This window comes from Cetorhinus maximus, chromosome 8, assembly GCF_964194155.1.
Source record: "Cetorhinus maximus chromosome 8, sCetMax3.hap1.1, whole genome shotgun sequence".
Lineage (NCBI taxonomy): Eukaryota > Metazoa > Chordata > Chondrichthyes > Lamniformes > Cetorhinidae > Cetorhinus > Cetorhinus maximus.
The window spans coordinates 36,078,830-36,367,187 of NC_135886.1; the positions used below are offsets into that span (position 1 = coordinate 36,078,830).

At 45.3% G+C, this 288,358-nt stretch overlaps 1 protein-coding gene, 1 long non-coding RNA gene and 1 pseudogene across 2 annotated transcripts; 2 read left to right on the forward strand and 1 right to left on the reverse strand.

The window, feature by feature from the left end:
• Positions 1-4,981: 4,981 nt before the first annotated feature.
• On the reverse strand, positions 4,982-46,824 carry LOC144683559 (troponin I, slow skeletal muscle-like). The gene is made up of 8 exons (XM_078546694.1): positions 46,687-46,824; positions 29,553-29,586; positions 27,436-27,477; positions 25,882-26,013; positions 19,246-19,335; positions 10,189-10,365; positions 9,115-9,218; positions 4,982-5,216 (listed from the first exon to the last, which is right to left on the reverse strand). Exons 1-8 carry the CDS (start codon positions 46,701-46,703, stop codon positions 5,213-5,215), a joined length of 600 nt encoding a protein of 199 aa, XP_078402820.1. The 5' UTR covers positions 46,704-46,824; the 3' UTR covers positions 4,982-5,212.
• A 24,038-nt stretch (positions 46,825-70,862) lies between these two features.
• Positions 70,863-161,688, forward strand: LOC144683266 (uncharacterized). The gene is made up of 3 exons (XR_013577214.1): positions 70,863-70,882; positions 71,002-71,051; positions 161,658-161,688. It is a non-coding gene; the product is annotated as an uncharacterized LOC144683266 (long non-coding RNA).
• Positions 161,689-182,767: 21,079 nt separating this feature from the next.
• LOC144684036 (TRAF3-interacting protein 1 pseudogene) lies at positions 182,768-192,181 on the forward strand (annotated as a pseudogene).
• The last annotated feature ends 96,177 nt before the right edge of the window (positions 192,182-288,358 follow it).

Below are 288,358 nucleotides of genomic sequence, written 5' to 3' on the forward strand. Positions count from 1 at the left end.
AGGGCTGGGATCTGAATATCCAATTGTATTTGATATTTAGAAAGGACTGGCAAAAAGGGAAAGGAGGTGGCATGGTGTTGTTCGTTAAGGATGAAATCAGTGCATTAGTGAGAGGATATTGGCTCAGAAAATCTAGATGTAGAATCAGTCTGGGTGGAGCTAAGAAGCAAAAAGGGGCAGAAAACATTAGTGGAAGTTGTATATAGGCCTCCAAACAGTAGTGCTAAGATAAGGGACAGTATTAAACAGGAAATTAGAGATGCATGTAACAAGGGTGCTACAATAATCATGGGTGACTTTAACTTAATTATAGACTGGGAAAACCAAATTAGCAATAATACTGTGGTGGATGCATTCCTGGAGAGTGTATGAGATTTATTTTAGACCAGTACATTGAGGAACCAACTAGGGAACAAGCTATCCTAGATTTGGTTTTGTGCAATGAGAAGGGGTTAATTAATAATCTTGTTGTGTGGGGTCATTTAGGGAACAGTGATCATAACATGTTATACTTCTTACTTAGGCTGGAAAGTGAAGTAGTCCAATCTGAAACTAGGGTCCTGAATCTAAACAAAGGAAAGTACAAAGGTATGATGAGTGAATTGGCTAAGACAGATTGGGGAACTTCATTAAAAGGCATGGCAATAGGCAATGGCTAATATTTAAGGAAATAATATATCAATTGCAACAGTTATATATTCCTTTCTGGCACAAAAACACAACAGGAAAAGTGGCCCAACCATGGCCAACAAAAAAAATTAAAGATAAAATTAAACCCAAAGAGAAGTCATATAAAGTTGCTAGAAAAAGTAGTAAGACTGAGAATTGAGAGCAGTTTGGAATTCAGCAAATGAGGACCAAGAGATTGATTAAGAGGGGGAAAATAGAATATGAGTAAACTTGCAAGGAATATAAAAGAGGACTGTAAAAGCTTCTACAAGTATATAAGATAAAGATTAGTGAACGCAAATGTAGGTCCCTTACAGTCCGAAACAGGAGAATTTATAATAGAGAACAAGGAAATGGCAGAGCAATTAAACAGCTACATTAGCTCTGCCTTCACAGAGGAAGACACAAATAACTTCCCCGAAATACTGGGGAACCAAAGGTCCAGTGAGAAGGAGGAATTGAAGGAAATTAGTATTACTGAAAAAAAAACAGTGCTAGAGAAATTAATGGGACAGAAAGCCAATAAACCCCCAGAGTATGATAATCTACATGCAAGGGTACTAAAGGTGGCCATAGAAATAATGGATGCATTGGTTGTCATCTTCCAAAATTCTGTAGATTCTGGAACAGTCCGAGCAGATTGGAGGGTGGCAAATGTAACCCCACTATTTTAAAAAGGAGGAAGGTAGAAAACAGGGTATTACAGACCGGTTAGCCTAGCATCAGATGTAGGGAAAAATGCTAGAGTCACCATAAATGATGTGATAACAGGACACTTGGAAAATATCAATGGGATTAGAAAAAGTCAACATGGATTTGTGAAAGGGAAATCATGCTAGACAAACCTACTGGAGTTTTTTAAGGATGCAATTAGCAGAATAGATAAAGGAGAACTAGTGGATGTGGTGCATTTGGATTTTCAGAAAGCTTTTGATAAAGTCCCACATAAGAGGTTAGTGTGCAAAATTAAAGCACAAGGGATTGGGGTAATATATTGGCATAAATTGAGAATTGGTCAGCAGACAGGAACCAGAGAGTAAGAGTAAATTAGTCTTTTTCGGAATGGCAGGAGGCGACTAGGGGGGCAGGACCGCAGGGATCAGTGCTTGGGCCCCAGCTATTCACCAATATATATCAATGATTTGGATGAGGAAACCAAATGTAATATTTCCAAATTTGCTGACGACACAAAACTTGGTGGCAATGTGAGTGGTGAGGAGGATGTTAAGAGGCTTCAAGGTGATTTTGACAAGTTGAGTGAGTGGGAAAATACATGGCAGATGAGTATAACGTGGATAAATGTGAAGTTATCCACTTTGATAAGAAAAACAGAATGGCTGAGTATTACTTAAATGGAGATAGATTGGGAAATGCTGATGTACAAAGGGACTAGGGTGTCCTTGCACAGCAATAACTAAAAGAAAGCATGCAGGTGCAGCAAGCAGTTAAGAAGGCAAATGGTATGTTGGCCTTCATTGCAAGAGGGCTTGAGGACAGGAGCAAGGATGTCTTACTGCAACTGTACAGGGCCTTGGTGAGACCACACCTGGAGTATTGTGTGCAGTTTTGATCTCCTTACCTAAGAAAGGATATAGTTGCCATAGAGCGAGTGCAATGAAGGTTCACCAGACTGATTCCTGGGATGGCAGGATTGTTGTATGAGTACAGATTGGGCCGACTAGGCCTATATTTACTGGAGTTTAGATGAGAAGGGATCTTATTGAAACGTATAAAATTCTGAAAGGGCTGGACAGACTGGATGCAGGGGTGATGTTTCTTCTGGCTGGGGGTTTTAGAACAGGGGGTCACAATCTCAGAACACTGGATAGGCCATTTAGGAATGAGATGAGGCTTCACTCAGAGGCTGGTGAACCTGTGGCCAAGTCACTGAATATATTTAAGAAGGAACTGGATAGATTTCTAGACTCTAAAGGCATCAAGGGGTGTGGGGAGACAGCAGGAGTATGGCTTGAGATAGGAAATCAGCCATGATCATATTGAATGACAGAGCAGGCGCGAAGGGCTGACTGATCTACTCCTGCCTCTATTTTTCTATGTTTCTATGGAAGCTAAAGCTAGTCTCAGTAATGATGACCTTGAAATTATCATCAATTGTTGTAAAAACCCACCTGGTTCACTAATTAGGGAATAAAACCTGCCTTACCCGGTCTGTCCTGTATGTGACTCCAGATCCACAGCAATGTGGTTGACTCTTAACTGACCTCTGAAATGGCCTAACAAGCCGCTCAGTTCAAGGGCAATTAGGGACGGGCAACGAATGCTGGCTTTGCCAGCAATGCCCATATCCTATAAAAGAATAAAGGAAAATTTGGCAAAGCTTTTGAAAATGTCCAAATGACAAACTGGTCAGAAAATTAAAAACTCTTGGGATCCAAGGGAAAGTGGCAAGTTGGATCCATAATTGGCTCAGTGGCAAAAAGCAAAGGGTCAGTGGATATTTTGTGAATTAAAGGTTCTTTCCAGTGAGGTTCCACAGGGCTCACTATTGGACACCTCGCTGCTCATTCTATATTTCAATAATTTAGACTACACATATTGCATAGGATACAATCATTGTTCATGTTGTTGGTAGTGAGGAAGAAAGCTATAGACCACAAGAAAATTTCAATAGGCTGGTCAGCTGGTCAGGAAAGTGGAAAATGGAATTCAATCCGGAGAAATGTGAGTCAATGCTTTTGGGGAAGCCAAGAAAATCAAGGGAGTATACAATAAGTGGTAGGATACTGGGAAGGGTAGAGGAAGAAAGGGAACTTGGAGTACATGTCCTCTGATCTCTGAAATAGCAGGATAGGCAGAAAAGGTAGTCAAGAAGGCATATTGGAATAGGAGGTTATGCTAGAATTGTATAAGATGCTAGCTAGACCACAGCTCAATTACTACGTATGGTTCTGGACACTGCACTACAGGAAGGATGTGTTCACACTAGAGCGGGTAAAGAGATTATTTTTTATTCATTCATGGAATGTGGGGATCGCTGGCAAGGCCAACGTTTATTGCCCATCCCTAATTGCACTTGAGGAGGTGGTAGTGAGCTGCCTTCTTGAACCACGGCAGTTCATGTAGTGTAGGTACACTCACAGTGCTGTTAGGGAGAGAGTTCCAGGATTTCAGCCCAGCCATAGTATAGGAATGGTGATATATTTCCAAGTCAGGATGGTAAGTGGCTTGGAGGGGAACTTCCTAGCGGTGGTGTTCTCATGTATCAGCTGCCCTTGTCCTAGATGGTAGTGGTTGTGGGTTTGGAAGGTGCTGTGTAAGGAGCCTTGGTGAATTCCTGCAGTGCATCTTTTAGATGGTACATACTGTAGCCACTGTGCGTCAGTGGTGGAGGGAGTGAATGTTTATGAGTGGGGTGCCAATCAAGCGGGCTGCTTTGTCCTGGATGGTGTCAAGCACCTTGAGTGTTGTTGGAGCTGCACTTATCCAGGCAAGTGGAGAGTATTTATGAAGACATTGCCAGGAATGGAGAATTTTAGTTCTGAGGAAAGATTGGGTAGGCTGGGGTTCTTTTCTTTGGAACAGAGGAGGTTGAAGGAAGATTCATAAAATTGAGGACCTACATTGGCTGAATAGGAAGGACCATTTCCATCAGCAGAGTGTCAATAACCAGGTGGCATATATTTAAAGTAATTGGTAGAAGGATGAGACGGCAGTGGAGGAATAATTTTTTAAACACAAGAGGGTGGTGAGGGTAGGGTGGTGAGGGTCTGGAACACGCTACCTGACAGGGTGATAGGAACAGAACCATCAACACATTTAGAGAACATGTGCACTTAAGATGCCACAACTTACAGAACATGGATTAGGCTGAATAGCTCTTTTTTTTTTGGCTGGCATACAGACAATGGGCCAAATAGCCACCTTCTGTGCCATAAAGCTTTTTGTGTTTCTATGGAAGACATCGGTGAGAATGATCCCAGCCAAAACAGTACAGGATCATTACTTTTGCTCTTCGAAACAACAAACATCCATTGCTATATGTTTCCTTGTAGCTGTTACTAAACAGTTTGCTGTAATAATGTCTGCTCATATTAATATTTCAAGCTTCTTCATCGTCGTGCATGAATGCTTCCTTGGGTATTTTGCAGGACACGAGCATCCTTGGTTTTGAAGGCAGCTAGGGCTGATGAAATAACAGCAGAGATCCTCTTACTTCAAGCCTTTTACTGCTTTGCATAAAATGTTGCAACAAAAATACTACTAAATATTTTCAAATTTATTACTCTTCCACTAATCATGAGCAGACTATACAAAACAATGGATTTAAAATAAGAGTCTGGTATTTACATCATCCAGGGGCTGTGAATTTAGTTTTATTTTATCTGAATTTACACCAAATGCAGAAAACCAGAACAGTTGATTTGTTAGCTCATTTTCTCATTTTGTCTGTCTTAAAATAATCTTCCTCATTATCTTCTCTCCTGTGCAGATCATGTTTTTTTCAAGCAATTCCAGACATCTTCAAATGCAGTGAAATACAAGCAAATAAAGCTGGAGAAGGTAGGAACTTCTTGAAGCAAAATCATCTGGAAGTTACATATAATTAAGATGTGTGAGAGGAAAAAAAGCTTACTGTGTAATTTTTAATGATCATTATTGTCAAAACATTAAATATAATGGAATGGATTTTAGTGTGGGCCCATTTTTGGTTTCAGAGTTGTTGATGTAGAGGCAATGCATATCCTAACCTAGAGGCTTGAAAATCACGAGACATTGATCTTTAGAGTTCTACAGCCAGCTCGCCCCACTAAAAAATACATTGTGTGCTGCCTCCTTCATATGCTGGAGCTACAGTAGGCAGCAGTGTGGGGTGTAATTAGGAGGGCTATGGGGAGTGGGGAGAACACTTCTAGCTCTCCCTCTCTCGATTGAAATGATTTTTTAAAAATTGCAAGATGCTTATCTGTAGCATGGGCCTCCTGAAGAACCCTGAATAGGGCAGATCTAACAGTTGCCCAGCTCGTTGGTAATTAAATTTGCATAGGGCACCTTCAACTGCCATCAGGCCCAATGCCTATAAATTGGATCTGATAAATATGACAGCGGGACCAACATGGTTACAGGATAACACATTGCTAAATTGATATAGTTTGCACATGTTTTACACCCTGAATGGATATCAATTTCTATTAAGATGGAAATGTTGCTATACTTTAGGTCATAGTAACTTAGTGTGGCTTCTAGTGATAACATATATTCTTAACATCAAGCTGCATTTCTTCAAAGGCAAATAATTCCCATTTTGATGGTCAATAACATAGCATTTCAATAAGTTTTGCAGTTTTACCAACATTTAGTTTTGAAGAGAAAGTAATAAAGAGAAAAAAAAAATATAACAAAAATTCTTGCAATTTTAACTGAAGTGGTACACTTCTCTCTCTCAGTCTATTCCAGTAAAAAAACAATCACTATCTGTATACTTTTTTGCATGGTTACAAACTCCCATTCATACAGTGGGCTGCACAATAAACTGGGGTATTATTGTACTGCTGCAACATTTTGATGGGAATTTCTTTAATTCTTAAATATTGGAAAAAGCATCTTGAAGAATTAGCTTTTTTTATTCATTCATGAGATGTGGTCTTCGCTGGCTGGGCCAGTATTTAATGCCCATCCCTAGTTGCCCTTGAGAAGATGGTGGTGAGCTGCCTTCTTGAACTACTGTAGTCCATGTGGTGTGAGTACACCCACAGTGCTGTTAGGAAGGGAGTTCCAAGATTTTGACCCAGCGACAGTGAAGGAACTGCAATATGTCAGGATGGTGGGTGACTTAGAGTGGAACTCCTAGGCGGTGGTGTTCCCATCTATCTGCTGCTCTTGTCTTTCTGGATGATAGTGGTCATGGGTTTGGAAGCTGCTGTTGAAGGAGCCTTGGTGAATTCCTGAAGTGCATCTTGTAAATGGTACATACTGCCGCTACTGTGCATCAGTGGTGGAGAGAGTGAATGTTTGTGGATGTGGTGCTAATCAAGCGGGCTGCTTTGTCCTGGATGATGTCAAGCTTCTTGAGTGTTGTGGGAGCTGCATTGTGCAATCTTCAGCGAACATCTCCACTTCTGACCTTATGATGGAAGGAAGGTCATTGATGAAGCAGCTGAAAATGGTTGGGCAGAGGACACGACCCTGAGGAACTCCTGTAGTGATGTCCTGGAGCTGAGATGACTGATCTCCAACAACCACAATCATCTTCCTTTGTGTTGGTATGATTCCAACCAGCAGAGAGTTTTCCCCCTGATTCCCATTGACTCCAATTTGGCTAGGGCTACTTGATGATACACTCTGTCAAATGTTGCCTTGATTTCTAGAGCTGTCACTCTCTCCTCACCTCAGGAGTTGAGCTCTTTTGTCAATGTTTGAACCAAGGCTGTAATGAGGTCAGGAGCTGACTGACCCTGGCAGAACCCAAACTGGACGTCAGTGAACAGGTTATTGCTAAGCAAGTGCTGCTTGATAGCACTGTTGATGACCCCTTCCATTACTTTACTGATGATCGAGAGTAGACTGATGGAACGGTAATTGGCTAGGTTGGATTTGTCCTGCTTTTTGTGTACAGGACGTATCTGGGCAATTTTCCACATAGCCGGGTAGACGCCAGTGTTGTAGCTATACTGGAACAGCTTGGCTAGGGGTGCAGCAAATTATGGAGTACAAGTCTTCAGTACTATTGCTGGAATATTGTCAGGGACCAAAGCCTTCAGCCGTTTCTTGATATCATATGGAATGAATCAAATTGGATGAAGACTGGTATCTGTGATGCTGGGGACCTCCGGAGGAGGCTGAGATGGATCATCCACTCGGCACTTCTGGCTGAAGATTGTAGTAAATGCTTCAGCCTTATCATTTGCACTGATCTGCTGGGCTCCTCCATCATTGAGTATGGGGATATTTGCGAGTTGTTTCAGTTTCCATCACCATTCACGACTGGATGTGACAGGACTGCAGAGCTTAGATCTGATCCGTTGGTTGTGGGATCGCTTAGCTCTGTTTATCACTTGCTGCTTATGCTGTTTGGCACACAAGTAGTCTTGTGTTATAGCTTCACCAGGTTGACACCTCATTTTTAGGTATGCCAAGTTCTGCAACTGGCATGCCCTCTTGCACTCTTCACTGAACCAGGGTTGATTCCCTGGCTTGATGGTAATGGTAGAGTTGGGGATATGCCGGGCCATGAGGTTACAGATTGTGTTCGAGTACAATTCTGCTGCATGGAGGCCCAGTCTTGATTTGCTAGATCTGTTTGAAATCTATCTCCATTTAGCACAGTGGTAGTGCCACACAACATGATGGAGGGATCCTCAATGTGAGGCCAGGACTTTGGCTCCACCACGACTGTGCGGTGGTCACTCCTACCGATACTGTCATGGGCAGATGCATCTGCGGCAGGCAGGTTGGTGAGGATGAGGTCAAGTATGTTTTTCCCTCACCACCTGCCATAGACACAGTTTAGCAGCTATGTCCTTTAGGACTCGGCCAGCTCAGTCAGTAATGGTGATGCTGAGCCACTCTTGGTGGTGGACATTGAAGTTCCCCCACCCAGAGTACATTCTGCACCCCTTTCCACCTTCAGTGCTTCCTCCAAGTGGTGTTCAACATGGAGGAGCATTGATTCATCAGCTGATGGAGGGTGGTTGGTGGTAATCAGCAGATTTCCTTGCCCATGTTTGTCCTGATGCCATGAGACTTTATGCGGTCTGGAGTCGATTTTGAGGACTCCCACAGCAACTCCCTCCCGACCGTATACCATTGTGCCCCCACCTCTGCTCAGCCTGTCCTGCCAGTGGGACAGGACATGTCCAAGGATAGTGATGGCGGTGTCTGGGACATTACCTGTAAGGTATGATTTGTGAGTATGACTATGTCAGGCTGCTGTTTGACCAGTCTGTGAGACAACTCTCCCAATTTTGGCACTGGCCCCCAGATGTTACTAAGGAGGACTTTGCATGGTTGATCATGCTGAGATTGCTGTTGTCTCAGGTGCCGAGGTTGATGCCGGGTGGTCTATCCGGTTTTGTTCCTTTTTTTGTGACATTGTAGCAGTTTGTTACAACTGAGTGGCTTACTAAGCCAATTAAGAGTCAACCACATTGCTGTGGGTCTGGAGTCACGTGTAGGCTAGACCAAGTAAGGACAACAGATTTCCTTCCCTAAAGGGCATTTTACAACAATTGACAATGGTTTCATGGTCATCATTAGGCTTAATTCCAGATTTCTATTGAATTCAAATTCCACTATCTGCCATGGCAGGATTTGAACCCGGGTCTCCAGGGAATTACCCTGGGTCTCTGGATCAATAGTCCAGCGATAATGCCACTAAGACATCACCTCCCCCCAGCTTATTGAAAATGTTTGTTTCTGATACCCAGGGTACTGGCTAAGAATGTTATGTATTGTAGAAGAATAATGTGGGGTTCTTCCCATACTTACTGGCCAGCACCAGTTTTAGCAGCATCAAACATTTTCTTTCTGCCTTCCATCCCAGACATCGCCTCCACATTTTTACGCCAATCACTAACTCCAACAGGACGTTCCTAAGGGTTGGAGACAACAGATGTCAGCAGCAGTCATTTATCTACCTGTGTATTCTGAAGATTCATCACTTATAAAGTAAACCTGCAAAATAATTTACTTTATTCTTAACATTCCCATTTTATCTAACCAATCTCAAGTGAGGTACTTCTGTGCTGCTTTTATGCAACATCAGCTTTAAAGTGTGGTGAAATCTATGGCTATAAAAGAGAAAGACTTACATTTACATAGCACCTTCTACAACCTCTGGTTGTCCCAAAGTGCTTTTTAGCCAATTAAGTACCTTTGAAGTGCACTCACTGTTGTAATGTAGGAAAAGGGGCAGCCAATGTGCACACAGCAAACTCCCACAAACAGCAATGTGATCATGACCAGACATCTGTGTTTTTTACTGATATCGATTAGGGAATAAATATTGACCAGGAGACTGAAGATTCTGAATGTTCCTTTACGGCCGACTTTGAGTTGTGTGTTTGGATTTCATAAGCCGAGCCATATGATGTCCATCAATTCACAAAAAGAAGACAACTAAATGATTCAGACATGAAACATAAGCAACCTGAAATGATAATGTGCTAAATTATCACAAATAACGCTCAGGACCTTTTTCACTAAACATCTCTTGTATAATCATTTCTTTTTCAAAATCTATCATTTATGGTTGTCGATGTGCTAAAAGTCACTTCTCTCCAGCATTAAATCTATGGAATCAGAGGGCTTCAAAATTAAATTCTAGTATCGACAGTTCACACTTTAAGCTTCCCCTTGTGGATGGCTTTGCCAATTTGGACCAGAGCATCTAGGCTACAGAAGAAGAAAATTGGTAATTAAAGTGTTCCATTCACAACATTCAAGCACGGGTAATGATGAAAGGGCAAAAATATTGATGTATATTATACACTGAGCTGTTTTTTGAAGCTGGAATCTAAGGTGCTTGGCTAGCAGACAGATAGGGTTTTCTCGCTCTCATACCTTTTCTGAATCTTCCTTTTTGACCGACTTCAGGTTAGCTCGGAGATCCATGGATACTTTGTGTTTGGATCCCAGCAAGGCCCGCAGCATAGCGTCAGCAGAGACACGGACCCGGCGGAGAGTCGGACGCTTGAACTTCCCTCTGAGATCAAAAACTTTCAGATTCAAGTCTTGAATCTTAAAAGGTCAGAGATAGAAACAATAAAAGTAAAAGCTGCCTAAAACACAAGCCACAAAATTAATGCACTAGACAGTCATACAATAATTGCCTTGTTTTTGTGACAGGCATTACTCTCAGCCTTGTTAACCAACATGGCTTAACTTTGATAGTAGCTGAATTGATGGGCTCAATTTAATGGAAAGGCAGATTCTGAGCAGGGGAGAAGGGGCAATAGCGTACGTGAAACTCGGAAGATATTTGGGTGCATGGGAATGTCCAATTTCAATATGGACATCTCATTATCAGTTTACATGGATTTTCTGTGTCCAATGCACACAAGTGGATGTGATATGAACTTGCATGGTGCAATCTCAACTCAGCTATGTAAAGGGCCAATTCAAGGGTGGAACTTGGAGCATTGAGAGAGTTTTGAAAGAGCTGTAAATGCTAGAACATGGAGTCAGGATTTTCAAAAGCAGCACCCCATTTTAACAATGCCTCACTTAATGCGCTGCTGGGTACAGTAAGGAGCAGGGAGGAGATAATGTTCCCCAGAAGTGGGTAGAAGAAACCTGCTGCTACTGTCATAACTCACTGGGGATAGTGCGCTGTAACATCAAGTCCCGTTGTTCCCTGAGCCATGCCAAATGTGAAAAGTTTGATCAAACCGCCAGATTGCCCCAATTCTACCTAACTGTTTAATTTAGGTTAACAGAATATGGGCACCAGGTTTGTAACCTTAATAAGTAAATAACTGTTTATTGAACAAATTGTCTTTAACCAATGGCAAAAGAAAGAAATATGAACTCCTAATTTTTAACTCTATATCTTAAACCCCTATACACACACATACAATACACATAAGACACACAAAAACATGGATTTTAAGGGTGGGATAAAACAGTTCAATAGCATCAGTTCTGGAGTACAGGATTCGATGGGTTGATTTTGATCAATGTCTTTCAAATTCCTTTCAGTTCTTGTTGAAAGCACTTTCAGCATTTAGTTCACTGGTTGAGCACTTGCCTTTCAATGTCCCTAACAGTGATTTTTCCCTTTGCCTCTTGACAGGGGTTTTCAGAAAGCAGGTTATAGGGATATGAGAAGAAAAAGCCAGCTAGCTGCTATTGTGGAATTACTGGAATCTTCCACACACAGGAGCAAGAGATTTTGGGTCATTTTCCTTTCAGGCTAGGAGCTATTCTGCTACACTGCCCTCACATAAAACCTGGTCACCTGGTCATAAGCCAATTAAAACATTGTCAGGCAGCTCCCTTGGTCCAGGACTCGTTTCCAGTACCATCCTGTCTTTCATGGCACATTGTGTTCCAGGACTGCAATATTGTATAAATCTCTCAATCCTGTTCCAGTGGACATGTCTCTCAAACTACAGCCACTGTAATCCTAATCCACAGTCCAACATAGAATAAAAAGATATGTTCTTTACAACAGTCCAACAGAAATAAAAAGATACGATCCTTAAGGCCTCCAGCCTTAAAAGAGATGAAACGCCACTTCAAAATGCGTTTCGTCACAAGAGTATGTGACACATGGACACGAGACTTACTTTCATTCATCCTTTCTCCCCCTCATAAAATCTGATACAATCTTCAGCATTTCTTACCCCTTTAACTTATTTTAGTATTTTACACCTGGGACAATGCATCTGCGATCATGTTATCTTTACCAGCAATGTGAACAATCTTTACATTGGTTGAAACAATAGACTCCATCTAAAGAGTCTCACATTTCGAGTTTTAAACATTTCAATGTATGCCAGCGGATTATGGTCAATGTAGATTAGTGTTTCTTTGTTATCGTATCAGACATAAACTTCTAAGTGTTGAAGAGACAACAACAATGCTAGAGTTTCTTTTTCTACTGTAGAGTACTTCCTCTGATACTGATTTAGTTTTTTGGAAAAGTACCCCGCCAGCTTCTCTATCCCTAATTTATCTTCTTGTAATCGGACAGCACCTACCCCCAAGTCACCAGTATCATTACCATTTTAAAAGGTTTGGTAAAGTCAGGGGCAGCCAACACTGGTTCATTTATTAAGATTGCCTTCAGCTTTTCAAAGGCTGCTTGGCATTCTGCTGACCATGCCACTTTTGCCTGTTTTCTTAACAAATTGGTGAGAGGCACAGCTATGGTGCTGAAGTTAGGCACAAACTTCCTATAAAACCCACATATATTCTCAAAAATCTCATGATTTTGCATTTGGTTTTAGGAATGGGAAATCCTATTAGAGTATTCACTTTTGCTGTTCTTGGCAACACTTGCCCTTGTCCTACAATTTGACCTAGGTAAGTTACCCTTGCTTTTGCAAATTCGCTTTCGGCCAGATTTATGACCAAGCCAGCCAACTGCAATTGCTTAACCAGGTCCTCTAATTGCTTTGTATGTTCTTCCCATGTGTCACTATATATTATGACATCGTCTAAATAAACCACACAGTTAGGTACTTCAGCTACGACTTGATTCATAAGTCTCTGAAATGTAGCTGGGGCGTTTTTAAACCCAAACGGCATGAGTAGACATTGATACAACCTACTTGGTGTAACAAAGGTGGATATTTCTTTAGCCCTTGATGTTATTGTCACTTGCCAGTACCCCTTCAAGAGATAAATTTTAGAAAGAAACGAGGCACTGCCAACCCTATCAATGCAACCTTCTAACCGAGGAACTGTCCTCGTTACTACATTCGCTTTCCTGTAGTCTATACAAAATCTAATGGATCCATCTGGCTTAGGAGCCAATACTACCGGTGAACTCTAGCCACTTTGCCCAGGCCAAATCAATTGATTATCCAGCAGATATTGGATCCCTGTTTCTAACTGAGCTTGTTTTTTCCGGGCTCAACCAATAATGATGTTGTTTTATCGGCACTGAGTCTCTCCTTTGTCCATGTCATGTTTAGCTAATGTAGTACAAATTCCCTTATACTTCCTAAGTAACCGTATTAGATCTTTCCTTGGTCCTTCCTCTAAATATGAGAACACAGTGCCTAACTGCCCCAGTATTGTCATATTGGCTAGTCGAATTGTAGGAGGCTCGCTTTGGGCGCTGTCTACTCCTCCTTCTACCTTGCCTGTCTTTGTCATCCTCCACTACTCCTACCACCAGGCACACTTGCTCTGTCTTAACATCTTCTCTGCGATGATTTTGCTTCAATATGTTTGTGACACAACTGTTCCTTCTTCTTATGCTCAGGAGTATCTATCAGATCAGTATCTACCTGACTGAATGGTTCTTCAAAAACTGGTATGGGTGTTAAAGGTATTAAATGTTTGATTACATGTTGAGGTTTACGTACTACCCGACATGTATGACACATTTTACAAAATTGTACCAAGTCCTTATGAAGCCTCGACCAAGTAAAATGTCTGTTTATTGATGCTTGGTTTTTCCATATTCCTACATGTCCTTCCATAGGGATTTCATGTGCTACTCACAATATGTCCTTACGATATTTGGGTGGTACCACTATCTGATGAACAACCATCCATTCCTCATCCACAGGTCTGTGAGAGTGTCTCCACTTCCTCATCAGAACTCCGTTTTTTTTAACGTAACAGCACTCCGGAACTCCTTCCACCTCAGCTTCAGTGTGAGCTGACTGTGCTAACTTGTTTAATTCTGGATCTGCTTTCTGAGCCTCAATTAATGAAGACCTGCCAAACACTTTCTTTGAATTCTCCTCATCCTTAAAGAAAGTTTCGGCTACTCTAACATCTGCTCGTGGTATTCCTTTGACCTCTGGTGATGGACTTTGTTCAGCCATTGCTCTGGTCATCACACACGATGGAAAAATACCAGGAACTTGTTCTTGTAACTGTTCCGTCTCTTTAGCCTCTTTCGGCTTTCCATAATTATGGGTGGAGCTTTAGCCTTCACTCCGACCAAATCATTCCCCAAGAGTAAATCAACTCCATGCTCGGGTAATTTCTTAACCACTTCTACAACCACCGATCCAGTCAACAAATCACACTCCAATTGCACTTTGTACAATGGAACCGGGATATACTCTCCACTTATCCCGTTTACCAATACTTTAGCTTTCATTGAACTCTTTGGAGGGAAAACTAGGCCCCTCTCCAGCAAAATAGTTTGACTATCTCCTGTGTCCCTTAATATAGTTATGGGTTTAGCTGCATCATTTGATGAAAAAGGGGTTATCTTTCCTTTAGACAAAAACCCTTTATATCTCTCATCTACCTTATTCACTTCACCTGCATTCACAGCAGTGGTTACCTCCAGTCCCTTATTTGTAGTTAAAGCTACAATTTGGTCTGTGACATTTTCTTTTTGAGTTCCCTTTTCAGACTCATTCTTATGAACTCCAATAAGTTCCATGGGCTTCCCTCATCTTCCAGCATTCTGAACGAATGTGTTCCACTTTATCACAATGGAAACACTTAGGCCTTCGAGTTTCACCTCCACCCTCCGTACCTTCCTTCCTGATCTGGGGAGGAGATCTCAAGGTATTCCCAGCTATCCATTCCTTACCCTGGCTACTTGCCTTCCTTTCACTCTCCCACTTTCTATCCTTTTCAAATTTATTGGGGTGATGGAAAAAAGGTTTAGTTTTATGGATCAGCTCATAATCGTCAGTTATTACTGCTGCCTGTCTAGCAGCGGCAACCCTTTGGCCTTCAACATGGATTCTTATTACGGAAGGTAGGGAGTTTTTAAATTCTTCAAAGAGAATGGTCTCTCTGAGAACGTCATAGGTAGTTTCAACTCCTAATGCTCTTTTCCACCTGTCAAAACCACTTTGCTTAATCCTTTCAAATACAATGTAAGTTTGCTCAGGCCATTCCCATAAATTTCAAAACGTTTGTCTGTATGTTTCAGGGACCAACTCATATGCACTCCAAATGGCCTTTTTCACCACATCATAATACCTAGAGACCCCCTCTGACAATGAAGCATACATTTCCTGTGCTTTACCTGTCAATTTGCTTTGCATGGGCAATGCCCAGTTTTCCTTTGGCCAGTTCAACTGTCTAGCTATCTTCTCAAATGAAATAAAGAATGCTTCAACATCCCTTACCTAAATTTTGGAAGAGGCTGTGCAAATTTAAACATCTTCCCACTGGGTTCTGATCTGGAAATAAGTCCTGCCTCACCCATTGGTGTTTCTTTTTAACTGTCAGCATTTTAAGCTGGAATCCTCTCTCTTTTTCTCCTTCCTCCTTTTCTAACTTTGCCATTTCTAACTCCCTTTGAAATGTCCATTCTCTTTCCTTTTCTGCCTGTTCGCTTTGGAATGCTCTCTCTCTCTTTCCTTTTCTTTTTCTTTCTCTGCCCTTTTTCTGCTGCCTCCAATTCTATTTTCTTTCATTTGCAACTGGATTTGAGCCCATTCCAATGAACCAACCCCTGGAGAACTTGGTCTCTCGGATATTCCTTCCAATTTCAAGTGCTGTGCCATCTCTTCGATTATCTCTGCCTTCCTAGCTTTGGCAGGCAATACCACTCCTATTTTACTTGCCAATTCAATTAACTTGACTTTTGGGATCCCTTGTAAAATCGTCAGGGACACCTCTTCCACTTGCAGGAAAGCTTTAGCAGATTCCAGCGCCATCTTATTTTTGACAATACAAACGTGGTGTTTCCTTTTACCTTTTGGTACTTACAAAATCTACACCCAAATTGTCATTGTCTTTTGTTCCAAAATATCCCAGATGAGCCTCCAAACTTTGTCATGACTCACTGGGGATAGTGCGCTGTAATATCAAGCCCCGCTGTTCCCCGAGCCACGGCAATTGTGAAAAGGTTGACCAAACCGCCAGATTGCCCCAATTCTATTTAACTGTTTAATTTAGGTTAACAAAATACGAGCACCAGGTTTGTAAACTTAAGTAAATATCTGTTTATTGAACAAACTGTCATTAACCAGTGGCAAAAGAAAAAAAAATATGAACTGCTAATTTCTGTTTCCTAACTTTATCCTTCATAAATCCCTATACACACAAAGACATAGGGCAGGTTTCTCCGGTCGGCGAGTGGGGGTGGGGCCTGCTCACTGATGTGTAAAGTGACACGGGGATACGTTGGGCATGCGTCCTGACGCCACCCCATGTCATTTAGATTTTCAGTTTGGCCTATTAAGGCCATTAAAAAAAACTAATTAACATGATTGATGGACCTGTCTGTCCAAACTTAAGGTTGGCGGGCAAGCCGGGAGCCCCGGTGGGCTTCGGAAAAAACATGAAACCTTATCCACGGGTGGGATGAGGTTTTATGAGGGTATTTTCATTTTTATTAAATGTTTAAGTAAAAGTTATGGACATATCCCAACTCATGTGACAATGTCACATGAGGGGACATGGCAGGGAAATTTTTTAATCACCTTTGCTGAAAATTTTAAATTGGAGCCGATCTCTCTGAGGCAGCACTTTGCCTCAAGGAAGTCTGTGCACTCTTTTTTGTGGATGTGTGAAAGAGCACACTCCCGGCTGAGGGAATCCCCCCCCCCCCCCCCCCACCACCCAACCGCCCGGCCCGCACAGCTTCCTGATGGATGTCATGCTGGGTTGGCCTTAATTGGCCTGCCCAAGTAAAATGGCGGCATGCCCCCAGTTGGGGGCACCAACCGGAAGCCTGCCCATGCCAGCTCCCGCACTTCTCCCCCGACAGGGGGAAAACGTTGCCCATAGATTTTAAGGATGTGATAAAACAATTCAATAGCACCAATTCCGGAGTACAGGGTTCATTGGGTTGATTTTGATCGATGTCTTCCAAATTCTTTTCAGTTCTTGTTGATGATATGAGGTGGTCTTCCAGCACTTTCAGTATTTAGTTCACTGGTACAGCACTTGCATTTCAAGGTCTCCAACAGTGATTTTTCCCTTTGCCTCTTGACAGGGGTTTTCAGAGAGAAAGTAGGTTATAGAGGTATGAGGAGGAAAAAACCAGCTAGCTATTATTGTGGAATTACTGGAATCTTCCACACACAGGAGCAAGAGGGTTTAGGTCTTTTCCCTTTCAGGCTAGGAGCTATTCTGCTGCACTGCCCTCACACAAAACCTGGTCACCTGGTCAGGAGCCAATTAAAATGTTGTCAGGCAGCTCCCTTGGTGCAGGACTCCCTTCCAGCACCATCCTGTCTTTCATGGCACATTCCATTCCAGGACTACAACATTGTATATATCTTTCATCCTGTTCCAGTGGACATGTCTTTCAAACTGCAGCCACTATAATCCTAATCCACAGTCCAACATAAAATAAAAAGATGTGTTCTTTACAACAGTCCAACAGAAATAAAAAGATATGTCCCTTATACTATCACTAAGAAGGTCTGGTTAGAGATGGTTGAAGAGTTCATTGACAGGGAGTATGGTGCCCCACAGATCCAGTGTAGGAAGTGATTCAATAATCCAACCAGGTCCGGAAAGGTAAGTACAGTTTTAAATTTGCCTACATCCTGTAATGTACCCTCTCCCCTCTGCCTTGTCAGGCATGCACCATCACATCACTCCTCACAGTGACTTAAGTTTCAAAACAAACTATAATTTATAGTCAATGCGCTTCCTCCTGTCCTCATTTACCTATTTACCACTGTCACTCACCCCAATCCTTATCTGATGTGATGCCATCTCAGTAAGATCATCTGATTGTAAACACATGTGAATTGTATGCTGATGGCAGTCATGATGCATCTGCCTGATAGTCACTCTCACTAAATGTATTGTATCCATTGAGTCAACAAAAAGCCTACAGACACTCATAAATCTGATATTCTCCCTTACAGGAGAAGCAAGCACAAAATACAAGAGAGAGAGAGACAACTAGAAGTGGCCGGCCACAGATCGTGCAGCTATGTCTGCAGAGGAAGAGATGGCAGATATCAGTGGAATGTATCTGTGTTGTGTCCCTGACCACCAATGAATAAGAGATTGGGACTCCGCACTGTACATGGTGCAGATAGTGCACTCCACACATAATGACAACATCAAATACCTCCAGCCCACATCTTATACAAGGTTCAGTCATGTTGACCAGACTTTAGCACTAAGTTAAGTACAGTTATCTTAATTATATTAAGTAGCACCATTTTTACATTGCCAATACTAACTCACTTCTGTGCCTTCTCTCCTCTGGGGTCATCACATGAAGAACAATATGTCTATAGAGAAGCTGATTTGTTTTGAGGATGCATCATTAGAGAGCACATGCTTACTAGGTATCAGCACAGATACGAGCACTTTGGTGGGTCTAAGTCTTAATTGGATTTTCATCTGGTGAGTCACATAAAACAAATGAGCATTAGCAGAGATTAGTGACAGGGACAACTGTGGAGTGTTTGTGTTGGAGAGTGCAATCCTCTCCAAATGCTGCTCAGCTAGACCATGATGCTGAATCCCAGGGGCCACTGTTGAAAATGATAATCAGAGAGGGACAGCAGTAAATTTGTGAGGTATTGGCAATTGTGCTATGTAAACAGCCCACAATAGCGGATAGAATGGAAGAGTTCAGCTCAAGTATTTATGGCTTGATGTCATAGGCTATTGCCTTCCATGGATAGAGAAGTCTTTTCCCTGAGCTTCAATCATAACAATTCAATCAGTCCATGCAGACCCTATGTCCATGAACATAATGGATGCCAGTATGTCTGCCAGCTTAGACAGGATAACAGATATCTTAGCCACAGAGTGGTAGCAGTGATGTGCTCAGTGGCCCATGTGAGGGATAATGAAAAAAGGGGATGTGGAAAGGGGAACTCCATTCAAAAGTGCTCCCACAATTCACCCGCTGTACCCTCCCCCAGCATGGTTATCCTGGAGGAATAAGTCTCATGAGCTCTCAGCCATCTCTAGACAGGAAGCTTAGCTGCAGTAGTGCTCTTCATTTGATGGAAGGAGGAGCTAAGACACCTTCTGATTACATACCTCTCTCGTATTGTGTATCACTTTGGCTTCAATGTCATATCGCTCCTCATCCACTACGTTCACCTTCTCATGGAGTTCCTGGCAGAGTTCCTTAAGTTTTGAAGACGATAAATTTGTTTTTGTTACAAAATGTAATAGATAAATGTATTAAAAGTCATTAACTGTCTAACAAATCCCGTTTTCCATTTAATTCCGTTTTTAATTAAATGTTTTCACTGATAACAAAAAAATCCCAATTTATGTGTGGAAACTGCTCACTGGATGAGTAAAGCATGTGATGACCTTGGTGATGTAAACAATCTGTGGCATGTCCTGTGTATTGTCAAAATGGTGATCCCTGTTCTTAAACACTACTTTCAAAGGAATATTGAAAATACAAAACAATATGAATAAGAATGCTGCTAATCATTTGTGTCTTTGATTCTTTTCTATGATGTATGTCTGATCAAAGATATCTCCTCAAACATCAATGAAACAAATAACTCCTGACTCCCCAAAGCCTGACCACCATTCAAGGACATAAGTGTGATGGAAAAGCTTCCATTTGTCTGGATGAGTGCAGCTCCAACAACATGCAAGAAGCTTGACACCACCAAAGGCAAAGCAACCTGCTTGATTGGCACCCTGTCCGCCACCTTAAGCATTTACTGGCATATGGTGGTAGCAGTGTGTACCATATACAGGATGCACTGCAGCAACTCACTAAGTCTCAATTGACACCACCTTCCAACCTGTGACATCTACCACCTAGAAAGACAAGGACAGCAGACACGTAGGAACACCTCCACCCTCAGGTTACTCTCCATGTGACTCAATGATTGCATCACTGAAAGCTATTAATAAGCCATTGTTTCAAATTTGCTGCATCTGAATAATTTACTAATAAATACAGTGATTTGTGAAAGTAATCTATATTTCTTCAGGTTCACTATTCGTACCAGCATGGATGTTGTTGGCAACTAACTTTTACAAACCTTAACGAGCGGACTCTGTGAATGAATAGCTTCCCTTTACATCCAGAAAAATATATACTTCACGTTAATAGCCACACTACCAGATAAGCAGGGGAACAAACATTACTTTAAGTTAGTCTAGATACTGTAGCACCAGTTAAATTGTTATCAATTACAACAGGCGTGATGTGAAATGACCCAGTTACATAATAAATCTCAGCTGTATATCTATCACTCCCTTTTAGATGCCAACACCAATAGTCTGTCATTTTTAGTATCACACAAATGGCAAATAGAGAATAATGGACCATTCCCAATTGGGAAATTTAATTTGATTTATGTTCGAGAAGTACTTGTGTATTCATCCTGACATTCAAGCAGGTTCAGATTATTTCAACCATGACCTGCACGGAGGTATACAGTAAAGGAGGCTTATGCATATTAATGAACTAAAGTCCCATCACATTCATTTGTTTGATTTTTTTAAATACTCCATTCAATAAAATAGATCAGTGAATAATATTCCTCATGATCATTATTAATTCGTATAAAGTACACCACTACTTTCATAATGAAGAACAAACCACTATCTCGCTGTAACAAAAAACTAAATTTACCTCACTGTAAGTCAAAATCAGTAAGTACAATCATTGTGACTGCAACATGGAGTTTATGTAAATGCTGTTAAGACATCCAAAAGCAATTATATTTTGATGGCACTAACTGATCAAGTATACTCACAAACATCCTCATGTCATGCAATAAATGCTTTTTAACATTTGTTGCAGAAACTGCTCTGTAATTTTAGGTGAACTCAAGAAGAAAAAGGCCTGGAGACCGCATGATGTTACAGTCTCTGGTACTGAAGGCATAGGTGTTGCTGCACTTTCTGCTGCTGCTGTTGTGTGCAGCACTTAATGATTAAATAGGGAGACCAACATGGCTGCCTTACCATGTGGCTTCTCATTGAAGATCGGAATGATGTGCGGTGACGCCAGGACACACACCTGATATCACAGTGCATCATTTTATGCGTTGGCGAGGGGGGACCGCCCTGTACATGCCGACAGATGATTCAAGCCATTAATTCTATTTCTCTCTCCACAAATGCTGCCAGACCTGCAAACTTTGGATGGTTCTGACTGGGTTACACCTATAGTTGCCCAGTAAAAGTTAGAAGAATTAAAACCTCTGCTAACTTCTGCATATCTATTGCACAGACCAATACCGAACACCCACAGGATTCCCCCCACTCCCACAAACCCCAAAAGGACTCCCCCCAGCTCTCCCAATGGGACTCCTCCACCCCACAATACCTCAGGAGTGCCTCTCCACACCCGACACCAACCCCACGGGACCCTCCCACCCCCATAAGGACTCCTCCCCTCCCACAAGCACCAGGCCCAACTCTCATTCCCTCCCAATCCCCCTGGCCTGACATGCTCCCGAGACCCAACACCACCTTCCCATGCCTGATCTGACACCTCCTCTGAGGCCCGATCCCCCACCGTCAGCCCACCACCGCACCCTCCCCCCCCACCCCACCAACCAAGGCCTGATCTGACTGCCCCCTGACCTGAGGCTTAACACCCCTTCAAAATACTGACCAGACTGGACCACCAGAGGCTCTACAGCCCCCCTGAGGCCCAATATCTCTGTCTCTGAGGCCTAACTCCCCACCCCCAAGGCCCGACACCCACCTGAGGCCTGACCCCCTAGCCCCACCGAGGCCCGACCCCCTAGCCCCACCAAGGCCCGACCCCCTAGTCCCGCCAAGGCCCAGTCTCCCATTCACTGTGGCCCGACCACCCCCCACCTCGCACTCCAGATTCCTGACGCCAACCCCCAAGGGCCAACCCCTCCCACCCCCGACACCCCCAACCCCCAAATCCTATTCAATTACCTGATACACTTTCCTTCTCCCTGGCCTGTCAAGGACCTTTAAATTTCACTGGATCATTAAACTTACCTGCTTTACGGCAGTTGGTGCCGTAAAGAGGGCGGCATGGCTTCCTTCCTTTCAACAGAGCTGCTCTTTAATGCTAGACCTCAGGAGTGCTGCTGTACTACTCTGACCTCACCCGGCCTGAGTCGGAAGGTCGGGCGAGACAGGATTTCAAGTAAGAAACTGGGACTGGAGTGGCAATCTGACACTGATTGCCATTCCGAGGAAGTTCAGGCCCATTAACTCTGTTTCTATCTCCAGATGCTGCCAGGCCCACTGAGTATTTCTATTCTATTATTAAAGCAACATCGAAATATTTTACCACGCCAATTACACAGCTCAGCGACTAACCTGTCAGAGTCTGGCAGGGGCGTAGGAATCAATCTCTGCATCCGAATGGATTGGCATAAAATGCAGCCGAAATTGTGCATCAACACTCAGATCAGGCCCCAGGCAGCTCATTGGTGAAAAATGATTGTGGGCCATTAGAAGTTTAAATTGGAAGGGTGGGGGTGGCAGGTTGAGGTTGGGGATGGCGACAGCGATCAGGAAGGATAGGTGATCAAGGGAGAGAGCAACGATGATTGGGAGGGAAGGTAGTGATCTATGACATCAGGGTCATGGGGGTTAGAGGCCAGGATCGGGGGTGCAGGGATTGTGGGGTGGAGTGGGGAATGGTTGGGCGGTGGGTGGGGGGGGAATGAGGAATGGTGGAAGGATGACTGGTAATGACCTGTGCGCTTTGAATGTGAAGTTGTGAGGAGCACTCCTGCTCCTCCTAGCTCCACACACAGTTAATTATATTTTAAAACCTTCCCTTTTTATTTGCAGCCCAATATCCGGTCCCCTTAAGGTATCACTACTGGCTATCCCAGTGCAAACCAACCTTATAGTGGGAGGTGGGGTCTCAAGCAGCGATTTCAGGCATGGACTCTGGATAGCAATTCTTTCTTTTTTGTCTTAACCAATATGGCAGGTGGCACATTTCCAGCTCAGAATGAACATGTGCTTTCTGCCTGCCATAATGGAGCCTTCAGGTAGCCTGTAAGCCTCTCAAAGATGGAAGCTACAGGGTCAAAATTCAAACCGAAGTGTCAAATCATGGAATGTAGTCAAAATAATACTCCACTTCCTTCTGTGGGCAAGTACTGGAGGAATACACATTTGTCTTGTGAGAATAGGAAGTTTTGATGACTGTAAATTTATAGGATTCTATATATAGGATAGCAACAAAAAAATTCATCTGTAGTAGTAGGAGTGACATCTTTCTCTGGATTCAGTTTCAGATTGGGCTAATGACCAGTGAATGAGCTTCTCTAGTTACAATTGTAAGACGACCAGGACATATTCTTGCAATGTGCAGCGAGGGAATTAGGCCTATCCTCACCTTTATATTTTCTGGAACTAAATATGGCCTAGATTTGGCAGTTGTCGTGACAGCGAAATTGTCAGAATTCGCTGTCCCTACTTGTGAGGCTGACAGCAACTTCTGTCATCTGTACATTGTAATTAAACTCAGAAATCCAGAGATTCCCCATTCCTCTACTGGGTGCTGTGTTAACACCCAGACAGATGGAAATCAATTAGAAATCACTGAATTGAAGTGACTTTTTACTTCTTAAACTATCTTCTTGTTGTAAACACCCTCAAAAAAAATTAAGCATTGTTGAGTGAAATATAATTGTGTTTTTAATGACATACAAAATCATAATTAATGTTGAACAGCTTCTCTGGCCCTGCAAAACTAGTTTTATCTTTGTGAAATGGCAAATTTCTCCATTCAATGATAAAAATTCCACAGATCGTTAAAGTAATAAAAGCTATTTTTTAAAGTTCATGATACTTCTAACTCAATATTGTGTAAATGGCCTGATCGTTATTTCACTCTTTATAAAATTATAAAAACCGAATGTTAAAACCTTTTGGTTTGCTGCCTGTGAGATTTCTTCAATGTATTTGGCAGCTTAGCCTATTTGATAACATAACTGTTGCTGGACACCAGAGATCCCTTGTACATGGTGCCTGAATAAAACTAGTATTGAGAAAGGTAAAATCCATGTCACAGAGTTCATTGGATCTTTGTGGGCAGCTTTCTTCAAGGTGAGTGGTGAGCACTGTCATTTCAACACTGACTGCAAAATCAAGACGTGTTCCACCCACCCCACCCCAATAGATTAATCAGCCTGCCAAGGAAGTAAATTATGTTATTTGCCAATCAACCTGAAGTATTCCTGATTTAGGACAATCCTAGTCTATTCCCATTGTTCATTTTCTGGTAATTAATATAAATAATAAAGGGTGGAACAGCCACGAGGCTTAAATTCCTCCTACAATGTTAACACAAACATTTCTTCAAACAAGTCACTGGCAACATTAAATAACACAGGAGGAACATAAAGCCCATATGTCATTTTTGTCATAACTAGTAGCAGGATTAATGATGCCATAGTAATTTCTATAGGAGTTAATAGACCATTAAGACATAATTACAGGTTAGTGTTATTTGTAAAGTATCTCAAAAGTGTTTTAAAAAGGATTTTGTTTTTGATTTCTTAACTCAACAACTTGCGTTTATACGACACCTTAAATCTGGTGGAAGATGCCAGGCTTTTTATAAGAGCCACAACAGGAAAAAAAGTGCCATTGAGCTAAATGAAAATGAGACATTAGGGCAAGAATTTCTCTGCCAGCTGCTGAACCATTGTCAGGTTCAAATGGGAGTCAGAAGCCTGCACCATTTGGGAAACAGTCACTCACTGTGATTTTCCCCAGGTCAACCAATTAATGGCCAGAGGATGGGATTGAAGTCCAATTAATAATGGTGGGTGAGCTCTCAAAGCTGGAGGACTAATGAGAGGCCCTCCAGTTTGAAAGAAGCAGCAGGATCTAATGGAATGTAAATGAGAGAGAGAGAGATAGAGATAGAGCGCTTCAAAATGGAGGCACTCTCTCTTCAACTCTTTTACAGTTTAAGTAAAAAGTGGCCTTTGCTGCCAACTCCTCAACAGGGCAGCCTGTGCTGCACCCAGGCAGGCGGGGAGGATGTCTAAGTCTCCCTGGAGTGCTGGGCCCCTGGTCTGCTGCTGGGAGGTCACCTCTAGGCAACTAAACTGGTCCCTGCCACCTGCGAGAACCTGGAGGCCGACCGTAAAATGCCACTTGGCATCCTTTAATTGGCCTTAAGTAGCCCCTAATGAGCCAGACCTGCTGCCAGCGGCAGATGGGCAAGGTAGCTCTGTGGTGCCCCATCCTGCCTCCACAAAAATGGAGCCATGTAAATGGCACATAATTTTTAGCGCTTGCCCGTCTCCGCTCCCAACCTTGGTGGGGTGTAAAAGTCATTCCCTAGGACAAGCGATGAATGCTTCATCAAAGTGTATGTTTCAAGGCGCACCTTAAAGGGGAAGAAGAAGCTGGAGAGGTTTAAAAAGGGAATTCCTGAGCTTAGGGCCTAAACAGCAGAAGGCGTAGATGCTAGTGCTGAGATGGAGGAATTTGGAGATGTGGAAGAGGCGAGAATAGGGGTAACAAAGTTTTCAAAGACCTTCGTCCAAACTGTTGACAAGTCAGCAGCTCCTTCACGCTACCAGAATGTGAACCCATATCCCTGTTTCTGCATTGGGGACAAGGTCCTGGCATTTTCAGCTTTGTGGATTTAAACAAAAAGTCATGATGAGGTAAAAATCATGTTTTATAATAAAAGAATGAAGTGAATGTTTTCCATTGGTAAATATTTACCTGCAGCTGAGTAAAGGACAGGCCAGCTATTCTTATATATGGGACTCGTTCGCCAAGAAATCTTCCTTTTTCTTCATTTTTCTCTGTTGTTTCTTGGATTAATTCTTCTGTTGCTTTAGCCAGCAACAAACTCTAGAGGCCAAATTGTAGATTTGTTGAAGCCTTGCCATGCCTTAAACGTTAAATCCTTATTTTAATAACTACATATATTAAGGTAACATTACACAGAGAATGCCCAGTGACAGGACAGTTACTGTTTTATCTGGGAATAAGTGCACCAATTGGTGCAAAAGCAGTGTAATTCCATTGTAACAGACTGGAATTTGGGTGTAAGTCAGATACACCAATATTACTCTTATTTTAAACTACATTCTAAATTCCAATGGATTGGTTGCTGGCAGAATATGCGTCCTGAGTGGGGCATTTATGCAATTGTCAAGGGCAATGAGAGTCAAAGGTCGTGTCACAGAGATTCCACCATTTGCAGCTGGCTTAAGATAAGCCTATAAAAAGGAGTGATAACGTGAGATCTAAGAAACGAGGACTGGCTTCTGGAAGGGTCACTGATAAATTCAACTTTCCCCTCTGATTCCATCAGTACATTGGTGCAGTCATTAGATGCCAGCCTGCATGGTAAAGGGGTGTTAGGTTTCAAGGAAGTGACACTCACTGCCACCGATACCTCTTTGCACAAAGCGAAAGCCACGTTCTTGGCAGGTGTTCAACTCCTAATCCCAAAAAGCCCATCCCGCCTGATCCATATCTTCATTATGAGGACATGTAGATCCTGATGTTTGCTACTTGCTTCTTTAACACAACTGCCATCCTGGTCAACCAAGTAGTCTGTTTCCTTTAGTACTGCCACTGTCACTTTAAGCAGTAACAGGTTTTATGTCCTGTTGGGTCTCTGACTCTCCTCCAGACGTTTTCTGACTCCGACAATGCTACTCCCCACCATCACCCCAAACCCTGACAATCCGATCATCTCTGCTCCCCCATTCACCCCCTCCCTTCATGGGCCATTTGCAGCCTCACTACCAATGCACGATTTTGTGCTCTATTTATTCGAGGTTTTTTAGTCTCTTTTTGAATCAGCTGACCCTACATTTTACCATGGGATCACCGCCACTACCTTAAGACAAGCAGAAGTCCTATTCTACTTTAGTCCCGATGGCCTAATGGCACCGCCAGATTTTTAGGCTGAAGTCCCAGAGCTCCCTGAGACTGAAATCTTTTTTCATGCTGATTGCCTTCATTAGTTCTCAAGATGGTCACTAGATGGCGCATTTGAGATAATAAAGCATTTCCCAGAGAACGAATGGGAGAATTTCAATGCGAGACCCCCAACGGTGCTCAATCTCATTCCACTGTGTTCACATCACCTTTTGGCCCATCAGAGTGTGGAAAAAGATGTCACTGTGGAGAATCTCATTTTCTGGACTTTGGCAATAACTTCGCTGATGGAACTTAATCAAAGGCAAGCAGCCATTGAAAATTGCTGAAGTACAGTTAAAGGTGAATAAAATAAATAGATTATAAATTCCAAAAGTTTACCTTAAGCAGAAGCTTGCGGGATGCTGTGATCTTTGACTTTCTCTTCAAAAACATTTAAAAATAGGTTAATCTTTTGCTCAGCTTAATGTTCACCACTGCTCCCACATTCTTATCAGACTTCCTAAAACTCTCATTTTGTTCCTTTGTAATTTTCATGTGTCAAAATATATCTGCAATGTTTGCTTCTGACTCTACATTCTTCTTTACATCCTTTTTGTAAATCTTTTATCATTTAGTTTTCCAGGTTGCTTCTTTTATTGCACACTTATTTTCTTATCTTTAATTATTTCCTCTTTTCTTTGGTTTCTTTCTTTCATTCTTGTTTGATGAATACTTGGTGACAACAAGACTCACCTTTCTAGTTGGTGAAGAGACTGATTGGATGTTTTCAGCACGGCAAATTGCTGGAGTAATATTGTAGCGAAACCTTAATTGACAAATTGCAATGAACACAAAGCTGGTACTCAGTACTGTTCTGCACCTCTAGATGGCACTGCTTTTGAGGATTGAAGCTGCTTTTATTCTGGTGCTGTTTTTGTTCAGTTCCTGGGAGACTGACAGCAGTAAATAAGCTCCCAGTGTTTACAGCACTAAATTAATCTCCCTTATTCCAGGGAAATCACGTCTCATGGGTCTGCTTCTGGGATAACAATTGGATTAAGTGGTGTAACTGGGTCAGAGTCCCCTGGAATCTGAACTAAAACAGAACAATATAAAACCATCTTCAGTTTACCAGGATACACGATTGCATTCACCTCCCTAATACTGAAGTAAGCCTCAAATTCTGGACTGAAAAAATCCTACCTGTAGCCCTACAAATGTGGCACCTTATCATACCCACATGTAGCCCTTAAACGACAAAATATGTCAGATGAGAACTGCAGGCCTGCATGATCTGACAGGATACACAATTTCTGGAAATTTTTTTTGTGATTGTCATTGTTTATTTTTACTAGCTCTTGATTCTCAAGTTTTCATGCATAAAAAGATAAATAAATTGTTTAAATAACAAATGTAATTTAGTATTTAAGAAATTGGATCTTAAACTTGTTTTATTCTTTGTATCAAATCATAGCTCTCTGCCAGCAGGGAAATTCAAATTATTTCTGTCAGCGTAGTTTATTGGAATTGTAATTGGAATACTTGTTTTCATTAGTTCTGATGCAAATAGCATGTGTTAGGCTTCATTTCAGGCTGCGCCAGAATGTACCTGAGATATCACTGATTTTGACGGAAGCACTAGGAATTGTGAATTATATTTACAAACAAGTCATAGGTCAGAGGAATACAAGTAGATGCCACAACTGAAAACAATGATGGCTTTATAATTACTTTTTAAAAAGTTATTTAAAACAAGAGGTCTATCCTTTAGGAGGCTATTATGCATTCAATCTCGGCATAATAAAAAGCTGTGTGTTAGTCAAGAGGGACTTGCCTCATGAGTTACTAATACAGATGTCAGAGCAATAACTACTGACCATTGCATTAGAAATGCATGCCACTTCAATAAATCTCATTACTAACAACTGTGGTACAAATAATTCCTGACATGAACACAATCTTTGTCACAACAGAAGTTGCAGCAGCTGAAAACTGACTAATTGTTACTGTCTCTATTAAAAAATAAAAATCAATTTTTCAGATTAGTATTTGACAATTATACTAGAGGCTGACTTTACAAAGTGTGCATTCCACCAATATATAAAGTGTCAGTCATTTCTCTTTAACATTATTATCGTTTTTTTCTCGATTCAACTAACAGAAATTACACACCATTAGTTCTGGAAATCATGACTGGTGCAGAAAAGGAAGCAACAGCTTCATGTTATTATTCTTTTCATTAATGTTGATTAGACATGCATCATTATTTTCTTGAAGTCATGATAATTTTTTGCACGGTGCGCAGCAGATTAGTAGTAAATTGGGCTAACAGCAAATTGGGGGAAAGGATTAAATGAATGCAAACATTTCAAAAGAAGTAAGTTTTCCTTACCTCTCTGCTGCAGGAATAATAATGCATAAAACAACGCATGAATTTTACTATACTAAAGGTAAAAAAGATTAGAATTTTTCTTAAGGTTATTATTGTGCTTTGTTGCAAAATTCATCATACTTACGCAGGTTCTGGCATTTTGATGGTAGAGTTTTAAGCTGGAAGAAAGAAAGAAATATTTTAAAACCTAGCTAGCTTACTGCTTCACTGGTAATTGTATGATGATGTCTTAAAATAGACCACTGATAAAGGGTTGAAACCTGAGACTACTTTATATGGTTTCGAACATTCCATTTCAGATAAGGACTAAATGTCACTGGTATGTTTGCAGCACCAAAACAGAAAACAGAATTGAGATGTGTAAGACTTCTATTAACTGCCTAAGGCTTTTTATAAAACCGGGGTCCAAAACTCATTATCACTTTTACCAATGGATAGTAAGCTGAAAATTTGAATTCTGCTAAATCAAAATGAGATGGGCCTTACCAATGAGAATCCAAGGTCTCACCTGGAATACAATTAAATCCTTTTGACTGGAATATTTGAAATTCAATAGATAACAAAATCCACTGAGAAGTCTCCAGTCAACTTTCTTTTTGCTACTCAGCCTGCTGCACTAGCTTAGCTCTATTTCATGTCCCTGAATTCAGTCCAGGAAGTGTTTTTAATGACCTAACCAGGCTAGGAAAGGGGAATACTGCTGGCGTTTACCTACATTCTGTTTTATGCATCACCCCCTCCCCCCATCCCAACCTTGCAAAGCCTCTTCCATCATACTATCCCTCACACCCAACTAGCCTGCAAATACACTCACCGTTGTCTTTCTATGCACACATTCTCATTCCCATTTTTCTGTATATCATTGTCACTCATCCTGCTCCTTATGCAATTTAATGTCTCTCCCTGTAGTTACCATCATCAAATGCACTGCTTCCATCCACAAAGTCACTAAAAGTCTGCTCTTCTACCCATTGTGTGAGCAGAGCACACAAAGACTAGGGAGAAAGATCAGAGGTGATCCTCCACAGATCTCATAGCTGACAACTGCGAGGAGGAAGGACGTACTAGAGATCTGTAGCATCTTGGCATCTCTGGCCAAGAGATCGAGGGATTGAGATCCCTAAGCTGCTTAGTGATAGAATTAAATATCAGCGACCCACATGTGATAGAATATTTAGTCATGTTGACTTGATTTCAGTAGCAAATGATATATAATCATCATCTTCATAATCCTTAAGTGGCAACATTCTTTTCTTGCCAGAACTAATTCTAATCTTTTCTCTTCACCAGAGCCTTCACACGTACAGCAGTGGTTTGTCCAGTTTCAGGGCAATGAATCCCCAAAGTGGCTGATTCCTTCAAAGGGTGCACCATACTCCAGTGCAGATACTCGCACTTAAGTGGGTCCAATTACACCCAAACCTGGGTTTTAACCTGGTGAATCACATTTCACAAGTGAGAAAGAGCAGGCAATGGTGGCAGAGACAATTTGAAGAGTCCACATTGGAGAGAACACAGTCCTGTGCTATATCCTGGGCGTCATCGATTAAAAGATAATCGTTGAAAGGAAGCGGACAATCTGCAATGTTCTAGCAGGCCTCCCAAGCGCACATCTCCATGATTCCAGAGAGAATGGAGGAATCAAGCATGAGCAGGTTGATGTCGCCGGACATTGTGATGTTTTCCTCTTCCATTGATAGAATGGCCAAGTGTGTGCAACATCAATCCTGAGAATCAATTGAATCCATGTGGACCTTGACATGCCTGTGCAAACTTTGGATGCCAGAATGCCTGGTGCCTTAAATAAGATGATGAACACCTTAACCGGTACCTTAAAACATATCACTGATCTGCCCTCCGGCAGATTGATATGTGAAAAGTCTATGAGACGCCTGATGGTAAAAAGGAACATGGAAGTAGGAACTCGATTCAAAACGCTACCACTTCTCCCCAGTTCTCTGCATCACCCAATACCCCGCATGATGCCTCCATCCTGCTGGCCAAATCTGCCTGTGCACAGTTACAAGTGGCCTTTGGTGTGGCCCTCAAAACCAGGAGGTCATTGTCCAAGAGCATTTCAGTAGTCAGAGCAGGAACTGAACAGTCAGACTCTACCTCTGGTGAGGTCACAGGTGTTGGACCACTTAGAACTGGCTGGTGCTGTCGTGGGGCCTCTCAAGTCTGCCCCACCATTCAATAAGATCATGGCTGATCTGCCCCAGGCCTCAACTCCTCTTCCGTGCCAGCTCCTCATAGCCCACAACTCCCCGATATTTCAAAAATCTACCTATCTCCTCTTTAAATACTTTCAGCGATCTAGCCTCCACAACTCTCTGGGGTAGAGAATTCCAAACATTCACTACCCTCTGAGAGAAGAAATTCCTTCTGTTCTAAATGAGTGTCCCCTTATTCTGTAGCTATGTCCCCTAGCTCGAAATTCCTTCACTAGTGGAAACATCTTCTCAACATCTACCCTGTCAAGCCCTCTCAGGATTTTGTATGTTTCAATGAGGTCACCCCTCATTCTTCTAAACTCTAAAGAATAAAGGCCTAATCTGTTTAGCGGTTCTTGATAAATCAACCCCTTCATCCCAGGAATCAGCCTCATGAATCTCTTTTGAACAGCCTCCAATGCCAGTATATCCTTTCTTAAATACAGGGACCAAAACTGTACGCAGTACTCCACGTGCAGCCTCACCAATACCATGTGCAGTTGTAACAAGACTGCCCTATTTTTAAACTCCAACCCCCTAGCAATACAGGCATAAATTCCATTTGCCTTTTTAATTGCGTGCTGCATTGCATGCTAACCTTTTGTGTTTCACGCACAAGAACACCCATTTTCCTCTGTGCTGCCCTGTTTTGGAGTTTCTCTCCATTTAAATAATAGTCTGCCTTTTGATTCTTCCTACCAAAGTGCATGACCTCACACTTTCCTACATTAAATTCCATCGGCCAAGTTTTTGCCCACTCACTCAACCTATCTATATCCCCTTGCAGATTCCTTATGTCCTCATCACAACATGCCCTCCCACCTATTTTTGTATTGTCAGCAAATTTGGATACATTACACTCTGCCCCCTCCTCCAAGTCATCAATATAGCTAGTAAATAGTTGACTGATCCTTGTGGCACTCCAATAGTTATGTCTTTCCAACCTGAAAAAAGACCCATTAATCCCAACTCTCAGACCCACAGCAATGTAGTTGACTCTTAACTTCCCTCTGAAATTGCCTTATAAGCCACTCGGTTCAAGGGCACTTAGGGATGGGCAGCAAATACTGGCCTTGTCAGTGATACCCACATCCCATGAAAGAATAAATAAAAAAATAATAATTGGCAGCTCTAGCAAACAGCCCATTAACCAGTAGACATTTGTGGATATATTGGAAGGACAGCAACACAGAATCACCAGAATGTTGCCAGGACTCCAAGGATGAGATTTTTAGTTGAGATTACATAAATTAGGCCTGCATTTCCAGGAATATAGAAAGATAAGGGGCGATTTGATTGAGGCTTTTAGGGTTTGAAAGAATTCAATAGGGTAGATAGAGAAAAACGTTTTCCATTGGTGGGGGACATATGACAAGGGGCACACTCTTATAACCAATGCCAGGCTGTTCAGGAGAGAGATTAGGAGGCACTTCTGCACATAGAGGATTGTTGGAAATCTCTCCCAAAAATCTCTCTCACAGTAGATGCTAGCTCAATTAAAAATGTTAAATCTGAGTTTGATAGATTTTTGCTAGACAAGGTTATAATAGAATATGAAGCCAAGGCAGAGTTGGAGTTAAGATATAGATATAGATCAGCCATGACCTAATTTAGTGGTGGAACTGGCTTGAGGGGCTGAATGGCCTGCTCCTGTTCTTAAGGGGAGAAAGAGTAAGAAAAAGCATTGAGACAAAGATACAAAGACAACAACAAGAAAAAATGTATGGTGCAGAGTGGGGCAAGAGGATGAGAAATAAATGTAGGGAAGAATTTTCTGGTTGGCGAGCAGGGCAGGGCATGTAAAGTGACGCACGGTGACGTTGGAAGGGCGTCCTGACGTCATTGCGCGTCATTTGGATTTTCAGTTCGGCTGCACGCCCGCCGAACTGTCAAAGGCCTATTAAGGCCTGTTAAAAACTAATTAAAACAGTTAAATGAGTTGCCTGTCCAACCTTAAGGTTGGCGGGCGGGTGAATAGGCCAGGCGGCCTTCGCATTTTTCATGAAACCTCATCCACGGGCAGGATGAGTTTTCGTGAAGCGTTTTAAATTTCAATAAAAATTATTTTAAAAATTCATTGACATGTCCCAGCTCATGTGACACTGTCACATGAGGGAACACGTTTTAAAAGTTTTTTTTTCCTTTATTTAAATTTTAAAACCTTAAACTGCGGCGCCTCAGGGAGATTTCTGCGCTCTTTGACATGCATGCGAACGCAGGCCCTGACTCATGGAATCCCACCCCCCACCGCCCGCACAGGGAGCGCTCAGCACTTCCAGGCAAGCGTCATGCTGGACGGGCCTTAATTGGTCCGCCCACGTAAAATGGCGGCACGGACCCAATCGGGGGCGCCGATCTGATTCGCGCTCGTTCCCACCTACCCCCGCACAAACCCCTCCACATGGGGAAAATTCAGCCGTAATGACAGAGGAGGAAACAAAAAAAGTCAGAAGTAATAAACAAGCAAAGAGTTACAGAAAAGTTTATGAGTGACACCAAAGAAAATCCACTCATTTATAATGACTTGTTAGTTCAAATTTAACAAGTTTCTAAAAACAGCTATGAATGCCAAATAAGGGTTTTGGGGAGGTAGTAGTGCAGTGATATATATGAATTGCTAAAGCTACTTTTTAAAATTGCCTCCAAATAAGTAAATCATTGATGCCTCAACCTGAAATTGTAAGTATTGTATGCATGCAGAATGGAGCTATGTAAGCAGAATGAGAGTAACAAAAATACCACAGCTTAACATCAAAATGTAACTTAATACAGAGCTCAAGCTGGCTTAGATCAATTCATAACACAACTCTAGGAAATGTTGCTGGTGACTTTCCACAGAGGATGAGTGGAATTATATTTCTATTTTGAAGGTGTGAATATTCAGATCAGTTTGGTTCTCAAATTCGAATACATGGCACTGTCATAGTGCAAGTGCTGGCAAGGTTACAGTGATGTTCTACTTCCAGCTGTATCGCTCCTTGGCCAGTTAAAGAGGGAGTAGGCCTCACTGATGGCCAAATGCTAGTTTTTTATTATATAAAGTGGCAAAGGATGATCAGTTTATTTTCTAACACCAAAATTTGCAAATGTAGTTTAAACATTTTCCGGTTATCTAATGGGCAATTGAATATTGAATGTTTGGGGAAATCAGAGGAAGGGTGATTATCAGGCCATAATCACAAGACACTCAGAAAAAAGCATAGTGCTGAGAAATTTCAGTTTGTAAAGCAAAGAACAACTTCAGGAACTCAGCAAGACTTCACAATACCTCCCAAACCAGTGACCTCTACCACCTAGAAAGACAAGGGCGGCAGCTGCATGGGAACACCATCATTTCCAGGTTTCCCTTCAAGTCAGACTCCATTCTAACTTGGAGATCCTTCCTTCCTCAATTGTCCTTCCTTCATCAATACAGGGTCAAAATCCTTGAACTACCATCCAAACAGAACTATTGGAATATCTTCACCACATGGACCATAAGCAGCTCAAGAAGGTGGCTTTCCTCCAAGCCACTCACCATCCTGACTTGGAAATATATCGCCGTTCCTTCACTGCCTCTGGGTCAAAATCCTGGCACTCACTCCTTAACAGCACTGTAGGTGTACCTACGCCACATGGACTGCAGTGGTTCAAGAAGGCAGCTCACCACCACCTTCTCAAGGGCAATTAGGGATGGGAAATAAATGCTGCCCTAGCCAGCAATGCCCACATCCTGTGAATGAATTAAAGAAGGTTAAATGATGCAACTTGCAAAGGCTTGTCCGTACTGAGTGGAGAGCAATAGGTTCTATCATTCTGAATACACATTGTCATGTTTGTTAAACGGGCAGTCATATCTGAACTGGACTCAAATTCCAGTTGTTCGGGATGAATTAAAATTGGTCAAATTGAGACAACTTTGGATTTCAGTTTGCAGCTCAACTCAACTTTTAGTACAGTGCTCGGATTTTTCAGGCTTACCCCATCCCTCACAAACTCCACACAACAAAGTCAGTCACTGTGTCAGGCTGTAAGGCACCCAAAGCAGCTTAGCGTTAGGCTTCGTGTCACTCCACAAGTAGTAACAGTATATGATGCCCATGCAGGTCCTCAAACTTCCAAAACCTCGCGACACCCTTATGCAATATTGATATCTGTGTTTGACAAGAAGTATTACCTTTATATTTGAAGGGGAATAACATCAATACAGTATATCAGCAGGGAGTTATTTCTTTTAGGAGCTTGGAGATTCAATGTGATGCATAATTGTCCAGTTGCTTATGTTACTAATCCTCCAGAACCAGGTGCAATTATATTTAAACTTCAAACATAATAGCAGATAAAGGCAGAAATATTCCTGAGTATATAGAGGTAATGTACATACAGGCCTGAATTTTTAGGTCGGCGGGTGGGCGCGATTGGCAGGTCTAGGAGCGCCTGTGAAATGGACCGTCAACTGTGATTGGCCCCTGACTGCGATTTCATGCTGGCTGGTCAATTAACAGCCAGCCAGCGTGAAACGCGCGCTGAGAAGTTCAGCGCTGCCGGGGTGAGGGCAGGAAGAGGGTGGACGCTGACAGAAAGCTCCCTGAAGGCAGATACCTGCCTTAGGGAGCTGAAGACTTGAATTGCATTAAATAAAGTTTTTAAAATCAGGAAAAATATGTGCAAGCATCACAATCAGTCACCTGAACATATACATTATAAAAATGCTGTCCATAGATTTTTATTTTTATTTCATTTCATAATGAAAACCTCATCCCGCCCGTACTGTAAGGTTGGCCGGGTAACATAAAATTTAAGACAATTGCAACTTTAGTTACCTTAATTGGCCTCTTAATTGTCGGTCAGCGCACTTCCGACATTTGCGTGTGTGCGCGCCGACCGAAATATCGCACGAGCGCAAGATGATGTTGGGACGCTCACCCAAAGTCATCTCGCCCGATTTCGTGTCCAGTCGGGTCTGGCGCATGCCTGCCCACTGTTCTTTTCTGAGTTTCCCTTTTTCCTTTTAACATATCTTTTAATTTTAACTTGTGAAATATACAAAGTAAACTGATTTTCACTACTGACTTTATAAGCATAGCATAGGTTATACAAATCGGGCGGAATTATCTGTGCCCACTGGTGTCAGGCGTGTTCATTGGCGTGAGTGGACAATATGGCGAGATGGCTAAAAATCAGTTTCACAATGTTGTAAAACCAGTCTTCAATTGTCCGCTCTACCTGTCAATGGCAGGCCGTGTTTCCCACCGTCGGACGTCAGGAACCTCATTGTACTACATCTGCATATCATTATAAACCCAGCTCGCTGGAATCATCCCCCCATTCTGGATCATCCGAGAGCGTTGGCGTGGTTGCACACCGACATGTTTCACAACTGAACATAACAACATGCACCTTGCTTGGGACTTCAAGGTTTGTTTTCCTATATTGCTTCAGCTAGCGCTCCCGGTCATCAATGCCAGGCTTCGCAGGCAGCACCACATCAACTTTAGAGGGGCTCAAGGTCTGGTTTCTACCTACCAGACTAGCCATAAGGCTGGGTGGCTTCTCAATGGCTGCAGGGCTAGGGCTTGCTTGTAGAAGGGGGACAAGTGGCCTCAGGCAAGGGAAGATGCTGCAGAGTGAGTGCTGTACTGCAGAAGAGGGTATCCCAGGGTGTGTGTGGGGACACAAGTTGATCTGTGCAAGTGGCCACATGATGGTGAGGGCTGAGGAGGCAGTAAGAGAGAGTGAGTGGTGATATCCCTTGAGCTGGCAGTGAATGAGATGCCAGTGAATTTGTGATGGGCTTGAGTGTATGAGTTTAGAGTGATAAGATGGTTGCCTTACCCTGGTGGCACGGATGAGGTCATTCATCCTCTATCTGCATCGGATGGCCAACCTCTTCTGTGAAGCATTGTCACTGATCACCACCGCCACAACCTACCAAGCCGGAGTGGTAATGTTGCTGCCTCTTCTGCGGACAAAGCTGGGGTAGAGCACATCATGGCGGGCCTCCACTGCATCCAAAAGGTGCTCAAGGGATGCATCACTATAGAAGGGCTTCAGTCTTCTTGCCTTTTGGGGCCATGACTTCTGTGTAGCAGTCCTGGGCTGGAAGCACTGAGAGGTGTGCGCCTGGCTGCAGTTTAAACTTGGTGCCCAGCATGATGAAGCAGTGAGGTGACAGCGTGGCAGGCGAGTCGGAGCCAGCGTATTTCCCTGGAATGCATGACTAATGAGGTGAAATTGGGATGATACGGCGTGAAAAACCGCCATTGCAGCCGGCAGGTAAAGGTCCTTTTTCTCACCCGCTTCTGCACAGTGCAAATCTGGATGATTTTGCCCATAGAATATGATACACAAAACCATGTGAAAGCATTCTTATTAGATGTATATGAGTGACATTAAACAACCCATTTTGAATGTATTATTTATAAGTTATGAAAGCACCTCAGTTTCTAGAACTTTTTCATCGCGGTAAACTTTATAAGCCTGATTACTATTGTGCATAAAGAAAGTAGCTACACTCTCAGCTTACCAAGGTTGGCTGTTGTTTTCTATTTTTGTATCTATTGCAGAATATTGAGCTCGGTGAGCAGGCAGGCGTGCGCCCAACCCAGCCAAGTGTAAAATGGCGCGTGATGACGCATCGGGCAAGCGTCCCAACGTCATCCACAATCGTTACGGGCAGAAAACGCCAAGCAGCCTTTGCGCTTTTTAGGAAACCTCACCAACGGGCAGGATGAGGTTTCCTAAAGCAAATAAAATATAAAATAAAAATTTTACATTTGAATTAAAAACATGTCCCTGCTCATATGACAGTGTCACATGAGGGGACATATTTTATGACATTTTTATTTTCTTCATGAGTTTTCTAAACAGCACTTCATCTCCCTGAGGCAGCTCTGTGCCTTAAGGAGATCGAAGCGCTCTTTCGTGTGCATACGCGAAGTTTGCGCTAGGCCCGCTTGCCCTCCTTCCCTCACCCGCACAGGCAGCATTGAGCACTGCCACTCGCGTTCCATGCTGGGCGGGCCTTAATTGGCCCACCCGCGTAAGATCACGTTGCGGTGCCGATCGCGGGCGGTGGTCGGCTTCCCAACCACCCCTGCTGAGCATCCCCACCAAGGGCAAAATTCTGCCCATGGTTTCTGTTACTAGTAAAAGAATATAAAAGATCTTTGAAGGACTTTAGTCTAGCAGGGTGTATGGAAATGAGTTACATTCATCATTACATTCATTATTATTTCACTATTGGTATTTCACAAAATCGCGAATCGAATGTGATTCTTCAAGAACTAGAGAGTATAATGGATTAATGAAATGCTTATAATCAGAGAACCATAAAAGGTAATAAGTATTTTGACTGCGATTTGAAGATATGAGACAAATGCACTTCCAGTTGTCATCGTATGGTTCCCTGATACAGAAAGCAAGATAACAGGACACAGCAGGTCACTTTCTGAAGGAATGTGTTTCACCAACAAATGGGACTGGATTTTCAATCTGGAGTCAGGAACTCAATGCATAGATTATTTCTGGATCCAACCCTGAATGCATTAATGACACTATTTTGATATACAAAAGCTCTAATTGGGCTGGAGGTAAGTTCAGCGCTCAATTAGTGGTGCTTGGCGCCAGCATCTAGAGGCGAGATCTGGTTCTGGAGGGTGATTTTCAAAGGCAAAGGGCAGCCATGACTGGGCTTCCCATTGCATTGCGGAATGGATCAGGCAGGAGAGCAAGGGCCAACGGGTCATAGTGCATACAAGTGACAAAACAGTCGCTCATCAGATAATTAACCTGTTCCGCTCAAGCGACGGCCACTTTGCCTCACTGCATGAGCACCTCAGTTTGACTTTGCCTTTTGTTTCAAGACTTTACATCAGCAGCAACAAGAAATAATGTCTGCTCGCTGTGGTCCCAACAGATAGGGCCTAACATTCCCCAGACTGCTCACCCTTCCCATTCTCAACTTTGAAAATTTCATTCTGCCCCTCTCCAGCCAGTTAATTGGAAGAGTGTGTGGGTTGCCTGCTCTCCACCCACCTGCCCTTCCTTTGAAAATTACAGCCTATCACTGAGGCATCAATAGACTGATACGCCATCCGAGAGCATTATTTTCACAGCACACACACACATGACCTCACCTGCTCATGGGCGATTGAAAGTCCCAGCTGTGATAGCAGTTGCTGAATGATGCTGACAAAACATAACATGGCAGCTTGTAATACATTGAAAAATTTACATTCATTAGGCGAAATAATTATATCTGGCAGCAGTCTTCTCTTATTGGAGTATGAATTTTGCAAGTTCCCACCTCGCACCTAACACCGTTATCCTTTTTATCACTTCGCCAACATGTTGACCCTCGCTTTATCCCACTTTAGGACATTTAGTTTTTTCCTCCTACATTTTATATTTAATGAAGCTAAACTTGGAGTATGGATAAATGTCACTTAGTAACTAAGAGAATGTTGCCTACACTGGATGAGATGCACCCTAGGTTGCTGAGAAAAATGAAGGTAGAAATTGTGGAGGTGCCGATGGCCACATTATTCTAATCCCCCTTAGTTACAGAGGTGGTGCCAAAGGACACGAGGATCACAAATGTTACACTCTAGTTCAAAAATGGGAGAAGGATAAATCTGACAACTATAGGCCAATCAGTTTAATGCTGGTGGTGGGGAAGGCTTTTAGAAACAATGATCTTTGAGAAAATTAACAGCCACTTGTACAAGCACAGATTAATAAAGGAGAGTGAGCATAGATTTGTTAAGGGCAAATTTTATTTGACCAACTTAATTGAGTTTCTTGATGAGGTAACAGAGAAGGTGGATGAGGGCAGTGCAGTTGATCTTGTGTACGTGCACTTCCAAAAGCTATTTAATAAAGAACCATGAATTGGTTAGCAATATCAAAGTCCATGGGGTAAAGTGGGCAGCAGCAGCATGGATATCAAATTGGCTAATGGATAGAATTCAGGGATATGAGGTGAATGTTCATTTTTCAGAAAGGAAAGAGGTGTACAATGGTGCTCCAAGGGTTCAGTATGAGGACAATTGCCATTTTTGGCACATTATATATAATATAATATTATAGGCCAATCAGTTTAATGTTGGATGTGGGGAAGGCTTTTAGAAACAATGATCCTTGAGAAAATTGTATACAAAAATAACTGATGTACTGAAATTTAACTGGACTAGCCACATAAATATTGGCCACAGGAGCAAGCAGAGGACTGATTATTGTACAGCAAGTAACCCACCTCCTGACTTCCCAAAGCCTGCCCATCATGTATAAAGCACATATCAGGAATGTGATGGAACACTCTCCACTTACCTGGTTAAGTACAGCTCCAACAATACTCAAGATGCTTGGCACCATCCAGGACAAAATAACTGAATGGCGCCCCATTGATAACTTTAAATATTCACTTCCCTCATCACTGACGCACAGTGGCAGCAGTATTTACCATCTACAAAATGCACTGCAGTAACTCATCAAGGTTCAACAACACTTTCCAACCCATGACCGCTACCACCTGGAAAAACAAGGACAGCAGGCACATGGGAGAACCACCTGCAAATTCCCTCCAAGTGGCCCACCATCCTGACTTTGAGACATATCACCATTCCTTCAATGGTGCTGAGTCAAAATCCTGGAACTCCTTACTAACAGTACTGTGGATATACCTATATCAAACAGCCTGCAGAAGTCCCAGAAGACAGCTCATCATCACCTTCTCAAGGGCAAATGGGTTGGGCTTTACCAAGTGATACCCATATCCCACGAACAAACAATAAAAAATATTAATGACTTGAGGTACAGAGCACAATTTTGAAAGTTTGCAGATGGCACAAATCTTGGAAGAGCAGTAAGCAATGTGAAAGATAGGGGTACAGAGACAGTTTGATACTGGATGGACACATGACAGATGAAATTGAACACAGAAAAGTGTGAGGTGATAAATTTTGATAAGAAAAATGGGGCGAAATCATACCAGATAAATTATACATTTTTTAAATGGGTGCAATAAGAGAGGGACAATTCTTGAAGTCGGAAGGGGAGGTAAAGAAAGCAGCTAATAAAATATATGGGGCTGAATTTTACAGGGGTAGAGGGTATTATTGCTCGCCCCTCCTGCTACTAAAGTCAGTTCCAAGCCGATGGATGTAAAAAATGGCCGCCCCACAATGATAATACACTGATGGTGACTGAGGTCACTGTGGGACTTCCACTCATCAACTTGATTGGCCAACTGCTCTAGCAGTGGCAGAACTCAGTAGTAGGTGCTCTGGGACTGCATGCAGTCCCCAGGAAGAAGAGCAATGGATTCCAGGCTGAGATAACTCACAGGATTTTAGGGCAGGAAGTGATCAGAGAGCCTTAAGAGGTGAAGGCTGCCGGTTTTTGAGGGGAGGAAGGGAGGCACAAAGTGGGGAATATCATCTTGGGGATGCCTCTGATGCGCACTGGGCACCCAGCCTGAATAATGTGCCTCCCCTTCCTTCCCACCTTTTCAACAAAGTTATTTAAAAAATGGCCTTCTGGTTCTTGCCTGCCTGCCTACGCCAACTGTATTATGGCGTGGGCAGTGTAATATTCAAGTCAACTGGCTTGTTAATGTTCAATTACCCATTAATGATTTTATTGATTTTATTAAAAATGATGAACAGCTGTCGAATTCAGTGCCTGCCCGCCTACCTTATTATGGAGACCAGGTCCAGGGGTGGGTGGGAAGTCAGTGGGCTAGGCCACTACACCCTCAGTTGAAAACATGCCTCACAGGAGAGTGTAAAATCCAGCCCATGGAAATGTGAATACATAGGGCGGAATCATCCCAGATTTACTGTGGTAGCGGGGAGGTGGAAAATGATGTTTTACCCACCGGCCGCAATGGCAGCTTCTCGAGCCATATCATCCCAAACCCACCGCATTAATTATGTATTCCCAGGAAACACGCCATTTCGATGGCGAACAGGCTCTCATTCGCCTACCAGGCCATCACCAAACCACTTTGTCACACCGGGCACCATATTTAAAGCCCAGCCACGTGCACACCTCTCAGTGCTTCCAGCCCACAACTGCTGCAAAGAAGACATGGCCCTAAAAGGCAAAAGGACTGCAACCCCCAGGTTCAATGGCAAGTTCCTCAAGCACCTTTTGGACACAGTGGAGGCTCGCTGTGATGTCCTCTACCACTGCTCAGGCCGCAAGAGAGGCAGCAACAACACTAATCCAGCTTGGAAGGTGGTGATAGCGGTGGTCAGTGCCAATGCCCTGCAAAAGAGGACAGTCACCCAGTGCTGCAAGAGGATGAATGATCTCTTCTGTTCCACCAGGATAAGTCACTCTTCTTATCACTCTTAACTCTCACACTCACAAACCCATCCCACATCCACAGGGATCTCACACCTCAAGGGACAACACCACTAACTCTCATACACACTCTCACATCTTCCTCAGGCTCATATCCTCTGGAACTCACATCCTCATCCCGTCCAGGTCTCCGCTCACCACACAAACATTCTGCTTAGTGCCATGTGGCCTGCTCACCCTTTCTCCATCTGTTATCATGCAGGAGAAGCCTGCTCACATCAGCAGGAAGAGGTCCCAGATTGGGGTGGAGTGGCCCACATTAGGCCCCGCACTCACTTTGGGGAGCGTGCCATCGCACTGACTGGTGAGGATGTGGCCCCTGCCTGCGGTGATGGTGAAGTCGGTGGTGAACACCCTTGCAAGGGCCCTGCACCACATCGTCCCTCTCTCAACCGAAATGTGAGTGCTCTCTCTTCTGCTTTTGACTTTGTTGCCATGCACTAATTGTCTCTACGTTGGTTCACAGGGAGCTCTGCCAAGTGAATGACACCTTCAGTCAGCCAATCCCTCAGCTCCATCCACTTGCCCACCTCCAGCCAAGATGACTCCTCCTCCATTGAAGAGTTGGAAATAAGCAACCTGGAAGACCTTCCCTCCACCGGCATCATGTTCCCTTCCTTCCCGAAAATTCCACCCCATGCACATTAACCTCCCCGACCTCCTCCTTCCCACCCCCAGGGTCCGTGTCTGCCTCTGAAACCCACCAGCTACCCTCACCGTCCCTTCTACCGATACCATTCCACCGTTGCCCTCCCGCCCTACCACCTCACTCTGCCTCTGTCGTTGTCACCATTACCTCATATCACACCTACCCTCAGTTCACTTCCCGGGAGGCAGACATGGACTCATCAGAGCCCTCCCTTGCACATGCAGCTGTACATCCCCCCTTTCAGATTCCTTACCCCCTTGGAATCCCTTCCACCTTAGGATCCATTCCTCTCCAGAACTCCTTCCCCCCCAGAACTCCTACCTCCCTTGGAACTTTTTCCCCCCTTGGAACTCCTTCCACCTGGAAATCCTTCCCCCCTTTCTGGAACTCCACTCCCCTTAGTCCTTCCCCCACCACCCGGACCCCCCCTCCCCACCGACTTAGTCCTTCCTCCTTCCTGGCTCTTTCAGACACCCTTACTTCTTCCGCCACTCTTAGTCTTCCCCCATTCCCAACTTTCTTCAGCCTTACTTCTTCCTCCAGCCTTATCCCTTCCCCCTTCCTGACTCCTTCAGGCACCCTTACTTCTTCTTCCACCTTAACTTCTTCGTCCACCCTTAGTGCCTCCCTTCCTCCGCTCGCCTGGACTCCCTCCTCTCTCCGCACTCCTTCCCCCCCAAACTCCATCCCTTATACTTTCCACCCCCCTAACACCTAACTTTCCAGTTTCCGTCTTCTCCCCCATTACCCCCTCCTCCCCCTGTAGTCCCTTTCCCCTTCCCAACCTCCCCTCCCCAACACCTTAATTTACCCTCTCCCAACCTCACCCCGCCCCCCGCAACACCTTTGTTCTCCCCACCCCCCATCACCTCTTCCTCCCCCAGTCAATCCTAGACCTTCCTCTCCCACCCCCCAGTATATCTTCCTCTCTCAAACACAGCCAGACCTTGCTCTCCATCCCCTCGATGATCATCCATTTGAGCAAACCCTTAACGGTGACTTTCTAACTTCCATGAGCTGCTTCGCGGCAGAGCCATGTCCATGAGAATCACCCAGCATGCCAGTTATGTTCCTGCAAGGTCCCATTGCTGTCGTGTTCCTGCATCTTCTGCTCCTCGGATGTCCACAATGTAGAAGGACCTGATGGTAAGTCCCGACTTCTGCACGTCACAGTTGTCAAGACGTGTTCTGCACTGGCATGTTTTCCTGCCAAAGTGGGCGTACAATTCCAGAGGGCTGACCTTATAATGATGTGCAGATATATTACAACGAGGTTCCCGACGTCCGATGGCAGGAATCGCAGCCTTCCATCGTTGGGCTGACTGGATGATTGCAAACTGAATTCACAACGCCATGAAACTGATTTTTGGCCTTCTCAACATATTGTCTGCTCACCCCGTCAAACATGCCCGATGCCAGCGGGCACGAAACTCACCCCATCCCCCTGCCCCCATAGAGTACAAATGCCAGGGAATTTTGCTACATTTAGGTAAAAATTAACTCAGTACCAGCTGGGCACCAAACTTTAGGAAGGACATGAAAGTTCTGGAGAGGCTGCAGAAGAAATTCACACGAATGGTTCCAGGGATGAGGGATTAAATTTATGTGGCTAGACAGGATAAGCTGCAGTTGTTCTCCTTAGAGAATAGAAGGCTATGAGGAGACTCAATAGGGGTTTTTTAAATCATGAAGTATCTAGATAGAGTAAATAAAGATAAATTCTTTCCAATGGTCGCAGGTTTGACAATAAGGGGGCACAAATAAATACTTGAAGGAGTAAAATTGCAGGGACTAATGGGATTGCCCTTCAAAAGAGCCAGTATGAATGCAATGGGTGGAATGGTCTCCTTCTGCATCATACTTTTCTCTGATTCTGTTTAATTTCAGGCTGTACAACTAATGTAACTATCTATAAATCTGAAATTCAAAAGCAAGTGCGGCTTAGAGAAGTTGCTTTTTTTATGGATCATACAGCATTAAATCCTTTTTATACACTTCATGAAAGTATTTCCTGAACTTGTTTAAGATAAATGTTAAAAAGAAGTTATCTTTGGGTGTTCTAGATTATAATCCATTATATTCATTAGACATTCTTCTGCCCTTTTGAGGAAATTATTTAATTTATGCTGCAGAAAATGGCAAACCCTGCTATGATTAAAACCCTTCAAGTAGTTTTTATACAGTCTTCCTAGCAACACAATGTATGTAAAATTAGAGAACAACTGCCGATTCTTTTCCATGTATTCTGCACAGTATTATTCGGATTGCTATCACTCAGTCTTTGTTTTAGATCACTCTAGATCTATTGCAGTTGTGGAAAGTTGATTATCTGAATCATTTCATCAAGATAAAGAAGTTTCTAAGTATATTTTGAAATGGTTTCTGATTTTGATAGCTATTATATAAAACCCCTTCTTTATTACATTCCAATTTCTAAGCATGCAGTAAGTAATGATATATCAGTTTGAGAATGTACATCTGTTCCTCTAATGCTAATAAGTATCATGTTAATGTTGTGATGAGGTCAGTTCCAGTCTGAAAAGGTCGACCAGTCTGCAAAATGGAGTTTGTAAGCTAGAAATCAGTTGCTGAACATGAAGTTTGTTAAATTCACAATATCTTTGTTGTTATTCCTTTGTCATTGCATGTAAAATGTTTATATTTATTGTAAAAACAATAAGAACAATGCACATGTGCAGAGGTACTGCTAGAGCTCAACCTGAACAGCTATAGTGCTGAAATTGAGAAAAAATGGAAAAAGTCAATTGTTAATGGAGCCACGGCATTTAAATAACAGACAGTATCCACCACCACAACTTTTATTACTACATGTTACTTACACAAAGTCTGATTCTGAATTGAAAAATGTTCAACTCAGTAGGTGCTGTACTGGCAAAATTGAATGGTGTACACTCATGGAAGGTATAATTTTCTGCCTATGAAATAATTAAGGCTATAATTCAACTGAGTAAATGAAATTATAAGAACTTGGATATGTGCGTCAACAGATTGCTGATTTACAGATTTAACATCTAATAGTCACTTACTGTTGAGTATAATTCATCTAGTTTCCATGACATTTTCCACAATATGTTAGGGTATGGTTTCTCTTTCCCTCTTGCATATCCAGTTGTCTTCACATTCACTTTCTTTTTTGTCTCTCTTGTTGCAGGGATCTTGCTGCAAGCTCAGCCTACATAGCTAATTAGCCTCGTTCTAGTCAAATAAGGGCAATGGTTGGATGTCCTGCCCTGACCTTTCTCTGGCAGGACAAGAGGAAACCATGCCCAAGAGTTTTAAAAGAGGAATTGCACAGAGTCACGGGACAAATATAAGAGACAAGACGTGATCAAGAGCTAAGTGAAAATCCTATGACAGAGGCCCCTTCAGCTATCACAGGCTATCAAGCGTGATGGGGTGTGGTCACATTTAAGATTGAAAAGTGTATAGAAAGTGTTTACAATGGCAAGACTGTATTTTTATTCACATCTTCTTCTACCTGAGTTCCCTACTTGAATGCAGGTCCATGGCAATTATTCGCCTAACCACGACAATGTACCATGACATTTTACTATGGGTAAGTGAGGATGCAGGGCCCGAGTCTACCTCTGTCAGAACAGGGATCAAATCCCACACTGTTACTGTTAATCCGATCCACACACTGGCCATCGAGCCAACTGAGCTAACTGGCTCCATTTATTAATACACTGAGTCTAAATTATTATAATTGGTGTACAATTAATTTGTTTCTACTGTTATCTAAATATAACAGGTGATTGCTTTAAATAACTGAGAAAAATCAGGCAAAATACTTCTCCATTCATGATACTTTTAAAGTGAAAGCCATGCTATCTTTCTCTTCCTGCATAATAAAAGATTGAACCTTGGGGTTGTCCTTTTCAAAAGTTTTGCATTTTGTATCGTTCCAATTTAGGGCACTTTAGTAGAAAAGCTTTCATCCAACATTACTGCTTTGCTGCTTTGTTGAATAGAAAAGGAAGGGATGCCGAGTTATAAATAATCATAGTGCTTGAAATCGCTATTTCAAACTTAGCCAACAGTGCAATATTACTCTGGATGTTTCAGCATTTGTAGATGCATATACTCGTATGGTTGAGCGTAGACATCTTTTTTAAAAGGTAACTTACGCCTTCCCATTTCTTGAGCTTCCCTGATGTTTTTTTTTATCCGTTCATAGAATCTGAGCATTGCTGGCAAGGCAGGTTGTTGCCGATCCCTAATTGCCCTAGAGAAGATGCTGCTCTGAACCTAACAATAGTACAGGGTGGCATGCTTACAAATGTTACCCCCGCCCCCCCGCCCCCCCCCGCCTCCCTTTCTGGAGGATCTCCCATTCATTTAGTGCCTCTTGAAAGCTGCAACACTGATGTCAATGTATGCTTGACAAAAGAAGACTTTTTAAGCTGACAATTCATTTCTTAGAAGAAATACACACATTTGTCCATGTTTTACACAGAGAATTAACATTTTGAGGTCAACGTCCACCTGTCTGAATGCACATGAAAATTGGACCACTCTCTGGCTCTGTTTCTCCTCTGGCTCAATCCCTGGTTGTCAGTTCTGGCTCCTAACTGATGGTGCTGCAGGAGTTTTCTCTATAAAATTAGAAATTTCTACCCATTGCAGAATTCTCCTGACTAAGACAGCATCAATGTCCGACAGGAACTGTATGCTGTATTTCAAGTTAGGCGGGTAATTTGCCAAATGGGAAGGAGAGTTTCAGCATGACACAAAGGACGTGGTAGGCAGGAGGAGGTGAGTGTGAACCAGGAGGAATGGAGGACAGCGTATATGAACCTATAGAAAGGCAGAAGAGTAAAATACAACAAACCCCTCAGTGTCATCCTATTCAGCATACAGGTGCAGAGTGCTAGCTTAGATTGGAAAAGGAGAGGGAAAAGAGCAACAACATGAAGTAGTGGGTCGAGGAAAGGAACACCATTCTAAACTGAGGAGGAACAAGAGGATCAGCATGAATTGGGAGGGGAAACTGAAGAAAGACCCTAGAATTTGAAATTTTACATTTTTTTGGACCTTCAATGTTTATCTTGGTGGAAAGTGAATTCCCCTGGCTGCTTTCTCCTAACATTAATAATTAGCTGTCTGGGGAGTGTACTCAAGCACAGAATTCCTTTATGCTTTGAAAGGTGCAATCAGAAGTTTGCAGTTAAACCATAATCCCTGTGTGCTGGTCTTATATCATACTTGACACATACTAATTTTCATAGCTGCAACATTACTCAATTTTAATACATTGTTAACATTTTTTGAAATACAACTCAGGTTAGGTTAGGTTAGTATATATATATATATATATATAGGCAATTAGCACCCAGCTCATTAAACAAATATCTTTTATCTCAGTTAAAAGCTTAATATTCTCTACCTTTGTCATTTCTAAGTAGTTTCTTACCTTCTTACAGACTGTAAATGAAATTCACTGCTGGTGGCAAAGGAAGAATCAAAGAAGAATAGGAGGGAAGAAGGGTACTTAATCCTTTGCAGATTTCAGATCTGCATCCGACTGGTCAATAAAAATAGCACCTCCACATTTTCACTTAGCTTATCTGCCAACCTATATGAAAAATGCAAAATTTTCTATTTATTTGACCGGTCAAGCATGCCTGTCAAGAAACATCAATCATGTTATTTTGGAGGCAGATCTGACAAACATTTGCTGTCTGGGGTTTGTGTTGTCAAGCTTACATAGAAATCGGATCACTGGTGACACCATTCTTTATATTTAAATGAACATTGAAGCTATGTTTCAGCATAACAAAGAGGTACCTCACCACACCAAACAAGTCAAGCAGCCAAAGAGCTGACTTTTCTGCTTATATCCAGTTACAGGCAATTCTAATAATTTATCTGCCAAACAAAGCCTTCATAACTTTGTAATAACTTGCACTCAGCTTGGGGTCATATTGACACTTGCACTGCATTTGTCAGTTTGAGACCCTACTGCAAGGACAGCATGAGACAGTTCCACGTATGTACTGTTTGCATCAGTCTAAGACCATACTGCAGTATCAATGTGAGGCAATATTTCATATATGCTGTCTGTAGCAGTCTGAGAGCAGTAATACTGCAGATATCAGCCGGAGACTGTTGCATTATATTGTGAGTAGTAGTGTGACAGGGTGTATGCATTCTCATGTTCAAGAGCTCTGTAAAAGGAAGAACTTGAAACTATGTAACATTTTCACATTTTCAGGATGCCCTAAAGTGCTTTTCATCCAATGAATTATCTTTTGAAGAAGTCACGATTGTTAAATGTGACAGCTCATTTCCACACAAAGTCCCATAAACACCAATTTAAATAAATGGCCAGTTAATCTGCTTTGGTGCTTTTGAGTAAGAGGTGAATATTGATCAGAACAGCAAGAGAACTAACTGTTCTTCTTGATGACCATGGATTTTTCCACATTTATCTGACAAAGAGATGGGGCCTCAATTTAACATTTCCTCTGAAAAATGCAGGTATGCATAGTTCTACATATTGATTCTTGGTGGTTATCAATTGGTTGAAATTACAATCTGACAGCATCCACAGTCTCTAAGCATGTAGTTTCAATTCATGTAGGTTATAAAAGTATCTAGGAGATCCAAAGAAATCTTCTGTGTATTTTGTAACTTCTTTAAAACTTGGTTTGATGCCACACTGACAAGTGACTCGAGTAATACTCCAGGGTTGTCAAGCCCAACCAGTGTGAGACAATGGTCCGTAACTTCCGAGCTCCCTAGCGCTGGATTTGGGGAATACCCCAAAGATGTGCTGGGGAATCCCTCAGGGAAGTTCCCAGGTAAGGGTTTGCACACTTTCTCTAGACAATTGTGCTGCGTTGGGAACCATCTGGAAATGTGGCTTAAATCACAAACTTTGGATGGTTTTACCGGGGTTATACCAATAGTTACTCAGAAAAAGTTAGAAAAATTAAAACCTCTTCTTACTTCTGAGTAACTATTGTAAAGACCCAGACCGGCCCCATGGTACTCCTCCACACCCCCGACTGCCCCACCACCTGGAATTCCCCAAACGCTCTGACCTCGGACACCCTGCATACCTGACCTCCGACACCTCCTCACCCCCAACCTCTGACCCTCATCCCCAGACCTTCGACCGACACCCCACCCCCCCTCCCCTGCCCCAAGACTGCCCTCGGACACCTCCACCCCACAAATCCCATCCACTTACCTTGGACACTTACCTTCTCCTGGCCTGTCAATTTCCCTGGCAGTTTAAACTTATCTGCTTTACAGCAGCAAGTGCCGTAAAAAAGAGGGTGTGACCTCCTTGAATACTCTGGAGCTAGAGTTTGCTGGGTCCTGTGAGGAGTCTTTCGATGCAGGCCCCAAGCGCTCCAGCAAATGAGAGTGGCAACGTAAGTTTTAAGACCAGCTAAGTAGCTTTTTATTTCTTCCAATTCCTGCAGGCCAGCACTTTCCGATTCTAGTCGGAGGTTACGGCTCAATATACTGCAGACCCTCACATCACTGCTCTCCATAGGACCTAGATCTTGAGCAGTGCAAGTTCACAATCTGGTGGTCACTGCACTGACATGTGTCTGCAGCAGGAGGAGGCAGGTTCAGCCGAGCACCCCCCAGCTCTCGGAGTTCTGCTGGGGAAGAGGTGTCTGTGAGGTCCAAGTCAGATGACGAGCCTCTGGATTTGGCCTTCCAACTCATTGTGGAGAGTCAGCAGGAGTCGGGGTAACATCACACAGAGTTGTTTGAAGCCCTCAACAGAGAGGCAGGCGAGACAGAGTGTCTGCCTGCCTGCTCTCTGATGAAGTGGTGCCCACATATGCACATATAGAGATCTCCATGGGAAGGATAGTGGACACCATGGACACCCTGGTCCAGCAGAATGTGGAGATGCGCGCAGACCTGCACTCCATCACGGTAGCCATGGGTAAGTTCCTGCAGCAGCAATGCGAGAGGGAAGCAGGCCCATCGACATCCCTACAGGTGCTCCTTCCCCTCCAGGAGTCAGGCCGGAGCCCTTGGGCACCTGAAGGGAGGAGGAGCAGCAGCTGGACACTCCGGGGTCATCCGCTCAGGAATCTCAGAGGCAACAGGGCCAACCATTGCTGTCTCCACCCGCCCCTGCAGATGTTAGGGAGCACTTAGGAGAAGTGGTAGGTGTAGAAAAACTAAGAAATCCTGATAACAGGTGGGTGCACGGGTGAACATATTTCGTCACTTTATAATCTGAAATTATATTCCGTTCACTGAATAATGTGCAATGCTGTCTTTCAGCTTCAATTGACAGGCTGTGCAAGTCTGCCCACTGCATTCCGCATCCCACCTCCCCCCACCCCACCCCCGCCGCCCTCCCGCCCCACCCCCCCCACCAACCCCCACTCTCCCTACCCAACTAGCAGCTCAGCTGCACCCAGTCAGGCTGTGAGTGATTCTCGAGCGGGAAATGTGTGTGTGGCAGGGCCTTTCGGAACCTCATGCAAGCACTCTCCCACGCACGCAGATCCTCCCTCTGTCACACTCATCTCACTGTCCTTAACATTTTCAATGCTGCCTGCTGGGGTTCTCTTTCAGTTTTCCATCTGAGCTGAGCTGCATCTCCGTCCACCCACTGATCACACTCCCATGCAGCACTTGTGCCCGTCCAACACGAGGCTCCGCTCACTTTCAGCTTCGACACCGATGGTCATAGTCAGATTTATGCTCAACTCCCCTGTTCTTTCCCATCCCCCAGTCACCTATGTACTTTCCCCCATCACTGTCAACCTCCCAGCATCGCCTGCTACCTCCTCACCATCACCTACCAACCTGAATCCTTGTCTTTCCAGGATGTCCAGGTGAACATGTATGTTACCTATCTTCCTGAGAATCCCACCACCATCCAAATTGACCTCGCCAACCTCGTCCCTCCCACCCCCAGGGTCCATGACTGCCTCTGAGTCCCCATCAACCACCCTTGCCGTCCTTTCTACCATTACCGACACACTCTCACCCTCCCACCCTTATAGCTCCCTCTGCCCCCTCTCATACTCACCATTCCTTCCTACCACATCCACACTCAGTTCGCTCCCCAGGAGGCAATCATTGACTCCACAGACCCCTCCCTTGTATGTTCACCTGGACATCCTCTACCGCTTAACTCCGTCCTCCACCCTTAATCCCTCTTCCGCTCAGACATCTTCCTCACACTGAATTTCCGCCCCCCCCCCCGAACTCCTTCCTCCCTCTGAACAGCCACCTCCCTCCGGACACCTTCCTTCCTCTGGACATCTTCCTCCCCCTGGATTCCTTCCCTGCTCCGAATTCCTACCCCACTCCAAAATCCCTCCTCCTCCTGGACACCTTCCTTCCCCCAGACTCCTTCCCCCACTCCAAGCTCCTTCCTCCCACAGAATCCTCCCCCCCTCCAAACTTCTTCCTCCCTCGAAACTCCTTCCCATTCACCTTCCTCCTCCTTTACACCTACCCACCTACCTCCCCGCTTGCCACATTCTCCCCTGTTACACCCTCGTCCACCCTCACTCCCTCCTCCCCCCTCCCAACTTAGCCCCCCGGCACCTTTGTCCCCCCCTTCCAAATTCACCCCCTCAACACCTTTGCCTCTCCACCCCCATCCCCACCCTTCACCCACCCCCCACCCCGCCCCCGGTATACCTTCCTCTCATATTCACAGCTGGGCCTTCTTCTTCCCCGCCCCCGGCCGCTCATCCGTAGCAACTTACGGCCAAAGTCATGATGTTCTGAAGCAGACCCAAGACATCAGCAGAGACCTCCCACCTTTTGTGAGCTGCTTCGTGGCAGAGCCATGGCCATGAGTATCCACCCCAGCATGCGATGCACATGTTCCTCCAGAGTCCGCTAGCTAGCGGGCTCCAGCATCTTCTTCTCCTCAGATGTCCACGATCTGAACAAGATCCTAACGGTAATTCCCGACTTCTGCACTTCACGTTTACCAAGAAGTGTTCTGGGCCGGGGTGTTTTCCCACCAGCATAATTGCAAATCTGGTGTGAGGGGACGATTCCAGTCGGGCCTTACTTTGCATCCAATTAGTGGGATGCAAAGCAGGTTCACACCAAACCTCAAGGGGATTGGCTTTCTGAAATGGTGGACACCATCTGATGATCCCGCTGTGCTTTCACGGTGGCATGAAACCAATTTTTGGCCTTCTTGCCATATTGCTCCCCCACCCCCCCTGCACCACCCACCTTGACGCCCAATGCCAACGGGGCTGTAAAATTCCAGCCATAGTCTTAAATGAAACTACCCATTCAACTCAATGCCAGCAATAAACTTTAACCCTCCATTTCAATTTAAAGTAATCCACTAGGTATCTGTAGAAAATAACAAGGTTATTATCTATATGATAGCATTGCGCTATCATAGCCCTAAAATGAGGTTACAGATTTCAGTCTTTAACTGTAAGTCTAGTTCTGGAGGTTTTTGAGTGAGCACGCATGCCCTATGTCTCGATAAACCATCACTGTTTATTCTTACATCAGTTTCTCCCAATTATTGATTGCAAGCAGCAATTGATGTGAGCATAGGAAGGCATGCAGTTAGAGCTTGGTTGGCCAATGAACTTATTTACCCAAGACATAAAAGTGACAACGAGGATAAAGAACAAAAGAAAATAAATTTCAAGACAGGCTACCACGATGGAGACTCCTGTTAGAAATTCCAATGTTATAAAAGATGCCATCCATCTGGTCAAGCGGGACAATCCGGCAATAAAAGGCACGAAAAATTCGGAGTCCACGGAAAGGCGGAAAACACTCTCTAGCTCCAGACCATTGAAAAACAACGGTGCTGCAGTGAAAACCCACAAAATGAATGAAAGAAATACATCCAGGCCTCCAGTGAGTGAATGACAACTCAAACAAGTTGAGTGCTTTTTCTGCCACTGCTATGGCCACACAAGGCAGCACAGCAGAGAAAGGCTAAAACAACACTATAAAGGCAGAAGGAAAAATCGTGCAATATGCCTCATGGAAGAGCCAGAATCAGACATCCATTCATTATATGACCTCACCTCAAAGTGGGTAGAACTGAGCCAATCCAAGTAGTCATTACAGTTAATAGACAACCCATTAAGATGGAAGTTGATACGTGAGCATCAATGTCCGTCATTGGAGAGCATACATTTAGATATCTGAGAAAGGAACCCATCCTTTGAAGTTAGAAGTTTCAGAATCAAAGCTGAGGACATACATGGGCAAAGAAATAAATGTGAAAGGGATATGTCAAGTTAAGGTGCAGTATGAGGAACAGTCAGCAAAATTACCCCTATTAGTCATGTCAGGCAGGGGGCCGAGTCTCCTCGGAAGGAACTGACTGGGAGAGATAAATCTTGAGGGCCCGCTAAGTTCCCAATTCGAAACTAGAAGTGTTGCTGCAAGAAAAGATGAGTACGCAAAGACCCAACGGGAGAAGCCCATAGAACTGTTACACCGGGACAGAGTTCAAGCTGAAGTCAGCATCCTTCGAAAGGAAATGGAAAATTTATTAAAGGACTTTCGTGTGCTACAAAATTCAATCAGCTCCCAATTTGTGCCACTAAAAAGATATAAAGAGGAAAAGGAAGAGTTAAGCCTGTCTCTGGCTGTGTTAAGGAATGAATTAGCTGAGAAGGGTCAGCAATATGTGATTCTCCAGGACACTATTAATGAGAATAGGAAAGAATTGGCAGAGCTGAAGCAGCAACTGCGTAAAAGCCCTGAAGTCTTAAAGCTAAAAGGCTCTGAATTCTCAGAAGAGCTGTTGGAAAATCCAACTGCTGAGCTCAACCACGTTCAGCTCACGCCTGAATCTAGTCCAGCCAACAGCAAAATTAAAGAGAAGACAGAGATATGGGTCAGTGCTCCCAAGAAAAGTACACGCAGAAAGAAAAAGAGAAATTATTGACAGTCCCCAGAAAGAAAAACAAAACATTTTTTTTCCCTTTTCCTCTTTTTCCTCGCACATCATGCAGCTGTATTGCTTTGAGCTTGTTGCCCTTTATCTGTTTCAGCTTGGAGGGGTCAGCAGGAGTGAACATGACTGCACCCAGAAAATGGTGAAATCATCCACTGAGCGACATAGATGAACTGCCCATGAAAAGGATGCCTCGGAAACACCAGATGAGCCTGTTGGGCTACGACACTCAACTCATCAAAGTAGGCCTCCTGAGAGACGTGACCTGTAAATAGTTATGTGTAAATGGTTAATGTGCTTTAAGCTTGTTAGCTGTAATTTTAAATAAATGGGTAGGGATGTGGTAAAGTGAGATACCCTGTCCCTTTAAGAGAATGCAAGTGCACTGACAAATCACTACAGCGTGAGCAACTGGGAACTGTAAGTCTAGTTCTGGAAGTTTTTGTGTGAGCACATATGATCTGGTGCTCTGCCCTATGACTCAATAAACCATCATTGTTTATTCTTACATCAGTCTCTCCCAGTTATTGACTGCAAGCAATAATTGATGAGAACATAGGATGGTGTGCAGTTAGAGTTCAGTTGGCCAACAAACTCATTCGTCCAAGACATAAAAATATATTATTGTTCCCAGAGTTCTTGGATTCTTTTTTCTAAAGGCCAAGATTAGTTTTCAAAGAGGGACCTTTCCCTTAAGATTGACTGCAACTTTCTGAATGTAAAATTATTTTGATTAGTGAATATAATCACAACCCAGAAGGTGACTGAGCCTTGCTTACCAGGACTAAACCTTGTGCTGATTTAAATGATCTCAATAAGGCTTATGGTAGGGGCAGTACTAATTTGGGTCTAGAAGGATGGAAATCAACCAAGATTCCTCCCTTGTTCTAAATCCAATGCTAAGGATATATTGCTATTGCATCAACCTCTTTTAGAAGAGCTATTTTATGAAACCGCTTCACTGCTTGAAGTAGTCTCTTTCTTAAGTGGAATGAACATTATCAGAGTATAGAAAGATACTAAGTAAAATGAAATGTGTTTACACACTGATGCCATTCCTAAACATCAAAATTGTTGGAAATGCATATTCACTGTATTTAGGGAACACCAATAAAAGACACCAGGCACAAAATTGGACCTCTTTGGGGGCTATGGGTGCTGACTGGGGACCAAAATGGCATCTCACGAGCACATTTCTGTGGCAGTTTGCATTGGATGCCATATTGATGAGGCCATTAATGCACATGCCTAACATCAGCTGAAACTCATGCAGCTGAATATATGTTAAGCTGCAGGAAGAAACACCTCCAGCCTCCACCAGTGTTATTAACAGCTTAGTTGCTAATTGATTTTGTCTGTTTTTTTTTACTGCAATTCTAGAAGTGTTAGGTGCTTTCCAAAGTTCTTTCAAGTTGCAAAGTTTTACAGCGATGTAAATTGCAGGTGCATAAAAATTCATGGCCATGGTCACCCTCACAATGTGGTCCTGTGCCCTGCTCGCAGGTTGTGGCTGCGACAGGTGGCAGGTTTCAGTGAAGATGTCCTTATCAAAGTGCAGGTACTGAAGAACATTTTCCTGTCCTCAAGATTTCTGCACAAACCAGCCACTCCCAGATGTGGCCCCTTGGAATGCAACATGACTTAGGGAATGGACAGAGGCCACACAGAGCAGGACAAATTGCTGGAAGAAAGAAGAAGAGGAGGAGGGGAAGATCAAGAGCTTTCATCAGTAGGCCACATCAGCCCAGGGTGTTCAGGAAGTAATTCTCCTACCTGAAGCTCAATGAGAAACAATTTGTGAGACTTCTACACTTCAATAAAGACATTGTCACTAAAATCTGCCACATGTCACAGGCACAACTACAACCTCATTGTCAGTGGCTATGAGGATGACTATGGCCATGAACTTTTAAGCACAGCTCCTTCCAGGCTGGAGCTGGTAATAATTGCAACATCTTGCAATCTGCCTTCCACTTCTGCATAGGGAAGGTCAGAGACCCTCTATTCAAAGAAATCTAACTACATTTCATTCTCTTTTGCCAAATATCAGCAGGCAGGGTGAGCGTTCAACATCGCTGGGAATCCAGGCTTCCCTAGGGTGAGGGTGCCACACAAAGCTTTGCGAGCTCTGCACGTCAACTCTGCCATGCAACAGAATTAAAGGGCATTCTGCTGCCTCAGCATCCAGATGGCGTATGACCTTAGGCAGCTGCTCAGTGCTTGGCAGGAGTCATGATGTCTTCACTCTGTGGCACTCTCTCGTGTCAGCTGTATTGGAGCTACTACGGGAAATCAGAGGAGGGCTAATGGCTGACAAGGGCTACCTGCTGACCACATGATTTATGGTTTGGGTACGCATCACACGGCAGCAAGCTGAACTTGTGTGGTAGCCTCTGAGCTGAGCTTCTTGAACCTGAGCTTCCACTGCAGCTTTCAGACGTAGGTTGGCTGCTGCTTGTGCTGCCATGGGAGATCTGTCATCAGCCACTAGATACTGCACCATGGTCGAGTCCACAAGTGTACAAGGAGGGTTGGCCTCATTTCCATGCTGGAAAGGATAGGCTCCAAGCTCTGCACAAAGCCCTGTCCGTGTTGGGCTCCTCCATGCCCTGTGACATTGAGCATTTTGTAGGTATCCCAATGTGTCCAGCATTTCGCTGTACATAATTATTGTGCTCTTCTGGGCGGCTGCCCCATCAGAGTGCTTGTCCGAGTGCAATGGAGCAGAACCCATGTGTGATCTCACTCTCTGGTGAACTGAAACCTGTGCTATCCTTGACCCCTGCCCGAGCTGCAGCCCATGCATACCTGGTGTAAACATCAGGGGCAGAATTTTATGGCTGACGTGCGGGTGGCGTTGCCAGCACATCAGCACTTAAAATGTCGCGCACTGACGTCGGGCGAGTGTCCCAACGTCAGTGCACGGCGTCACAATATTTAGCTGGGCAGGTGCTATGAAGCGCGACGCGCGCCCACCATTAATTAAAGGCCTTTTTAAGGCCCTGAACTCGGCAATCGACGCCGATTTTGAGGAGACCGTGCGATCTTCGCCTCGGCGCACGGGCCCAACGGGCAGGCGGGTAACTGATTTTTTAACAAACCTCATCCACAGGCAGGATATGTGGGCTCAGAGGGGTTGTTAATGTTTTATCTGAAGTATTTATTGCAGAAAGTGTTTTAAACTTGCCTGTGTGATTGTTAGCAGTTCAGATCGATTTCCAATAGCTTTCCCTGTACTTTGAAGCTTCAGCTCAGCAGTCTGCAGACAGTAATCTTTATCGGGCCTGCAGCTTTCTGGAGGCCTCCATTTAGCTTGGGTATGGGTTCTGACATCTCCAATGGAGGCAGCTCCTCTGAGGAGGAAGGGAGGGCGAGAATAAGGAGGAGGCCAGGAGTGGACAATCAGTCTCCAGGGGAGCCACCTTTGGGAGGCCAGGCGCAGGCACAAGGGGCGCAGGGCCAAGAGGTTGTCCAAGGTGGAAGGGGCCGCAGAAGATGCCACTATCCTGCTGCCAGGGTATACAGGTGGCGAAGCAGCTACCTCAATATGACTGAGGTGCAGTGCCGAAGGAGATTCCGACTTTCAAGGCGGACAGTGAAGTATATCTGTTAGATGATTGGCCCTGAGATCTCCCCTAACTGTGTGGGTGGACACCCCATGCCAGCAGCTCTGAAGGTCACAGCTGCCCTCCACTTCTATGCATCTGGCTCCTCCCAGGGCTCGGTGGGTGAACTTTGCGGTGTCTCCCAATCAGCTGTCCACACTTGTGTCAAGCAGGTTACAGACGCTCTGTTCAGATGGGTATTGACCTTCATCCACTTCCACTGCGACCAGGCAAGTCAGACACAGCGAGCCAGAGGCTTCGCAGCCATTGCTGGCTTCCCCCGCATCCAGGGTGCAATAGACTGCACACATGTGGCCATCAAGGCGCCAGCAGGTGAGCCCGGTGCCTTTGTCAACAGGAAGGGCTTCCACTCCATGAACGTACAGATAGTGTGTGATCACAGGATGCAGATTCTGCAAGTTTGTGCAAGGTACCCAGGCAGCTCCCACAACGCCTACATCCTCAGACACTCCCAGGTGCCGGGGCTCTTCAGTGCTCTGGCTCGGCTGGATGGTTGGCTGCTGGGTGACAAGGGCTATCCCCTCAGAAGGTGGGTCGTGAAGCCTCTCTGCCATCCAAGAACAGAAGCTGAGGAGCAGTACAATAGGAGCCACGGCACCACAAGGGCGGTGGTGGAGAGAGCCATCGGTCTTCTCAAGATGCACTTCCATTGCCTAGACCGCTCAGGGGGCACACTCCAGTACCCCCCAGATCGCGTCTCTCTGATAGTGGTAGCATGCTGCACTCTGCACAATCTTGCGCTGGAAAGGGGGGATACAGTTGACGATGAAGACCTTGACGCAGTGGATGAGGCTGCACATGATGAATCCAGCTGTGGCTCAGAGAATGAGGAAGCACAGGGCGATCATGAGGTTCAGCACGCCAACCTGCTACTACACCAAGGAGGCAGGGACCTCCGGGACACTTTAATCCAACGAACCTTCAGCTAGCTCCACACACATCGATCAGCAGGACCAGCATTGCCTGGCACTTCCACACGTGGCACTTAGGTGATACATCTTCCACCTCATCAGCTGCAACTAAGGGCTTAGTACAGAAACATCAATGTCCACTCAAACACTCATGATATGTCTGTGAAACATACAAATGCAGCACAAAGGAAACACCCTCAGCCATGGTCAGAAAATTGGACTTTATTGCCACCAAAATAAAGAACAAATGTCACTCTGATGCACATAATGAAACATTCCCTAATCTAGGGCCAACACAAAATCACCAGTGACAAACTCCTGGAGTGCCTAACGTGCCTTATGCTTAAGTTTGCAGGTGCTACGTCTAGGTGCCGCCCCATCGCTTGGAGTGGCTTGTGAGACAGCCTGCTGACTCTGCTGTACTGTTGGCCTCGATGACCTTGGAGGCCGTCCTCTGGCCCGTGGAGCCTGTGCTGGCCCCGCCTGGGAGGGAGTGGCCAGTTCCAGAACTGGCACCTCCCCAGTTGTCGCAGGCTCAACGGGTGCAACGGTCTCTGGCAGAGGGGCAGAGGAGCTGCTGCCCTCATCCGGAGTGCCCTGAGAGGAGCTCGCAGCGATGACAGGCAGCTGCTACGCCGACGTGACGTCACATTGGACCTCCCTGCTCACCACAGATGCATGGGCACCGAGCGGCGACACTTGGTGCCCAGAACATCTCCAACATTGGGAATGACCACCTGTGGCCATTAGCGCTGTGAGGGCTTGCAGGTTAGAGCGTAACCCAATCAGAAGATTCTCAATCCGCTGGAAGCCCCTCTCCATGAGAGTCGCCAATCTCTCCATGGAGGAAGCCTGAAGCTCTGTCCTGAGGTTCATGCCTTCACTGACACTCGGCCTGAACTCCTCCACCACAGAGACCAAGTGAAGCACACCCTCATGCAACTCTGCCAGATGCTCTCACGCACCCTGCCGCTTGTCCTGCAGCTGCTGCATGGCTGACATCTCCAGAGGCACATCATCACTGCTGGACTCAGCATGTGCCTGGTTCCCTGCAGTCCTCCGGCTGCTGGCACCATCCGCACTCTCTGTCCATGCCATCTCCTCCAGCGATTGTGAAATGCCCTCTCCACTGTGCCCCGGGACACTAGCCGGTGTCAAAATCCCCACCGAAGTGTTTGTCGCTGCGCTGGTGCCTGGCTCGCTGAAATGATGTGACGCAAGTTGCAAGTGTTGGCCCTCAGGTGTGGAGGGGGGACTCTGGACTTGTTGCTGGTGGCCATGTGGTGGTGATGCTGAAATTAACAACAAGGACAGTGCATCAGTTAGCATTCCGTCAGTAACACCTTTCATCCCTTTCCCCCCAGCCTCATAATGCGCTCAACCTTCAAGAACCTAAGGAGACAGACATTGGTGGAGTGGTAAATAGTCAAGAGGAGGCCCAAACATTACACGCGCATACAGACAGGCTGGTCAGATGGCCCAAGGCATGTCACATGGAATGTTATGTGGATAAGTGTTCGGTTAAGCACTTGGGCAAGACAAACAAGGCATGGGAATACAGGAGAAATTGTAGGACCGTGGGAAGTCACAACGATTACAGGGACCTTGCTGGGCAGACCCGATAAGGTAGCAGAACAGGAACATAAGGTGTTTAACAAGGTAAAAGCCAAACTTGCCTTTATTAGCCGAGGAATAGAATGTAGAAAAAGGGAGGTCATGTTGCAAGTGCGGAAAACGCTGTCAAGGCCACATCTACACTTCTGCGTTCACTTGTGACCTGTGCTCCATAGGAGGGATGGCACTGGAGTGGGGAGAGTGCAGAGGTTCCTGACCTGGATGCATGCTGGCCTGGAGAGTTGGAGTGATGAGGAAACATTGCAAGCACTTGTGACATTTGCTGTGGAGCACAGGAGATTGACAGGTCACATTATTGACCTTCATACCGTTATGAGGGGCATAGAGCGGGTGGACAGAAGGCAACATTTCCCTTTGACGCAGGGATGACTAACGTGGTGGCATTTATTTAAGTTGGGTGCCATGAGGTTGACAGGTGAGGTGCTGAGGACCTTTTGGACAGAGTAATGTGGGACGCACTGGCTGAAAGGGTGGTGGAGGTACAAAACCCCCTAAGATGCAATAAGTCTTTGGATGTGCAGCAGTGATGCCATGGCATGTTAGGCCATGGGGATAGTGGTCACAAATGGGATAAGGAGACTTTGGAAGGTGCTAGAGACGCGCATCCTCAAGGGGCCGAGGGATCTTTGTGTATGACCCACACGTGTGACTGTATCAGTCTGTGAATGAGCAGTGTTGCTGCATTAACGATTGCAGAAATAATCAGTGCTTTGGATGGTGGGGAGACAGAGTGGATGGGACTGTGGACCTCAAATACCTGGCCACTGGACCCCAGCCTCACCGACACCTGCCGCCCTGGCCGCCTGCCTCCTCCCCACCTCCGTGGCCTGCTCCTCATAAGTGGTGAGGTGCTGCAGCACAGCGTGCCCACCACCAGACTGCTGCTGCTCCCATATATTGCTCTCAGATTTTACCTGCAGAACAGAGAAGAGGATTTATTGGGGCTGATCGTTCATGTACACTGCACACGCACGCTGCACCCCAACCACAGTGGCCCGTCTGAGGCCTCCAGTGGCTCCTGTCCACACTGCTGTTGATCAGTCACAAGATAGTATGGCTGCTCCCAACCCCCTCCCCCAACGGCCACCTTGGACACATTCGGCATCCATCACTTTGAATAACACACGGGTCTTAGCGCCTATGGCAAGGAGGCGCAACTAGGTGCGGCGCCGAGGCCAGCAGATGGCTCTTGGCCACAACACCTTGAGGCTCCCCTTCCACCATCTCATCGCCATCAATAAGACATGTTGAAGTTCTGAGTATGTGTCTAGCTGCCTTCCCTGCAGGTTGTCCCCACACTACTCAAATGCGACAAACACCAACATATGCTGCCGTCTTCTCCTCAGCCACTAAGGCTGATGTAGGCGTGGTCACTCTGTTTGCCCACCCAGCGTGCGCCAAATGCCCAATGCAGTAACGATGCTAAGACGTGGTGGGGGGGGCTCAAAGGCTAAGTCTACCCGCTGGGTAAAATGGCCAAGGCTGACATGGTACTCACCCTTCCAGAGCGCAACAAATCATTGAAGCGTTTGCCGCACTGTGTTCCTGTGCGCCGCACAGCATCTTGAGAGCTAACAGTCTCCGCCATCTCCTGCCACGCCAGCCTGGTCATGTGGGGGGCCCTCCTCCTCCCATCCTCTGGAAACAACTCCTCCTGATGATTTAACACCTCTTCCAGGAGGGCAGCAAGGCAGGCATCGGAGAACTGAGAGGCACATTGGCCCCCCGCTGGCCTACCCTGCAGCCTGCCCCCCTCTTCCTCCTCTGCCCTCACCTCCCCTGGAGCTCGGTCGCTGGCCATGGTGAAAAGCCTAAAGGAGGCTGCCTGGTCTTTCTTTATACAGACTGCCGGTTCCCCATTGGAACCTTAATTGGCAAAATGGCGGCGTGGCTCATTTCGCCAACGGCGATCGGGTCGGGCCTGTCCGCCCGACAAACACAAATTTCAGCCCCAGATCTTGCTTCTAAGTTACCCTCTAAGATATGTAAAGTGTCCGTATCTGAACTGGTGGTTGCAAGTGTGAAATCAAATGTGTCTTCATTCTCTCTCTTGTTGGTGTTCTTCCATTGCCTGTCCAGGTTGCATCTCTTGGTTTTCTGAAAGGATAAAGGCCCATGTTTTTGATGAGAGGAGAAGGGAATCGGAGAGGTGGATGCTTTACACCATATGCAGCTTGTAAATCAGGAGAGATTGTGGGATGAGGGGTGAATGGGATGTGAGAAGGCTTAGGTATGAGGATACCATTTAATGGTTTCAGCCCAGTCACTGGCAACAGCCTCAGCAATGTTGGTTCCAATAATGCTCTATGGAGCTTCGAAGATGCAGGCGCACCTGTTCCTCACCAGTTAGCTCCTGCTACTTCGAGCTATGTGCCACCTTATCCTGCAAAAGAAAGGGAAGTGTGCCAGTGAGTGTGGTGCAATCCATTTGGATAATGTGTCTATCATGTTTGAATAGCTGGCAGTGTGTGCAAGTTGTGAGATTTGGGTGTGAAGCATGCAGCAGTCCTAAGTGAATGAGGGTGAAGTGAAGCATATGTATATTAGACATGCATCCTGATTGATAGAGATTGTTATGATCAATTGAGCAGTGGATAAGGCTACTTTCGTAGTTGCTAGGATATGGATTTGAAGATTCACTCATGTGAGAATATTTAACCCCTCACAGCATTTCATCTAGATATTCTGGGCTTGACTCTTAGTATAGACTTCCACAGTTGTCTGCTCCCAATGCTTTTTGACCATGTGTCTGGAGGGCCACCTGCCCTCTTTGCTCTCCTCTCCTTTCCACCTTCACTACCCAGACCTCCAGTGCAGTAATAGAAAGCCTTAGAGTCCAATTAGTCCAATGTTGTTCCATTCCTGACTCTTTTCTGGGTCAGATTCTCTTCAACCATGACATCCAGCTCCTGCTTCAGCTGTAATGCACCCCCCCACCACCCCCCTCTTAACAGGTGCAAACTAGTTTTAATGGTGGTAGGGACTTATGATTTTAGGCTCCCTACTGATGCGTGCAACCAATGAACAGTGCGGTTAATGCTGTCTGGACGCAGAGGACATGGAAACGAGCAGGCAGCATGAAGTTGGCAGGCTGCCTGTGTTGCACTAACGGGAGGTGAGTTATCGCAATCCCCGTGCCCATTTTTGGACATAATCCAATTTAATCCTTGCCTTTTTTCCTTAGTTTCATTCCATGTTAAATTATTTTTTAGTCCTCAAATGCCTATCATTCTTAATTTCCAAGCAGTTTATGTGTCCATTGAATAAGAAATAATTGCATTTATTTCAGGACATACATCATCAGTCGACAAACTATTGAACAATATTGGCTCTCTAAAAGCTGGGAAACAATTCATTAGGAATGTACAATCAACAGCATAATTAACTTATTTATGATCTGGCAATGAAGGGCTGTGTACTGATGAAAGGTTTGGACCTGGTGAAATCATTTCTCTGCCAATCAAAGTTGCGTCTTCTAAACTTATAACAATACGTGACCTTTCCAGTAACAGAAACCGTTGCCAATCAGTTGACAAATTACTGTTGAGCTATTACCTGAAAAAAACAGACTTTCTCTGACTGAAAAAAATTGATTTATATACATTGCTGGACAAAGATAAAACAATATTTTGTAAGCAATAAATTAATTGAGGTGTGTTTCCGAATTAACAATCCAATATAATTTGGCCTTCACATTGAAATTAAAATGGGAGTGCAGAAAACCAAGATGAAGGAATGTGCCAGCTAACAATTAAGAAATACCAAACTCATTAATTTAAATTGTCAACTGCAAAAATATAGGTGAATTAGTCAATGATGGAGCAGGTTCAAGAAGTGACCACATTTCGACAAATCTTTGTTGCTGTCAAACAAAGTGAGGCAAATGCATAATATAATGGAAACATTCCAGATCTATTACTGAGGTGAGGTGAGAGTGACTGCCCTTGACATCAAGGCGGCTTTTGACTGAGTGTGGCATCAAGGAGCCCTAGCAAAACTCAAGTCAATGGGAATCAGAGGGAAAACTCTCCGCTGGTTGGAGTCATACCTAGCACAAAGGAAGATGGTTGTGGTTGTTGGAGGCCAATCATCTCAGTTTCAGGACATCACTGCAGGAGTTCCTCAGGGTAGTGTCATAGGCCCAACCATCTTCAGCTGCTTCATCAATGCCTTTCCTTCGATCATAAGGTCAGAAGTGGGGGTGTTCGCTGATGATGCAACAAGACCTGGACAATATCCAGGCTTGGGCTGTAAAGTGGGAAGTAACATTTGCGCCACACAAGTGCCAGGCAATGATCATCTCCAACAAGAGAGAATCTAACCATTACCCCTTGACATTCAAAGGCATTACCATTGCTGAGTACCCCCACCATCAACATGCTAGGGGATACCATTGACCAGAAACTCAACTGGATGAGCCATATAAATACTGTGGCTACAAAACAGGTCAGAGGCTAGGAATCCTGAGGCAAGTAATTCACCTCTTGACTCCCCAAAGTCTGTTCCTCATCTACAAGGCACAATTCAGGAACGTGATGGAATACTCTCCACTTGCCTGGATGAGTGCAGCTCCAACAACACTTAAGAAGCTTGACACCATCCAGGACAAAGCAGTCCACTTGATTGGCACCCATTCTACAAACATTCCCTCCCTCTACCACTGACAAACAGTGGCAGCAGTGTGTATCATCTACAAGATGCACTGCAGGAATTCACCAAGGCTCCTTATTCAGCACCATCCAAATCCACGATGGCTACCATCTAGATGGACAAGGGCAACAGACACACGGGAACACCATCACCTGGAAGTTCCCCTCCAAGTCACTCACCATCCTGACTTGTAAATATATTGCCGTTCTTTCACTGTTGCTGCATCAAAATCCTGGAACTCCCTCCCTAACAGCACCGTGGGTGTACCTACACTACATGGACTGTAGCGGTTTGAGAAGGCAGCTCACCACCACCTTCTCAAGGTCAATTAGGGATGGGCAATAAATGCTGGCTTGTCAGCAATGCCCATATTCCTTGAATGAATAAAAAATTACTGATACTCATTAAATTTTTAGTGATTAAAAATGATTAAATAAACCCAGTAGATATTTAAGAAGTGTTATCACTGCAGTCTATATGTACTGAAAGCTGAAGGGTTTGCATCAATGTCAGCAGGCTCAAAGCTCATTTGGAAGGGCTCCTATGCTGGCTGAGTTGATAACAATACATAAAGGAGGTCCCGAGGTAATTGTTGGCCTGTGCTGAATCTGTGCTAAGGTAAGATACTTCAACTAGCCACAGCGGCCTGAGTTAAAGAGCGGGTTGCCTCCCAGTCATAATTGAAATGACTCCACATTGAATGTGAAAGGGAAATTTTAAATTGCCTATGCAGCAGAAATGGGGCAGGTGAGCAGTTAAAAGCTGTATAAATTACTGATTCATTCTCACTGCATTCCTTCCAACCACCCTTTTAAATGTGCAGTTTTTGGAGTTTCCTGTTGTGCCTGCCAGAAATAATGAAGACCTCACAAATGCAAAACAAAGTCAATAGCGCACCTAGGATCGTTTTAACTTGTTGTTACAAAATCATCCCTTAAACCACCAGAAAAACCAAATAGGATCAGCCTTTTAGAGCACTGAAGCAATACTTAAATAAGGAGTCAGCTGCAGGTAATTGGATGAAAGCCTCTGTGTGCCATTGTGCTGTTTGGATTGCCAGGAGAATTTCCAGCTCCTCAGTGACCTCCTTATGATATATTTGCCTTATTTCCCCTCACTAAGCTCCATCTGCTTATCATGGCTGCTATTACTGGCCGTTTCATTTGGGTTGAGGAGTAAAGCAAAAGGGACCTCAGCAACCAGCATAAACATCAGCTGCAGACCCTGCATCTCCTGCAATGGGACTTGCTGCTTGCTAACCCAGGGAGCAAAGGTTTGCCATTGGCAATCAAATTCACCACAAGCCTTAATTTCTTTGGCACTAGCTCCTTCCATTCAGCTGCAGAGGACATCTCCTAGTCTGCAGTGCATAGCAACATTAAGTAGGTCACCAATATTTTGTTTGCCAGGGCTAACTGGTGGAGCATCTTCTCCATTGACCTCAACAGACAACAGGAGAGGGATCAGGGATATCCAGCAGTTATTGGCTTTCCGCACAAAAGATGTGCTGTTGACTGCACAGATATTGCCATCAAAATACCAGAACACCAGCCAACAGCATCCAAGAATGTCCATTCAAAGAAACAGGATCATGCAAAATTTGAGCAAGGTACCTAGGCACTAGTCAGGATCCAAATATCATGCATGGCTCAACCACCCTCATTACAACCCCACCCCCGCCCCTCATCTCCGATCTATGACCCTTCCACCAATGACAGGATGGTTGCTGGGGTACAAGGGATGTACCCAACACCTATGGCTCATGATGTCCCACCACAATCTCATCATGCCTAAGCAACACAGGTATAACCAATGTAGTGGGACCACCTAGACGATTGTTAAGCTCACCACAAGATTTCTGGAATAGAGGTTGCAGTGTTTGAATGGGTTGGGACATCCTACATTAATACCCCACTATGTGTCTCCCACATCACAGTGGTGCACTGCATCCTGCAGGACCTTGCCATGCAAAAATACCTGAATTTGGTGTATCTATAGTAGAAACAGTAGTCATCATGAGAGCAGGAAGAACAGGGTAAGGAAGTAGCAAGAGAAGGATGACCAACTCAAAGACTTGCAACAAGAGGTATGAGGTAATTGACAATTCAGTGACCTTCTCATTCTCCTGCCATTAAAGCTTACACAAAGCCCCCCTGTATTAATAGTCATTCTAAGATCTTTCAACACTCTGATCATATTGCATTAAAGAACGTTGAATGCATTCAACTAACTCTGCTATCAATAGCACACTGACAATGCAGCCAGAGAAACTGGTACAAAACCAAATGTGAATTGAGGCGATGAACTTAATTTACAACACAATAGATGATCTCTGATATACCTCGGTCTTGAACTTCCCACTCTGACAATATATGCCGTCTTGTCCTGCAGACAGAGAGGATGAGAATTAGTGAGTGGCTGTTGAAGAGGGAAGTGGGGTTGCGCAGGACTTGTACACATAGAGCATGTGTTAAGAGCTGGAGAAACAAGGTGAAAGGAGGATGGGGAGGTGATAAATGTAAAACACAAGTGTGTGAAACATGAAATACATCCTGAGGTCTGAGAGAAGTTGTTGGTTGCAAAAACATTGGGTTATGAGAAGACAGTGCTGTTTACTGTGTGCTGTAAAGAACTCAAATGAGGAGGTGATTATGTCACGAAAGAGAAGGAGAGGGGTTGCAAGGTACCCTTTTGATTGTTTGCTGCAGGATATGACTTAGAGGAGTGAATTGTTGAGAGTTGTTGCTGAAAGCAGTGTTGGCAGGAGTTGCTGAGAGAGATGGAGAAACTAAGAGCTGTGTTCACCCTTGCTGCTCTGCTGAGATCATTGAACCCAGGTTTAACCTATATTTAACCCAGATGTTGGTGGTGATTCTACTAGCACTGACCCTCACAGCCATCAGGCCTGCTGGAGAGTCATCCCGGGTAATTTCCTTTGGGTGCTGATAAACAACACCTCCACCCTTACCCTGATCTTTTTAACAAGAATCTCCAGGGAGCCATTGGAAAACATGGTGTAGCCCTATGATTCAGTCTCTGAATGAAACCCTTCGAGCTGCATATCAAACAAATCTAGCACCAGGAAATACACTCTTGCTTGAATAAGTGCATCGCCCCTTTAAATGGGACTTAAGTGGCCTGTTAGAAATTGCAGCAATCTTGCAGCAGTATCAAAATGAAGCCTGCCAGTGATAGTCCCTGAGCCTCAGGCTGCTAATGTTTTGGGTGGGAGCCTCAGAAAGCATGGGGACAAAATTCAATAGCCCCTGAAAACAGGTGCAGGAATCATGATGTGCACCTAAATGTCAGTGAGCAGGCATGGCTGCATGTCCCCCCCACCCCGGAGGAGATAATGCTGGAAATCATTGGTGCAGCCACAATTTAGTTCATGTCCAGTAGCAGAACTGAAACCATCAAGGATGTTCCTACCTAATCTAGCTTCTCATGCCTCACTTTACCCTCACAGTGCCTTCTGATGTACAGATTACAGATTTGTAACTATATACCTCTTTCATTCTGCCCTCTTCCCACATCCCAACCTTATCCTTTTGTTCTTATGCTTTCAGATACCCAAGAACTCTTGCGTAGTTAGAAAAAGAAGAGATTGATAAAAAATAAACAACGTCACTTAATCTCACACTCCCAGCAACTAGCTCAGACACTGGCATTGCTCAAAGTTAAAGGGAATCATAGAGACGGGGTCTGGTGAGTCACCAGAAATGAGTGAGCTGCAGCCAGGGCAGGGTGAATGGATAGTGTGGGTGCCATCTCCCCACACGGTGAGGTCACATATAAGTTCTGCAGCAGAGGATTCATATGAGGACTTCAATGGGGCAGTTTACAGATAATGGCTAATGGATATGTACACAAAAATGCTTGGTGTGATAGCAGGATTGCCAGAAACCCTGGTGTTACTGTCAAGGAGCATGGAGGAAACTAGCTCTAAATTGGCACAGGGTTTCATGCAGAGCCTGGACCATCCTTTGCAACGTGCAAATGGTGGCGTTCCATCAGAACACTTCCAGACCCCACCATGGTGCAGCATCTGAGTTGTCTCAGCTTCCATTGCAGCACAAGCAGAAGCCACCCAATGTCTGAATGCTGCAGTGGAAGCTCAGTCTGAAGTCATGAAATCAGTATTCAAAGGGGGAATGCAGACTCTCACAGCAGTCCAGCAATCAGTACTCCAGCAGATTTCTAGGATTGCTGAGATACCACCTCAGGGAATTGGCAACAGCTTCACACAGCACAAACCTGCTTTCCTCTTGCTAGGTGGCAGCTTTTGTGCTCCCACCACGGCCATTCTATAAGTGCCCTTACTGTTGCCTGTCAACCAGCCAGCCCACACTGCTTCCCCGATGATGCAGTCCAAAGCCAGGCCTTCTACCCCCAGAGCTTCTTGACGGGGTCCTGCAAGACCATCTTTAGTCTCCCTCATTCAAGTCAGCAGCCTTCCACTAACAATGATGCAGCCACTGGGGTAGCACTGTATAGGACACTAGACCAGGTGAGACAGGCACTAACAGGATGCTCAAGGATAATTAGTTGAATTTTGTATGGAATATTGGATGTGTTTTTGGATAAAGTTGATATGGAATGGTTATTTTGTGATGCCTTTTATTTCAGGACTCTGGTTAAGGGGACCTGGTGATGGTCTGCAACAGATGGATGACAAGGTGTGGAAAAGATGAACAATGGTGATTTGAGTTTATATTCACAGGAACTGAAGTCGAGCGAGGTACTCATGGGCAGCCTGTCCAGAATATGGATGCGCAGCTGTGTCCTCCCTTCCCCTCCTGTTTCTCCTCTTCCTCCTCCTTCAGAGGAAATCACAGAATCCGTAGCAGCAACGGCTGTAACCTCATGATGACCAGGTTGTGGAGCATGTAACAAACCATCTCAAATCAGAATGCACACTGTGGCGAGTACTGCTAGGCTCCTCCAGAGCAATTGAGGCAGCTGAACCATTGCTTCAGCAGCTCAATCTCAGCATGATGATGTTTCCCATGGCACCATGGCTCTTATTATGTGAGTGATGGTCATGTGTTCTGAGGTTGCAGAAGGTAGTCATGAGCCGGGTGTAGAGTAGATAGCCCTTGTCATTCAGCAGCCAACCTTTGGTTTGACATAATGGCTGAAAGATTGATGGAACAGTGGACTGGTGCAGAATGAATGCCTCACGACTGCTGCCTGTATAGCAGCAATTCACCAGCATGATGTGCTGGGTGTGGTCGCAAACCAACTGCACATTGAGTAAGTGGTACCCTTTGCAGTTTTGGTGCATCTCACCATTGAGATGTGGCATGTGCAAAGTCACCTGTGTGCAGCTGATGTAACCTTGCACCACGGGGAAGCTCACTATCCTGGTAAAGCCACATGTGCAGTCCCCTGCTTCTTCTCTCTATTCAGAAAGAACATAATGAACTCCCTCTCCTGGCAGAAAGAGCCTCAGTCATTTCTCTGATGTGGCAATGGATTAAAAATGGGGAGACATGAAATACGTAGCCTGCTTCAGCCTGAAAGGCTCATGACATGAAAAAATTCAGAGACATAGTCATCTTCACAGTCACTGGCAGTGCAGTCCTCACACAACTCTGAAGCTGCAGGTCTGGCTGCAAGAGTTGGTAGAGTTTTGTGAGCACATACTTTGTGAATCGTGAACAGCACAATCACTGCTCCTGGATAAATTGGAGGTAAGAAAAATGTTCCTGGAAGACCTGAGCTGGGCAAAGCCTCCTGCTGAGTGCCAGTCTCCTCTTCATCCTCCTCCCTCTGTGAGTAGCTAGCCTTCTTATTTGCTGTCTCTGCACCACCTTCCTCTCATGCTGCAACCCGAGGGATCTGTTACTATGGCACCCATGACAGAGACAGTGCTACTACAGCCACAACCAATACATTCCCCATGTGCAGCGTCACTCCCTGCAAAATTCACCAACTGTAAGTAACTCCTTAAAACTCCCAGCAAATCCACAAACTCAGTCAGTACCAATGGAAAATAGTCAGCACCAATGGAAAATAGTCAGCAACTAACATGCAAGTTGATGATGCTTCTTGTAGGGGTATCTTCCTGCTGCTGAACAGAAGTTTATTCATGTGGGTTTAAGAGAGGGTGTTAATTAGAATGGTGAGGTCCAAATGGCAGTGTGGCATCAAATTAGTTAGACTCTTGACTGACATCACAACCTACAAACTCTGCATACCTCCGATGCATGCTCATAAAACCAGCACTAACATTGTTGTAGAGTAATGAGTTAATAGATATGTTAATGAAACCATGCTGCTATTAATGATGTAAGTGTGACATCAGCAGTCAGATGACCGAGAGGCGTCATGAGAGCTAGGTGCAGAACAGTCTGTGTCCTGAATACCATATGTTTATCCTGAGGTCTTTGTAAATAGTTCTTAATAAATTGTTTGAAGTTAAACTATACTGACTAACTTAAGTCTGTCCAAAGGAAGCAAAGCCTCATCAATGTTTGGAAAGATTAGAAAGCATGGTAGTAGTGAAACCTCACTAAAGCTCAGCAATAACATCGAAACAATCCTTACCCAGGTGGCATTCACCGCAGGCCACACTGGGTGTGAGCGGTGTAGATGCCATTTTGCTACTAAGCCAAATCTTGCAGCCATAACCTATAAACACACGTTAGCATCTTGTACTAGGGTCAGAATGTACAGCAGATAAATAACTGGTGACAAACAAATTGGAACTCGAAGGGTGCAAAACATTTTTAAAATTGAAAATAGAGATTGCTTTTGGCTTGAAACACGCCTGGGATGGATTGGATAGCCATTGTGATTGTTCCTCCACAAAAGGAGAGAATGCACGTCAATGTCACATATGAGAAAAATGACAGCTGAACGTCAGCTTCTATTAATGCCATTATATTAGTGTCACTTCAGAGTCTGATATGAGAAACTTCCACTTAAAAGTTATTTTGGTCCATGTACCACGTATTTGATACATCTGTTTGTTTCTTGTTAAATTGATAAGAGTATGCTATTTTCTTTCTCAAGTTTTACTTTTTAACAGAACATGGCACAAATGCAACAATAAAATAATACCACACTCTATAATTTTTGTTCCATTGTAAGGATAGCATAGTTGAAATAGATGTTGCGAAGGGAATGATTAAATGGATTTGCTGAGGCTACTGGTGGGGGGTTTTAATCTGAGACAATGGGTGGGATTTAATGTTGGTGACTGTGTTTGCCTCTGGCTGGAGAACTGGCGTTTCACCTCCGTTGGGGAAGGCCCTCTGGAATTAGGTGCCCATTAGATATTTAACTGACCAGTGAGGACCATGGCCAGATTTAGGAATCTGGGGGTAGAAATCCCATGTCGTGAGTGCTGCTGGCCAATCAGAGGCCTGCAGTTCTCCCTTGCTCATCAGCACCACTGGGAGCAATGGCTGCTGCCAGTAATGCACCCACCAAAGGCCTAGATTCAATGAGGGACCCAGGCTACAGGTGAGTGAGGATAGGGTAAGGACCGTGGGAAGATGTCGCTGGCTGGTGTGGGGGTTGGGAAGGGTCGGAAGAAAGGGAATCAGGGGCTCTCAGTGGGCTCCCCACCTTGCCAATACTGTGTCCCTCCATCAGGCGCTGAGTCACTTAGAAAAAGGACTACCCCCAAGAAGCCAGGGCTTAATTGGGAGGGGGTGAAATGGTGGAATCCCAACCATGCATCCTCCCACCTGAGCTGCCCCCAAACTATCCACCATGGGAGGCATTAAATTCCACCCAATGACTCTGTTGCTCTATACTTTTGAAGTTGGTTTCTTGTAGAATTACCAGATCTGGTTGGATGTACTCCTGGAGGTTTCATTGATGATTCCAGGACAAACTTGGATAATTGACAACCCTAGTTCTTGCCATTAGCTAAGACACCAGGAATAACACCCTGCTCTTCTTCGAAATAGTGTCACGGGATCTTTAAATCTACCGGTGCAGGACCTTGGCTTAATATCCCAAAAGGCCCCTGAATGTGCAGCACAACCTCAATACTGCACTGGAGTATCAGCCTTAATTTTTCTGCTCAAGTCCTGAGTGAACTTGAGCCAAACCAAACTGGATGCTCGCAATCACACAGCCATTTAATTAACCTTAATGTGAGTCTTAGGTAGAATTTTCTGTAATGCACAGTAAATGTGACTGCTGCCACATTTATGGGCACTTTTGATCAAACAAGATTTCTTGCTGGTCAAAGCGTAGTTCTTCCATGACGTGGATTAATCACACACCTGGTGCAGAGGCATAAATGTCAGGAAGGCCCAAGGTTTTGTCTCTGGTGAATGAATTCATCTCAGTCAGAAATAATATACAAACGTTTTCCTATAATATCTCTGGGTTAGAGAAGGGTAAATGGCAGCCAGGATTCCAGCACTTAATTGATTTTCAGCCACTTCTGCTGCAAAGTGCACCAGTATACAGGTCAATTGAGCACAGTATCAAGATCAGCAATGGTGGTCACTTGAGATGGACCACTATCATGATCTAGATTCACTCTTGAAGAATAGCCAGTTCAGCACAGTCCCAGAGGATGGCTGGCACCTGTGGAAATGTACCCCAGCACGAATCACCATATTCAAGAGAAGGCAGAAAATGTGGAAAATTGGAAAGAAGCAAAGTAGAGACCATGGGGTTGAGTTTGAAAGGTATCTAATAATTCTCAGAAAAAGCTGTGTACGCACATCAAATCAATTGTTCAGTGTAGTTGGAGGTCATGTCAGAAATAAGTTTGCAAAGCATTTTGAGTTCTCAATCACAGAATACAAAGTAATTTAAAAGATTTCTTCTCTGATAATTTTATTTCAAATTTTGAAATCTTTCTTATGAATAATCATTTTAAATAAGTGCAGTATTCACCCAAAAAGAACTCTGCTCTTCATGAATGCTACCAACCAAGCCATAGTTAATACAGAACACTTTGAAATGTACAAACTCTGCCACATGCAGAGTTTTGACAATGTCAAAGATTCATTTTGTGGTCCCATAGGTGCTAAAAGATTTGCCTTCTCCTGTGTAATGTTGTTAAATACACCGATCTTATTCCATATACTGACATTTCACTTGAGTATCTAGAGGAACCCTGCACTGTTGCCGAATTTAACAACAAGGCGCAAAAATGTGTCCAGTTCTGGCTGGGCCATGTATAGACTGTCCATGGACACGATAAGAAGACTTGAGTATCATTGAGAAAAGACACATGCCAAAGTTTTTCAGCTTGCCCTCATCAGGACATTTGCAAGAAGGTAATGGGAACAATAAGTGATACTTTATGAGAAAAGAGTGGCTATTGGTTAGCAAGTGGACTCTGATTGGTAGAGGCATTGCCATGGAGAATACACTTATTAACTGATGACTGACAGTTAACTGCCAAGCTTTGTTTAAATTCAAACCAGGTAGGTTGACTCTGATTAGTCGAAGCATTGCCCTGGGGAATGAACCAGAGTTTAAACAAAGCTTGGCAATTAGCTGTCAGTCAACAGTAAACTGGTGCATTCTCCATGGCAATGTCTCTACCAATCAGACTCCATTTGCCAACTAATAAGCACTCTCTTCTCATGAAGTATCAATTGTTGTTCCCTTTACATTTGGTATTCTTGCGAATGTCCTGATAAGTGCAAGATGGAAAAGCTTCAATATGTGTCTTTTTTCAGTGGTACTCCAATTCTGTACTACCAAATCACATTTCACTTGTCCTGCAATGGGACTAGCAAGTGCAATACCAGGCAGAATAAAACCAGGAGAGTGTACACTGAGGTTTTTATTGCACTGCTCTGCTGATTCAGGATCCCATCACATATTAAAGGTAAAATAAATATCAGTTTCACACTTGATAAAGGAGGAAACACGCCTCTCAGTTCTTGTAAGAAATGAATTAGTTGTCAATATAGATATGTTGATTGAAACAGTAGAACTTGGTAGAAGGTCATTCACTGGCAGTTATTTTTAAAAAAACTAATGGAACAGAAACTGGCCTTCAACTACCAGATATACGTTACAGCAGGTGGTGGAAAATCAGAACTCAAAATGCTTTGCAAACTTATTTCTGACATGACCTCCAACTACACTGAACAATTGATTTGATGTGCGTACACAGCTTTTTCTGAGAATTATTAGATACCTTTCAAACTCAACCCCATGGTCTCTACTTTGCTTCTTTCCAATTTTCCACATTTTCTGCCTTCTCTTGAATATGGTGATTCGTGCTGGGGTACATTTCCACAGGTGCCAGCCATCCTCTGGGACTGTGCTGAACTGGCTATTCTTCAAGAGTGAATCTAGATCATGATAGTGGTCCATCTCAAGTGACCACCATTGCTGATCTTGATACTGTGCTCAATTGACCTGTATACTGGTGCACTTTGCAGCAGAAGTGGCTGAAAATCAATTAAGTGCTGGAATCCTGGCTGCCATTTACCCTTCTCTAACCCAGAGATATTATAGGAAAACGTTTGTATATTATTTCTGACTGAGATGAATTCATTCACCAGAGACAAAACCTTGGGCCTTCCTGACATTTATGCCTCTGCACCAGGTGTGTGATTAATCCACTTCATGGAAGAACTACACTTTGATCAGCAAGAAATCTTGTGTGATCAAAAGTGCCCATAAATGTGGCAGCAGTCACATTTACTGTGCATTACAGAGAATTCTACCTAAGACTCACGTTAAGGTTAATTAAATGATTGGGGAAATCAGTTCTATATATATGCACAGCACCCTGACTGTAACATTTGGTTTTTTGTGCCTAATTATAAAATTTAATTTATTTCCAAAAATTCCCTGAGTTTGTTCTGTCTCCTTCCTGTCACACCTATGGATTTCTTTCCCTCAGGTTTCTGAACTCCTTGCAATAGATTGCCACCCATGACTCATCACCATGGTGCAGACCTACAAACCAGAATGGCTCTGGGTTCACTCCTTGGTTTAGGATGAGTTAGCTCATTCTTGTTGAATGCCAGTGAGCATACTGCAATTAGCCTCAATATCCATATACTACAGATCCTCATCATTATAATCTGACCCCATTGGAAGCACACGTATTGCCACTGGATTGAATGTCAAACTGATTCAGTACACTTATAATGGACCCTATAGTCCCCCCAAATCCTGTCAACACTCACTGCCAGGCTCATGTCTAAAGAGCAGGCAATTTTGGCAAGATATCGGGGGACCATAGAAAAACTAAACATTTACAACACAGAAAGGGGGCCATTCAGCCCATTGTGTCTGTATTGGCCAAAAAAAAAGCTACCAAGCCTAATCCCACTTTCAAGCTCCTGTTCTGTAGCCCTCTAGGCTACAGCACTTCAAGTGCATGTCCAAGTACATTTTTTAAATACAATGAGAATTTTAGGCAGTGAGATCCAGTACTCCAACACCCTCCGGTTGTAAAAAAAAAATTCTCCGCAACTCCCTCTAATCCTTCCACCAATTATACTGTTGTCCCTGGGGTCAATGTCCAGTATAAATCATTGATTTCAGTACATATTAAGTGTGAAAACAGGAAGAAAAACCAAAACCCTCACAGACCAACTGCTATTATTTAATGCTAACCTTCCACAATCTATGTATATTATTCATTTATTATTAACTTGCAGTGAATGGTGCAATTGCAATGACTTCCTTGCCAAGCAAGTGTGTTAGAAATCTGGAAAGTCTAAACCAGGTAAAATTTGTATTTAAATTGGCACAAATGAACTCATATCATTGACCCCTTACCTCATGAGGGACGTATTTGTTTCAAAAACACAATTGTTGCTGACTAATTTGTTGCTGCTGTCTATCTATTCTATTCTGCTGCTAATATAAATTCTGTCACATCTAATCCAAACTCTTACTTGATCCCTGAGGAAAGAATTTGCTTTTAACAATTTAACAACATTAATCAACTTCAGGACCTCCCAAAGCACTTTTACAACTAATATAGTACAGTCATTGTTGTAATGTAGGAAATGTGGAAGGCAATTTGCACCCAACCAGATCCCATAAATAGTAATGAGATAATGACAAACTAGTCTATTTTAGTGATTTGGGTTAAAGGGTAAATATTGGCCCTGATACTAGGGAGAACTCCCCTGCTCTTCTTCAGATAGTGCTATGGGATCTTTTACGTCCAACTGAGATGGCAGAAAGTACCTTGGTTCAACATCTTGTGGAGTCATTACAATATGGAAGGAGGCCATTCTGCCCACTGAGTCCATGCTGGTTTTCTGTAATCCAAAAAGTTGGCACCCCTGACAGTGCTGCACATCTTCAGTACTGCACCAAAGTGCCAGTCTAGATTGTGCCTTTGGAGTGGGATTTGAAACCCTGACTTTCCGGTGCAAAGTTGAAAGTGCTACCACTGAACCAACACTGACACAATAACAATTAGCCTTGAATTGACCAATGAAGGAACTACAATACAGCATGCACCAGATTAAGTTACAGGTGGTTAGCAACAGAATAACGCAGCGTGGATTATATAATGCAGTACTCCGATCATTACAAGTAGCGAATTCCTCAATTTAGAAATAGAATTCACTGAACTTGCAGTTTATCTGTTCAATAGTTCATCATTATACAATATTAGTATATCCACAGCCCAAGAATACAACAAGAAGAACTTGCATTTATATAGTGCCTTTAACGTTGTAAAACATCCCAAACTTCGCAGGGGTGTTATCGAACAAAAATTCACTATAGCCACGTAAGGGAATAATAGGAAAGATGACCAACAGTTTGTTCAAAAAGGCAGCTCTTAAGGAATGGTTTTAAGGAGGAAAGAGAGACGGAGAGATGTAGAGCTTTGGCAGGGGGGAATTGCAGAGTTGGGACTGAGGCAGCTGAAGGCACAGCTGCCAATGGTGAATGGGGGATGCACAAGAAGCCAACATTGGAGAAGGGCAGAGATCTTGGAGAGTAACAGAGCTTGAGGATGTTACAAAGATAGGGAGGGAAAAGGCCATGGAGGGATTTGAAAACTAAGATTAGAATTTTAAAATTGAGGCATTGCTGGACTGGAAGTTAAATTTTGATCAGCGGACACAGGGATGATGGGTGAATGCTGCTTGGTGCGAGTTAGGGTATGGACAGCGGAAGTTTGGCTCAGTTGAAGTTTATGAAGCGTGGAGTTTGGAGACTGACCAGGAGAGTGGTGGAAGATTTAAATCTAGAAATAATAACAGCTTAGTTGAGGGTTTCAGCAGCAAATGAGCTAAAGCACTGTTGAAATCTGCAATGTTACAGAGCTGGAAGTATGTGGTCTTGATAATGGGCCAGCTATGTGGTTGAAAGCGCAATCTGGGTTGACACTGGAAGGTTACAAATTGTTCAGCCTCAGACAGTTGCCAGCGAGATGGATGGAGTCAGTGGTGAGGGATGGAGTTTGTGGCAGAGATGAAGGCAATGGCACTTTCAGTTCTATGAGAGAAAGAGCTGAGATGAAACAGAGGAGGGCAAGCTGTTTGAAGAGGGAGGAAGAGGAAGGAGGGAAGAGCTCTTAGCAGGAGGCCATATTCACTCAGGGTCTCCAGGGACTAATTTTTCTCCCTCACCCAAAGACAGGTACAGCACCTAAAATGCATTCAATTCACTTGAGGAGGTGCTGACTGGAATCTGTTGCCTGCAGCCTCAGAGTAGGGCAAGGATGACACTGTCAGTGGCTCTGAAGGTGATTGTGGCCACAAAATTTTTCACATCAACCTTTTTCCTGTCTGAAGCAGGGACATCTCCAAAATCTCTCAGTAATTCATCATCCAATATCACACAGGGGAGGAAACTGATGCACTGAGAGGGAAATGCACTGCCTCCTCTCTTTCCACAGAGAAGCAAGCAAAGAGTGCACATGGTTTTACTCAGATAATGGGCTTCCCTATGGTGCAGTGTGCCATTGACCACAGACACATTGCTTTATGGATGCCACATAAATTCAGAGATGTATTGCACCCACTAAAGGTTTAATTTCCTCAATGTGCAGCTGGTGCGTGACCATGCTCAGTGTGTCGTGCATGTCAATGCTCAACATGTTGGCAGCAGACAAATATCTTTGTTCTGTAACAAAATGCTTTGCCATCCACATTTGAGCCAATATGAGAGATCTGAGGTTGGCCGCTCATGACAAGAGCTATCTGCTGACCACCTGGCTTGTGACACCAGTGCTCAACCCAAGCGCATGAGGGCAGCATGCATATAATGAGAGCCATGCTCCTAGGTGAAATGTCATTGAGCAGACTAATAGTGGTTAAGCAACCCTTTTATTGCCTTGATCATTCTAGAGAAGCAGTACTCAGTCGTGGTTTGAGGACAAGGAAAAGAATGAGGAGGAAGAAGAGAGGAGAAGAGGAAGAGGTGGAGGAAGGGGGAGAGGAAGCATCCCTTTTCAGGCCAGGCTGCCCATGATTGGCTCACCCAACTGTGCTGTGAGTGAATTTAACCCCAATTTCCCATTCAGTCCCACATTTTACCCTCCCTGTGTTACAGATTATCATAGTATGCTCTTGGCCACAATGCTGAGACAAAAGCAACTGGAACGACCATTCCAAACCAACTTTATCAAACAAAGCAGGACAAATCCAATCAGGCCAGTTACCACCCTATCAGTCTACTTTTGATCATCAGTAAAGTGTTGGAAGGTGTCATCAACAGTGCTATCAAGGGGCACTTACTTAACAATAACCTGCTCACTGACATTCAGTTTGGGTTCTGCCAGGGCCACTCAGCTCCTGACCTCATTACAGCCTTGGTTCAAACACGGACAAAGGAGCTGAGCTCCAAAGGTGAGGTGAGAGTGACTGCCGTTGACATCAAGGCAGCATTTGACAGAATGTGGGATCAAGGAGCCCTAGCAATACTGGAGTCAATGGGAATCATGGGGAAAACTCTCCGCTGGTTGGAGTCATACCTAGCACAAAGAAAGATGGTTGTGGTTGCTGGAGGTCAATCATCTCAATTCCAGGTCATCACTGCAGGAGTTCCTCAAGGTAGTGTCCTAGGCCCAATCATCTTCAGCTGCTTCATCAATGACTTTCCTTCCATCATAAGGTCAGAAGTAGGGATGTTCGCTGATGATTGCACAATGTTCAGCACCATTCGAGACTCCTTAGGTACTGAAGCAGTCCATGTCCAAATGCAGCAAGACCTGGACATATCCAGGCTTGGGCTGACAAGTGGCAAGCAAACTTTGTGCCACACTAGTGTCAGGCAATGACCATCTCCAATAAGAGAATCTAACCATCAGTCATTGTCATTCAATGGCATTACCATCACTGAATCCCCCATTATCAACATCCTGGGGTTTACCATTGACCAGAAGCTGAACGGGACTAACCATATAAATACTGTGGCTACAAGACTGGGTCAGAGTCCAGGAATCCTGTGGTGAGTAACTCACCTCCTGACTCCCCAAAACCTGTCCACCACAAGTCAGAAGTGTGATTGAATATTTCCACTTGCCTGGATGAGTGCAGCTCCAACAACACTCAAGAAGATTGACACTATCCAGGACAAAGCAGCCCGCTTGATTGGCTCCCCTCCCACAAATATTTACTCCCTCCAGCACCAACAGTGGCAGCAGTGTGTACCATCTACAAGATGCACTGCAGAAGCTCACCAAGGCTCCGTGGACAGCACCTTCCAAACCCATGACCACTGCCTCCTAGAAGGGCAAGAGCAGCAGATATATGGGAACACCACCACCTGGGTGTTCGCCTCCAAGCCACACACCATGCTGACTTGGAAATATATCATCGTTCCTTCACTGTCACTGGGTCACAATCCTGGAACTCCCTCCCTGACAGCACTGTGGATGTACCTACAGCACATGGACTGCAACAGTTCAAGAAGGCAGCTCACCACCACCTTCTCAAGGGCAATTAGGGATGGGCATTAAATGCTGGCCCAGCCAGTGATGCCCACATCCTGTAAATGAATTTTAAAAAACTCTTCAGTATTCCACACAAAAATCAACTAATCGTCCTTGTGCAATACTTCAATGCCTGCCTTCCATCTGCCTTTGCCTGTTCTAGCCCTCCCACACAGTGCCACCCTAGTGGCTGCAGCTTGACTGGCAAAAGACTACTGATTCCTGTGGCGTGGCAGGGGTGGGAAGATGAATGCTAACATCCTGAGGGAGGATCCATGGAGAGCCAGTGCCACTCCAGCAGGGCCGTTGCTGTTGCCTGTCAGTCTGCCAGCTCAGTCTGCTGCCACACATGTTGAGGTGGGGTAGTCTAAAGCTGGGCTTTCCAGGGCCAGGGCTGTACAAGGTCATCCTGGAAATCCATCTGCCGTCTTACATGCAGAAAGTCAGTAGCCTTTCACCACAGCCATTCTCCAGGGACAGTGCATCAGTTAAACTAATAATGTGTTGGAGTGTCGTGTCACCCTGAAAGCCCCTTTGAACACTGGTATCTGCAGCTATGATGACTTGAGTCTGAGCTTCCACTGCAGCACTCAGACATTCAGTGGTCTCTGTTGCAATGGAAGCTGAGATATCGGCTTTCAGATGCTGCATCATGTTTGGTTCGGCAAGAGTTCTCATAGAGCCAGCCAGCACTCCCATGCTGGAAAATATGAGCTTTAAGCTCTACGCAAAGCCCTGTGCAATGTTGGTGCTACACTCCTCCATTCTCCTTCATCTTAAGTCTCTTCTTCCTCTGCCATTTCTGCATCACTGCCAAATCAAATTTCAGCTCTTATGTATCCTGAAGGGAAAGAGCACAAGCATAGAGTTGCGGTGACTGGAGAGGGCAAAAGCAAGAGATGCATGCTTAGATCGCCTGTAGTTTGTATATCAGGAGAGAACCTGGGATGGGGGTAGGTAGAATGTGAGAAAGAGGATTGATTAGCTATGAGCCTGCCATCATCTTGTATCATTTCAGCCTGCTGATAGCCTCCGTTGGCATTAGAACATGCAGGCGTGCTTGTCCCCCACTGGTTAACCCCTGATGCCTGTGGTCGTATGACAGCATGTCCTGCAAGAAAGAGGAAAGCCTGTCAGTGAGTATGGTACACTGTTTTTGGGTGATGTATCAGTCATGGATGAATAGCTGGAAATGCATGCAAGGTGAAAATGTGGGTGTGAAGCTGCAGCAGTGCTAACTGCTAAGGGTGAGGTGAAGCTACGAATGCGATGTATGAGTTGCAGTTGATAGAATGTTGGTTAGTGATCAATGGTGTTGTGGTGAATTGTTCAGTGTGTTACGTTCATATGAGGGGTAAAAATGACTCCCTTATTATATCACTCTAAGTATGACCATAACAGGGTTTTCTATGAATTTAGTGAGGTGTAGGAATTTACTCATTCTCTGTGCTTAACACTTTGCTTGCTAATTGCAAAGAAACTAGTCTGGCAGGCTTTCTTGAGTTTAATAAGAAAAAGGGATTAGTTTTTATTGTGTTAAAAACCCACCCATGTAAAGATATAAAAATATTTTAAAATGTAAACCCACATACACACAGTAATGCAGAATTACAAGTTATAGAATAGGAAGTCACTTCCTTAGTCAAATTAAAATTCAATGTGAAAAAATAGAGAATACACTGTTTGAGTCCTTTCCTGATATCTGTGGCTATGGCAGATTTTTTGCACTGTGGCTTTGAAAAATCACTAGTGTTTAAGCCCAAATAAACTGCAACTTCTGGAGACAGTTTATTTTTAAAAACATAATCTGTCTTTTCCCAACGTAGATGATTTTTGCACTTGAGATTCTTTCAATGGAAATTCTCTATCTCTGTGCTGGATTTCAAACTGGAAGAGTATTACTACCCTACTGGCAGGTTCCTTCCAGACTATTGATCGACAGCTTAAGTTTTGCAATAGAAGAATTTTTAAAAATGGTTATTATAGTCACATGACCGCTCTCCTCATTGATTTCAGCGGGTATTTGCTTAACTCATGTCTGGATAGGCCATGGCTAATGTCTTTATGGTCAATGTGATTAGATTATGTAATGCCCCAGCCCTTTTGAATGATCTAGTATCCATTTTGATGAGATAAGTAGAACACCCTTTCCATACAGCTATTGTCCTGATAGACTTTCTGTCTCCACTTGAGAGGCAGCCTTATAGAAATGCAAATGTGAGGTCCAGTACAGTTTCAGTAAATCTTTTGAAGCAGTTATTGCCATCAACAGGTGTAAAATTCTTTTAGAGGGTGCCTGGGCATGTCTTAATTGTATTCAAATTGGAACCTTCCAGAAAATTGTTCAACTTGTAATACCAGATGTCAGGTGACTTGCGGTAGCCATATTAAGTCAGTGTATTTGCTTGTTTTTAAAAAATCCTTTTTAAACTGCTCAATATATGTTTGATCAGCCAATAATACTAAAGATTAATATCACTCATGTACAAGTCATATCATCGTGACAAGCGCGTGAGGCTAGTCGTTTAGTTGTAAGGATATAACATTTGAGGGTGTATTCACTGACATTGACCTTTCATGTGAAGTCATTAAACTTCTTCTTGCACTCCATCCAGGTCCTAGAGGTTACACTACTTGCATTGACAGCAATGCTTATCTGCTTCTGCTAACTTCACAAAGTTGGTCAGGAGGACTTCCTTGCTCCTTGTTGACAGAGGACCTCTCTCCTCCAGTCTACCTTCTGTAGCAAGGCTTGCAGTGCTGCATCAGTGAACTTTGAGCTGGACACGCCGGGCATGTTTTCGACAGGGGTGTGTAAAATAAGTTGGGTGGCTAGCCCACCAACTTCCTGCACAACCTGAGCTCACCCCCATAATACACTAGGCACACTCCCATCATATGTAAATAATTAATTAAGTGTTGTTTAGGCTAACATTACATTGTTGGCATGGACAGTCAAGCAGGAGTGCAATTTCTGTTTTAAAGGCCTCAATGAGAAATGATGGGAAGGAGGGGAGTACAACATTCAAAGGTGTCCTGCGTGCATAACGACACTGCCCCCAAGATATCACTGCCCCGCATCCTTCCATGCCACTTGCCTGACAGGACCCAACCCTCTCTGCTTCCTCCCTGGGCTCTGCGATCTCTCCCCACCCTAAAACCCCGGGACTTACCTTCTTGGGCAGCCTTGATCTTCTTCAGGCTTTCTTCCTGCAGTCCCGGCGTGCACATTGCTCATCTCTGGCACTGCCGGGTCTGATTTAGCTACGGGCTAATCGGATTGGCCAGCAACACCTGAGGGCAGGGCTTCCTTCCGAGTGAGGGGCAAAAGTCCCACTTTCCATGAATTTAGCTCACCCACAGCACATTATGGCTGATGGGCAGGCTGGCATGCAGCGGCTTGCAGCTAAATTTACTTCCGGGGCTGGCAAGCAGTCCTACCCAACCCCTACCCAACACCACCCATGTAAAATGCAACCCCTTGGAGCATGCTCTTTGCGCTATGCACCATATTCACTCTTCTTGCAGATCAGACAACCTTCCCCAGCCACTTCCAGCACTTGTTGCAACCTGAACACAACTCCTCTTTAAGAGATACAGGCTAGTTTTAAGCGGAACTAGTTTCATGTAACTTAGGCTCCCTAATTAGACATGCAGCCACTCAATCACACGGTGAGTGCTAGACTGCACATGGCTATCATTTAAATTAGCAGGCAGCACATAGTTTGTGTGCTATCTGTATCTGAAGAAATGGGCAAAGCTAAATCCCACACCACGATCCCATGCTCATATCCAGGGTCTGTCGTATTTCTCTCTAGCTGCCTTTAGTCGTCCCAATATTCAGTTGGTGCAAATTTCTGTTATGCCAGACAAGTACATGTTTGTTGTGCATCCTATGCTCATAGTGACAGCAAAATATTCCCTTACATGTTATTCATTTAAATAAACTTTCTGTTATCAATATTTCTTAGATATGATTACAACACTGTTTGGGTTTGTTCTTCCGAAATTGGGCATTGTCAAGATCAGCAGAAATCTATCTACGTATATAAAAAAACTTGCCTTTTGTAGCACAACCTCACAACCTCAGGACATCCCAAAATGCTTTGCAGCCAATTCAGTATGTTTTTAATAAAAAAACATAAAGTGTTGGAAATACTCAGCAAGCCTGGCAGCATCTTTGGTGAGATTATACGTATTTGGAAAGGATTGACAGGCTGGGGGTGGAATTTTCCATGCCCGTTGGTATTGGGCATCATAGAGGACATGGGCAGACAATATGGCGCAAAGCTCAAAAATCAGTTTCACGAGGCTGTGAAACCAGTTTGCAATCGTCTGCTCCGCCCATCAATAGTGGGTTGCGCTTTCTGCCGCCACATGGCAGGAGCTTCATTTTAATACATCTGCATATCATTATAAGCCCTGTTCACTGGAATCACCCTCCCGCACCAGGTCATCCAGGCACGTCAGTGTGACTGCATACTGACGTGTTTCACAGCAGCATTTATAAGGCATGCACCTGGTGAGCTGCACTTCAAGGGGAACTTGGAGGTGAGTGCACAGTAACGTTGCACAGCACTTGCTAGAGTCGCCTGTTGAAGCTCTAGGATGAGGCGCTGTGCATTCAGGTGAGGTCACAGGAAAGTTGCATTTTCCCAGCTGGCTGACAGTGCGGTACCGGGGCAAGGGCTGCACTCCTGTTGGGGCGAGTTGGGAGGAAGCAAGAGCTGTACTGCAATTGATGGTAACACACAAGCATGTGCAGGGGAGGGGGGAACGGAAGCATGAGGGAAATCTTGTATAAAGTGACCATTCCTCCACAGCTGAGACAGTTCAGGCACAGCTACATTGACATGGGGGAGACTGGTCCAAACCTGAATGATGACATTGCAAGGGGTTGTGAGCGCCTCCACCAATGACTGCTCCATGGCCAGTTTTAGCAAGGAGATTGTACAATGCGCCCAGTTGTTCAGTTGTCCTGCAGTCCACTAAAACACTCATTAGTTTGCTGTCTGTGCCAAAGGGGTGAAAAGCTCAGGGACATTTGGTGGCACTTTCAGGCCTCTGCATTGCTTGACACACTTATCTGCTGACTCAAACTCCTGAGCAGGGCCCCTCGGGAGTCAATGAGAGTATCACCCCTGCGGCAGTGCCGCAACCCTACCCACCGTGCATCCCCAAGACACCATCTGGCCCTCCAGGGGACTCGACATCTTCTTGACTGTCCCAACTGATGAGTCATTGGGTGGTGGTGATGGGGAGTGCTTCCCCGCACTCTCCCAAACTTAGGCACCGGGCACCTCCACCCTGGGTCCACAGCTTTTTCCAGACTCGTGGGCATCTCGGAGCCTGGGGCGGAGCGAGGTTCTGAGCTGCCACCGACCTGTGGCCCAGCGCCACGAGAAGAGACTAGAAAGGACCCCTCTGGCCTTGATCCAGGAAGTAGGATCGAGGCAGAGGTAGACCCAGCTGGTGGTTCCAAATTAACCCCATCACTCAATGCGGGGAGGGGTTGGGAGCCGGAGGCAATCACCCGGAGGAGGGCTTGGTGTCAATAGTGAGCACCATTGATGATCTTGAGTCATTGAAGCCAGGTGAGCTGGTGCCCGCTGTCGACTCCGCCCTCATCCCGTCGGAGGCTCAGGGACTTCCTTGCAAGTATTTGCAGTCGCCGAGACAGGGTCCAGTCGGCCTTGGACCAGTGGCATTCGTTTTGGCTAGTGTCCTGGTGTGCCCGTTAGCCCTTAAAGGCCCCCTAGCTGGACTGGAATGCCAAGCGGAGAGTCCATATGTTTCTCACTGGGCTTCTGAAGGAGAGGAAGGTTTAATACTCCTCTCCTTCTTGCACTATCTAAGGCGATGGTGTTGTTGATGGGTACCAATACTCTTTACAATGAAGATAACCATTGCTAGCCTCAACATCAACGGTAGCAGGGATACATAGCGCAGGTCCCAGAACTTCAGTCCTCAGGGATGGGGAGTATGCGGTGTGTTTCCTGCAGGAAACCCATACCGTTCCGGGAGTCAAAGCTACATGGCTCCTAGAGCGGCGAGGGGGGTGGTCTACATGAGTCACCTAGCCTCCAAATCTGGCGGGGTGGTTATCTTTTTGGTCTCATATTTTCAGCCCGAGATCTTGGGGGTCAAGGAGCTGGTGCCAGACCAGTTGCTGCACCTTACTGTGCACCTGGGGGGGGGCGGGCGTAGCACTTCACTTTGTGAACGTGTACAACACCGTATGTGCACACTGCAGCAAGTGAGCTTCTTTGAGGAAGTGTCCACTCATCTTGGCTCCATTGACGCTGGCGAGTGCATTGTCCTTGGGGCAGATTTCAAGTGTACCCTCGGTGCTCGGGACCTTCTCAGTACCCAGCACCGCTCGCTAAATGTCAGTAAGTTGAGGGATCTGGTTGGGTCCTTTCACTTGGTGAACGTCTGGCGACATCTCCATCCAGACTCCAGCATTTTCACTTTTGTGTCACCTGGAGCTGGAGCATCCAGACTCAACCGCCTTTATGTTTCCAAAGCGTTCGCGGCTGCATTCTGTTGGCTTCCGTACAGCAGGTACCTCGCTTGGACCACCATCTGGGGTGAGCAGAACTCTTTTCTGCGCTCAGATGGGGTCCGCTTACTGGCACTTTAACAACCTGCTACTGGAGGACAAGCGGTTCCTCGACTCGTACTGTCGTTTCTGGGCCGGCTGGAGAAGGAAGCGGGGAGGCTCCCCCTCCTTGAGGCTATAGTGGGACGAGTGCAACACTCACATCCATGCCTTCTGTTGGGAGTACGCATGGGGGGTCAACAAAGAGGCGGAGATCGAGGGTCAAGGAGTTGGAGAAGGAGGTGCTCGACCTGGAGGTACGTCTTCATCAGCCCGACGCGGACCCGGCCCTGCGGCTGGTGTACAATGAGAAGAAGGGCGCGCTGCGGGACCTGCAACTCACCGGGTCCTGGGGCGCGTACGTGAGGTCGCGGATCTGGTTCCTCAAGGACCTGGACCGCGGCTCCCCCTTCTTCTACTCGCTGGAGAAATGGTACAGGGCCTGTCAGCAGCTCATTACGCTGCTGGTCGACGACGGATCCCTTGCTTCAGATCCAGAGGGCATCAGGGCTCATGCCCGAGACTTTTACACCACCCTGTTCCCTCTGGATCCGCCCAGCGAGGATGCGCGCAGAGTTTTGTCGGAGGACCTGCTGCAGGTCAGCCTGGAGGGTGCCGTAAAGCTTGATTCCCCTATAAGTCTGGAGGCGCCCTCGACAGCCTCTCCAGGGACATCATCCACCTGTCCCAGAGGACTGGTCTGACGGGCGCCTTCCAGTCTCTTGATCCAGAGAAGGCATTTGACAGAGTAGATCAGGAATATCTATTCAGGACTCTGAGCATTCGGGTTTGGGACGCATTTCGTTGCCCATATCCGACTACTTCTGTCTGCTGCAGAGTGCCTAGTTAAAGCTAACAGGCCCCTGACAGTGCCCCTTCACTTTGGGACAAGGGTGCATCAGGGCTGCCCCTTGTCTGGCCAATTATATTCTATCTGTGTGGAGCCTTTCCTGCGCCTCTTGCGGAGGAGGTTGTCGAGATTGGTTCTGCGCGGGCCGGGCATCAGGGTGGTCCTCTCAGCTTATGCTGGTGACATGTTCCTCATGTTCATGGACTCGGCTGACCTGCGGAGGGTGCGCGAGTGCCAGGAAGTGTACTCCGCTGCGCCCTCTGCCAGGATCAACTAGGGCAAGTGCTCCAGACTCCTGGACAGACAATGGCAGATGGAACCCCTACCCGAGGAGCTCAGGCCTTTTACCTGGAGCAGGACTAGTCTCTTCTACCTGGGGGTCCACCTCTGCCCTGCTGAGGAATCCTGGCCGGTGAACTGGCAGGAGCTGGAGGCCAAAGTCACCACTCGCCTTCGGCGCTGGACAGGACTGCTCCAAGTGCTGTCTTACCGGGGTCGAGTTCTGGTCATAAACCAGCTGATTGTTGCCATGTTGTGGTACCGGCTGGTCGGACTTTGTAACAAAAATCCAGAGAATGATCGTCGACTTCTTCTGGGACAAAAGGCTGCACTGGGTCACTGCTGAGGTTCTGAGTCTCCTGCTTAGGGAAGGGGGTCTGTTGCTGGTGTGCCTAAGTACCCAGGTGGCAACTTTCAACCTTCAGGCCCTGCAGCTTTACATAGAGCCTTTTTCCGAGGATGGTATGTCTGGGCAACATATTTCTTCCACCATGTGCACGGCCTGAATTATGACGTACAGCTCCTGTTTATAAATCTGAGCGGCTCCTTGCCGTCATTGCCCGTCTTTTACCAGGACCTGACCAAAGTCTGGGACATGTTCAGTCTCCACCGTCAGGACTAGTGGCTATAGTTAGAGAACGCGCTGCTCAGGAATCTGCACCCCCACCACTTTAGGTAGCTGGCAGAGAGGAGGGCTGTGGCTGCCAGGGTGACCAGGATTAGAGACCTGCTGGGTGGCGGAGGACTGGGCTGGATGATTCCACAAGAGTTGACTCATCGTGCGTTGGTGGACGTCCAGCTCACAGCCAATGCCATCCACGACATTAGGACGGTCGTGCATGGTCCCGATGTCATGCTAGTCTCGAGGACGCTCAGGTGTGCAGTGGGCTCCCCTCTGAGCAAACCCCTGCTCGGACTGAATTCCACATTGGCCCCAAGCCCTGAACCCTCCCTCGAGAGCCGGGGCCCCACAACCTGAGTTGTATTGTTGAAATGCCCTCCGTGCCCTTTAGCATGGTGCGGAGGGGTGTCCTGTATGGGCTGCTGTTGCACACCCTTCACCTCCATACCCTTGCCTGCCATCCAGACATGCCCTTGTGTGCCTTGTTGCCGCCCAGCAGTGGAGGTCTCCAGTGGAGGTCTCTCTACACTGGAGTCTGCCCTCTTACCATCCCCCGATTGGTCCCATACAACTGTAGGATGTGTCGGTTCACAGGTTCCCAAGATGCCTGTGCCTTTTGCGGCCTTGTGGAGTGCCTGGACCACACGTATGTATGTTGTTATAGGCTGCACCCCCTTTTCCATTACCTGAAAAACCTTTTGTTTTTGTTGTTTGCACTTCAGTCCCATGCTCCTGATCTATGGGTAGAGGGGGGCCAGGAGGGAGGAGGGCCTCCTCAAGAACCTGCTCCTGGGCCTGGCCAAATTGGCCATTAACAGGTGCAGGCAACGGGCAATCGAGGGGGTCATCTGGCCCGACTGTCTGCCCCTCTTCCATGGCTATGTTTGTGGCTGAGTGTACCTGAAGAGGGACCATGTAGCGACCATTGGCACCATCGAGACCTTCTGCGCTCAGTGTGCACCACGAGGACTGGGGTGCTTTACTGACTCCTCTAATCACACTTTGATTTGATGTTGTAAGTTTTCTTTGTGATTTGTTTTTCTTTTGCAGTATCCCATTTAAGGGGCTGCCTTTTACTTTGTCCCTGATTTTGTTAATTTACTTTATTTGTCTTTTTAGCAGGAAGAGTTACATCTTCGTAACCTTCCTAACCCTGCCGCTACATGTTGGTACTCCCCTGACATCCACAGCAGAGGTGGATGAAGCCCACTTACTGCTACGCCCTGTCTGTGATGACCCTGACGGGCATCCTCTGGAGGATCGAGACCTGGAGGGCCCCGGCCTGCTTTCAATGGCAGTGGCACCCTCCTTGGCCTGTGGAGCTAGATTTGCTGGGATAACAAGGAGAGGGGATTCAGCTGGGCCGGACACACCCGGAGTCACCTGGGTGGATGGCCCCGGGGTATGTACCTGCTAATCCTCCTTCATACGAGTGCCCGAGGGCCCCTACCTGACAGCTTGAGGAGAAGAGGAAGCTGGAGTGAGATGGAGCTGCCCCGCACCCCTCTCGCATTGACACTAATGAAGGCCAACTATGGCATCGGCAATGGCGTTCAGCCCACAGTGCAGGACCGATGTCTTGGACCAAGGTCTTCATGGCAGCTGTCAGTTTGCCAGTGTTGACCTTGGTGCATTGCCATGCTGGCGCTATCACCTCAGAGTGAAGGTAGACGGATTCTCCCATTATGCTTTGAAATCTGAGGAGTGCAGTGGACATCGCTTCCTAATGTCCCTGAGCTTGCCTTTGCAGCTCCTGGAAGTAAGGTATAACTGAGTCCAGAGGCTCATCACCTGACTCAGACTCAGCAGATTTCAGGTCTCCAGCAGCCCTCCAAGTTCCGGAAACCTGGGAAGTCCCTGCCACTGCCTCCTGCAAGTGCAATATGCTCACCAGATTGTGACCCCGGGGCTACTCTACAGCTTGGTCCTACCGAGGTGCGTGTCTGCGCTGGTGGAGGCTGTGGGTGAGCACTGTGATGGGTCTTCAATGAACATTTCAGCAGATTCCTCTTCTGAGATGTCTTTGGGGCTTGGGTCGAGGACCTGGGTCATGTACTTCTTTGACTGCTTTCCAGATGTGCTTGCGGAAGCAAGGGGAGATAATTAGTGCATGTCAGGGGACTGTGAAACAGGACACATCACTCATAGTATGGCTGTCTGATGGCTGTTGCACTGCTGGATCCTCACTTGGTTGCATACTGCCGACCTGAAAGTCAGTGCAGGAATGGCCCAGATCTTTGCCGGCCAGCTGGATTACTCTATTTTCAAAGTCCGTGAAGAGTTTGATGTCAGGCATTCCTCCACCAGTGTGCGACCTCTCCCTTTTATTGTGTGCCAGCTAGTTCTGCATGAATGGATGGAGAGAGTATAAGCAGGACACCTGCCAGGCCAGATGATAAGTGTGCCTGGCACGTGTGATTGGTAAGTGGTCCCATGGACGAGATGAGGGCAATGAAGGTGTGTGTGAGAGAGTGAATGGTGACGTCCCTTGAACTGGCAGTGAATGAGATCCCCGTGGATTTGTGAGTGTGTGAGTTGAGAGTGATGAGAAGCATGACCTGGCAGAGCGGAGGAAATAATTCATCTTCTTGTGGCACTGGGTATCTGTCCTCTTTTGTAGGGTGTTGGCACTGACCACCGCTTCCCAAGCCAGATTGGTGGTGTTGCTGCCCCTCCTGCAGCCAGAGTGGGATTACAGGAATTATGGCGGGCCTCCATGGCATCCAAAAGGCGTTCCAGGGACGGGTCACTGAATTGGAGGGCTGCAGTCCCCTTGCCTTTCGGAGCCATGTCTTCTATGCAGCAGTCCTGGGCTGGAAGCACTGAGAGGTGTGCACATTGCTGCACTTTAAATATGGCACCTGGTGTGAGGAAGCGGCGAGGTGACAGCATGGCGTGCAAATTGAAAGCCACCTGCCAGTGAAACGGTGTGTTTCCTGGGAATGCATGAGTAATGAGGTGGGATTGGGATGATAGGGCGTGGAAAGCCCCCATTGCAGCCGGCAGTTAAAACGTTCTTTTTCCTTCTCGCTACCGCACTTAGTGCAAATCTGGGACAATTCCACTCTGGGTCTCTTTTCTCTCAAATACAGAAGGCAGAGGAGTGGTCTAATAGAGGTCTTTAAAATTACGAAAGCTTTTGATAGAATGTGTAGAGAGACAACATTTCACCCTGTGGAGAAGAGCATAGCTGCAAGCCAACAATGTAAGATAATCACCAAATAACCCAATAAGGAATTCAGAAGACAATTCTTTACCCAAAGAGTGGTGAGAATGTGGAACTTGCTTCCACAGAGAGTGGTTGAAACCAATGGTATAGATGTATTTTAGAGGAAGTTACACAAGCATAGAAGGGAGAAGGTAATAGAGGGTTATGATGATCAATTTAGATGAGGTAAGATGGGTAGAGGCTTGAACAGAGCATAAATGCTGGCATGGACTGATTGGGCTGAATGGCCTGTTTCTGTGCAGTTTATCTTATGTAATACAAATAAGTCTATGTAAACCAAGTTAACATTTCAGGTCTGTAACCTTTTGTGCTTAAGTGTTTTTAAAGTGTACTCACTCTTGTAAAATAGAAAGTTTTAAAGCAGGCTGTGGTCAGGAACTCGGGAAAATCTTTTTGGTACCCTTGATGAACATTTATGCTAAATCATCTGAGTCATCTGTATTGTCAGGGATTTATTTTCAACAACATAGTATCGTTGTGTAATAGTTTACCTTTGCCCAGGCAAAATTTATTTACTATACAATTAAATTCTGTTTACTGTTTACTTCCATCATGTAATGCTAATGTGTACAATTGAGTTTTTTTAAAAAGTCTTTCTCGTGAAATGGACTTAGCTGATTCTTAATAATGATCAATTATGCTGTGCCTAGTTTGAACTGGTGTGGTAAAATCCCTGGTCAATATTGTTGTTATGATCGGTCCCTGCACAAGATCTCACAAATTTGTTAACTTCCCAAACGGGTCCCCAATTTTGTTATGCTCCCAGGTGAGAAGGAATGAGCTGGCTCCCCTTCTTTATTCAACTCCCTTTGTTAGTCACAGGAAGGTTAATTTAAAAGGGATCCCTTCCCATGTGGATAACCTTTCCCATTCCAAATGTATTTATTTTTTAGAAGGAGTCAATTTAACCAGGCTTTCTTGAGTCAAAGAAAGAGTGAGTTAATTAATTACTAAAACTGAGAAAAATAGTAAAAACACAACACACATACACACAGGTCAGAAATGAGAAGTTAAGAGTCCAAATAAAAGTTTTTTAAAAATATGAATCAGTCTTTGGCTTTTTCGTGAGGTGGAGATGGCAATAAGTCACGACCATTAAGTTGGATGATTCAGGTAGAGCTGACTTTGGCAGTTTTGCAGTGTGTTTGGAGACAGTTGGTTCTGCAGGGTGACTTCTGCTGAGGATTACCTCCAGCAACAGAGAGAGAGAGAGAGAGAGGGAGAGAGGGAGAGAGAGAGAGAGAGAGATCCCTTTGCCTGCAAGCTGCAAGGAGGTGATTCTTGTTCTTCTGCTTGCTGTCACACACAGTCACACACCAGGACTTCAGCTATTTAACTGATTTTTCCCTGTGTATTCTGCAAGGGAAAATATTATGACTCACACCCAGAGTCCATGCCCTTTCATCCCAGACCATTACAAATTCTGAGATATAAGTCAATAGGGGACGGATTTCGAATGTCTTCTTAGATGTGCAATCAGTCTTTTGCCTCTGCAACCACAGGAGGTTAAAGTTCAGTCTTTTGCGTCTTTCCTATCTCCCTTTCAAATCTCTGTGTGAAGAAGTCCATGACACCTTTCAGGTGCAACATTCCATGTTCTTTCAGGACTAGTCGGTCAACTATAATCCACAATGGAATTTTCCAGGGTGTGGTCACTGCATATTATCAGCCATCTTTTGCTCAGTGTCTTTACTTGTATTTCTTTTTTAACAAAAAAAATCACAGGTCTTCCTGAAGAAGTTCAAATTACCCATAGCTTATTGGTACCGTTAGTCCACTGTCGAAACCATTATTAATTAAGCAACCATTATAACAATAACTTTTATATTTATAATAGTGTCTTTAATGAAGCAACACATCCCAAGGTGTTTCTCAGAAGCATTATCAAACAAAATTTGACTTTAAGGCACAGAAGGAGAGAGAAAGGATGATGACCAGAAACTTGGTCAAATAACTAGGTTTTAAGGAGTGTCTTAAAGGAGGAAAGAGTGATATAGAGGTGGAGAGGTTCAAGGAGGGCGTTAGAGCCCAGGCAGCTGAATGGTGGAGTATTTAAAATCTGAGATGTGCATGGGGCCAGAATTGAAAGAGCACAGATATCTCAATGGGTTGCAAGTCCTGAGGAAAATATAAAGTTAGGGAGGGGCAAGGCCATAGAGGAATTTGAAAACAAAAGTGATAATTTTAAAGTTCAGGCATTATTTAACTGGGAGCTGTGGATCAGCAAGCATTGGGGTGATGAAGGAACAGGACCTGTTGCGAGTTAGGGTATCTTCAAGTTTACAGATCCTCAAAGTTCTCCTGCCAATCAGCGCTAACTACCTCTCTGTACTTGATGAGCGTCACTCATTCTTAGCTCTGAGAGGGAAGGTCCTTGAGTACTTGGGCTGTAAATGGTTTTGACTACACTGAAGAATCCATGCATGCCGTGGCTGTTGGCGAGTTGCTGTATTTCCTGCACTTTTTCCACCCATCATCTGTTCTTTGGAGTATCATCACCTGAGATTCAGTCCTCAACATGAGTTCCCTTGACATGAGTGCCCCCCCCCCCACAACATGCTACTCGCCATCACCTTAGCGCAATCTCAGCCTGACATGAGGTTGAAAAGGCCATTCAACAGCTAAGAACCAACAAGGCCACCAGCGCAGAAGTAATCCCTGCTGAAATACTAAAAGACCGCAAAGAAGTATTCATGACACAAGTACATGACCTCACCTCCCTCATCTGGAAGGAGATGAGCAGGCCAGGGCATCTCCGAGATCCGTAATTGTGACCATCTTCAAAAAAGGAGACAAGACTGACTGCGGTAACTATAGAGTGGTACCTCTGCTGTCTGCCACATAGAAGGTCATTGCAAGAGTCCTTCTCAATCGCCTTCTCATCATGGCTGAAGAGATTCTACTGGAGTCACAATGTGAATTCCACCCATTAAGAGGCACAATGGACATCTTCACAGTGAGCCAAGTCCAAGAAAAATGCAGAGAGCAGCAGCAACCTCCATTCATGGCCTTCTTTGACCTCATGAAAGCCTTCGACTCTATCAACTGGGACGGACTTTAGAGCGTCCTCCTCAAATTTGGCTGGCGGAAAAACTTGTCAACGTCCTCTGCCTGCTGCACAATGACATGCAAGCCATGATCCTTACCAACAGTTCTGCCACAGACCCAACACAACTGTAAACTGGTGTCAAGCAACGCTGTGACATCTTGCCAACACTTATTTTTTCATCTTTCTCGCCGCAACACTCCACCCCATCTCCATGAAGCTCCCCATCAGAGTAGAGCTACTCTACAGGATGAGCAGGAAACTGCTCAACCTAAGACGCCTCCATTCCAGAAGCAAGATCACCCCAACCTCTGTCATCAAGCTGTAGTATGTTAATGACATTTGCATATGTGCACTCAGAGGTCAAGTTCCAAGTTATCATCGACGCATTCACAGAGGTGTATGAAAGAATGTACCTTACACTAAACATCTGGAAGACAAATGTCCTCTACCAGCCTGCTTCCACTGTGCAACACTGCCCCCTGACTATCAAGATCCATGGCGAACCACTGGAAAAGGTGGATCATTTCTCATACCTTGGAAGCCTCCTCTCAGTGAGGGCACACGTCGACAATGAAACTCAACTTTGTCTCAAGTGTGTCTGCACAGCCTTCAGTAATCTGAGGAAAAGAGCGCTTGATGACAAAGACCTGAAACCTGGCACCAAGCTCATGGTCTACAGGGCTGCAGTGCTACCTACCCTCCTGTATGTGTCAGAGACATGGACAATGTACAGCAGACACCTTAAACCCCTAGAGAAATATCACCAGTGATGCCTCTGCAAAACCCTGCAAATTCAATGGCAGGATAAGCATTCCAATATTAGTGTCCTCTCTCAGGCCAACATAGCCAGTCTTGAGGCATTAGTTACAGCTAATCAGCTACATTGGGTGGGCCACATCATCCACATGCCTGTCACAAGATTCCCAAAGCAAGCTCTCTACTCTGAGCTTTGTCATGGCTGGTGCTTGCCAGGAGGGCAGAGGAAATGTTTCAGGGATGACTTCAAAGCTTCCATGAAAAAATCCAACATCCCCAGCGATTTTTGTGGGAACCCCTTGCTCAAGACCATCCAAACTAGAGAAAAAGCATCCCCGAAGGTGTCGACCATTTCGAATATCTCTGACAGGTCCAGGTGGTGGCTAAGTGCAAACAGCGGATGGAGCATACCAAGACCTGAGCATCCCACTCACCTACATCATCAAACACTACCTGCCCCACTTGTGGCAGAGCGTGCGGATCCAGCATTGGATTTTTTAGTCACCTCAGGACCTGCAACCTCAGGACACACCATCCTTGGTCTCAAGGGGCTGCCGAAGAAGAAGCAGGAGTTTACAGGGTGTAGAAGATAGAAGGCCGGCCAGATGTGTGTTGTAATAGTAAAATCCAAAGGTAACAAAGGCATAGATGAAGGTTTGAGCAGTAAATGAGCTGAGATAGGAGCGGAGTTCGGCGATGTTACGAGGCGGAAATAGTCAGTCTAGTGATGGCGGGAAGAGATGGTCGGAAACTCCTCTTAATGAAATACAGCACCAAGTTTGTGGATATGATGGAACAAATATTTAAATAAAAGAAGGGATACGTCATCACCTCAGGTCATCTCACTTTCATGAAACATGAGAATGGGAACAGTTAAGATGATGAGCTTCAAGTTTGCTCACATACCACAGAATAATCAGGTCAGTAAGCCTTTCAGTAAATAAAACAAATGTAAATCTCAGATCAACAATATCTGCAGGAATGCTGTGTTTTTAAAAATCTTGTAAGGAAACTAACATCATTAGAAGCTAATTACAAAATGTTTTACTGTTACTTTAACATATAAAGAATGAAGCCCTATGTCAAAGTTGGCTTCAATACATGATAGCTGATACATTAAGAATTGTTTTGCAAACAATCTTCAAGGTCAAAATGCCATATGGCAGATAGTCTCTCACTAAAACACCAGCAGCTCTATGTAAGGCTTAATGCATCTTTTCTGACTGACTCATGCTGGTGCTATTTTTATTTTCAATGTCTTGAATGTTCTAGCCAGTGAAATGAAAACAAGGGATAGCTTCATGTTTTTTTTTTCAAACCTCAAGCAGAACAACTGTGAATATTTATTTTAAAAGTCAAAAACAATACTCAAAAAATGATCATTGCTAAGGGCACTAAAACTCAGATGATGCAGGAAAATGGGAGAATGTGAGTACTGACAGTAGAAACTGTGTCATGGAATGTTTGTTTTTTGAGTGCTAAACATCTTTCAATATGGCCACCAGGCATCATATGGTCATTACAAGCCAGAGATAGACTGTCTGCCATGTTGGTAATGAAAAACATTGGCGTGGGGTATCCATTCCCGAAACAACTAGTATGCCCTTTGTTTATGAAAATAAGAGGCATAGCAGCTGTTTAAAACCCCATGGCAAGATTGGTTTTCCTTCTTGCAGCTTTGTACATTAGGCTGAAACCGATAAGGTTTTAAAATATGCTTATCTGAATGTGTTATGAGGAGGAACAGGAGTGATGAGACTCAAGGCTCAGCTCACGGGCAGCTCAGACATCGCCATTCAGGCACAGGGATATATCCTTGCACTCACTATTCTCAAATGTAAGTCTTGATTAATAGGGCATCGGTCACCTCCTTTATGCACCTTGTGTGGCAGCCTATGAAATGCTACCTTTGTCATGCATCATGCCCTGGAAGCCATCACTGGTGTAGAAATTGGCAGCTGCTTTAACCTTGGCAGCCACTGGCATGGGGTTCCCACCAAATCCACATGGCTGCATATCTCGATGAACAAGCTGACATATTTCAGTGACCGTTTCCCAGGACACCTTCAGATGTCTCTGACATCGCCTCTCTGACACCTGAAGGTAGTTTATGGTTCCTCCACTCCCATAGTCTTGATCACTGACAGAGTGATTTCTGCCCATTCCATTGCATCACTCATCACCACGTCCCTTACATCCTTCCAACACCAATTTCTTCTGCGCTCATTCATTGAAAGAAGCTTTCCCCAGATTACTGCATTCTCAAACTTTCAACTGCCCAGCCTTTGCCTTTCCAAGTGCCATGATACAACTGTTAAATTGCTCAACCTTTCTCTCACCCTCCACTTTCAATGCCTTGATCTGCAGAAAAAACCTTTGTCACCTTTCATCTCTGTTATTCCCTTGATATGATCCTATCTTCACTCCCTCAATCCCAAGGGACTTGAGCTGGTGTGTACTTGCACAAATGGTTTACCCATCTATTTCAGATCTGACTTGCTCACATCAAGCTTTCTGGCTTTCATTTTCCTCTGCCATCCAGGATGATATCAGCACAGCATCAAATGTAGTGCAGTACAGAGGGAGCGCTACCATAAATAAAGTTACATATCAGATGGCGAATCTAAGATTTTAGTGTGTTAATCCTAGGATTAGCAGCATCAGGTTGGTAACATAAAATGGCAGAATTGACTTTAGCTACTTAAGATGGCTGATAACTTGAATTATTGCCAATGTATTTATAAAACAAAGGAAGCCTTCAGACGGTGAGAAATTGGAATGCAGCCAAAATAGACATCTGTGCTTAGAGTCCGCCTCAATGCGAAATCACTTCAGATAAGCAAAACATTTTTTAAAACGTAGGGCAGGATTTTCCCCTCGTCGGGCGGTTGCAGCTAGTGGGCCTGGGAATGGCCGCAGCCTGCAATTGGCTCCGACTGTGATTAACGGACCCAATGAATGGCCAGCCAATGTGAAACACTTGTTGAGAGCCTCAGTACTGCTAGGGTGGGGGACGGGAGGAGTGCGAATGCTGAAGTCTGCGCATGCGCCGGGGAGCACGCACTAAAAGCTCCCTGAAGGCACAGAGTTGTCTCAGGGAGCTGAAGAATTTTAAAATGAAAAATAAACATTTCACAAATGATATAAACATGTCTCCATAAGTGACTCAGTCACATGAAGAGGGCCATGTTGAAAATGATGTAAAATTTTTAAAATTGTTTTTTTTAGTTACCGTTGGAAACCTCATCCCGCCCATGGATGAGGTTTCGTAAAAAATGCGAAGGCCGTCTGGCCTATTCACCTGTCCACCAACTGAATGGTTGAGTAGGCAGCGAAAAATACAAATTAATTACTTCTTCAAGGGCCTTATAGGCCTCTTAATTGTTGGCGGGTGTGCTGCCACCTCTCGCGCACGCCCGCCGACCGAAAGATCGCAAGAGTGCTCGATGACATCGGGATGCTCGCCCAACATCATCACACATTATTTCACTCCCGTTCAAGTCGAGCTTGTGCCCGCCCGTGGGAATGAAGTATTCTGACCATAAGTCTGGTACAAGACAGTTAAGCCTTTTCAAAACACCCATTACACAAGTCAGAAAGAAAACATTTAGCCTTCACTAATTCTTAAATTGATAATATTTATTAATAAAATAGACAATGAGAGCTTGTTTTGTCTCTGCAGACACTGTATTTAAAAGTACACACCATTAGCTTTAGGTCAGTCAGCCATCTTTGGAACATAAAGGGTCAGAGTTCTCTTTTGAGAATTCCCCTGGAATGAGACAGAGATACATCAAAATTCAACATAACCATATTGAATTTGTGAGCAAACATCTTTCTTAATTGTTACTCTTTGAGTTATCCAACAATATTTGCTGATAAGGTGGTTTCATGTATTTAAGGCTACATTATTGACATATTATGCTTAGCTTAAGTTATTTATAACTTCATGTAAAAGTTATAAACGATATTGGGCTTCAATATAATGTATGTTTTTGAAACATATGGAACATGTAGTCTGAAATATTTATTATCTCGGATCTACATAAATACAGTACTCTAGAAGTCTTAGTAAGATTTCCAAGAGCTGATATTGGTAAGCTTTTGAAGAAATTGGCCTACAAAGACATGCCTCAATGTATGTCCCATCCTAAGATAATTTTGTGGGCTTTGAGACCCCTGGAGGACAGGACTTATATTTGAGGACCCAGATTAAGACTAGGTTCCTTTAAATTTTAGAATCAATTTTAGTTGAGACTTTAAGCTAGCAATAAGTTCAAGGGAGTTGGCTTACCTTGCCAGTGGTTAAAGATAACATATCCATCATACGTGCTGCCATTCAGATGAAACATTATACTGAAACCACATTGACTCCCTTAATTGGATATAAAAATACAGTGGCACTATTAGAAGATAATCTTCCAATGATCTAGACAACTTTTACTGCTAAACCAATAGCGCTAAAATGCAGCTTTTGATCATGTATCTCTGATGGCTATGCAACCTTGCTTTTTGTAAATTGACTGCTGGGTTTCCCTACACAGAGACTACCCTTCAAATGTATTCATTGACTGTGAAGTGCTTTGGGCATCATGAATTAAATGTGGGGGTCGGTTAGATCGGATAGCTGGTGAGTGATGCCAACAGCACGGGATCAATTCCTGTACCGGCTAAGGTCATTTATGAAGGCCCTGCCTTCTTGACCTTGCCCCTTGCTTGAGGGGTGGTGACCCTCAGGTTAAGTTGTCTCTCTAATGAGAGAGCAGCCTATGGTCATCTGGGACTATGGTGACTTTCACTGTTTAATGCAAGTTCTTTCTCTTCATGTTTCTTTGCCCTATGCAATTGTTTTTGTTTACATTAAATGAGCCACCAGATGGTGGCACTAGGAATTTCTAAAGCTGCATGTGTGTTTTTCTCTTGCTCTTTAGACAACAGCACTGAACAATACCGTGGAAAAATGATTCTGAAAACTGAATTCTCCCTCAGAGGACCTCAAGGTCAAATTTCAAACTTTTTGAAAGTGAATTCCTCACAGTGGGTGTGTTTCACTAGTTTTCAGCTGAGCTTCAATGAAGCAGTACATGCCAGCAGAGTAAAGTCTAACTCTTTTCTGAAGCAGTCCTGCCCTGCACAAGTTTGCCACCTATTGGCTGATCTTGGAGTGACTTATTTCACATTATCCTGACCTACTTGGCTACAATGCCAAGAGACATCAGGAACAAGTGTGTCCATACACACTGGATCTAAGTCCTTCATTGTTGCTGGATTAAAAGCCTGGAAATCAATACATGACAACATTGTGAGAGGACCTTCACCAGACAAGAGTTCATGAACAGCGCCCACCACCACCTTCTCTTGGGCAATTAGGGATGGGCAATAAATGCCAGACTTGCTAGCGATGTAAATATACCAAAAATTGTTTGTATAAATTAATTTAGGAGTACTATGCCGTGCGATTCCCAGCATGGTGAACTCACAATCTCGAGGAATCAGAGAAAGTAGTATAAAGATGGTTTCACCCTGTTACGTGTAAGTTGTGTCAGGTAAAAGGGGATCTGACAATAACTCACTATGCAGAAATGATAGCAAAAAGGTCAACCAGTGGGAAGAGGTATAAAATATGAGATGCAGAGAGTACAAAACAAATACACTATTTTAAGGTGAAGAGAGGGGTGCATCAAAGCATGAAGAACCATGGAGAGAGTGATTTAAAACTTAGTAGGCAGGCAAACAATAAGGCTAGACCTAATAAAACCAGGGAAACCAATGCCATGAGGAATACAGAAATGAGATTAGAATGGCTAAAAGGGGATAGAGAAAGCCAGGCAGATAAAAGGAAACAGTAAGGACTTTTATAAACATATTAATAGGAAAATAGTTAGGGTAGCATACTCCAGAATAATGGGACAATTTTAAATTGTGGAGGGTGAAGGTATTTCAGCCACAATCTGGTCCTGCCAGTGGCGGGCATCATCGTGGGTGGGACAAGAAAATTTGTAGAGTGGCCAGAAATCTGGTGGGGCCCAAAAATCCCGGCCATTTATTTTGCATTGATTTCCATAAGTTATAGTAGCAGTGGACTACCAAAGAATGTAAAACAACTGATAGAAATAACTATTGAAAAGGAATTAGTTTTGTAAACATCGGCAGAATTCAAGGTGTGTAGGTCATTACGCCCTGATGGCATGTATATCTGGCTGTTGAAACAGGCTAGAGATGAAATAAGACAGTCTTTGGCCACAATTTTTCAAACCTCCTTAAGTATGTAAATTGTGCTATGAGACTAGAAACTAGCTGACTTAATACGTGTATTCAAGAAATGAGATTAAATCCAGTTACTCCAGGTCAGTTAGTCTCCAATGTCAGGTGGGCAACCTCTAAGAATTCATAATTCGAGATCAAATTTGAATATTTAGAAATGCATAGGTTTTCTGTTAAAAAAAATCATGGAAGTCAGCATGGATTTATCAAAGCTGTTTGAAAAGTGTGTTCTTTTAAGAAGAAATATCCAAGTTTGACAATTGAAGAGAATACCATATGGGTTTTCTGAAACTGCACAATAAAATGTTGTACAAGAAGCTTTTGAGAAAATATCTGTAACAGCATGGATTGAAAATTTGTTGACAGCAGACAAAGAATTAAATGGGTATTACTGAGACTGGATACAGGTTGAAAATGGTTTATCCGGGGGTCAGTGTTGGAACCATTTTTGTTCTCCCTATACAAAGATGCTTTAGACTTGGATATAGAGAACGCAACCTCAATTTCCTGATGAGATAGAAGTTGTTGGATTGGCAATGATGAAACCTGTAAAACACTTTAGAAAATGGCAAGATTATCACTGTGAGCTTAGAAGGTTCTTTTCATGCAGAGTGTTGTTGGAGAATGGGATGATTTGCCACAGTAAGTGATTGAGGCAGAGGCATTTGCAACTTTTAATGGAAGTTCGAACTAAATATTTGAAGCAGAGAAAGCTTTAGGACCAAGAGGAGACAGCAGCCCATTGGGATTAGTTGTGAATTGGTGTAGTAATAAGCTAGAATAGGGATAATGGACTGGATGGCCTCTTTCTGTGCTGAAAACCACCCTTGTTCTATGTCCTAACTCAGTGTCAATCGACAGTCCAAGCAGCATGGAATAGACCTGAATGTTGTTAGTTAGGAAATGAGATGGTGCAATAAGGAAACTAAAAAGATTGAAATGAAAACTGGGTAGCTGGATTGAATATTTAGTGCAAAATTAGATAAATCTATTTGACTTGAACACAAGCTCCAACTCCAGTTTAATCTGATGTTGATTTTTCTTGAATAAGAAGGTTCTTTTAGCTGTGCGATGAAAGTGTTTTTTCTTCAGAATGGAAGCCAGCTTGGTTTTTTTGCCTCTACATTTCATTTTATCCTGCACCGAGAAGTGGAAATTAATGAAGCTTACAAAACTATGCAGTGGGGTACCATGGGAAAATAAACACCCATCTTATGCTGGAAACTGATGAAGGCTATTCCCAATGGCAGAGTGATTGAAAACATCACATGATATAACAGAGTCACATTCTCTAGTATTGAACCTCAGTTTAGCAGCTTGCTCCTATCAATTGATATGAATTGATGTCTCCGGTGTTTTTGTGTACTTTTAAGTTTTTTTTAAAAGAAACCGTTTGTGTTTGGTTTTAAGGCTGAAATAAAGTAGTTCCTTCAAATAAATGAATTATTTGAGGTACAAATTTTGTTTCCTGGAAGCCACCCACAATGCCAGACTTGCTGCCAGTGAATGTTTCCCATGGGTTTGGGTGGGAGACTGAATGTGTCAATGGACATGAGGTCTGAGGGCACCTCAAAGTGCCTTTCAGCTTAATCTCCAGCACTTGGCAGAAGTGGTAAAAAGTTTTGTTCTGGCCCTCAGAGGAGCATTCCAAAGGAAACAATCAAAGAAATGACATTGCCTTTATGGACCTCTTCTGGGTCCAGTTCCTCTTGCTGATAGCTTGGCTTGGGAAGCCCCCAACAGTTTCCCCTTGAAGATCTTATATTAAAATTGTAGTCAGTCCCTGATGGCAATTTCCAAAGTATTTCTGTCAATTAATTACTTATGAAGCATAGCCATGGTTGTTATGCAGTCAGCCAATTTATGCACAGCCAGATCCCATAATTGTAATGGAATAAATGTCCAATTGATCTGTTACAGTGAGATTGATTGAACGATATATGTTGAGCTGGACACTAGGAAAACTTTCTATTCATGTTCAGTTAGTGCTATGGGATCTTTTGTGTCCAACTGAGAGGGTCCAAGCCTCAGTTTAATGTCTCATCCAAAAGCATTACTGGATGTGCAGCACTCCCTCACACAAGACGTTTTGCTGAAATTGTATAGTGCTTTGGTGAGACTGCACCTGGAGCATTGTGCTCAGTTTTGTCTCCTTACCTAAGGAAGGATATACTTGATATAGAGGGAGTGCAACAAAGGTTCACCAGATTAACCCCTGGGATGGTGGCATAATCTTATGAGGAGAGATTGAGGAAACTGGGTCTGTATTCTTTGTATTCTCTAAAATTTTGAAGAATGAGAGGTGATCTCATTGAATCTTACAAAATCATTACAGACCATGACAGGGTAGATGTAGATGGGGTGTTTCCCCTGGCTGGTGAGTCTAGAACCAGGGGATACAGTCTCAGAATAAGAGGAAAGCCATTTAAGACTGAGATGAGGAGGAATTTCTTCATTCAGAGGGTGGTAAATCTTTGGAATTCTCTAACCCAGAGGACAGTGATCAATCATTGAGCATGTTTAATAGAGAAGTGGATAGATTTATGGATATGAATGACATCAAGGGATATGGGGATGGTGTGGGGAATTGGCATTGAGGTAGATGATCTAACTAAATGGTGGAGCAGGCTCATGGGGCAAATGGCCTACTCCTGCTCCTATTTTCCTATTTTCCTTCCTCCACAGGTCCCCAGCATTACTGGTGCCAGTCTTCAGCCAATTTTATTTGTTTCATGTGATATCAAGAAATGGCTGAAGGCACAGCATGCTGCAAAGTTCACTAATGCCCTTTAGGGAAGGAAATCTGCTGTCCTTACCTGGTCCTGGTCTGGCCTACATGTGACTCCAGACCACAGCAATATGGTTGACTCTTAACTGCCCTCTGAACAAGGACAATTAGGGATGGGCAATAAATGCTGGCCGACGCCCTCATCCCATGTACAAATATATTAAAGTGTTAGGAAATAGAGCTCATTTAAGTAAGTTATATTGGTATTTGTAGGTGTTAGGAATGAGTTTTAACTTTAAAGTTTAAGTTTGATTTGTATTTCTGTATCTGTATGTTAAGAAAGGTCAAATTGAGTTTTAGTTTCACTTCAAAAAGGTGCCTGCATTTCTAATGAGGGTTTTATGATAGTTGCAGCTAAGGTAAACAAACAAGAGTAGAAGAATTGGGCTGTTGCCTAGCAACAGGGGTCCAGAGATGCAGGTCCCTCCGACAGACATACACAGAAAAGCTAGAAACAACAGTTTGATTTTGGAAACTGTTTAAGTTCAGTTGGTTTTGAAAGTAGCTGCCAGGAGACACTGGAAAAGGGGACAGGTAGCAAGTTCCAAGCTAAAAAAACCCCCAAAAATCCAGGGGAGTGGAACAAGGGAAAACCCCAAGTAGACCTTCTAGTCAAAGGAAGGACAGGAACCTGGGAAATATCCTGTTCAGTGAAATTAAGAGTGAGGTGCAGAGAGAAAGGCTCCAAGCTTCAGATTTAAAGAGGAAAGCTGCAGAAAGCAGATTTAAAGTGAGACCAAGTTGCAAGAGGCAAGAAGCTCCAAAGAGGCAACTGAAGGTCTGTAACACTTTCCTATGCACATGCGAAGCAGTGGTACTGTTAACGGCTGAGTCACTGAAGGAGAGCGCGTGGAAGACAGCTTGAATGCATGTGGCGACCCAGGGGAGAGGAACATTGGAAGGACAGTTCAAGGCCCCAGAGGTGAACCCTCGGGGATGGGACTTTTGAGAAAGTGTTGGTTTGGGAGTAGATTCCAAAGCGAGTTCTTGGGGAGTGGAGATTGGAAACCCTTGTGTGAAAGGCAGAGTTCAATGAGACTGGTTGGCTCATAGTGTGACAAGTGTCTGTGGTAGCGGGGAGGGGGGTTAGTTCAGGAAAGATCCATAGCATCTGGTTAAGGTAGCATCTGTCACTTGGTTTTAGAGTGTGGTGTTTCTGACCACAGGGTTCCTATTGGTACATGGACTGTGTACTTATATGGTTGAACCCTAAGGAAACAGAATTACTTTAATTGTGTTAGCATAAACTCTGCTGTATTTTTTCTGACCATGAAAAGGATATTATGTAGAATTACATAGAATATACAATACGGAAACAGGCCACTTGGCCCAAACTATTGATGCTGGCATTTATGCTTCATTCAAGCCTCTCCCTATCTTTCCTCATCTAACTGTATTAGCATAACCCTGTATTCCCTTCTCCTTAATATAGTTATCTAACTTACCCTTAAATGCATCTACACAAATTGTCTCTTGTGGTAGCAGTTCCACATTCTCACCACTCTCTGGAAAGAAGGTTTTCTGAATCCCTGATTTGATTTCTTGATGACAATCTTATATTGATGGCCTCTAGTGTTGCTCTTCCCCACAAATGGAAACTGTCTCTCTCTCTCTCTCTCTCTCTCATTCTGTCTGGCCTATCAGAACCTTTCACCACCTTAAACACTTCTTTTATGTCAGCCTTCCCAGTTCAGGAAAAAAGACACCCGACCTGTTTATCCTTTCCCGGAATGAAGTACACACCAGTTGAATGAATGTCTTTCCTATTCATGTCTGGCATGATGTTGTTGCCAGGTGCATTTTGGGTGACTTGTGTGCCACCAATGATGCCCTTTTCTTACTGGAAGGCCTATTGCCTATTAAGAATGCTACACTCTCTGGTGTTCTTCCCTCCTTTCCATGGCAAATATGCTCCTACCACATGTTTTCTGCAATGGCAACTTAATGACTGACTGTGCTAAATGTTATCAGCGGTGACTTTGAAGGATCTGATTCGACAAAAATGTGATGCTGTACTAACCTCCACAACCACAGGCAGAGCTGTGCTTATCTGGAGATTGGGCTTTGAGACAGCAAAGCTTCCTCCTGAAGCTTACATGGCAAATCTCTTCAGACATCCCCAACCAGGTGTGCCCGAGCCTGAATATTTAGCTCCTGAGGTGAGGCTGAGTAGGCATCAGGTGCCTGGTGTGCAGTCACACCTGCCTTTCCTTCCCTGAATGATCTCCTCTCCCTTTGAAATGCAGCATTGCCACTTCCCCATGGTAATTTCAACACTGGTTGCTGCTGATAAAGAAACAGCAATGATGTTGTGGCAAAAGCTACCTGTGAAAAGAGCTTTACAATACTCAATGCCATCAGCAAATAACACATTAAAGAATGAAACTCTTAAAAGCCAGAACGTAAATCTCAGCAGTAGCTATTTTGACAGTGAGAAGTGTTAGTGGAGTGATCAAATGAAAACCTTTGACTTTGGCGTGGGAGGAATACTTAAGCATAAAGAATGATGCTGTCTGTGATGCCACTAAATCTGTAGCTCACTGAACATTGTGGGCCACAACCTTTTTTTTTGGGCTCACTGATCCAAATCAGCAAGAGTGACTGCATCATTGCTGAATCTGCTCTATGATGCCAACATTTACAATGTATCTCAGGTGTTACAGAAAGAATGCTTATAATTCCACCTCCACTAAGCCTTTCACCAGTAGCACAAAGTCCAAAGTTCTCATCTACATAAGAAATGAGTTTAAAAATAACATGGACAGTTCTTTATTATGATGTGCTTCTTTAAACACTCCATACATAAATGTTTACGTAGTTATGACAAAAGGCTAATTCATTCCAGACTCGGGAAATGTTTGAGTCAACTGCCCACACAGGCGACAGGGTGATGATCTACATCACAAAGCTTTGGCTGTACCATTTATGTGGTCTGTTTTAAATCTGTCCTTGTTTTCCCCTAGAGAATGCAGTGGAAATATTCACCTAAATTGGAATTACAAGGTAACCTTGGTTTTAAAATGAGAATCCCAGATGAATTATTAGGATTGAAATAACCCTGATAAATCTAGTACCAACCCTGCAATATTTTAGTGCGTATCTGTTTAATATGTTAAATATTGTTATTAAAAAGGAAGTGAGTTTGGCGCTCTTTGGCTCTGTTTGGTTCTGCCAGTCTATGTTTGGATCTGTTTGGCTCTGTTTGGCTCTACCAGGCTCTGTTTGGCTCTGCCAGGCTCTGTTTGGCTCTGCCAGGCTCTGTGTGGCTCTGTTTGGCTCTGTTTGGCTCTGCCAGGCTCTGTCAGGCACTGCCAGGCTCTATTTGACACTGTTTGGCTCTGGCAGGTTATGTTTGTCTCTGTTTGGCCCTGCCTTGCTCTGCCAGGCTCAGCCAGGCTCTGCCAGGCTCTGTTTGGCTCTGTTTGGCTCTGTTTGGCTCTGTTTGGCTCTGCCAGGCACTGTTTGGCTCTGTCAGGCACTGCCAGGCTCTGTTTGACACTGTTTGGCTCTGGCAGGTTATGTTTGTCTCTGTTTGGCCCTGCCTTGCTCTGCCAGGCTCCATTTGGCTCTGCCAGGCTCTGTTTGGCTCTGTTTGGCTCTGCCAGGCTCTGTTTGGCCCTGCCTTGCTCTTCTAGGCTCAGCCAGGCTCTGCCAGGCTCTGCTAATCTCGGACATGATCTGTTTGGCTCTGTTTGTCTCTGCCAGACTCTGCTTGGCTATGTTTGGCTCTGTCAGCTTATGTTTGTCTCTGCTTGGCTCTGCCTTGCTCTGCCAGGCTCTATTTGGGTCTGTTTGGCTCTGTCAGGCTCCGTGTGGCTCTGCAAGGCTCTGCTAAGCTTGGCCAGGCTCTGTTTGTCTCTGCCAGACTCTGTTTGGCTATGTTTGGCTCTGCTTGGCTCTGTCAAGCACTGCCAGGCTCTGTTTGGCTCTGCCTTGCTCTGCCAGGCTCAGCCAGGCTCTGTTTGGCTCTGCCAGGCCCTGTCTTGCACTGTTTGGATCTGCCAGGCTCTGTTTGTCTCTGTTTAGCTCTGTTTGGGTCTGTTTGGCTCTGTTTGGCTCTGCCAGGATATGTTTGGATCTGTTTGTATCTGCTAGACACTGTTTGGCTCTGTCAGGCACTGCCAGGCTCTGTTTGGCACTGTTTGGCTCTGCCAGGTTATGTTTGTCTCTGTTTGTCTCTGTTAGGCCCTCCCATGCTCTGCAAGCCTCTGCCATGATCTGCCAGGCATTGTTTGGCTCTGTTTGTCTCTGTTTGGCTCTGTTTAGCTTTGTTAGGCTCTGTTAGGCTCTGTTTGGCTCTGTTTGGCTCTGCCGGGCTCTGTTTGGCTCTGTTTGGGTTTGCCAGGCTCTGTTTGGCCCTGCCAGTCCCAGGTTGGTCAGCTGGCTCTGCCAGGCACTGACTGGCCTCATTGGCTCTTTTTGGCTCTACCAGGCTTTTTTGGATCAGTTAGCCTCTGCCAGTGTCAGTTTGAATCTGTTTGGCTCTGATTTGCTCTATTTGGCTCTTGTGGCTCTGCCAGTGTCTGTTTGTCTCTGATTGGCTCTGCCAGTGTCTGTTTGGCTCTGTTGGCATTGCCTGGCTCTGTTTGGCTCTGTCTGATGCTGCCAGGCTCTGTTTGGCTCTGCCAGGCTTCGTTTGGCTCTGCAAGGCTCTGCTAATCTCGGCCAGGACCTGTTTGGCTCTGTTTGTCTCTGCCAGGCTTTGTTTAGCTATGTCTGGCTCTGCCAGGTTATGTTTGTCTCTGTTTGGCTCTGCCTTGCTCTGCCAGGCTCCATTTGGCTCTGCCAGGCTCTGTTTGGCTCTGTTTCGCTCTGCCAGGCTCCTTTTGACTCTGTTTGGCTCTGTTTGGCTATGTTTGGATCTGTTTGGCTATGCCAGGCGTTATTTGGATCTGTTTGGCTCCCTTTGTCTCTGCCGGGATCTGTTTGGAGCTGTTTGGCTCTGCTTGTTTTTGCCAGGCTCTGCTTGCCGCTTTTTGAATCAGTGAGGCTCTGTTTAGATCTGTTAGGTGCTATTTGGCTCTGTTTGGCTCTGTTTGGCTCTGTATAGCTCTGTTTGGGCCTGTTAGGCTCTGTTTGGCTCTGCTGGCTCTGCAAGGCTCTGTTTGTCTCTTCCAGGCTCGCTTTGGCTCAGCCAGGCTCTGTTTAGCTCTGTTTGGCTTTGCCAGGCTTTGTTTGGCTCTGTTGGCACTGCCTGGCTCTGTTTGGATCTGTTTGTCTCTGTTTGGCCCTGCCATGATCTGCCATGCTCTGCCAGCTTCAGCCAGGCTCTGCTAGGCTCTCTTTGGCTCAGCCAGGCTCTGCTTGGCTCAGTTTGGTTCTGTTTGGCGCTGCCAGTCTCTGTGTGGCTCTGCCAGGCTCTATTTGGCTCCTTTTGGATCTGCCAGGCTCCGTTTGGCTCTGCGAAGCTCTGCTAATCTCGGCCAGGCTCTGTTTGTCTCTGCCAGCCTGTGTTTGGCTATGTTTGGCTCTGTTTCACTCTGTCAGGCACTTCCAGGCTCTGTCTGGCACTGTTTGGGTCTGCCAGGTTATGTTTGTCTCTGTTTGGCTCTGCCTTGCTCTGCCAGGCTCTGCCAGGCTTTATTTGGCTCTGCCAGGCCCTGTTTGGCACTGTTTGGCTCTGCCAGGCTCTGTTTGGCTCTGTTTAGCTCTGTTTGGGCCTGTTAGGCCCTGTTTGGCTCTGTTTGGCTCTGCCAGGCTTTGTTTGCCTCTGCCAGGCTCTCTTTGGCTCGGTCAGACTCTGTTTGGCTGTTTGGCTCTGCCAGGATATGTTTGGCTCTGTTTGGCACTGCCTGGTTCTGTTTGGCTCTGTTTGTCTCTGTTAGGCCATCCCATGCTCTGCGAGTATCTTCCATGATCTTCCAGGCTCAGCCTGGCTCTGTTTGGCTCTGTTTGGCACTGTTTGGCTCTTTATGGCTCTGGGAGGCTACGTTTGACTCTGTTTCGCTCTGCCAGGTTCCTTTTGACTCTGTTTGACTCTGTTTGGATCCGTTTGGCTGTGCCAGGTGTTATTTAGATCTGTTTGGCTCCCTTTGTCTCTGCCGGGATCTGTTTGAATTTGTTTGGCTCTGCTTGGTTTTGTCAGGCTCTGCTTGCCGCTTTTTGAATCAGTGAGGCTCTGTTTGACTCTGTTTAGAACCGCCAGGTGCTATTTGGCTCTGTTTGGTTCTGTTTAGCTCTTTTTGGGCCTGTTAGGCTCTGTTTGTCTCTGCTGGCTCTACCAGGTGCTATTTGGCTCTGTTGGCTCAGCCAGGCTCTGTTTGGGTCTGCCAGGCTCTGTTTGGATCTGTTTGGCTCTGCCAGGATCTGTATGGCTCTGTTTGGCTCTGCCAGGGTCTGTTTGGGTCTGTTTGGCTCAGTTTGGCTCTGTTTGGCTGTGCCAGGCTCTGTATGGCTCCTTTTGGCTATGTTTGGCTCCGTTTGGCTCTGCCAGGCGCTCTTTGGCTGTGTTGCTCTCTGTTTGGCTCTGCTAGGCTCTGTATGGCTCCTTTCGGCTATGTTTGGCTCCGTTTGGCTCCGCCAGGTGCTCTTTGGCTCTGTTGCCCTCTGTCTGGCTCTGCCAGGCTCTGTATGGCTCTTTTTGCCTATGTTTGGCTCTGTTTGGCTCTGCCAGGCGCTCTTTGGCTCTGTTGCCCTCTGTTTGGCTCTGTTTGGCTCTGTTTGTCTCTGTTTAGCTCTGCCAGGCACTGCTTAGTGCTGTTTGCCTATATTTGGCTCCGTTTGTCTCTCCTTGGATCTGTTTGGCTCTGCCAGGCTCTGGTTGGCTCCATTTGGCTCCCATTGGCTCCCTTTGGCTCTGTTTGTCTCTGTTTGGCTCTGTTTGACTCTGATTGGCTTTTCCTGGCGCTGCCAGACTCTGTTCGGCTCTGTCAGGCTCTTTTTGGCTCTGCTAGGCTCAGTTCGGCTGTGCTAGGCTCTGTTTGGCATTGCCAGGCTCTGTTTGGCTCTGTTTTGCTCTGTTTGGCTCTGCAGGGCTCTGTTTGGCTCCGTTTGGCTCTGTTTGGCCCTGCCGGGCTCTGCTTGGAGCTGTTTGCCTATATTTCACTCTGTTTTGGTCTGCCAACTTCTGTTTGGCTCCGTTTGCCTATGTTTGGGGCTGTTTGGCTCTGCCGGGCTCTGGTTGGCTCTGTTGGCCTCTGTCAGGCCCAGTTTCACTCTGTTCGGATCTGTCCGGTTCTGGTTGGCTCTGTTTGGCTCTTTTTGGATCTGCCAGGCTCTGTTTGTTTCTGTTGGCCTCAGCCAGGGTCTGTTTGGCTCTGTTTGGCTCTGTTTGGCTCTGTCTGGCACTGTCAGGGTCTGTTTGGCTCTGTTTGGCTCTCTTTGAGTCTGTTTGGCTATGTTTTGCTCTCTTTGGGTCTGTTTGGTAATGTTTGGCTCAGGTTGGCACTGCCAGGTGCTATTTCCCACTGCTTGGCTCTGTTTTCCTCTGACGGATTCTGTTTGGCTCTGTTTCATTCTCTTTGGCTTTGCTTGGTGCTTCCGGACTCTGTTGGGCTCTGTTTGGCTTTGCCAGGCTCTGTTTGCCTCTGTTTTGCTCTGTTTGGCTCTGTTTGGCCCTGCCGGGCTCTGCTCGGCGCTGTTTTCCTATATTTGGCTCTGTTTTGGCCTGCCTGCCTCTGTTTGGCTCTGTTTGCCTATGTTTGGCACTGTTTGGTTCTGCCGGGATATGATTGGTTCTGTTGGCCTCTGCCAGGCCCAGTTTCGCTCTGTTTGGATCTGTCCAGCTCTGGTTGGCTCCGTTTGGCTCTTTTTGGGTCTGCCAGGTTCTGCTTGGCTCAGCTTGGCACTGCCAGGGTCTGTTTAGCTCTGTTTGGCTCTCTTTGGGTCTGTTTGGCTATAGTTGGCTTTGTTTGAGTCTGCCAGGCTCTGGTTGGCTATATTTGGCTCAGAATGGCTCTGTTTGGCTCTGCCGAGCACTGCTTGGTGCTGTTTGCCTATATTTGGCTCTGTTTGTCTCTCCTTGGATCTGTTTGGCTCTACCAGGCTCTGGTTGGCTTCGTTTGGCTCCTATTGGCTCTCTTTAGCTCTGTTTGTCTCTGTTTTTTCTCTGTTTGACACTGTTTAGCCCTCTTTGGCACTGCCAGACTCTGTTTGGCACTGTTCGGCTCTGCCAGGCTATGTTTGGCACTGCCAGGCTCAGTTTAGCTGTGCTTGGCTCTGTTTGGCACTGCCAGGCTCTGTTTGGCTCTGTTTTGCTGTTTAGCTCTGCTAGGCTCTGTTTGGCTCAGTTTGGCTCTGTTGGGCCCTGCTGGGCTCTGCTTGGTGCTGTTTGCCTATATTTGGCTCTGTTTTGGTCTGCCAGCCTCTGTTTGACTCTGTTTGCCTATGTTTGGCACTGTTTGGCTCTGCCGGGTTCTGTTTGGTTCTGTTGGCCTCTGCCATGCCCAGTTTCACTGTGTTTGGCTCTGCCAGGCTCTATTTGGCTCCGTTTGGCTCTGTTTAGCCCTGTCGGCTCTGCTTGGTGCTCTTTGCCTATATTTGGCTCTGTTATGGCTTTGCCAGTCTCTGATAGGCTCTGTTTGCACCTGCCAGACTCTGTTTAGCTCTTCCGGGCTCCGTTTGGCTCTGTTGGGCTCTGTTTGGCCTTGCTGGGCTCTGTTTGGTGCTGTTTGCCTATATTTGGCTTTGTTTTGGTCTGCCAGGCTCTGTTTGGCTCTGTTTGGCTCTGCTGGGCTCTGTTTGGTTCTGTTGGCCTCTGCCATGCCCAGTTTCACTGTGTTTGGCTCTGCCAGGCTCTGTTTGGCTCCGTTTGGCTCTGCCGGGATCTGTTTGGGTCTGTTTGGCTCTGCTTGGCTTTGCCAGGCTCTGCTTGCCGCTTTTTGGATCAGTGAGGCTCTGTTTGGCTCTGTTTTTCTTTATTTGGCTCTGTTTGGCTCTGCCAGGCGCTATTTGGCTCTTTGTTGCTTTGTTTCGCTCTGCCAGGCTCTGTTTGGGTCTGCCAGGCTCTGTTTAGCTCTGTTTGGCCTGTTTGGATCTGTTTGGCTCTGCCAGGATCTGGATGTCTCTGTTTGGCTCGGTTTGGCTCTGCCAGGCTCTGTATGGCTCTGTTTGGCTCTGTTTGCCTCTGCCAGTGCCTGTTTGGCTCTGTTTGGTTCAGTTTGGCTCTGTTTGGCACCAGCAGGCTCTATGTAGTTCTGTTTGTCTCTGTGTGGCTCTGCCAGGTTCTGTTTGGCTGTGCCAAGGACTGGCTGGCTCTGTTTGGCACCTTTTGGCTCTGCCAGGCTTGTTTGGCTCTGTTGGCCTCTGCCAGGATCTGTTTGACTCTGTTTCTCTCTGTTTAGCTCTGTTTGGCACTGCCAGGATCTGTTTGGCTCTGTTTGGATCTGTATGGCTCGGCTAGTGTCTGTTTTGCTCTGTTTGGCTCTGCCAGGTTCTGTTTGGTTCTGTTTGCGCATCCCAGTGTCTGTTCGGCTCTGTTTGGTTCAGTTTTGATCTGCTTGGCAATACCAGGCTCTACATAGCTCTAATTGGCTCTGTGTGGCTTTGCCAGGGTTCGTTTGGCTCTGCCAGGCTATGTTTTGGCTCTGTTTGCCTCTGCCAGTGTCTGTTTGGCTCTGTTTGGTTCGGTTTGGCTCTGTTTGGCACTGCCAGGTTCTGTCTGGCTCTGCTTGGCTCTGCCAGGGCCTGTTGGCTCTGTTTGGATTTATTTGGCTCTGCTAGGGTCCGTTTGTCGCTGTATCGCTGTGCCAGGCTCTGTTTTGCTCTGTTTGGCTCTGCCAGGCTCTGTTTGGCTCTGTTTGCCCCTGCCAGGGTCTGTTTGGCTCTGTTTGGTTTGGAGTTGCTCTGTTTGGCTCTGTGTGGCTCCACTGGGTTCTGTTTGGTTCTTTATGGCTCTGCCAGTGTCTGGTTGGCTCTATTTGTCTCTGTATGGCTCTGCCAGGTTTTGTTTGGCTCTGTTTTGCTCTGTATGTTTCTGCCAGGCTCTGTTTGGCTCTGCCAGCATCTGTTTTGCTATGTTGGGCTCTGCCAAACTCTTTTTGTCTCTGTTTGTCCCATTGGCTCCCTTTGGCTCTTATTGACTCTGTTTGGCTTTGCCAGGCTCAGTTTGGCTGTGTATGGCTCTGAGTGGCACTGCTAGGCTCTGTTTGGCTCTGTTTGTTTCTGTTTGCACTTGACAGGCTCTATTTCGCCCTGTTTGTCTGTGCCAGGGCCAGATTGGATATGTTTTGCTCTGGCTGGCTCTGTTTGGTGCTCATTATCTCTGCCAGGCTTGATTGACTCTGTTTGGCTCTGCCAGGTCTGTTTGGCTTTGTTTGGCTCTGCATGGCTCTGGCAGGTTTCGTTTGGCTCTCTTTGGCTCTGCCAGGCTCTGTTTGGCTCTTTTTGCCACTGCCGGGGTCTCTTTGGTTCTGTTTGGTTCAGTTTGGCTCTTTTTGGCAACACCAGGCTCTATGTAGCTCTGTTTGGCTCTGTGTGGCTCTGCTGGGTTCTGTTTGGCTCTGCCAGGTTCTGGTTGGCTCTGTTTGGCTCTTATTGGCTCTGCCAGTCCTGTGTGGCTCTGTTGGCCTCTGCCAGGTTCTGTTTCAGTCTGTTTGGCTCTGTTTAGCTCTGTTGGCCTATGTTTGGCTCTTTTTGGCTCTGCTAGGCACTATTTGTTTATGCTTTGCTCTGTTTGGCTCTGTTTGTTTCTGTTTGGGTTTGACAGGCTCTATTTGGCTCTGTTTGGCCCTGCCAGGCCCAGATTGGATTTTTTTTTAGCTCTGCCAGGCTCTGGTTGGCTCTGTTTGGCGTTTATTGTCTCTGCCAGGCTTGATTGGTTCTGTTGCTTCTGCCAGGATCTGTTTGTCTCTGATTGTCTCTACTCGTGTCTGTTTGGCTCTGCTGGCCTCTGTTAGGCTCTGTTTGGCTCTGTGTGGCCCAGCCGGGCTCTGTTTGGCGCTGTTCACCTATATTTGGCTCTGCTAGGGTCTGTGTGGATATGTTTGGTCCTGCCAGGTCCGGTTTCGCTTTGTTTGGCTCAGGTTGCCTCCGTTTGGCTCCTTTTGGATCTGCCAGGCTCTGTTTGGTTCTGTTTGCCTTTGTTTGGCTCTGCTAGGGTCTGTGTGGATATGTTTGGTCCTGCCAGGCCCAGTTTCGCTTTGTTTGGCTCAGGTTGCCTCCGTTTGGCTCCTTTTGGATCTGCCAGGCTCTGTTTGGTTCTGTTGGCCTCTTCCAGTTTCTGTTTGGATCTGGTTGCCTCTGCCAGGGTCTGTTAGTCTTTGTTTGGTTTGGTTTGGCTCTGTTTGGCTCTTTATGGCTCTGGGAGGCTACGTTTGACTCTGTTTCGCTCTGCCAGGTTCCTTTTGACTCTGTTTGACTCTGTTTGGATCCGTTTGGCTGTGCCAGGTGTTATTTAGATCTGTTTGGCTCCCTTTGTCTCTGCCGGGATCTGTTTGAATTTGTTTGGCTCTGCTTGGTTTTGTCAGGCTCTGCTTGCCGCTTTTTGAATCAGTGAGGCTCTGTTTGACTCTGTTTAGAACCGCCAGGTGCTATTTGGCTCTGTTTGGTTCTGTTTAGCTCTTTTTGGGCCTGTTAGGCTCTGTTTGTCTCTGCTGGCTCTACCAGGTGCTATTTGGCTCTGTTGGCTCAGCCAGGCTCTGTTTGGGTCTGCCAGGCTCTGTTTGGATCTGTTTGGCTCTGCCAGGATCTGTATGGCTCTGTTTGGCTCTGCCAGGGTCTGTTTGGGTCTGTTTGGCTCAGTTTGGCTCTGTTTGGCTGTGCCAGGCTCTGTATGGCTCCTTTTGGCTATGTTTGGCTCCGTTTGGCTCTGCCAGGCGCTCTTTGGCTGTGTTGCTCTCTGTTTGGCTCTGCTAGGCTCTGTATGGCTCCTTTCGGCTATGTTTGGCTCCGTTTGGCTCCGCCAGGTGCTCTTTGGCTCTGTTGCCCTCTGTCTGGCTCTGCCAGGCTCTGTATGGCTCTTTTTGCCTATGTTTGGCTCTGTTTGGCTCTGCCAGGCGCTCTTTGGCTCTGTTGCCCTCTGTTTGGCTCTGTTTGGCTCTGTTTGTCTCTGTTTAGCTCTGCCAGGCACTGCTTAGTGCTGTTTGCCTATATTTGGCTCCGTTTGTCTCTCCTTGGATCTGTTTGGCTCTGCCAGGCTCTGGTTGGCTCCATTTGGCTCCCATTGGCTCCCTTTGGCTCTGTTTGTCTCTGTTTGGCTCTGTTTGACTCTGATTGGCTTTTCCTGGCGCTGCCAGACTCTGTTCGGCTCTGTCAGGCTCTTTTTGGCTCTGCTAGGCTCAGTTCGGCTGTGCTAGGCTCTGTTTGGCATTGCCAGGCTCTGTTTGGCTCTGTTTTGCTCTGTTTGGCTCTGCAGGGCTCTGTTTGGCTCCGTTTGGCTCTGTTTGGCCCTGCCGGGCTCTGCTTGGAGCTGTTTGCCTATATTTCACTCTGTTTTGGTCTGCCAACTTCTGTTTGGCTCCGTTTGCCTATGTTTGGGGCTGTTTGGCTCTGCCGGGCTCTGGTTGGCTCTGTTGGCCTCTGTCAGGCCCAGTTTCACTCTGTTCGGATCTGTCCGGTTCTGGTTGGCTCTGTTTGGCTCTTTTTGGATCTGCCAGGCTCTGTTTGTTTCTGTTGGCCTCAGCCAGGGTCTGTTTGGCTCTGTTTGGCTCTGTTTGGCTCTGTCTGGCACTGTCAGGGTCTGTTTGGCTCTGTTTGGCTCTCTTTGAGTCTGTTTGGCTATGTTTTGCTCTCTTTGGGTCTGTTTGGTAATGTTTGGCTCAGGTTGGCACTGCCAGGTGCTATTTCCCACTGCTTGGCTCTGTTTTCCTCTGACGGATTCTGTTTGGCTCTGTTTCATTCTCTTTGGCTTTGCTTGGTGCTTCCGGACTCTGTTGGGCTCTGTTTGGCTTTGCCAGGCTCTGTTTGCCTCTGTTTTGCTCTGTTTGGCTCTGTTTGGCCCTGCCGGGCTCTGCTCGGCGCTGTTTTCCTATATTTGGCTCTGTTTTGGCCTGCCTGCCTCTGTTTGGCTCTGTTTGCCTATGTTTGGCACTGTTTGGTTCTGCCGGGATATGATTGGTTCTGTTGGCCTCTGCCAGGCCCAGTTTCGCTCTGTTTGGATCTGTCCAGCTCTGGTTGGCTCCGTTTGGCTCTTTTTGGGTCTGCCAGGTTCTGCTTGGCTCAGCTTGGCACTGCCAGGGTCTGTTTAGCTCTGTTTGGCTCTCTTTGGGTCTGTTTGGCTATAGTTGGCTTTGTTTGAGTCTGCCAGGCTCTGGTTGGCTATATTTGGCTCAGAATGGCTCTGTTTGGCTCTGCCGAGCACTGCTTGGTGCTGTTTGCCTATATTTGGCTCTGTTTGTCTCTCCTTGGATCTGTTTGGCTCTACCAGGCTCTGGTTGGCTTCGTTTGGCTCCTATTGGCTCTCTTTAGCTCTGTTTGTCTCTGTTTTTTCTCTGTTTGACACTGTTTAGCCCTCTTTGGCACTGCCAGACTCTGTTTGGCACTGTTCGGCTCTGCCAGGCTATGTTTGGCACTGCCAGGCTCAGTTTAGCTGTGCTTGGCTCTGTTTGGCACTGCCAGGCTCTGTTTGGCTCTGTTTTGCTGTTTAGCTCTGCTAGGCTCTGTTTGGCTCAGTTTGGCTCTGTTGGGCCCTGCTGGGCTCTGCTTGGTGCTGTTTGCCTATATTTGGCTCTGTTTTGGTCTGCCAGCCTCTGTTTGACTCTGTTTGCCTATGTTTGGCACTGTTTGGCTCTGCCGGGTTCTGTTTGGTTCTGTTGGCCTCTGCCATGCCCAGTTTCACTGTGTTTGGCTCTGCCAGGCTCTATTTGGCTCCGTTTGGCTCTGTTTAGCCCTGTCGGCTCTGCTTGGTGCTCTTTGCCTATATTTGGCTCTGTTATGGCTTTGCCAGTCTCTGATAGGCTCTGTTTGCACCTGCCAGACTCTGTTTAGCTCTTCCGGGCTCCGTTTGGCTCTGTTGGGCTCTGTTTGGCCTTGCTGGGCTCTGTTTGGTGCTGTTTGCCTATATTTGGCTTTGTTTTGGTCTGCCAGGCTCTGTTTGGCTCTGTTTGGCTCTGCTGGGCTCTGTTTGGTTCTGTTGGCCTCTGCCATGCCCAGTTTCACTGTGTTTGGCTCTGCCAGGCTCTGTTTGGCTCCGTTTGGCTCTGCCGGGATCTGTTTGGGTCTGTTTGGCTCTGCTTGGCTTTGCCAGGCTCTGCTTGCCGCTTTTTGGATCAGTGAGGCTCTGTTTGGCTCTGTTTTTCTTTATTTGGCTCTGTTTGGCTCTGCCAGGCGCTATTTGGCTCTTTGTTGCTTTGTTTCGCTCTGCCAGGCTCTGTTTGGGTCTGCCAGGCTCTGTTTAGCTCTGTTTGGCCTGTTTGGATCTGTTTGGCTCTGCCAGGATCTGGATGTCTCTGTTTGGCTCGGTTTGGCTCTGCCAGGCTCTGTATGGCTCTGTTTGGCTCTGTTTGCCTCTGCCAGTGCCTGTTTGGCTCTGTTTGGTTCAGTTTGGCTCTGTTTGGCACCAGCAGGCTCTATGTAGTTCTGTTTGTCTCTGTGTGGCTCTGCCAGGTTCTGTTTGGCTGTGCCAAGGACTGGCTGGCTCTGTTTGGCACCTTTTGGCTCTGCCAGGCTTGTTTGGCTCTGTTGGCCTCTGCCAGGATCTGTTTGACTCTGTTTCTCTCTGTTTAGCTCTGTTTGGCACTGCCAGGATCTGTTTGGCTCTGTTTGGATCTGTATGGCTCGGCTAGTGTCTGTTTTGCTCTGTTTGGCTCTGCCAGGTTCTGTTTGGTTCTGTTTGCGCATCCCAGTGTCTGTTCGGCTCTGTTTGGTTCAGTTTTGATCTGCTTGGCAATACCAGGCTCTACATAGCTCTAATTGGCTCTGTGTGGCTTTGCCAGGGTTCGTTTGGCTCTGCCAGGCTATGTTTTGGCTCTGTTTGCCTCTGCCAGTGTCTGTTTGGTTCGGTTTGGCTCTGTTTGGCACTGCCAGGTTCTGTCTGGCTCTGCTTGGCTCTGCCAGGGCCTGTTGGCTCTGTTTGGATTTATTTGGCTCTGCTAGGGTCCGTTTGTCGCTGTATCGCTGTGCCAGGCTCTGTTTTGCTCTGTTTGGCTCTGCCAGGCTCTGTTTGGCTCTGTTTGCCCCTGCCAGGGTCTGTTTGGCTCTGTTTGGTTTGGAGTTGCTCTGTTTGGCTCTGTGTGGCTCCACTGGGTTCTGTTTGGTTCTTTATGGCTCTGCCAGTGTCTGGTTGGCTCTATTTGTCTCTGTATGGCTCTGCCAGGTTTTGTTTGGCTCTGTTTTGCTCTGTATGTTTCTGCCAGGCTCTGTTTGGCTCTGCCAGCATCTGTTTTGCTATGTTGGGCTCTGCCAAACTCTTTTTGTCTCTGTTTGTCCCATTGGCTCCCTTTGGCTCTTATTGACTCTGTTTGGCTTTGCCAGGCTCAGTTTGGCTGTGTATGGCTCTGAGTGGCACTGCTAGGCTCTGTTTGGCTCTGTTTGTTTCTGTTTGCACTTGACAGGCTCTACTTCGCCCTGTTTGTCTGTGCCAGGGCCAGATTGGATATGTTTTGCTCTGGCTGGCTCTGTTTGGTGCTCATTATCTCTGCCAGGCTTGATTGACTCTGTTTGGCTCTGCCAGGTCTGTTTGGCTTTGTTTGGCTCTGCATGGCTCTGGCAGGTTTCGTTTGGCTCTCTTTGGCTCTGCCAGGCTCTGTTTGGCTCTGTTTGGCTCTTATTGGCTCTGCCAGTCCTGTGTGGCTCTGTTGGCCTCTGCCAGGTTCTGTTTCAGTCTGTTTGGCTCTGTTTAGCTCTGTTGGCCTATGTTTGGCTCTTTTTGGCTCTGCTAGGCACTATTTGTTTATGCTTTGCTCTGTTTGGCTCTGTTTGTTTCTGTTTGGGTTTGACAGGCTCTATTTGGCTCTGTTTGGCCCTGCCAGGCCCAGATTGGATTTTTTTTTAGCTCTGCCAGGCTCTGGTTGGCTCTGTTTGGCATTTATTGTCTCTGCCAGGCTTGATTGGTTCTGTTGCTTCTGCCAGGATCTGTTTGTCTCTGATTGTCTCTACTCGTGTCTGTTTGGCTCTGCTGGCCTCTGTTAGGCTCTGTTTGGCTCTGTGTGGCCCAGCCGGGCTCTGTTTGGCGCTGTTCACCTATATTTGGCTCTGCTAGGGTCTGTGTGGATATGTTTGGTCCTGCCAGGTCCGGTTTCGCTTTGTTTGGCTCAGGTTGCCTCCGTTTGGCTCCTTTTGGATCTGCCAGGCTCTGTTTGGTTCTGTTTGCCTTTGTTTGGCTCTGCTAGGGTCTGTGTGGATATGTTTGGTCCTGCCAGGCCCAGTTTCGCTTTGTTTGGCTCAGGTTGCCTCCGTTTGGCTCCTTTTGGATCTGCCAGGCTCTGTTTGGTTCTGTTGGCCTCTTCCAGTTTCTGTTTGGATCTGGTTGCCTCTGCCAGGGTCTGTTAGTCTTTGTTTGGTTTGGTTTGGCTCTGTTTGGCACCACCAGGCTCTATGTAGGTCTGTGTGGCTCTGTGTGGCTCTGTCAGGTTCTGTTTGGCTCTGCTTGGCTCTGCCTGTGTCTGGATGTCTCTGTTTAGCTCTTATTGGCTCTGCCAGGCTTGTCTGGTTTTGTTTGCCTCATGCAGGGTCTGTTTGACTCTGTTTGGTTTTGTTTGGCTCTGTTTGGCTCTGCCAGGGTCTGTGTGGCTCTGTTTGACTCTGTATGGCTCTGCTAGGGTCTGTTTGGCTCTGTTTGGCTCTGTATGCCTCTGCTAGGGTCTGTTTGGCTCTGTTTGGCTGTGTTTGCCTCTGCCAGTGCCTGTTTGGCTCTGTTTGGTTCGGTTTGGCTCTGTTTGGCACCAGCAGGCTCTATGTAGCTCTGTTTGTCTCTGTGTGGCTGTGCCGGGTTCTGTTTGGTTCTGTTTGGCTCTGCCAGGTTCTGGTTGGCTCTGTTTGGCTCTTATTGGCTCTGCCAGTCCTGTGTGGCTCTCTTTGGCTCTGCCAAGTTCTGTATGGCTCTGTCTGGCTCTATTCACTTGGTTTGGCTCTACCAGGCACTCTTTGGCTCTGTTTGGATCTGCTTGGCTCTGCCAGGCTTGTTTGGCTCTGTTTGGCTCTGCCAGTGTTCGTGTGGCACTGTGTGGTTCTGCCAGGATCTGTTTGGCTCCGTTTGCCTCTGCCAGGGTCTGTTTGGTTCGCTTTGGCTCTGTTTAGCACCACCAAGCTCTATGTTGCTCTGTGTAGTTCTGACGGGTTCTGTGTTGCTCTATTTGGGTCTGCCAGGTTCTGTATGTCTTTGTTTGGCTTATATTGGCTCTGCCAGGCTTGTTTGGCTCTGTTGGCCTCTGCCAGGGTCTGTTTAACACTGTTTGGCTCTGCTGGGCTGTTTGGCTCTGCTGGGCCCTGTTTGCCTATATTTGGCTCTGTTTGTGTTTGCCAGGCTCTCTGTGGCTCTGTTTGGCCCTGCCAGGCACAGTTTCACTCTGTTTGGCTCTGTCACGCTCTGGATGGCTCCGTTTGGCGTATATTGGCTCTGCCAGGCTTGTTTGGCTCTGTTGGCCTCTGCCAGGGTCTGTTAAACTCTGTTTGGCTCTGCTGGGCTCTGTTTGGCTCTGTTTGCCTATATTTGGCTCTGTTTGTGTTTGCCAGGCTCTCTGTGGCTCTGGTTTGCCCTGCCAGGCACAGTTACACTCTGTTTGGCTCTGTCACGCTCTGATTGGCTCCATTTGGCTCTTTTTGGATCTGCCAGGCTCTGTTTGGTTCTCTTGGCATCTGCCAATTTCTGGTTGTCTTTGGTTGGCTCTGTTTGTCTCTGCCATGATTCGTTTGGCTCTGTTTGGCTCTGCCAGGCACTATTTGGCTTTGCTTTGCTCTGTTTTGCTCTGTTTGTTTCTGTTTAGGTTTGACAGGCTCTATTTGGGTCTGTTTGTCCCTGCCAGGCCCAGATTGGATCTGTTTGGCTCTGCCAGTCTCTGTTTGGCTCTGTTTGGTGCTTGTTGAATCTGGCAGGCTTGATTGGCTCTGTTGGCTTCTGCCAGGATCTGTTTGATGCTGTGTGGCTCTGTTTGGCTCTGTTTGCCTCTGCCAGGGTCTGTTTGTCTCTGATTGGCTCTGCTCGTGTCTGTTTGGCTCTGCCTGGCTCTGTTTGCCTCTGTGTGGCCCTGCCGGTCTCTGTTTGGTGCTGTTTGCCTATTTTTGGCTCTGTTTGGGTCTGCCGGGCTCTGTTTGGCTCTGTTTGCCTATTTTTGGCTCTGCCAGGGTGTTTGTATCTGATTGGCTCTGCCGGGCTCTGTTTGCCTCTGTTTGGCTCAGTGTGGCCCTGCCGTGCTCTGGTTGGCACTGCTTGTCTATATTTGGCTATGTTTGGGTTTGCCAGGATCTGTGTGGCTCTGTTTGGCCCTGCCAGGCCCAGTTTCACTCTGTTTGGCTCTGTCACGCTCGGGTTGGCTCTGTTTTGCTCTTTTTTGGATCTGCCAGGCTCTGTTTGGTTCTGTTGGCCTCTGCCGGTTTCTGGTTGTGTCTCGTTGGCTCTGTTTAGCTCTGCTAGGGTTCGTTTGGCTCTGTTTGGCTCTGCCAGGGTCTGTTTGTATCTGCTTGCCTCTGCCACGGTCTGTTAGGCTCTTTTTGGTTCAGTTTGGCTCTGTTTTGCAATACCAGGCTCTATGTGGCTCTGTGTGGCTCTGCCTGTGTCTGGATGGCTGTGTCTAGCTCTTATTGGCTTTTACAGGCTTGTTTGGCTCCACTGGCCTCTGCCAGGGTCTGTTTCGGTATTTTTGGCTCGCTTTGGCTCTGTTTGGCTCTGCCAGGTTCTGTATGGCTCTGTTTGGCTATGATTGGATCGGTTTGGCTCTGCCAGGCACTCTTTGGCTCTGTTTGGCTCTGCTTGGCTCTGCCAGGCTTGTTTGGCCCTGCCAGGGTTTGTTTGGCACTGTTTGGCTCTGCCAGGCTCTGTTTCACTCTGTTGGACTCTGCCAGCATCTGTTTGGCTCTGTTTGGTGCGCTTTAGCTCTGTTTGGCACCACCGGGCTCTGTGTAGCTCTGTTTGGCTCTTTATGGCTCTGCCGGGTTCTGTTTGGTTCTGTTTGGCTCTGCCAGGTTCGGGTTGGCTCTGTTTGGCTTTGTATGGCAGTGCCAAGCTTGTTTGTTTATGTTTGGCTCTGCCAGTGTTCCTTTGGCTGTGTTTGGTTCTATTTGCCACTGTGCGTGTCTGTTTGGCTCTGTGTGGTTCGGTTAGGCTCTGTTTGGCACCAGCAGGCTCTATGTAGCTCTGTTTAGTTCTGTGTGGCTCTGCCAGGTTCTGTTTGGCTCTGTTTGGCTGTGCCAGGGACTGGCTGATTCTGTTCGGCACCTTTTGGCTCTGCCAGGCTTGTTTGGCTCTGTGGGCCACTGCCAGGATCTGTTTGGCTCTGTGTGGATCTGTATGGCTCTGCTAGTGTCTGTTGCACTCTGTTTGGCTCTGCCAGGCTCTCTTTGGCTCTGTTTGCCCCTGCCAGAGTCTGTTTGGCTCTGTGTCGTTTGGTTTTGCTCTGTTTGGCAACACTAGGCTCTATATAGCTCTGTTTGGTTCTGTGTGGCTCTGCTCGTTTCTGTTTGATTCCTTTTGGCTCTGCCAGTGTATGGTTGGCTCTGTTTATCTCTGTATGGCTCTGCCAGGCTTTCTTTGGCTCTGTTTGGCTCTGAATTGTTCTGCCAGGCTCTGTTTGGCTCTGCCAGCACCTGTCTGGCTCTGTTGGGATCTGCCAGACTCTTTTTGTCTCTGTTTGGCTCCCATTGGTTCCCTTTGGCTCTTGTTGAACCTGTTTGTTTCTCTTTGGCTTTGATTGGTGCTGCCAGACTCTGTTCCGCTCTGTTTGGCTCTACCAGGTTCGGCTTGGCTCTGCCAGGCTCAGTATGGCTGTGCATGGCTCTGTGTGGCACTGCTAGGCTCTGCTTGGCTCCGTTGGCCTATGTTTGGCTCTTTTTGACTCTGCCAGGCACTATTTGTTTATGCTTTGCTCTGTTTGGCTCTGTTTGTTTCTGTTTGGATTTGACAGGCTCTATTTGGTTCTCTTTGGCCCTGCCAGGCCCAGATTGGATTTTTTTTTAGCTCTGCCAGGCTCTGGTTGGCTCTGTTTGGTGCTTATTGGCTCTGCCAGGCTTGATTGGTTCTGTTGCTTCTGCCAGGATCTGTTTGTCTCTGATTGGCTCTACTCATGTCTGTTTGGCTCTGCCGGCCTCTGTTAGGCTCTGTTTGGCTCTGTGTGACACAGCCAGGCTCTGTTTGGCGCTGTTCACCTATATTTGGCTCTGTTTGTGACATCCAGGCTCTGTTTGGCTCTATTTGCCTTTGTTTGGCTCCTTTTGGATCTGCCTGGCTCTGTTTGGTTCTGTTAGCCTCTGCCAGTTTCTGGTTGGTTCTGGTTGGCTCTGTTTGGTTATGCCAGGCTCTATTTGGATCTGGTTGCCTCTGCCAGGGTCTGTTAGTCTTTGTTTGGTTTGGTTTGGTTCTGTTTGGCACCGCCAGGCTCTGTGTAGCTCTGTGTGGCTCTGTGTGGCTCTGTCAGGTTCTGTTTGGCTCTGTTTGGCTCTGTTTGGCTCTGCCTGTGTCTGGATGTCTCTGCTTAGCTCTTATTGGCTCTGCCAGGCTTGTCTGGATTTGTTTGCCTCATGCAGGGTCTGTTTGACTCTGTTTGGTTCTGTTTGGCTCTGTTTGGCTCTGCCAGGGTCTGTGTGGCTCTCTTTGACTCTGTATGGCTCTGCTAGGGTCTGTTTGGCTCTGTTTGGCTGTGTTTGCCTCTGCCAGTGCCTGTTTGGCTCTGTTTGGTTCGATTTGGCACTGTTTGGCACCAGCAGGCTCTATGTAGCTCTGTTTGTCTCTGTGTGGCTCTGCCGGGTTCTGTTTGGCTCTGTATGGTTGTGCCAGGGACTGGCTGACTCTGTTTGGCACTTTTTGGCTCTGCCAGGCTTGTTTGGCTCTGTTGGCCTCTGCCAGGATCTGTTTGACTCTGTTTCTCTCTGTTTGGCTCTGTTCGGCACTGCCAGGATTTGTTTGGCTCTGTTTGGATCTGTATGGCTCTGCTAGTGTCTGTTTTGCTCTGTTTGGCTCTGCCAGGTTCTGTTTGTCTCTGGTTGGCTCTGCTAGGCTCTGTTTGGCACTGTTCACCTATATTTGGCTCTGTTTGGGTCTGCCAGGATGTGTTTGGCTCTCGGTGCCTATGTTTGGCTCTGCCAGGGTCTGTTTGTCTCTGGTTGGCTCTGCTGGGCTCTGTTTGCCACTGTTTGCCTATATTTGGCTCTTATTGCATTTGCCAGGCTCTGTGTGGTTCTGTTTGGCCCTGCCAGGCCCAGTTTCACTCTGTTTGGCTCTGTCATGCTCTGGTTGGCTCCATTCGACTCTTTTTGGATCTGCCAGGCTCTGTTTGGTTCTATTGGCCTTTGCCAGTTTCTGGTTTGCTCTGGTTGGCTCTGTTTGGCTCTGCCAGTGTTCATTTGGCTCTGTTTGGCTCTGCCAGCCTCTGTTTGGATCTGTTTGCCTCTGCCAGGATCTGTTTGGCTCTCTTTGGTTCGGTTTCACTCTGTTTGTCACCACCAGGCTCTCTGTAGCTCTGTGTGGCTCTGTGTGTCTCTGCCGGGTTCTGTTTGGCTCTGTTTGGCTCTGCCTTTGTCTGGAAGGCTCTGTTTGGCTCTTATTGGCTCTTCCAGGCTTGTTTGGTTCTGTTGGCCTCATCCAGGGTCTGTTTAACTCTGTATGGCTCTGCTAGGGTCTGTTTGGCTCTGTTTGCTTTGGTTTCGCCCTGTTTGGCAACACCAGGGTCTATGTAGCTCTGTTTGGCTCTGTTTGGCTCTGCTGGGATCTTTTTGGTTTTGTTTGTCTCTGCCAGGCTCTGGTTGGCTCTGTTTGGCTTATCTTGGCTATGCCAGGCTTGCTTATTTCTGTTTGGCTCTACCAGGGTTCGTTTGGCTCTGTTTAGCTCTGCCAGGCTCTGTTTGGCTCTGTTTGGTTCGGTTTGGCTCTGTATGGCGCCAGCAGGATCTATGTAGCTCTGTTTGGCTCTGTGTGGCACTGCCAGGTTCTGTCTGGCTCTGCTTGGCTCTGCCAGGGCCCGGTTGGCTCTGTTTGGATCTGTTTGGCTCTGCTAGGGTCTGTTTGGCTCAGTTTGGCTCTGTTTGGCTCTGTCAGGTTCTGTATGGCTCTGTTTGGCTAAGATTGGATTGGCTTTGCTCTGCCAGGCACTCTTTGGCTCTGTTTGGCTCTGCTTGGCTTGCCAGGCGTGTTTGGCTCTGTTTGGCTCTGCCAGAGTTTGTTTGGCACTGTTTGGCTCTGCCAGGCTCTGTTTCGCTCTGTTTGCCTCTGCCAGGGTCTGTTTGGCTCTGATTGATTTGGTTTGGCTCTGTTTGGCACCAGCAGGCTCTACGTAGCTCTGTTTGGCTCTGTGTGGCTCTTCCAGGTTCTGTTTGGCTCGGTTTGGCTCTGCCAAGTCCTGGTTGGCTCTGTTTGGCTCTTATTTGCTCTTCCAGGTTTGTTTGGCTGTGTTGGCCTCTGCCTGATTCTGTTTGACTCTGTTTGTCTCTATTTGGCTTTGCCAGGCTTGTTTGGTTCTGTTGGCCTCATCCAGGGTCTGTTTGACTCTGTTTGGCTCTGTTTGGCTCTGTTTGACTCTGCCAGAATCTGTTTGGCTCTGTTTGGCAATGTATGGCTCTGCCAGGGCTCGTTTGGCTCTGTTTGGCTCTGGTTGCCTCTGCCAGGGTCAGTTTGGCTCTGTTTGGTTTGGTTTGGCTCTCTTTGGCACCAGCAGGCTCTATGTAGCTCTGTTTGGCTCTGTGTGGCTCTTCCAGGTTCTGTTTGGCCCTATTTGGCTCTGCCAGGGCCTGGTTTGCTCTCTTTCGCTCTTATTTGCTCTGCCAGGCTTGTTTGGATTTATTGGCCTCTGCCAGCTTCTGTTTGACTCTGTTTGTCTCTGTCTGGCTCTGTTTGGCTCTGTTCGGGTCAGTTTGGCTCTGTTTGGCTCTATATGGCCCTGTTAGTGTCTGTTTGACTCTGTTTCACTCTGTTTGTCTCTGTTTGGCTCTGCCAGGTTCGGTCCGGCTCTGTTTGGCGATGATTGGATCGGTTTGGCTCTGCTAGGCACTCTTTGGCTCTGTCTGCCTCTGCTTGGCTCTGCCAGGCTTGTTTGGCTCTGTTTGACTCTGTATGGTCCTGTTAGTGTCTGTTTGACTCTGTCTGGCTCTGTTTGGCTCTGTTTGGATCTGCCAGGCTTTGTTTGGCTCTGTTTGCCTCTGCCAGGGTCTGTTTGGCTCTGTTTGGTTCGGTGTTGCTCTGTTTGGCAACACTAGGCTCTATGTAGCTCTCTTTGGCTCTGTGTGCCTCTGCTGGGTTCTGTTTGGTTCGTTATGGCTCTGCCAGTGTCTGGTTTGCTCTGTTTGTCTCTGTATGGTTCTGCCAGGCTCTGTTTGGCTCTGCCTGCATCTGTTTTGCTCTGTTGTGCTCTGCCAGACTCTGTTTGTCTCTGTTTGTCCCATTGGCTCCCTTTGGCTTTTATTGGCTCTGTTTGGTTCTCTTTGGCTTTGATTGGTGCTGCCTGACTCTGTTCCGCTCTGTTTGACTATACCAGACTCTGATTGGTTCTGCCAGCCTCAGTTTGGCTGTGTATGGCTCTGGGTGGCACTGCTAGTATCTGTTTGGCTCTGTTTGTTCCTCTTTGGGTTTGACAGGCTCTATTTGGCTCTGTTTGTCCCTGCCAGGCACAGAATGGATCTGATTGGCTCTGCCAAGCTTGATTGGCTCTGTTGGCATCTGCCATTGTCTGTTTGGCTCTGTTTGGCTCTGTATGGATCTGCTAGGGTGCGTTTGGCTCTGTTTGGGTCTGCCAGGCTCTGTTTGGCTCTCTTTGCCTCTGCCAGGGTCTGTTAGGCTCTGTTTGCCTCTGCCAGGGTCTGTTAGGCTCTGTTTGGTTCGGTTTGGGTCTTTTTGGCTCTGTATGGATCTGCTAGGGTGCGTTTGGCTCTGTTTGGGTCTGCCAGGCTCTGTTTGGCTCTCTTTGCCTCTGCCAGGGTCTGTTAGGCTCTGTTTGCCTCTGCCAGGGTCTGTTAGGCTCTGTTTGGTTCGGTTTGGGTCTTTTTGGCAACACCAGGCTCTATGTAGCTCTGTTTGGCTCTGTGTGGCTCTGCTAGTCTCTGTTTGGTTGTGTTTGGTTCTTATTGGCTCTGCAAGGCTTGTTTGGCTCTGCTTGGATCTGCCAGGTTCTGTTTGGTTCTGTTTGCGCTAGCCAGTGTCTGCTTGGCTGTGTTTGGTTCGGTTTTGCTCTGCTTGGCAAAACTAGGCTCAACATAGCTCTCTTTGGCTCTACCAGGGTTCATTTGACTCTGTTTGGCTCTGCCAGGCTATGTTTTGGCTCTGTTTGCCTCTGCCATGGTCTGTTTGGCTCTGTTGGCTTTGTTTTGGCTTTGTTTGGCAACACCAGGCTCTATGTAGCTCTGTTTGGCTCTGTGTGGCTCTGCCTGGTTTTGTTTAGCTCTGTTTTGCTCTGTATGTTTCTGCCAGGCTCTGTTTGGCTCTGCCCGCATCTGTTTTGCTCTGTTGGGCTCTGCCAGACTCTTTTTGTCTCTGTTTGTCCCATTGGCTCCCTTTAGTTCTTATTGACTCTGTTTGGTTCTCTTTGGCTTTGATTGGCGCTGCTTGACTCTGTTCCACTCTGTTTGGCTATACCAGGCTCTGCTTGGCTCTGCCAGGGTTAGTTTGGCTCTGTTTGGCTCTGCTAGGCTCTGTTTGGCTCTGGTTGCCTCTGCCAGGGTCAGTTTGGCTCTGTTTGGTTTGGTTTGGCTCTGTTTGGCACCAGCAGGCTCTATGTAGCTCTGTTTGGCATACTTGGCTCAGCCAGGGCCTGGTTTGCTCTGTTTGGCTCTTATTTGCTCTGCCAGGCTTGTTTGGATTTGTTGGCCTCTGCCAGGTTCTGTTTGACTCTGTTTGTCTCTGTTTGGCTCTGCCAGGGCCTGTTTGGCTCTGTTTGCATCTGTATATCTCTGCCAGGTAATCTTTGGCTGTATTTGGCTCTGTTTGGCTCTGCCAGGCTTGTTTGGCACTGTTTGGCTCTGCCAGACTTCGTTTAGCACTGTTTGGCTCTGCCAGGCTATGTTTCGCTCTGTTTGCCTCTGCCAGGGTCTGTTTGTCTCTGTTTGGTTTGGTTTGGCTCTGTTTAGCACCAGCAGGTTCTATGTAGCTCTTTCTGGCTCTGTGTGGCTCTTCCATTTTCTGTTTGGCTCTATTTGGCTCTGCCAGGGCCTGGTTGGCTCTGTTTGGCTCTTATTTACTCTGCTAGGCTTGTTTGGATGTGTTGGCCTCTGCCAGGTTCTGTTTGTCTCTGTCAGCCTCTGATTGGCTATGTTTGTATCTATATGTCTCTGCTAGGTTCTGTTTGGCTCTGTTTGGCTCTGTATGGCTCTGCCAGGCTCTTTTTGGCTCTGTTTTGATCTGCCAGGTTCTGTTTGGTTCTGTTTGCGCGTCCCAGTGTCTGTTTGGCTCTGTTTGGTTCGGTTTTGATCTGCTTGGCAACACCAGGCTCTACATAGCTCTGTTTGGCTCTTTCTGGCTTTGCCAGGGTTCGTTTGGCTCTGTTTCGTTCTGCAAGGGTCTGCTTGGCTCTGTTTGCTTTGGTTTGGCTCTGTTTGGCAACACCAGGGTCTATGTAGCTCTGTTTGGTTCTGTGTGGCTCTGCTGGGTTGTTTTTGGTTTTGTTTGTCTCTGCCAGTTTCTGGTTGGCTCTGTTTGGCTTATATTGGCTCTGCCAGGCTTGTTTGTTTCTATTTGGCTCTGCCAGGGTTCGTTTGGCTCGGTTTGGCTCTGCCAGGCTCTGTTTGGCTATATTTGCCTCTGCCAGTGTCTGTTTGGCTCTGTTTGGTTCGGTTTGGCTCTTTATGGCACCAGCAGGCTCTATGTGGCTCTGTTTGGCTCCGTGTGGCACTGCCAGGTTCTGTCTGGCTCTGCTTGGCTCTGCCAGGGCCTGCTTGGCTCTGTTTGGCTCTGCTAGGGTCTGTTTGGGTCTGTATGGCTCTACCAGCCTCTGTTTTGCTCTGTTTGGCTCTGCCAGGCTCTGTTTGGCTTTGTTTGGCCCTGCCAGGGTCTGTTTGGCTCTGTTTGGTTCGGAGTTGCTCTGTTTGGCTCTGTGTGGCTCCGCTGGCTTCTGTTTGGTTCTTTATGGCTCTGCCAGTGTTTGGTTGGGTCTGTTTGTCTCTGTATGGCTCTGCCAGGCTCTGTTTGGCTCTGCCAGCATCTGTTTTGCTCTGTTGCGCTGTACCAAACTCTTTTTGTCTCTGTTTGTCCCATTGGCTCCATTTGGCTCTTATTGACTCTGTTTGGTTCTCTTTGGCTTTGATTGGCACTGCCTGACTCTGTTCCACTCTGTTTGGCTATACCAGGCTCTGCTTGGCTCTGCCAGGCTCTGTTTGGTTGAGTATGGCTCTGAGTGGCACGGCTAGCCTCTGTTTGGCTCTGTTTGTTTCTGTCTGGGTTGGACAGGCTCTATTTGGCTGTGTATGTCCCTGCAAGGCCCAGATTAGATCTGTTTGGCCCTACCAGGCTCTGATTGGCTCTGTTTGGTGCTTATTGGCTCTGCTTGGCTTGATTGACACTGTTGGCGTGTGCCAGAGCCTGTTTGACGCTGTTTGGCTCTGTTTGGCTCTGCCAGTGTCTGTTTGGCTCTGTTGGCTCTGTATGGATCTGCCAGGGTTCGTTTGGCTCTGTTTGGCTCTGACAGGCTCTGTTTGCCTCTGGCAAGGTCTGTTTGGCTCTGTTTGGTTCGGTTTGGCTCTTTTTGGAAACACCAGTCTCTATGTAGCTCTGTTTGGCTCTGTGTTGCTCTGCTAGTCTCGGTTTGGTTGTGTTTGGCTCTTATTGGCTCCGCCAGGCTTGTTTGGCTCTGCTTGGATCTGCCAGGTTCTGTTTGGTTCTGTTTGCGCTAGCCAGTGTTTGCTTGGCTGTGTTTGGTTCGGTTTTGCTCTGCTTCGCAACACTAGGCTCTATGTAGCTCCTTTTGGCTCTGCCAGGGTTCATTTGTCTCTGTTTGGCTCTGCCAGGCTATGTTTTGGCTCTGTTTGCCTCTGCCATGGTCTATTTGGCTCTGTTGGCTTTGGTTTGGCTTTGTTTGGCAACACCAGGTTCTATGTAGCTCTGTTTGGCTCTGTGTGGCTCTGCTGGGTTCTGTTTGGTTTTGTTTGTCTCTGACAGGGTCTGTTTGGTTCGGTTTGGCTCTATTTGGCCCCCGCAGGCTCTATGTAGCTCTGTTTGGCTCTGTGTGGCTCTGCCTGGGCCTGGTTGGCTCTGTTTGGATCTGTTTGGCTCTGCTAGTGTCTATTTGGCTCTGTATGGCTCTGCCAGGCTCTGTTCAGCTCTGTTTGGATCTGCCAGGGTCTGTTTGGGTCTGTTTGGTTCGATGTTGCTCTGTTGGCAGGAACAGGCTCTATGTAAGTCTGTCTGGCTCTGTGTGGCTATGCTGGGTCCTGTTTGATTCTTTATGGCTCTGCCAGTGTCTGGCTGGCTCTGTTTGTCTCTGCATAGCTCTGCCTGGTTTTGTTTAGCTCTGTTTTGCTTTGTATGTTTCTGCCAGGCTCTGTTTGGCTCTGCCCGCATCTGTTTTGCTCTGTTGGGCTCTGCCAGACTCTTTTTGTCTCTGGTTGTCCCATTGGCTCCATTTGGTTCTTATTGACTCTGTTTGGTTCTCTTTGGCTTTGATTGGCACTGCCTGACTCTGTTCCACTCTGTTTGGCTATACCAGGCTCTGCTTGGCTCTTCCAGGCTCTGTTTGGTTGAGTATGGCTCTGAGTGGCACGGCTAGCCTCTGTTTGGCTCTGTTTGTTTCTGTCTGGGTTGGACAGGCTCTATTTGGCTGTGTATGTCCATGCAAGGCCCAGATTAGATCTGTTTGGCCCTGCCAGGCTCTGATTGGCTCTGTTTGACGCTGATTGGCTCTGCTTGGCTTGATTGACACTGTTGGCGTGTGCCGGAGCCTGTTTGACGCTGTTTGGCTCTGTTTGGCTCTGCCAGTGTCTGTTTGGCTCTGTTGGCTCTGTATGGATCTGCCAGGGTTCGTTTGGCTCTGTTTGGCTCTGACAGGCTCTGTTTGCCTCTGGCAGGGTCTGTTTGGCTCTGTTCGGTTCGGTTTGGCTCTTTTTGGCAACACCAGTCTCTATGTAGCTCTGTTTGGCTCTGTGTGGCTCTGCCAGGCTTGTTTGGCTCCATTAGCCTCTGCCAGGGTTGTTTCGGTCTGTTTGGCTTAGTATGGCTCTGTTTGGCTCTGCCAGGTTCTGTATGGCTCTGTTTGGCTATGTTTGGATCGGTTTGGCTCTGCCAGGCACTCTTTGGCTCTGTTTGGCTCTGCTTGGCTCTGCCAGGCTTGTTTGGCTCTGCCAGGGTTCGTTTGGCACTGTTTGGCTCTGCCAGGCCCTGTTTCGCTCTGTTGGATTCTGCCAACATCTGTTTGGCTCTGTTTGGTTCGCTTTGGCTCTGTTTGGCACCACCAGGCTCTATGTTGCTCTGTGTGGCCTTGACGGTTTCTGTGTTGCTCTATTTGTGCCTGCCAGGTTCTGGGTGGCTCTGTTTGGCTTATATTGGCTCTGCCAGGCTTGTTTGGCTCTGTTGGCCTCTGCGGGTTCTGTTTGACTCTGCTTGGATCTGTCTGGCCCTGTTAGGGTCTATTTGACTCTGTTTGACTCTGTTTGGCTCTGTTTGGCTCTGTGAGGTTCTGTACGGCTCTGTTTGGCTATGATTGGATCGGTTTGGCTCTGCCAGGCACTCTTTGGCTCTGTTTGGCTCTGCTTGGATCTGCCAGGCTTGTTTGGCTCTGTTTGACTCTGTATGGTCCTGTTAGGGTCTGTTTGACTCTGTTTGGCTCTTTTTCGATCTGCCAGGCTTTTTTTTGGCTTTGTTTCCCCTGCCAGGGTCTGTTTGGCTCTGTTTGGTTCAGTGTTGCTCTGTTTGGCAACACCAGGCTCTATGTAGCTCTCTTTGGCTCTGTGTGGCTCTGCTGGGTTCTGTTTGGTTCTTTATGGCTCTGCCATTGTCTGGTTGGCTCTGTTTGTCTCTGTATGGCTCTGCCAGGCTCTGTTTGGCTCTGCCCGCATCTGTTTTGCTCTGTTGGGCTCTGCCAGACTCTTTTTGTCTCTGTTTGTCCCATTGGCTCCCTTTGGCTCTTATTGACTCTGTTTGGCTCTCTTTGGCTTTGATTGGTGCTGCCTGACTCTGTTCCACTCTGTTTGGCTATACCAGGCTCTGCTTGGCTCTTCCAGGCTCAGTTTGACTGTGTATGGCTCTGGGTGGCACTGCTAGGCTCTGTTTGGTTCTGTTTGTTTCTCTTTGGGTTTGACAGGCTCTATTTGGCTCTGTTTGTCCCTGCCAGGCCCAGATTGGATCTGATTGGCTCTGCCAGGCTCTGATTGGCTCTGTTTGGCGTCTGCCAGGCTCTGTTTGGCTCTGTATGGATCTGCTAGGGTGCGTTTGGCTCTGTCTTGTTCTGCCAGGCTCTGTTTGGCACTGTTTGCCTCTGCCAGGTTCTGTTAGGCTCTGTTTGCCTCTGGAAGGGTCTGTTATGCTCTGTTTGGTTCGGTTTGGCTCTTTTTGGCAACACCAGGCTCTATGTAGCTCTGTCTGGCTCTGTGTGGCTCTGCTAGTCTCTGTTTGGTTGTGTTTGGCTCTTATTGGCTCTGCCAGGCTTGTTTAGCTCTGCTTGCATCTGCCAGGTTCTGTTTGGTTCTGTATGCGTGAGCCAGTGTCTTCTTGGCTTTGTTTGGTTTGGTTTTGCTCTGCTTGGCAACACTAGGCTCTACGTAGCTCTTTTTGGCTCTGTCTGGCTCTACCAGGGTTCATTTGTCTCTGTTTGGCTCTGCCAGGCTCTGTTTGGGTCTGCCCGCATCTGTTATGCTCTGTTGTGCTCTGCCAGACTCTTTTTGTCTCTGTTTGTCCCATTGGCTCCCTTTGGCTCTTGTTGACTCTGTTTGGTTCTCTTTGGCTTTGATTGGCGCTGCCTGACTCTGTTCTGCTCTGTTTGGCTATACCAGGCTCTGCTTGGATCTGCCAGGCTCAGTTTGGCTGTGTATGGCTCTGGGTGGCACTGCTAGGCTCTGTTTGGTTCTGTTTGTTTCTGTCTGGGTTTGACAGGCTCTATTTGGCTCTGTTTGTCCCTGCCAGGCCCAGATTGGATCTGATTGGCTCTGCCAGGCTCTGATTGGCTCTGTTTGACGCTTATTGGCTCTGTCAGGCTTGATTGGCTATGTTGGCATCTGCCAGGGTCTGTTTGACGCTGTTTGGCTCTGTTTGGCTCTGCCAGTGTCTGTTTGGCTCTGTTTGGCTCTGTATGGATCTGCCAGGGTTCGTTTGACTCTTTTTGGCTCTGCCAGGGTCTGTTATGCTCTGTTTGCCTCTGGCAAGGTCTGTTAGGCTCTGTTTGGTTCGGTTTGGCTCTTTTTGGAAACACCAGGCTCTATGTAGCTCTGTTTGGCTCTGTGTGGCCCCGCTAGCCTCTGTTTGGTTGTGTTTGGCTCTTATTGGCTCTGCCAGGCTTGTTTGGCTCTGCTTAAATCTGCCAGGTTCTGACTGGTTCTGTTTGCGCGAGCTAGTGTCTGCTTGGCTCTGTTTGGTTTGGTTTTGCTCTGCTTGGCAACACTAAGCTCTACGTAGCTCTTTTTGGCTCTGTGTGGCTCTGCCAGGCTTGTTTGGCTCCATTAGCCTCTGCCAGGGTCTGTTTCGGTCTGTTTGGCTTAGTATGGCTCTGTTTGGCTCTGCCAGGTTCTGTATGGCTCTGTTTGGCTATGTTTGGATCGGTTTGGCTCTGCCAGGCACTCTTTGGCTCTGTTTGGCTCTGCTTGGCTCTGCCAGGCTTGTTTGGCTCTGCCAGGGTTCGTTTGGCACTGTTTGGCTCTGCCAGGCCCTGTTTCGCTCTGTTGGATTCTGCCAACATCTGTTTGGCTCTGTTTGGTTCGCTTTGGCTCTGTTTGGCACCACCAGGCTCTATGTTGCTCTGTGTGGCCTTGACGGTTTCTGTGTTGCTCTATTTGTGCCTGCCAGGTTCTGGGTGGCTCTGTTTGGCTTATATTGGCTCTGCCAGGCTTGTTTGGCTCTGTTGGCCTCTGCGGGTTCTGTTTGACTCTGCTTGGATCTGTCTGGCCCTGTTAGGGTCTATTTGACTCTGTTTGACTCTGTTTGGATCTGCCAGGCTTGTTTGGCTCTGTTTGACTCTGTATGGTCCTGTTAGGGTCTGTTTGACTCTGTTTGGCTCTTTTTCGATCTGCCGGGCTTTTTTTGGCTTTGTTTCCCCTGCCAGGGTCTGTTTGGCTCTGTTTGGTTCAGTGTTGCTCTGTTTGGCAACACCAGGCTCTATGTAGCTCTCTTTGGCTCTGTGTGGTTCTGCTGGGTTCTGTTTGGTTCTTTATGGCTCTGCCATTATCTGGTTGGCTCTGTTTGTCTCTGTATAGCTCTGCCAGGCTCTGTTTGGCTCTGCCCGCATCTGTTTTGCTCTGTTGGGCTCTGCCAGACTCTTTTTGTCTCTGTTTGTCCCATTGGCTCCCTTTGGCTCTTATTGACTCTGTTTGGCTCTCTTTGGCTTTGATTGGCACTGCCTGACTCTGTTCCACTCTGTTTGGCTATACCAGGCTCTGCTTGGCTCTTCCAGGCTCAGTTTGACTGTGTATGGCTCTGGGTGGCACTGCTAGGCTCTGTTTGGTTCTGTTTGTTTCTCTTTGGGTTTGACAGGCTCTATTTGGCTCTGTTTGTCCCTGCCAGGCCCAGATTGGATCTGATTGGCTCTGCCAGACTCTGATTGGCTCTGTTTGGCGCTTAGTGGCTCTGCCAGGCTTGATTGGCTCTTTTGGCATCTGCCAGGGTCTGTTTGACGCTGTTTGGCTCTGTTTGGCTCTGCCAGTGTCTGTTTGGCTCTGTTTGGCTCTGTATGGATCTGCTAGGGTGCGTTTGGCTCTGTCTTGTTCTGCCAGGCTCTGTTTGGCACTGTTTGCCTCTGCCAGGTTCTGTTAGGCTCTGTTTGCCTCTGGCAGGGTCTGTTATGCTCTGTTTGGTTCAGTTTGGCTCTTTTTGGCAACACCAAGGCTCTATGTTGCTCTGTTTGGCTCTGTGTGGCTCTGCTAGTCTCTGTTTGGTTGTGTTTGGCTCTTATTGGCTCTGCCAGGCTTGTTCGGCTCTGCTTGGGTCTGCCAGGTTCTGTTTGGTTCTGTTTGGCTCTGTTTGGCTCTGCCAGTGTCTGTTTGGCTCTGTTTGGCTCTGCCAGGCTCTGTTTGGCTCTGTTTGCCTCTGCCAGGGTCTGTTAGGCTCTGTTTGCCTCTGGCAGGGTCTGATTGACACTGTTTGGTTCTGTTCCACTCTGTTTGGCTCTGCCAGGGTCTATTTGGCCTTGTTTGACTCTCTATGGCTCTGCTAGGGGCTGTTTGGCTCTGTTTGGCTCTGTATGGCTCCGCTAGCATCTGTTTGGTTCTGTTGTCCTCTGCTTGTTTCTGTTTGGCTCTGTTTGGCTCTGCCAGGGTTCGTTTGGCTCTGTTTGGCTCTGCCAGGCTCTGTTTGGATCTGTTTGACTCTGCCAGGGTCTGTTTGGTTTGGTTTGCATCTGTTTGGCGCCACCAGGCTCTATGTAGCTCTGTGTGGCTCTGTGTGGCTCTGCTGGGTTCTGTTTGGCTCTGCCTGTGTCTGGATGGCTCTGTTTGGCTCTTATTAGCTCTGCCAGGCTTGTTTGGTTCTGCTAGCCTCATCCTCGGTCTGTTTGTCTCTGTTTGGTTCTGTTGAGCTCTGTTTGGCTCTGCCAGGCTCTGGTTGGCTCTGTTTGGTGCTTACTGGCTCTGCCAGGCTTGATTGGCTCTATTGGCTTCTGCCAGGGTCTGTTTGACGCTGTTTGGCTCTGTTTGGCTCTATTTGGCTCTGCCAGGGCCAATTGGTCTCTGATTGGCTCTGCTTGTGCCTGTTTGGTTCTGTTGGCCTCATCCAGTGTCTGTCTGACTCTGTTTGGCTCTGTTCGGCTCTGTTTGGCTCTGCCAGGGTCTGTTTGGCTCTGTTTGAATCTGTATGTCTCAGCTAGGTTCTGTTTGGCTCTGTTTGGTACTGTATGGCTCTGCCAGGCTCTTTTTGGCTCTGCTTGGATCTGCCAGGTTCTGTTTGGTTCTGTTTGCACGAGCCAGTGTCTGCTTGGCTCTGTTTGGTTCGGTTTTGCTCTGCTTGGCAACACTAGGCTCTACGTAGCCCTACTTGGCTTTGTATGGCTCTGCTGGGTTCTGTTTGGTTCTTTATGTCTCTGTCAGTGTCTGGTTGGCTCTGTTTGTCTCTGTATCACTCCACCAGGCTTTGTTTGGCTCTGTTTGGCTCTGTATGGATTTGCCAGGCTCTGTTTGGCTCTGCCAGCATCAGTTTTGCTCTGTTATGCTCAGCCAGACTCTTTTTGTCTCTGTTTGGTTCCATTGGCTCCCTTTGGCTCTTATTGACTCTGTTTGGTTCTCTTTGACTTTGATCGGCACTGCCAGACTCTTTTCTGCTCTGTTCGGCTCTACTAGGCTCTGCTTGTCTCTGCTAGGCTCGGTTTGGCTCTGTGTGGCACTGCTCGGCTCTGTTTGCCTATGTTTGGCTCTTTGTAGCTCTGCCAGGCACTATTTGGCTTTGCTTTGCTCTCTTTGACTGTGTTTGTTTCTATTTGGGTTTGACAGGCTCTATTTGGCTCTGTTTGCCCCTGCCAGGCCCAGATTGGATCTGTTTGGCTCTGCCAGGCCCAGTTCTGCCGAAGGGCCATGGAGGCTCGAAACGTTGACTGATTTCTTCTCCGCCGATGCTGCCAGACTTGCTGAGTTTTTCCAGGTAATTCTATTTTTGTTTTGTTTTCCAGTTTTGCTCTGCTTGGTTCTGTCACGCTCTGGTTGGCTCCGTTTGGCTATTTTTGGATCTGCCAAGCTCTGTTTGGTTCTCTTGGCCTCTGCCACTTTCTGGTTGTCTTTGGTTCGCTCTGTTGTCTCTGCCAGGGCTCGATTGGCTCTGTTTGGCAAAGCCAGGCTCTGTGTGGATCTGTTTGCCTCTGCAAGGGTCTGTTTGGCTATGTTTGGTTCGCTTTGGCTCTTTTTGGCAACACCAGGCTCTATGTAGCTCTGTTTGGCTCTGTGTGGCTCTGCCAGGTTCTGTTTGGTTCTGTTTCGCTCTGCCAGTGTCTGTTGCCTCTGTTTGGCTCTTATTGGCTCTGCCAGGCTTGCTTGGCTCTATTGGCCTCTGCCATTTTCAGTTTGGGAAAGTTCGGCTCGGTTTGGCTCTGTATCGCTCTGCCAGGTTCTGTATGGCTCTGTTTGGCTATGATTGGCTCGGTTTGGCTCTGCTAGGCACTCTTTTGCTCTGTTTGGCTCTGCTTGGCTCTGCCAGGCATGTTTGGCACAGTTTGGCTCTGCTAGGTTCTGTTTGGCTCTGCCGGGAACTGTTTGTCTCCGTTTGGCTCTATTTGGCTCTGTATGGCTCTGCTAGGGTCTGTTTGGCTCTGTATGGCTCTGCCAGGCTCTGTGTGGCTCTGTTTGCCCCTGCCAGTGTCTTTTTGGCTCTGTATGTTTCTGTGTTGCTCTGCCAGGCGTGTTTGGCACGGTTTGGCTCTGCTAGATTCTATTTGGCTGTGCCGGGCTCTGTTTGTCTCTGTTTGGCTCATTGTGCCCCTGCCGTGCTCTGTTTGGCACTCTTTGCCTATATTTGGCTCTGTTTGGTTTTGTTTGGCTCTGCCTGGTCCTGGTTAGCTCTGTTTGGCTCTTACTGGCTCTGCCAGGCTTGCTTGGCTCTATTGGCCTCTGCCATTTTCAGTTTGGGAAAGTTTGGCTCGGTTTGGCTCTGTTTCGCTCTGCCAGGTTCTGTGTGGCTCTGTTTGGCTCTGTTTGGTTCTGCTTGGCTCTGCCAGGTTCTGTTTGGCTCTGTTGGTCTCTGTTTGGTGCTGTTTGGCTCTGTTTGGCTCTGTTTGGTGCTGTTTGGCTCTGTTTTCTATCTGCCAGGATCTCTCTGCCTGTGCCAGACTTGGATTTGGCTTTCTTTGGCTCTGCTGGGCCCTGCCAGTCCCTTTTTCTCTCTGTTTGGACCTGTTTGGCTCTGTTCTGCTCTCTTTGGTTCTGTCAGGCTAAGTTTCACTATGTTTGGCTCTCTGTGTCTCTGCCTGGCTCTGTTCTGCTCTGCCACACTCTGATTGGCTCTGTTTGGCACTGTTTGGCTCTGGTTGTGTCTGCCAGGATCTGTTTGGCTCTCTTCGGCTTTGTTGTGCTCTGCCAGCCCCTGTTTGTCAATGTTTGGCTCTGGTTGGCTCTGTTTGGCTATGCCAGGCTCTGTTTGACTCTGTCAGGCTTTATTTGGCTCTGTTTGGCTCTGCCAGCCTCTGTTTTGCTCTGCCAGGCTCCCTTTGTCTCTGCCAGGCTCTGCCAATCTTGGCCAGGCTCTGTTTGCCTCTGTTTGTCTCTGCCAGGCTCTGTTTGGCTCTTTTTGTCTCTGCCAGGCTCTGTTTGCCTCGGTTTGGCTCTGCCAGGCTCTGCATGGCTCTGTTTGGCTCTGCTTGACTTTGACAGGCACTGTTTGTCTTTGTTTGCCTCTGTTTGGCTCTGCCAGCATCTATTTGACTCTGTTTGGCTCTGTTTGCCTCTGTTTGTCTCTGTTTGGCTCTACTTCATTTTGTTTGGTACTGTTTGGCTCTGCCAGGTACTACTTGGCTCTGCTTGGCTCTGCCAGGCTCTGTTTGGCTCTGGTTGGCTATGTTTGACTCTGTCAGATTCTTATTGGCTCAGCCAGGCTCTTTTTTCCTCTGTTTGGCCCTATTTGGCGCTGTTCTGCTCTCTTTGTTTCTGTTAGGCTCTATCAGCCTCTGTTTGGCTCGGTGTGGCTCTGTTTGTCTCTGCCAGGCTCTGTTTGTTTGGCACTGTTTGGTGCTGTTTAGCTCTGTTTGTATCTGCCAGGATCTGCTTGCCTCTGCCAGACTCTGTTTGGCTCTCTTTGGCTATGCAGGGCTCTGTCAGTCCCTGTTTGTCTCTGTTTGGCTCTGGTTGGCTCTGTTTTGCTAAACCAGGCTCTGTTTGGCTCTGCTAGCCTCTGTTTGGCTCTGCTTGGCTCTGCCAGGTTCTGTTTGTCTCCAGCAGGCTCTGCCAATCTCGGCCAGGCTCTGTTTTTTCTGCCAGGCTCTGTTTGACTCTGCCAGTCTCTGTTTGCCTCTGTTTGGTACTGTTTGGCTCTGTTTTTATCTGCCAGGGTTTGTTTGACTCTGGAAGACTCTGTTAGGCTCTCTTAACGCTCTGCTGGGCTCTGCCAGTCCCTGTTTGTCTCTGTTTGGCTCTGTTTGGTTAAACCAGGCTCTGTTTGGCTCTGCCAGTCTCTGTTTGGCTCTGCCAGGCGCTGTTTGGCTCCGTTTAGCTCTGTTTTGCTCTGATTGGCTCTGCCTGGCTTTGTTTGGCACTGCCTTGCTCTTTTTGGCTCTGTTAAGCTCTGCCATGATCTGCCTGGCTCTATTTGGCTCTGCCAGACTCTGTTTGGCTCTCTTTGGCTCTGCTGGGCTCTGCCAGTCCCTGTTTGTGTCTGGTTGGCTCTGGTTGGCTCTGTTTGGCTCTGTTTAGCTAAACCAGGCTCTCTTTGGCTCTGCTGGGCTCTGCCAGTCCCTGTTTGTGTCTGTTTGGCTCTGGTTGGCTCTGTTTGGCTCTGTTTAGCTAAACCAGGCTCTCTTTGGCTCTGCTAGTCTCTGTTTGGCTCTGCCAGGCTTTCTTTGGCTCTGTTTGCCTCTGCCATGGTAGGTTTGGCTCTGTTTGGCTCTGCTTGGTTCTGCCAGGATCTGTTTGGCTCTACCAGCTCTGTTTTGCTCTGCCAGGCTCACATTGGCTCTGTTTGTCTCTGTTTGCCTCTGTTCGTCTATGCTTGGCTCTGTTTGGCTCTGTTTGTACCTGCCATGCTCTGTTTGTCTCTATTTGGCACTGTTTGGCTCTGCCAGATTCTGTTTGGCTCATCCTGGCTCTGCCAGGCTCTATTTAGACCTAAAGGGCTCTGTTTGGTTCTTTTTGGTTCTGCCAGGCTCCGTTTGGCTCTGTTTGGCTCTACAAGGCTCAGTTTGGCTCTGTTTCGATCTGCCAGGCTCTGTTTATCAATGTTTGTCTCTGGTTAGCTCTGTTTCACTATGTCAGGCACTGTTTGACTCTGCCAGGCTCCATTTGGCTCTGTTTGGCTCTGCCAGTCTCTGTTTCGTTCTGCCAGGCTCCGTTTGTCTCTGCCAGGCTCTACCAATCTCGGCCAGGCTCTGTTTGTCTGTGCCAGGCTCTGTTTGGCACTGCCACACTCTGTTTGGTTCTTTTTGGCTCTGCCAGGCTCTCTTTGGCTCTTCTTGGCTCTGCCAGGCTCTATTTGGACCTATTTGGCTCTGTTTGGCTCTATTTGGCTCTGCCAGGCTCTGCTTGGCTCTGTTTAGCTCTATTTGGCACTGTTTGTATCTGCCAGTTACTGCTTGGCTCTTCTTGGCTCTGCCAGGCTCTATTTGGACCTATTTGCCTCTGTTTGGCTCTGTTAGTCTCTGCCAGTCTCTGTCTGGCTCTGCCCAGCTCTGTGTGGCTCTGCCTGGCTCTCTTTGGCTCTGTTTGGTTCTGCCAGGCTCTGTTTGGCTCTATTTGGCTCTGTTTGGATCTGCCAGGTTCTGTTTGGCTCCGTTTGGTTCTGCTTTGCTCTGATTGGCTCTGCCGGAATTTTGTTTTGCACTGCCTAGCTGTTTGGCTCCGTTTGGCACTGTTTGGCTCTGTTTGGATCCGGCAGGCTCTGTATGGCTCTGCTTGGCTCTGCTTCACTCTCACTGGCTCTGCCTGGCTGTGTTTGGCACTGCCTGTCTCCGTTTGGCTCTGTTTGGCTATGCTTGGCTCTGCCAGGCTCTGTGTGGCTCTGATTGGTTCTGCCAGGTGGTGTTTGGCTCTATTTAGCTCTGCTTGGGTCTGCTAGGCCCTGTTTGGCTCTGTTTGTCTCTAAAATTCAAGTTTGGGTCTGCCAGGCTCTCTTTTTCACTGCCAGGCTCTCTTTGGCTCTGTTTGTCTCTGCCATTCAAGTTTGGGTCTGCCAGGCTCTCTTTGGCACTGCCAGGCTCTGTTTGGCTCTGTTTGGCTCTGTCAGGATATGTTTGGCTCTGTTTGAATCTGTTTGGCTCTGCCAGGCTCTGTATGGCTCCCTTTGGCCCTGCCAGGCTCTGCTTGGTTCTGTTAAGCCCTGTTTGGCTCTGGCAGTCTCTGTTTGGCTCCGCCAGGCTCTCTTTGGCTCTGCCAGGCTCTCTTTGGCTCTGTTTGGCCATGCTTGGCTCTGCCAGGCTCTGTTTGGCTCTGATTGGTTCTGCCAGGCACTGTTTGGCTCTATTTAGCTCTGCTTGGGTCTGTTAGGCCCTGTTTGGCTCTGTTTGTCTCTACCATTCAAGTTTGGGTCTGCCAGGCTCTCTTTGTCACTGCCAGGCTCTCTTTGGCTCTGTTTGTCTCTGCCATTCAAGTTTGGGTCTGCCAGGCTCTCTTTGGCACTGCCAGGCTCTGTTTGGCTCTGTTTGGCTCTGCCAGGATATGTTTGGCTCTGTTTGAATCTGTTTGGCTCTGCCAGGCTCTGTATGGCTCCCTTTGGCCCTGCCAGGCTCTGCTTGGCTCTGTTAAGCCCTGTTTGGCTCTGGCAGTCTCTGTTTGGCTCCGCCAGGCTCTCTTTGGCTCTGCCAGGCTCTCTTTGGCTCTGTTTGGCCATGCTTGGCTCTGCCAGGCTCTGTTTGGCTCTGATTGGTTCTGCCAGGCACTGTTTGGCTCTATTTAGCTCTGCTTGGGTCTGTTAGGCCCTGTTTGGCTCTGTTTGTCTCTACCATTCAAGTTTGTGTCTGCCAGGCTCTCTTTGTCACTGCCAGGCTCTCTTTGGCTAAAGTTTGTCTCTGCCATTCAAGTTTGGGTCTGCTAGGCTCTCTTTGGCACTGCCAGGCTCTGTTTGGCTCTGCCAGGATATGTTTGGCTCTGTTTGACTCTGTTTGGCTCTGCCAGGCTCTGTATGGCTCCCTTTGGCTCTGCCAGGCTCTGCTTGGCTCTGTTAAGCCCTGTGTGGCTCTGTTTGGCTCTGGCAGTCTCTGTTTGGCTCTGTTTGGCTCTGCCAGCATATGTTTGGCTCTGTTTGGCTCTGCTTTGTTCTGCCAGGATCTGTTTGGCTCTGCCAAGCACTATTTGACACTGCCGGTCTCTGTTTGGCTCTGCTTGGCACTGTTACGCTCTGTTAGGCTTTGCCATGATCTGCCAGGATTGGCTCTGCCAGGCTCTGTTTGGCTCTGTTTCGCTCTGTTTGCATCGGTTAGTCTCTGTTTGGCTCAGTTTGGCTCTGCCAGGTTTTCTTTGGCTCTGCCAGGCTCTCTTTGGCTCTACCAGGCTATGTTTAGCTCTGTTTGGCTCTGCTTAGCCATACCACGCTCTGTTTGGCTCTGCCAGGCTCTGTTTGGCTCTGCCATGCTCTGTTTGGCTCAGCTTGGCACTGTTTGGCTCTGCTTGGCTCTTTCAGGCTCTGTTTGGCTCAGTTTGGCTCTGCAAGGCTCTGCCAGTGTCTGTTTGCCTCTGCCTGCTTCTGGTTGGCTGTGTTTGGCTCTGCCAGGCTCTGTTTGGCTCTGTTTGGCCCTGCCACTCTCTGTTTGGCTCTGCTTGGGTCTGCCAGGCTCTGTTTAGTTCTGCCAGTCTCTGTTTGGCTCTGCTTGTCTCCACCAGGCTCTGTTTGGCTCTGCCAGGCACTGTTTGCATCTGTTTGGCTCTGCTTGTCACTGTTTGGCTCTGTTTGGATCTGCCATGCTCTGTTTGTATCTGCAAGGCTCTGTTAGGCTCTGCTTGGCACTTTTTGGCTCTGCCAGGCTCTCTTTGGCTCCGCCAGCAAATCCTTTTGAGAATTTTAAGGTACCCCAATAGAATTTAAGGTTCAAAGCAGTTACCTGTAATTTTCTGCAACTCTAACATCATTTTGGCTTGACCAATTGTATTCCCTACAGAAATGCATTCATAACACAAACCTGCTAATGGCCGGTATAACTATGTCTGAATTTGAATTTATCTATCAATTAATGATATGTAACAGCCATGGATATATTTCTGTTAAAGGGGATTATATGCACAACAAGCTTGGGTAAACCAACTTCTCATACAGTTTGAAAATGAATGAATATACAGTAATGTTCTCTTCTGATGCCAGAAAACTCATTCTGCCATATAATATTCCTAATCTTCCAAAGAAATTAATTTTTCAAAGTTAAAATTCATACATCTGTTGGAGATTCTGTGGCCATTCAAATGACTTAAACATGAACATTTTCAGTGTATTTTGGGCAGAAGACCGCCTGAGTGGAGAATTTCTCCTGACAGCCTCATGCTGCACGGTCATCTATCAACAGAAATGCAGGATGGGCAATTGCTTTGCCTCCATCTCAAAACAATAGCCCATTTGTTAGCAACATCTGGTCATTCAGGTAGACATCTGGCAAGTTGACCTTTGACTTCTTCGAGTCTATTAATAGAGATGTTTGTTTAAAAGTAACACTCAGACAGACCAGGTTAGTCAGATAAGACAAGAGAGGCTGTGGGGGAGAAATAATCTCTCTGCTGTTAGTACAAATAGATAGTAAATCAACTCCATCTTTCTATGTAAAGAAAAAATTGCCCTTCCTCCCTCTTGCAAGCGGGCTAGTGTACATGCATTCTTTAATTCCCCAATGGTACAGGAACAGAAGTTGAATTGATTGCATCAAATGGCTTTCATGATCCTCTTTGTTTTGCATGTTATGTCTATCGTGGAAAACAACAGTTTACAATCCAAACCAATAACACCTCACCTTGTGTTTCCTTCAGTCCAACTTTGCAGAGTTTATAGGAGTGTACATGCTTAAGACAGAGAGATCAAAAGGGAGTTTCATTGTTGTAATCTCTGGACCTGCCACTGCATCAGAGGCTCCTGCAAATAAAAGGCAGGTGACCAAGCCACTTAAAGGGACAACTGACAACGCTGAATCTGATTATGTATCTACAGCACCTCATATCCATAAAAATCTGGTATAGAATGAAAGGGTCTATTTTGTATTTTTAAATTAAGGTTCAATCCCCTTTGATTGTTATTATATCCAATTAATTTTATAAGTGATCAGACACTTCAAACTAACATTAATTAGTTCCTAATGGCCCAGATCTCCTGGTCTCCAGATCATTTCCGACCAGATGTACCACCCAAGATGCTGGACAGGACCCCATGGAAGCCTTGACATGCAGACCTCTGTGGTAATTGCCTGGGACGTTTCAACTTCCAATGGCATTGCCCTCTGCAAAAGTCTTCAACTCTGAGCTTGGGTCAGAGACTTCAGAAAGTTCCTTGGTACTTACCTAGATAGTTACCCAGAGAATGCTGATCAGAAAAATCCTAGTCTAACTCCTGGGTAATGGCAGAACTAACCCCTCAATTGCTCACAATGAACCCCCTACCAGCACCATCCGACCCACTGAGTACCCCTCTTGCACCTTGACTACCCCCTGTGAAACTGCTCCGCCCCAACTCTCTCCTGATACAGCCGAACCCAACTACCCCACCTGACCACCCAACTACCCCACTGACCCCGAACAACCCCAACCCCCGACACAACCTGACTAGCCCCTGACCCAACTACCCCCCGACCCACCGAAAACCCCACCCAACTACCATCCTACTCACCTGCCAGCGCACCTACCTCCCACCCTATCCACCTACCACCCTACCCACCTACTACCTCACCCACCTGTCACCCTACCCACCTTTTACTTCATCCATCTACCTATCTTACCGCCCTACCCATTCACTCATTCATCCATTCACCCATTCACTACTGTTCGCACTGGACCTTTAAACTAACCATACGGCAGCTAGTGCCATAAAAAGTGGTCATTTTAAAAAAAATTCATTTAATGGGATGTGGACGTCGCTGGCTCGACCAGCATTTATTGCCCATCCCTAATTGCCCTAGAGGAGGTGGTGGTGAGCTGCTTTCTTGACCTGCTGCAGTCCCCATTGTGTAGGTACACCCAAAGTGCTGTCAGGGAGGGGATTCCTGATTTTGAGCCAGCAACAGTGAAGGGACAGTGATATATTTCCAAGTCAGGATGCTGAGTAGCTTGGAGAGGAACTTCCAGGTGGTGGTGGTCCCATGTATCTGCTGTCCTTGTCCTTCTAGGTGGTAGTAATCGTAGGTTTGGAAAGTGTCTTGTCTTCCCCCTGACACTACAGCATTGTGATGCAGTCCTCCAAGGGATGCTGCGCTCTTCATTTTTGGAGAATCTGGGCTTGGAAGACCTGGCGAGAAATTTGGAGCAGTGTTGAGGCTTGGAAAAGTTTGAGTGGAATGGCAATCTGATGATGATTGCTGCTTCACAGAATATCCAGGCCAATCTTTTGAATACTTAGCATCTTTGAAAAATTAAACATTGAGCAAAATTGACGCTTTTCTTTCACCCACTGGAGCTACATTTTATGTTCTTGCAGCTGATTTTAAAGGTGTTGAGATAAATGTGGGAGGTTTGTACTATTTACTTTATTCCACAGCCTATAATTTCCAGTAAGCTGGTAAAAATCAGCAACTAAGAGTTACCTTGAATGATTTTCCATCTGTATCCCCTTCACCCTCCTAACCCCACTTCCTTCTTTGTCTTCCCCTGGAAAAAGCTCTCTCCCACTTCAACGTTTTTTTTATTTGTTCTTGGGATGTGGGCACTGCTGGCTAGGCCAGCATTTGTTGCCCATCTTTTATTGCTCTTGAGAAAGTGGTGGTGAGCCACCCTCTTGAACCGTGCAGTCCATATGGTGTAGGTACACCCACAGTTCTGTTAGGTAAGTAGTTCCAGTGTTTTGACCCAATGGCATTGGAGGGATGGTAGTTCCAAGTGAGAATGGTTTGTAACATAAAGAGTGGTGGTGTTCCCATGAGCCAGCTGCCCTTGTTCTTCTAAGCGGTGGAGACTGTGGGTTTGGAAGGTGCTGACAAAGGAGTCTTGGTGAATGGCTGCAGTGCATTTTGTAGATGGTACACTGTGTGCCAATGGTGGAGGGATTGAATGTTTAAGGTGGTGGATGGGGTGCCAATCAAGTGGGCTGCTTTGTCTTAGATGATGTCAAGTTTCTTGAGTGTTGCTGGAGCTGAACTCGACCAGTCCAGTGGCGAATAATCCATCAAGCTCTTGACTTGTGCCTTGTAGGCGGTTCACAGGTATTTGAAAGTCCGGTGATGAGTTACGCGCCACAGAATTCACAGCCTCTGACCTGCTAATGCAGCCACACTATTTATATGGCTGATCCAGTTACGTTTCTGGTAAATGGTAGCTTCCAGTATGTTGATGCTGAAAGATTCAGTGAGGAGATGGCATCAGTGGGAGATGGTTAGATTCTAACTTGTTGGAGGTGGTCATTGCATGGCACTTGTGTGGCATGAATGCGAGTGGTTGGCGTAACCAAAAAAACCAGTCACAGAGGTGGGTTTTAAGAAGGATAACTAAAGTATGTGAGGGAGATGAAGAGGCAGAGGAATTTTATGTAGGGAATTTCAGCACATATTTCTAGTGCAGAAATACTGGCCTCGCCTTTCATCTTGCGATGTGTTAAGAGCAGGGTATTCCAAAAGAACAGGGGAAACCCAAGGGTAAGTGCAGTGCATGTAGTGACTTTTACCTGAGCTACCTCATTAACATTTTACTTCTGGATTTCCTATTCTTTCATTAGCCAGGACCATGATGTGGACTTGCAAGACACAATCTCAGCTCCAGTATTTAAAGCGACATCCCAAGCGTGCAATATGAAGGAGTTTGGAGTTGGGAACAAAAGAGAAGCAAGTGGCAGTATGAATTTTAGATGGGCAAAGACTGCACTTCATTTCAGTGATGTTTCCCTGGATGTGTTGCTGTGTGTTGCAAGGAGTCAGAGAGAGACACTCTTCCTGACAAAGGGAAGGAAGAAGCCTGTGAATGTGACCAAGAAGGCAGTTGAAGGTAGTGGAGGAGTCAGCAGCAGGAGCCTAGTGTCAACACACTCTGATTCAGTGCAAGAAGCACTTTAGTGACCTATGCAAGCCAATAGAGCATTCACCTACATCCCGCTGTGTACATGTCTCCATCTCTTACTCTGCTTTGTCAAGTCTGCTTACTACAAATCTTTACTGCAACCATGACTACTCCTTTTGTGTCTTGCACCATGAAGGAAAGCTAATAGAATGTATCCTTTATTGTGAGGGGAATTGATTGCAAAAGAAGGGAGGTTATGCTTCAGTTGTACAGGACACTGGTGAGACCACATCTGGAGTACTGTGTACAGTATTGATCTCCTTATTTAAGGAAAAATGTAAATGCATCAGAAGCAGTTCAGAGAAGGTTTACTAGGTTAACACCAGGAATGGGCGGGTTGCCCGATGAGGAAAGGTTGGACAGGTTAGGCTTGTATTCACTGGAGTTTAGAAGAGTAAGAGGTGACTTGATCGAAACCTTTAAGGTCCTAAGGGGTATTGACAAGGTGGGTGTGGAGAGAATCATCTTGTGGGAGAATCTAAAACTAGGGGACACGGTTTTAAAATAAGGGGTTGCTCATTTAAGACAGAGATGAGGAGAATTTTTTTTCTCTCAGAGGGTTGTGAGTCTTTGGAACTCTCTTCCTCAATTGGCGGTGGAAGCAGAGTCTTTGAATATTTTTAAGACAAAGCTAGATATATTCTTGATAAGGGTGAAATGTTATCAGGGGTAGGCGGGAGGTTACAATCAGGTCAGCCATGATCTTATTGAATAGCGGAGCAGGCTTGAAGGGCCAAATGGCCTACTCCTGCTCCTAGTTTGTATATTCGTACGTATTTATGTAAATCTTTTTGTCATTTAATCTCTCCTGCCATCCACCCTGTCACAGACCTTCACCTTTGTCCTCCGTGTCCACTCCCCCTTCTCACTTGCACAAAACCTATTACATTTCCTTCAGTTTTGAAGAAAGGTCCTTGACCAGAAATGTTGGGCTGGATTTTCATGGAGTTGGGGAGACTCTGTGGAGGGGTGAAAATGGTGGCCGGGATCTGATTTTAACATTCCTGACCACATTCCCAGGGTTCTAATTTTCAGGGCTGCCTTTTAAGGGTGCGGGCTAGTTTATGCCATGAGCCCACACCCTGAATACCCACCCTGGCTGTCTCCACAATTTTCATGGAGTCAGGCCAGCTTTTCAAATACTCATGCTTCACAATACCTCAGTGATGTCAAGAGTCAGAGTCTGAATTAGAAACCCTTTTGAAAGGAAAGTTCAAAAGCTCCTCTTCATGCTGCCTCATGCCAAGTTATGCCCCCACTCATCCCGTATGGCCCCTCATGATCCCCAGACCATGCTATGGCACATCCATGCCAATTCACCCAATATACACTGTATAGAACCAATTACCCCTATAGTGACAATAGGATGTGTAAAATAAGCACTCATTCATTGATAACTTTCCACTTTCTTAAAAGAATGTTCCTTTTTACAACAGGCCAATAAAAATGTCAATCATCCAGACTCTTTAAAGTATCAATAGTTGAAACTGGAAGCACTTGAAACCCCTTTGTGTTGTGCAAATATACATTGTGAAATTAACAGTAGAGGCCAGAGAGCCAGACCTATCAATCAAGCAAGGTCTTCCCTGGAGCATAGGTGTTTCAAGGAGAGGTTGCAGACTGGTGGAGGGATGCCTGAAATCAAGGTCCTCACAGACTTTGAAAACAGAGCCATCCAGCTGGCCGGTGATGATCTTGACCGGTCCTGTGCTGACGGTGAGGTCAGTAGTGCTCTACCAAGTGAGGTCCAGCAGAACAACACCCATCAGACAACCATGCTGTGAGTAATGTGTCCTGTTTCATAGGCCACAGCCATGCATTAATTGCATCCCCTTGCTTCCACAGGCACATCTGGGAAACAGCCGATGGAGTCCATGACCCAGGACCTCCAATCAAACCCCAAAGAAACCTCTGAAGAGGAATCTGGAGTTACCCTCCTTGAAGTCCCGTCATGGCACTCACCCACACCCTCCACCAGCGCAGAGACACACACCTCTGTGGGATCTAGCTTTAGAATAGCCTCGGGATCGCAATCTGGTGAGCACATCGCATAGTCCGATCCACAGCAGGCAGCGGCAGGGGTTTCTCAGGTGTCCGGCACTCAGAGGACTGCTGGAGGCTAGAAATTTACTGACTCCGAGTTAGATGAAGATCCTCTGGACTCGGTCGTGTCACAGTTTTTGGTGCAGCAAAGGCAAGCTCCGGAACAACAGGAAGGGATGTCCGCTGCACTCCTCAGATTGAAAGGCATGATGGAGAAGTCCATCCACCTACATTCTGAAGTGACAGCGCCAGCATGCCATCGCACCAAGGTCAACACTGGTAGGATGGCGGCCACCATGGAGACCTTGCTCCAAGACGTCGTTCCTGCACTGCTGCCTGGGCTCAAATCCATCGCTGATGCCATAGTTGGCCTCCAACAGTGTGTACATGAAAGGGGTGCGGGGCAGCTCAATCTCACTCCAACTACCCCTTCTCCTCAAGGAGCCAGCCTGGGGCCCTTGGGCACCCAAAGGGAGGAGGATCAGCAGGTGCCCCCCCACCCCCACCCCTCCCCCCAGGGCCATCAATCCAGGTGACTCCAGGATTGCCAGGCCCATCCGAGCCCCCTCTTCCTGTGACCTCAGCAGCTCCAGCTCCACAGGCCAAGGAGGATGCCATTGCCACACAGCAGGGCCCCGAAAGCAGGCCGGAGCCCTCCAGGTCTCAGCCCTCCAGAGGACACCCACCAAAGTCATCACAAACACGGGGTAGCAGTCAGCAGTCTGCCTCCACCTCCACTGTGTATGTCTGTGGATGTCCAAGACGTAGCAGCAGGATTAGGAAAGTTAAGGCAGATTTGTTGTACAGCCTGGGCACGGATGTAGATCACTTGTACATACTGTTCACTGTTGTCAATAAACTCCCAAGAACGTCTCCCTGCCTATGGCCCCTTGTCCTGATGAGCAGCGTTCTTGTCACTCAGATGTGAGACCTTTCTGCACAAGATAAAGGCAGGTGTCTCAGTTCAGGGCCTCTTCTCTGTGCTTTATGCAGCCTTCAGATCGCAGTGATGGTCCGGCCTCACACTCCCTGGACTGATGCAGCATGAGCCTTGTTATACCTTTGCTCTGCTGCAATCTGAGACCACCACACAGATGTCATCAGTCTGTGGACTCCTGTGCGGCCAAGGGCAGCTCACTTGCCATGAAACTGAGCCATGAAACTTTAGAAGCACCTGACCTGTCAGGGATCTGTGACCAACTGAGAATGTAGGAGTTATGCACACTCCCTGGAAACCGTGCGCAGACCTGCAGGATGCATTTTTGGTGGTCGCACATCGGCTGCACATTTAGTGAATGGAAGCCCTTATGGTTGATGTAGTTGACCGCATGTTGTGGCGGTGATCTGAGCGTTACTTAAGTGCAGACGGTGGCACCCTGCACTTGTGGAATACCTGGGATCTGGGCAAATCCAATCACTCTTGCATCCTGGCTGTCCTGGTCCTGGGAAAAATGCAAAAAGTTGTGTGCCCTTGTGAAGATGGCATCCGTGACCCCATGGTTGTATTTGTAGGTGGAGGCTTGTGATATCCTACAGAGATCACCTGAAAGAAGCAACTGGCGTAGAAAATGAGCACCACTGTCACTTTCATGGCCATTGGCAATGGATGCCCTCCATGCCCCCGTGGCGCCAAATCCTGCAGCAGGTGGCAGATGTGACCACCAGTTCCCTAGGCATGCCCATTTTTCATCGACCCTGGTTCTCGGTCATCTGCAGGAATGAATGGCAGTGTCTATAGGCCCTGGGTATCGCTAAGCTAGTTCACCAGGCTCCATGATCCTGATTTACTTTTCCTGCGGGATGAAAGCGAGAGGCGCGTTGGTTAGCATGGGTGTACTAAGAACCTGATCTGTTTAAGTGTGAAGGCCCCTTAATGCATCACAGAGAGTGCTGGCCACCACTTGGATGGCCAGAGATTAGTGCGCTGCATGGCTGCCCAAAACCCCACCTACCTTCCCCCCACTCCACCTGACCAATTGGAGGCATATTTTCCCATTGGACTGCAGGCTGTGCTCTCAGCTCAGGCGCAGGCATTCTCCTAACCCACACTGCAAGGCTGCGCTGTTCGTTGAACCATGGGGGAGGCTGTTCCAAAATGGGATGCTGACGTTGCAAGAGGCTGTGAGCACCTCCATCAGTGACTGCTCCACAGCCAGCTTTAGCAAGATTATACAATGTGCCGAGTCGCCCAACTGTTCTGCAGCCCACTAAAGCGCTCAATACTTTGCAGTCTGTGCTCAACAGGTGAAAAGATCTGGAGAACTTGCTGGCAGTTTCATGCCTCTGCGTTGCTTGAGTGGGCAGATAAGCTCAAAGCCCACCTCCAGTCATATCAATGGCTGCTTCTGAACTGTCTCAGTTGCAGAGAAATGGTCACTTTATATCAGGTGTCCCTAATGTATGGCCACTTCCCTTGCACACCTTCCCCCACCCCAAATGCTTGTGTGCTACGTTCAACCGCAGGGCTGCCTTTGCACCGGCCCCGCCCGCCCCCCCACCCAACGTGCCTCAAGATTGAAGCCCAAGAGTCCATCCTGGTGAGCGCTGTGCATCGTTACTGTGCACTCACCTCCGACTTCCCCTCAAAGTGCAGCCCACCAAGTGCACACCTTTTAAATGCTATTGTGAAACACGTCGGTGTGCTTTCCCGCCGACGTGGGCGGATGATCCAGCGGGGTCCGGGGACAATTCCGGCGAGCAGGCCTCATAATGATATGCAGATGTATTACAATGCGTTCCTGTATTCCGATTGCGGGAAATGCGGCCAGTCTGAGTGGGCAATCGCCAACTGGTTTCACGCTATTGTGAAACCGATCGTGCCATATAGTCCGCTCATGCCACTGAACACACCTGGCGCCAACGGGCACGGAAAATCCCGGCTACTGTGTGATGGACCTCAACTCATTTAAAAGTTGTCTGGATGTGCCCTTTAAGTGCCATAACCTGCAGGGCTAAGGACCAAATGCTGAAAAGTGGGGTTAGGCTGGGTGCTCGTTTTTCGACCTCCACAGACACAATGAGCCAAGTGGCCTCTTTCTGTGCCATAAACTTTCTATGATCCTATGACTGACAGAATCGCTAAATTGCAGGGGGATTGGAAGAGTTCACCTTGTGCCTGAGGGGGTGTGATGTCACCTTACTTAAGGAGTTAAGCAGTTCAGAGAAGTTTCACCAGACCGATTCCTGGGATGAGAAGTTTTGTCTTATGAGGAAAGATTGAGCAGGTTGTGCCTAAACTCATTGGAGCTTAGAAGAATGAGAGGTGATCTTATTGAAACATATAAGGTTCTGAGGGGCCGTGTCAGTGAAGATGCTGAGAGGATGTTACCTCTCACTGGGGAATATAGAACTAGGGGGCAGAGTTTAAAAATAAGTCAGATTTGAGGAGGAATTTCTTCCCTCAAAAGATTGTTAGACTTCAAAAGGTGACCTCCCAACTTTCTTGTCCGCCTCCTCCTTGCTGCTCTGACGTTATTGACACTGGTTTTCAGGTGGAAGTTGGGGCTAGTATACTTAAAAGAGGCCTAGGAATGGCCTGCACGTCACTTTGGCAAGCCTGACTCACCTCACCAGCCTTAGCCTGGATCCCAGTTAAAACTGGGGCTCAAATGTTTATCATAAATATTTCAATTTTACCCTTGTTGTAGCACAAGGACCGTAACAGGAATGTTGTTTATGTTTAAAATGAGCTGCAATGCTTGAAGTTCGCTTCCAAGGTCATTTACTTAATCTTAGTTTTCAAACATTTTAAAACTTAAATGCTGGACTATGAACTGATTTAACCATTTGAGGACTATTATTCAGTGGGCTGCATTTTAATGTAGAGGCGCATGTAGGGGTTGGGTGCAGTTGGGAGGTTAAAACTGGCAAAACTGACAGAACATCAGGAAGCCACCTCCAACCCACCACTTCTCAGTTTGACTCCAGCACATTAGGCCTGTGAACAAACTCTTTGGAGAACCAGGTTGTCCATTTCCATCAACTAATTGCCCATCCGGCGGGGGCGGAGGGGGGTTTGATCGGCAATTTTGGTCAAGGTGGGAAAGGGAAGCCATCTCCTGCTGCTCCTGGCCCGGAAGGGGACTGTAAAAATGTACAATTCCTTTTCAGCCATCTTGGGGCTGCTGCTCCTTCACGCCTGGTTCTCCTGGCAGTGAACTGGCCTGGTGAGGGTTAAAATCAAGTCGGAGGCTGAAAGATGTAATTTTCTGTCAACTTTTGAATTTCCTGCCTGACATGATGATTTAGCTGGACACCTATTAAAATTAGCGTGCAGCACAAGACCAATGAGGATCAGAGGACTAGGCTGATGCCAGCATCTTATACACTTTTCCCAAATCGGCCCATTGTCGTCAGGTACAGAGGGGCAGGGTGGCAGTGGTTAAAATCAAGGTGCTAGTACTAAGATACCAATGGTTTATTAAAATGCTACACAGATCAGTGGTTTAAACATAAATTCTTTCATATTGCTTTATTTATATAAACAGAAAAGTGCAAAAAAATCCTCATCACAAAGATTTACACCTGGATGAGTTTTTCCATTTTCCACATCAACTCCCTCAATGAGTGTGGCTGGATTATGTCTTTAATTTAATTACGAGGATTTATGCCCTGGATTCATGCCTGCTTGCACAAACTCACCCAGTCAACGTTTACAATTCACTATAAGAAAGGTATCAGAAGGAAATCAAGGAATTATGGACCCATTAGCCTAACATTGGATGTCAGAAAATTGCTCGAGGTTATAATTAAGGACAAGGTGAAAACCTTGAAAATTTTCAGCTGATCAGAAAGACCCAGTATGGATTTGCAAAGAACAGGTCATACCTGACAAAATTGATACAAAGAGGTGACTGAAGTAGTGAACAGGGGAGTGCCTATGTATGTTATTTATACCGACTTCCAGAGGCTTTTGATAAAGTTCCTCATAAAAAAGATGTTAACTAAAGTTGAGGTTTATGAAATTGAAAGTAAATTATTGATGTTGTTATGAAATATGCTGAGTGGAAGGAGACAGAGAGTAAGAATAATGGGCAGGATGTGCTAGTCATGTCTTGCAAGGACCTGTTGGGGCCTCAACTACTCACAACTATTAGCAACTTAGATCTTGAGTTAGAAAACCACATACTCAAATTTGCCATTGGTGCAAAGATATAGGCAGCATTGTAAGTAATGTAGGTGGAAGTGTAAGATTACGAAAAAGATATTGATAAATTAAGTGAATGGGCAAAACTGTGGCAAATGGATTTCAATATAGGCAATGTGAGATCATCCATTTTGAGCCTAAAAAGGATAGGCCAGATTACTTTCTAAATGGTGAAAAACTGGAAACCAGAGGTGATCCAAAAGAGACTTGGGGATCCAGGTACTTAGATCGTTAACATTTCAGGAACAGGGACAGAAGATAATCCTAAAAGGCTAATGGACTGCTGAATTTTGTATTGAGAGGAATAGAATACTAGAGAGTCGTAGTCATGCCCAGCTATACAAAGCAATAGTTAGACCACACCTGGAGTACTGTGAGCAGTTCTGGACATCACGCCTTGGGAAGAACCTATTGGCCTTGGAGAAAGTACAACTTAGGTGCATTAGAATTATACCTAGACTCCAAGGGTTAAATTACAAGGGGAAATTACACATACTACGCTGGAATTGCCAAGAATTTAGAAGGTTAAGTATTGGTTTGATCAAAGTTTTCAAAATATTAAGAGGAACAGATATGGTAGATACAGAGAAATTATTTTTGCTATTTGAGGAGTATAGGACTGGGGGTGTATAGTCTAAAAATTAGAGCCAGACCTTTCAGGAGTGAAATTAAGAAACACTTCTATACACAAAAGGCAGTAAAACTTTGGTGCTCTCTTCCACATTTGGCAATTGATGCTTGATCTATTGTTAATTTTTGATTTGAGGTTGATAGATTTTTGTTAATGAAAGGCATTAACTTAAACGGGCAAAACTGGTCACATAAAGTTAAGTTCCAGATCAGCCATGATTTAATTGAATGGTGGAACAAGTTCAAGGGGCTGGATGAGCCACTTCTGCTCTTATGTTCGTATATGATTACACCCAGCTTCCAGGGAGTCTCTGTCCAGATTGTATTTACTCCAGAATCAGGCTGAGGCCTGACTTGTATTTAAACTGCATGTTTAGCATTTGTGCAAAGCTCAGTGCAAATGTATCTTTAGTCTGAGTTTGGTCTGAACCTAGGTTTCAGAGGTGAAGAGGTCATAAATACGTAAGGGACATCAGCACGATCTGTTATTGCAAAATTATAATTTGAACTAGAACTACTGTGAGTTACAATGTTTATTAGTAAATTCAGAGCAAAAATATGTTTTAAAATGATAATAAAATCCTTAGGCAGCTGTTGATTGATGCAGCATTCTTGTGTGGGTGGATTTATTAAACATTCTTTCTTGTGAAAGACAAATATTGTTTGAAAAAAAATTGGAATTGATATTTGTTATTTCCTGTCATTTTGAACATTTTGAATGCTGGAATGATTCATTATTCTCTTCTATTAGTAAGTAACTGTTGATGAAATTAAACAAGATATGAGCTGATTAAAAACTTTCAGTAACAATATGGTAGTGTCTTCCTGATGATTTGAAAATAAGGGCTCCTACTTTGGACAAAGTTTAGTTATTTGGCCATGAGCATTTTTCTTTCAAAGGCATCGACTCTTGCTGGCATACTGTTCAACAGCACATCATCCAGTGACCATTCTTTATGTGTGAACCTAGACAAACTATTTGACTTTAGAGAGCATTGCAACAGAGTCCAATCCTATCCTCATAAGAGCATTTTTCCAGCAGGCCACCAAATAGCATTTGGGACCTAGAACCCAGAATGATTTTCTTTGTCTTCCTTTAAGGGGGGATGCAGAGTCCAATTGTAGCACCCATGTTGCTGTCCAGCTAAACTCCAGAAACTCAGGATGACTCTGAGATTAAACCTAATTGGACATTCCTAGTCTCCATGACTCAATTCCACACTTAGCCAACTAAACCGTTACAGGCCTTCAAAAGAATGAGGTTTAGAACAATAATAATTTGAGTGCTTAAAATTGTGTTAAAATGCAGTATGTTTGGATGTTATTAATCAGGGAAACAAAGGGGCAGTTTTATTATTTATGTTTAGTGATAAATCACCCGCACCATATAGAGGAATATTTGGTAAGAAGGATCGCAGGCCTGTAATGGAGCTCACCTTGTTTCTCATTGGGAACTCACAAAGGTACCTTGATGGATGTTTGATGTCATCCACCTATGATTCCTCTATGTTGTCTAGCCAAGCACATTGGAGGGAAATCCACTCTAAAGTGTGAAGCTTGGTATTTTAAATTCTTTTGAATAGGACGCTAATTGTGAAATCTTAACGCACCAACAGCACTGCGGGCGTACCTACACCACATGGACTGCAGCAGTTCAAGAAGGCAGCTCGCCACCACCTTCTCAAGAGCAATTAGCGGTGGGAAATAAATGCTGGCCCAGCCAGCGAAACCCACGTCCCACAAATGAATTAAAAAAATAAATGAGGCCATTCAGTCCAACTTCCCTGCGCAGGTTCTTTGAAAGAGCTACCCAATTAGTCCCACTTCCTTGCTCTTGGCCCCCCTTCAAGTATTTATACTTTTCCATAAAAGTAGAATAATTTAATTCTATTAATTCAAAATATTTCAAAATTTTATGCCAATCAACGAACATGGTTTGAAAAAAATGTGTGAATTTTGCATTCATTCTTGTTTTTCCTAATTAGTATACTGCTGGTATATTTACCCTCTCTGTTGGCTACTTCCAAGGAATACTATTCCTTCTGAGAGCAGACGGTGTGTCCTTTTGTGGATCCTCCTACTGGATAGAAAGAAAAGTCTATTTTGTTTGCAAAACCCAGGGCCAAGAGCAATGCAACCCCTCTCCCCTTCCCCAGCGATACTTCACCCCTTTTCCTGACAGAAGTGTTCGTCGTAGAAACATTTTAGTGTTTTTTTTAAGTAACCTATTGTGTTTTATTTTGCTGATTTTTTTTAACAACAGGAAGAATGAAAGTTAATTAAATGGAACAGAATGTCAGAATGTCATGGGAAACTATGTAGCATGTCCAAAGCTGATTAAGCCAACTGGAGTTTATGAGCTGCTGGTTGAGCAAGGGCTAAAAATTCAGACCAAATGATGCAATCCATTATCAACTGCCATATTTACCACCGTCTATTAAATATGGGAGGTGAGCTCTTTATTTACTTGAATCCATCTCCATAATTCATTGTAATTTCAGTGTCTAGCCATTTTTAAACATTACTCCTAAGCAAATTAACTGAATCTGAGTAGAACAGCAATCTTCTTTCAATCTTCCTGTACTTACCCAGGCAGGCCTTTGTCCCAAACAGTGAAAGGTATTAACTATGATTAGTAGCTTGATGGTCATGGTTTTCTACTGGGAGAATCAGAAAGCACATTTAATGTTTCCAACAAAGGAGGATATAGGACAGTCAGGAGAGGGTCAAGACAAGGACATTAGTTTTGGATTGCTTGAGCAAAGAGATGGAACAGACACGATGAGCCAAATCATCTCCTTCTTTGCCGGAAGCCTCTTAGAATCAGGCCACATGGCTATCGGCACAACCTATGCATGTGTTTTAAACAGCACAAACCAAAACCAATGGTGATTGTTGTGCTAATTTCCAATCATATCACTTTAAAAATGCCTCAATCATGAGTGTTCTTTTTTACTTTGTCTATTTTTTTATCATTCTTCCCCTGATGGCATTTGAGTTCTTCTAAAGAACTGGCAACCCCTCAGTACTTCACCCAAGTAGCCATTGTTCATGCATGAGCCAAGGTGTGGAGCGTTAGCATGCTATTTGACCATGGGAGGAGAGCAGAATGGAGTCCAATTCTGACTTTATCCTGCATTAGGGCATTTTCCAGCACAAATCAATGGCATTGCTAAACAATATGAATCTGTACTATTAGCACTTTGCTTTATATAATAAACTAATGATGCTCTTGTTCCCCACCAGATTGAATCCCAGTCCCAAGTGGAGACAAAAGCACCAGGATCAGAATCACAACAGTGTCATTGATAAGGTTGGATGTTGGTCTTCATCACTTATAGAAGAAAGAATGAAATAAAGAAAGGAGTTCTATTAACGTAGTGCATTTCACTTTCTCAGGACAGCAACATCAATTTGCATTTATATAATACCTTTACATGACAAAAGTTGCTTTACATGCATTATCAAGCAAAATTTGACAGAGTCACTTAAGGTGATATTAGGGCAGATGGCCAAAGCTTGGTCAGAGATAGATTTTAAGAAGGGTCTCAAAGAAAGAAAGAGGGGTAGAGAAATTTAAGAAGGGAATTCAACAGCTTAGGGCCTTGGCAATTAATGGGTGTGGTAGGAGCAATAAAAATTGGGGAAATTCAAGCAGCCAGAATTGGGAGAGTGCAGAGATTTCAGGGGGCTGTAATGTTGGAGGAGATCACAGGGATGGAGAAGGCAGAGGCCATGGAAGGATTCGAAAACAAGAATGAAGTTTAAAGTCTAGACATTGCTTTAAAGTGCAGCCTTGCCATTGAGGTGACTGTTGGCGAGGGAGGGGGTGGCGGTAGTGGTGGTTAAGGGCAGCCCTCTGAGGTGGCTGGTGGTGGGCGGGGGCAGTGGGGGGGGGGGGGGGGGGCAAGGCAGCTGTGCCGTTGAATATAGCGCCCAAGCATTCGGGGTGGGGGTGGGTGGGGGTGGTGGGGGGTGGGGGGGGGGGAGTACGTGGGGGGGGTGGGGTGGGGGGGAGTGCGGGGTGGGGGGGGTGGGCGAGGGAAGTGCATTCAGGAAACCTGTAGAAAGTGGGCATTCCTCTGCAACTCAGACAGTTCAGGCGCAGCCACATTGATATGATTGATATGAGGAGTCGGGCTCCTAGCCTATCTGCCCACTCAAGCAATGCAAAGGCATCAAAGTGCCACCAAGTTCTCCAGAGCTCCCCCTACCCACCCCCGGCACAGACTGCAAATTCATGAACATTTTAGTGGACTGCAGAGCAGTTGGACTGCACACATTGTACAATCTCCTCGCTAAAGCTGGCCACGGAGCAGTCACTGCTGGAGGTGCTCACAGCCCCTTGCAATGTCAGAATCCCTGCTTGGACCAGTCTCCCCCATGGTTCAGGCTAACAGGGCAGCCATACAGTGCATTAATCTCTGGCCATCCAAGCGGTGGCCAGCACTGTCCAGGAAGCATTAAGGGGCTGTCACACTTAACCGGGACAGGTTCTTAGTGCACCCATGCTCACCACGTGTCTCTCTCTTTCATCCTGCAGGAGATGTACATTAGGATCATGAAGCCTGGTGAACTAGCTGTGTACCTTATGGCCTACAGAGTGTGAAGAAGACAGAGGAGAGAGTGACTGAGGCTCCTGGCTGCACAGAGGCAGGAGAAGCAACCTTAGAAAGAAAGGACGGCTGGGGCTCCCACCCATGCCACCCAAGAGCTACAGTGAGCCATTGCAGGCTGGCGCCTAGCGACACCCCGGGTCTATAGAGGCCGCCTTTCATTCCTGCAGATAACCAAGAACCAGTGTCACCGAAGACTGCAAACTTCTAGGGAACTGGTCCCTCACATCTGACAGTTATTGCAAGATTTGGCACCACGGGGACATGGAGGACATCCACTGCCAGTAACTGTAAAAGTGACCATGGCGCTCAATTTCTATGCCAGTGGTTCATTTCAGGGTTCCACAGGTGACCTCTGTGCGATCTCTCAAGCCTCTACCCACAAATGCATCCATGGGGTCATGGATACCATCTTTGGGAGGGCACACAACTTTGTGCATTTTGCCCGGGACCAGGACAGCCAGGATGCAGGAGCGATTGTATTTGCCCAGATCTCAGGTTTCCCACAGGTGCAGGGTGTGACTGACTTCACTCACATGGTGCTCAGATCTCCATCGCAACACATGGTGGACTACATCAACTGCAAGGGATTCCAATCGCTGAATATGCAGCTGGTGTGCAACCACCAGAAACGCATCCTGCAGCTGTGTGTGCGGTTTTCAGGGAGTGTGTACAACTCCTACATCCTCAGTCGGTCATAGATCCCTGGAGTCTTCCAGGGTCCACAGGAGCTGCAGGGTTGGCTGCTCAGGGACAAGGGCTACCCGCAGAGGCTGTGGCTGATGACACCCATGCAGCAGCCTCAGACTGCAGCAAAGCGATGGTATAACAAGGCTCATGCTGCAGCTCGCAACTTGGTGGAGCAGACCATCGGGATACTGAAGAGGAGGATCGGGTGCCTGGGCTGATCTGGTGGAGCCCTGTAATACAGTCTGCAGAGGGTGTCACACATTGTCGTCATCTGCTGCACCCTTTACAACCTGGCACTCCAACAGGGAGAGGAGCTGGCTGAGGAGGAGATGGAGGAGCTACATGTCTCCTCTGATGAGGAGGACACGAACGGGAATGAGGCTGAGGAGTCCTCGGAGATGACGATGATGGGGATGAGGCCCTTGCACTGGTGAGACAAGGCAGGCGTGTTCGAGAGGCCTTCATAGTTGCTAGATTTGTGGAGGATGATGACAGCATGCAGTGAAGTGACTCCATGGTTCCTCACATCGCATTTGTGAATGTTTGACTCCAGTCTGGCTTAAGGTAGCGCGAATACCCTCTGTGAGAATGCTGCTGTCATGGAGACGCGTTGGAGGCCCTAATCGTCGCTCGATTGCAGGAGGATGATGACGAGATGCAGTGAGGACACCCATAAATCTTCACATAGCCTCTGAGAATGTCTGACTCCTGTCTGGCTGAGGGCAGATTGCTTGCGCTACGTGATCAGGGTCATATCACAGAGATGCGGCCGTGAAACTTTAGAATCACCTGATGCTTTGTCCATTTTCAGCACCTGAGCCCTTCAGGAGCTGGAGCACAGCATCAGTGGTCACAGATACTGTAGAGATGGGGGCCAGCCCCTCCTTAGAGGTGCTGAGAGCACACTGAGAATGGGAGTACTCTGTGGCACCTGCACAATACATTCTGGCATCAATAACAAGCACTGTCAAGATGCAGGCATCAGTAATGTCTCCAGGGAGTGTGAGGCCAGATCATCACTTTGGTCTGAAGGCTGCAAAAAGCACATGGAAGAGGCCCTGGACCTGCCTTTATCTTGTGCAGAAATGTTTCACATCTGAGTGACAAGAACACTGCTCATCAGAACAAGGAGCCATTGGCAGGGAGACATTCTTGGGAGTTCATTGACCATAGTGAACAGTATGGACAAGTGATTAACTCCCGTGCCCAGGCTGTGCAATTAATTCTTCTTAACCTTCTTAACCCTGCTGTTACGTCTTGGTGCTCCCCGAACATCCACAGCGGAGGTGGAGGCAGCCTGCTGACTGTGATGCCCTGTCTGTGATGACTTTGGCAGGTGTCCTCTGGAGGGCTGAGGCTTGGAGGGCTCCAACCTGCTTTCAGGGTCCTGCTGTGTGGCAGTGGCACCTTCTCGGCCTGTGGAGCTGGAGCTGCTGAGGTACAGGAGGAGGAGAGTCGGATTGGCCGGTCACTCTCGGAGTCAACTGGATGAACGAGCCCAGACTGTGCACCCTCCTTATGGGTGCCCAGGTGCCCCAGGCTGACTCCTTGAGGAGAAGGGGAAGCTGGAGTGAGATCAAGCTGCCCAGCAGCCCTCTCGCATATACACTGTTGGAGGCCAAATATGGCATCAGCGATGGATTTGAGCCAGAGAACAGTTCAGGAGTGAAGTCCTGGACCAAGGTCTCCATGGCAGCCACCATCTTACCAGTGTTGACCTCAGTGCGTTTGCATGCCAGCGCTATCACCTCAGACTGAAGGCGGATGGAGGCCTCCATCATGCCTTGCAATCTGAGGAGTGCAGTGGTCATCCCTTCCTGATGTTCCCGAACTTGCCTTTGCAGCTCCAGCAACTGTGACATGGCCGAGAGGCTCATCACCTGACTCAGAGTCAGCAACATTCTGGCCTCCTGCAATCCTCTGAGTTCCGAACACCAGGGAAGTTCCTGTTTCCTCCTGCAGTGATCAGAAACTGTGATGTGCTCACCAGATTGTGATCCTGAGGCTATTCTAAAGCTAGATCGCACCGAGGTGTGTCTCTCTGCACTGGTGGAGGGTGTGGGTGAGCTCTCTGACGGGACTTCAGGGAGGGTGCCTCCAGATTCCTCTTCAGAGGTTTCTTCGGGGCTTGATTGGAGGCCCCGGGTCATGGACTCTGTCGGCTGTTTGGCAGATATGCCTGCAAAAGCAAGGGGAGATAATTAGTGCATGGCAGCGGCCTGTGAAAGAGGACAGATCACTCATGGCATGGTTGTCTGATGGATGTTGCACTGCTGGATCCTCACTTCATAGAGTATTGCCGACCTCATCGTCAGCACAGGACCAGTCCAGTTCATCGCCAACCAGCTGGATGACACTCTTTTCAAAGTCAGTGAGGACCTTAATTTTGGGTATTGCACCACCAGTCGGTGACCTCTCCCTCTTGTTGTGTGCCAGCTTGTCCTGCATGGATTGAGATGGAGAGAGTATAAGCAGGACGCCTGCCGGGCCAAATGACAAGTATGTCTGGCCTGTGTAGGAATTCAGTGTTCCCATGGATTTGTTGAGGACAATTACATTGTGTGTGAGAGAGTCGATGGTGATATCCCTTGAACTGGCAGTGAGTGAAGGCCCTGTGAATGCGTGCTGGATTTGTGAGTGTGTGCATTAAGAGTGATGAAAAGAGTGACTTACCCTGGGGGAACAGAGGAGATCATTTATCTGTGAAGTATAGCTGGGTATTATCAGCGTACAAGTGGAAACTGGCATTATGTTTTCGGAGGAAGTTGCCAAGGTGCAGTAGGTAGATGAGAAATAGTATAGGGCCAAGTATAGATCCCTTGGGGGAAACCAGAGGTCATGGTGCAGGAGTAGAAATGTGAATAACTACAGGTTATTCTCTGGCTGTGATTGGATAGATAAGAATGGAACCAGGCAAGTGCAGTCCTACCCAGTTGAACATTGATAGAGAAACAGTAAAGTCAAATTTCCTGGTCAACTATGTCAAAGGCTGCAGGCAGGTCAAGAAGAATGAGGAGGGAGAGTTTACCTTTTTCATGATCAACTAGGATGTCATTTGTGACTTTGGTAATGGTACATTAATGTGAAACTGTGGAATTGGGGCCTTCAGTAATTCTGTTTTTCAGTTACTTAATCTTCCATTTAGACTGCTGCACATTTGCAATCTAGATTATAAATGGGCATATGTGTGGCTGATTGCCACAGAGAAGCCTTCAGGCATACTAAATATCCCCACACTGTGAAAGTGGCTCTCTGGTGTGTGCAGGCCTCAGTAATCTCCCACTTGAAGGCCTGAAGCAGAGAGTTCAGGACTAACTGAAAGCAGGCAACAAATACAGCACAATGCAAAGCTGATTAAATCAATTGTACTTAATAACGCATTGGGTTATCGCAGGTGGGATTTCCACTCTCAAAAAAAGGCAGAATGAGGAAATCATGGGGAGCAATAGATTTGCATGATTGCAGGGGTTCAAGGCAAATTGGCAACTGTTAGTTTGGCACCTGTAAATACGAAAAATTCAAAGTGAATTAAATTTTCTAAAGCAATTTAAAAATGGTGCATAATAAAGGTTCATAGAATTTCATAGAATATACAGCACAGAAGCCGGCCACTCAGCCAAACAGTCCATCTTGGCATTCATACTCCACTCGAGGCAATGATAAAAACAATACAATCAATTGACTGGATTGCTAAGTATCAAGTGATGCAATCAAACTGATTTGGACCTTTGAAAAAACACAAGGGTCTGATTAAATGTGGTGCTTTTATGCATTTTATTCAACTTGTTATGCCTTTAGTTATTGAGCTTGCTCTGTGGCTTTCCACAGACAGTGTGCATTATAATCCTGACCCAATCACATGAAACTTCCAAGAACTTTGATTATAATAAATGATGGCTGAGGGCAGGATATCAGCCAAGTAGACAAGCCCCAAAGAACCCCATCGAGACTCCAAACACATGATGAATATAGTGGCAGCAGATAGCAAGTAAAATACCCAGGAAAATACTTCAATAAGCAGCTACAGACCTGGCAAGCCAACAGATCCTTAAAAAAAAAGGACAAAAGGATTTAATTCAAGGCTCACCGAACTGTCAGAGCATCATGGGTGCAGCAGATTCAGGCTGAGACACAGGTCCAGAGTCCAGACGGCCATGTGAACAGATCAGAATCAACAAGCAACACTAGTGAAACAGCATCAGTTCCCAGGCTTGGTAGAAGCATGGAATCCACACTAGCACCTCCAGAATCATTCCAGAGTGCTGAAGGTTCGCAACCAGCACAACTGGGACAAGTGGAGAAAGAGGTTTTCCAGCTATAGAATCGCTTCCGGTTTGCTCAAAAAGATTAAAATGATCAGCACATTCCTCTATGCAGCTCGATATATTGCCGATGACATAACAGCGAGGCAGGGAGTCAATGGCACCTCAACCTCTTACGAAGAAGTCTTGCATTTGATTCATATTTCAGTGTTTGCAGAAATTTAATCACAGAAAGGGCAAAATTTAACAAGAGAAAACAAAGAGAAGGTGAAAGCATGGATTTGCTCATCAATGATCCGTACAGGCTGGCAGGAAATTGTGATTGTAGAATCTTATGGGATGAATTGATTCGTAATCAAATAATAATTGGGGACCTAGTTGGAGCACTATCAGATATATAATAGACAAGGGAGGGTCTAACCCTAGTCACGGCAATATAAATTGTGAGACAAACAGAGCTCAGAAAACAAAATAGGGTTTTTGCTCACAGGGAAGGCAATGTCCTATGGAGGAGATGGGGTGAAACCATTCAGTTTGTAGACCATAAGGCTGAAAGCACGCCAAAGCTGAAGTCCTCGAAAACAAGGGAAAGCACACCAAACGCCACCTTGAAATGTCTTAGGTATGACGGGAACAAACTGCACAAGTGGGAAGAATGTCCAGCAGGTGGAGCAGAGTGCCACAACTGTTGAAAAATAGGCCATTTTAAAACTGTCTATCGCTCAAGAATGCTGACAACCTGTAAAAAGGTGGAAAAAATATTAAAACCATACCATAGACAAGAAGTAAAAGAACCACAGAGAAAGGAAATAACTTTCTGAGGGGAAGCTAATGAAATGGAAAATAAATACTGGAGTATTAAACTTGAATTGGATGGACACACCAGAGAATTTAAAATTAGGCACAGAGGCAGAAGTTTCTGTTTTATCTGACAAAGTAAAAGGCCTGAAGCAGTTACATTACAAACCTCATCTAACAAGCTACAGGTTCAGGTGGACCTACATTGAAAGTCATAGGTTAACTCATGGCAAAGTTGAAGTATAAAGATAGAGAAATCATTGAGCCGCTCTATATCATCCAACACCAAGAATGATCTTTACTAAGCTGAAACGCGTGTTTAAAATTGAAGGTAATTGTGGTAAAGTGAGATACCCTGTCCCTTTAAGAGAATGCAAGTATACTGATCATGTGACAGCACTGGCGCATCACTGTACAGCACGGGCAACTGAGGGCTGTAAGTCTAGTCCTGGAGGTTTCTGAGTGAGCACGTATGATCTGGTGCTCTGCCCTATGAATCAATAAACCATCACTGTTTACTCTTAAATCAGTCTCTTTCCATTATTGATTACAAGCTGCATGCAGTTAGAGTTTGGTTGGCCAATGAACTCATTTACCCAAAATATAAGATTAACCTATGAAGTAGATGAAGTTGCTGATGAGCATTACAGCAGTACATTCAGGAATGAATTTTCAAGATTATTTACAGGCCTGGGAAAACTGAAGGCTGAGTACCATATTACTCTAAGAGCTGATGCTAAATCAATTTACCTCATCACACTGAGGAAAGTCCCTCATCCACTATTGGACAAAGTCAAGGGTGAAATTGAGAACATGCTACAGCTAGGGGTTATCTCACCAATAACCATGCCAACAAAATGGTGTTCAGGATTGGTCACAGTCCCAAAGACAAGTAGCTCTCTAAGAATCTGTGTGAATTTAACTCAACTAAATAGATCGTTTCCATTTAGAATTGTGTCTGCTCCAGAAACTTTCCACAGAAATCTCAAATCCTAGAAGGCATGGAAGGAATAATATGCCTTATGGATGGCATGCTCATACATGGCGCCACGAGAGAAGAGCACAGCCACAGAGTCAGATCAGTCCTGAGAGTCTTACAGGATGCAGGTCTAACATTGAATGAAAACTGTGAGTTCGCCAAACCTATGACCAAATTTCTAGGTAACATTGTACAAGCTATAGGAATAATAGTCAATCCAGAAGGAACAAAGGGTAGTCAGAGAGTTTCCACAACCCAGGAACCTTACTAAACTTCAAAGATTCCTCGGGGTTGTCAACCAAGTAGGCAAGTTCCTATCTAATTTAGCAGACATTAGTGAGCCTTTGAGACAGCTGTTGAGACAGGGTCAACAGTGGTGCTAGAATGTGGACCAGCAAAATACATCTGAGGAAATTAAACATCTTTTAATATCCTCTGAAATTTTGGCATATTATGACCTAGATCTACCGACTATAATAGCAACAGATGCATCATCTACAGGTCTGGTGGCAATATTAATTCACGTGCAGGGAGATGGTAAATGTGGACCAGTTTACTTCAACTGAAGGTCACTCATAGAAACAAAAAAAAACGCCACAATTGAGATTGAAGCATTGGCAGCAGCATGGGTGTGTGAAAACTTCTCAGACTACGTGATGGGATTGGAGTTCAAAATTGAAACAGACCATAAGCCACTTGTCACTCTTCTGAACCTGAAAGAGATTGCGAAGATGCCGCCTAAAATCCAATGGTTCAGAATAGTCTTAATGAGATATGAGATATGGCTCCATAACAGAATACTTTCAAGGAAAGTACCAGATGACAGCAGACACACCATCAAGGATACCATTTAAAAGGAACCAATCTAGAGGATTCGCACTTCATTGAGGAGGTGGAAGCGTATACATCCCTCATTACCCAAGATTTACTGGATACTGCAAAGAGATTGCAGGAAATAAACAAGCGCAACAGCAAGATGACAAATATCTCCAGATAAGAGAATACTGTCTGGAAGAATGGCCAGACTATAATCCTAGCAATCCAGTACTATGTCAGTACTTCGAGCAGCGTAAGCAACTCACAGGCATTGATGATCCACTAGTATTCAATGAAAGAATCAACATTCCAAGAGTCCTTAGGCTTGATATTCTTCAAATAATTCACCAAGGTCACTTAGGGATAGCAAAATGTCATGCAAGAGCCCAGCAATCAGTTGGGTGGCCAGGCATTACTTGTTCTATAGAAGGGATGATTTCTAATTGTCTTACATGTGCAGTGAATAGCCAAGAGCAAAAAGAACCGCGATCGCCATCTACTTTCCATGAAGGCCGTGAGAGCGCCTGGGAATGGATTTATTTGATTTTAGAGGAAAGACGTTTCTTATCATCATTGATTACTGCCCAAAGTGGATTGAAATAAACTGATTGCACAGCATCGCAGCAGAAGCAGTCATTCAATCATTGAAGAGAATTTATGCAACACCTGGTATTCTGGACATTATGGTGTCGGACAATGGTCCACAATTTTCAATGAATTATTCTAAAATTTTGCAAAGGAATATGGGTTTGTTCATGTCACTAACTCACCTCATTATCCTCAAGCAAATGGAGAAGCTGAGAGAGGTGTACAAACCGTCAAAGATTTGCTGAAGAAAAATGAAGAAATTAATCTAGCTCTTCTGAGTGATCAAACCTCACCACTACAAAATGGCTTCTCACCATCAGAGTTGTTAATGGGAATGAGATTGAGAATACAACTTCCAGCTCTGCAACAGAAACTAAAACCCAATATCACCTTGAATGACCACGAGAGGTTAAAATAGCCTGAGGAAGAACAGAGAAACAAACAGTTTTATAACTTTAACTGTAGGCACAGGGCACAAGAGTTACCAGTGCTGAAGCCCAAGGATAGAGCATGGCTTTGAGACCAATGGAGAGAATGCACAATAATTGAAAGAGCTCCACAACCGAGATCAGACATGATTGAGACAGACCAGGGAACTATAAGGAGAAATGGCAGCACCTTAATATCCTTGGAAAGAAAGCCAATAGGAACTTCGGCTTACTACTCAGACCCTGATGGAGATGAAAAAAAAGAAACAAGACAAAGCTTTACAGCCACGCAGGAGAAGGAAACTCACACTGACAGAAGGGAGAGTGTGGAATGTCCTCGATCTCAGAAAGAGGTCAGAACAAAATCAGGAAGATTGGTCAAGGTGCCTCAGAAACTAATCCTGTGAAGTCTGAGACTTCAGGGGGAGATGTTGCAGAATGTATAGAATTAGGATAACGACTTGGGGAGCAATGTAGAGTAAAGGGTTAACATCAGAAGCACCTGATGCTGATGAAATGATGAAGTAATAACACATGACTGAGTAACAGAGATCTGGAGGGAGAAGAAACTCTTTCGAGTTATCAACAGTCACAGATTGCAACTCTTTCGAGTACAATCACAGTTCATGGTTTTCCGGGAGTGGGACATGAACCCACAACCCTCTGATTCAAAGGCAAGGGTGCTATGCCAATCTTGTGCACAGTTCCTAATATGTATATTGAAGCTGTAAATAAAGGGTAATGGTTTTAACAAACTACAATCTCAGGCAGCTTGCTTTGGGAGAATAGACAAGAACCAAAGAACCCCATCTAGACCCCGAACACACAATGAAACAACAATTATTTGATTTTCCTGAACTGCAAGGTTTTAAAAAAAATATTTTGCATGCTTTCATCCGAGAGGTACTGAGGACAGCATGATACTTCTCCTCTTCACTGGGCATCACTGAGACCATGGGGACCAGATTCCAGCCTATACCTTACAGCTGGGGGTAGAAAGAGGAGAGCCCTTCTCCAACCTGGACTCTTGCAGTGTTCTTGCAGACTCAACTGTGTGTTTGATATATCGCCGTTTTTAAACATTACCTGTTAATGGCCCCTCATTAGTTTGGATTTTGCTATTTTTCTGCACTTGGGACATTGGGACACATAGAATTTGGGAAAAATGGGCAATTTAAAGGGAACCCGCTTGATTTCCCTACATACATTGTACCCGGCTGACCCTAATGCCTGCCGCATCCCCCCAACCCCACTCACATTGCAGGATGAGGAAAATCAGCACCATTCTCTTTCTTTTGCTCTCTCTGGGGTAAATCTTGACTTTATGCAATAGTGTAGAACAGGTGATCAGAGTCAACAGCACATTTTACTTCTCTCCTGACTAAAGTTGATGGAATTAAAAATTTGAAGAGATGTAAAATGTGCTGCTGATTCACCATCAGCCAATTTACACTATTGCACAAAGTCTAAATCTTCTTTCTCTCTCTCCCTCTCACTGCTCACAGTCACTCTATGCATTTGTCTCTGATCTAAAGCCTAGAATGCACACTGGAGTAGATTTAATTTTAAGGCCCCGACACTGGAAAAGCTACCTTTGCACTATTGCAAATCATCTCAAATTTGTTTTGCATGAGTCAAGGGTATTTTTAGTGGTGCATACTGTTGTTAAACCACCCACTTTTCATGATTACTCCTACGCCTGACATGTGCTGTCCAGTGTGTGGGCAGTGCATAGTGTTTGAACAGGTGTGTTATTTATAGATTGTTTGACAACTGTACATTGCCCAGAGAACACAAGATGGATGAACGTCAATTCAGCTACGGTTACCCCTGCTTTCCAATATGATCTGTCCTTCAGTGGGAGGCACAAAGTGTCTCCACCGTATAGCATCAGTGCACATGGGGCTTGACACTGAGATGCACAGCTGGATTACACAAATATACCTAATCTGCACTGATTGTGTAGGAGTAATCATTTACGTGTCTACATGCAGTTAAAAGAAGATAATTAACCTAAGTAAAGTGACAAAGAATGTTTCCTTTTAGAATAAGCTTCCATTCAATGAGCTGAATTTTCACTTCTATCACTAGGCAAGAAATGGATGGTGGTTGATTGTTTGTCTATTTTAGACTTTGCCCGATTTTCATTTCCATTGGAAAATAAATTGGCCAACTCCTACCACCCACATGGTAGAATAAATATTCACCCAATAATATTGCTCCTGACTAAAGTGCTAGATTTATCTAAGAAAAACAACTTACATATTCAACTAGCTGAGGAGACCAGGAAGACACTTGCAAGATGAGGCAAGGGATGAATCAATGGAGCTGCTTTATTTCATTCAGTGGACATACCGTGCAACGGTTATCATTGGATTTGAATGATCAGTATGGCTCTTTTTTATGCACTATTGCAAAATAATGAATGCACTAAGTGTTCACGCTTTACTGAGCCATTTACTTGACATAAAATAACTCCTAACTACTCTGCTTCTTGCAAAGCTTTTGATCCTGGAAAAGTTGCCCTTGCAGCACTCTGTATGAAGAATTGACTCCTGTATCTGTATGTCTGTCTCAATTTTTAATCAGTCATTATTTCCAGCTAGAATGAATGTGAGGTGCTAATCATTTGGGACACGGTCTAACAAATTGCTTCCATCCATAAAGAAAGAATATCTAAGCTTCGGAACACACGAACACAGGAACAGGATTAAGTAATTTAGGCACTCCAGGCCATTCCTTCACGACAATTAGGTCATTGCTGATCTGCAACCAGGCCTTTGATCCCTATCCCTTAATACTTCTGGCTAACAGAAATCTGTAAGTCTCAAGTTTAAAATTAACAATAGATCTAACATCAATTGTTTTTGCGGAAGAGAGCTCCAAATTTCTAGCACACTTTGAGGGAAGAAATGGTTCCCAATTTCACTCCTGAAAGGTTTGGCTCCAATATTTTGACGATACTTCCTAAACCTAAACTCCCCAACTAGGGGAAATTGTTTCTCCTGTTCACCTTAATATCTTGAAAACTTCAATCAAATCACCCCTAAATTCCAGAGAATACATCACTAGTATGTGTAATCGCTCCTTGAGTTTAAACCTTGGAGCCAAATTTTCATGAAGTCGGAAGAACTGTTCTGTTCCTTAGCCAAACTGGTGCTGGAGACTGGAATTCTGAAGTTTCACCCCCAAACCTAGCATCCACCATTTTCACTGGTGGGGGTGGTGCTGATGGGGAGGGGGGGTGGGGATGGAGGAGGGAACAGGAGGAAGGCATTTCACACATCCATGGTTCATGGAGGCAGCTTCTTATTTAGACGTGCAGCTGGCTTCAAACAGAAGCAATTTTGGTCACCCAGGTTTATGAAACATGACTCATGGGGTTTAGACATTTGGAGTAATGTCTAAACCTACCAGAGTTCTTTTGAGAGCAAAGGTACCCTTTTGGAGAGGTAAGTTACCCTTTGGAAGAGATTGGGTACCCTCTGGGATTGTTAAGCAAATATTTGAATGCACATAAAATGTGGATAAGGTCTGTGGAACTGTCCCCTGCCCTGTAAATTTTGAAAAAAAAATACAGCCAGCTGCAGTTGAAAAAAAGAATGGTTGCAATTTCAATAGATGTTTGTTGACATAAGCCTGAGGTTGATCATTATAGGATTAGTGCTGCTTGACGCTTCCACAACCTATCGTTATCACAGTGGGGAGGGGGTGGGGGGAGCTGTAGGTTTATAGTTTGATGTAAAACTATGGATTTGTTTTATAAGGGATTAAGTGCTTGAAGGGATTTAACTATTGAATAAGCTTTTATCAATGAGAGCGTTTTTTTCATATAATTAAATCTGTAATTATAATTAGAACTTTATTTATTTCATCTCAGCATGGCTCCTGAGCTCTGCCCATGGTGGATACTGGGTGAGTTGGCATGGAAGGTGTAAGGGCAAAATGTGGTGGGGGACATGGGCTGGCATGAGTTGTCACTCAGCTGACATATGAAGCTATAAAGGGCTATGGGGATAAGTGAGTTGGCATGAAGGGTATGAGAGGCCTTGGGGCTGGGTAAAGGGGCATAGGCTGGCATGGAGCATATGAGGGGTAATGGGGTTGGGTGGAGTCATGAGGTGGCATGAGTTGGCATGGATAGATTATGTGGAGTGTGTGGGTGATGAGGGAATGTGACGGGTGAGGACTTCAGGCCTGTTTTTGATTTCACTGCTTTTTTAGAGATGGGACAAAGAGCAAATGCAGCGAGGTCGGCCTTTTATCAGCCCATCTCCACACACAGCAGCCCCCGTGCCTGCAAAGTCTTTCCAAAGGACAGCAGGCCCAACTCCAGTTAGCACCTCCACCCAGCTCCGGGAATGAAAATCTCACCGTCAGGGGCACATTCTCCTGAGTTAAGTTTGCGGAATCGCGAATTTTCCCAGCTTTTTGCTGTCCTTGGAGCCCAGGTATCTTTCTGGTAAATCTATGCTGCACTTCTTCTAAAGCTAATATATCCTTCCAAATGTGAGATACTCAGGAGTGGTCACAATGTCCCAGTGTGATCTGGCAAGGGCTTTGTATAGCTGAAACATGACATCTACAATCTTATATTCTCTTACCCTAGATAAGCATTCCATTAACCTTTCTGATTATTTTCTGTGACTGAATGTAACCCCAAGTCTCTTTGGACCTCCATTATTTCTAGCTTTTCGACCATTTGGAAAGTAACCTGTTCCATCCCTCTTCGATTAGGTACAAAGTTGATGATCTCGCATTTGTCTACATTGAAGTCCATCTGCTACAGTTTTACACATTCACTTAATCTAACTCTTTGTAATTTTACACTTTCAGCTACTCTGTTTACAATGCTGCAAATTTTGATATGTGGTTTTCTATCCATCATCTAAATCATTAATGAATGCAATGAATAATTGAGGCTCCAACATAATTCATTGTGGGACACCACTAGTCACATCCTGCCAATTATAATTCCTGCCCATTGTCTCGTCTCTGTGTCCTGCCACCCAGCCAATTTCCTAATCAGGCAATAATTTTCCTTCAATTCTATAAGCTTCAAGTTTAGCTCACAGTCTCTCAGGAGGGACTTTATTGTATGCCAATTTAACTCATTAGTATTTTAATCACCTATTATCTTGGCACCTTCTTTTTAAAAATTGTGTGAATAAACAATGTTTTTAAAACCCCCAATTTTAAAAGTAATTTATTATTTTCAAATCCTTTCCATGAAAACAGGGTTCAATGACCCCAGAACTTGAAAGCCCCATTTAGAAAGCACTAAGTAATTTTCTTATAAAATGAGTTGTAATGTATTAGTTTGCTTAATTGTGACTTCTGCTTCTTAGTTCACAGCTGTACAGAAATACCACTCCAGGCTGGATATAGTCACAACATTTCGGGATTTGTATCTGTTTCGACTGGTAGGGTTTTTTTTTTAAACTTACGTTATTAATATGTTACTTTACATAAATAAATACCTGATAAAGAACAATAATATAAACGCTGGAAGAAGTTAATCACTTTGTATGCTGGTATCCCAGAGTTTCACCTACAAAAACACAATACTAATCATTAAATTATGGGAAAAAATGATTATTTTGACCAAAGACACAACCTAGATAAAGTTAAATAAATTGAACAATTCAAACTTCATTGTAAAATATGGTGTATAGTACACTGCATTTTTTAAAGAACATACAAACATGCATATGAACTAAGAGGAGGAGGCTCCTCGAGCCTCCTCCACCATTCAATATCTCACTGCTCCTAAAACATTAAAGGGAAGACTATAAAAGGTTGCCAGTTTTAATACATTTTTCAATTTAAAAACTGATGCACCATAATCAATAATTGGAGCATGTGGAGTTCAACCAGGCATTTACAAAAACTTGTATTTACGCTGCATCATTAATGTTGTAAAATATCCCAAAGCACTTCACAGGAATCTGATAAAGTAAAATTTGACACTGGATAACAGAAGGCAATATTAAGGCAGATCAAAATCTAAGGAGCATCTTGAAGGAGGAAAGAGAGGTAAAGAGTTGGAGAGGTTTAAGGAGGGAATTCCAGAGTTCAGGGCCTAAGCAGCTGAAGACGTGGCCACCAATGGTGGAGCGATTAAAATCGGGGGTGCTCAAGAGGCCAGAATTAGATGAGGTACAGATATCTCGGAGGCCTGTGGAGCTGCAGGAAATTACAGAGATAACAGGTAAGCCAAAACTTAGTCAAAGAAGAACAATTCAAGGAGCATTTAAAGGAGAAGAGAGAGGTGGAGAGGTTTATAGAACAAATTCTAGATTAGGGCCAAAGCAGCTGAAAGCATAGCTGCAAATGGTGGAGTGATTAAAATCGGTGATGTGCAAGAGGCCAGAATTGGAGGAGTGCAGAAATCTCAGAGGGTTGTTGGTCTGAACAAGGTTACAGAGTTAGGGATGGGGGAAGCTCAAGAGGCTCTTTAAAACAAATAATTTTAAATTTGAGGTATTGTGGGACCGAGAGCCAAAGTAAGTCTGTGAGCACAGGGGTGATGGGTGCATGGGACTTGCTATGAGTTTGGATTTGGCAGCAAAATCCAACCTCCAAACTCCATTTTCAAACACTGTTCCCTAGCCACTGAGTTCACCCTTCTCCCTGGCAACAGTCTGGGACTGAACCAGTTTTTTCACAACCAAAATTGCAAGCCTGAGGATTGGGAGCTGTTTAGAATTCAGCAAAGGAGGACCAAAAGATTGATTATGAGGGGAAAAATAGGGCATGAGAGTAAACTTGTAAGGAACATAAAAGTGGACTGTAAAAGCTTCTATAAGTATGTAAAACAAAAAAGATTAGCAAAGACAAATGTACGTCCCTTACAGTTCAAAATGGGAGAATTTATAATAGAGAACAAGGAAATGGCAGAGCAATTAAACAACTACTTTAGTTCTGTCTTCACAGAGGAAGACACAAATAACTTCCCAAGAATACTAGGGAACCAAGCGTCTAGTGAGAAGGGGGAATTGAAGGAAATTATAGTGCTGGAGAAATTAATGGGACTAAAAGCCAATAAATCCCCAAGGCCTGATAATCTACATGCCAGCGTACTGAAGGAGGTGGCCATGGAAATAGTGGATGCAATGTTTGTCATCTTCCAAAATTCCATAGATTCTGGAACAGTCCAAGCAGATTAGGTGGTAAATGTAACCCCACTATTGAAAAAAGGAGGGAGGGAGAAAGCAGCGAATTACAGACCAGTTAGCCTAACATCAGTAGTAGGGAAAATGCTGTCTATTATAAAGGATGCGATAACAGGACACTTAGAAAATATCAACAGGATTAGACAAAGTCAACATGGTTTTCTGAAAGGGAAATCATGTTTGACAAAGCGACTGGAGTTTATTGAGGATGTAACTAGCAGAATAGAGAAGGGAGAACTAGTGGATGTGGTGTATTTGGATTTTGAGAAAGCTTTTGATAAAGTCCCATGTAAGAGGTTAGGCTGTAAAATTAAAGTACATAGGACTGGGGGTAATATATTAGCATGGATTGAGAATTGGTTAGCAGACAGGAAACAGAGTGCAGGAATAAATTGGCATACTTAGAGTGGCAGTTGATGACTAGTGGGGCACTGCTGGGATCAGCACTTGGGCCCCAGCTATTCACAATATATATCAATGATTTGGATGAGGGAACCAAATGTAATATTTCCAAGTTTGCTGATGACACGGAACTTGGTGGGAATGTGAGCGATCAGGAGGGTGTTAAGAGGCTTCAAGGTGATTTAGACAGGTTGAGTGAGCAGGCAAATACATCCCAGAAGGAAAAAACAGTTCGGACCAGTACTCTTATTTCCCAATTTTTACTGGTGTTCCATTTTAATGTATACCAGGAGCAGTATCCTTATTTCCTAGATTTTATTTTTTTTTCGTTCTGGGATGGCAGATGTTGTATAATGTGGATAAGTGTGAAGTTATCCACTTTTGTAGGAGTAACAGAATGGCAGAGTATTATTTCAATCGTGATAGATTGGGAAATGTTGATGTACAAGGGGACTTGGGTGTCCTTGTGCACAAATCACTGAAAGCCAGCATGCAGGTGCAACAAGCAATTAAGAAGGCAAGTGGTATGTTGGCCTTCATTACGAGAGGATTTGAGTACAGAAGCAAGAGTGTCTTACTGAAGCTGTACAGGGCCTTGGTGAGACTACACCTGGAGTATTGTGTGCAGTTTTGGTCCCCTTACCAAAGGAGGGATATACTTGCCATAGAAGGGGTGCAGCAAAGGTTCACCAGACTGATTCCTGGGATGGCAGGATTGTCGCATGAGGAGAGATTGGGCTGACCAGGCCTGTATTCATTGGAGTTTAGAAGAATGAGAGGCGATCTCATTGAAACATCTAAAATTCTGACAGGGGTGGACAGACTGGATGCAGGGATGACATTTCCTCTGGCTGGGGTTTCTAGAATAAGAGGTCACAGTCTCAGGATATGGGGTAGACCATTTAGGACTGAGCTGAAGAGAAACATCTTCACTCAGAGGGTGGTGAACCTACAGAATTCTCTACCACAGAAAGCTATGGAGGCCAACTCACTGAATATTCAAGAAGGAAATTGATTTCTGGACTCTAAGGATGTCAATGTGCATGGGGAGAGCTTGGGAGTATAACAATGAGATAGAGGATCAGCCAGAATCATATTGAATGGTGGAGCAGCCTCAAAGGGCCGAATACCTTACTCCTGCTCCTATTTTCTATGCTTCTATGTTAACCTTAGTGTCACATTTAATTCCGAGATGAGCTTCTGACCGCACATTCATGCCCTCACTATGACGATATATTTCCACCTATTTGCCCCTCCTTTAACTCATCTGTTGCTGAAACTCTCATTTGTTACTTGTTTTCTCTAGACTTAACTATTCCAATGCCCTCCAGGATAGTCGCTTACATTCTACCTTTCATAAACTTCAAAACTCAGTGATTCAGAGCCAGGACATATCCAGAAGAGGGTAAATCGTGAGCATTTTCAAAAACTGGATTTTATATGTAAGCCACGGAGAAGTCCCACACAACAGCATTCGAAGAAAGAAAGCAGAAGGTATGTATCAACAGGAAGAGTCCCTCCTGGTAAACCAAGCAGAAAGATCTCGGTCAAAGAGCACTCCTAAACAACCTTCAGCCATCTCAGACTGACCACCTGAGGGGTGCCTATACAATTTAATTAAAACGGTTTTGTTTAAAATTCTCAATGAAGGTGTTGGATTTAGTGTGAGATTGTGCCAATCATAATCCTCAGTCTCAGAACTTAAGAAAGTGCTATAATAACCTACATAGGTCAGAAAGCAGCTGTGAATAGTGATTATTTATTGCAGTAATTTCATGAGTTCCAATCGGACACATTTCCTCACATTGCTTCCAATAGCAAGTTTCAGGAAGCCCAAGAAACCTGTGGATGTGGCAGTAAACTTTAAAGTGTCTTGAAATATCACTCCAATTGAATGATAAATAGGCAACCCATCTCACCGGAAATATAGCATGAGGGAGAATTTTCTCCCTGTTGGGGGTGCTGAGCGGGAGCAGATGCAGGCGGGTGCACAGCCGATCACCATCCATGATCGGCTGCGCGCCGCCATTTTACGTGGGCAGGCCAATTAAGGCCCGCCCAGCATGACGCACACCCGGAAGCGCTGACCGCTCCCTGTGTGGGCGGGGAAGTAGGCTGAATCAGGGACTGCGCTCTTTCACGCATGCACAGGAAAGAATGCAGAAATCTCCCTGAGGCACAGAGCTGAGGACATTCAATTTATAAACACTTCATGAAACCTCATCCCACCCGTGGATGAGGTTCCATGATAAACCCAAAGGCCGCCTGGGCTCTTCACCGTTAAGTATTTTAATTAGTTTTTAAATGGCCTTCATAGGCTTTTGACAGTTCAGTGGACACGCAGCCAACTCCCATGTGTGCCCACCGAACTGAAAATCTGAATGACGCGCGGTGACATCGGGACGCATGCCTGACGTCACTGTGCATCATTTTACGCGTCGGCGAGCAGGGCCTGCCCCCACACATCGACCCGAAGATTCTGGCCAAGGAAAACATGATAGAAAACAGAAATGAAAATGAAATTTACGGCTATGAAAAGATATGTGTTGGGAGCAGATATTTAGATTCCTTGTTGCCTTTCTAATTAACAGGTTTGAGTTGGTGAAGCAAGACAGGAAATAATTAGATAACCAATTAATTATTGCACCCATCATTGTGGGAAGTTTGTATTGTATTATGGGTTGGAATTTCCACGTTAGCTTTTTTTATTTTCAATTAAAATGTGAATGCTTCCTCAATTAATTCAAGTGCAACTAGCAGCTATTATATTGTATTTACAGCATTGAAACAGGCTATTCACCCAAACAGGTCCTTGTAGATTTTTATGCTTCACAAGAGACTCTTTCCAACCTTCTTCGTTCTTCATCTAATTCCACCAACATATCCCCCTATTCCTTTCTCACCATATGTTTATCTAGCTTTCCACTATGTTATGATCCCCCTAAGAGATTTGATTCCCAGTGACCAACTCAAAAGATCACATAACAAGATTTTAAGTTTTAGGACTTTTACTGTAACAAACAAACTAAAATCAACATTAACTAGACACTATTTAGTAGGTAACTAATGCTCTAAGCTACAGAAAAGACAACCCCTCCCCTTTTAACTTTTAATACAACTACAGAAAAGATAACCCCCCTTTACCTTCTTACACAACCAAAAACCCTATGCCACAGTTATACTTCACTGCAGCTTTTCCAAGAACCAGTACAACATCACTTCCGGCTTCCAGCTGTTTCATTGCTCACCATTTCACCAAGTAGTAATGTCAAATGGCCATCAAAAGGCACTTCCCTCAGTTTCCAAAGAAGTTTCTAACTGAAAACCAGCACCAGCAGTAAGGTCCACTCCAGAAATTCTTCCTGAAGTCCCATTCCCCGTCTGGCCATGCTATGATGAATTTTCCAGATGCCTTAGATTTCCAGTGGATTTGTCTCTTCCACAAGAGACCATCTCCCCTCCCACATTCTGCCTGGTAGTCCGAAGAAAGGCCACACGCTCCTCTCTGCAGACCTCAGTAGCTACAGCCTTTTATTTCTCTGTTACATCTCTCTCTCTCTCTCTCTCTCTCTTTCTCTCTAGTTCTGTCTGAAATCTTGGAGATGGAAAGTATACACACAGTCAGCCCTCTCAGGTGTGAGAACTTTGTACCATGCTCAGCAAGTCTTAACCTGGATGAACCTATCCCTGTGGTAAGCCACCTGGTCTATTGCCAGGCAGAATTCATAACAGGTCGCATGATCTCTTCATTACTCTATTTTACCTTACATTAAAGAAAAGATTTAAAGCATAGTATAAAAACTTGCATTTATAACATTTAAATGCATCTATGCCAGTCACCTCAACTACTTTTTATCCTGCTTTTTGGTCCATGTTTGGACCAAGGCTGTAATGAGGTCTGGAGCTGAGTCACCCTGACAGAACCCAAACTGAGCAACTGATATTGATAGATTTTTGTTAGCCAACAGTACGAAGGGATAGGGGACAGAAGCAGGTATGTGGAGTTAGGTTTCAGATCAGCCAAGAACACATTGAATGGAGACAGAATAGGCTTAAGGAGTAGCGAGTTCCACACCTCAGGAACATAGGAATTTAGGAACAGGAGTAGGCCAGTTAGTGTTATAATCCTGATAGCCAGTTGGTGAAAGAAGAATCCAAAGCCAGCCTTTACTTGGGATAAATGTATTCGCGGAATGAAACATTACAAGTATATATCTCCTGATTCCATTCAACTCTTGTGTCAGTAGACGTCTCTTTTTATGTGCTCAAGTAACCATCTGGTCAATGCCCTCCACCTGTATGTACTAGTGCAGGATTAGAGCAGTTTTGTGTTGTGGACACATGAATGCTTGAAATGATTGTGACTAAATTATTTTAACTTTTGAACCTACCAGCCATGATTAAAATCCTGGTTAGACCACAAGTGTTCTGCAAGCAACTCTGAGCACCAGACCTTAGGAAGTATATAGGAGCCTTGGGAGGAGTACAGTGCAGTTTACTCCAATCATACCTGGCCACCAGAGGTTAAACAGTGAGAATAGATTAAACAAAGAAAGGCCATATTCCTTGTAATTTAGCAGGTTAAAGGGTGATTTGATTTAGACCAATTTGAGTTAATTGATACAATAAAAATTTAACCCCTTAAGCCTGTTACACTCTTCTACCACTAGTGCACAGTGGTTGTAGTGTATCCCATATATAAGATGCACTGCAGCAACTCACCTAGCCCTCTTCAACACCACCTTCCAAACCTGTGAACTCCACAACCTGGAAAAATAAGGACAGCAGATGCATGGGAACACACCACCTCTAAGCAACACACCATGCTGACTTGGAACTATATCACCGTTCATCTCAGTGGCAGTGGATCAAAATCCTGGAATTCCCTCCCTAACAGCACTGTGGGTGTATCTACATGGACTGCAGCAGTTCAAGCAGGGGGCTCATCACCACCTTCTCACAGGCAATTGGGGATGGGCAACAAATGCTGGCCATACCAACAATGCTCAAATCACATGAAAGAATAAAACAAGTTTTAAAATCAACAGTTGATCAATTGCCAATTGTGGAAGCTAGTCCCAAATTTCTACCATCCTGTGTGTGAAGAACTATTTCCTAGGGCTAAATCTTACCTATGTCGGGCAGGCTGGGTGGGAGCGGGCAGGGGCGGGCGCAGAGCTGATTGCTGCGCGCTGCCATTTTACGTGGCCAGGCCAATTAAGGCCTGCCCAGCATAACATACGGCTGGTAGCGCTCAGTGCTACCTGTGTGGGCGGGAGGAGGTGGGAGAGTTGGGGCCTGCACTCTTTCGCGCATGCTGCCTCAGGGAGGTTAAGTTGATTAAAAAAATTGTTATAAATAAAGTTAAAAATTATTTAAACATGTCCCCTCATCTGACAGTGTCACATCAGCTGGGACATGTTTGTGAGTGCAGCAAAATTTATTAAATTATTTTCTAAAACCTTCAGGAAACCTCATCCCACCCATGAATGAGGTTTTCTGAAAAACGCGAAGGCTGCTTGGGCTCTTCGCCTGCCCGCCAACCTTAAGGTTGGGCAGGCAGTGTTGTTAATAAGGCTAATGACTTTTTTAATGGCCCTAATAGGCCTTTGACAGTTCGGCAGGCGCGCAGCCGCCTCCGGCGCATACCTGCCAAATGCAATATCGGAATGACACACGCCCGACGTCATCGGGTGTCATTTTGCGTGTCGGGCCCAGCCCCCGCACACCTATGGCAATATTCTGGCCCTAATTTCACTCCTGAAAGAACTGACTCTAAAACTTGGACTATGCCCCTAATCCTGGACTCTCCAACCAGCGGAAATAATTTCTCTCCATCTACCTAACCTGTTCCTCTTAATATCCTGAAGGTTTCAATCAAATCACCCCTTAACCTGCTAAATTACAAAGAATACAAACTTTCTTTGTTTAATCTCTCTTTAGAGCTTAACCTTTGGAGGCCAGGTACCATTCTAACAAATCTGCACTGCACGCCCTCCAAGACCAATATATACTTCTTAAGGTGTGGTGCTCAGAATGCTCACAGAACCCTTGTGGTCTAATCAGGATTCTAACCATGGCTGATAGGTTGAAAAGTTAAAATAATTCAGTCACAATCATTTCAAGCATTCACGTGTCCACAACACAAAACTGTTCTAATCCTGCACCAATTAGGAGATTACAAAAATGGGAACAAGTAAAGGCGATGTTCTAAATTCTAAAATTAATTTCCAGCATCGATGTCCCGTATTTTCATGAGCAAAATTTGCGCTGCCTGAAAAAGGGAGCTTAAGGGTAAAGTCTCCCAAAACACCTCAGAATCTGGTTGGCATTTCCTTTCTCATATCTAGAACTGACTGTACTTCTCCAGTTTCTAGAATCAACTTGGATGCTTTAACTTTGTAGCAGTCTTGATCTTTATTATTGAGAGAACATTCTTCCCTCTTTTGATTAATTCACTTTTTATTTGATTGCCTGAATCTTGACTTAACATGGTTGAGATTTAGTAACTTTGCATAACGAATTCCAAGAGGAAACAGATCAGGATGGGATTGAATACAACTTCTGGTTTGTAACATTGGCGCCTTGGTAATTATAGCCTCACTGAAACTTATCCATTGTGTCTGAAAATCTCATTTTGGGAAGCATCTGCTCAATAAGGGAGAACAATATTCAGACGCCGAATTTAGCAAAATCTTGTAAGCATTCCCGTTTAAAATGTGCTATTTAGGTAAAAAAAAATAAAGATTGATGTATTGCAGAACGGTCGTAAAAGGAAAAAAACAATAATGTATGTTTTCTATTACGGGCAAAAGCAATGAGCCGATGGTACATGCATAAGAAATCTTACCTAGGCTCAGAATGCTCATTCTGTGCTTTTCCCTTGACATTTAAGCTCTGTAAATGTGACAATATCAGTAAATCACACTCATCCCTGTTGTCTAAAGACCTGAAGTATCTATTAAGTCTCCATGAAAACAAAGTTACACCTTACACTATTTGGGAATTATGATTGGACTTATTAATCCCCTTCACTGGTCACAACAAGTTGATAAAGCTCAGGGCCCAGTAAAGCCATGAAGTGTCAGAGTATCAGTATGTGTCTGCAGTTTCTAACGCTTGACCTCCACAGGATTGTTGGGTGAAGATGCTAATACAGCCAAAGAAAAATACACTTTAATGTTAATTGTACATTCATTGTGTTAAATTATATACAGGTGGTGGGCATTAACTGGGCATTCACTTGTGCCATTGTAAATAGAAATAGAATAAAACTGTGGTTGTTGGGTTGAGAGGTGCATACTTGTAATATGTAACTCTACTCATTTTTTATATTTATTTAAAGATTGGCTCCAGTTCTGTCCTTCCCCAACTGGCCTTCTGGGAAAAAACACTTAATGCTAATGGTTGGATTGTCACCAATACTAAAATAACATTGACTGCCTTAACAGTCTTAACAATCCAAAAAAGTGGCCATAGTGCCTTATTCCAAAGTAATTTATGAGGCCAGCAAAGGAGCTTCCTGCACACCTTTCCCATCAAGGAACAATGTGTTAAGAAGGAAAAGTCTCTGAAAAGAGAAAATGAGTAAATTAATAGCATATTTTGGATTCTTGCATTAAATTCTGTGGTTATAGTCTTGTGAACAAATCTTTCTTTTTTGGCATTGAATCCACTTTCATTCATTGCAACCTTTTTTTTGAATTGATGTTTGAGGGAACGAACCTAATTGTAGTTTCTGCTGCCTGTGAATTTTACCAACATAAATCACTTTGATGGAAGCTTTTGTGGCTCAATAGGTAGTGTTGCTACAACAAGACAGAATTTAATATGGTGGAATCTCCATATAGCTTTTACATATGTAGGGGGTGGTGGTGTATGTCAGCTTCACCTCTGACTTCTGAGCGGTCCGAATCGTTCCCACTCCCTGGGTTCTAGACCTTGGACTTATTTGGGGGTTGTGAAAAAGTGCAGCAGACAACTGGTTTTGGTGCAAGAAAAAAACTGGGTTTATAGAAGTCACAAATGAACTTATAACATTAGACCATAAGACCATAAGACATAGGAGCAGAAATTAGGCCATTCAGCCCATTGAGTCTGCTCCACCATTCAATCATGGCTTATAAGTTTCTCAACCCCATTCTCCCGCCTTCTCCCCGTAACCTTTGATCGCCTTACCAATCAAGAACCTATCTATCTCGGTCTTAAATACATTCAATGACCTGACCTCCACAGCCTTCTGTGGCAATGAATTCCATAGATTCACCACTCTCTGGCTAAAGAAGTTTCTCCTCACCTCTGTTCTAAAAGGTCTTCCCTTTACTCTGAGGCTGTGCCCTCGGGTCCTAGTCTCTCCTACTAATGGAAACATCTTCCCCAAGTCTACTCTATCCAGGACTTTCAGTATTCTGTAAGTTTCAATCAGATCCCCCTCATCCTTCTAAACTCCATCGAGTATAGACCCAGAGTCCTCAAATGTTCCTCATATGTTAAGCATTTCATTTCTGGGATCATTCTCGTGAACCTCCTCTGGACCCTCTCCAGGGCCAGAACATCCTTCCTGAGATACGGGTCCCAAAAATGCTCACAATATTCTAAATGTGGTCTGACCAGAGCCTTATAAAGCCTCAGCAGCACATCCCTGCTTTTATATTCTAGCCCTCTCGAAATAAATGCCAACATTGCATTTGCCTTCCTAACTACCGACTCAACCTGCAAGTTAACCTTAAGAGAATCCTGCACCAGGACTCCCAAGTTCCTTTGCACTCCAGATTTCTGAATTCTCTCCCCATTTAGAAAATAGTCTATGCCTCTATTCTTCCTACCAAAGTGCATGACCTCACACTTCCCCACATTGTATTCCATCTGCCACTTCTTTGCCCATTCTCCTAACCTGTCCAAATCCTTCTGCAGCCTCCCCGCCTCCTCAATACTACCTGTCCCTCCACCTATCTTTGTATCATCTGCAAACTTAGCCAGTATGCCCTCAGTCTAGATCATTAATGTATAAAGTGAAAAGTTGTGGTCCCAACACTGACCCCTGCGGAACTCCACTAGTCACCGGCCACCATCCTGAGAAGGACCCCCTTATCCCCACTCTCTGCCTCCTGCCAGACAGCCAATCTTCTATCCATGCTAGTACCTTACCTCTAACACCATGGGCTCTTATCTTACTGAGCAGCCTCCTGTGCGGCACCTTGTCAAAGGCCTTCTGGAAGTCCAAGTAGATAACATCCATTGGCTCTCCTTTGTCTAACCTACTCGTTACCTCCTCAAAGAATTCTAACAGATTTGTCAGGCATGACCTCCCCTTGATGAAACCATGCTGACTTTGCCCTATTTTACCATGCACTTCCAAATATTCTGAAATATCATCCTTAATAATGGACTCTAAAATCTTACCAACGACCGAGGTCAGGCTAATCAGCCTGTAATTTCCCGTCTTTTGCCTCACTCCCTTCTTAAACAGGGGGGTTACATTAGCGATTTTCCAGTCCTCTGGGACCCTCCCTGACTCGAGTGGTTCCTGAAAGATCACCACTAACTCCTCCACTATCTCTTCAGCTATCTCCTTCAGAACTCTGGGGTATAATCCATCTGGTCCAAGTAATTTATCCACCTTCAGACCTTTCAGTTTTCCTAGCACCTTCTCCTTGGTAATGGTCACCATACTCACCTCTGCCCCTGACTCTCTTGAACTTTGGGGATGTTACTCGTGTCTTCCACCGTGAAGACTGACGCAAAGTACCTATTCAGTTCCTCCGCCATTTCTTTGTTCCCCACTACTACTTCTCCAGCGTCATTTTCCAGCGGCCCAATGTCCACTTTTGCCTCTCTCTTACCCTTTATATATTTTAAAAAACTCTTGCAATCTTCTTTTATATTACTGGCTAGTTTACCCTCATATTTAATCTTCTCCCTCCTTATTTCTTTTTTAGTTGTCCTCTGTTGGTCTTTGTAGGCTTCCCAATCCCCTGGCTTCCCACTGCTCTTCGCCGCATTGTATGCTTTCTCTTTAGCTTTTATGCTGTCCCTGACTTCCCTTGTCAGCCATGGTTGCCTCGTCCTCCCTTTAGTATGCTTCTTCTTCCTAGGGATGGATTTTTGCTGTGTCTCCCAAATTACTCCCAGAAACTCCTGCCATTGCTGTTCCACTGTCTTTCCTGCTAGGCTCATCTCCCAGTCAATTCTGGCCAGCTCCTCCCTCATGCCTCTGTAGTTGCCTTTATTCAACTGTCATACTGTTACATCTGATTCCAGCTTTTTCCTCTCAAATTGCAGGGTAAATTCTATCATATTATGGTCACTTCCTCCTAAGGGTTCCTTCACCTTAAGCTCCCTTATTAAATCTGCCTCATTACACATCACTAAATCTAGAATTGCCTGTTCCTTAGTGGGCTCCACCACAAGCTGCTCCAAAAAGCCATCTCGTAGACATTCCACAAGTTACTTTTCTTGGGATCCACTACCAATCTGATTTTCCCATATTCTGCATATTGAAATCCCCCATGATCACTGTAACCTTGCCTTTCTTACATGCCTTTTCTATCTCCTGGTGTATCTTGTGCCCCACATCCTGACTACTGTTTGGAGGCCTGTACATAACTCCCATTATGGTCTTTTTACCTTTGCGGTTCCTCAACTCTACCCATACAGTTTCTACATCATCTGACCCTACGTCATTTCTTGCTATCGATTTAATTTCATTTCTTACTAACAAAGCAACCCCACCTCCTCTGCCAACCTGCCTATCTTTTCAATAGGATGTATATCCTTGGATATTTAGCTCCCAGTCCTGATCCCCTTGCAGCCATGTCTCCATGATGCCCACATCATACCTGCCAATTTCAATCTGTGCCACAAGCTCATTTACCTTATTTTGTATACTGCGTGCATTCAGATACAACACCTTCAGTCCTGTATTTCCTGTCCCCTTTCTCATTGTTGTCCCTTTATCTGATGTTCTTGAAGTTAGATTCCTAGCCCTTTCCAAACACTCTGTCCTATTTTGTGTTCTGGAGACTTTAATAGCCTCTCCTGGGCTCTCCTTCCTTTTCAGTTTTTTCATAATTTTCCATGAAGTTGAATCCACCCCCCCAACATACTAACGTGCTGCTTTCTTTCCCATTAGTCATACTTCTTGGAGTTTTACCCTTCCCTCGCCACCCCACTTTCTAGTTTAAAGTCCTGTTGACCACCCTATTTACCCTTTTCGCTAGAACATTGGTCCCAGGTTGGTTCAGGTGGAGACCATCCCAGGAGTCCCATGGACCCAGGAGTCACTGGGGAGGGTGATCAAGAAGCCGCTGCTGACCGAGAAGCTGCTGAGCAAACCGCCTTTCCGCTACCTGCACGACATCTTCACCGAGGTTATAAGGACCACTGGGTTTTTGAAAGGACTGTATACAAAGTTTGAGATGAAATCTGATAATGTCAAGCTTTCCAGTGATGAATCTGTGAGGAGGGTCCTTGCTGGTGAAAAGACAGATCTTAAAGCAAAAGCACTGTCCAGTTCCAAATCACAGGGCAAAGAAAACAGAGAAAAAAAAGAGGACGAGCGCAAGAGGCAGAAGGACAAAGAACAGGAGGAAAGGAATGAGAATGGAATTAAGCACACCAGTGGAGACTGGAAAGAAAAGGAACAGTCAAAGGAACAAGGGAAAGCAATGGACAAAGAAAGAGACCGACACATAGATGGTGATAGACGAGAAAAGGGAAAGGAACATGAGAGGGACCGAGCAAGAACAAAAGAAAGAGATCAGGAAAACCACAAGAATCAAGAGGATGGAGAAAAAGTGGAAAAGAACAAGAATCGAGAAGGAGAAAAAGTGGAAAAGGACAGGATTAGGGGAGATGGAGAAAAGGACAAAGAGCGAAGCAAAGAAAGGGAAAGAAACAGAGACAAAGTGAGAGAAAAAAGACAAAGAGACAAGGAGTGTGAGCATTCGAAAGACCAAGGCAGAGATCAAGAAGCGGAAAGGGAAAAAGCCAAAGAGCAGGACAAGACAGATAGAAGGCTTAAAGTTGCAGCTGAGGAAAAACCACACAAACTGCCTCCAGAGGTGATGAAGAAAGACAGCAAAATTGATATAGACCAAGAGGCTGAGAGCCCTGTAAGGATACCCAGACCTTCATCAGCAAAAGGCTAAAGATGAAAACCAAAACCGGGAGTTGAAGATGAGTCAGATATCGAAGGAGATCTTGAAGCTGCCCACAATTCCATCGAGAAGAAGCATACAGCTGAGGTGAATGGAGAGATTCCTCATAAGCTTTCTCCCCAGGTTACACAGGGCAGGTGAATAGCTCGACCAGTAAGTGCAAGACCAGCACCTCCCAGAATAAAGAAGCAGGAGAGCTCAGATTCACCGTCAGAGAGAATTGGTAGTGCAAAGCCTGTGTCTAATGTAATTGTGGATAAAGGAAAGAATGTTGAAGAGGAAAAGGATGATGATGAACAGTTTGTGGTGGAAGAAGCAGTATCACAGCTGCCAGATATGCCTGAGATGGAACCTGCTACAGTGGTGGAACTGCATGGCAGTGAAGACCATGGTGTGCTTGTCAGGAAGATTTTAGAAACAAAGAAGGATTATGAATCTTCAAAGTCTGCAACAAAACCCAAAGACCAGGAGAAAACCATCATTTCCGAAACGGCAAAAAAGGAAAAGAGGGAACTTGTGGCCAAGGAAATAGAAAAACTACGCACGTCCATCCAGACTCTGTGCCGCAGTGCCTTGCCTCTCGGCAAAATAATGGATTACATACAGCAAGACATGGATTCCATGCAGAATGAATTATCAATGTGGTGTAGGGAAAACAAGAAGCATGCGGAATCTCTTCTATGAGAACAGAGCATCACAGACACAGCTGTGGAGACATTAAAGACTGAACTCGCTGAACTGGAGCAACTGATCAAGGATCAGCAGGATAAGAATTTTGCTGTCAAGGCAAACATACTGAAAAATGAGGATAAAATCCAGAAGATGATTTCAAGTATTAACTTCTCCTCGAGAACGTGAGGGAGGAGAGGCTGTTGCGCAGTCAGCACAGAAATCTGTAATGCAGGTCAGCAAATAAGGTGAAGAAATGATGCAGAGGAGGGACCTTGTAAGACAGCAGACTGACAAATAATGTGTACATGGGTAAAAAAAACATTTCTTTGCATTCCAATCTCTCAAATCAGTTGCATTCCACTAGAGAGATTATTATCTTACATAGTTTTTAAGAAAACAAATACAACATTAGGATTACACTGAGATTATACAGACCTACAAAGTACACTTAGTTAAGAATGGGGAACACATGGCATAACGAGGAAAAATCACACTACTAATCCCCTTACCCTTGTCCCACCCGCAAAACCTGAATAAATTGAACTAGGAGAGGTCAGGGATCATGCTCACCAACCAGTGTTCCTTGACAGTTCAAAATCCAGCCAGGTAAGCCGGTTGTAATTTTGGGGTACGCTCTTTGTGTCCTCTGGGGCCTGCCATTCCCACGTGGTCCTGGTCTGTGGAATCTGGGAAGGTTCTTCAGTTGGGTGGAGGGCGCGGTTGTGGATGGTCGATCTTCGTGGAGGGCTGCGGTTGCAGCCTTATTGTCTTCGGTTGAGCCTGCCACCCCGTGCCCCTCGCCGTGATGTTGCCTGCGGGCCTGCAAACCTCCAGATCTGCTTCCTCCGCTTGGCTCAGCTCCCTGCTTAAACTCAGCTTCAACCGCTCCCAACTGCTCACTGCCCAAAACTCAGATCTCCTGGCCCAGTTATACTGTTTTTTTTTCGAATTTCTTATCTCAATCCAAATCAAGCTTAGTTCTTTGTTTGATTTTGGTGGGCTTCCCCAGGTGATTGTTGTCTTGTTGTTTTTAATGGGCTCGCATGATGTTTATCATTGTCTTCCTGCCCCTGTAACTAGTCTTGAACCGAAAGCCATTGTATGTGTGGAGTATTGATGGGTTCACATAATTGCATTGATTGTTGTCTTCCTGCCTTAGTAGTTAGTAGCGATTATTTATGCAAGATTTTGATGGGCTTTAGTTTCAAGTCTTTCTCTGGGTTGATTGTTTTAAAGGGAAGCATGTGTTTTCTGTCTCCTCTCGTTGTCTGGTTTCAGGTAAAAGTCCAAAAGTCATATCCTTGTTGATGATATGAAAAATGTGGGAATTTTGAGAACCCTTCACATAAAATATGAGTCCAATGGAAGTTTACCCTTATGATGTAGTTTGCTAAGTAAAATATTCAATGCATTTTATTACAGGCCAACAGGTGTTAGCCATGGGTAAGTGGTAGTTCTTTTGCCTCTGAATCAAAAGGTTGGAAGTGTAACACATCAAATGAACAGCACAGAAACAAGCTTTTCAGCCCAGCTGGTCTATGTTAACATTTATGCTGCACTCAAATCCTTCCACCCTATTTCATCTAACCCTCTTAGCGTACGCTTCTATTCCTTTCTCTTTCATGTGCTTATCAAGCTTCACACCTTAAATGCATCTACGTTATTTGCCTCAGCTTCTTCTTCAGATTGTAAATACACCTGTAACCATTTTATAATATGGAGGCCAGAACAGTGCACAGTACTCCACGTACACTAAACTTACATATTAAACATTACATCTTTAATGTAACAGACACAGGCAAAACCCTTTTACATGCACCCAACTAGTTGCATGCTCAAATCCACTCCAGACACTTGAGCACAAAATCTAGGCTGACACTTCAATGCAGTACTGAGGGAGTGCTGCACTGTTGGAAGTGCCATCTTTTGAATGAGACATTAAATCAAAATATTAAACCAAGATCCTGTCTCTTTCCTCAGGTATAAAATCCCACTGTGCTATTTTAATCAAAAGTGGGAGAGTTCTCCCATAGGCCCAGCCCAACCTTTATCCCTCAGCCAACATCACTGAAACAGATTATCTGTTTTTATTTCTGATTTCCAGCATCCGCAGTTTTTTGTTTTTATCTGTCACATTGTCACATTGCTATTTGCTGGACCTTGCTGTGCACAAGTTTGTTGCTATGTTTCCTACATTACAATGGTGACATCACTTTAAAAATACCTAGCTCACTGTAAATCATTTTGGAATATCCTGAGGTTAGAGGCAATATATATGCAAGTTCTATCTCTTACAGAGGCCATTGTTGATGAAGATGACGTAACTGCCTCAAGTAATTGCAGTTGTTTTTAAGTGTTATGAGCCAGATGCCCTGAACAACACAAGATGGGGGAGGATTTTCCCCTCATCGAGTGGGCGTGGCAGGTGGGTCCGGGAGCAGCCGCACAACGGTCTGCCGTCCGCAATCTGATCCCGACTGCGATTTCACGCTGGCTGGCCCATTACCAGCCATCCGGTGTGAATCGCGAGCTGAAACGCTCAGCACTACCTGGGTGGGTGGGGGAGGAGGGCGAGTGCGGAAGTCAGTGCATGCGTGCGGGTGCGCTCACAGAAAGCTCCCTGAAGGCACGGAGCTGCCTCAGAGAGCTGAAGGTTATTCACATTAAAAATAGAGTTTTCAAAATAAAGGAAAACATGTCCCCTCATGTGATTCTGTCACATGAGCAGGCGGCTGTTGAATATGAGTTCTAAAAACTATTATTTATTTTTAATTTAACATTGGAAACCTCATCCTGCCCGTGGATGAGGTTTCCTCAAAAATCCAAAGGCCGCATGGCTTATTCACCCACCTGCCAACCATAAGGTTGGACAGGCAGGGAAAAATTCTATTTAATTAATTGATTAATGGGCTTAGCAGCCCCCTTAATTGTTGGTGGGCCCGCTGCCGACTCCCGTCATGGCTGACGAAGGAAATATCCTGTGAGTGCGCGATGACGTCGGGACGCTCACTCAACATCATTGCGCCCTATTTCACGCTCATGCTTGTTAGGTGCACGCCTGCAAGCCAAGCTGAAAATCCATGGGGTTTATAACAGCACTTGTTAGTATTTTCAAGAGAATGGTGCTCGTCAAGACCCTTCAGTAGCCCCATTGAGTGGTGGTGGCTGAGGGGTGGGGGGGGCTGGTGGGCATGGAGATTGTCGACTGTGTCTGCAACCTAGGGAAAAAAAGCACGCCTCTGGCAGTGAGATATATAATGTTACTTGTTGGATTATTCCACCAAACGGATGTCAATGATTCAAAACATTTGGCAGAATATACTGGATGTGAATAAACTATTCAGTTTTATGCAAGGTTATGTCTCTTGAGGGCAGGGATCTAATACTGGGCAAAAATTTCAAACTTTATCTCTAATTTCTCCATCCCACATCCTCCATGAGTAAACCATTATAAACGGCACAAAGCTTTCGATGCAAGGTTCCTGATGAATGATAGCACAGGTGTCTGGCAAAACTCCAGGGACATAAAACTGCAAAAAAGGAGGAATGGATTACTAATAAATGACAGTGGTGTGTAAAGAATTTTTTTTTAAAGAAAAAAAGATATTAACTTTGCAGGGGCAGTTTTTTTTTAATTTTGTATTTAATACACATTGAGCTTGGTCACTTGCTCTCAAGGTTTCAACTTTTATCTCCCTCTCATCATCTTCTAAAGGCACTAATTCACACTGTGGCTCCTTTCTGCAGACACCAAAGATCCTCTGATCAGGTACCCAGTGGCCATTCTTCACATGCAATGTCAATTTAGTAGTTGTAATATCTACTTGATAGTGAATGGGCCCGTGAATTTTAGTTGCTTTTTTTTAATCCTCAGCCCATAGGTTAAGGGAACTGAGGCTAGTTGTCCTTATCCTATCAGCAACTCAGTTGAGATCAGGATGTTAATCCTGCATAGGCAAGGAATCACATCCTAGACTATGTACCATTTTAGGTGATTCATTTCCCCACTGAACCATCCATGGGATGGCTATTTCTACATTATAAGAGAACATTTGATAATGTGCCACATAATAGGCGTGTTAGCTAAATTAGGAGGATTAAAAGAACAGTGGCAGCATGGACACAAAACTGGCTAAGGGACAGAAAGCTGAGAGTAGGCAAGACCATTTGTTGTTCAGACTGGATGGAATTATACAGGGGCTGTGTTGGATCTTGTGGGCCTTTGTCACACTATTATTGTAGGTGGTGGCCAAGTTGGCACTATAGTTAGAGTTGATCAGCATACACTTCTTAGATGGAAAACATAATGGGAAAAATTTTTCCCCCATTGGAGGGGAAGTGCAAGAGTGGGCGAGGGTGGGTGCGCCTACGATCTGCACCCCCAATCGGGGGCACACCGCCATTTTACATATGTAGGCCAGTTAAGGCCCACCCAGCATGACGTCCACTCAGAAGCGCTATGTGCTCCATGTGCGGGCGCGGTGGGGGGGGATTCCCTCAACTGGGAGCGCGTTCTTTTGTGCATGTACGCGAAAGAGCGCACTGATCTCCCTGAGGCAAAGTGCTGCCTCAGGAAGATCAGCTCCGATTTAAAACTTTTAATAAGCATGTTTAGAATTTTTCCCTGACATGTCCCCTCATGTGACACTGTCACATAAGTTGGGACATGTCCATAACTTTTATCAAAAGCTTTAATAAAAATTTAAATACCCTCATGACACCTCATCCCGCCCATGGATGAGGTTTCATGCTTTTTCCGAAGCCCGCCAGGGCTCCCGGCCTGCCCGCCAACATTAAGGTTGGACGGGCAGGTCCATTAATGACTTTAATTAGTTTTTCAATGGCCTCACTAGGCTGTTGACAGGTCGGTGGGCGCGCAGCTGACTTGGCTGTGCCCCCGCTGACCTGAAAATGGAAATGATGCGGTGTGGCATCGGGAGTTCCACCCGACATCATCCCGCGTCATTTTACACGTCAGCAAGCGGGCCCCGCCCCTGCTCGCCGACCGGAAGATCCTGCCCCATGTTTATTTACAATATACTCAGCAGCAACTACATGTGTGCTTTCACTTTAAACTCTATCTCCATCCTACTGACTACTAACTACAGAGTTAGCCTGTGCTACTCTTCTATTAGTTACTCAAGATCATGTGATCTTCCTTTATAACATTTTTCTTAAAGGTATATTACACATTAGATAAAACCATACTTACCACATCCCTCCCCCTTTACTCGGATATACATGTTATATTTACAATTACAATCTTCTCAAGATAGCAAATTATTTACACTGGTAAGTAATTTACAAATTCAGTCTTTCTGGGGGTTTCCTTAAGCGTGCAGAACGTCTCAGCTCTACAACTTCAGATGCTTTGTTAGGAACCTCCTTCTATGGAGTTGTCTGAACATCAAGCGCTTCGGTGGGCACCTGCAGACCTGTATCCTCAAACCTTGCAGGCACATCAGACACATCAGTCATGTCTGTACTGGGTTGAGTTCTCTCAACAGGAAACGTTGACCCGGTCGTGAACACTGGTGGAATCAATTCTTGGTGACTTGTTTCTCTCTCCCTTAGATGATCCACATGTCTCTGTATGACTCGGTCTTCCACCTCCACGTGGTAAGATAGAGGTCCAGTCATTGCATTTATTTTACCCGGTAAACACTTTGGTTCTTCTCCAAAGTTCCTCACATATACCATCTCTCCCACGGCAAATTTCCTCTTACGACTATGCTAATCATGTCTAGTTTTCTGATTTCCCTGACACCTTTCCACCTTCCTCCCTAAATTCGCCATTATTAAGCTCAATCTTATCCTGAGACGGTGTTTCATCAATAACTCCGCAGGATTTGACACCTGTTGTTGTGTGAGGGGTGGTCCTATAATGAAAAAGAAAGCGCTATAGCTTGGTTGCTAAGGAATCTCCAGTTACCGTTTTCATGCCTGCCTTGAACGTTTGAATCGCCCTTTCAGCTAGGCCGTTTGAGGAAGGGTGGTACGGTACAGTTTTCACATGAGTGATACCATTGAGGCTGATAAACTGTTGAAACTCAGCACTCGTAAATGCTGTATCGTTATCGGAAACGACTACTTCTGGTAGTCCATGAATGGCAAATCTCTGACATAGTTTCTCAACTGTAGCAGGCATCATTGGTGACTTCACCTCTTATACGTCCAACTGTTTTGAATGGGCATCAACAATGAGCAGGAACATTGTTCCCAGGAAAGGTCCAACGTAGTCAATGTGTAACCACGCTCAGGGTCTACCTGGCCACTCCCAAAGGTGTAATGGAGTTGTCACTGGTAACTTTTGCAGTTGCTGACATTGCACACAGTGCTTTACTAAACTCTCTATTTCGCCATCCATCCCGGCCACCATAGATAGCTGGGTGCTATGGTCTTCATTCGGGAAATTCCTGGATGTGAGCTGTGTAGTTCAATTAACAGTGGCTCTCTTCCCTTTGGAAGAACTATCACTCATGCTCCCCACAATAAGACGCCATCCTGACTGGTTATTTCATGGCTGGAAATTTACGGCACTGTCGCGGTGGGGAGGGGGCCGTAAAATGCAGCAAGCCATTCTAAACTCCATTTACTTCAGCAGGACCATAAAAACCCTTTGGTGTAAAATACCACCGTATGTCTTCTGTTGAAGTACGGTTTCATTTAATCAGATACAGGCTCTTGTGACCAACCATGAAGCACTTGTTCTCATACTTGAGATAGGACTGCATCCCTACTTGTCCAGTCTCTGATCTGTCGAGCACTTACCAGCGAGAAATCTAAGAAATTTAACAATAAACAAGTTCTTGTGGAAATGGGACATTCTCATCATTTTCTTGAAAAGGCAAATGACTAAGTGCATTGGTGTTTGTAATTTGATTTCCAGGCCTATATACAAAAGTGCACTTCCATGCTGCCAGTATTAAAGCCTTATTTGTATTTCTGTGCCTTCTTTCTATGTGCCTTCTTCTTTCTAGCACTGACTTTAACCTTGGCCTTATTTTCGACTTCAATATCGGCCAGACTACTCCCAGATGTAAGCTTGACTTGAGTGAACTCAGTGGCTGAGTGTCCCAAAATTTCATCATCTGTCTGCTTCTTAGAAAATTCTGCGCCTTTTGTCTCCAAAGTCTCTTTGGCTTCCTGAAGCTGATTCTTCAGCTCTTCCATCTCTATTTTGTATACGTTCACTGCCTCCTGGAAAATTAAGCATTGTTGTATCTTCTCTGCCAACTCATCCATCAGTTTATTCAGGCAAGTGCTGAATGGTCATACAGACATGAAATGTTAACTCTGTTTCTCTCTCCGCAGATGCTGTCAGACCTGCTGAGTTTTTCCAGCATTTTCTGTTTTTATTTATGAATTTTTTCTGTTTCCCTTTGTACTTTTCCAGTGGTAACTTTGGTAAACTTTGACTTGAGGAAATCTTATAGTGTGTGACGGTCTTTCAGCAGGTTTTCTTCTCCTTTCAGAGGTTTCTCACCTCGTCTCACTCTCTGTCATTAAGCATGGTCTATTCAAGTTCCTTTCGCTGTTCTACCATGTCTTGGCTTAAAATAGCCTGCCTTTCTACAGGTTGTTGAGTCCTTATACACTCCTTTTACAAATCAGGAATGTTTCCAGCTTTCTTTCGGAAGCTCAGTGGCCAATCAAGGTTGATTTCCCTTAGCCAGTTTCACCCTAGAAGGCTTGGTTCTCTGCCTCTCATTACCAACCCTGATAGATTTGCCGATTGGCCTCCATAATGGACAGTTACTCTTGTTATGCTTTTGACTTGAATCTCTTCACCCATGTATGTTTTTAGTCTGGCATCAGTTTCTTCTAAATTTAATTAATGTTCCCCATTATTCAGATATCTGAAGGTACGTTCCCCAATTACTGTGGTGGAAGCTCCTGTGTCCACTTCCATTCTAACAGGTCTGTCATTTACTTTCACGGTTACATATATTGGTTCTATCTTTCCAACCTTCAAATCAAACAATGAATAAATACCTGAATTTGTGCTTCAGGTTGTTCTGCACTGTAGATCTCACTGGGTTTTTTATTTTGTTTAAAAGTCTGCTTGACTTTTTCCTTGCACTGTTTCATTATGTGTCCATTTCTGTGACAATAAAAGCTTTCGATTTTTTTAAACTGCCAATTGTTAAAAGACTGCTTGCTTCTACATCCATTGAAATTATTCCTTGCTTTCACTGCTAAGTCATTTTTCCTCAATTTCCAGCTAGCTGCAGCTGTTTCCTGCTTCTTGGCAGCGTCTTACACTTTTGTGCCCTTTTCAGCTGGGGCTTCCCATCCAAAGTGGAGGATGGCACCATTTTGCATGCCTTGTATGGCTTTTGAATCTCTTACTGCGCTTTCCATGGCCAGTGCTATCTCTAGTGCCGTCTTAAAATCCAAATTTGTTTGGTCAATAACCTCTCCTGAACCGTGCCCTCATTTCCACTAAATGATCTCTGATCATGTGGTTTAGAGATGTACCAAACTCACAATGTTCTGTTAACTGCTTCAAACTTGCCACACAACAAGCAACTGTCTCCCCGGGGCTCTATTTCTCGAGTTAAACTTGAACATTGCATCATTACCGAAGGCTTTGGCTGCTAATGACCCTTCACCAACTGAGGTCCACCAATTCAACATTTTTTGAATCTGGGGCACTGGGTGCCGTCAAACTTCGAATCAAGGCATGGGCTTTAGTCCCACCTCTTCTCTTCCCCCATAATCTCGTTCACTTGGAAAAAGAATGTGAGGCGTTCAATGTAATGAGACCAATCATTCCTGGATGGATCGAAAGGATCAATTCTTCCGAATTGCAGCATTCTGAGAGGGAGTTATTTCATTGATTTGAATGGAACGTACACTTACAATTATTGTGTGAGGTACAGCCCAATTTTTGTTCCTCTGGATTCCTTCCATTAACTTGTCTTATCCTCACTTTATCCTCCTCGCCAGTCTGTTGGATCTTGTGGATCCTTGTCGCACACTTGTTGTAAATGGTGGCCGAGTTGGTACTGTAGATAGAGTTAATCAGCAGACGGATGGAAAACAAGCAACTACATGTGTGCTTTCACTTCAAACCCTATCTCCATAGCACCGACTGCTAACTACAGAGGTAATACACGCTACTCTTCTATTGATTACTCAAGATCATGTAATCTTCCTTTATAACATTCATCTTAAAGGTATATTACACAATAGATAAAACCATAATTACCACAGGTTGCGATCAGGACCACTGCTTTCTTTTTGATACATGTTAATGACCTACACTTGGTAAACAGGGCACAATTTCTAAGTTTGCAGATGACTTTAAACTCTAAAATGTAATAAACAATGTGCAGCATAGCTAGGCCCTGGCTAAAATATTGTGTTTAATTCTGGGCAACACATTTACGAAGGCCTTAGTAACAGTATAGAAGAAATTTTCTACAATGGCACCAAAGATGAGAGACTTCAGTTATGTAGAGAGATAGGAGATGTTGGATAGTTCTCCTTAGGGCAGAGAAGGTTAAGAGGAGATTTGAAACCAGGAGATATTAAAATACAGGAAAACATAACAAAGCAAGGTGACACTGTTTCCAGTGTCAGAAAAGTTGACCAAGAGACACAATTTTAAGGTGATTGGCAAACAAATCAGAGGCAGCATGAGGAGTGAACTGTTATAATCTGGAATGCCTGAAATAGTAGCAGATGTAATAGCAACTTTCAAAGGGAATTGGATAAATATTTGAAGGAAAGCAATTACAGGGATATAAGGAAAGAGCAGAGGAGTGTGATATCTCTATCAAAGAGTAAACAACAGGCACATTGGACCAAAATGGTTTCCCACCCTCCAACATTTTATGATGCTGTGATTAACCTTTAAAACTACTTCATTGGCTGTAAAACGTTTTGGGACATCCTGAGGTTGTGAATGGTGCTATAGCAACATAAGTTGATCTTCCTTCTATTGTTTATGAAGTCATCTTTTACATCAAGTTATAACAAATGAGTTTCATACTTCACACAAAATAATGAACAACATCTTTGAGCTTCCTTGGCTACTGAAAAAGTGCTTTCAGGAAATAATAAGAATTTAAATAGGGACACAGTATTTAAGAGCAGGAATAGGTCATTTGGCCCATCGAGCTTGCTCCATCATTTGATAAGATCATGACTGATCTGCTTGTGATCTCAAATCCACTTTCCTGTCTGCTTCCTCAAACTCTTGGCTCCCTTGTTAAAGTATAGTCTCTTGCATTTAGTAAAATTTTCACAAAGCATTGTTGCAAAATATTAAAAAGCATTGTACTGATTAAGTATGATGAGTAACACACTTCATGGTACAATTTCATGAATTTTACGGTCCGTGGCAGTGGGCGGGAGTCTGCTCTGGAAGTGTGTGGCTCTCTGACTTCCACCCCGACCTGAGAGACATCTGATAATATGGTAATCAACTAATGAACAGCTGCTGGGCAAGTTGCCCACCAACAGAATTAGTGCAAGGTGGGATTCTTGTGCAACGGGCCATTGAGAGACATCTGGGCACTAATCTGACAGAAGAAGGTCACAACCATGTCTAAAGGGACCCCTAGTATGGGACTGTGTCAGATGCACCAGAATTATTCATTTTCCTAAAGGTAAAAGATTTTGTTGCCATATATAAATATTTGAAAGTAATGCCAGAGGTAAATACCAGAGGCCCCTTACTTAAACAATACAACTTTAAGGTTAGTATAAAGCGCCATTATTGATCACTTCTTAAATTGCTTACATTATTCCAATGCTGCATTGATAAAACTGCACTATTTTTTAACCAATTTATATCACTCTGCTCCAAAATGAACCCAAAAGGGACCTGATTAAAAAACACCAGCATCCTTTGCATCTCCAGCTCTGATTTCATACAAACCACCTCATCGATCTAGTTGGAGGAAGGGAAAGAGAAAAAAAGCAATGTACATAACTTACCCCAAACTGGACAAATAACCTTCAAGGCAACTGCTTCTTAAGCCAATGTGTAAAACAATGCATTATAGTGGATGTTACAACCCACCATAAATGAATGAAAGTGAGTTAAAGAGTTGAGTTCCAGAAATTATGTGTGGTTAGATTTGATCAAAGTTGTAGCCAAAAGGTTGGTTATCAAATGTACAATCTAAATACAAGCAAACATAAGGATCATGAGAATAAAGTAAGGTAGAGTGTAAGGTGACATTAGAAAATAAAATGATGGGTGAGAAAATGACTGCAGTAATGCAAAAGCACATTATTATTTTTTTTTAAATAGCAAGAATTTGGCCACAGAAGCTTTGTAATGAAGTCAGGAATAAATTGAAAATGAGGAAATCTATTAAAATCTACAAGGAGTCAAACAGCAAGGAATCCTGATTGTTATCAAATATTTGTCACAACTCTGTGCAGCATATTAACACTGCACATCATGAGGTAGAGATTGTCTTTGGGTGCTGGCTGAAAACAGGCAATGGCAGATCAGCCGTCTGTTATGTGCAATGGAATTGAATATCAGGCACTACGTGCAGTCAGTAGCCAATCTGATTTCACCATTTGGTTCCAACGCCGAAGGTGAATTTCAAGCTCAAGGACTAAACCTTCCATGGATCACTGTTGGATTGCCACTCCTATTTTCTCCACATTCCTCACCCAGACTTCCAACCCAGGTCTGCTGAGAAATGCGGACGGTGCCTGTTCATGAAACCCTTCAATGTAGTGTAAGATCATCAGGGGAAATGAAGTCATGCCTCCTTTTAATGGCATTAGCTCCTGTATCCCAGTGGTCGGGGGGTGGGGGGGAAGGGGTGGGGTGGGTGGGGGGGGGGGGGGGGGGCGGGGAGGTGGGGGGGGGGTGGGGATGGTGGGGGGAAAGGGAGGTTAGTCAATGTGTTGGAAGGGAAGTCGGGGGAAGGTGAGGAATGTCAGGGTTGGGGGGGCATCGGGTGATTGGGGTAGGTCAGGAGAATGGTCGGTGGATGGAGGGTATCAGGGGCTGGGAGATTTTGGGCATGTCGGGGGTGCAGGGTAGTCAGGTGGTCAGGGATAGTTAGGTGGTCAGAGGGTTTGGGGCATAGTAGGGGTGTGGGAGGGTAGTTGGATGATCAGGTGGGGTCAAAGGGGGTAGTCGGTGGTGAGAAGGGTAGTCGGGGGAGTAAGGAGGGTATTTAAGGAGTGGGCACGTAGTTGGGGCATCAGGATGGTAACCAGGGGGTGGTGGGGGTGTAGTCAGTGGGACGTGTGGTTCAGGGGTCCAGTGGAGTGTCAGGTGGGGTGGATGGCCAGTACTATAGTTACTCAGGAGTTGGAGGTGGTTTTAATTCTTCTAGCTTTTCCTGTTTAACTATCCTGCAAAAGTGAGTCGGAACCATCCGAAATCTCCGAGTTAAATTAGAGTTTCCAAGGGTTCCAGGCGCAGAATAATTGCCCAACGGAAGTTGAAATTTCCTGAGTAATTCCCATGCAGTCCTTGTGTATGGACTTATAGGGAGTATCCCAGCACATCTTCCAGGGTACCTCCGGGGAATGGAAGGTCTGGGCCCAAGTCTCATCCAGAAAGAATTGCCTTTCATTTTGAAAATCCTCCCTCGTAGGAATGACATATTAAATTCAAAGTTGGATTACACACCCAACCCCCTGCACCCACCACCCTGACACTATTTATTTCATAAACTCAATGTAAAGGCAGAAAAAATCATCATGCTGCCAAAGATACGGGCTAATTATGGAAAGAACAGTTGTTTCCATTATAATCCCTCACAGCAGCCAACAACTGGAAATCTGCGCACAGCAGATTTAGAGAAATAGTGTGATGTTACACCTTCATAAGTGTCTCAAACCTCCAGACACCAGAACAAATTCTGGCATCAAGCATTAAGCTGACCAAAGGCACAGGTCACATCACTTCAGCAGAGCTTGTGAAGCAGGCAAATAACAGGATGTTATAACTCATCAGACATTTGTAAGTGAAGAGGCATCCAGTTTTCCAGCTGCCTAGTCAGTGATATGTGATTTTAAAGAGGGCCTTTGTTTTCTTCTTTGAGCCATGATGTATTTATATTGCAACATATGATACAGCACCCTGCAAAAGTTCAATAAGTATTTTACAACAAACTTGAAGCATCTCTGATTTAACCCAGTTGGCTGACATTAAATTCAAGAAATACAGATTTATGTGTTTAAACGTATTCTCCAATAGCTCTGAAAGGAAAGAGTGAATGAGCTAACTAATTGTTCTATTGTGTCACCACACAAGTATACTATGTCCACACATGTGTTGGTGATCCTCAATTGCCCTTACGCAAGATAATTATATGTATGTTGAAATTGCAAATGATTTCAGCGTTCAGGTCATTTGCCTCTGGTGTTCATCAACAGCTAATGTTCCCTGATGATAAGGTTTTTATATGGATAAAGCAACAAAGACCAATTACTGAGCTTCTTGGAGGCACATTGAAATATATTTTGAAATCTTCAATGCACATTCTAAGATTTTAGATATATACACCTAGCTACAGGTCTTGTGCTCAGTTTCTGGTCTTGGAATCGTATGCCATAGCTTCAGAATACATCTGTCATCTGTAAAGGGAGAATATCAGTAAGTAAAAAGAAGATATACAACAGACCCAGATTAGCCCCCATTGGCTATTACTAATTGGCTAGTTATCCATGCACAAAATAGTTCTTATTCCTAAAATTGTAAAGATAAATAAATTGAGTGTTGTCAGAAAAAAAAGTCAGCTAATCCGCTCATCATCACCTTCTCAAGGGCAGTTAGTGATGGACAACAAATGCTGGCCTTGTCAGCTATGCTCACATCCCATGAAAGAATAAAAATGGATATTACGTGTACATCACTAATATGATAATCCGGCTTTATGTGGACACATATATCGATAAAGTTAATAGCAGCTGGAGGTGTATTGAGGAAGGCCACCACATTAAGGTGAGTTTAATTCATCAACAACTGATACAATGCTGTTGTAAAAGCAGTCATGTCTTTGGGCGCTGCTGACTGATTCCCTTGTTATTCTCACTGAATGTCACCAGAACCGTGGTAAGAACATCAGTTAACATGACTATATTTGGAAGAATGTAACTTCTGGATGCAGGGCACTCTTAAGTCCTCCATGATTTTCATGCAGCATTTGGTTTTCAACTTAACTTTCCATAAACCATTGATGCCATTTATAAAAATAATCTGCCAGTGTGAATATCGACATAGAGCCTTCACTCTACAATACAACCATTACAGGTCCATCAAAATCCATTTGTCATTGTAGTATGGGGTAATTTACTGAAACATTAAACATTATTCTGAGCATTTTTTTAACACCACCGAATATTGCACCATTTCAGAAGGAAATAGGATATAGCTGTAGATGTAAATGAAAAGAAAATTATTTTGGTATGTTATCAGTTTTTGTACTTTCAGTATTCTCCCAATACATGTAGTGCAGTCAGGTGTGACTAAAAAAAGTTTGAAAAGTTTCTGAGACTCTAACAATTATGTTACATTTCCTTCCCAAGCAGGAATCTTCTAATCTACATAACGCCATAATATGTTTTTAAGCTTCAAAAGTGTTGGGAGCAAACTTCAAACCCGAATGTGTTTTGAAATTTAGTTACAGTAAATGTAAGAACACTTCCATGTGCTTGATTTTTGAACCTTGCACGGAAATAGTTTTCCAGTTGGTGGAGTGGCATCATAATTCCCAGGATGCCACTGAACAGGTCAGTAACTTGCAGAAGTTAATGCTCAGTCCCATGATTCAGTACAGATCACCACACAACCAGAAAATGGGAAGCCTATTATTAAATTACCGAATAACAGAACAAAAAAAGCCATTCAGTGCCTCAGGGTATTCTTGCTTGATGAAAATACTCTAAGGAAATTCTCGCCAGAGATGGGAAATGCCCTTCATACATTTTGAAGCTGAGTAATTTCCTAGATCTGAACTCCACCCTTTGCTTTGCAAATTCTGCAGGAAACGTCTCTGATACAATTGGCAAAATAAACTGCAGCTGAATATTTTGTAGTTCTGCAAGGTCATTTAGCAAATGTTTTTTTTTTTAACTCTGTATTTTTGGAAAAACACTTCTGGAGGTGACCTTGCACAGCTACAGATATTTTAAGAATTGGATTGCTTAGTTGAAAAATTCACAGAAGAGAAGCAAAGAATATTCCAGAATAGAAGAGACTTGTAGAACATAAGCCAAGTTTTTTAAAATACAGAGGATCACGGATAATGTGATCCTGACTTGGAAATATATCGCCACTCCTTCACTGTCGCTGGGTCAACATCCTGGAACTCCCTTTCTAGCAGCACTGTGGGTGTTCCTACACCACGTGGATTGCAATGGTTCAAGAAGGCAGCTCACCACCACCTTCTCAAGGGCAATTAGGGATGGGCAATAAGTGCTGGCCCAGCCAGCAAAGTCCACATCCCATGAATGAATTTTTTTAAATGTGCCTGCGTGCAAACTAAGTTAAATGGTCAAGTTGTGAGGAAGATGAAAGATTAGGAGAAACCTTTTCTTCACGATGTTTATTATGACCCCTTTAAAATAAGATTAGGAATGGGGGATTTAAGTTTGAGATTAAGCATAAGCAGAAGTAATCAAATATTTCATGGCACATCATGGCTCCCATGCTCCTGGGGCCACAGAATCTGTGAAGACCAACATGTCTGGTTTGAAAAATGAAATGGTACTAGAGTTTTCCATATTCAGTTGATTTTTACCTAAATTTCCTACAGGAGAGTGCTTTAATTAGTTGAGCCAGTGGTAGAGCAAATTGTCACGACTGTGGAAGCAATGGGCTTGATGGGCAGAATGGACTTTTAGTTCCTGTATTTTTAAAGCAAAGCACTGGGGTTACAAGGGGCTGTAATTATAGTTCAGTTCTGAATTTACTCCAAAAGGACTTAAGCAAACAATGTTCTGTAATTTTGCTTTGCACTCAGTGTGCATAGAGTAAGCAAGATCAGTTCAGTTTATTCAACTTTAAAGTAGGAAAGTTAGTATTTTTCAAACAGAATTTAATGGGGTGGAGTGTGAAATCAACTGGAAAATTTAGACTTCTGAGGCAATTTGATCTTTAGACCTTACCAAAGATAACTTATGAAAAGAATTCCATTAAATTTATACTAGTTGAACTATTTTCTCCATAAACATTTACAGTGCATGTTTTTCCTTTAGCATAAATAAATCACTCAATTTCTAACATGATGAAAATGAAAGAAAGGTTTGCATTTTCTAGCAAGAGATTTAATAATCTATCTTTTCACAATAAAGCTGCCCAGTTTGGTAGTGCAATGGCACAGCACATTGTCAAAAGTGGTTACACACCTGGGCAGTTAAAGTACCCTTATCTTTGTGCCCAATTGTTTCCTTATATTTACAGGCCTCAGCTGTGTTCTAAGTGCAAATTCCCAATCAATATTCTTTTTATCGAATTTCACTAATTTAGCGATTTTGATTGTTTTAAGAGGTGGTGCTTTGATTTAGCGAGGGAAGGAGTACAAAAGAGCTGCCCACCATAAACAAGTGACTCAATGATTTGTCATTGCAACATGAAATACATAATTACATCACTTGTTTTACTTAACTATTAGACATCTACATCATTGCCATTCCAGTGATGGCAATCATGCTTAAATTTTGAACTAACATCAAAACATCACGTTGAAAATTGCCCAATGAATCCATCTGCTATCTATCCACCTGCCTGAAGCAAGTGGCAGGTGAGGAGATTGGGCTGTTGGGGGTGGTGGGGGTGGTGCGGCAGTGGGAGGGGAGGCGGTTCGGGTAAAATGCCAGAGAACTGCATTGGGAATTCTCCCTGCAACAGTGCTATTTTCCCAGTGGTGGAAATGGCAGTAGTTCGACACTTGCCAACTGGAGGTGAGCAGCTAATTTAAATTAAGGAGGCAATTGATGGCCATTTTACTGGACCGCTGGCCTATTGCCAGCAGTGGAGCAGCCTCCCCCCCCTGCCTTGTGGGGAGGCTACAAGCTGCATGGAGACAGCTTCCCAGGGACCATTGCATCTGGAGGGACCATGGCCCAAGTAGGGGACCCCCAGCGGAAGTGGCCTGCATGGCTGGGGCAGCACAGGAACAAATTTTTTACCTCCCCTGAAGCAATGCCTCAAAATGCAGGCACCACCTTGTTCTCCTTGCAGACTCAGCAGTGGTCATCTCTCATGGCAATGGTGTCGAGGCGGCAGAACTGCTGGTGCTCTGATGTGGCCACTAGCATGGAAAGACACCCCACCGTCTTGAATTGGCTGTGCTCAGGATCCTGGATAGGAAATCTTGGCTATTAACTCTGTTTCTCTCTCTACTGATGCTGTCAGACCTGCTGAGTACTTCCAGCATTTTCTGGTTTTATATCTATCTGCTAGATTTGATTTGTGTTTTGTTTCTAAAATTGAAACACATTGCTAATCCCCAGAGCAACATCCTGGGACAGCCCAGCTGGCTCTTACCAAAAGGCAAAGGTCATTAAGCTACAGGTCACTTGAAGATTCCAAGTTAATAGGAATTGTCAATGTCACTGTACCCACAAGTCAAGGAAAAATAAGATTCCCAGTGGGGTAAATGCATTGCATGGAAAATGAACAATTCAAGTATTCTTCTTCAATAAAAGGGCAGTAAACATATGGAACAGTTTACCAGTAAGGGGGAAGGAGCAAAAAAACTAGGACACCATTCAATAAGTTAAGCAGTTCATTTTAATACTTAAGATTCCAGGTTATTAGATTTAGAAATCTTGTGAGAAGCTGGATGGCTAATTAAATGAGTCAATAGTTTACTTCTGGCTGAAATCGTTGTTTTGTACATTCTTGAAGGCTGGAAAGTTTTACAGTAAATCTGTGACCTGTGCCGAGTGAATCATTTTAATGAGGCACCAGTTGGGGTGTTCCAATTTGCCTTGGTACCACTGAAATAGGTTATTACTTCTTTCTGTTGTATGTGTTTGTCTGTTTGTACATCAAGTAAGAAAGGGTCTTGGCTGTGATGCCTTCCACATTCATTCAGCCTGTTCACTTTCCTTATCTCAGTTCAGGATACTTAGCCAAGCTATTAGATAGGCTGCTGGGACCCATGCATCTATAGTCACAGTTGGCACTTATTGTTGAGAAAGGGATGAACTCTGGGAAGAAATTCAAAAAGTAAGGATTTGAAGTTTTATGGAAAAAGCTTTTTGTATCTAATTAGGCCACAAAAATATTTGGTTTGTGGTTCTAATTGCTAACTTATAAACCCTATTTCTGCTAAACTTGTTATACATTTAGCAGGGCATATATTCAAGGATAAAATTATGCATTTATCATCTTCATCAGATTTTGTAAAGACAGGCTACCAAGTCTGGTGTTGTGCTGTAAAGGTCTCATTGCACACCCTTGAAAGTGTGGGTTAAGGCAATAAATTTCCATTATCTAGGATTCTTCAACAACAGATTATTATGATTTTGATCTTAAATCACATCATAGGGTGCTATGATTTCCTTTTAAAGCTGCTATTCTTCATAAATCTATCAAAATTAATATTCTCCAAAGCTGTCGTGATTTTTCTGATAAAATTTAGGAATTCAAATTCTTCCTTTCAATTTGCTTTGTATTTTAGAATGTTTGTGCTCTGAAAGTAAAGTTTTGTCACTTTCCTTCCCTGGCCTTAATGTATAAAGAGTATCTGCAAATCTCAAGAATAGATCAAAGTTTTAATTTGGAGTTGATTATTGTTGAGCCTCTCCATTGTAAGAGTGGATGAGAGTGAATGCAAGTTCCATCTGCTGTGCCATTCTATTAGTAAGGTTCACTTCACACGATTGTCAGTGTTGGGAAGGTTTGCTCACTGCAACCGGCCCATCAAGTGGATAATGAACGAGGATGTATGGTCTAAATTAAAAATGTAAACCTTTTGCGGGAATTTTACAGTGATGACACCCTTTTTGATCTTGATGTCCTTTACTATGAGCCTTGCCTTTTCACCAGAGTTTCCCCAAAATACATTGAGCAACTGATGTTAGTTATGAGATGGGGGAGACACATTGATATACGAGAGCACTTTGGGAAGCTGACTGCATTTCAATCCGTTGAGCAGGAAGTAGTGACGTAACTACATCATTAGTGAAGCCTTTGGGATGTATGTAAAAACAGCTGCGGTTTTCCCTTTTATCGATAGTCCCTCAATGACGACCAAAATTGCAACATATGCTCAGAGGAAGGAGACTGGACAGCTGGGCAACGGCTCGTGTGCTGTTTATTAAGAACAGCTGAATATTTTTATGAGTCATCAGGAACAATGGAGGGGTGGGGGTGGAGGTTGTTGGGGTGAGGAGGGTGGAATCTGTCTTTCCGTGATCTGTGTTTGCCAAAGCTACATTGTTGGAACAGCTGGTTTGCTTTTTATTGAAAAGGTCAGTTGTTGCTTTAAAGCTAAGATTTAATCTATTTCCAAGAACAAGCCTTTTGATTTTTTTTTACAGGAAATATATTTGGCTATTGGGAAATAAGATTATAAAGAACATTAAGTAAACAAGAATGTGATGAGTACATTTGTTTTGCCCTTCCCTAACTGTGCATCTTTTCAAAATACTTGAGGTTAACATTTGTTCCCTCAGATCATTAAAGGTTATAAACAAAGTAAAAATGTTGCACAAGTTGACAGTTTGCAAGTATTTTCATCTTGTGATTTTCTCCTTGCCTTTGCCTTTTTAGAGCAGAGTTTTAAGTTACTGTTCCAGTGGAGGTTAAGCTCCTGGTATGTGGCTGTGCAGTAGCACATGTTGTGGAATATTTGCCTTCGGGATCAATCACAGCCAAGTCTGAGCCCACACATGCATACTGCAATTAAAGCAGTGTCTCTGTCCTATATCCAAAAGGGGAGATGTCTCTATTGTGTTTGATATGTGATTAGACAGGCGGAGTAAATGTGAATTCAATATTTGGCTTCATAGCCCCATCTGTCTCTCAGAGTATTGCCCAGATAAGTGCGGAGTTTCAATGAGAATCAGCTTTCTTTATGAGCAATAGCAACTAATTAGGTCAAAGTTTGATTAAGTCATAGGCTGGAATTTTCCGTCCCCATTGGCAGCGGGCATCATGACGGGTGGGGGGTCAACAACATGGCAGGAAGGCAATAATCTGTTTTATGCCATCGTAAAACCAGTTTGCAATCGTTCACTCCACCTGTCAATGGCAGGCCACCATTCCCACTGCCGCATGTCAGGAACCTAATTTCAATACTTTAGCATCTCATTATAAGCCCAGCTCACTGCAATCATCTCCCCACGCTGGATCATCTAGACGCTACGCCGCCGTGTTTCACAACAGCATTTAAAAGGTGTGCACCTGGCGAGCTGAACATCAAGGGGAACTCGGAGGTGAGTGCACTCTAACGTTGCACAGAGCTCACTTGGGTCGATGGTTGGGCTTCAAGGAAGAGGAACCATACATTCAGGTGAGGGCACAGGCAAGTTGCTTTTTCCCGACTGGCTGACGGCTACGCTGCATTGGGGCGAGTTTGGGGGGAACAAGGCAGCATGGTCTGATGGCAGTACACAAGCACATGCCAGGGGTGTGGCGGGGAGGGACGTGGCCACACATTAGGGAAACTTTGTATAAAGAGACCATTCATCTGCAGCTGAGACAGTTCAGGCACAGCCACATTGACATGCTCGGAGTTGGTCCTCTAACTTATCTGTCCACTCAAGCAATGCAAAGGCATGAAAGTGCCACAAAATGCTCCTGAAATGTGTACCCCTTGGGCACAGACTACAAATTAATGAGCTTTTTAGGGGTTGCAGAACAACTAGACAACTGGTCTCCTTGCGAAAGCTGGTCATGGAGCAGTCACTGGCGGAGGTGCACACAGCCCCTTACAATTTGATCATTTTGGTTTGGACCAGTCTCCCCCATGGTTCAAGCTAACAGTGTAGCCTTGCAACACGGGTTAGGAGAATGCCTGCGCCTGAGCTGAGAGCACAGCATGGAGTCCAGGGGGCAAGGACGCCATCAATTGGTCAGGTGGAGTGGGGCGGAGGTAGGTGGGGTTTCGGGCAGCCATTCGGAGCACTAAACTCTGGCCATCCAAGTGGTGACTGGTACTCTTTGGCATGCATTAAGGGGCCTTGAGATGGAGCCAAAGCCACACACGTAACCTTGAGAGGTCCCTAGGAGACCAATGCAAACTCACACACCTCTCTCTTTCATCCTGCAGGAGGTGTACATCAGGAGCATGGAGCCTGGTGAACTAGCTGTATGCCTTGTGGCGTACTGAGAGTGAAAACTATGGAGAAGAGACCAATAGAGGCACCGGGATGGGCAGAGGGATCAACAGCACCCTCAAGAAAAAGGGCAGCCGTGGCTCCTGCTCACACCGCTGTAGAGCCACAGTGAACCGTCGCGGGTTGGTGCCTAATTAGACCCAGGGTCTACAGGCGCCGCTTGTCATTCATGCAGATGACTGCGAACCAGCGTCGCCAAAAACTGTGCATGTCCAGGGAACTGGTGGGTCACATATGCCACCTGATGCAGGATTTAGTACCACAGGGACTTGGAGGGCATCCACTGCCAGTGACTGTGAAAGTGACCCCGGCGCTCAATTTCTATGTCAGTGGTTCCTTCCAGGGCCCCACAGGCGACCGCTGTGGGATCTCACAAGCCTCCACACACAAAAACGCATCCAGGAGGTCATGGACTCCATCTTTGCGAAGGCACACAATTTTGTGCATTTCACCCAGGTTCAGGAAAGCCAGGAATCAAGAGCGCTGGCATTTGCACAAATCTCGGGTTTCCCATAGCTGCAGGATACCATCGACTGCACTCACATGGCATTTAGGTTTCCATGGCAACAAGCAGTCAACCGTGTCAATCGCAGGACTTCCACTCATTGAATATTCAGCTGGTGCGACCACCACAAATGTATCCTACAGGGCTGTACACAATTCCCAGGGAGCATCCTACATTCTCCTACATTCTCGGTAGGTCTCAGGTCCCTGAGGTCTTCCAGGGTCCATAGAGGCTGCAGTGTTGGCTCATCAGGGACTAGGGCTATCCGTAGATAACGTGGCTGATGACGCCCATGCGGCAGCCTCAGAGTGCAGCAGAGAGAAGGTACAACGAGGCTCATGCTGCAACTCGCACTTTAGTTGAGCAAAACATTGGGATGCTGAAAATTAGGTTCCGGTGCCTGGGCTGGTCCAGTGGAGCCCTGAAATGAAGTCCACAGAGGGCATCACGCATCCTTGTCACCTGCTGAGCCCTTTAGAACTTGTCACTGCAGCAGGAGGAGGAGGAGCTGCACATCTCCTCTAATGAGGAGGACGTCAATGGGGATGAGGGTGAGGAGGTCCTTGAAGGCGAGGATGATAGTGATGAGGCTATTGCACTGGCCAGATGAGACAGACGCACTGGGGAGGCCCTCATAGCCACTTGATTTGTGGAGGATGATGACGACATGCAGTGAGGAGACACCATAGATCCTCACATTACATCTGTGAGCGTTTAAATCCTGTCTGGCTGATGGCAGCTCACATACCTTCTTGATAAGGCTCCTGTCATGGGGACACAGTAGATGCCCATAGTTCCTACTTTCCAGGAGGATGATGATGACATGCAGTGAGGACACTCCATAGATCTTCATATGGATTATGTGAATATCTGGCTAATGGCACCTCGTTTGCACTCTGTGAACAGGGTCATATCATGGAGATGCAGTGGGGAAACTTTAAATTTTCCTCATCCTATGGCACCTTACCCTTCAAGCCGAACCCTTCAGGACAATACTGTCACCGGACACAGATACTGATGAGATGGGGGGGCCAGTCACACATCAAAGGTGCTGGGAGCATACAGAGAGAATGATGGAGCTCTGTGCCGCCGGCCCAGGACATTCTGGCAGCAATGACAAGACCCACAAGATGCAGGCATGATTGATGTGACCAATGACTGTGAAGGCACACCATCAGTGTACTGGGAAGGTTGCACAAAACACAGGAAGGAGGCCCTGGACTGAGACACCTGCCTTTATCTTGCGCAGGAACAAAGCTTTCACTTCAGACTGACACGGACACTGCTCATCATAACAAGGAGCCATCAACAGGGTGACATTGTGGGGAGTTTATTTACAATAGTGAACATTGAGTACAAGTGATTAACACCCCTGTCCAGGCTGTGCAGCTACATCTTCTTATCCTTCCTAACCCTGCCGTTACGTCTTGGTGCTCCCCGGAAATCCACAGCAGAGGTGGAGGCAGCCTACTGACTGCAACGCCCTCTCTGTGATAACCTTGATAGGCATCCTCTGGAGGGCGGAGACCTGGAGGGGTCCGGCCTGCTTTTGAAGTCCTGCTGTGTGGCAGTGGCACCTTCCTTTACCCGTTGAGCTAGAGCTGCTGGGGTCACAGGAAGAGGGGATTAGGATGAGTTGGACACTCCTGGAGTCACCTGGGTGGATGGCCCCGGGGTGTGCACCTACTGATCCTCCTCCCTATGGGTGCCTGAAAGCCCCTGGCTGACTCCTTGAGGTGAAAGGGAAGCTGCAGTAAGATCGAGCTGCCCGCACCCCTCTTGCACTGACACTGTTGGAACCCAACTATAGCATCAGCGATAGAGTTCCGCCCATGCAGCAGTGCAGGACCGATGTCCTGGACCAAGGTCTCCATGACAATTGCCATGCTACCAGTGTTGACCTCGGTGGGTTGGCAAGCCAGCACAATCACCTCAGAATGAAGGTGGACAAACTCCTCCATCGTGCCTTGCAACCTGAGGAGTGCAGTGGACATCCCTTCCTGATGTTCCCGAGCTTGCCTTTGCAGTTCCAGCAACTGAGCTATGACCAAGTCCAGAAGCCCCTCACCTGACTCGGACTCAGCAGGTTTCTGGCCTCCAGCAGTCTTCCAAGTGCCTGAAATCTGGGAAGTCCCTGCCACCGCCTGCTATGAATCAGGCAGTGTGATGTACTCACCAGATTGTGACGCTGAGGCTACTCTAGAACTAGGTCCCACTGAGGTGTGTGTCTCTGTGCTGGTGGAGGGTGTGGATGAGCGCTGTGACGGGTCTTCAATTAGGGTGTCATCAGATTCTTCTTCCGGGGTACCTTCAGGGCTTGAGCCGAGGACCTGGGTTGTGACTCCATTGGCTGCTTCCCAGATGTGCCTGTGAAAGCAAGGAGAGATAATTAGTGCATGGCAGGGGACTGCGGAACAGGGGAACTGACTCATAGCATAGTTGTCTGATGGGTGTTGCACTGCTGGATCTTCACTTGGTTAAGCAACGCCGACCCTAATATCAGCACAGGAACAGTCCAGATCATTGCCGGTCGGCTGGATGACTTTATTTTCAAAGCCTGTTAGGACCTTGATGTCAGGCATTCCTTCACCAATCTGCAAGCCCTCCCTTTTGCTGTGTGCCAGCTTGCCCTGCATATAGACCGATGGAGAGACTATAAGCAGGACACCTGCTAGGCCAGATGATAAGGATGTCTGGCATGTGTAGGTGGTGAGTGGTGCCATGAACGGGTTGAGGACACAATCCGCAGGGCAAATGAAGATGTGTGTGAGAGAGTGAATGGTGATATTCCTTGAACTGACAGTGAATGAGATCCCTGTGGATCTGTGATGGGCTTGTGAGTTGAGAGTGATGAGAAGAGTGACTTACTCGGTGGAATGGAGGAGATCATTCATCCTCTTTTGGCACAAGGTGGCTGTCTTCTTTTGCATGGCTTTGGCGCTGACCACCGCTGCCACCGCTTCCCATGATGGATTTGTCACCTTGCTTGCTGGTCTTTTCCCAGAGGACTCAGGGCGGGTCTCCACTGTGCTGAGTAGGGGCTTGAGGGAGGTGTCACTAAATTTGTGGGCAGCATATTTCCTCCCTTTGGCAGCCGTGACTTTCCAGCTGCTTCCGTTGCCTTAGAGAGAGCCAGCTCTGTGCAAGGGTGCCCTTTAATATGGCGCTAGGATTGCTGAAGGCCTGAAGTGATGGCAGGGCGGGCAAATCAGAAGTCGCCCCATCAGCGACCCGGCTGGAATTGCATTATTAATGAAGCAGGACGCGCTGGGAATGGGACAATATGGCATGAAAACCCGCCATTGCGGCCAACAGGTAGAACGTCTTTTTTCCCACCCGCTACTGCACTTAGTGCAAATCTGGGACAATTCCATCCATGGTGATCGAACAATTATTTTTGAATTGCTAATGTATGTCATCTTCAGACAAGAATTGGGCTCAATAATGCCCTTTTGTTGGGTGCTACAAGAGCCTTAGATCTCCAAAATGGTATAAATGGTGCATGCGCATAGTTGTGGTGTGAATCGTGCTGAAGGTCATATTTGTGCAGGTGCTAGCGAGTGCACAAAGAACATCCTGTCAATGTATGCAGAGCGGACAGAACAATACGCCAATCAATCGGCAATGTTGATTTAATACCAGTAATGTCATTTTGGAGCTTAACACTCTCTCTCTCAACCTCATATAGCACTCAACAGCAGAAAGGTCCACCACCAGCGCTATTTATAAGGATCACCAACTACCTACTGGTTAGCCTCTCATTCATTAATACTGGCTACTGGTACTATTCTGCAGTGTTTGGTACTTTCTATAGTTGCTTCAAGTTGCTGAAGTCTACAGGGATATGACAGGTGTTGAAGGCGTTTTTGCTGACTTCAAGGTTTCTATGCTAACCAGTTGCTACCAGACATGAATGGAAAAGTGCGCATTTCCCTTTGAGTATACCATGGCTGGAGAATGAAATAGAGCCCCGCAGAGCAGGGCAAATTGCTAGACCTAAGAAGAGGAGGGAGAGAAAGGATTTCAGAAAGTGGAGGTCTTATCTGCCCAGAGGGTTAAGGGAACAATTCTCCTGCCAAAACCTTGGTGAGGAACAGTGTATGAGGTGTCTGGAAGGATGTCCTCACTCAAATCTTCTTCCTGCTGCAGCTACAACCACAACCCCAGGGCAGGGCAAGGACAGTATTGCCAGTGACTGCATAGGTGACTGTGGTGATGAACTTTCACACATCTGGTTCCTTCCAGTCTACAGCCAGAGATATCTGCAGCATCTCACAATTTGTCACCCTCTGTTGTGTAAGGTGGGGTGGGGAGAAGGCCACTGAGCTATTTTATTCTCTCTTGCCAGGGACGAGCAGCAGAGCAAGCACACGGCTTCGCTAGAATTGCAGGCTTCCCCTTGATGCAGAGTGCCATTCATTTCATGCACATTGCTTTGCAGGCACCAAATGGCAACTCTGCACTACATTAGAACCAAAAAGGATCCCACTGTCTCGATGTCCAGCAGGTATGTGGCCAGAGGTGGAGAATCATGCTGGCTCAAGTCCAGCATTCTGGCAAAGGTAATGTGCCATCTGCATTTGAGCCACCATGTTAAATCATAGGGTGGTTATTGGGAGACAAGGGCCATTCACTGAGGAGATGGCTGATGACTCTGGTGCAGAACCCACACACATGTACTCAGCATGCATACAATCAAAGCCGTGCTGCTACATGAAATGTGATACAGCAGAAAAAGTTATTTCCATTGTCTGGACCACTCTGGAGGAACCCTACTGCACTCGGCAATGCTGGGTGCTGCACAGCCTTGCCATCACTAGGACACAGCCCTTGCCAACAGCTATACAGCGAGCAGTTAAAGAGCATGAGCAGAAAGAAAAAGGGAGGTGACAATCTAGACAGCTTTTTTCTGCTTGGTCTCCCTGAAACTCAACCATACGTGATGCCCAGTAATGGCAACCCCAATTCCTCATTCACCACCAGTCCCACAACCTAACTGAAAGTCACTCACCCTCTGACTTGGAACTATATTGTCATTCCTTCACCATCACTGGGTCAAAATCCTGGAACTCCCTCCCTAACAGCACTGTGAGTGTACTTACGCCACAGGGACTGCTGCAGTTCAAGAGTGCAGCTCAGCACCACCTTTTCAAGGGCATTAAGGAATGGAAAATAAATGCTAACCTTGTCAGTGAAGCTCACAGTTCAAGGACAAATGAAAAAGCCCTCCCATGTTACCGACCATCTCAGTGACCACTGAACCAAAATGCCAAAATAAAAGCCAAAATAAACATTCCAAACCAAGTTTTTAAATGAAATCAGGCCACATTGCATATAAAGTCAACTAATCGCCCTTGAACCATTCCCTTAATGCTGGTCTTCAGTGTCCTTGTCTATTCGAGTACTCCCACAAAGTGCAACCCAGTGGCCACAGCATAGCTGGTGGAAGGCTCCTGGCTTCCAGTACAGGGAGACTGCAGCTGGCCGTGGAGGATGACCTCTTGCAGCTCTGGGTCTAGAAGGCCAGGCTGCAAGCTGCACTAATTCAGCATGGTTGGAACTGGCTGGCCGACAGACAACAGCAAGAATGGCAATGATGGGAGGACGAACACTGCCTTCCTGAGAGAGGGCAGCAGGTTTGTGCTCCGTGGAGCCACTGCCATTCCCTCGGCGCAGTACCTCAGCCGTCCTAGTCATCTATTGGAGGAAAGTTGGCTGGGCTGCTGTGATACCCTGCAAGCCTCTTTGCACACTGCAATCCATGACGGCAGCAGCCTGAGTGTAGCACTCAGACATGCTGCTTGTGTTGCAATGGAGGTTGTAATATCAGCCAATAGATATTTTATGGACACACAAGTGTGTGAACAGATTTGGCTACCACGTCCATACTGGAAAGAATAGACTCCAAGCCCTGTGCAAAACCTTCCGTTAAGTTGGTGTTAGACTGTTCCATCCTCCTTGACAGTAACAGTAGGCTTTCTGGCAGGCTTCCCAATGCACCAAGCATTTTATTGTGCCCAATCATCAATGTTCTTCAGTAGCTGCCCAATCAAAGTGCTCACCAGAGTCTTCTGTGGTGGAAGTCACGTGTAACTTTCCCCTCTGCCAAGCTGGCACCTGTGCTCTCCTTTCCTCTGCACTAGGCACATGCAGATTCTGCCTCTAATCTATCCAAGGTGTCTGCTTTGGTTTAGTTGGTAGCACTCTCGCCTCAGAGGGTTGTGGGTTCAAGTCTCACTTCAGGGACTTGAGCACAAAACTCTAGGCTGACAATCCGATGCAATACTGATAGAGTGCTACACTGTCCATGGTCTTTCTGATGAAATGTTAAACAGACGCCCCTTCATCCTCTCAAGTAGATGTATAAGTTTCCCTGGCACTATTTCAAAGCAAAGCAGCAGAGTTATCCCTGGTATCCTAGACAAGATTTATCCCTTAATCAATATTACTGAAGCATATTATCACTTTGTGCAAAAGTAAAATACTGCAGACACTGGAAACCTGAAATAGAAACATATAAAATATTGGAAATGTCCAGCAGGTCAGCCAGCATCTGTGCACCGAAAAGCAGCTTCCATGTTTCAGCTCTGATCAGAACTGATGAAAGTTAGGAATGTAATAAGTTTTGAATAAGTGAAATGGGAGAGGAAGGAAGAAGACGAAAAGGGTAGGCCTGTGATAGGGTGGAGGGCAGGAGAAATTAAATGACAAAAGGTTTCAAGATGCAAAAACCAAAGTGAGTGGTAATGGATAAAGTAAAGAAACAAAAGATATGTCTAGATGAGGTGTGAACGATTGGATAACATCTGAATGCAATGGTATTAAGAAAGAAATAAGGAAAACAGGTGAACCAGTAAAAACAAAACGTGAAACAAGATGGAGGCAGAGTTTATAATCTAAAACTATTGAACTGAATGTTGAGCCCAGAAGGCTGTCAAGTGCTGAGTCAAAAGATGAGGTGCTTGTTCCTCAAGCTTAACTTGAGCTTCATTGTGACACTGTAGTAGGGCAAGGACCGAAAGGTCATTTTAGGAGCAAGGCAGAGAATTGAAATGACAAGCGATGGAAAGTTCAGGGCTATGCTTGTAAACTGAAGAACGTGTTCTGCAAAGCGGTCACCCAGTCTGCGCTTGGTCTCCCCAATGTAGAGGACACCACATTGTGAACACAGTGTACTAAGTTGAAAAAAGTACAAATAAATCACTGCCCACGGATTCCCACAGCTACCTTGACTACGCTTCCTCACACCCCGCTTCCTGAAAGAGCTGTATTTCATTCTCTCAGTTTCTCCATCTCCATTGCATGTGTTTGGAAGATGCAACCTTTCCAAACTAGTGCTTCCAATATGTCTTTTTTTTCTCAACCTACCACTCCCACTACCTTCTGTGTCTCCCCAACCTCCCAACACTCCCCTCCCCACTATGGCTGACAGGGCCCTCCACCATGTCACATCCATTACATCCATCTCTCAGCCCTTCCCCTCCCACCCACAAGCATGATGGGGTTCCCCTTATCCTCGCTTTCAACCCCTCCAGTCTTCATATTCAATGGATCATCCTCTACCATTTCCATCACCTCCAACGTGGTGCCACCAGCAAACACATCTTCCCCTGCTCTCCCCTTTTAACATTCCTTAGGGAGTGTGCCCTTATGCCACCTTGGAACACTCCTCAGTCACCCCAAAACCCCCTCCCTTTCCTATGGGACCTTTCCATGCAAACACAGGAGATGCAACACCTGGGGCTGAATTTTTCCCCCGTCGGGGGGGGAAGTTGATGGGCGGGCGCATACAGGTGCGCTTCCGATCGGCACCCCCGATCAGAGGCGCACCGCCATTTTACATGGGCGGGCCAATTAAGGCCCGCCCCGCATGACGTCTGCACAGAAGCGCTAAGTGGTCCCTGTGTGGGTGGGGGGATTCCCAAAATCGAGAGTGTGCCCTTTCGCGCAAGCGCACGAAAGAGCGCACTGATCTCCCTGAGGCTAAGTGCTGCCTCAGGGAGATCGGCTACACATGTAAAAAAGATAAAAATAGAAAAACAAAATTTCCCTTGCATGTACCCTCATGTGACAATGTCACATGAGTACGGATATGTTCATAATTTTTACAAAATCTTTATTAAAATTTTTTAAAGCCTACATGACACCTCATCCCGTCCGCCCGTGAATGAGGTTTGATGTGTTTCCTAGCTCCCGCCAGGGCTCCTGGCCTGCCCGCCAACCTTAAGGTTGGATGGGTAGGTCCTTTAATTACTTAATTGATCCTGTCAATGGCCTCAATTGGCCATTGACAGGTTGGCGGGTGCGCAACTGATTTCGCTGCGCTCCCGCCTTCCTGAAAATTTAAATCGGGCACGGTGACCTCAGGAGCTCCCCCCAACGTCACCGTGCGTCATTTTACCCGTCAGCGAGCGGGCCCCGTCCCCGCTCGCTGACGCGTAAAATTCTGCCCCTGCTGTTTTACCTCCTCCCTTCTCATCATCCAAGGCCCCAAACATACCTCAGGTGCATAGCAGTAAAATAAAGAAATACATGCATTTATATAGTACCTTTCACAACTTCAGGATATCCCAAAGTGCTTTACAATCAATTAAGTGCTTCTGAAGTGTAATAACTGTTGTAATGCAGGAAACGTGGCAGCCAATCTGCACAGAGAAAGCTTCGACAAATAGTAATGTGACAAAGACCAAATATTTTGTTTTTATGATGCTGGTTGAGGGATAAATATTGGTTAGGACACTGGGGATAACTCTCCTGCTCTTCTTTGAAGCTTTGTTTAATATCTCATCTGACAGTTCAACACTTCCTTAGTACTGCACTGGATGGTCAACCACCTACGGTGAGAGGGCTACCAACTGACTCACAGCTGGTATGTGGGACCTTTGGAGGAGGGGAAGGGAAAGGCAGACACTGAGGAGGGAGTGGAGTTGGAATTAAGGAGATGTCCAAATGCAAGAGATCCAATCATGGATGGGGTTGGACTGATTGAGGGATTTTGGAGTCCAATTGAAGGGGTAGAATTGCAATTGATGTGGGTGAGCTTGGTGGGCCGGGGTCAAACAATCTTGGTCCTCTTGGCCAACAAGCGGTGCTAGAAAGGTACTTAACTGTTCCGTCCAGTTGTGCCTGCCTCTCAGCTGCCAGCTTTTCGGAGGCCTGACCAGACAGTATTAAACCTGGAACACACAGAAAACCTGAGGCATGCAGCTTCATTAAAATAATTTAAATACCATCCACCTCGGGAGAGCAGATTAGTCACTCCGTAACGCCATTAAAATCGGAAGTGGTGCATTGGAGGTTAGTTGCAGTGAGGCTTCTAGGGGGTTTTAATTTTAAGCCACAACCATCCCACCTGCTCCCACACACCCTTGGGGGTTTAATTTCCCACCTATGTTTCCATTGCAACTTGGAGTAAAAGGTTTATTGCTAGTAAATTTATGATAAGTTTATAATATTTTGTAGAGAAGATAAATATTCATAATAAACATCAAAATATAGCAATGCAATTTGTGTGGCATCCTCTGTAAATAACATCAGAATTCTTCATAACATACGTTGATATGATCATAATAATTGAATTAGCCTCCTCCCTAACTGGTTTATCAGTGATTCATACAAGCTGCTTCAGATGACAGATGGTAACATTTTGCAGGTCAGCATCTACCACTGCTGGCTAACTCCCCATCAAGACATTTATAAAATGATATTAGTGAAAACCTTGGAGCTATTTTTCTTCAAATCTAAAGACAGAAGTCTTCATTTTAAAAATGAAATTAACATAATCAAAACAATTGTAGCTCTTCCTATATTGCCTTTACCTCCTTCAGACTTATTTTCTAAATAGTTACAATTAAATTTCTTGTTGAAAATTCCTTGGGCTTTAAACAAAATAACATCATATGGTTTAACGCAGATTTCCCAGTATTACACAGTATTTGCAATATGAGAAGCAGCCATTCGACGCAACAGGTGAATGCCAGTGTTTATGCTTCAGATGAACTTCCTTCCACCTTACTTCACCATGCCTTATTAATATTTAATGCTAATTGTCGAGTAAAGGGTTAACAGTTATGTTAATTAGGCAATGGTGTTAGTGATGATGTAAGCATGACATCAGGATCAGGTGACCAAGAGGCTTCAAGGGAGCAAGACACAGAACAGTCAATATCCAGAGAACAATGTACTTAACGTGAGGTCTTGGATGGAAATAGTTCTAAATAAATAGCTTTTTTTTTAAGAACTAAATGTTGAATATCTCCAAGTCACTCATAGAGTAAGAGAAACTTCATCAAGCCAGAAGACCAAACAAATAAGGACAATAAACACAAATATGGTGACAGCCCGAACGCTCATAATTTAACGATTGTTATTCATTTTCTGATTAATCACTTTTTCATGAGCTTATAATTTACTGAATAATCACTCTTTGATGAGTTTATAATTTTCATTTGTATTTATAGCTACAGAGATATGTTTGTACGAGGTGCAAAATGTTTACAAATGATTTGACGAGGAATCATCATAGGAACAATACATGAACACTTTGATCAGAATTTATTTTCCCTTTGTGCATAAGAACATGCACAAAACTGGGCATTAGTGAATCCAATGGCAAGTTATTTTCTCCATATTCAACAGAGCCAGAAATATCAGCAGCAACGACTTTCATTCATATACCAAATTTAACAAAGAGAAATTGTCCTAGTATGCTTCCCAGGAGTGTAAGCCAAAGGAATCATTGGTCAAAACAGGCAATTATTAAGACAGGTGGCTAAAGGCTTGGTCAAAGAGGTTTGTTTTAAGGGACTTAAAAGTGTGAGGTGTTACATTTTGGAGGGTCAAACCAAGGTAGGACATACACATAAATGGTAGGGCACTGAGGAGTGCGGAGGAACAAAGGGATCTGGGAGTTCAGATACATAATTTCCTGAAAGTGGCGTCACAGGTAGACAAGGTTGTAAAGAAAGCTTTTGGCATACTGGCCTTCATAAATCAAAGTATTGAGTATAGGAGTTGGGATGTTATGGTGAGGTTGTATAAGACATTGGTGAGGCCAACTTTGGAGTATTGTGTGCAGTTCTGGTCGCCTAACTACAGGAAGGATATCAGTAAGATTGAGAGAGTGCGGAGAAGATTTACTAGGATGTTGCCGGGTCTTAAGGAGTTGAGTTACAGGGAAAGATTAAACAGGTTAGGACTTTATTCCTTGGAGCGTAGAAGAATGAGGGGAGATTTGATAGAAGTTTACAAAATTGTGAGGGGTATAGACAGAGTAAATGCGAGTAGGCTCTTTCCACTTAGATTAGGAGAAATAAACACGAGAGGACATGGCTTTAGGGTGAAAGGGGAAAGGTTTAGGGGGAACATTAGGGGGAACTTCTTCACTCAAAGAGTGGTGAGAGTGTGGAACGAGCTACCATCTGACGTGGTAAATGCGGGCTCACCCTTAAGTTTTAAGAATAAATTAGATAGATACATGGTTGGGAGAGGTCTGGAGGGTTATGGACTAGGTGCGGGTCAATGGGACTAGCGGAATAATATTTCGGCACAGACTAGAAGGGCCAAATGGCCTGTTTTCTGTGCTGTAGTGTTCTATGGTTCAATGGACTCCTCATAGGAGGAGAGTGGTAGATTTATGAAGGAGTTTTAGGAGGGAATTCAGAGCTTAGGGCCTAGTCAGCTGAATGTATGGGCACCAATGATGGGGAAAATGATTGGGGATACCCAACAGGCTCGTGTGGAGAAATGTAAAGTTCTTGGAGGGCTGGAGGTTACAGAGATAGGGAGAAGCAAGACCGTGGAGGGATTTGAATGCAAGGTTGTGAATTTTAAAATCGAGGCATTTGTTATCTGGGAGCCATTATAGGTCAGCGAGTACAGTTGTGATGGGTGAGGAAGACCTAGTACATGTTAGGATAAGGAAAGTGAAGTTTTAAATGAGTTCATGCTTATGGCACGTGTAAGTTTGGAGAACTGACCATGAAAGCATTGGAATAATTGAGTTTAGAGGTAACAAGTGTACGGATGAGAGTTTCAGCAGCAGATGAGTTGAGAAAGGGTAGAAACAAGTGATATTTTGCAGAGAGAAGTAGGTAGTCTTTGTGATGGAGAGAATGTGGGGTCAAAAGTTCAGTTCAGGCTCAAATAGGACACCAAGGTGGCAAATAGTCTGATTCAGTCTGAGACAGCGACTTGGGAGGAGAATAGAATTGAAGCCCAGGGAACAGAGTTTGTGATGAAGGGACAAAGACAATGACTTCAGTCTTCTGAATATTTATTTGGAGAAAATTGAGGCTTGTCTCGAACTGGATGGTGGCCGATCTGACAATGCAGAGACAGTGGAGGGGTCAAGAGAGGTGGTGGTGAGATAGAGCTGGGAGTGATCAACATACATGGAGTCATGATGCATCAGTTCAATCATGCAGTTCAAACACTTTGATAGCAGGATTTCTGCTCTTTGGCTACTTTATGCACTGTACTGCTGAGCTGATCATGTTATATACTGTGAAATCAGAATGTTTGCATAATCTTAGCATGCCCATTGTACAGCATATGGCAAAGAGATGCATTACCTAGTGCCAGGAGCTCTTAAAGAGATGCTGGTTGCCTTCAAGTTATACTGCTACTGAGAGATATAAATGGTGACAGCAAGATCAGAATGATGAATGGCACAGGACATAGCTCTGATGCAGGAGGGCCTGTTTTTGAAGTCGCGAGACATTCCGTGTTCCTCAACTAATGAGAGAGAAGTCTGGATTGAAGTAACATAATGCTCACTCACCTATGATCAGATTCTGGGAGCAGGGGATGAAGAAATTAGCTACTCTCAAAGATAAATTGATTTGTAATATATTTCATTTTAACATCACTTCAATATAGGTGTCACCAAGAATAATGCGTAATACCCTGCCAACTGTTCAGCTCATTTGCAAATACATAAGCCTGCCCATATTTCAACATTGCCAATACTTTTGCCCTTTGGCTATTACAAATAACAAAGAACGGACCCCATGCTTGCAGCAACACCAGTGAACTGCATCCTTCATGTTCACTCACTCAAATTATGTGTCAGGGTTCTCTTCTGCCACTATTTGGGGCAGCTCATTATCTGTTTCCTAATGGGACTTTGTAGGGTAAGATTATTGAAGGCGAATCATAGCATGTTATTGCTATCTAGCTAACCAAGACTGTTTTTCTGCACATGAGCCACCATGTTTAATCCCACTGTTCTACTTACTCCTTGTAGTCTATAATATTCCCTTTAATTCACTTTTACAAGGATTGATTCATTGATAGCCATCAGAACCCCAAGATTACATTACACTTCATAAAACACTTTATCCCTATGTATTATGTCAACTCTAAAATGCAGGAATATGCACCAAATAAAATTGCATCATTTTTGGGAGGAAGTTATATCCCAGACAGCATCCCCCAAACCCCCATTCATAAAAATAGATCTCTGGAGATCCCCCTTCCACTGATCATAAATTTGGCCTTTTTCACACCCCAGCCCTCTTGAACATTGTCAGGGACCATTTCCATAGGCCAGCAGCAGCAATTTAAACCTGTGCGAACTCCTACTCTGTAGAGTTGGCTTCATTCCTACCAGTTTCAGGAAGGAGTCATTGCTGGGGCATGTAAATAAGGTCCTGAGTTATCAAAGAAAGATTAACATCTATATTTTCTTAAAAATTGTTGCCCCTTCTTATGTAGCCTGAGCATACAGTGATTATAATTGGTAATAGGGCTTGGTACATGCTTTGGCCATGTACAGCTATGAAATGGGCAATTTTCTGTTAGATGCATACTGTTATGAGGCTGCGCTCTTATATAAGTAAAAAGATACAATTTATCTTTCTTTTTTCTGGCAGGATTTAAAGAAACCAATAAACTGTAATCCTATTAAGACAATGGAAGACTGCTAGCCAACTACTATATACAAAATTGCATTTCACCAAGGGGTATAAAAAGAAAATGACACTCAAAACATCCCGTGAGTGTGAAAGACCCCATCTCCTGTTGGTTTTTGCACTATCCTGAACCTTTTCAAAAATCTGAGATGAGATATCAAAATTCAATTACCTATCCTAAGGGCACAAATTTCCCCCGATCGGGGGGAAAGGGGTTGTGCGGGGGCAGGCGGGAACCTGATCAGTGCCCCCCAATCGGGGACATGGTGCCATGTTACGTGGGCAGGCCAATTAAGGCCCGTCCAGTGTGGCGCTCGCCTGGAAGCGCTGAGTGCTCCATGGAGGGGATTCCCTGAGTTGTTCCCTGCGCTCTTTCGCGCATGCGCACAATAGAATGCAAAGACCTCCCTGAGGCACGGAAGTCGATTTGACATGTGTAAATTTAAATAAAGGGAAAAAAAAACTTTTAAAACATGTCCCCTCATGTGACTCTGTCACAAAAGCTGGGACATGTGAAAGAATTATTTTTTAAATTTTTATTGGCTTTTAAAACACTTCATGAATCCTCATCCTGCCCTTAAGGTTGGACGGGCAGCCCAGATAATTGCATTAATTACTATTTAAATGGCCTTAATAGGCCTTTGACAGTTCGGCAAGCGCACAGCTGACTCGGCTGCACGCCTGCCGAATTGAAAATCTAAATGGCGCGCGGTGACGTTGGGACGTCCACCCGACGTCACCGCGCATCATTTTATGCATCGGCGAGCGGGCCCTGCCCCCACTTGCTGACCAGAGAATTCTGCCCTAAAAAGCAATGACTGCAGCAGACATGGATTAATCAAATTCCTCTGGAATATACAGCCATCAGGACTTTAAGAACTGTTTACCAAGCCAGAGATATCAGAATGCCGTACTGAAAGGCTTCAAAGAAACTGGCACACTCTCTCTCTCTCTCAGAAGTATTGTGCCTGGATTTGCAAAGTAACCATCCTGAAAAGAGAAATCTGCAAACCGAGGTCTTTTGGAAATAAAATGTTGGAATCTGCTCCATACAAATACAGCCAGGAATAAAACTGAATAAAATGGCTGCAATGTGGAATCACTGCTTCAAGACAGCCAAAGGGCAGCTAACCATATACTCCTTTATTTTAATTTTCTTCATAAACTGTGGCCTTTAAGCCTATCCATTTATTCTATCATCTGTACTGCTATGGTGTGCAGGCCCAGGGAATGTGTGCGACATTTGAGTGGTGGTTGTGATTTACCTAGATTTTTTTTTGAATTCGAGAAACAGTTTCAATAAATTAATCGTGTTCTTTGTTTAAACTGAGAAAACCTGTCTGACTAATTCTTTATAGTCTGAAAGTGTACATAGTGGGAACAAAATTGGCAACACACATCCTTTCTAAATTCACAAAAAAGACCCTGTTACAGTCAGACCTGGAGTGATAAAATAGTGGAGTCATTCCACCCCTCCTCACATGGTTGTAACAGAAATGTGGAGGCTAATATCCGGGATAGATCACATAGACAATGAGAGAATTGGAGAGGGGCAAGTAACTTGTTCCTGAGAAGCAATTTAAAAAAAAACAGAAACTGCTACAAATTTTCTTGGGTTTACAATACTAAAGTACAAAAATGTCCACATTTGAAGCTAGTGCCTTTCTAAAACAGATGGAAATTACTTTTGAAAACTTAAAGGTTCTGTCCCTCAAGGAGTTGGAAAGGATAGCTAAAGAGTTGGAGTTAGAATTTCACCCAAAAGCCAGGAAATCTGAACTTTTAAAACTTGTGGCCAGCCAATTGGATTGTGAACCTAGAGAAATTACAATAGCCAGCCTAGCTTTAGTGAAATTACAGCTAGAACAGAAATGGCTAGAGCTAGAATTCCAAGCCAGAGAAAAAGCCAGGTTGCGGCTCAGCAAGCCGGCACTAAAAAAATTACCACAGACTGCTCAAACCAAAGCTAACGTGGAGGGAGTCACTGAGTACTGTTATTTTAAAAATGAGGTACTGATGAGGAAGTGGAGACCACTCCCCACCCCCCACCCCATACACACACACACACACACACACACAGATCTGCAAATGAGGACTAGACCATGATTCACCAGGTAGTGGTGCCACCAAGGTACCGAGGGAAAATATTGAGGTTGGCCCACACAATCCCAATTGCTGCACATGTTGGTATGTGAAAAACCCAAGCCTGCATAAACCAGCATTTCCACTGTCTATGCCTCCACAAAGATGTGGTGAGGTTCTGCAAAAACCTGCCACACCTGTCAGGTAGTGGGGAAACCGGAACCTGCAATTAAACCTGTACTTATGATTCACACACCCACCTTGGGGAACCCTTCAGCAAGGTGCTAGTGTATTATGTGGGACCCCTGCTGAAAACAAAAGGGGGCTACCAGTATATTCTTATTATTGTGGATGTGGCTACCCACTTCCCAGAGGCTATTCCCAGGCTCAGATTTCATGTCCAGAATATTCCAGGAAGTCATGGGTAACTTGGGTGTAACCCAGCTGAAGTCATCAGCAAACCACCCACAAGAAGCTTTGGAACGGTGCCATCAAACCCTAAAAAACAATGATCAGGGCATACTGTCACAAGTACCCCCATGACTGGGATAAAGGACTGGATTTTCTCCTGTTCACCACCAGAGACTCATCAATGAATCCATCAGGTTCAGCCCTTTCAAATTAGTTTACAACACAAAGTGAGGCATCCCCTGAAACTAATCAAGAAGAAATCTTTAGAACAGAACAAAGAGGTCTCCATGTTAATTATATATTTGTGTTCCATGGGCAGTACATGAGAGTCTGTGATGTGGCTCAGGAGTACGTAAAGACCTCCCAAACAGCTACAAAAATGCGGGCAGACAGACATGCCAAGGCCCAAACCCTTCAACAGGAGACTATGTGCTGGTGCTCCTACCAATACAGAGTGAACCCCTGAAATCTCAATTCAGTAGCCCATACAGGGTAGCAAAGAGAATTGGGGAGGTAAACTATTTAATCGACACCCCAGCCCAGAGGAGAAAACAGAGGCTGTGTCAAGAATATCAACATATTAAAACAGCATCACAGCCAGGATGGGGACAAGCAGGTAAATGGTCTGTCAGATAACAAAAGAACTGGAGGATGAAAGGGACACTGAGCACAAATGAGAGGGAGGCCTGCATGATGCCCAAATTGAACATCCTGTCATCTGGTTAGCAAACATGGAAATTTAGAGAAATTAGACACCATATTCACCCATTTAAATGTGGAACAAAGAAGTGACCTGGCAAAGCTGCTCACCATGTTTAAAAACATCTATAGAGATGAGCCAGGCTGCATCACTTTAGCTCTACATGATGTGGATGTGAGAAAGACCCCTCCCCTTAAACAGAATCTCTACCGTCTAGGTTCAGAGAAACTGACCCAGGTCCAGTAGGAGGTCAAATATATGCTGGAGCACAAACTAACTGAGCTGAGTAACAGCAGCTGGAGTTCCCCAGTTGTGCTCGTGCCTAAGCCGGATGGCTTCACAAGGCTCTACATTGATTACTGAAAGGTTAATGCAGTAACCAGAGCCGACTCCTACCCGAACTCTCACCAGGAAGACTGCATAGACAGAGTAGGTAATGCAGCCTATATCACTAAGATAGACTTATTAAAGGGATATTGATGCCTCTGACCTCCCAAGCAAAGGAGATCTCAGCCTTCGCAATTCCAGATAAGTTATTCCAGTGTCAAGTCATGCCTTTTGACTCCAAAACGCCCCAGCCACCTTCCAAAGGCTAATGAAACAGGTAGTGACAGGCCTTCCCAATGAGTGTACCTAGAAGACCTACTGGTGTAAAGTGACAACTGGGAAAGCCACCTAGAAAAACAGGAAGCCCTCTTCCAACGGTTACGGTCAGCTGACCTAGTAGTCAACTTCATAAAAAGTGAGTTTGCTAAGGTTCAGGTGACCTACCTGGGACACGTGGTGGCTTGAGGACCAATACTGCCCAAAGCTGCAAAGGTACAGGCAGTGATGAATTTTTCCATCCCCACAACCAAACGGGAAATAATGAGATTCCTAGAGATTTGTGGTTTCTACCACAAGTTTGCTTTGACTTCAGTTCTATAGCTGCCCCACTAATAGACCTATTACAGGAAAAAAGCGAAGGTAGTGTGAACAGAGATGCCAAACAGCTTTTGAGAAGACAAGAGCCATTCTAGCAAACAAACTAGTGATAGCAGCTCCAGACTTCAACAAAGCATTTAAAGTAGCCAGGGATGCTAGTGACCTCACGGTAGGGGCATTCCTACTCCAGGAGGATGAATCAGGCATAGGGAGACCGATCGGGTATTTCTGCAAGAAATTGAACAAGCACCAGAAACACTATTCTACTGTGGAGAAAGAAAATTTAGGATTATTACTAGTTCTCAAAGACTTTGAGATATATGTCCAAAATAGCTACACAGAGACTATAGCCTATACAGATCATAATCCCTTAACCTTTTTTGAAAAATTCAAAAACAAAAATGTGAGAATATTTCATCAGAGTTTGTTCCTCCAACCATATCACTTAAAAACTACCCAGGGTTTCTGCTCTGTCCAGGGTTTAAAACCTGCATAGGAACAACAACCTAACTTCAATAGAGCAGACCTAACAAACTAAAAAGGAAGATTTGAGGGTGTGGATGAATGTTTGTGTATGGGTTTTGTTTATTTTTTTATTATTATTTGTGCTTTTTTCTAGCCTTGTAATGAAGTGATAGTGAATCTCATTTCATTCTGTGTGGTGCAGAGGTGTTATGAGCATGTGCTTTTTTTTAAAAAAAAGATGCAATTTCTAATTCTTCTTTTTCTGGCTTGATTTTTAAAAAAACAGTAAGCTGTAATTCTATTAAGACAATGGAGGACTGCCAGGCAGCTACAATATACAAACTTGCATTCCACTAAAGGGGATAAAAAAGAACAGACACTCAAACCCCATGGGGAACATGAAATACCCCATCTGCTGTTGGCTTTTAAACTATCCTGAAACTTTTCAAAGTTCGGACATGAGACATCAAAATGCAATTATCTGTTCTAAAACACAATGACTACAGCAGACATGGATTAATTGAATTCCTCTGGAATGTACAGCCAGCAGGACTTGAAGAACTGTTTACCAAGCCAGAGAGATCAGAATGCTGTACTGAAAGGCTGCAAAGTGGCTGGTTTTTTCTCTCTCTCTTGAAAGTATCGTGCCAAGATTTGCAAAGTAACTATCCTGAAAAGAAACAAAAACAAAAATTGCTGGAAAAACTCAGCAGGTCTGACAGCATCTGTGGAGAGAAAGGCAGAGTTAACGTTTCGAGTCCGTATGTCCCTTCTTCAGAACGGACTCAAAATGTTAACTCTGTCTTTCTCTCCACGGATGCTGTCAGACCTGCTGAGTTTTTCCAGCAATTTTTGTTTTTGTCTCAGATTTCCAGCATCCGAGGAATTTGCTTTTATCCTGAAAAGAGAACTCTGTCACAAATGGAGATTTTTTGGGAATAAAGCATGGAAATCTACTCCATACAACTGCACCCAGAAAGACAACTGAATAGAATAGCCGCAACATAGAATCACCATATTAATCCAGCCAAAGGATAACTAACTGTAGAGTCCTTTCTTTTCATCTTGCTCTTGAACTGTAAAAAATCTTTAACTCTTTCCTCTTACTCAACCATCTGTACTATGTGTATGTGGGCCCAGGGAATGTGTGTGGGCTCAGGGAATGCGTGAGACATTTGAGTGGTGGTTGCAATTTACCTAGTTTTTTTTTTAATTCGGGAAATAGTTTCAATAAGTTTACCTTGTTCTTTGTTTAAACTCAGAATACCTGCCTGAGTAATTCTTTATAATCTGAAAGCATAAATAGTGGGACTCCTGCAGTACTGGCAACAAACATCCTCTCTAAATTCACCAAAAAAACCCTGTTACAGTGAGGCCTGGAGTGTTAGAATAAAGGAGTCATTTCACCCCTCCTCACTTGATCGTAATAATACAAATACATAGATTAAGTAACACAGAAATGGATTTAGCTCAACCAGTCCATTCCGGTGTTTATGAACCACGCGAGTCCCCTATCCTTCTTTATAAAAACAATATCAGCATAACTCTCTAGTCCCTTCTTCTTCACATGCTTAACTCAATTCCCCTTAAATGCATCAATACGATTTGCCTCGGCTACTCTCTGTAGTATTGAGTTCTACATGCTCCCCCGTCTCTGGTGTAAGGAATTTTTATCCAAAATTTCTACTTGATGTCTTGGTGACTATCTTATATTGATGCCCCAGTTTTACTCTTCCCCATAAGTGGAAACATTCGCCTTGTGTTTACTCAATCAAAACCTCTCATAATTTAAAGGCCTCTATTAGGTCACCACGTTTCAAGAAAAGAGACCCAATCTGACCATCACTTCCCAAAGACCTTGCTGTTCTAGTATTATCCTTGTAAATTTTTTTCACACCCTCTCTAGTGCCTCTCTATCTTTTTAATAACATGGTGGCCTGTACTTAAATAGTGATATAATTAGGCAAATAGAGGAAGAATGTGAATGCATTGGACAGAGCGCAAAAAAGGTTTACAAGAATGGTTCCAGGAATAAGAAACTTCAGTTATGAAGATAAATTGGAGAAGTTGGGACTGTTCTTCTTAGAGAGGGGAAGGCTAAGAGGAGATTTGATAGAGGTGTTCAAAATCATGAGGATGCTGGACAGACTAGATAGGGAGAAACTGTTCCACTCATGAAAGGATTGAGAACGAGAGGACACAGGTTTAAAATGATTTGCAAAAGAAGCATGTGACAAAAAACTTTTTCACACAACAAGTGGTTCGAGTCTGGAATGATCTGCCTTGAGGGGTGATAGAGGCAGGTTCAATCAAATAATTCAAGTGGGTATTAAATGATTATTTGAATAGAAACGATTTGTAAGGGTACAGGGGAAAAGATAGGAGAATGGCACTAAGTCATAATGTTCATTCGGAAAGCCAGTGCAGGCACGATGGGTCGAATGGCCTCATTCTGCACCGTAACATTCTGTGATTCTGTGATTTGAAACTCATTAAACAAAACACTATGGATGGAATCATCCCAGGTTTGCACTAAGTGTGGTAGCGGGCGGGTATTTTCACACCATATCATCCTAAACCCACCGTATTAATTATGCGTTCCCAGAAAACATGCCAATTCCATGGTGGGTGGGCTCTCATTCTCCCGCCACACCATCATCTTGCTGCTTCATCATGCCGGGTGACATATTTAAAGTGCAGCCATGCACACACCTCTCAGTGCTTCCAGTCCATGACTGCTGCAAAGAAAACATGGTCCTGAAAGGCAAAAAGACTGCAGCCCCCAGGTTCAATAACATATCCCTCGAGCACCTTTTAGACGCAGTGGAACCTTGCTGTGATGTCCTCTATGTCTGCTTTGGCTGCAGAATGGGCTGCAACCTGTTTGGGAGGGCGGTTGCAGTGGTGGTCAGTGCCAATGCCCTGTAAAAGAGGACAACCGCCCAGTGTTGCAAGAGAATGAATGGTCTCTTCCATTCCGCAAGGGTCAGTCACTCTTCTCATCGCTCTCAACTCCCACACTCAGAGACTTTGAAAACAGAGCTATCCAGCTGGCCGGTGAGGATCTGTACCGCTCCTGCGCTGACGGTGAGGTCGGCGGTGCTCTACCAAGTGAGGAGCCAGCAGTGCAACATCCAGCAGACAACCATGCGGTGAGTGATGTGTCCTGTTTCCACAGGCCACCGCCATGCGATAATTATCTCTCCTTGCCTTCAGAGGCACATCTGCCAAACAGTGAGTCCACGACCCAGGGCCTCCAATCAAGCCCCAAAGAAACCTCTGAAGAGGATTTTTTTTTTTTTCATTCATTCACAAGATGTGGGCTTCACTGGCTGGGCCAGCATTTATTGCCCATCCCTAGTTCCCCTTGAGAAAGTGGTGGTGAGCTGCCTTCTTGAACCGCTGCAGTCCATATGGTGTAGGTACACCCACAGTGCTGTCAGGAAGAGAGTTCCAGGATTTTGACCCAGCGACAGTGAAGGAACGGCAATATATTTCCAAGTCAGGATGGTAAGTGACTTGGAGGGGAGCTTCTAGGTGGTGGTGTTCCCATCTATCTGCTGTCTAGATGGTAGTGGTCGTGGGTTTGGAAGGTGCTGTTGAAGGGCCTTTGGTGAATTCCTGCAGTGCATCTTGTAGATGGTACACACTGCTGCTGCTGTTTGTCAGTGGAGGAGGGAGTGAATGTTTATGGATGTTGTGCCAATCAAGCGGGCTGCTTTGTGCTAGATGGTGTCAAGCTTCTTGCGTGTTGTGGGAGCTGCACTCATTCAGGCAAGCAGGAAGTATTCCATCACAGTCCTGACTTGTGCCTTGTAGATGGTGGACAAGCTTTGTGGAGTCAAGAGGTGAGTTACTCATTGCAGGGTTCCTAGCTCCTGACCTGCTCTTGTAGCCACATGAAAGTGTATGGCTAATCCAGTTTAGTTTCTGGTCAATTGTAACCCCCACGATGTTGATAGTAGGGGATGCAGTGATGGTAATGCCATTGAACATCAAGTTGCATTCTCTCTTGTTGGAGATGGTCATTGCCTGACACTTGTGTGGCGCTAATGTTACTTGCTACCTGTCAGCCCTAACCTGGATATTGCCCAGGTCTTGCTGCATTTGGACAAGGACTGCTTCAGTATCTGAGGAATTGCAAATGGTGCTGAACATTGGGCAATCATCACGAACATCCCCACTTCTACCCTTATGATGGAAGGAAGGTCATTGGTGAAGCAGCTGAAGATGGTTCGGCCGAGGAAACTACCCTGAGGAACTCCTGCAGTGATTTCCTGTAGCTGAGATGATTGACATCCGACAGCTACAACCATCTTCCTTTGTGCTAGGTATGACTCCAACCAGTGAAGAGTTTTCCCGCTGGTTCCCCTTGACTCTGCTTTTGCTAGGGCTCTTTGATGCCACACTCTGCCAAATGCTGCCTTGCTGTCAAGGGCAGTCACTTTCACCTCACCTCGGGAGGTCAGCTCTTCTGTCCATGTTTGAATCAAGACTGTAATGAGGTCAGGAGCGTATTGGCCCTGGCGGAAGACAAACTGGGCATCATTGAGCAGGTTATTGCTAAGCAAGTGCTGCTTAATAGCACTGCTGATGACCCCTTCCATTACTTTACTGATGATGGAGAGCAGACTGATGGGGCGGTAATTGGCCAGGTTGGGTTTGTCCTGCTTTTTGTGTACAGGACATACCTGGGCAATTTTCCATATAGCCGGGTAGATGCCAGTGTTGTAGCTGTACTGGAACAGCTTGACTAGGGGCGCAGCAAGTTCTGGAGCACAGGTCTTCAGTACTGTTGCCGGAATATTGTCAAGGCCCATAGCCTTTGCAGTATCCAGTGCCTTCAGCCATTTCTTGATATCACATGGAGTGAATCGAATTGGCTGAAGACTAGCATCTGTGATGCTGGGGACCTTCAAAGGAGGCCGAGGTGGATCATCCACTCGGCACTTCTGGTTGAAAATTGTAGCCAATGCTTCAGCCTTATCTTATGCACTGATGCTGATGTGCTAGGCTCCTCCAATGGGGATATTTGTGGAGCCTCCTCCTCCAGTGATTTCTTTAATTGTCCACCACTACTCATGACTGGATGTGGCAGGACCGCAGAGCTTAGATCTGATCCGTTGGTTGTCGGATTGTTTAGCTCTGTCTATCACTTGCTGCTTATGCTGGTTGGCACACAAGTAGTCCTATGTTATAGCTTCACCAGGTTGATGCCTCATTTTTAGGTATACCTGATGCTGCTCCTGGCATGCCCTCATACACTCTTCATTGAACCAGGGTTGATCCCCTGGCTTGATGGTAATGGTAGAGTGGGGGATCTGCTGGGCTATGAGGTTACAGATTGTGTTCGAGTACAATTATGCTGCTGCTGATGGCCCACAGCGCCTCATGGATGCCCAGTCTTGAGTTTCTAGATCTGTTCGAAATCTATCCTACTTAGCACACTGGTAGTACCACACAACATGATGGAGAGTATCCTCAATGTGAAGGCGGGACTTTGTCTCCACAGCAATGTGCGGTGGTCACTCCTACCAATACTATCACGGACAGATGCATCTGCGGCAGGCAAGTTGGTGAGGATGAGGTCAAGTATGTTTTTCCCTCTTGTTGGTTCCCTCACCACCTGCCACAGACCCAGTCTAGCAGCTATATCGTTTAGGACTCAGCCTAGGTCAGCAGTGGTGCTACTGAGCCACTCTTGGTGATGGACATTGAAGTCCCTCAACCAGAGTACATTCTGCACCCTTGCCGCCCTCACTGCTTCCTCCAAGCGGTGTTCAACATGGAGGAGCACTTATTCACCAGTGGAGGGAGAGCGGTGTGTGGCAATCAGCAGGAGGTTTCCTTGCCCATGTTTGGCCTGATGCCACGAGACTTCGTGGAGTCAGGTATTGACGCGTCCCAGGGCAATTCCCTCCTGACTGTATATCACTGTGCCGCCACCTCTGCTGGGCCTATCCTGCCGGTGGGACAGGACATACCCAGGGATGCTGATTGTGGTGTCTGGGACATTATCTGTAAAATATGATTCCATGAGTATGACTATGTCAGGCTGTTGCTTATCTAGGCTGTGAGACAGCTGTTCCAATTTTGGCACTAGCCAGCATATGTTAATATGCAGGACTTTGCAGGATTGACAGGGCTGAGATTGCTGTTATTGTTTCTGGTGCCTAGGTCAACCCCGGGTGGTCAGTCTGGTTTCATTCCTTTTTTGTGACTTTGTAGCGGTTTGTTACAACTGAGTGGCTTGCTAGGCCATTTCAGAGGGCATGTAAGAGTCAACCACATTGCTGTGGGTCTGGAGTCACATGTCAGCCAGACCAGGTAAGGACGACAAATTTCCTTCCCTAAAGGGCATTAGTGAATGAGATGGATTTTTGCAACAATTAACAATGGTTTCATGGCCATCAACAGACTTTTAATTCCAGATTTTTCTATTGAATTCAAATTCTACCATCTGCCAGGATTCGAACCCAGGTCCCCAGAGCATTACCCTGGGTCTCTGGATCACTAGTCCAGCAGCAATACCACTATGTCATTGCCTCCCCTTATCTAAAAGCACCCTCCTTGAAGTCCCGTCACAGCGCTCACCCACACCCTCCACCAGCGCAGAGACACACACCTCGGTGGGGCCTAGGTTTAAAACAGACTCGGGATCACAATCTGGCGAGAACATCACACTATCTGATCCACAACAGGCAATAGCAGGGACTTCCCAGGTTTCCAGCACTTAGAAGACTGCTGGAGGCCAGACATTTGCTAAGTCCCAGTCAGATGACGAGCCTTTGAACTCGGTCATTTCACAGTTCCTGGAGCTGCAAAGGCAAGTTCGGGAACATCAGGAAGGGATGTCTGCTGCACCCCCCAGATTGCAAGGCACAATCTCAGAAGGAAAAAATAGTAAAAACTGAGAAATAAGAATACTGGTCCAAACTGGTCATGTGTACCTTAAAATGGAACCCTATTGAAAATGGGACCCCAATAAGATTAGTAGTCCAAACTGTTTTTCCGTTCTGGGGTGGAGGACTCGGTCCACCTTCAGGCTGAGGTGCTAGCGTGCCAAAGCACCGAGTCCAACACTAGTAGGATGGCGGCCGCAATGGAGACCTTGTTCCAGGACGTCGCTCCTGCGCTGTTGCACAGGCTGAACTTCATCGCTGATGCCATGGTTGGCCTCCAACAGTGTGTACACCAGAGGGGCGCGGGGCAGCTCGATCTCACTCCAGCTTCCCCTTCTCCTCAAGGAGACAGCCTGGGGCCCTTGGACACCCATAGGGAGGAGGATCAGAAAATGCACACCCTGGGGCCATCCACCCAGGTGACTCCGGGAGCATCCAACCCATCCGAATCCCCTCTTCCTGTGAGCCCAGCAGCTCCAGCTCTGCAGGCAAAGGAGAGAGCCACTGTCATACAGCCGGACCCCGAAAGCAGGCCGGGGCCCTCCAGGTCTTGGCCCTCCAGAAGACGCCCATCAAGATCATCACAGACAGGGTGTAGCAGCCAGCAGGCTGCCTCCACCTCAACCGTGGATGTCCAGGGAGCAGCAAGCTGTAGCGGCAGGGTTAGGAAGGTTAAGAAAATGTAACTCTTGTAGAGTTAAAACAATTAACTAAATTAACAATAACAAGGGAGAAATCAAGCACATCCCCTAAGTCAGGTCAGCTGTAAAATCAAGGAAAAACTTTAAAGGAACCTTACAAACATCAAACCAAGATGTGATTAAAGGGGTCAACAAAACACCCCAGTCCCCGCGGTGCCCATCGGGTACGGAAGGCCTCGATGGTGCCGGCAGACACCGCGTGCTCCCTTCCAGGGACACAAGGTGGGGCTGGCCCCCATCTCTTCAGCATCTGTGACCAGTGAAGCAGAGCTCCTGAAGGGGTCAGGTGAAGGTGGACAAAGGATCAGCTGCTTTTAGAGTTTCATGGCTGCGTCTCCATGATATGACCCTGATCACAGAGCACAAGCAAGCTGCCCTCAGCCAGTCAGGAATCAGATATTCTCAGAAACTATGTGAAGATCTATGAAGTGTCCTCACTGCATATCATCATCATCCTCCTGCAATTGAGTGACTATTAGGGCCTGCACTGCACCTCCATGATAGGACCATTATCACAGAGGGTATCTGCCATAAGCCAGACTGGTCTTAAATGTTCACCGATGCAATGTGAGGATCTATGGTGTCTCCTCACTGCATGTCGTCATCATTCTCCACAAATCTAGCAGCTATGTGGGCCTCCCAAGTGTGCCTGCCTCGTCTGACTAGCGCAAGAGCCTCATCACCGTCATCATCATCTTCGAGGGCCTCCTCACTCTCATCACCGTCAACAACCTCTTCATCAGAGGAGACCTTCAGGTCCTGCACCTCTTCCTCAGCCAGCTCTTCTCCCCGTTGTACCGCCAGGTTGTAAAGGGCACAGCAGGCGATGACAATGCGTGACACCCTCTGTGGACTATATTTCAGGGCTCCACCAGACCAGCGCAGGCACTGGAACCTCATTTTCAGTATCCCAATGGTTTGCGAGTTGCAGCATGAGCCTCATTATAGCGTCGCTCTGCTGCAGCTGAGGCTGCCATATGGGTGTCATCAGCCATGTCCTCTGCGGGCAGCCGTTGTCCCTGAAGAGCCAACCTTGCTGCCTCTGTGGACCCTGGAAGATGTCAGGGACCTGTGACCAACTGAGAATGTAGGAGTCATGCACATTCCCTGGAAACCGTGCACAGACCTGCAGGATGCATTTGTGGTGGTTGCACACCAGCTGCACATTCAGCGAATGGAATCCCTTGTGGTTGACATAGTTGACCATGTGTTATGATGGAGATCTGAGCTCCACATGAGTGCAGTCAATGGCACCCTACACCTGTGGGAAACCTGAGACCTGGGCAAATCCAATTGTTCTTGCATCCTGGCTGCCCTGGTCCTGGACGAAATGAACAAAGTTGTGTGCCATGGAGAAGATGGCATCCGTGACCTCATGGATACATTTGTGGGTGGCGGATTGTGAAATCCCACAGAGGTCACCTGTGGAGCCCTGATAGGAGCCACTGGCATAGAAATTGAGCGCCGCGGTCACTTTCACGGCCATTGGCGGTGGATGTCCCCCATGCCCACATGGAGCCAAATCCTGCAGTAGCTGGCAGATGTGACCGACCAGTTCTCTAGACATCCGCAGTCTTCAGTGACACTGGCTGTAGCTCATCTGCAGGAATGAAAGACGGTGTCTGTAGACCCTGGGTCAAGCTAGGTGCTGACAAGCGAAGGCTCATTGTGGCTCTTCGGAGGCGAGTGTGGGAGCCCCAGCTGATCCTTCTTCCAAAGGGTGCTGCACCTCCCTCTGCACAGCCAGAAGTCCCAGTCACTCTCTCTTCTACCGTCGTCGATCTCTGTGCGCCACGAGGTATACAGCTAGTTCACTAGGCTCCATATTCCTCCTGCAGGATGTAAGAGAGAGAGACACGTAGGTTAGCATGGGTGGACTAAGAACCTCTCTTGGTTAACTCCAAAGGCCCCTTAATGCACCCCAGAGAGTACTGGCCACCACTTGGATGGCCAGAAATTAGTGCGCATGGCATCCCGAAACCCCACCTTCCTCTGCTCCACTCCACCTGACGGATTGGTGGCAGCCTTGCCCACTGGACTACATGCTGTGCTCTCAGCTCAGGCTCAGGCATTCTCCTAACCCACACTGCAAGGCTGCACTGTTAGCTTGAACCATGGGGGAGGCTGTTCCAGACTGGGATGATGACATTGCATGGGGCTGTGAGCACCCCCACCAGTGACTGCTCCATGGCCAGCTTTAGCAGAGTGTACAACGTGCCCAGTCATCACACTGTTCTGCAGTCCACTAAAATGCTCATTAGTTTGCAGCCTGTGCCCAAGAGGTGAAAAGCTCTGGAGCATTTGATGGCACTTCCATGCCTCTGCGTTGCTTGAGTGGGTAGATAAGCTAGAGGCCCAACTCCAATCGCATCAATGTGGCTGTACCTGAACTGTCTCAGCTGCAGAAGAATGGTCACTTTATACAAGGTTTCCCTAATGCAAAATGCAGCCCACCTTGTGCATGCCTTTTATGTATTGTTGTGAAATACGTCGGCATGATTGCATGCTGATATGGGTAGATGATCCAGTGGCAGTGGAGGGGGGTGTGGGGAGCGACTCCGGCAGGCTGGTGTTATAATGATATGCTGATGTATTACAGTGAGGTTCTCGACGCCCGATAGCGGGAAACATGACCCGCCTTTGATTGGCTGAGCGGACGATCGCAAAATGGTTTCACTGCATCATGAAACTGATATTTGGCCTTCTCACCATATTGTCCGCTCACACCACCGAACATGCCCAACTCCAGCGGGCACGAACCATTCTGGCCTACGTCTGCTGAGATACAGATATGTGATTAGTCAAATATTATATACTATGATAAATAGGGAGTTTCAGTCACAATCCTAATCTAACTCCCAGCATTTTACTATGTTTGAGTGAGAAACAGACAATCATTGTTTACCACCATAGCTAGTATTCAGCCTTGAATACACCAAGCCCAGCAGATAAGATCCATGATCTTTTTTTGAACAAACAGAACATTCACCCTGTGCAAATATATTTTATTTGCAAAACACGTAAAGAGTAGAAGTTCTTCAACAGAGAGCTGCTTGGCAAGACAACTTGCTTTGTATTGTGTCAATGGTCCCTTAATTTGTTGTCAGTTCTCGATTTTGATTTTGATTTTGAGTTGACACCTATTGGATGGATATTGTAGGTATCCTCTGTGGTTTTCAGTATGTGTTTATTTGGCTGCAATTTTTTTGCTTTTGAAAGACATTTTTTACTTATATTTTCAATGTTCAAACTTCAAAGGGTACTGAGGCATAGCTTATAGAATATGTTCCCCGTTCACCATCTCTTCTCAAGTAACCGAAGTATAGGCTGGAGGTTCTGTGGGTATGACAAAACCCCATGAGTAAGTTATGTTATGCATGCAGAACCATGTTTATTATGCATAGAATTGGCAACGTTTTTTTTCACCTGAGGAGGAAGCAGACATTAAAACTTATGTAATTAAATTAATGCAAACTACTGGATTGTATTTCCAATAAGACCATAAGACCATAAGATGTGGGAGCAGAAGTAGCCATTCAGCCCATCAGGTCTGCTCCACCATTCAATGAGATCATAGCTGATCTGATAATCCTCAACTCCACTTTCCTGCCTTTTCCCCATAACCCCTGATTCCCTTACTGATTAAAAATCTGTATATCTCAGCCTTGAATATGCTTAACAACCCAACCTCTACAGCCCCCTGCAGCAAAGAATTCCACAGATTGACTACCCTCTGAGAGAAGAAATTCCTCCTCATGTCTGTTTTAAATGGGCACCCCCTTACTCTGAGATTATGCCCTCTGGTCCTAGATTCTCCCACAAGCGGAAACAACCTCTCAGCATCTACCCTGACAAGCCCCCTAAGAACCTTATATGTTTCAATAAGTTCGCCTCTCATTCTTCTAAACTCCAATGAGCACAGGCCCAACCTACTCAACCTCTCCCCATAAAAAAAATCCCTCCATACCCAGGATCAACCTAGTCAACCTTCTCTGGACTGTCTCCAATGCCAGTATATATTTCCTTAGATAAGTGAACTAAAATTGTTCACAGTGTTCCAGGTGTGGTCTAACTAGTCCCTTGTATAGTTTTAGCAAGACTTCCCTATTTTTATACTCAATTCCCTTTGAAATAAAGGCCAACATTCAATTTGCCTTCCTTATTACCTGTTGAACTTGTATGTTAGCTTTTTGTGATGCATGCACAAGGACTCCCAAATCCCTCAGTGCTGCAACCTTCTACAGTCTTTCTCCATTTAAATAATACCCTGTTCCCCTATTCTTCCTGCCAAAGTATATAGCCTCATACTTTCCCACATTATATTCCATCTGCCAAGTTTTTGCCCGTTCACTTAACCTGTTTATATCCTTATATGGACTCCTTGTATCACCCTCACCACTTGCCTTCCCATCTATTTTTATGTCATCCGCAAACTTGGTGACAGTACATTCACTCCCCTCATCTAAGTTATTAATATATATTGTAACTAACTGAGGCCCCAGCACTGATCCCTAGTTACAAGTTGCCATCCGGAAAATGCCCCCCTTATCCTAACTCTCTATCCTTTATTAGTTAGCCAATCCTCTATCTATGCTAACATACTACCCCCAACATCATGGGCTCTTATCTTATAAGTAGCCTTATGTGTGGTGCCTTATTGAACGCCTTTTGGAAATCCAAATATATTACATCTACTGATTCCCCTTTATCTATGCTGCTTGTTACCTCCTCAAAGAATTCTAATAAATTTATTAGACATGATTTCCCCTTCATGAAACCATGCTAACTCCGTTAGATTAGATTATGTATTTCTAAATGCTCCGCTATAACATCCTTTATAATAGACTCCAACTTTTTCTCAATGACAAATGTTAAACTAATTGGCCTATAGTTACCTGTTTTTTGACTCCCTCCCTTTTTGAATATGGGTGTTACATTGGCCATTCTCCAATCCTCTGGGACTCACCCAAAATCTAAGGATTCTTGGAAGATTACTACCAGTGCGTCCACTATCTCTATAGCTACTTCATTTAATATCCTAGGATGCAACCCTCAGGTCCTGGGGACTTCTCGGCCTTTAGCCCCATTAATTTCCCTAGTACTTTTTCTCCAGTGATAGTTATTGTATTTATTTCCTTCCCCACCCCCCGCTTTTGCCCCATGATTATTTAGTATTTTTGGAATGCTAATAGTATCTTCTACCATGAAGACTGAAGCAAAGTATTTATTCAACTCCTCTGCCATTTCCTGATACTCGAAAATTATTTCCTCAGCCTCATTCTCTAAGGGGCCTATGTTCACTTTGGCCTCTCTCTCCCTTTTTATATATTTAAATAAGCTCTTACTGTCCATTTTTATATTACTTGCCAGTCTACCCTCAAAGTTTATTTTCTCCCTCTTTATTATTTTTGGTCATCTTTTGTTGGTTTTTAAAACTTTCCCAATTCTCTGGCTTACCACTAATCTTTGCTATGTTGTATGTTTTTTCTTTCAATTTGACACTGTCTTTAATTTCCTTGGTTAACCATGGTTGATTTATCCCTTTCCTTGAATCCTTCTTCCTCACTGGGATATATCTTTGTTGAGAATCATGAACTATTTTCTTAAATGTCTGCCATTGTTCATTAACCATCTTTTCTGCTAAACTGCTTTCCCAGTCCACTCCAACCAACTCTGCCTTCATTCCATTGTAATTACCCTTATTTAAGTTTAGCTCAGTTGTTCCTGACTCACATTTCTCACTCTGAATGCTAAATTCTAGCATATTATGGTCACTGTTTCCTGGGGGATCCTTTACTCTGAGATCATTTATTAAACCTGCCTCATTACACATTACCAGATCCAAATTAGACTGATCCCTGGTTGGATTCACAACATATTACTCTAAGAAACTGTCCGGAATACACTCTATGAATTCTTGTTCTTGTCTACCTCTGCCAATTTGATTTCCCAATCTACATGAAGATTAAAGTCACCCATGATTAAAGTGCTGCCTTTTTTACAAGCCTTCATTATCTCCTGATTTATTCTCTGTCCTACAGTATAGCTACTGTCAAGAGGCCTATAGACCACTCCCGCCAATGTCTTCTTCCCTTTATTATTTCTTACCTCTAACCATATGGATTCTAAATCTTCTGATCCAAGATCCTTTCTTGCTATCATATTTATTCCATCTCGTACTAACAAAGCTACCCCACCACCATTTCCTTACTGCCTGTCTTTTCGAAAAGTCACATACCCCTGAATATTTAGTTCCCAGCTTTGATCTCCTTGTAACCATGTCTCCATAATGGCTACAAGATCATACCCACTGACCTCTATTTGTGCCGCTAATTCATTTATTTTGTTCCGAATGCTACATGCATTTAAGCAAAGGGCCATTAATTTTGCTTTTTTACCACTTTTTTCCCCCTTTGACTCTATTTGCTGCTGTTTTTTTATGTTTATACACTCTGCCCCTTCCTGTCTCACTTTGGGTATCATTACCTAAATAGCTGCCCTGCAAGGCTGCCATATCCCTTTACTTTGTAAGCTTACTTATCCCCTTTCCCGAACACTCCCCCCCTTCTATTTATTTTAAAGACCTTTCTGGAGCCCTAGTTATTTTGTTCACCAGGACACTGGTCCAAGCATGGTTTAAATGAAGCTCATCCCACCAGAACAGCTCCCTTTTATGCCTTATCTGGTTTTAATAAAGTCATTCTGTGGCTTATGGCTTAAGCCGCAATCTGACTGAATTCTACCGCTTTCCAAAGGGGAACACAAGAGGGCTTGTGACATATCCAATGCCAAGGGTCTCTGTTTTATTTCTGGACTTATCACACCCTCAGACATTATGCGGTTCAGGTCTTACTTAAATTTATAATGCTCCTGTGAAGCGCCTTGGTGCATTTCATTATGTTAAAGTCGCTATATAAATGTAAGTTATTGTTGTTGTTATTGAGCATATATAGGTACACTCCAGTTTATAGGGAATCAGGATTAGGGTTGCCAACCCTCCAGGATTGGCCTGTAGTCTCCAGGAATTGAAGTTCAACCTCCAGGATACTGCTGTGTGCAATCCTGAAGCAAAACTATTGAGACATGAAAAAAGGATTGTTTTATTTTGCCACTGTCTTTCAACATTTCTCCTCACCACATATAAAAATATTAAAAATGGGGGAAAAAAGGCTGTTTGGCTGACAGTCAATCTTCATTCAATTGGGTAATGAGTCTTTTTTGCTTTCCAATTGGCCTAGGAAGGCAGTACATCACAAGGATGATTGTTTTGGCTGGAACGGCTGGAACATGGGGGCAAGTCATGTGATGAAACCTCCAGGAATACATTTAATCACAGTTGGCAACCCTAATGAAGGTTCACTTACGGAAGCGCCTTTGGTACTGAGCATGAAGAAAATATAAGTTAAAAAATTTAAAACAGTTATATATGTGCTGTCCACAAGCAGGTGAAAGGACAAGAAGATCAGGGTACTGGAGTCATTGGAGTGCTTCCTATTTTTATTCCTTTGGGCCTCATAGGCCCCAGTCCATTGAGTCTACAAAATGGGATGTGTTGTAATAGCATATTGGTTAGTTTGTTAAGATAATATGTTGCATAAAATAAGTACAATCATTTGAATATATGTTTATGTAAATAGTTATGTAATCACAGGAAATGATGCAATGTCACATGCAGCAGCTATCTAGTCAGTCTGTAGCAGTTAGTAGCACATGTAGCAGCAGCAAGAAGAAGCCTCGAATAAAGTTCTGTGTTAATCTCAATGCCTGCCCTTCAGCTTTGTTTATATAAGTCTAGAACAAGGCAATACGAACATATGGACAAGGAGCAGGGATAGGCCATTCAGCCTCTTGAACCTGCTCTGCCATTTAATAAGATCATGGCTGATCTGATAGAAACCTGAAATCTGCATCCCACCTACCGCTGATAAACTATCACCCCCTTGATTACCAAAAATCTATCAACCTCTGCCTTATAAACATTCAAAGACTCTGCTTCCACCACTTTTTCAGGCAGAGAATTCCAAAGTCTCAGTGGAAAAAATTCACCTCTTCTCTGTTTTAAATAAGTGACCCCTTATTCTTAAACAGTGATCCCTAGTTCTAGATTCTTCCACAAGAGGAAACGTCCTCTCCAGATTCACCCTGTCAAGACCCCTCAGGATCTTATATGTTTTAATCAAGTCACCTCTTATTCTTCTAAACTCCAGCAGATATAAGCCTAGTCGGTCTAACAATTCCTCATAAAACAACCCACCCATTCCAGGTATTAGCCTGGTAAACCTTCTCTGAACTGCTTCCAATGCAAGGTACAAGAGCATGAAAATAGAATTATTGTTTGCAGCTCTTTAAATCTGTTGCTCATTGAACATATGTAGGCCATGGGTTCCAAACCTTTTCTCACTCTCCCTGTTGCAAAGCAACAGCTTGATCTATAATCCTCCCCCATCCTGAATTTAGGCCATTGATTTAATTAAATTACACTTTTACAGCTCTTTGGTGGATTATGAACATATAATTTTTAATAAAGGTGTTCTATAAAACTTGACATTTTCTAAGGAACTTACTTTATGGTCCATGGCTCCAAATTACCTGCCACTATCCATCTCTTTGATGTGATTAGTTAAGCTGGCTTTTATTCTGCCTATGCACCAGCTTCCCTGGGTGATACAAGTGTAAGCATTCAAGAGGGAACACTTTCCAATAGCTTGACAAATCTTGATCACCGTTAACCAGATTGGCAAGTGTGGTCAGAGCATTTTGTTGTTGGGGAATTAGACAGTTACTTACTATCTCTTACTTCCGAATCAAGTAATGAATAAGGGCGCAGATGCAAACTTTAGCACAAGTCAAATTACTCCGATGAAATATAAACACTGTGGCTATAAGAGCAGGTCAGAGGCTGGGAATTCTTCAGTGGGTAACTCACATCCTGACTCCCCAAAGCCTGTCCACCATCTACAAGGCAGAAGTCTTCACTTGCCTGGATGAGTGCAGCTCCAACAGCGCTCAAGAAGCTTGGCACCATCCAGGCAAAGCAGCCTGCTTGATTGGCACCCCTTCCTCAAGCATTCATTCCCTCCACCACCAACACACAGTTGCAGTAGTGTGTACCATCTACAAGAACTCACCAAGCCGCCTTCGACAGCACCTTCCAAACCCATGACCCCTGCCATCTTGAAGGACAAGGGCAACAGGCACATGGGAACACCACCAACTAGAAGTTCCCCTCCAAGCCAGTCACCATCCTGACTTGGAAATATATCGCCATTCCTTCGCTGTTGCTAGGTCAAAATCCTGGAACTCCCTCCATGACAGCACTGTGGGTGTACCTACACCACATGGACTGCAGCAGTTCAGGGTGGCAGCTCACTACCAGCTTCTCAAGGGCAATTAGGGATGGACAATAAATGCTGGCCTAGCCAGTGATGCCCATATCCCATGAATGAATTTAAAAAATGGCAATCTGTGGAAACTCTACTTGATAAATTGATAAAGTCATCAGAACTCCAAGGTTAAGTTACAATCAGCATGATTTTTGTGAAGGAGGAGGAAAGGCCATGTCGGGAAACTTCCTGACCCAGCACACATGTTTCCTTTATAAAGGCCCCCGCCCTCCATATTTCCATGTTGGGGAGATGGTGGCAGGATGGATTCAGGGCCGCTGCCTCCTGAGGCTGGCTTGAGGTGGTAAGGGAGGTGGGCAGATGGCTAGGCCAACAGGCTAGAATGACTGCTTCCATTTACTGGGACATTGGCCCAGTTTTGATGATGAATGTCAGGCCCTCACACCATCACCCCCTCACCCACCCACATGCCTCCTCTTTGACCCTTATATCCCCTATGCCCCCTCATATTCCCATGCCTCCTCATGCCCCCATGCACCCCATGTATCCTCCACAACCACTCACCCAGTATCCAGTAAGGCCAAACCTCAGGAACCAATGTCCCAGATTTGTACTAAGTACAGTAGTGGGTGGGGAAAAGGACATTTTACCCACTAGCTGCAATGGTGGGCTTTCACGCCGTATCATCCCATTCCCACCTAATTCATTATGCATTCACGGGAAACAAGTCAGGTCACTGGTGGGGCATCGTGATTCGCCCCGTCATCACCTCAGACCTTCAGTAAACTGGGTGTCATATTTAAAGGCTGCCCCTGCAAAGAGCTATTTGCAACAGCTTCCTAACCTTTGAAGAGCACTCTTCAAAGGTTAGGAAGCTGCTGCAAATTGATGGCTGCAAAAGGGGGGAAACATGCGGCCCCCAGATTTCGTGACGCCTCCCTGAAGCACCTAATGGACACAATGGAGGGCGGCACGATGTCCTCTACCCTCGCGCTGGGTGAAGACCAGCAAGCAAGGTCACCAATCCTGCTTGGGAGGTGGTGGCAGTGCTGGTCAACACCAGTCCCCTGCAGAAGAGAACAGTGCAGGAAGAGGATGAATGGTCTCATCCGTTCAACCAGGGTAAAACACTCTTCTCAATATTCTCATCCAACACACTCACAAACATGTTACACATCCACAGTGATCTCACACCCCAAGAGACAACATCACTCTCACACCCATTCTCACAACTCCATCAGACTCATATCTTCTGGCGCTCGCGTCTTCATCCTGTCCATGTCTCTGCTCACCAATGCAAACATTCCACGCAGTGCCATGTGTCCTGCTCTCAGTCTCTCCATCTGTTTTCATGCAGGAGAAGCTGGCTCACAACTGCAAGGAGAGGTCCCACACCGGGGGTTGAGTGGCCCACATTAGGCCACTCATTCAATTTGAGGAGCGTGCCATCGCATTGACTGGTGAGGACGTGGACCGTGCCTTCGGCAACGGTAAGATCGGCGGCAAACTCCCACATGAGGATCCTACACCGCATCCTCCCTCTCCTAACGCAACTTTGAGTGCTCTCTCTCCTGATTTTGACTGTGCTGCCATGCACTAATTATCTCTACTTTGGTTCACAGGGAGCTTTGCCAAGTGACCAACACCCTCACCCAGCCAGTGCCTCAGCTCCATCCAGGTCCTCACCTCCAGCCAAGAGGACACCTCCTCCATTGAAGTGTTGGAAATAAGCAGCCTGGAAGATCTGTCACAGTATTCACTCACACCCTGCACCAGCACAGACACACACACCTTGGTAGGACTTAGATCTAGAGCAGGCTTGGGTTCACAACCTGGTGGTCACCGCATGGGCATGTGTCCGCAGCAGGAGGAGGCAGGTTCAGCCGAGCTCCCCGGCACACAGAGGACTGCTGGGGAAGAGGCGGCTGTGAGGTCCAAGTCAGTTGACGAGCTTCTGGATTTGGCATTCCAACTCATTCTGGAGAGTCAGCAGAAGGCGGGTGAACATCACACAGAGCTGTTGGAAGACCTGAACAGAGTGGCATGTGAGTCGGAGGAGCGTGTCCGCCTGCTCTCTGATGAAGTGTTGCCCACATGTGCATGTATGGAAGTCTCCATGGAAAGAATGGTGGAAGCCATGGGGACCCTGGTGCAGCAGAACATGGAGATGCACGTAGATCTGCACTCCATTGCTGTCGTCATGGATGAGTTCCTACAATGGTAACGCGAGAGGGAAACGGGGAACCTCAACGTCCCTCCAGATGCTTCGGAGTCAGGCTGGGACCCTTGGGCACCAAAAGGGAGGAGGAGCAGCAGCTGGGCACCCCTGGGTCATCCACTCAGGAATCTCAGAGACTGTCCTCTCCCTCTGAGTCCCCTTTGCCTGCGACCCCCTCAACCTATTCCTCTATCACCACAGAGGGAGCAGCTGGCTCACAGGAAAACAGCCAAAGCAAGCTACAGGCCCCAAGGCCTCGACTTTCCCAAAGACCTACGCCGAAGTCATCAGAGGCAACAGGGCCAACCATTGCACAGGCTGTCTCCACCCCTGCTGCGGATGTCAGGGCAGCACCTAGAAGAAATGGTAGGCCCCAAAGAAAAGTTAAGAACTTCTGATCACAAGTGGTTGCACAGGTGAACACATTTTGTCACTTTATAATCTAAAAATATATTTGCTTCCCTGAATAATATGTAATGGTGTCTTTCAGCTTCATTTGTACACTTTGCAAGTCCGCCCTCTGCAACGCCCCCACCCCCATTAGCACTTCAGCTGCACGGAGCCAGCCCACGAGTGATTCTGGAGGGAGAAGTGTTTTCATGGCATGCAAGCACTCTCCCACGCACGCGGATCCAAACCGCATCACTCTCACTTCAATGTCCTGAGCATTTTCAATGCTGCCTGTTGGGGTTCGCTTTCAGTTGTCCATCTGAGCTGACCTGCATCTCCACCCACCCACTGATCACACTCCCTTGCAGCACCTGTGCCTGAATCTTCAGCTCCCCCATCCTTTCCCCTCCCCCAGTCACCTATGTCCTTTCCCCCATCACTGTCGACGCCCCCCTAGCATCACCTTCCACCTTCCTACTATCACCTACCAACCAGAACCCTTTTCTTTCCAGGATGTCCAGGTGAACGTGTATGTTCCCTATCTCCCCGCGAATCCCACCACCATCCACATTAACCTCCCTGACCTCCTCCTTCCCACCGCCACAGCTCCTGTCTGCCTCCGAATCTCACCAACCATCTTCACCGTCCCTTCTGCTGCTACCATCATACCTTTACCCTCCCACCTTACTGGCTCAGTCTCCCTCTCTCATTCTCACCATTCCTTCCTACTACACCCGTTTCACTCCCCAGGAGGCAGTCATCAACTCCACAGACCCCTCTCTTGCACATTCACCTGGACATCCCTGCCCCCTTAATCATTCCTCCACCCTCACTCATTCTTCCACGCTTACTCCTTCCTCTCCCCTAACTACATCTGCCCTCCAGACTCCTTCCCCCGTCCAGAGTCCTTCATCCCCATGGACTCCTTCCCCCCTCTGAACTCCATCCTCCCCTGGGCTCTTTCCCCGCTCTGAACTCCTCCCTCCTCCCTCCTCCATGACTCCTGCCACCCTCTGAACTCCTTCCTGCCCCTGAAGTCCTGCCCACGCCCCCCCAGAACTCCTTCCTCTGCCAAAGTCCTGCCCCCTCCAAACTCTTTCCTTCCCGCAGAATCCTTCCCGCCTCCAATCTCCTTTCCCCTCCGAAGTCCTTCCCCGCTCCGAATTCCTTCCTCTACACCTAGCTCCACCATTGCCCCATTCTCCCCGTTACCTTCTCCTCCCCCCATCCACCCTCCCACCCCAACCTCACCCCCTGACACCATTGTTGCCCCCACAACCTCACGCCCCCCAATATCATTGTCTCCCCCGACTCCCAACCTCACCTCAGCCCTGTACACCTTCCTCTCCTAGTCAAACCTAGACCTTCCTCTCCCACCCCCTCCGCCCCGGTACACCTTTCTCTCCCACTCAGAGCTGGACCTTCCTTTCTACCCCTTCAATGATCATTCATAGCAGACCATGGCCAAGACACTGATGTCCCGAAGCAGACCCCAGACATCAACCTTGACTTTCCATCTTCTATGAGCTGTTTCATGGTGGAATCATGCCCATGAGAATCCATCCAGCACGCAATGTATGTGTTCCTCCAGGGTCCAATAGCTGTAGGGCTCCAGCATCTTCTGCTCCTCGGATGTCCATAATGTGAGCAAGGCCCTGACAGTAAGCCTCAACTTCTGCACATCACACTTGTCCAGCCGTGCTCTGGGCCGACATGTTTTCCCACCAACGTTGGGGGTAAATTTGACATGAGGGGGATGATTATGGCAAGCAGGGCTTATAATTAGATGCAGATACATTAAAATGATGTTCCCACGTCCGGCAGCGCGAAAGGCAGCCCGCCATTGACAGTTGGAGTGGACAATCACAAACTGTTTTCACAATGGCGTGAAACCAATTTTTGGTCTTCCTACCATATTGTCCACTCACACTCATCATGATGCCCGATGCCAAAGTGGACAGAAAATTCTGGCCAATGTCTTTGAAATTGAGATGAAAAAAAATTCTAACAATTTAATCAAGCTTTCACTCAAGCAAACTTCCTGCAGGAAAAAGAACTCTCAATCATAAAATGGAAATTCCTTCAAGTGATATCTGTTGTAATCTTTTAATAACCTCTTAAAACTGTTAATTAAAATGTTAGCACAACTCTGCTGTGAAGATAAGAGGTTCTGGATCTTCTAAACCTCAGCCAAGCATTCATTATGGGCTCAGCTATAATAACCAAGCCTGGGTAATGTATGCAATGGAGCCTATTGAAACTGAAAAAAGCAGATGGCGTTTTTTTCTCTAAGTTACACGAGATGTCCTGTCAATCGAAGCATTCCAGTAGCAGGTGGGACTTTTTATTCTTGAAGTGAAAGCTGCTGAAGGATTTTTTTCAGTTTAAAAAGACTCTGGACATCTAAACTACTGCAGATTATTGAATTAGAGATCACAAGCACTTTATTAAATTTTGAATGCATAAGAGCACCTTCCCAATAGGAAAAGCATCTCAACACTTACACAATGTTGATCAATGTGGTAATTAGCTTACCTTTGCTGTCAGAGTCCTATATCAATCACTGCAGTCAAAACATATCTAACTTACAATACAGCATCTAACTATTGAAAATTAAAGAATTTTTTTTGTATTTTAAAGCTTGTCAATGAAGGAATCCCAGGAGCATGTGACTGTGAATTTTTTTTTTGTTGCCCACTTGGGACTGGAGCTCCCCCATGGTTCATGCCTGCTCTGAGAGGCCAGGAACCACATATGGTTACTGAAGGGGCCCTGCTCCACTAAAACTGCAGGGCTTGGACTTAAACTGCTGATCTTCACAATGGAGCTGGCAAGGACAGGAGTACTGCATTCAGGCAGGCTACCCGCACCCTAATCCCGTGCCAGTGAAAATTGCAGAAAACAGAACTTGGGGGTGGGAATCATGGACTTGGGTCCTGCGTGCCATTGTTAAAGGGCTCCCATGTCATCCCAACTTGGCAAAAATCTGAGGCGCCATCTCCCATAAACCTACTAATTTTGTCACATAGAAATCATTTGCATGGTTTGTCAGTTGAGGGTTATCATATGGATTTTTACTTTTGGCACTGCTATGATCGTGGTTAACATTGAATTCAGTACTTGCATATCATGTTTTACTGTGCTGGTTCCAATATTGTGATGGTGCAATAAGGTTTTGCTGTCTTATGGAATCCCTATTTTTCCCCATTATGAATGATGTTTAGTTGTATAAATTTCTTTGTATAAAATTACCAAAGGCAAATACTGTATTATTAAAAAGGCTTCAACTTTCCATTATCTTGTCATGCTTTATTGTGAGGAATGTCATGTTATTTTTAATAGCAACAAGTCTGTGACTATTCATTAGATGTGATTGAAGGTAAATTGAAACATAGGGCAGAATTATCACCTCGGTGAGCAGGCGTGCGCCCGACCCGTTCGAGCGTGAAATGACGCACGATGATGCCAAGCGAGCGTCCTGACGTCAATGCACAGTAGCACAATAGTTCGGTCGGATAGCACGCGCAAGTATCGGCAGCGTGCCCTCCGACAATTAGACGGCTTATTAAGGCCATTAAAGTATTAATTAACTTAAATTTTTCGTTGTCCACCCAACCCTACAGCTGGCAGGCAGGTGAAAAGGCCAAGCGGCCTTGACACATTTTAGGGAACCTCATCCATAGGCGGGTTGAGGTTTCCATCAGCAAATAAAAATAAAATATTTTGCATCTCATTCAACAACATGTCCCTGCTCATGTGAAAGAGTCACATGAGGGAACATGCTTTTTAACATGTAAAAATTCTTTATTTTTGTTTTTCAGAACTCTTCATATACCTGAGGCAGCTCTGTGCCTCAGGGAGCTTTTCGAGTTCACACTCGCACGCATGCGCGAAGTTCCCCGCTCGCCCAACTCGCCCTCCCCCCCCACCCCTCCCCCCGCCCGCTCAGGCAACCCTGCAGCATGCCTTTCACACTGGTCGGGCCTTAATTATCCCACCAGCGTGAAATCGTGATCCAGCCCCGATCGCAGGCAATGGTTGGCTTCCCGCCCGCCCCGGCCGAGCCCGCCCAACAAGGGCAAAATTCTGCCCATAGTGAGAAAAGTGACCATTGTATAACACAAGAACCTCTGAGAAAGGCAAGTAATTGCATAAACAACAATTGTCTGAGCTCACACCTTAACCCGGTTCCCCTCTGCTGTTGAATATGATTAATGAGCAAGCATTTTGCTTCCACGTTCCTGCACTAAAGAGCAAGATTCTGGCTTTGACCCACCCCCACTGAGCAAGGTTTTGGTTTCTTTCTTTATTCTTTCTTTCTTCCACTCTTCTTATTTTCCTCCATTATCTTTCCCCTCCCCTCATTCTCTCCTGTCTCCGCTCTCCCTTCCCCTTTTGTTTCTCTCCTATCTGCCTCCATCTCATTCCTGCGCTCTATCACAGTGACTCGAATTTCTCCAGACCCCAAGCCCTGCTCACTGAATTCACTGAAAACTTCAAATGCGTCTTCAATGCCAACGTGCAGTGCCATCAGAGATCGACTGACATTTTTCCTTTGAAGTGGATAAATAGCTATCACAATGTAAAGAAATTGCTCACAAAGGAACACTGGGCTGTTGATCAATTGATCCTGTTTTTATTGTAGTTACAATGCTTCTTCAAGTCCACTTTGCATTTTCTTCACAAGCAGACTATTGGCTCTCTTGTCTAAGTTATGTTCAGCACATTCATTTAACTGCAGGATTTTATGCAAGATTTGAAAAGAGAAGGACAATTTCTGCCACGCCACGGTCTTCAAAGTAAATCTCAGTGAGCTGTGGCTGCATGTTTATCCCATGTCTCTGAAAGTAGCTCCTATAGGGATAACTTCATTAGGCTGTCAACTGACTCGATCTGTAGATACTGCTGGAGGCTAAGAGGAATGGTCATTTGTGAGAATGCAACAGTAAAAAAAAATCTTTTTCTTCTTCTTCTGACAGATGGCAAAGAAACAAGGTTTGCAGCCAACAAGATGAAAAAGCCCCACGGGAAGAATTTTACAAAAAAATACTCCTTAGACCATAAAGAAGACAACTCTTATTGCCTTCCGAAACCCAAACTGCTAAATTCACTGATGTGAAAAGCTATTACCTTACAGATGTTTTTGTATAAAAGATAAGAAGGCAAGTCAGGGTGATAAATTACCAGGCCCGAGAAGCATGTTATTTTTTGACTAGTGTAAATAAACTGAAAATCATGATGCTTCCCAGACTGCCTGGTTTCAGATTACTGCACTAACATGAACTTTTCAGCACAGAATACCAATTATATTTTGGAACACAACATTCTCTTACCAAGGAAATGAATTATTTTTCACCATGAATAAACAGCATTGTTCTAAATGTACACAAATCTAAACTTCAGTCCATTGTTGTTGTCACACTTTTAGATTATTTCAAAATGTTATTTTTCATGGTCTCTCTTGAATTTAATAGCATTGCACTTGGGAAAGTTGTTCTCTTCTTTGTCCGTGGCCTGAATTTTACCTTTGGTGGGCGCGCCCAATCGGCAGGCCCGGGAGTGGTTGGGAAATGGATCGTTGACCGCGATCGGCCCCCTTCCGCGATTTCACGTTGGCTGGCCAATTAACAGCCAGCCAGCGTGAAACATATGCTGAAATGCTCAGTGCTGCCAGGGTGGGGGTGGGAAGAGGGTGGGCAATAACGTCACTGCTGGCGCAGGTGAGCACTGTGAGAAAGCTCCCTGAAGCCAGGCAGCTGCCTCAGGGAGCTGCAGACCTAAAAATTATCAAATAAAGATTTTAAAAGCTGAAAAAAATGTCCATGCATCACAATAAATCACCTGAAAAAGGAGCTGAAATACACTGCCCAAGATACTTATTTTTATTTTATTTCATTACAGAAATTTCATCCCACCCTTGGATGAGGTTTGATGAAAAATACAAAGTCCGCCTGGCCGATTCGCCCATCCCCCAACCACGAGGTTGGACAGGCCATGAAATATCAGAGACAATTGTGCTGTTGATGGGCTTAATTGCCCTCTTAACTGTCAGCGGGCGCACTTCCGACATATGCGCATGCCTGCCGAGCGAAAAACCACACAAGTGTGCGATGACATCGGTGCGCTCGCCCAATGCCTTCTCACACAATTTTATGCCCTATCGGGTCGGGTGCGTGCCCGCTCACAGGACATAAAGTTCAGCCCTGTGGTATTTTTAGGAGCCTGTTTTAATACCCTATTTATTTTTCAGGGTTGCCCCAATTGTAGAAGTGTTCACAACCCTGCAAAAGCAGGTAAAGCAATGGCAGTGCTGTGAGATGCACTAAGGCTCCACTCAGAAGTGGATTTCCTGAGTGTCTTTAATATTGGCTGGCAGTAAAAAAATTAGCCATTATTGCCAAAGTCATTAGGGTCAGGGTTGCCATTTTGGTTGTTTCTAAAGGCAAGCCAATGGCATGATTTCCAAAACAAAAACAGAATTACCTGGAAAAACTCAGCAAGTCTGGCAGCATCGGCAGAGAAGAAATCAGTTAACGTTTCGAGCCTTCATGGCCCTTCGGCAGAACTGGAGCATAGTTAGAAGAAGGGAGAAATATAAATTGGTTTAAGGTGGGTGGGGGAGGGGGGTGGTGCGGGGGTGGGGGGGGGGAGAGACACATTGAGGGTGTGGTGTGGTGATTGTGGAGATGAGCAGATAATCAAAAGATGTCACAGACAAAAGGGTCAAAGAGGTGTTGAAGGTGGTGGTATTTGTCTGAGAAAAGTGCTAATTAAGAATGGAAGACAGGATATTCAAAGTACAGCTCTAGTGGGGGTGGGGTGGAAAGACTAAAGGTTTTAGTTTTAGATTTAAAAATAATGGAAATAGGTGGGGAAAGAAGAATCTATATAAATTATTGAAAAAAAAGCGGGGGGGGGGGGAAAGAAACCCACCTATTTCCATTATTTTTAAATCTAAAACTAAAACGTTTAGTCTTTCCACCCACCCCCACTAGAGCTGTACTTTGAATATCCTGTCTTCCATTCTTAATTAGCACTTTTCTCAGACAAATACCACCACCTTCAACACCTCTTTGACCCTTTTGTCTGTGACATCTTTTGATTATCTGCTCATCTCCACAATCACCACCACACCCTCAATGTGTCTCTCCCGCCCCCCCACCACCCCTCCCCCCCGACCCACCTTAAACCAATTTATATTTCTCCCTTCTTCTAACTATGCTCCAGTTCTGCCGAAGGGCCATGAAGGCTCGAAACGTTAACTGATTTCTTCTCCGCCGATGCTGCCAGACTTGCTGAGTTTTTCCAGGTAATTCTGTTTTTGTTTTGGATTTCCAGCATCCGCAGTAGCTTTTAGCTTTTTGTTTTTATCTTTGGGCATGATTTCCATGTAGCTGGTCTGTGTGGAATTTTTCCCATAAGGTCAGAAAAGTTCCTAACTGGAGAATTGCAAATGCAACTTTGCATTAACTGCATGTGCAAGATTTGGATTTGAAACTTTGGAACAGTTGTGCATGGATAGAACTTATGCATTGGCAATTGCCCTTTGTTTGCCGAATCTTCTCCAGTATATCAGATTCAGCAGCAACAGACTGCATTTCTTTTTGCAAAAATATGCTTTATTCATAAAATATCTGAATGAATATTCCAAAACATTTCAAAATGGCCAACACAGAAAGTGCAATAATATTCAAGCTTCCTATATAGGTCAAGTTGCACTCTGAGGTGCTTCAATACAATCAAAGGAACATGACCGACATTCCAAAATGGTCATTACAGAAGTGCAATAATATTCAAGTTTTCTACCTAGATCTTGTTGCACCCTGAGGTGCATCAATACAAACAAAGGAACATTACAAACATTTCAAAATGGTCATTACAGACAGTGCAATCGTTTTTAAGTTGTCTACATAGATCATGTTTCACTCTGAGGTGCTTCAATACAATTGTGATACATGTAATATTCACTGCATACATTCAATGTGAGTAATACAGCCTGAGGGGGTTTATACAATTACCAGCCCCTCGGTGCACTATGGCTGAAAGGTCTTAGACAGCAACATTTCCCCATTGCACCTCTCTGGCAGCTGCCTCAAGCTTTATTGCATCCGGCAGCACATAGTCCTGGACGTTGGAATGTGCCAGTCTGCAACACTCACTCAGAGACAACTCTTTGCACAGGAAGACCAACAAGTATCGGACAGACCAAAGAGCGTCTTTCACCAAGTTGATGATCCTCCAGCTGCAGTTGATGTTTGTCTCGGTATGCGTCCCTTGGAACAGCCCGTAGAGCAGAGTCCTGTGTCACGGAACTGGCCGGGATGAACCTCAACAAAAACCAGTCCATCTCTCTCCAGACCTTCTTGGCAAAGGCACATTCCAGAAGGAGGTGGACAGGGCAAAGGAGATGGCGGATCCTGTCGGATGGTTCCCCGAGCAGACTGCCTAAGTCATTTGGCAGAATGCCCCATTGCCAGAACTTTCAAACAAGCACCAAGATGTAGTTTGGCTTGTGGTGAGAAAGGCCGTCCCCATCAGATCCTTCCTACATGCCTGGAGTCTCACCCTGTCCACATGGTGCCCTCGAGGTGGCTGTGGTGGGGAAGAGCAATGAGAGACTGCTTCCAGCAGAATGCATTGTTACTGGGATGTAGTACACTAGGTCCATTGGCAATATTATACAGACTGGTATAAAGGTGTTACACATTAAGATCAGGCTGATTTGTTGCTAGTGATGTGGTATTGGAGAGAGGGAGGTGCAGGCAGGCTATTCTATACTATCCAAGTTTAGGACCTTGATCTTTGCCTTTCAACTAATGCCTGCCCCTACCCACATTATTACCGCAGCTTAGTGGTGCAGTGGGTTAGTGCCCTGTCAGTTGTCCTTCACTGTTCTCATCATTCTTTAAGGAATTTCATTTAGAGTGAAACAATAGAGGGTGACATATGCCACATTAAGAGCGGCACCTAGAAATTTAGCTCAAAGCTCAATTTCTCATTTATTGTGCCATTAATCTTCCATAGTATTGTGTGACATTTGGAAAATAATCAAATAAAAAATTTACACCTAAGGTCATTTGGTTTGGAGTTTACTGTTACAGGATGGATTGTAAATGAAAACACTAGGGTTCTTTTTCTGCTAATTAAAATAGAACCAGAGTGCACAGCTTTCTTGAAACATTACTGTTACATAGAAAATAACAGATGTCTGAGAATATGTTACAAAGATGTAACATATACCTGAAGGGTTCAGATTACTGCTTAAACAGTATGGTTGAAGTTTGAACAGATTATAATTGTTATCAAATCCCAAGAGTGACATATACCTTTAGCACATTTGCAAGCACCCTTTATAATAACCCTTAAAACGTATCCAAGCCTCTTTATTCAATCAGTGAGTTTTTATGTTTCCATTTTTCTATTGCAGGTTTATTATCTGATGCCAGCTATTTTGAGTTTATAAACATCCACTTTTGTTGTGTATCCAAGGGCAGTGAGTTTTTAACCTGACTATAATACTTGAATAGGGTTGTAACAGTGTCAGCCCACTATTTTACTGAAAAGTAGAATTCGGTATACTGTCAAATTTTATACTTTTTATATATTTTACTATAAGAGTTTCTATGAATTAACATTAGCCTGAGAGTCTTTCTGAACCTTCATGATGGACATTATCAGTTCAGGGAATATTCTGTTTCTTTCTATATTTAAATACATCTGCAAACATTTTACCTTTTCCAAATTTTAAACCAGCATTCTATCCAAGTAAAATGCACCCTGTATAGACTTCAACTGAAGCTGGCTTTGAGAGCTGGTACAGTGCAAGATTACAAAGACTTTCAAACCTTTCTGAAAATGGTACACAAAATAATTTGACTATTACGCTGATTAGACACTTCAGTCAGGCTAATCTAGATTAGTTGAAAATTCCTGTTGTCCATTGAGGACTTCCATTAGCTATCTACACATATGCAATACAACATAATGCAAAGGCTAAATTAATATTTCATTCATGCTTCTGGAATTCATCCGATGCTTGTGGTGATGTGGACAAGATAAATGGTGAACTGAGTGTTGAACGACTGTTGGTGAACTCTCAGTGGAAGAAACTGGTCTTTAAATCATGTTGCAATGTAAAGCGGGGGCAAATTGATGAGGCTGTGTCCAAGCATGACTAAAATATGTCCATCACTATATTGGTCTTGAACAATGTTCAGGCATATTGAATTGTTACTTTAAACAAGTATTAGGTCTCTTACATATATCATTGAGAGATTTAATGCCTGTTTAACGAACCCTTCAATGAACTAGTGCAAGAGGCATAGCGCCATCAATTCCAGAATTCCCATTAAAAAAGCCACAGGCTTATCTGGAATTCGACAGGCAGCTTTTGACTGGTGGGTCTGAGCTTTAAAGATAGATTGCACTACCAAGGGGTTAAGAGAACCGGGGTACTGCTAGAGGAGTTTAAAAATGTTTTTTTCCTACAGCCTCAAAACTCACATAGAGGAACAAAGAGTTTCTTCAGTCAAGCTGCTGCAGTCATGGTTGATGACTACAATTTGACCAACAAACCTCTAAACCAAAGCAGTCAGGTCGCTCTGTTCAGCAAGGGAGAGATTAAAAGGAGATAGAGGGAACAAAAATAGAATCCAGAGGAAAGGAGAGTAAAGAAGACACGGCAAACAAATCCCCAACTTTTAAAAGAAAACCTGGATAGCAAACTAGCAGGACCATGCTGTGCTTGCTTCCAATGTGGCAAGCCAGGCCACAGCAAAGAAAACTGCTCATACTGCAGCCAAGCCAGAGTCTGTGGCCATAAAAGTCATGAGTCTCTGTTCAAATGTAATTGAAGGCCCAGATACCTGCCACACTTTTATATTTAAGGGGAAAATGTCTCTGGATTTTCAAAGGAACTGGAGAAGGAGATCAACATTCTCTGGATGTTTGCAGACTCTGCTAGTGACAGGGATTAGCGAGTAACCTCCCAAGAGCAGGATGAATCACAATGTGATGGTCAAAGGACTCACTGGTGAGTGTGTAGAAGTGCCACTAGTGAAAGGTTACGAGCTCGTTATAGGGCTAGTAATGGTGGGTGTGAACCCAAGCTTGCCCATGCAAGAGGTAGACATTTTGTAAGGAAACTACTTGGCTGGTTAGAAGATAGCAACCCTAAAGAGTCCAGGACAGTCCAGGATTACTGGGAAGACTGGGAAAAACCAATATAATTCTGCACAGGTGCAGGAGGCTGAGGAAGAGACAAAGTTCCTGCAGGACCTAATTGAAAAGGCTAAAGAAAAGCCAACAGAATTAAAAGGGGCTGGGTTAGAACCCACAGTGTTAAAAAAGGGCAGGGTAAAGTCCATTGAACTTAAAATGGTCAAGACAGGGCCAGAGGAAAGCAAAACATGCTAAAAGAGGAAAGGCAGAAGTTGAAGTGGATGAGCCTGAAGTATGGCTGGCAGAAATCTTCTTTCTGAATTTAAATGGGGACCAAGGGAGTTCTCAAGCAGACAAACAAACAGTGAGGGAGATGTCTCACCCAGTTGAAGAGCCACAGGTAAGTGCATCAGAAGCTGATCAGTCCCCTGTGGGTATTTCAAAGGTCATGGTACAGATTGGGGGCCAATCCATCCACAAAGTAACAGAAATGGGGAATTTATCATCCTTGAAGCAGAACAACAATTGTGACAGCCAAAAGGGAAGCTTGAGTGCAGCTGACACAGACTTAAACTCAGAACCCTCAAAGGACTAGGCTAAAAACTTGAATCCATTCAAAACCAGTCATTCAAATCTCAAGGCGACTGAAAATAGGATGCAAGGGGAGAACACAGACACTTCACAGGGGTCCAAACACAATATCCTCCACCCCATTACCCTAGAAATACGAATCCTCAGTGGACCAGAACTTAACTTAACCAACTCCTGGATTGTAGACATGACCATGAAAGAGTTAATGGCTCTGCAAAACTCCCAACCAAGCAGCCAAATCAATCTGCATACCAAAAACCTTCACACAGAAAACAGCCCGGTGAAATCTGGCACTGCATTAGATGACAACATGAATTCAAAACTTTTCCCCAATATTAACTGCACTGAACTGCCTATGTCTAGTAAAACCACCAACTTTGATATTGTGAGTTCTGACATTAGTAAATATTCAGCCAGATAAAATGTAACTGGGGGTTTTAATATAATAAGAGTGGAACAGAGAAACTGTAGCTGTCTGCAGACCAACATCAACAATACCACAGCTGCTGAGAAAGGTTGTGATAAGGGTCACCTGCTCAGGGGCAGAAGTGTCCTTGGCAGCCTGAGAAGCTGGAGTGGATGGGGTGACAGGTAGAGGGAGCTGTGAGCAAATGTCCTGAGAGGAGACCCCCGGGGTGTCCGGCTGATGCTCATCATCCCTGTGGGTGACCGAGGGCCACACCCTGGCTCCTGCAGGAGACGATTCACCTGGAGGGAGGTCAAGGTGCCTCATTCCCATTTTCTAGAACTGTGGGGCTTAAACACTTTTAAAAAAAAACCTCCTCCAGGCTGTTTGCAAAAAGCTCCGAGTTCATCTGTAAAGAAATTGGGCCTCCGGTTACAACAACCACCAGTGCCTGTCTACATGACCTGCTGAACAGTCTTCCCTTTGAAGTTAATCTGGATCTGAGTCCAGCCATCTGAACTTACCTGAACTACAATTCCAGAGTGGAAAAAGCTCCCTCCTTCACAGGACTCTCAAAGACATGTGAACAGCTAACTATTCTGTTTGGTTTTAATACTTGTAGATGTGCACTACCTTTTTTAATCGTATCTATCTTGGGTGTGTGATGTGTGATTGACGTAGTGTTAGACTTTCTGGGGTGAGTGTGTAAATAAACAATCCTCTTTCTTTAAATCCATGAAAATCTGCTGCTGGTGATATAAATTGACCACACACTAATACAGGTTTGGGGACACACACATTAGCCTTTTCAAAAATAAACTCCACTGATTACAGGCAGAAGGAAAGGGCATTAGGAGGTTTCATTTTATCTCTCTCCCCTGTTGGTAACATTAGTCTACACTATGAATTGCAGCAAAAGTCAATAAAGGATGAAATTTATCCACTTAGATCACGTGACTTCTCCTTCCCAGGCTATCCAAATGGAATGTCTACAGTTTCTGTGAAAGGATTCAAACTTTCCAGAAATAAGACACAGCAATTTTTTTTGGGGGGGCGGGGCAAGGCAAAAAAAAGAGATGCATACTTTTTTAAATTTATTTTATCTCTTTGAAATCATGTGAGGGTGCATTGAACACAATTTAAATCACATTGTGTGTTTCAAACAAATGAGAAAAGTTTTGCCAGGTAATTTTTGATGATTTTAGTATCATTTATATTTATATTAACTTCTCAATCTTGATCAATTCAAAATAATCTACAAATGAAGTTTCAGGCTAGTTAAATAAATCAATCAGTGCAATACATTTCTAATCCCTTTCATGAGAAATGCTTCAAATAGACTAATAACTGAAACTGAATTGGCAAAGTTAGTGATTTCAGTAAGGCTTCAGCCAACTTTTTACTAAAGTGCACTGCCTGTATTTCTGTTCCTATACCTGTTACTAATATCTCACTTATATAGAAAACAAAATTTGCTAGAGTGTCAGCTTGTCACAAAAAATAAATACAAATTATGCATAATGGCGAATATTTTAATCTTTAGCACTTTGGTGTAACATATCGCTTAGGCACAATAGAGGGAAGAAAATCATGTGGGAAGAATTGAGGCTTGATAAGGGACTGGAAGATTTTCCATTTGTACCTGCCTGATTTTTCTTTCTGTGTCGTACCCAGCTGATGTTTTACCGCTAGGTGTCTTTACCACTAAAGACAAAACTCTACCCCACTAGAACTGCAAGACATTGTTAAACATCCTAGCCTCCAAATTGGGATTTTTAAAATCTGACCAAAGAGATAAAAATACTGGAAATATGCATCAGTTCTTCCAACATCTGGAAGGAAATAGATTTGTGAAGGGTTTTTCTATTTTTTAATCTTTGAGACTTGGGGCAGGATTTTCCAGCCCCACCCACCACCGGGATCGTTTGGCCCTAGCAAAAGTCTTTTGCCAAAAGGTTTTTGGCTGACCTGCCACACCCCCGTGGTGGGTACCACCACAGTGGTGCCGGAAATCCCGATATTAGTTTTTGTTATCTTTTCCTCCCAATCCTTACAAAGAAGAGCTTGGATTTTATATAATGCCTTCCATAACCTCAGGATGTTACAATGTGTTTCACATTCAATGAACTACTTTGCTGCATACCACTGTTGCAATTTAGGAACATGCTGTAGGTGATTTGCACAGAGGTCCAGAAACAACGAAGAGATAAATGAATAGTTAATTTGGTTCAGGGATGGCCAAGACACCAGGCAAACTTCCTGCTAGTGACATGGGATGTTTTGCTTCACTGAAAGAGAGCAATCTCATCTGAAAGGTGGCACCTTGAATGCTGCAGCACTCCCTCTGCACTGTACTGAGTGTCAGCCGAGATTCAAGTCTTGGTAGTGGGTCTTGAACCCACAACTGAGGGGTGTGAGTGAGCCACCAATGAGCCCAGGCTATAGAGAAATCTAAAATAATTATTTCAAATTAAATTGAGAGAGTTGGAGAAGTTCAAAGTTGAAATTAGAAAAATGAAAATTTAGTATGGATAGCAGAAAATTCATCCTTAGGGTGTCAACACAAGGAACAGGAATAGGTTAAAAACAAAATACTGCAGGTGCTGGAAATCTAAAATAAAAACTGAAAATGCTGGAAAAACTCAGCAGACCTGGCAGCATCTGCGGAGAGAGAAACAGAGTTAACGTTTTGAATCCGTATGACTCTTTTTCATACCTAAAGAGGAGTAGAAATGTGATAGGTTTTATACTGTTTAAGAGGGGGTGGAGCAGGTGGAGCAAATCAGGAGGTCAGAGATAGGTGGGAGCTCAGGAGAGATTGACAAAGATGTCATGGACACAAGACAAAGGAAGCATTAATGGTAGTTTAGAGACTAAAGAAGGTGCTGATAGTGGCATAAAGGTAAGATAGCAGAATGTGTTAATAGCTGAACAAGGGTCAGCACACTGTGAAAGGAATAGGTTGCAGGTAGTGTGAAAGTGAAAACATTGGAGTTATTTAAGAAAGAAATTAAATGCTGCAATGGTGGTAGGTTCTTCTAGATGGCTGGACTAAGTTGCTCAACTGTCCTCTCTCATCTATGTTTATCCTGTGATATGACTATCATGTTAAAAGGAATGGGAGAGGTTTGTACTGATGCTGTACAATTTCCTAGAATTGATTGATTCATTTTTAAAATGTTTTCTGCCTTATAGTTCAATCTCATGACATTAAATAACATTTGTGACAGTGTTTATTATCGTTTCTAAATAATTAGGCAGACATTTGTAAGTGTTATCCTCCCACCAGCTGCTTTCCTGGCTAGTGATACAGTATGAAGTCAGAATTAATGATCTTATAGAAGGTTTCCTACTGAAAGCCTTCATGCAGAAATAATGTTTAACATAAATCCCTGTACTTCCTGCTGCCAGATATTGAGTATGAATGATGAATTTGATTAAATTAACTGTCAAAAAAATTGCAACATGAAATTAAGTCCTTCTTCCAATGTCAGATTCCTATATATTCCCCTTTTGTCAAAGCCAGTTCAGGGAATATGTTGTCCCATCCGTTACTAATGTAGTTGTGAATTAGCAAAGAACCGTGATCAATTTTCAATGTATGCATGTAGAATATGATTATCAAAACATTTTTCTTAATGGAAACAATATCGGGTGAAAACAAAACCATTCTGATCCTATTGTGGCAGAATATATAAAAAGGGAATTGGACTTTATTTGCAAAGCCATTTTCTCATTGCATCTCTCCATTTATGTACTGTGACTGATTTTGTTTTATTTGATCAAAGCACCCTGTGTTTAGATCAAATGGGTTTGAATAGCACTTTTTATAGCTCTTCATAATGGCTAATCAACAGTGCTTTTAAAATAGAAATGTAGATAATTCTAATTACAATTAAATAGATGGGCACCAGTGAGCTAAAGACAACTGAATACTACCAACTGTTGATTAATGTATATAAACTGTACCAGCTTTTATGATGTCATCTGAATTCACAAGCATTGTAATCCTCTCTAACTATTCATTCTAAACATTGGCTGCTGCAATGGGTTGGAACATCCACAGTGAGCTAATTCATTATCTGCTTTGTTTGGCGTGATGTTTTTTTTTACACTCCACATCCTGCACCCTGCACAGCTGCAGCAATGATGCCTTGTACTGAGTACTAGGGGGGAATAATGCCAAATACCTTCTTCATAGAGAATGCCGTTGAAATAAAATGAAATGTATCCAACAAGATCACAAACTAATAGGCATTAAACCTTGTTAAAGTGTTTAGAAGTATTCTTATTCGTAAAACAGTGTACAGGCAAATAGGCCAACTTAGCTCTACATTTTGGTGATAAAGGTATTGCAATTTGAAACATTTGTCTGTTATCACTGTTTACAGTGATTCAGTTCAGCAAACTGTATATTATAGTATCTTATTTTTATAGATTTTACACATTTCCAAATTATGTACCCTTTGTTCTCACAACTGTCTGGTTGAATCTCTACAATCAAGTTTCTGTCCCTCACAGAACAACAAATGGCCCTAATCAAATATACATGGCCTTCTAAGTGCCTATGGCCATAGTGCATTATCCCTCTGTCTTTCTATTAGTCTCAATGAAGCCTTTGACATGGTTGGCCAGCACTCAACTACTACATCATTCCTTCAGTTCAATGGGACTGCCCTCACCTGGTTCGCCAACCAGATAGTAGCCAAAGCATCTCTACCCATGGTTGCTTTTCCAAATCCCATGCACTCAAATCCAGAAACGTTCCACCTCCAAGGATTCGCCCTGGCTGCCCTGCTCTTCTTGCTTAACATGCAGCCCTGTGATAGCATCATTTAGCTCATCTGGGTGAGCTTCGATGTGTACACTAATGGCAGCTGGCTTTACCTCTTCCCCATTTCCCTAGACCCTTGCATCATCTCTGTGTTGTCACATTATGAATCTGACATGCATTCTTGGTCAGCCACCATCTCCACCAGTTAAATACCAGGAAGATAGTACCAGTTATCTAGGCCCTGTCACGATGTGTCCTCGTCACCAACACTATCCCCTTTCTGGTCATTTTTTCAGGCTGAACCAGACAGTTCACAATCTTAGCAACCTATTTGATATCAAACTGATGTTCTGACACCATATCCTTCAATCACAAAGATTGATTACTTTCACCTCCACAACATGACTCACCTCCATCCAAACATTAGTCCTTCTGCCACTGAAATGGTCACCCATGACTTTGTCACCCCCAGACTTAATTATTTCAATGCTCTCCTCACCAGTCTGTCATCCTTCTTCCTTCACATTCCACATTTGACTCCTCCAGCACTTTGCTACCTATATCTGATCCCATACCAAGTCCTATTTTCTGGCACCTGTCCTTTACTGACTTGCAATTGCTCCCAATCCTCCAGTGCCTCAAATTTAAAATTTTCATCCTCATGCTTAAATCCCTGTCTCATATCTCTATTTTTAACCCCTCCAAGCTCTTCGTTCCTCAGAGTCTGAACCCTTTTGCTTCCCTTGTTCACCATTTTGGTCCACCATTGCGACTCTCTTGTCAGACACCTAAACTCCACAATCTGGAATTTCCTCCTTCAATCCCTCTACCTCTCAACCTCATTCCTTTCCTTGAAGATCCTTCGTAGAATCCTGTGTTTTGGTCGCCCCTCCTAATATCTCCTCCTTGGACATGGCATTCATTTTTTGATTACACTCCTGCGAAGTGTTTTGCGACAGACTTTGATATTAAAAGCACCACGTAAATGCAACTTGGCTTTGCCAATAGCAAATGTTTTGAAAATTATTATTAATCCTTAAATTAGTGAAAGGTCCTTCAGTACAAAACATGAGCAGCTTTTTTATCATATGATGTAAAAATTTCTGATTTTTCTAAAAATGTTATGGTATTATTTGAAATTCCGAAATATACTATGGGTGGAATTTTCCATTTTTGAAACTGAGTGCAGCATGGCGGAAGTTCATTAATTATGCATAGGTAAGTTTCTCTCTGAATCATGTGGCGGGTTAGGAACTCATCGATCCGCCCTGCCATCACCTAATGGGTTTGAAGTTCAGGGTGCCATATTTAAATGCCACCCTCCCTCTCTCCAGTCCAGCTTTGAGAAGAAGACATTTCCAGGTGGCTGTGTCAGAGAACAGAGCTGCCCCAAACTTTAATAAAGACTCCCTGGAGGCACTCATCAGTGGTGTGCAGCAACACCAGGATGTTCCCTACCGCAGGGATGGCTCCAGGAAGTCTATTAACCTCACCTTGCCAGCTTGGGAAGCCACTGCAAGGGCAGTCAGCACATCAGACATCCGCCCAAGAAATCCTAGATAGGAAGAGAATGAATGATCTTATCTGTTCCATCAGAGTAAGTCAACCTTCAGCTCACTTCAATCTCTCACTCTCAACTGCACCATGTACTCAAAGGGTTACAGTGCTCAGGGATCTCACACAATATTAGCAGGGGACACATCACCGCTGATTGTCTCATGGGCACTTTCACATCCCTAGCATCTCTTCCATCATGCTGCACTAACTGCATCCTCAGCAAACACAGCAGGCATGCATGCTTCCCAACCTCTCTTCCATCTGTTTCTCATCACATTTCATCCATTTGTCTTCACCCAGGGCAGGCTTGCCCACAAAAGAGGGAGGGATCCCAGACCGGAGGAGGGAGGGTCGAGATCGTGGAGCTAACCAATTTTGAGGAAGATGCCGCCAAGTTGGCAGGTGAGGACCGGGACCGATCTGTGTAAACGATTAATAAACACAGCAAATATATCAGGCCTTCCACTGGCATACAGGAAGCCAATGCCATCCCCTGGAGCTGAATTTGTGCTACTAGATTTTCACTCATGCAGCCTTGCAACTGACGCGCACACTCACAGATCTAGGTGACCACGATGCCAACCCTGATACTTGACATCTCAATCTCACAGAGCTTGGGAGAGGATTGGACGCATGCATGAAATGTGCCACTTTACCAAAGGCACTCCGGAAATCTCTGACCTGGTATGCTGATCAAGTTCAACTTGCACTTCAGCAATAACTGGATGCCCTTTGCCCAACATCCAAGCCAATTGGTAAGGTTTTCATTGATTATCTGGCAGACATGCAGCAGCTTTGCTCCCTTCACATTTGCCTGCATTTTCTATTCTCACATACCTCTCTGTTAAAGCTCAAATGGTGTGGCTGTATTATGAAGCCAATGACTCCTACAGACTCTCATTAAAGTGCAACAAAACGCAATGGCACCTTCTCAAAGAAGTCTTCCTCTTTTCTCTCAGCTCTGACTCTATTTCAATGTTAAGAGTCCAACCAGTTTGAGGGTGCCTCTTGAAATGGGCCCCTGAGTGCAGCCCTGGGCTCCTCCCACACTGACTCAGACACCTCCCACGCCGATTATTTTCCAGTTTTGATTTCGAACTGCAGCACAACTTTGAGATTGCAAGATGGTGGTGCTGAGATTCTATTCTAGGAGTAGCTTTGGCACCCATCCCCCTCCCCCCTTCCCGGCGGCGTGAGTGTTCTGGTCCCTCAATCTTCCGGGAACCCAAAAGTGTGCAGGTAGAGCTCCCTCCCATTACTCTCAAGCCTCCCCCAATAATCCTGGATCCCATTGTCATGTGATCAACATTCCAACCCTCCCATCTAAACCCATCACTAGTGATGTCCCCATGCCTACTGTGGACCTCACCCCTCAGCATCTCGAGTCTGTATGCATGGTCACGTACAGAGGAGACTAATCCCCAGGAAAGTTTTGAATACCCCCCTCTGTATTACGATTTCCCCATTTACAGGCTGCAGATGTGTCCCCTAACCCTGCCCATCCCAACTGCAGCCCAGTACCAAGCCAGACAAGACCATGGCCAGCGACAGTAAACCATGACCACGTCCTGCACACCAAGTTGTGCCTTACCCCAGTCGAGCACACAGGCCTCACCTCTCACTGGAATGGGACTATCATCTGTGTGCCATGCATACCCTATAGCATGGCCTGCAAATCCTCAGAACTCCCTTTAATCTTGCATCCTGGCTATGAGGTGCACTAAACCCCAAGACTGCCTTTAATCTCTCAACCCAATCTCTTGGCACCTGAGACCAGAGACTATGAGTGGGATTTTCTGCTGCGATCTTCCGATCCCGCCGCAAGTCAATGAACTTCTGGCTGGGACGCTACCTCGCCCTCGATAGTCACCACCCACAACGGGGCCGGAAAATCCCGGCCTCTGACTGTCGTTCAATGAGCTTTCCCATTCCTCCTTTACTGATGACAACACAGTCTCCCTCCCCAGCCCCCTCCATGAGTCTCTGTGCAACCCATCCCTCATGTGCAAGCCTTTCCCTTCCCCCTCTTCCATGACACTCTGTGCAACTTATCCCTCCAGTGCCACACTAAGGCAACCACCCCCTGTCCGAATTTCAGAGTCTGCGTGCATCCCCCCCATTTACACAGTTTGATTCCCATCCACCCCGCTGTGTGTGTGCATTCCAATCTTCCATGTCAGGCTCTAGCTTCCCCACCCTCGGTCTCCCCTCTGCCTGCCATTGTCTCCCCACCCCCCTCTCCAACCCAACCATTGCCCAATGTCCCCCATGCCTCCTTCCTCCTTCCCACCCACCTCTCCAACCCCACCATTACCCACTGTCCCCCTGCGTCCGTCTTCCTTCCCAACGGCTCCCACCCGGTAGCCAGTTGCAATGCTGGCCTCTGTCTTGTCTGCAGCCCTGCCTGAGCCCTGCAGAAGACACGCCCCACCCCTACCCCACCCCCAGGGAACTAAGGAAGCCAGTGAGCACAGCAACCCTACATACTCACCAGTGTAGCATCTCACTGGAATTGGTGAGAACCCAGAGCGAAGCTGTTGCAGGTAGGCTTTGAGTGTTGCACTCACCTCGAAGTCAGGAATGAAGTGATGGCCGACAGCTGCACACCATTATTTCTGAATGTGTTTCAGACTGGTCTAATTTTCTGCCGATGTGGTGCTAGGTTGGGGGAGGCTACGTGATTCCAGCGAGTAGCATTTTTCATGAGCACTCATGACAGAGTAATGCATGCAAACGGCGTTCCCGCCATGGGTCAGCAGGAAACCCAACCTGCCATCAGCCCACCATAAAAGTGGTGAGGGCAAAATTACAAACCGTTTTCCCGCCCGCGGAAATCCTATTGTTGGCCTCCCTCCAAATTTCCCAGGCCCTCCTGCCATGAAACACGCTGTCTGCTTTCGGTGTGGAATTCATTTTAGTGTTGACTATTCTCAGTCTTGCTTTCAAACTTACATATTTCACATCGGCAGTCAACATTTTGAAGTGTTTGATCAGCAGCTGAAAATCAGCAGTACATTCCTGATTCCCCACTTGCTTGCCACTCCAGAATCGAATATAATACTATTGTACGAGGTGGCATACTGTAGTGGATGGAAATTCTCTTGATAGTTTTGTGAGAGCAGTGATTTCTAACAGCAGAACTCCATCCCAAAAGCAGCAGCATCACTAAACCTTTTCACTTCTTAGAGACCTCATTCCTGCCAAGAGCTGGGGATTGCACAGATGATGAGAGGCTGATTGCAGCTTGCAGGAATCACCAAACATTGGCATGGCATTGCCTCGTGAGATGGCTCATGAATGGAGCAGATAAAAATTAGCAAGTAGGTCAACCCTATGCACGGGGCAACTGTGGGAGGGAAAAGAAGGAGAAAAGAGTCAATGTGAATTGGATGGGGGTGTGGGCGTTGACCCAGTGGAAATTATGAAGTGCTACCATGAAGTGTGGGCTAGGGGGAAGACCAGAGCCTCTGTCTTGCTGACAATTATGCAAACCATTGTGAAACTATTTAACAAACAGAATACAGTAACTGACAATGCCAATTGCCCACATTTCTCTGCAAGAAGTGATCAAAATTTCCCTTGCAATTTTTACCACAATCTTGCAGTAAGTAAGTGATGAGTTTAGATTATATCATATCAGAAGGCCACTACAATTATTACTATCTGGTTGACACTGAAAAAACTACAACCTGCTGAGTTCACACAGAGACTCGAAAATTCACAACATTATGTACAGGGGCAATTAATTGCAAGGTACTAAATTCAGAATCAAGCTTGAACTTTTCATGTCCAGGTCATATTCATAAATTTAAACATGAACTGTATCCAGTATATACTTTTCTGGAACTGCCTTTTCTTTTAAAAATAGACATCAAAAGGGTGCTAAGATGGCTGCTGAGATTCAGGTGACTTTTGCAATTTCTGCACAGACTCAGAATGATCCCCAGTCTCCAGAAGTTTCCTGATTGAATAACCATGGGTGGAGTGCCGCCTTTGAATGAATATACAAAGAAGAAAACCACCTGTGGAATTCACACCTTCTAATGTTTGCATTCTTATCTAAAATTCAAAATCAATGGACTTTCTGACCCATTGTCTCCAAGCTTGATACTTAACTAAAGACAACTGCAGAAACCAGTAACTCACGAGTAGGTGTGAATAACCCATCCATTTCCCCATTGTGTAGCAGTGGCTTCAGGCTTCCAAAACATTCTGTGTGGACAATAGAATATTGATCATGTGAACAAAAGTATCTTCAGATAACAAATCTTTTACTTCAAGCATGAAAGAGAAATGGGTCAACCTGGAAAACAATAGGATAATAGAAAGCATTCCTCCAGCCAGGAGAATAGAACCCTACATAACAACCAATGGACTGCTTTAATTGACAGGCCAACTGGTGTAGGTTAGGAAAAAATCATGACAACCGTCCCTGCACTTCCAATAGAGTTCTTTGTTGACATTTCACAAGGGTTGTTATTACATCTAAGGTCATTATGAATACTTGGCTAAGTTTCAAAAGCTACAAAAGCACATATCTCCACAAGGGCTCCTGAGTTCACATTTTGATTGACAGTTTAAATATGCTATTAAAGAAATAGTTGAATTTGATGTGGTTACTGAATAGAACCCTGTTTCGATAACAGATTTCACAGTTGAGGAAATTTAACATCTTTGAAGGGGCCCATGAAGGCTTTTTCCAGAATCAAGTGCCTTTGAGCGAGGGCACCATTAGATTTTTGAAAGTTTGTTTTCATCTCCACATGGCTCCTGATGATTTACCATCATGGGTGCTGGATGAGTGGCTATGGAGATGATGTGGGGGCATGAGTTGGTATGGAGTGCTGAAAAGGACATGAGTTGGAATGGAGGGAGCAGAGGGAATGAGTGGGTGATGAGGGGTGACAGCTTCTAAAACAGCTGGGACAAAAGTCCCTTCTAACCAGCCCACCTTGGCAATCACCCGCATCTGCGTCTGCCTACAATGTGTTTTCGGGGTCTGCTGGCCCTGTGTTCCCAAAGTTAAAATTGGGCCCTTTAAATCAAGGCAGTTCTGTAGAGTCAAGACATTTCCCAACTCGAGCTGCCTGCCTTGGTGGCAAAGATCTCGCCCAACTTCTCATTATTTATTCAAAATTTATTTTTTTGTTTTGCTTTTTGTTGATGCTTATTCTGTATAGCAGCTTGTATTAGTAGCTGATCAGAGAATTCATTTTCTATCTGAAGCTGATTTAACATCCGTAGCTCTAGCACATACTGGTAAGTTTGCACACTGTTGCATAACTGGCTCTGCTCACAAATGCATCCTTGTTCCACTCATTTTTTTAGATGTGAACTCATTGGATCAGCTCTTACCATTGGAATCACTTCATTAAATGAATAAAAACTGCTTTCACAGTTAATGTGCATCATATGTTAGATGGTCAGATTACTGGAACAAGGAGTGGGGGGTTATAGCATAATGTGTGTCATTTGCAAAATTTGTTTCATATGGCTTGTGGGAAGCCAATATGATTTATACAAATGTCCTTATTTCAAGTTTACATGTTTTCCTGCCTTCCTTTCAGTTTTAGCTGCCAAGGCATTGAATGGTGTAAACACAGCTGTATTCCACATACTGTTTGGAGAGTTAAGTTTTAACCATTCCTTGTCTTGGACAACTACATAAATTACAAGTTTAGAAGCAAATAAAAGAGGGAACATTGAAGAATTTCTGTGCGTTATAAGTTCCACTATTACCATGATGCTAATGATTGCTGTTCCTAATTGTCATAACAGCAAGTTAAATGCTTTTGAATACATTTTTTCAGCTATTTCCTCACCTCTATTAAACATCCCTCATTATAAGTAGGTTCAAACTAGAGGCACCAGACCCTTAGATATTTCTGACCCACAAATCCACCCATATAAAAATAGTTCAATACTTTTCTCTAATAAAATTAATTTGCAAAGGGTGTTTGTTCTTTTGCTTTGAGTTCCTGCAAACCACAGACTCCAACTGGATAATAATGGATTACAACAGATTGGTGTTATGGTCTTGGCAGAGACCAGTAATTTTTAAAAAGAAATTTGAACTCTTAGTTATTAACTGAAAGGACTATGCCGCAAGATTTCACATTTTAAAGAAAACCTTGTACTGTACAAGAATTAAACAAAGCAAGCACTACTAACTTAACATTGTATTTTTATTGCTGAGAAACAAGACATGCTGTTGAAGCTTTTCATCTTGCACTCATCAGGATAAATGAAAGAATGCCAAATTTCAAGGGACCAACAATTTATACTGCATGAGAAAATAGTGCTGATTGTTTGGCAAGCCTACTCTGCTTGGCTGATATGTTGCTGTGGCAAATGCATGAGGGAACTATTGTCTTTCGTTTAATTAAAAGAAGATGCAATGTTTGGGCATGCTCATTTTGCCTGCAAAGAACAGGGCCCTGCATATGAATATATATATATATAGCTTCTAGCAAGCGTACCTGAGCTACATTACGAGCTCTACTGATAATCTTAAATTGGCATTAGTGTAATTATTAGCACACTTGGGATTTTTCAGCAAGTGGTGTCCAAGTGCAGAATCACATCCAATATTAGACATAATGTCTGTCCTGAGTTTTGCAAGCTTGTGCTGGTTGATAGGCCCGATCTGAGGGGATATTCGGCAATATCCTGTCAACAGTGCTCTATGTGTGCAAAACTTGGACAAGGGACATGCCAAGCAGTTCAACTACGTTCACTCGAGCTGCTATTGAAAGCTTCTAAATATCAGATGGAGAAACAAAATAGCAAACACTGTCATGCTCACCTAAGCTGCCATGCCAAGCATCCACACCATATTGAGACAGTCACAACTGAGTTGGACTGATCATGTAGTCAGAATGCCTGACGCTTGTTTACCAAAGTGAATCTTCTGTGGACAGCTTGAGGCTGGGGTGCAGTTGCATGGTGGTCAAAGGGGGCTACAAGGACACTTTGAAGACTTTGCTTCGGAAGTTTGAAATTGACCCTGATTCCTGGGAGAAACTCGCCCAGGATCACTGCACCTGGTGCAACCAAATGAAAAAAAACAGTGTAGCCTCCTTCAAAAGCAAGCGCATATCAAAGGCAGAGAGAAAACGCAAAGAGAGAAAATCCTAAATCAGCAACTCATCCAAAACTCAATTGTCTGCGGTATCCTGCCCTATTTGCAGCGGAATCTCCCAGGTGCAGATCAGCCTTAGCAGTCACCTGCGTACTCACTGGAACCCCACCAAACACCCTAGATGATGAACATGGTCACCTTCACCTCGAAGGATGAACAAGCAAGCAGAGATCACGAGCACAACACACCAACACATTTCACCAGAAATCACTGGACAATAGGAAAGGAAATCCTAGATCCCACACAGACCAGAGTACTGAGGTCAGTACTGGTTATTTGACTGAAATCAATTATTCAGTGCAGTATGGCATTGAATGCGAAATCTACTGGTGTCTACATCCCCATTCATATGACAACCCTAGTGACTTAGAAGGTTTATCCAGGAAGCAACTGAGCCAGATGGACAATGAAAGTCACAGGCTGTGTTAGGTTATTTGGTCTCAGCTGGAGTAGTAAAGGTAACACCAGTGCCCTTGCTGGCCTTGTTTCAGTAAGTGAAAAATCAGCCAGGCTCCTTCTTCTGACTATTAATCAGCTTTTTTATGTGGATATTGTTTCAAGATAAGCTTGGGCTCAGCTATGATTACCCTTCTCTAGTTCATATAGCTCTTTGTTGCACTCACTCATTCACTCAAGTGTGTTCTGCCTAATGGCAAGTCGTGCCCCATTATCTACTGATGCTTCATCCTGAGCCATTTTCCTGGAAACTTTTTTTTGTCAATGGTAGCTTGCCATTGTCTCAGGAGCAGGGCAAAGAAGTAGGTCCAAAGTCTACCTCAGCTGGAACAGGAATTGAACCCATGCTGGGGGCATTATTCTGATCCACATGCGAGCTATCTAGCCAACTGAACTAACTCCTTTGACGCACTGTTGAAGCTAATGTATGTATACGACTTCATTGGCTGTGAAGCACTTTGGACATTCCAAGGTCATGAAGAGTACGGTATGCTGTAGATGACAGCCCTTTCTTTCTTACTGGCAACTTGAGTAAGTTACTAGAGGTGAGAGGGCAACCAATGGAACCATAACCTGTGAAGGAATCATTATCTTCAGTAGACAGAAGAGGAGAGAATTGATGAAGAAGAAAACATTTCTACATGATGTACATTTAAATTTGAGGTAATCGCTGAGTGTTGCAAGTTTGACTTACTGACCTTTCGCTATAATAGTTCGCATGATGCTCTGATCATGTTGCCCTGGGAATGTCAGGATTTGAGGTAAATTATCTACCAGCAGTTCCCAAAGCTGTTGAGCTACTGAGGATAGAACGGCAGACATAAAGTGGAATGCCACCGCTCAGTGATACGAGGTTGAAAGTACAAATGCAGGAGGCCTTAAAATATTTGGAAATCCATTGGTCTCTTTCAAGGAGCATTTAGGATCACAATTGTTAGCTTAGCTACGATAACCTTAATTTGCATCCCCTCACACAACCGCCACCCTTCACCCTCCCAGATACCCTACTCTAATTTTCTTCTTCTGTTCTTTTAGGTGCCCGAGGAGAGTTGGAACAATTCCCAGAGAATTGGAATAAGATAGTCTTTGATAATATTGTAAGACACCTCAATGCAGCTTCAACTAAGGACCCCATAGAAATCCATGTCATCTATTCCTACAGCAGATAATTGCGACACGGATATATCTGTTTTATGGGGGAGCATTTTGTGAGTTTCAGGGTGGAGCATAAGGCATAATGAAGTCATAACAATTGCACCAAAGATTCATCATAAATTGCTGATCTATTTCAAACTGGATCATACAAATCATTTTGTACTGCACTGCTTAGGCTGTTTTTATTTCTTATTAATTCTCAAGATGTGGCCATTACCAGCAAAGTTACATTTGTTGCCTGTTCCTATTTACCTTGAGAAGATGGTGGTTCAACTGAGCAGTTTTCTAGTTCACTTCAGAGAACAATTAGGGTTCAACCACATTGGCCTTCGTCTGGATTCACACACAGGCCAAATGGGTAATGATGGTAACTTTCCTTCCCTTGTAAGCTAGCTGCTTCTTTTAAAGACAAATCATGCTCACCTTTACTGATCGCAGTTTATTTGAAAAATGTTTGTGAAAGGTCCAGAGATCCCCACTGGAGGGGAGAGAGCCATTAGTTGCCTATTCTCCCTTGAGTTGGCTTCAGAGAGTCAACTGCTAAAAGCATTGTTTTTAGATCAGGCTTTCGGTGGAAGCTTTTATTTCAGTCTTTATAGCAGTTCTGCCCCTTTAAAGTCCTCACTATCTCACTGAACTTGTGCTGGCTGGCTTCCTTTTGACACCGGGCAGTCCGCCATGCATATGTTATGAACCCAGCCCCAACAAAATGGACTGAGGCTGGGAAAGATTTGGAGGGAAGTGTGAAAGGCTCAGCTTTCTGCAACTTCGCTCCAAAGAGGAGGCTTCCTCCGCCACCAACCCCCACCTCCCCACACCTACCCACCCCCCCAAGCTTCTCCAATCCATATGTGTCTGGCCGTCTCTTTCAGAATAGAAGAGATAATTGCAATCTTCTCAAAAGCACATTAGCAATATGCAGCACGTCTTGCGCAGGCGCATGGGTGAATAAACAAAAATTCATATTTCAACACAACAGATACTTCAAGGGTTAATCGTCATTTGCGGCGTGAAAGTATGAACACATGAAATAAATAGTGGACTTCAATCAACTTTTATATGCTTGATTACAAAGAGCAACTTTAGCAGTACAGGCCACATATAAATCTGTGAAACACTGACTTCCTCTCTTAGATGGAGGTATGTAACCTGGGATTGAGTCGGACTGTGATCCTAACGAGTAAACTGTGATTTCTTCCAGGAAAATGTAAAGCGTTAAAACAATTAACATCTCACCTAATGATAAAAGTTCATAAATTAAAATCCTCAGTTTCAGCTATCATAATCAAGAGGGTTAAGAAACAGAAATTTTAAGCACCATCAGTGAAAAACATCCAGCTTCATTGTGCCTGTTGTTAATGTATTATTGCAACATGGTGCAGATCACATTAGTCATTCTGTTACCATGGAAATGTCTCCCTCATGTTCATACTTCATTTGCCCTTTGAGAAAATTATGCGTACATCAAAAACATGTGAGTAAACTGTGCTCAGCATTTTCCATTCACCCACATAAATGTCCTTTATGCAGTCTGAGTCTGTATTTCATCAGAGCGGGATTTTAATACACTGGGTAGAATCAGGATTTGCAAAGCCGTAAGGTAAATTCATCCATAATTTGATGATAAGATTCTCTCCTTAATAGTTGGATTCAAGAAAACCAGCAGCAAGGAAGGCATTTCTCCAAATAAGCAGAACAAATGTGAAAAAGATGTTCAATTTAAATTAAAAACCCACTGCATTCAGGAAATTTCTTTTGGGAATCTGGCTATTTGAACAGGATAAAGCATATTACTGTTTGGCATAACTCTGAGAAACTTTGAAGCCTTTCATTCTTCCTTTCCAAACTAATTTCCAATATAGATGCCTGAGTGTAAAATGATTATATATCATACATTAAGTAAGTAGGCATTACAAAATTCTGGTTCTTTGACAAATTACAAATTTGGGTTATTTGCAATGTATACACAGTTGAAATGTATTTCTTATGACCTGTGGGGCTTCCTCCAGATTAGGTAGAACAGCATGCTTTTTTATTCATTCACGAAATGTGGGCTTCGCTGGCTAGGTCAGCATTTATTGCTCATCCCTAGTTGCCCTTGAGAAGGTGGTGGTGAGCTGCCTTCTTGAACCACTGCAGTCCATGTGGTGTAGGTACACATACGATGCTGTTAGGGAGGGAGTTCAAGGATTTGGACCCAGCGACAGTGAAGGAATGGTGATATATTTCCAAGTCAGGATGGTGGGTGACTTGGAGGGGAACTTCCAGGTGGTGGTATTCTCATCTATCTGCTGCCCTTGTTCTTCTAGATGGTAATGGTCGCAGGTTTGGAAGGTGCTGCCTAGGGAGCCTTGGTGAATTCCTGCAGTGTATCTTGTAGATGGTACACACTGCTGCTCCTGGTGGTGGAGGGAGTGCCAATCAAGCGGGCTGCTTTGCCCTGTACGGTGTCAAGCTTCTTGAGTGCTGTTGGAGCTGCACACATCCAGGCAAGTGGGGAGTATTACATCACACTCCTGACTTGTTGATGGTGGACAGGCTTTGGGGAGTCAGGAGCTGAGTTATTCGCCATAGGATTCCTAGCCTCTGACCTGCTCTTGTAGCCACTGTATTTATATGGCTAGCCCAGTTCAGTTTCTGGTCAATGTGCAGATGCTCAGTAGAAGTATCTTGTAAATCTCTCCACTTGACTCTTCTTCATAGAGCTCATGGCGGCCTTTATTTCCTTGATGGGCAGTGTAATGTCCAAGATTGCAACACTGGCCTCCAATGCCTCCTCAGTGATAGATGATACAACGTTGAGCAACCCCTCAAAGAGCTGAATCCATCATTGGCATATTACCTCCTAGACCTATATGTACCATCCCTGCTCTTTACCGGTGCCACCACATCATGATATGGACCATAGCAAGCCTTTACTTCTGTGTAGACTTATCTCGCATGAAAGCTGTTAATATTCCTCTGCAGCTTCCTGACATAGATTCTGATCATCAATATTGAATTTGGTCTTGTTTGATCTGCACTTTGTGACAAGATTTTCTATAAGTAGCATTTTTTGGTCATTGAATCGGGCTAAGTTAAGGTTTGATGGGCCAAAATTTTCCATTTGGCAGGCGGGCGAGGCAGGTGATGACATGGGCGGCCGCGGGCCCGATTGCCGCCCGCGATCGGGGCCGCGCCACCATTTTGTGCGGGCGGGCCAATTAAGGACCGCCCAGTGCATTTCGGACTCCCGTGGAGAGCAGGTGTCTGAAGTTTACGGCGGGCGTGTATGGACCACGGGTCCAATGGTGACCCAGCAGTCTGTCTAAAAAAAGGCCTGGCAGCCTCCTTTAGGCTGTTCGCTATGGCCAGCTACAGGTGGTACTGCAGGGGGTCTGCACAGCGGGCCAATGTTGAGGGAAGGCCAGAGGAGGAGGGCAGGTTGCAGGGTGTGGCTCAGGAGCAGGGCAGGCTGCAGGGTAGGCCAGTGGGGGGCCAATGTGCCCCTCGCTTTTCTGATGATTGCCTTGCTGCCCTTGTCGAGGAGGTGGCAGCACGGTGGGAGATGCTGTTTCCCCAGGATGGGAGGAGGAGGCCCCCCCACATGATGAAGCGTGTTTGGGAAGAGGTGGCGGAGGTGATGAGCTCCCGCGATGTGATGCGGCGCAGCTGGATCCAGTGCTGTAAACGCTTCAACAACTTGTTGCGCTCTGGAAGGGTGAGTACCATGTTGGTATTGGGCATTTAACCCAGCAGGTAGCCTTAGCCTTCGAGGACCCCCCCCCCACCGCCCACACCCCCCTCCGCCCCGCCAATTCTTACTGTCCTGACTGCATTGGCTCATGTTGGGCATTTGCCGCATGCTGGGTGGGCAAGCAGATAGTGCCCATGCTTACTTCAGCCTCAGTGGTTCATGAGAAGATGGGTTCTCCCCGCACCATGTGTTGATCTTAGTTGCACATGACTAGTCTGGGGGCAACCTGCAGAAGATGCAGATAGGCGCATACTCAGAACTCCAACACATGTCCTATTCACAGTGATGAGATTGTGGAAGGGGAGCCTCAAGGTCTCATGGTCAAGAGCCATCTGGTGCCCTCGGCACCACACCTAGTTGCGCTTCTTTGCCATGGGAGCTAAGACCATGTCTTTCTTAAAGTGATGGACGCAGAATGTGTCCAAGGTGGCCGTTCGGGGGGTGAGGTTGGGAGCAGCTGTACTATATTTTCGTGACCAATCAGCAGTAGCATGGAGAGGAGGCACTGGAGGCCTCAGATGGGCCACTGTGGTTGGGGTGCGACGTGCGTGTGCAGAGTACATATGCGATTAGCCCCAGTGAATGGCCTTCTCTGTTTTGCAGGAGGAAAATGCGCACAATGCTTATAAGCGTTTGCGGACTGGAGGCGGCCAGGCCCAGTTGGTGATATTGAGCCGTTTCGAGCAGGAGGCCCTGGAGCTTGAAAGGCGCCAGGCGCCCAGGTCCACAGGTGTCAGTGAGGCTAGAGTGGAGCGGCCAGGTATTTTTGAGGTCCGCAGTCACATCCGCTCTGCCTTCCCACCATCTAAAGCATTGATGATTGTTGGAATTGTTAATGTAGCAGCATTGCTCATTCACAGACTGAAAGAGTCAGACGTGTGGGTCATAGACAAAGGTCCCTTAGCCCTTCGAAGATGCACATGTCCAGAACCTTCCAAAGTTGCCTTATCCCATTTCTGACCACTATCCACATGGCCTTGTATGCCATGGCATCGCTACTGCACATCCAAATACTTATTACATGTTAGGAGGGTCTCTGCGTCCACCACCCTTTCAGGCAGTGCATCCCACATTACTGTGTGCAAGAGTTCCTCATCACCTCACCTGTCAACCTCATACCCATTACCTTAAATAAATGTCACCAGGTTAGTCATCCCTCCGCTAACGGGGAAAGTTGCTTTCTGTCCACCCTATCTATGCCCCTCATAACATTATGAAGCTCAATAATGTCACCCCTCAATCTCCTGTGCTCCATGGCGAATATGCCGAGTCTATGCTATGTATCCTCATAACTCCAACTCTCCAGCCCAGCATGCATCCTGGTCAGCGACCTCTGCACCCTTTCCACTCCAACCACATCCCTCCCATGAAGTGCTGATCATAACTGAACGCAGAACTATAGCTGTGACCTCAGCAGCGTTTTCTGCACTTGCAACATGACCTCCTTGTTCCTACATTCTATTCCTCAGCTAATAAAGGTAAGTATGGCATTTACCTTCTTAAACATCTTATGTACCTGTCCCGCTACCTTAATGGGCCTGTCGACATGCCCAGCAAGGTCCCTCTGATCCTCCTTACTTTTCATGGTCCTACCATTCCCCCTGTATTCCCAAACCTTGTTTGTCCTGCCCAAGTGCATCACCTCACACTTATCCACAAAACATTCCATTTGGCATTCCTTAGGCCATCTGACCAACCCATCTGTATCCGCCTGTAATGTTTGGGCCTCTTCCCGACTATTTGCCACCCCACCAATATTTGTCTCCTTAGGTTCTGGAAGGCTGAGTGCATAATGAGCCGGGGGAAAGGGATGAAGTGTGTCACTGTGTGGACGCTAACTGATCCACTGTCCTTGTTGGTATTTTCTGCATCATCAGAGGCTGGCAACCAGGCTCCATTACAGATTCCCCCTCTCACACCTGAGGGCCATGAGCTGTCACCTGCGTCACACCATTTCTGCGAGGGAGGCACCAGCGCAGATACTAGCACATCGGTGGGAATTGCAACATTGGCTAATGTCCCGAGGCACAGTGGAGAGGGCACTTCACAATCGCTGGAGGAGCTGGCACAGACAGAGAGTGCCAACGGTGCCAGCAGCCGGAGGACTGCAGGGGACCAGGCACATGCTCAGTCGATGCCTGATGATGTGCCTCTGGAGTCGTCCGCAACGCAACAGCTGCAGGAAATGCGGCCGGGTGTGCGGGAGCATCTGGGTGTGATACATGAGGCTGTGCTTCGCTTGGTGTCCGTGGTGGAGGAGTCCATGCGGAACATCTGTGATGCAATGAGCCTCATGTCAGAGCATAATGCTTCCTCCATGGAGAGAGTGGCGACTCTTGTGGAGAGGGGCTTCCAGGAAAATAAGCAGCTTCTCCTGGGGATACGCTTGGTCCTGCAAGCCCTCACAGCGCCAGTGGCCACAGCTGGTCATTGGCAGTGTGGAAGATGGTCTGGGCGTCAGCTCGGTGCCCATCTATCTACGATGAGCAAAGAGTTCCGAAGCAACCTCACGTTGGCGCAGCAGCTGCCTGTCATCTCTGCGGGCTCCTCTCAGGGCACTGCGGATGAGGACAGCAGTTCCTCCACCCCTTTGCCAGTGACCGTTGTATCTGTTGATACGCCGACAGGGGAGATGCCAGCTGTGGAACTGGCAGCTCCCTCCCAGATGGGGCCAGCACGGGCTCCATGGGCCAGAGGACATCCGCCAAGGTCAGCGAGGCCACCAGGACAGCAGAGTCAGCAGGCTGTCTCAGAAGCCACTCCCAGCGATGGGACAGCACCAAGACGTAGTACGCATAAACGTAAGCATAAGGCACCTTAGGCACACCACGGGTTTCTCACTGGTGCTTTTGTGTTGGCCCTAGATTAGGGAATTATTATTTATTGCTGCTGTAAAAACGTTTTGCTTACATTTTGTTGCAGCATGTCATGGATGAAATTAAATCCAGATGTGTTACCATGGCTGAGGGTGGCTCCTTTGTGCTGCATTTGTATGTTTTACAGACATCATGAGTGTTTGAGTGGACATTGAGGTTGATGTCCAAAGCTCTTAGTTGCAGCTGATGAAGTGGCAGGTGTAACACTTAAGTGCCGCGTATGGAAGCACCAGGCAAGGCTGGTCCTCCTGATCCATTTGTGTGGAGCGAGTTGAAGGCTCGTTGGATTAAAGTCTCCCAGGTGTCCCTGCCTCCTTGGTGTATTGCCGGGTCAGCATTCAGCCCCTCATCATTTCCCTGTGCTTCCTCATCCTTGGACTCACTGTTGGATTCACCATGTGCAGCCGCATCCACTGCGTCAACGTCTTCATCGTCCACTGCATCCCCCCTTTCCAGCGCAAGATTGTCCAGAGCGCAGCATGCTATCACTATCACCGAGACACGATCTGGGGGGTACTGGAGTGCGCCCCCGAGCGGTCCAGGCATTGGAAGCACATCTTGAGAAGACCGATGACTCTCTCCACCACAGCCTTTGTGGTGCTGTGTTTCCTATTGTACCGCTGCTCAGCCTCTGTTCTTAGATGGCAGGGTGACGTCATGAGCCACCTTCTGAGGGGATAGCCCTTGTCACCCAGAAGCCATCCATCCAGCCGGGTTGGAGCACTGAAGAGCCCCGGCACCTGGGAGTGTCTGAGGATGTAGGCATCGTGGGAGCTGCCTGGGTGCCTTGCACAGACTTGTAGAATCAGCATCCTGTGATCACACACTATCTGCACATTCATGGAGTGGAAGCCCTTCCTGTTGACGAAGGCACCAGGCTCACCTGCTGGCGCCTTGATGGTCACATGTCTACAGTCTATTGCACCCTGGACGCGGGGGAAGTCAGCAATGGCCGTGAAGCCTCTGGCTCGCTGTGCCTGACTTGCCTGGTCCCAACGGAAGTGGATGAAGGTCAATGCACATCTGAACAGAGCATCTGTAACCTGCTTGACACAAGTGTGGACAGCTGATTGGGAGACACCGCAAAGATCGCCCACCATAGAAGTTGAGGGCAACTGTGACCTTCAGAGCCGCTAGCATGGGGTATCCACCCACACAGTTAGGAGAGAACTCAGGGCCAATCATCTGACAGATGTAGCGTACTGTTCCCCTTGACAGTCGGAGCCTCCTTCGGCACTGCACCTCAGTTATATCGGGATGCTCGCCCGATGTCACCGTGCGTCATTCTACATGCTGTCGTGCGGGACCCACCCCCAGCACGTCACCCTGAAAATTCTGCCCATGAACTCACCTCTTCATATCAAGTACAAGATAAATAGATTCTTTATCAATCATGATGTGATATAGATGTGGATCCAAAGGTCTGCTTGGATAAAAGCAAAATACTCCAGATGCTGGAAATCTGAAACGAAAACGAAAATTGCTGGAAAATCTCAGCAGGTCTGACAGCATCTGTGGTGACAAAGACAGAGTTAACGTTTTGAGTCCAGATGACCCTAGAGAATTTTTGTTTTTGTTTCAAAGGTCTGCTTGATTACCTGACGTTGCACATTCCAGCCCTTTGCATTTACCAGCAAAAGATACAGCATGAGGGCTTGATGCAACTCTCTGATTCTCCCCACATCGCCCCCAAGAACAGCTTCCCAGTCATTATTCTCATCATATGTATGTACGAGCATACACATTAGAAGCAGGAGTAAGCCATTTGGCCCCTGAACCTGCTCTGCCCATTCAATAAGATCATGGCTGATCTGATTGTGGCCTCAACTCTATATCCTGCCTACCCTGATAACCTTTAACTCCCTTGTTAGATAAGAATCTATCTACCTCTGCCTTAAAAATATTCATTGACCCTGCCTCTACTGCTCTCTGGGGAACAGAATTCCAAAGGTCTATAACCAGAGAAAACAAATTCTTCTCATCTCCATCATAAATGGACGGCCACTTATTTTTAAATTGTGTCCCCTAGTTCTAGTCTCTCCCACAAGGGGAAACATCCTTTCAGCATCCACCCTGTCAAGCCTCCTCAGGATGTTATATATTTCAATAATATCACCTCTCAATCTTCTAAACTCCAATGGATAGAGGCCCAACCTTTCCAAATTTCCTCATAAAACAATCCCTCAAATCCAGAATCAGTCAAGTGAACTTTCACTGAACTGCTTCTAATGCATTTATGTCCTATCTTAAATAAGAAGACTTAAACTGTACACAGTATTCTAAATGTAGCCTCTCCAATGCCTTTTACAACTTTGGCAAAACATCACTAAATTATATTCCATTCCCCTTGCAATAAATGACAGCATTCCAGTTGACTTGCTAATCTCTTGCTGTACTTGCACAACTTTTCCTGATTCATGTACCAGGACACCCAGATCCAATCTCCCTCCATTTAAAAAATGCACTGCTTTTCTATTCTTCCTGCCAAAGTGGAAAAGCTCACATTTTCCCACATTATACTCCATCTGCCAAATTTTTGCCCAGTCACTTAACCTACCTATGTCTCTTTGCAGACTCTTTATGTCCTCTTCACAACTTAATTTTCTACCTAACTTTGTGACATCAGCAAATTTAGCAACCACACATTCAGTCCCTTCATCCAAGTCATTGA

What these genes read in the sequence shown, in the direction of transcription:
- LOC144683559 (XM_078546694.1), bottom strand. An exon ending in ATCAAAATGCCAGAACCTGC is followed by an intron (nt 27,478 to 29,552) that starts GTAAGTATGATG and finishes ATGTTTTTGAAG; the next exon opens with AGAAAGTCAAAGATCACAGC. An exon ending in AAAAGGAAGATTCAGAAAAG is followed by an intron (nt 9,219 to 10,188) that starts GTATGAGAGCGA and finishes TCCAACCCTTAG; the next exon opens with GAACGTCCTGTTGGAGTTAG.